The following is a 258561-nucleotide window of genomic DNA, read 5'->3' as shown; positions in this document are numbered from 1 at the left end:
TTCGCTAAGCTCTCGGTGAGTTGCCAGAGCTAAGAACAGCCCTTCTAGAGAAGAGAGGGAAAGGAAAAAAAGAGAAGCTCATTTGCTCGACCAGGTATGTAACTTTGACTTGAGGTTTCCTTTTCCACAGACTTCTGTGCAACTCTGGACAAGTCATTCGCTTTCTCTGCACCTCAGCTCTTTACTCCTACCACAGACACACACACCCCTGGCCTGTAACATAGGGCTGGCTAGCCTCGTCCCTGCCACCTGACCAGTCACTTCTCCCTGTTACCACCCATCTGCTTTGCACTGGCCCCAGCACAAAGTCCTTTCCAATAAGATCCTGAGTTTTAAGGTCAAATCAGCAATTTAAGCAGAAGACTCATACTCCAGACTACTTGCTGGTTTGGAATTTTTTAGGGGGAGAATACCAAACAAAAAACAACAACAAAAAACAAACAAAGCCACCAAAAAACCCTCAAACCAAACAAAAAACCTCCAAACACCAACAAACACAAAACCCAAACCAACCCAGAATGCTACAGGAAGCAGAGAAAGGGAGCTGGAAACAAAAGCACTCTAGAAGATCAGGTAGTGAGGTGGGTTGTGAATTGGTTGAAGGAAAGAAGTCAGAGAGTTGTGGTCAATGGGACAGAGTCTAGTTGGAGGCCTGTATCTAGTGGAGTCCCTCAGGGGTCAGTACTGGGACCAGTACTATTCAGTATATTCATCAATGACTTGGATGAGGGAACAGAGCGCCCCGTCAGCAAGTTTGCTGGTGACACAGAACTGGAAGGAGCGGCTGACGCCCCAGCAGGCTGTGCTGCCGTTCAGCGAGACCTGGACAGGCTGGAGAGCTGGGCGGGGAGACATTTAATGAACTACAACAAGGGCAAGTGCAGAGTCTGACATCTGGGAAAGAACCACCCCACGTACCAGTCCAGGTTGGGGACTGAGCTGTTAGGGAGTAGCGTAGGGGAAAGGGACCTGGAGGTCCTGGTGGGCAGCAGGATGACCGTGAGCCAGCAATGTGCCCTCATGGCCAAGAAGGCCAGTGGCATCTTGGGGTGTATTAGAAGGGGGTGGTCAGTAGGTCGAGAGAGGTTCTCCTCCCCCTCTGCTCTGCCCTGGTGAGACCCCATCTGGAATAGTGTGTCCAGTGCTGGGGCCCTCAGTTCCAGAAGGACGGGGAACTGCTGGAAAGAGTCCAGCACAGAGCCACAAAGATGATGAAGGGGGTGGAACATCTCCCTTATGATGAAGGGCTGAGGGAGCTGGGACTCTTGAGCTTGGAGAAGATGAGACTGAGGGGTGACCTCATGAACGTTTATAAACATGTAACGGGCGAGTGTCAGGAGGATGGAGCCGGGCTCTTCTCGGTGATGGCCAATGACAGGACAAGGGGCAACGGATGCAAACTGGAGCACAGGAGGTTCCACATTAACATAAGGGAAAACTTTTTCCCTGTGAGGGTGGCAGAGCCCTGGAACAGGCTGCCCAGAGAGGTTGTGGGGTCTCCTTCTCTGGAGACATTCAAAACCTGCCTGGACACGTTCCTGTGTGACCTGCTCTGGGTGGTCCTGCTCTGGCAGGGGGGTTGGACTAAGTGATATTTCAAGGTCCCTTCCAACCCCTAACGTTCTGTGATTCTGTGTGTTTCTGTGATTCTTCACCCCAGCTGGAACTGTGCACATTCCACAGTTCTGAATTGTGCAACGGATTTCTTCCCCTTTCTCCCACAAAAAAGGGTCTGAAAGGGGAAGAAAGGAACATGTTCCTGTTCTTTCAGGGTGTGTAGATACCTTTCTTCCCTGTCTTTCTTCTGGCCACTGAGATTTGACAAAGTATTCTTAGTTAATTCTTCCAGCACCAGTTTTCCTATTATATTAATTATTTTTTAGACACACAAGTAGTCACATGTCTTTTCAGCCATTTTGTCAATTACCAATTTCAGAAGGCAATTTATTTTTTGCACCCTGTTAAGAAAGTTTAAAGTGAAAATTAACAGTAAACTATAAGAGTTCAAGAGTGAGGCAGCTAATCGGAATCAATAATGATTACAGTTTATGACTCATTTATGGAAACAAGAGCCTATGGTCGGGTCTTTTAAGCACTATGTGTTTCACAGTTTAGACCAAACTGAAAAACAAAATAGCACCTAGTATTCTTGGCCATTTGGTAAAATCCAGACTCCTTTACTCTTGCATGCTCAACACTGTACTATTTCATTTCACGAAAAGCTAGTTCTGCATGAACCAGAAGGCATGTTTAATTTAATCATGGGTAAGTCTATACTAATTTTATTTCAAAAAGGGTCTTTTTTTTGGGTAACATCTTAGCTCTTGACTCTTTAAAGGAGGATTTAAGTATAGATTACAGGCATCTCTCCCCACTCCTGCTCAAGGGAGCTTCACATAGGTCAGCTTGTGTCTGAAAACATTTCAGTGTCAGCTCACTCCCAGGAAGCAATTTTTGCGCTGTATTCAGTATCATCACTACTGCCTTTTTCTCTGCTATAGGCTATAGAACCTTCACCGAGTAAATGCCACCTTCTCTATGCCTCCCGCTGCTTTGTTAAACCGAGGAAGTCAGGAGTCGCCTGTGCTCGGGAGCAACAACAGCACGATTGTGTAGAGATCAGGAACTGTACCCACACCCACAGCCGCGGATAAAAAATCTGCCAAAACCACTAAAGTCGCTTTGCAGAACCACCGCCGGCTTTCAAGGCGGGCAAGGGGAACGCGCCCCCCGCCGCCGCCCGTGCCCCCCGCGGCTGGGCTGGGGCGCGGCGGGTCCCGGCAGCGCCGCGCCGCGCCGCTGGGTGGCGCTCAAACACCGGGCGGTGCGGGAGCGCTGCGGGCGGCCGTGCCGCGGGAGCGGGGCGCGGGGGGCGGAGGGGGTGCGGGCACGGCCGAAAGGGGGAAACCCGGCGGCGAGAGGCACCGGGGAGCCTGGGCAGGGCGTCGGGGACTGCGGCTGAGGGACCGTAGCTGCTGGCGGCACTGAGGTTCAGCAGCAGCAGGAAGGGAAACAGTCCCACGTTGTGCAATGGTTTTGTCACCTCTGCTCTCTGCCGAGGCCAGGCAGCAGTGGAGCGGGGCTCCACACTCTTCAGGCAGAATATTTTCCATATTTGATGCCCAGGCACATCTCAGACCTTGTAAGGAAGGCCCCACAGGGCAGCCCGTCAGGATTTAACTCACTCTGGGTAGCTTACACGTCTCTTGATCCGAATGTCCTCAGTTCCTGGGGCACATCCTATATTCCTCTCGACTCCTGATGTCTACTGCCAGACTTGACAGTTATAGACACTTAAAAGCAGATTTTAAACTAATGCTGTTATGGCAAGAACTCAGCTCTGCTTTCCTAAAATGGAATTTCCAAATTCCACATTTTCCAAAGGTAGAGTCGGTTTAAACAGGAACTGTTGCTCATGAACACCAAACCACGAGCTCTAAACTCTTCTTAAACTCTTGACTCTCCTTTTGCCCTTTGTTAAAGCTTCCAGGCATCACTTCCATGTTATGCTTTTTGATGCTATACTAGCTGGCCGTTTCTCAGTTTGCAGCACCAAACTTGTGAGGCAGGTTGTCACGTGGAACTTCAATGCCGAATATACCGCAACTCTGCCACCGGTACTGGTACCAGACATCACCCATCCTTTGCAGCATCCCCCTTCTCCCTCACCTCACAAGCCATATCCTTCCACCCACTCCGTTTTTCACTGCTGGGTACAAGGCTGCAGCCGCTTCTGAAAGGCCCTCTGTGACTTAGCCTTCCTCTGTCAGCTTCTGTAGACATCACTCCTTGACAGCTATCCCGCCTTTAACTGCCTGCTTGTCCTTCTCTCTGACACAGTTTTCATGCTCATGCACAACACCACGCCAAAAAAAATTCCTGCAAAGCTTTGTGATGATCCACTTCTACTGTGTGGGCTACAGAATACCACTAAACAATACAAGTCAACTTTTGTTAGGCAAGATTACAGCCCACAGAATCACATGGGGGTTGGAAGGGACCTCTGGAGATCATCTAGTCCAACCCCCCGGCTAAAGCAGGTTCACCTACAGCAGGTGGCACAGGATTGTGTCCAGGCGGGTTTTGAATGTCTCCAGGGAAGGAGACCCCACAACCTCTCCGGGCAGCCTGTTCCGGTGCTCTGCCACCCTCAGAGTAAAGAAGTTTTTCCTCATGTTCAGATGGAACTTCCTGAGCTCCAGTTTGTGCCCGTTGCCCCTTGTCCTGTCGCTGGGCACCACTGAAGAGTTTGGCCTCATCCTCTTGACACCCACCCTTGAGATATTTATAAGTGTTGATAAGGTCCCCTCTCAGTTTCCTCTTCTCCAGGCTGAACAGCCCCAGGTCTCTCAGCCTTTCCTTGTGAGATGCTCCCATCCCCTCATCATCTTTGTAGCCCTCTGCTGGACTCTCTTCAGTAGTTCCTTGTCTGGAACTGGGGAGCCCAGAAATGGACACACTATTCCAGGTGCGGCCTCACCAGTAGAGGGGGAGGAGAACCTCCCTCAACCTACTGACCACACTCTTCTTCATGGACCCCGAATGCTGAACATACCGCTCATTTCTTTAGCTCATTTCTTTAGCTCATTTCTTTACAGTCAAAAATATTTTTTTCCTTATTTGTTCATTTCTGTCACTCAAGATATAGACTGATCACCTTGGAACAAAGTGCAGTGTTGCCTACATAGCTTACACTAGGGGTACCAGGTGCCACTGCAACATAAGAAAGTACTTTTTCATCCCCACCATACTCCCCTCACCAGCTCTGTTCTCTTGGTTGTTCATTTAAGCATGAGATCTCATAGCTGTGTCATACAGTTAAATCCTTCTATGGTAGCAGCAAGTCAGAACCTGTTTATTCCAGGCACCTGGCACTAGTCCACATGCACAGCAACATATTTTCTTACACCATTCTAAATCTGGCTGTGGTACCAAAAGTTGTTTTGATGGTTGAACCTGACAAACACAACTGAGACTCCCCAGATGAAGACGTACGTTTGGTGATAGCTTGAACCGGTTGGCTGATACTCAGCAGGCCAAGCCATGGGAGTTTTGCGCGCTTAGGAAGCTGACTTGTTTCAACTAGAGCATTCAAATAAGTTCTCCTTGGGTATTACTCATCTAGAGTGTCCTGTCTGCCTGGGCACCGACTCAGCCCTGTTGGGCTATGTGTTCCCCCGAGAGACTGAGGAACTGCCCTTTCTCGGCCACAACCCTGCCCTGTGCTGCCATTCTTATTAGCAAGAAACAAGCCAGCAGTGTGAGTAGGAGGCAGCTAATGAAGAGATGCCTTGTGCACTCAAAGGCAGGGCTGCACTAACCGACCAAGGCTGTGGAAGCAGCAGGCACAACAGCCGCTGGTGTATTCCTGTCAGCTTAACTAAACCTAGGTGAGATGTCACCAGCAAATGGGCTATGCCTGCCATCCAGGCAGGACTGTCTAGAGACAACTGACATGAGAGCTTCCAGTTTTCCCTGAAAGGATTTCCAAGTATTTACTACAAAATGTCTTTGAATGTATTTATTTATCCAAATATCCTTCAATGGTGGATGCTGCCGCATCCATGAACAGCTTTGGAGGTTTTGCCAGAGCTTTCCCAGGAAGCTACATCATAAGGGGCATTCATAGTGAACCAAGATGTCATAAAGAGATAAACTGAAAAATATTTTATTGTCCTGATTAACTCCAAACCATTTCTATAACTGTAATGAGAAGCAGCTTATTAACCCACTGAATAGCAAACAGCAACAAAGTCTACAAAAGAATCGAATACAGAAATAATATTAATTGTTGACTAGATCTGCCAATACTGATTTTAGGAAGAAAGAAACTATCTCCTTTTGGTATCTTGCCTCTCTCATGCATCACCCAGTCAGAGAACATAAAGTGGCCAAAAGAAAATACATGCTTGTGTGTATTTGCAAGCATATATGGGAATGATCTGCATTTTGAGGTGTATGTATTTTAAACCTATTGTGATGGAAGCAAATTCATAAATCATGAGATTCTACAAACAATTGAAACATGGATTGCTGCAAAACTTGGTAATTTTAGTGTCTGACAAGATCAGAAAAATGAAATTTAACATAATTCTGGTAGACAGGCAGCTTAATAAATGCATGCCTGGACGTACCTGAAATATTCCCCTCCAAGGAGATTCAAAGACGATGATAATGACTACAAAAGAGCTGCAGAGTGACAGACATTTAGGTAAGAGGCTGTGGGTTTTTTAAGGTTTGTCACTGCAATCTCTATTGGAACCAAGGCTGCACAATAAATTACTTTTGGTTTTGAACCCAGTCTGCAACTATGGAACATAAACACAAACTTGGACTCAGACATTACTACCTGGGTTGCGTGTCTGGAGAGGGATGGCAGTTTGACCTACAGTTTAAACCAAACAGTGACCAATCTGACACAAGAGCGGGCTACTCAAGTAATGTAATCACGTGTAAAATTCAGCACGATTTTCAGTTTCAGATGTATTATAGAATCAATAGTCTATCCTGTTCTCGTAAAAGACCGTATTGCAAAACTCCAGGGATGACTCACCTACTAACGTGTATATTTTGCTCGCATTTCAGTCCTCCGGACTGATGCACATCTGCCACATTGTTACTACCTTGGAATATACAGCCTGTACGAGCCAAACGGGGGGAACCTGAGCGCTCTGCTTCTGACAGAAGTTTGAGAAATCCTGTATCTGCTCTATCTCCGTGTATTGCTTGTGGCCACATTTAGTTGTGATTAACATTCAGGTAGCAACTGCTAATGACTTAAAATACTATTATGAAATATTTAGTATTTTAGAATAAAATTCAGTAGCTGAGTAATCAAGACTAGATTGTCAACAGGTTTTCTTCAAACCTTTGCAGGCAGAACCAGCAGTATGAGCCATTACTCAATTTGCGTGTCTCTTGCCTTTGCATGCGTCTTGTGGAACAAATGTGTAGCAAGGGACTGAACCATCCAGACTAACAATCTTTATGAGTCCAGTACACTTCATGAGCAGTCTTCTGTTACCAAAAACTTCAAGAAAACCAGCTGCACCACCTGTTCCACTATACACTTAATTGGAAAATATCTGCTTGGAAGATTCTCATTCTGAGAGTTTCAATAAATGCTACATTTTTAGTCACTGCATCTTTTTTACCTCCTCAGCCTGAATTTCCTTTTAAAATGCTTTCTTTCATGTTGCCTGGGTAATAGCACAAAACACAGGGTAAGCATACTTTAACCTTGTCATAGCAGCAAGTAAAATTTACACACTCTAAACTATAAAATCCACTTTTTTCATTATTACTGACAAATAAGCTATATATAACTTCAAACTTCCTGGAATGCAGTTTATGATTTTGGCTGGGCAGGGAGGCTAGTTCAGACTCTTCTTCTACAGCTTTCTAATTAATTAGAAAACAAACTACAGCTTTATGAAAAATTTCTTGGGGTGCTTACCCAAATAACTCATTTCACAAGTAACGTTCTCCTCAGTTGAACCCACACAATTCTGCCTCAAAAGGTAGAGCAGAAGAAATTACAGTTCCAGCACATAATTGCAGAGCAGTAAAAGATGAACACACTCCAATTCTATTAACTGCTCCCTTCTTCTTCTCTGGAAAAAAAAAGAAAAGAAAAGAAAAGAAAAACCTTATTTGCAAGTGAGAACATTTTGCATTAACATCAGACAAAGAGGGAAGCTGCACATCACTGGAACAGAGCTTCCTCTTCTAGCTGAGATTTATTCAAGCACAAGAACGGCTCGTGGAGGTCAGGAGAAGTGAGGCATTATAGTTACTATGCACTGAAGACACTATTTTGCTAACCAATTTAACTGCTTTTGCCTTTATCATATTTTAGCTCAAGCTTACTTTTAGTGCTGTATCTGATGACTGAATTTCTTGCATTTTAGGATTCTGGATGCTTCTGGCACAATTACAGCCAAAAAGGGCTGTGAAATCTGCATGGATTTGGGAAGAAAACTGTGGAATTAAATGACTATTTAACCTATGTTTTGACTTTTCTACCACAGTGAAACATTCATCCTCAGAAGAGCCATTAGTTGACCGCTGCAGTCTTCACTTTTATACACCAGAGCCCTCTTAATTAAGAAGACAGCAAAACAGATAAGGAGCCATTTATTATGAGTAATGACAAACAGACAAGCATTGACAGAACAAAAATGGAGGCAGAAGCCTTTTCCTACGAGGCCTTTTTCTTCCTAGGCTCACTACCTCCAGACTGAGAGGTGAGTGAACACAGTATTTTAATCACTACAGAGGGTGCTAAGGTTAGGGTTGACTAAAAACTTCAATAAGCATAGATTTTAATTAAGAATAGTCTAATTTAGTATTGAGAATGTCTTTAATTCCCAGAAGGGAGTCCTGCACAAACAAATTTACTGTCACTCTCAATGGTTGCAGTAAGGCAAAGTGCAAGCTCTATTCACCCTTTTGCTAAGGCTGAGTATGTGAATCCCTATAGCCATGCATAGCTGTTAGCACTGGGAAACAAATTCTGCCAGCAACGAGAGAAAACTTTTGCCGTTTCAAAGCTCTTTGTTATACTAACCCCAGGATACTGATGTTTATGGCAGTTATCGTGCAAATATTTGGAAGTTCTTAAAGGTATGAAGCAATTTAGATAGGAGACTGGGATTAAAATATTCTATCACTGATAGGCACCCACCTTAGGCAGAGGGGAGCTTCCACGCCAACAACAAGAGAACAGATGCAGAAAGTGGTCATAGTCACTCTTTTCCTGGACATCTTCTGTTTGATTTTAATCATCTAGTGATAAAGTCTGTAAAAACCTTGGCCAGTCAAACATCTGATTTTAATGAAACAAAACAAAAAAAATCCATGAACATGGAGCAAAAAAATGTACAGTGTGGGAAGAATAGCGTATCAGTCATATCAGTAGTCTGGGAGTTGGGAAGAATTCCTTGCTCTGCTATCAATTTCCTTTGCTAAAGCAAAGGGACCTCTAGAGCAAGTTGTACCATTGATCCTTAAAAGGGAGAAATAAACCAATAAACATTAAAACTTTGAAACACTTATACAGTTCTACTTAACATCTGATTTTTGTTAATTAATGCACAAGATGTGTTCAGGCTTCAGAACTTGGTTCTTCAGGCTCTGTTTTGCATTTAATATTATTTATAAAATTTGCAACCACAGTAACAAAACCGTTATATGAATCATTTATATTTATTAATTACTTGGCAATACTAAACTAAAAAGTAGACATACTCATATCTTACACTTCTATCTATTCATTCCATTCATAATCTCCCTCCATCGACCATTTATACTAACAGTAATTTTACGTGGTCTGAAAAAGGTCTCAAAAGGTCTTCCATATAAAATTAAGAGGTATATGAACAAAATCTGGCCTGCCTTTCTTGCCTGGAATCATGCTGGCATTTGCACGCTTTACACACTTTCAATACAGCATAATAATACAGACCCTCAGGCTGCTAATAAACAAATTTTCTTCTCATAGCTTTAGTAGCTACTTGTGCTTATGATAAATTCAGCACCAGTGAAAGAACTATTATCTCTTTGTTCTTATGAGCCAGCAACCAGCAGCCTCTACTCCATAGTTCAAAGTAGCTTTGCAGATGCTTTTCATTAATAGTTGATACTTGGTTTTTATCGTGTTCTGTAACACTGTTGTCTTAAGCTAAAAATAACACACAGCAAAAAGTAATACTCACATAATGCTATGACTTATCAATAAAAGCATTAATATCAACTTCAGCTGGCATATTTACTTGAAAAAAAAGTATTACAAGAATTTATTCTTGTAAATCCCTAAGTTAAATGAAACTAAGAAGAGCATTTGTTTCAAAGTCTAGAACAGTTGCAGGAGTTTAACTAGCTTCACCAAGGTCATGGAAGAAGAACTGCAGTCACTCAGACATCCAAACTGTAAAAAAAAAGATTTTCTTTACCTCACAACAAGGCTTATGTCAACAGAAAGTTTTCCCACATAGTTCATTAAAGATGCTTCCTTAAGAAAGAACTAAAAAGCATAGAGTAAGGACGGTGTAAATCAGCAAAGTGTTTTCATTGCCTCCACTCCCTGTCTCCCTTTTTCTCCTCCCCTGCGAAGTTCATAGTGTCGTCTGGACAGAAAAACAGACCAGTCACACACAGCAAGGCATTAAGAGCAGAAAAATCCAGCACTGCAGCAAGATCACAGCAAGAAGGCACCAGATCCCGCAGGTCAGAGGCGTTCATCCCTTGCATCCACTCACCCGTTTCCAGCAGCAGCCGTGCTTGGCATTTCCTGATCTGCTTCGAAGCCCAGTTTTTCCTTGGGCTTCTGTTGAAATTAAATTCAATGCCAGAGTACCTGAGTATATTACCAGAATTATGGCAGTATATTTTTCCAATAGAGCAAATATTGTGTTATATGATAACACTACAGCCCATTAATGTGTGTAGTTACACCACCTTAACCTGTTTTGCTTCCCATATGGGACTGATCCTTACCTATTGTACAACTGCATTCACATCAAGAGATTTGCCACCGAACTATACCAGCACAGGTCATGGTGCTTATGCTCACGTACAGTCCTTGTGCAGGTCACAATTATCCCCATTGCTCTGTTAATCTCTATGGCAATTTGCTATGAAACACCTCCCCGTCATGCAGACATATTTCTTCCCTTTTCTGCACTGTACTAATTTTGTACTAGCAAAGGCGCTAGAACGTGTCACGTACAAGTATATCTCAAACTGCAGGTTTGCTGCCAAGTACTTTATATACCTCCTAATCAACAATTATCAGCCACAATTTGAGGTAAGTGGTATCAACTATGACACATTTTGCAAAATGTGAGCAAAAGCAAAGAATTTACCAGTTTAGAAGGCAAAATGATTTTTAAAGTGTAAGTCTTTATTTTAAACCAAGTGTGCCTGTCCTTTAAAAAATGGCTCTATTTAAAATAAAATGTGAAATAAGGGCAGCCTACACTACAGTGAAATCTAGCATCACTAAGTACAAAACACACAAGCAGTCCAGGCTTGCTGCAGAAATTTCAGAGAAAGTCAAAACACTGAACTGGTGGGTGTTACTGAGTAAGTGGCTTGAAATAGCACGCTGGGTGCTGAACCAGCTTTTTACAACACTAGCTTCATCTGCAGGTGCAGAAAGAAAGTGAATTCTTCATTTCAGTTTATTCAACAAGTTCATTTTGATGACTGGTTCATTCAGAGATGAGAACTAAACTGGGCTTTGAAAAAGGAAGCCAGCTTGGTTTTCCCTTTTCCAAACTATGCGCAAAATCACGATGCAGGATTTTTAGCTCTAACTTGTGGGATGATAAGATCTGGTAGTATTAATATCTTGGAAGCTGGGGGAGCTAAAAACAAATTTCCTTCTCTCATTAATGATTCCTTTGTGCATTTTAACTGAATCCCATCTAAATGTAGCTTAACAGAAATGATCAGTTAAAAGCTCACAGCATCTAGTAACAGAAGATCTCAAATAGTACTTAATGACTTAAGAAAACAAAATCAAAAGTTCAAATAGATGTATGCAGACATATCTTAAATCAATGACTACACCTGTCCTTCTGACAGACAAAAAGTAACATCTTGCCAAGCACAAGGAATCTGCTTTTATTTAAGAAAAGAATTAAGAATTATAAATACAAGATTAAAATAAATCACATAAACTAAGATTTCCTGCCTGCCATTTTAAATCATGAATCAATTATTTAAATCTCCCGTTTAAGCCAACAACAGAAAAAGGAAGTAGTGAAAATAGTATTTCAACTTCTGGCATCAAATTTATGTACAAAAAACCTTTCTCAAATACAGGTCCTTGTTTTCTTCAAGTAAGAATACTGATGTTTATTTTCTTTCAGTAACACGCCAGCATTTCAGAAAAGGCAAATCAATTACTACCTGCCTCATATTTCACATCCTTGTATTTATTCCAAGGAGTGAAAACTGACACAGTGGTGGATCTCATGACTGCCTTCCATCAGGTATATTAAACCGATTGTCAATTAGGTCAGGCTTTGCAGGTAGCAAAGCAAGAATATCTCACACTCAGTTCTTTGGAAATACGAGCTAGAAAATTGCAATTTTCATTTCAGTATAACCCTTCCCATAACTATTTTGGCATTCAAGCCAGTCTTCCGTCATTACTTTAATTTCTGCTGCTTTCATTTGCTGTCTTATTTTGAAGCCAACTCCTTCTCACTAACAATAAGGAAAGAAATCAAATGTATTCTGAAGAAATTATGTCCATGTTGTGTAAAATTAACACTTCTCAGGTGGGCATTTTTCCCTGATCCTAACATTAATGACTAGGCAAAGTCTGTTTCCCAGCTCAGAATGCTATGTGCTTAAGTAATAGTTTAAGCTTATACAAATAAAGTCTAGAACAAGGTCATTCTGGTTTACCCAGGTCTTAAACAGCACCTTCCTGCCAAAAGTCCGAGTCAACACCACCGTAAGAATCCATAAGGATTTTCTGCAGTTCCAGAGAGAGTTTTACCATGACCGTTTCTGTCAAGGTTGATTCATACCAGAAATCTTATCCAGAAGTCACGTCAAAACACTTTGTTTAGGCGTCACCCTTCACTGAACAACTTAGTCGACATCTGCATACTTCTCCCTGGCTCAAGCAATTATTTTCCACACTTTATGCCACAACCAAACCCTTTATCTATGGTCAGTGACCTAGGTGGAATACTGCTGGATTTATTAAGGTATGACAGACAGACACATGGTGAGGTTTGAACACTCAAGCCATTGTAGTTTCATGTATCAGGGAACGGAAGTCAGGACCAGTTCCTATTTCTGGCTCCAGTACAGGCTTGCTCTGGCATCTTGGGGAAGCTATTTTATCACCATGGACTGCCACACAAGTCCATCCTAACTATTTGGACTCCTAGGGAAGAATGGAGATCCTCACCTCTACAGGAGATCGTCAAGGATTAGTGTTCACCCAGCAGGACTCTCGTCTTAGTTGGAGAAGCCAAACATCGCTACAATGCCAGTAAATATAAACATTTTCATCCTACTCTGCACAGAGGTATGTTCTGAAGAGATGTGCTGTAGCAGCTGCAGCAGCTCCTGTACCAGGTTTCTCTGTTTGCCATGTTACTGATTCACTGGTCCATTTATTCCAGGAAAGCCCCCTTCTCCAGACTCACCCACTTCCCAGTGAAACATGAGCCCAACAACATCTGAGTAACAGTTAAACTTTTGAACTTGTCCTGTAGGAGTAGCCTTGAACTTATGCGAAATACTTCTGGCCAGACTGCTGTGTTCAGCCCAGGTTTAGTCCCCTACTTTATTTATAGGTCATACTAATTGGCCACAAAACAGCTTTTAGTTCTTGTTACACTCTTATTCAAGCCAGCAGGGAGCTACAAATCAAAGAAAAAATACAGTGAATAGCTGCCTCCTTTTCCCCAAATTCTCTCTTAACAAGGAATTTTCAGAGCATTTGCCATTATGATACACATCCATGGTACTGGACAACTGTCACTTTGCATACAATATATGAAGAAGTAATTTGGATTTTAGTACTCACAAGCAAACTCAGTCAAGGCTTATTCAAAGCAAGACTCCTTAGAGCAAACTACTTCCATATCAGTGAATGCACAGCAAGAACAAGTGTTAGGGGGTAGACTGGTACACGACAGCTCAGCAAACTGATGCTTTTTTCCTGGTCAAAATTTGGATCCAGAATATAAGCCCTTAACACTTAGTCCTTAGTGTTAAGAAAACCACTTGTTTGCTAGATATAAACCACAAGAAACTCAAGCCTGCAAGTGTTATAATGGACATAGAAATGGTCCCTGATCACTCAACAGGAACTTTTTTTAAGCCTAAAAACTGATACCTCACATTGCTACCATTTAAAATGTCTCTTCACTGGCTCCAGCATGTAAAATTAGATGAACATTGCAGAACAAGTTACAGGGAGCTATGTCTATCTTACCATCAGCTTTTTGTTTTTGCCAAGAAGCTGAAGTAGGGGAGCAGATGTTGCTAACAGTGTGAATCCAGCTGGAAGACTCTCTACTGAACAGAAACTATCTACTAGTGTAATCTGTGATTTGTGTCATGAATGAGGAACTGGAGGAGAAAGTCAAACGAAAGACATCATATTCAAGCGAAGAAAGATGCTGAATGTTAAACCTCTATCCTTTTTAAGGTGACAGAAAAACTTCCAGGATTTCCTATTCTAACCACAAGATGAAGGATGATGATAATATACCCTTGCCAAGGGAAAAGATTAATGCAGTAAGGACCAAATGACTGTAAGACCCGAAGAGTCATTATACATGAAATGGTCCCAGGAAAGAGAAAGTAATCTAAATTCTTATTGCCCTTCCATTTAATGCAGAGATGGGAGAGATGGTTGCAGAGAGGCTGCATGCCAGAGACAGTAACACAAATTTAAGAAAGCAGTCTCTCCTATCTTGAGATCTTTTCCTAAAAGGCAACTGCATGTTGCCTCAGCAAACAGTAGGATAAGGTGTTTGTGGAGAGGGAGCACAGAAAGTAGGTGTTAATCCAACAGGAGATCACTTCATCTTACCAGGGAAAGGCTTTCCTCTCTTTTCAGATGGCCTGTTGTGTTTAAGGACAGGCAACGTGAACTGTGAGCTGACAGACATCCCTCTCTGCTTTGGCATGATGGCTTCATTTTCATGATGAGGTTTCTTGGAGTCTTTATTGCTGTAAGGAAACACTAAACTAGTTTATGTCTCGGTCACACACCTGCCCTCACCAGCAGCAGCCATGTTCTACATTTTGCAGCTGCACACAAGGTGATTTAACAGAGCAAGGTTAGAGTACTTTAAGTTGCCAATGCTTCCTATAACAAAACATGTATTACTTTTATAAACTAGGGTTGAATCTGCTGCCAGAATAAAGGAATCCAGGTCATCTGTGCCAGCTTAAATCACATCCTTTCTTTCCCAACCCATAGCCCTCCTATGTTCCTTGCAGCAAAATCATGCACAAGCCACAGGAGATCGTAGAAAACTTCCCTTCTTAAGTAAGATGACTGCCAGCAAGTGACCTAATGGCAAACAATTTAGGATGGTTTTGATTAACAGAGTGTAAGAGAAATGGAGTTGTTACATATAACCTTTCAGTCTGCAATGCTGTAGTTCGGTCCTCTATTAATAGAACTGTCAGAAATGTGTACTCACGCCTGCATTGACATCAGGTACAGAAAGTTGAGTGAGTGAATTTAGTGCTGGCTTAACTGACATTGTGAACAAAGCCTACCTTTTATTCCTGAAAGAGAAATACCATCCACAATAGTGTCACTTCCCATCAACACACCTGAATTCCAATCTGGGTGACTGTCTCTTAGCATAACAAGTTTACAAAATGCACTTGCACACAATAGCCTTCTATGTTTAAACAGATAGACTGTTTTTTAAGATTGAATGAACCTGACTGAAACAATACAAAATACAAATACAAAATACATTTAGGAATTAAAGTCAACTGCAAAGGAGAAGGACTTTCACAAAGACTTTCTTTGGCTAAGAACACCATTTGTGAGATGAATTTCAGTAATAGCATCATACACTGTGGGATGTCTTGTATCATCCTAGTCTAATCATTGAAGAGGACACAGATTTAATCAGAACTGCAAGAATATCTGGGAACAGTATTCTGATTAATTGTACTAGCACGGTAATGAAACTCCCAGACTATACTAGGCCTTCCAAATTGCAGCATGGGAAATGACTCTAGCATTGCCAACTGAAAACATCTCTCTTATAGGCTTGTTCTCTTTTCTTCATTGCAAGCCAAGTTTGGTGTTCACGAACAAAATAAACCCGTTGTAGCAGAAAAAACAAAGAAGGTTGGTTTTGTAAAGGGTTTGAACATTTTGGCAAACCAATACAGGACAAATCCCTTTGCATAATTTCTTTCCGCAGTAGAGCAAGGAGTTGCCTATGTTCTGTCACTGGTAATAATGGTTCATCCAATTAGCCACAAACTGCATTTCCTCGAGAATTAAAATATAAAATCAGAGAATCCAACAGGACACTCAAAGCCTGTGGCAGAGGAGCAGTGCAGCCCATACCTTTTGTTTTAGAGTCTCACACACCTATTTATCACAGTATATTTTTCACTGTCAATACATGAATACACAATTTGTACTTTTGTCAGTCCTTTCCCTGGCCATTTAATTAGTTCTTTGGGATAAACTATCTCAATTTTTAGCTCTTCCTCTCAGCAGTGCCTGCCTTCAGACTTGCAGCCACCTTCCAGAAGCTCCTTTTCTGAAGGCTTTTGCTGGAGATCCAAAATGAAGCCTATGTCCTTCAGGGATAACCTAACGCAGCAGAGCCCCTTGGCCCCACAAGGACAACAAGGGGTTTGACTTAGGCCTTTTATACCTCTTTCTCTTTCCTGGGCACATCCTCAGCGCAGCAGCGCACTCCCCCTCACACAAGCATCCCCATCACACCCACAGACAAAAATTTCCTAGATTTTGCAGCAACCCCGCAGCAGCAACTTTCATCCCGCAGCTGCTAACTTTAGCCCGTTCTTTTTAGCTGCTCTTTTTAGCTCCTTCTCAAAACCTTATATATTTTACCAACTTGGGGAGATGGCAGCACTCTGAGGGCAAGCAGGGCTTTGAGGAGAGAAAAAATGCTCGCATAGCTTTTGTTACTTACTGCCCTGTATCTAATAGTTTTGTGCAGCATGGTAACTGAGGGAAGAAGCGACCCTCACAGGGAGCAGCCAGCTGTCCCTCAGAAGCCCCTCTACCCTCAGAGGTGACAAGCAGAGGCCGCCAGCCGTCAGCACAACCGCCGCGCTGTGGAGGGACGGCGGGTATGCCCCTCCCGAGGAAAGTCCTCCTCGGCAACAGCTCTCTCCCTCCTTCCCTCCCTGCAGGCGAGGGCTTTAAAAGAGCGGGGGAGTGGGGGACGGGACCTTCTCAACATGGCGGCCGAAGGACGGCTCGCCCCGCCTCCCTGCCCTGTATCCCCTCTCAAGATGGCGGCGCGGAAGGGCCGGCGGCCGGGCCGGAGTGCGCCTGCGCGCCGCAGCCCGGAGTGCAGTGAAATTCCTGGCGGGCGGGGGGAGGAGGAGGTGGTGGCGGTGAGGAGGAGGAGGAGGAGGAGGGCGGCACGGAGCCACGGCCGCGCACCGCTGCCAGGGACCCTGCGTGCTGTGGCGGCGGCCGGCGCGGAGCGAGACCCCCGGGGGGCGCGGTGCGGGCGGGCTGAGGGCCACTCGCCGCCGCCTCGGGCTCTCGCAGCACCAGGAGCCGCGCCGTCCCCGCCGCCGCTGGGACTCCCTCCACGGGCAGAGAGGGGGAGAATGACGGAGCTCCAGTCCGCCTTGCTACTGCGGAGACAACTAGCAGGTACCCGGGCTGTCGGCCGGCGGGGGGCGCGGGGGGGGGAGGCGATCCGTTGCGGGGACGTAGGGGAGCGGTGGGGAGGGGAGTGGAGGCCGGCCTTTGAGGGGCTGGGGCCTGCGGTGGGGGGAAGGGGCGCCGGCTCGGAGGAGGGGGTGGGCGGCCGGCGGGGGCTGTGTGTGTGTGAGGGGGAAGGGGAGATTATGGCCCCCCCTCGCCGCTCTCCTGCCCAGCCGGGAGCTGAGGGAACTAGGCCGAGGGGGGGAGGGGGAGCCTGCCTGGCGATCGCTGCCAGGGGAGCCGGGGGGAGGGGTGCGGAGGGCCGTCATGGCGGGGGGGGAGCGTTTCCTTCGTTGCCCCCGTCCCGTCAGGGAAGTGGGGGTTGGCAACGGCTCTGCTCGCCTGTGTCGTCCCCCCCGCCCCCACCGTATGCCTGGCAGCCTCCCCGATCTCTCTTACGGCCCTGTCCTCCCGGGGCTGGGGGGCGTGGGGAGGGGGAAAGGAGCCGGAGCTTTCCTCCCCGCAGAGTGGGGAATGCGTGCGGGGAAGTCTCCGTGGTGTGAGGGGATGTTTGTCAGGGCCCGAAAAGAAGCGTAGGAGGGAGGGTTCCCCCCCTGGAAACGGTACTTCAGGCCCGAGGTGAACCGCCTCGCTACGCACACCTTCCTGTGGGGACCTGAGGTGCCCCCGTCCCGCCTCCCCTCCCCGGCTCCCACCCTCACCTCCCGTGCCCTGCGCCGGGGAGGGCGGATCGGGAGGGGGAGGCCGCTTCCCCCTTTGTTGTCAGAGGAGCTGGGGGCTCTGCAGGCACTGACGAGAGGGAGAGGACCGGGCAGCACCGGGAGCCGGGCGGGCCGGCCCTGGGGAGGGCGAGCGGGGCTGCCCGCCGCGTGCTGCGGGGGGGGGGGGGGGGGGGGGGGGGGGGGCAGGGAGCCCGCAGGGAGGGGCGAGGGGGTCCGCCGGGGGCGAGAGGGCGGGACGGGTGCGGGGAAGGAGGAGTTGGAGACTGGGCTCGGGGACAGGAAGGGCCGGAGCGCAGGGCCGGGCCCGCGGCGGAGGGGAGCGGGGCGGCAGCTCGGCTCCGCCATCGCCTGTCGCTGCCGCGCCCCCGCCCCCTCCCTTTGTCCCCGGGCGGGCGGGCGGCCGCGCGCGCTGGCCCTGGTGGGCCGCCGCCACCGCCGAGGGGACCTGGCGCGGCCCGGCCCGGTGGCGGCGCGCATGCGCGGGGCCGCCCGGGCGGCGGGGCGCACAATGCAGCTCCATGTGTCGCTCGCTGCCAGATTTAAAGAGAAACGAGCCGGCAGCCGGGTGCGGCGGGCAGCCCGCCGCCGCTCCCTCCCCCACTCGCACATGTGCCCCGCATCCTCTGCCTTCTGGGCTGCCGCGGCCCGGGTAGAGTAATCCCCTCGGGAAAACGCACCGGTCTGGCCGGCACCTTGGGCGAATCCGATTGCCTTTTTCGTCCCTTACGTAAAAATTGCTTCCTACCCAGATAAGGAGATGTGTGGTAGGTGTACCTAAACTCAGGCAAATGCAGCGCTGGCTGGAGTCTGCTGAGTAGCCGTACAAAGGGACAGGGTCGCTGAGTGGCACAGGAATTACTGGAGGAGGATTTTGGCTTGAGACTTCAGTAATGTCTTTGAAAGCGTGAGAGTGGAAGACGACATCGTTAGCAGTAAGGAGGTGAAGTTGCATAACCAGGTATAGCAGGCTGGCTGTGTGTGTTGTATCTCCAGCACTATCTTCTGGTTTTAGTTGATGATAACTTTGAGAAACTTCAATGTAGTTAACTATCAGCACAGGATCTTTTTACCCCTTTAAGGTGACATTCTTTTTAAAAAAAAAAAAAAATCTCGTACAGAATGTGGCTGCACTCCCGGACAGAAGCATGCACCTCTTAATGCCTTAGTGACTGCCGAAGTTGTTAGTGACAGTCAGTGAGGTGCCTGCATGTTCGGATGTGCTAATAACACAAGATATAAGCTTACTGCAGGAGCTTCAGACAGGATTTGATCTGAAGCTTCTCTTTGCTGTAAGTGATCCTTCTAGGGAAGCAGTAGTGTCGAATAGTTGCTCTCTAAATTTGATAAAAATGGGCTTTTGATAACCTAGTGTAGTTCTTCAGCTGTCTGGAATTTCTTTTTTAACTGACTAATTGTGCTCCGTGAAGAAAGTTTGGCATTTAATTGAAGCCTCTTGGTAATAAGTATTACCTGTCATCTTATGTTGTGTAAGGTGTTTTTTTTTCTTGTCTTGTGAGGTTTTAGGAACTTCAGTAAGCACAGGCTGGTTTGGTATGTAAGTGGGCTTGTAGACTGTTAATTTGGGTGTTAACCTCAGTATACCTTTCTGCTCATTCTTTTCCAAAGGCTTCATGTGTAATGGGAAAAACTGGTAAGCTTTTCCAGTTGCCTATTACTGATACAGATTCAGCTGTACTGATTCAAGTACTGCAACCATTTGCCTTTAACATGCAAGTCTTTTGCGGGTCTTCTGTGTTTTAAGTAGTATTAGTGCCTTTGGTATACTTTTGCGTGTATTTAAAAAAAAAATTGAAACCGTATTAAAAGTGATAGTGAGTGTACATACTGAAGTGTGTGGTCAGTACTAAAGAAGAGTCTTGAACTCTTCAAAAGTGCTATCTGGAGTGACTGACCTGAGAAAGAAAATAGTTTATTCTGTGTGTGATAACCTAAGCAACACCTGAACTGAGCTGAAACTAGAGTCTGACACTGTTTTTTCTGATGGCAGGCTGCTTGAGGTCGCAATGCAGAGACTGAGCTTCATGATGTCTGATCTTCCTTCCCTACTGCTGACTGTCTTCTTCCAAGTCTCACCTGCTTCAGTGTGTCCCTTTGTTTACACCCACACTACTTGTTCTACCTCAAAACAAAAAAATCAAGATTGTGGTATTCTTTCACCTGGTGGGGCTGATACTTCAGTCCTTCTGCTACATGCAGCTTTTGCTTATAGCAAGTGTGGTGAGTCACTGGGTTGTACCTACAGGTTGGGTTTTGGAGGACAGCAAACAGGCAGTGGATATGAGTTACGTGATCTACACGAGTTTAAATTGCTCTAGATACTCACCTGTCAAATTAGCGTTATTCAAGCACAAGAGATCTCGAGTCAGAGCTGTTGGACTTGGAGCAGGACATCCAGAAGTGGAGGGAGGTTGAAGGGGGAATCTGAAACCCATGGAATGGTGGACCAGTTGACGAATATAAAAATGCTTTAATGGGTGAGACCCTGGATAGCTCTTTTCAATGCCAAGAGGGAAAAAAAACAATGACAGGAGGAGAAAGGAATGTGAAACAGTAGTTCTCGGAACAGTTACCTGTTTCGTCTTCCCTGTGCTTTGGTTCTTAATAAAGGCATGGGGAAGATGGGTGTTTATGGCATGGAGCACTTGAACAAAGTCTTCAAGAATTAAAACAGCTCATTAAAGTGAACGTCAACTGGTATGTCTTCTCTGTTGTCAGTGAGACTTAAAACCATGGCTCTTATCAAAACAGAGAACAAAACTTGACAACATAATCCAAGACTGCTCTAATAAGTGTATGAAGACAGACTTGTATTTTTTTTTTTTTGGAGCAAGCTGGCTTGTATTGTAACTGGAGCAGGTAACTAGTACCACAGCACCATATATACAGCATGCTTGTCAACTTAAGTGGCATGTTCTGGATGCTGATAATGCCGTAAGAGAAGGGATATTCAACGACAGGCACAAAATATGAGTTCAAGAAGTTAGTTGTGGGTTGTTCTTTTGGTTTTGGTATTCCCACGCCAGTACTAAGTAGCTTCACAATGTCCTTGCTAATGAAATACTGAGCTGTATCACCAGGGAGTTAACATAGTAGCTGTTTTTATATTGATGTGTGCTTGCCTCCATTTAAGCACAAGAACAGTTCAAGATAGTCAGAACTTTGGGTACTTTTTATTTTTTTTTTAAGTGTTTAAGTGAAGTGGTGAGCAGGGATCTCTGACTACCAAAGCCAGTTAGAGTGCTAGTAGCTGAAGGGAGGTGGTTCTCTGTAGGTGTCTGAAGCTAAATGGCTACTCCTTCTTAAATCAACTTAATTGTAAGCTCTAGCAGCTTCTGGAAATATCTTAAAATTTAATAAACATATTTGTTCTTGCAGATGCCCTTTTTTTTTTGAAGGAGAAAAGCAATTTGTTGTGGATTGGTAATAATGTGAAATAGAAGCCATGACCTGTCCACTTCTTCTTGTGGGTAAGGTGCAAGAAAAACTAAAAGCATGAAGTGCCTCTGAATTTGCAAAAAAAAGTCGACAGCAAGTATGTAGCACTAGATTAGCAGAGTTCAGCCCCCTGAGGAGGTGGGAGGAAGATAAACTGTGTTCTGCACAGCCCCAAAACTTCATACTCCTTAAAAAGAGGCACGAGGCAACTGAGAATGTAAAGCTTCTCTTCTGGTCTCCAGAGCTGTCAAGTCCAAGGGTTTTGCAGACTGAGGTGTTTCTCTGAATGCTTTTTTTTTTTCATCTTTCTGCCAAATCCTTGCTGACACAGAGACTTGTTAGAGTAGGCAAATGTGTCTAGTTCAACCAGGAAAATCGTGTAGGGAGGGTGCAGTTAAATTGGTAGCGCACAGTGGAACCAGAAGTGCGAGTCCTTTTTAACATAAACAGGGGAATAACCGTGCCCTTGTTGGCTGAAGTTGTACTGTGTTGTAGATATTCTCCAACTTAGGATACAGAAAAATCCACGCTAATATTGTTCTCAAACATGAGAAACATGGCATTATTTCAATTTAAAGTGTATACAGCTCCTGTTTCAAAGCAAAAATGTCAAATTAAAAATTAACAAGTTGGTAAAGGTCTTAAATACTTAATGTGACAGTTCAACAATTTTGCTTCCTTGTGTGGAAAAATCTTGCAGTGTAATGTTGAGCTAGTTGAATTTCTGGCAATTACATAGGGTTTACTTTTAAAATATTTGAGTAGTGAATTCTGAGGGAATTGGGGAATTAAGATCACTTAATTGAAGCTGAGATCTTCACCCATCTCTTGGGTGGCGGGTGGTATAAGAAGCCTTTGTTTATAGTTGAGTACTGGCTATTTACTGGCTTACAGTAGGTTTTGTCTGCAAGATAATCATTTGAGTGGCCCTGATCTGAAGTATTAAGTTGATGCTAGTCTGCCTGTTGGCTGCTATGGAGAGGTCAGTAATATTCTGTATTATCCTGAACAGTTAAGACTCCAAGGTCCTGCACATATCAAACTTAATTTCAGTATCCCTTAAAATGCTATAAACACCACCCATCTCCCTGCATATTTTTTTGAAAGGACTCTTTCATATTTTTAGCTAACCATCAATCTTTGCTCTGATGCTTTTTGGGATGCTCAGATACAGCATGGGTGTACCACTCGCTTTAACGCTGTTGCAGTCTAGGGCTCCATTGTAGCAGATAAGATAATCCTGCTTCTTGTGAGGATGTGTGACAGAATCATCAAAGCTACCTTGCTCATGATGACTTCATAGATAATATCATTGCTGAAATGCATGCCTTGTTATACTGCCTAGAGTGTGAGCAGTTACAAGCAGCCTGAATTTCTGTTGCACTGCAAATGATGTAAGGGATGTGACTTGCAGCAAACTTTACTAGCTGCTTGTTAGTTTTTCAAATGTACCTCTTGCAGAAAAAAGCTGAACTCTGCCTCTTCCAAGAAAAGAGTATTTGACAGCAGTCACAAGAGCAAAAATTCAGGGATGCTGGTAGTTTTGGAAAGTGAGGTTTAGCTAAACCTCAGAATGGAGGGGCCTGATGACTCAACTAGTTGCTTGAACAGGATGAAACAATGCTTCATAAGCTTCCTCCTTGATGGGTCAGCTGTAGTCACAGCCAGTTGGCTCGGGCTAGGTCAGCTTACTAATCTTTCAGGGAAAGAACCAAGCTCACCATAAATTATGAGCTCTTTCCTTCTCTACTCCTCCCGAACAAGGCATTGTAAGTTAGACTAGAGTTTGGACATAATCTGGATTTGACAGTGGAGTGATTTCTTCTAGTTCTGTTGGAGAATAGTGGAATGGGAGAATGCTGCTGGAGATCCTGGTAAATAAGGAGCAACATTAATACCTATTGAAAAAATACTTTTGTTAGAAGAATTCCTGCTTTGTTGAGAAGATCTTTATTTGGAGATGTTAAATAAGCCAAATCCCACTAAAACGTTTTGCTTTGCGTGACGGACCTGCTGCAGAACTGTAAACTGTAAGGCTTTGTTGATTTGCTATAATTTTTTTTAAGAGAAACTGATCTGGGATAAATCGAGTAGAGTGAATAATCTTCAAATAAAACCACGTGTTGTCATTATAACTGATTCTGCCTTGACTCTTCTGTATTTCTTCATTTTTTTTTTTTAAATGCAAGAAAGACTTTCAATACTACATGCGTAGTCAACTAAGACAGGATTACTTGGTCCCTTTTGTGGTTGGTACGAGTTGTTTTTAAATCACCCAAAGACCTATTCTAAACAGTTTGGAAAGAAGTGAACTTTCGAAGTAAGACTTATTTGCCTCAAGTAGTCATTCTGCTAAATTTGTTTCCTGTAATGTGTTCAGTGCAGCCTCTGTTTTGATCTAAAATACAGCTTTTTGTTTCCAACATAGGGATTGGGTTCTATTGAAGTGAACTGAACTGAATGGTGGCCGCTGTTCTGACAGCGTGAACTAACCAAATACTAAAATGAGCCTGCCAAGTTAGGTGCCTGGAGAAAGAAGAGCAGGTGGCTTGGGTGAGGAAGAGGCACTGTAACTCTTGAAACTCACGGTGTCTGCTTTTTTGTTCCAACATATGCGAACAGGATCTGGGTAACACTTCATGTGCAGGCCTGTTGTTGTGACCATGTTGCACCTGCTCTGTGCTTCAGTTTTCAGTGGTGTGTGGATATCTGTCAGTAGGCTGGTCTTGGCAAGACCTTTCGCTTACAGAATCTAGTAGGTCTGAGTTTTAGGCCATCCTGCAAGTGTAAATGTTCATATTTGCTTCTCAGGTCCAAGGCATATCAGCTGGAACAGAGATCAGATATCCAGACCTTGTAAGAATTCTAAGTATAGCAATCTAATTGAAATAGGATTCCATAAAAATAACTGCTCTCCTGGGCATGAATGTTAGCAGTGCTTATACAGGTTTATAATAATAGTAAAGACTTTTTGATAGAAATGCTTTGTAAAGGCTTTGACATACGGTCTGTCTGTGGATTGTTAGTTAAGGGAAACCTATTTCTGTGTAGTTGTCACAACACCTAGTAGGTCAAGCTGGCTGGTTTTTTAGCTGGCTTGTACTTGGTGCTGATCTAAAAGGTGATGCTGTCAGGAGTCATTTAGACAAGTATCTTAATTCTGAATATCAATGTAGCTCAAATTAGGATATGCAAACATGTTATTCATATTATAAGCAAGAGAGAAAACAAGCTGGAAAAGTGACCTTGACTTGCACAGAAACTTATGCATATGATGAGGAAAGCTTATGATGAACTCTTCAGATGTTAACATCTCCCTATGGCATAGTCTTGTGATACAGACTTCTAGTGGATTTCCTAGAATCTATTCCTGTATGTAAGCCACACATCCGAGAGCTCTTAGCTCTGTTCCACAGTACTGTTTCGTGACTGATGTGTATGTGACTGCTCAGAAGATACTTGGGTGGAATCTTTTTTGTAGCTTCAGTCTATTGGTAATTTGCAAACAGCTGTTAAGGAATTAACTTTTCCTGCTGTCCATGCTAAACTCAACTACATTGATGCGACTGGCACCTAGGATGACACTTGTCTTGCCAAATTCTAGCAGTCGTATGCAGTAGACATCTAAAGCTCTGTAGGTTCCTTTGTAGACGAGAGAAATAGATACATGTAGAGTGTGATTCATCTGACCTGTTCCTGACACCTGCTTTGCGATGAGATAATCATGGAGTCTCAGGAACTACTTACCCTGATAAGATCTCTAGTGAATGCTGCTGAGGGTGACTGACTCAAATACAGGTGGATGCAGGCACTCGCCTAATACTTGTCTGACTCTTAATAGTGGGAACGTGCATCAGACACTGAGGACAAAATGAAGGTGGCATTTCTGTTATACTGAGTGTAATAGATTAATGTGCTGCAGTTGACTATAGGCAAACCACTGAATGTTTCCTGGTGAGATACTTGCTTCCTTTCAGATGTCAACTTCCAAATTGGGGTTTTTTCCAATCCTTTTAGCTATACATGTTCCCTTCCTCACACCACTTCCCCCTAAATTTCAGACCTCACTGGGAATGGTGCTGTGGGTGTTTTTCTTTAACAGACCTGTTCAACCTCCATTTTGGCCTGGGTGATGCAACTGTGCTAGATTCTGGTGTGATGGGATTACACAGCATGCTTCAAGCAGTCTAGTCAAAGAGGGCTTTTCAGGAAATGGTTTATCTCAATTTCTACCAAGATTACATGACTGATACTAATTTGAATTAAATTACTAAATTAAATGTACTGCTGAGAATCTTAATTCTGGAAGCATAACTATTTCAAAACTTTAAACGATACCATGGAATTCAAAAGCTTTCATCAGTATGTTTTGTATTTCCAGTGTTTTGTGGAAGCGGACTTGGACAGGAATAACTGGAACACCATCTTCATATTGAGAGAAAAGACTTGTGGGCTTAGTAGGCACACTGCACTGCACAGTTACTTAAGTTACTGAGTTCAGACATTTGCTTAATGGCAAACACATCAGGGGGAGGGAGAAAGAGGCCTTCCTTCTGTGTGTGGTAAGCGTGGGATGTTGGGAAAGGACTGGTTTGAGTGTGTGTACATAGGAGGTTTCTATCTATGAAAAGTGCTGCAGAAAGAAAATGTCTCAAAATAGGTCATCTGTATTCTTGCCTGTTTTTACGAGTCAAGTAAAATGGTGCATGGGAACAGATTGTGGGCTAGGTGAACTGGGTTGCCAGGTCAGCTGGGTAGCTGGGTATCTGTCCTCTAGTTGAGACTCTTGAGAGAGCTGGGTTTGAGACCTTTGCGTTGAGATCAATGTCTGAAGGAGCATTGACAACGTCTATCAGTGGCCACCTCCATGGATATAAGGGGCTGGGGAACTCCTTAAGAAACAAGGCTGGACCAAAGACCTGCAGGCTTCCGGTTAATGTGTTAAGAGTCAGTTTTCTACTAAATAGACAATTGAAAGTTCAGGTTAGCTGTCTTCAGGTATGCCACAACTCAGGTGAATGTGGAGCTACAGAACATACACCATGAAGAAACTTGAGTTGTAGCTTATGCCTAGAATAACATGACACCTTACTAGGAAAGGAATTCCAGTCTCTTATCTAGTCAGGTTTCTCTGGTACTATAACCTTAATCCACCGACCTATAGTGGCAGTTACAGGAGCTTCTGCCTCTTTACTTTGGGCTAGTGCTGCCGTCCTCTTGCTCACAGAGCTGAGCTGTGGCCCTGGCTAAGAAGTTGATTGAGGGTAAAACCAAAAGTCAAATGAGAAACCCACAACCTTGTCCTCCATCCTTCCAAAACCTGCTTCACTATGTGAATCCTTGGAAGGCCCTACAGGTATAGCTGGGGAGATGGCAAGCAAAGCATGATGATGCAGCAGTGCAAGAAGCTGTGTAGCACTGCACTGAGATGATTTCCATGAGCAACTTGCCTGTTAATGCTAACTCTACAACCCTCCCTACAAATTCTCTGAACTAAGAAAATTAGATTTGTAGAAGTCTGTAACGCTGCCCTTACCAACAGGGGCTGTCAGATGGAGCGCTGGAAATTAGTCAGCTGCCAGGCTAAAGTTGTCAAATCTAAAGCTGCTACTGAACTGGTTGGTAGAATCTCTTATTCTTAAGACAGGTTTGTCTTTACTGCTTCAGTCTCACTCCAAAATAATTACAGTGTCCTTCCTACAGCTAAAACTGTTCTCTCTTAATTGTTATCTTATTTGTCACTGCCAAAGCGGCTACCAGGAGTGTGCGTACCTCATGCTGTGTTTTGTCTAAACTTTTTGGATGAGCTTGTGGAGCAAGATAGAACACGGATGAGCTTGTGGAGCAAGACAGAACACGATGAAAGCAGATAATATGGAGAGCTCTGGGAATGCATCTGTGCAAGGAGATCATGTTACTTTATCTCAGCCCTAATCTGGAATCAGAGACTTACAGCTGGGTATGCAGGCAGAAAGGAAAGTCTTGGAAATCATAACTGACTGCTGTTAAGTAATATAGTTATATGGAAGCCACAGCTTGGGCTGTCGAGAAGAAGAGTCTAGGACAAGGGGTTTCAGTCTGTACAGTTGTTAGAAGCTCCCAGACTAGTGCTGAGACTCACAAACAGCAACGAAGAAAAAACAAGCCTAATGTATAGCAAATGTGAAGCTCTGATATGTCCTGCTTGTTCTGGGAACTGTGGGTAAGTCAGCTAGATGATTTCTCCAGAAGCCTTAGACAGGACTTGGGCTGTCTGGTGTCTGTTTTTGTGCTGGACTCAATCCACTGGCTGCACAAAACTCAACCACTGTGTAATTTACTAAAGAAGCTGTTATTAAAAATTATGTAGAAGCTTATATTTTTGAAAGCTTTTTACTGTAATGTAGCTTGATATACTCTGAAGTGTTCATATGCAGTGGTTGGCTGGGTAAAACACCAAGCTGAAAAGTTTAGATGCCGTACATAGCTGTGACATGTAGCCATGGGGCTCTTTCTGCTTAGTCATTTTTGTTGATGCTGGTTTGCTTTTGGATTGGTCAAAGTCTCTTGGCTTATATAAAGGCAGTTTTAGAGAGTGTGGGAACATCAGTAGCTTGGTGTAACCTAAACACTGAAACTGGAAGCACAGCTTATAGTGCTGTGCTGGCTCAAGTTTAAGGCAATAGTAACGTAGTTCTGCTTTAGTAAAAGCTAAGCTGCTGAAGGAGCACTGTGTTGTGTTGGCAGATCATGTGGGAGGGTAGGCATTGGCCATTAAAGTCTGTTCTGAACTTAAACAGCTCTGTAGGATTATGGGCCTTTAGTCTTCCTCACCTCCCAAATCAGGTATTGGTTCAGGACTGGAATGAAAGGAACTGAGTGTCTAATTTAAAGCAGCCACAGGACTCTTCCCAGTATGTTGCTGCGTGGCAGCTATCCAGGTTTGTGCTGCTTTGGCTGTCAGCTGCTGCTTGAGCTGCGAAGGACTCTACCTGAAGCTGCGTCTAGGCTGAATGTAAGAATTTTTTTTCCTCTGAGAAGAAAAATTTCTATTATATTGAACTATTAGAAATGCCAAAAATACTAAACCAGAGTGTAATATACAGTAGTAACAAGTAAATTGCACTTGTTTAGGCACAGACATGATGGAAATGTGTTAATGTACTTGTTTACATTTAGAAAGTATCTATACAGTGTATCTTTAGCTAGACAAGAAATTTCAAAGGAAAATTGAGTGTTGAAAAAACAATGTGGAGGAATCCAGTTCTTTATAGGTTTCTAACTTCTCTGCTTTTCTAGCTCTTCAGCAGGGCTGTGTAGAGGACCTGCACCAAGAGCTTGTTCCCCCTCTCCCTGCCTGGAGGAGGGAATGAATCCTTTGCTTTCTGAAGCATATTCATCATCCATGTGTTCGCCTAGGAAAAATCCTGTTCAGGCTGCAAGTAGTTAATGACTAGCGGGTAGGAAATGACAGATGTAGAGAACAGGTGTCTCCTGCTCTGGAGTGCATGTCAGTGTTACCAGAGGCTCTGGTTGGTGGGCAGCAGTCCCTCTGCCTAGCAGCAGGCTTCTGTGGCTGAGTGTAGTGTGTGTGTGCGTGCTCTTTTCTTGCCATGGTGGCATCACTATTCGTTTGGGAGTTTGGCGCATGGATTTCACTACTGCGTGAGTCTCAGCTTCTGAAGAGATAGGTGGTACTACTAGTTAACTTCTCTGATAAGCAGCACTGGCTATATCCAGGGGAAAAATCCCAAACCAAACCAACCCTAGCCTTCAGTGTTTGCAAGTTTTAATGAGTAGCAGCTCTTAGCATGGTAAAGCAGCCAAGGATGATGTCTTTTGTGTCCCAGTGCAAAACCTTCCTGAGCCTTCCTTTTCTTGCCTGCCAACCAGCCATTAGTTGATGTTCAGTTTAGCATAAATAATCTGGATGGAAAAGCTCATTTAAGCTTGCCTGTGGTAATTCTGCATACCTCTGGTGGAGAAGGTGCCTGAGCTTATATCCGTTGTTTTACCTCAGCTTGAAGTATTTGTGCAAGCAGTAGCGATTTGAACTATGCTTCAATATTCCTACTGTGGAAGGAAAAAGAGAACCTTTTACAAGCAGACACCAGTGCCACCTCCTATCAAAGAAGTAACGTCATAATTTGCTTTATAGGCAACATCCACTAAGCAAATTTCCATAACTGCTGTAACTGAAGATTTTTGTCAATGGCTGTCCCTTTCATACAGTTTATAGATTTTTCTGCATTACAAGAGTTGGCACCCAGCAATCTTACTGTTCTCACAAGATCTCTTGCGATACAGTGCTGCAAGGTATTGGGTATGAGTCAGAGTGTAAGAGCTGGCTTTCATTGGGAACAAGTACATGAAAATGTTTGAAAGGACTTGAGGATAAAAAAATGTTATTTGCAGGCTGAGACAGATGTAAAAAGAAATTGAAATAGCACAAATCAAGAAATGGAGAAGAAAATGTGTATGTTGGACTCTAAAATAGTGTGGTATATTTAGACAGAAGCATGCTGAATTTGCTGGAGTCTGAACTTCTGGCAGGCTTGTTTACAGTCTTATCACTGAGAAGTGATAACTAGCAAACAATAAGGAAGCTAAATGTGAGCAGCTTGAGTTATAGCAGTTTACACAGGCCCAAACTATTTTCTCCCTGAGGAAATGAAGGAACTTGTGTTTTGGAGGCTTAAATTCAAGTCTGAAAGTCTTAAGGTGAGGTACTCAAATCTAATACTTGAACTTTTTCTGTTGACTTCTGTAGCTGTTATGCTGGATATTCTGTATTACAATACTAATCTGATATCCAAAAGGATGACTTGAAGTGTTCTGAACAGAGGTGGCTTTTTTGCACAAGCTATAGACAAAATTTTTTTAATAAAATCCTGCATGAAAAAGCAGGTTATATTCAACTACTAATGTGGTGGAACTTCTAATATCTGATGCTGGAGGAATGTTTGTAGTAGGGAGGTAGTAAGGGACTGATGAAGTCCATGTGAAACTAGTCCATGTGAGACCTAGTCTCTCTGCCCCTTTAACCTAAAATTAAATAGAACTGTTACTCAAGCTCATGCAGCTGTTTCCACAAAGCTTCATAGATGCCAGAGGGTGAAAACTGGTCTGTTTAGTGGAGGTGTGGCCATGCTATAGGTTTTGGTTTTGAAGCTTGTATCTTGGTTAAATAGCCTGCGATACTACCTTTTGTTTCAGGCGTTGTCTTGAGAAACATGATTTGGTTCAATACCGAAGTCTTTTGTCCTGCAACTTGGAGTGAATGGTTGACCTCATCCATTGACTAAACCCCTGCTGAGTAGCTTCTAAGAAAAGCCCTTCCAATACATTTTTTGGGATTTTAGCATTGAGTCATCTATGTGGATAATTTTGACTCTGAATTACAAAGTTGGTATTTCTGCTATCTACCTCTTCAGGACCTTGGTCCTTCACGTGAGCGGAGCACTTTCTTTTCCTTGCGTGGACTTAGTCTCTTGTAGGGCTTGAATTGATTCTTCTTGCATTTTTTTAACTGTGCTTTAAATAGTGAAGAACAGTGCCAAACAGTGACTGCAAGCTTATGAGCAAATCAGTTTGGACCTAACAGTAGCCGTTTCTCCATAAAGGTATGAATGAGGTTCTCGCTTGAAGTTCTTCTGTATGTACCTGAGGGCATTATAAGGACCTCTGAACTTAAGTCTGTGATTCTTAGAAATCAAGGCAAAATACAGTTGTTGGGTTTACAAAGAGGGAATATGTAGGCTGACTGTGCTGTGGAGTGTAATAATGAGGGCTGTATCATGTCTGTCAGGATTTAAAGTAAGTGCAGTAGTAACTGTAAAATAAAACAAACAAAAAAAATCCCTAATTTAATCTGGAAACTACTGACCAGTTGAAGGAATAACTTTTTCTCCCCTTACCCTGTCCTAAATAGGATAATCTCTATTTAGATAGATACGTCAGGACTTTGTATGTACTGTCGGAAGTGTTGGATCAAGAATTTCAATTTGGCATCAATATAGCATTTAAATTAGCTCTTGACCCAAAGCTATCAGTTAAGAGATGTTCTCTCCCCTCCCACCCCAAGTTGAATTTTAGACAGAACTCATCCGAGGTGTTAATTTCTGAATCTTACGTTTTTTTTCCTGGAGCAGGCTGAAAACAGAAGCTCAGTGGAGTCTGCCTCTAGGTTTGACTTCTGCATGGCTATTTCCAGAGAAGCCTTCTATCTGGCACTAACTGTGTGAATTGGCCCATGAACTTAGAATCTTGTATTGCTTATCATGAGTGGAGAGAACTGTGAAACAAAAGGAAAAAAAAAACACAACACCAAAAAAACCCCAAAACAAAAACAAAAACAAACCCCCAAAAAACCCCAAAAAACCCAAACAAACAAAAAACAAAAACAAACAACCAACAACCTCCAAAACATAAACAGGATAACAGCTTATCTTCTATGCTTTCTTCTAGTAGTTCAGAATGTAGTAAATCATTAGCTCCAGAATGCACTGGGCACAGATCTCAAATGCTTTCAGATTCTGGAAGGAATCATTTGAGGGAAGTAGGATGTTAGTTTTAAATAAAACCATAGTGTGACTTTGTTCTTCTGTTAACATTTTCTAGAGTTAAAGATAGACTTCAGTTTAATCTGGCTCATCGGGGTTCTTATAAAGCTGTACGGCTTTTTTTGTTAGTAGAAAATCCGTTTTCTGACTTGCACACGTGCCTGTTGGTATCTAGTTTAGGAGACCATGTCCCACAGTTCTGAGTTATTTTGGCTTTTTTGCTCATGATGTGCTTAGTTTTAGAGTCAGATGATGGGTCTCGGCTCTGGCAGCGTGCTGTTGTGTGTGGTAGGGAGTGGAGGATACTCACTCAGGCCATAAGTCCATCAGTAGGCGCCAAATCACTGAAAGTCACGGGGTTTTTTGGTCATGTATAGAGGCATGAGCAAAACCAGCGAATGCGTATCATAGACACCTAAAGTCACTTTTAAATTCTTTTTCCTACACAGAGCTCAACAAAAATCCAGTGGAAGGCTTTTCAGCGGGCTTAATAGATGACAATGATCTTTATCGATGGGAAGTCCTTATTATTGGTCCTCCAGATACACTATAGTAAGTACTGATACTTATACAGAAACTTAAGTGAACTTGGATTTACTAGTTCTAGTTTGGTCTAAGTGAGTAGAACATAACCTAAATCCTCATATTGACTAAGTTAGGTAATGCCATTCTGTTGCTAGTAAAATACCTGTAAATAGCTGAATTTGCTATATAGAAGTTCTAAACTGCTTTGCTCCCCAGGGAAAATGCAACACTGATCCCTTTGTGCTTGTGTAGAAATGAGAATGAATAGGCTGTACTTAGAGGCAGCTTCTGTTTTCTTGCGTGTTTAAGGCAGGTATAATCCACTACTTGCTGTTACTGCTGCAAAGCTCTCATTTAGCTGATAGTACAATTTAAAACTCTTACAGCTTCATGCTGGGGACTGTAGGAAAATATTCGAGAGGGATGTAGTTGGGGAAACTGCAGCAGACCATAGAATTAGCCTTGAGTGCTATCAGTTTGAGATGGGAGAACTTCCTAGTGTGACCTAGAGTACTTCAGTATTGAACAAATTTGAATTGTTGGCAGACATTGCACAATGGGCTTCAAAAAGCTTGTATCTTCATCCTAAGGTCTAGGTTCTCTAATTGACATTTGAACACAAAAACTATGTAGTTCATACAGTAACTTCTTTTCCAGGACTTCAAGTTCACTGTGTTTTTGCACTGCTATATACCTGAAGCACTCTGGCACATGCAGTGTGGGTTTGTTGTTTTTAAAAAAAAGAGCTCTGGCTAATTGAGAGAATGATTTCTCTTTCTCATTTATATACGGTCATCTACTCTAGCTCCTGGGAGAAGGTTCTGTGCCCAGAAGAGGTCAGTGTAAAGTGTAGCTCTTGAAGATGAGCTATGTTCTTCATTAAGCTGCTCTAGTGGTAAATTACTGATACAAAAAGCCTAGTGACATTTACTTGAGGTCAATTTTAGTTCCAACGTGAAGTTGTTGTATATCTCTGTCTGCAGACTTCTGAATAAGTACTTAAGCACAGTAATTGAATTGCTTTGCTTCTCCTCAAGCTCCCTACACTGTGATTCTCAAGTCTTGCATGAGATGAATTCTCCAACTTCTGTTGACCTCTTTTGAATAGTCTTGTAGTGGCTCCATTATATTCTCATGGCCATTTTAGAAATACTGTCAGTAAAGAAATACTGCTTCTAATTGAACCTTTTCTTATATGTTAAAATTTGCAATAGCATTTTTCCCCCCACTCGATAAGGTACTGAGCTTGTTTGAGGCTTTTCATGTAAGAAGCTCTTCTGTTCCAGTCCCTAGTTGCTGCTTTTCAAGGTGGTGTTATACTGAATCCTTCCTCCCTGATCTGTTTTATGATGACAATGTAACAGTTTAACTTAACCAGGCGGTTCAAAATTTTCAAACTTTAATCTCATTCCTGGTCCTACTTTATTTATTCTGAGTTTAAAACGAGTCAGTGCATGACTACTGACAGACTCCTTTATCAGGAATATTGCTAAAAATGGCACTGATCTCCCCGATTGACAGTTGTGCTTCGTTAACTAGTTTCTAATGTGTGTCTAATTCAAGAGCTGTATTTATATGTAGTTGATGAGGGGCAACCAGGGATGCCATACAGCCTACTAGCTCTGGGATCTGCTTCTTTAAAAGGGGAAAGAAGAACTTTTTTTGCTTTGAAAGAAAGGACTTAACTGGTTTGGGACTGTCAACACATGTAACCTAACTTTCCTTTGTCTTGACTAGTACGGATGTTAAAATAGCCAATGTTTCTGGAATTCTTACCCTCCCCAGGATCAAGGATTCTTTGGAAACTAGCTGCCTTTTCTAAAACTTCTGGAAAACTAATACTGTGGGTTCAGATCCCCTCAGCTCCTTTATTTTTAAGAGCCAAGTTGCTTAGATTTAGTGCTTTTTGGGTATAGGGGTTTTATTTTGAGACACTTGCTAGAACTGCACATCTATGGTTAGTGGTGGTAAACTTGTTATTTTCTCAGTAGCCTGTGGGCTTTGGATACTGGCTCCTACTCATTTACAAATCAGGAAAAAAACTGCACTGAACAGCTTTGTCTTTTCTACACCAATTCTTTTGTCTGTGTGGCTACTGAGTAGCTTGTCATACTGCACATCCCATGCCACCTTCTTTGGAGGTTATGTTCCAGTTTTTGTAATGTTTCCCTCTGCAATTTCAAATTTTGTTAGACTTCAATTACAAGAAATGACAGTGACAGGGCAAATGTTACAGTACTTATGAGTGAAGTATTCCAGCTATAAGGCTCTCCATTTAATATAGGCCTTCCCACTTTTCGAAGGGACTATTCCTGGGTATTGAAACCTAGTTATTTAAAAAAACCAACAAACTGTTACCTTGGTTAAGTATGGGCCTGTAACTCCACATGAAAAATCAATGTCTCTTGTTTATTGTTGTGGTTTTTTTGGTTTAGTGGGTATGTCGCTGTCATGTCCGAGTCCCTTTTAGCTTGGTGTTGAAAAGGAAGTGTTGGGATTCTTTTTACAAAGTAATGCTGTAGACACAACTATAAAGCTTTCTGTAACTTTTCACTGAGGCTCATTGCTGCAGGTTGATACCAAGAAATTAGGACTGACATGTCTAAAGGAGAAAATAAACAGGTATCTGCTGGGTTGTACTTGAGAAGGGGGGTTATTGGCAATATTTTTTTTTGCTGTTAATAAATGTACTGGGAGGAAAGGTTTAAATTGTAATTCCAGATGGTGAATTCCTGGGCAGTTTTTTGGTATTTTTTGGTGTGTGTGTGTGTGTGTGGTTTTTCCCCTCTGGAACATCATCCCCAACGCTGTACCTTTTTTAGAATTAGGAACTGGCAGTATCTTGTGAAAGGATCTTCTCAATCTAGAAACTCTTTGCATATGGAAGTGTTGGTACTGTTAATTACCAACATGATGTTAAGCTGTGTGAGGGGTAAACTTGGAGGTTTTGATACATCAGTAAGTTCCAATCTTCAGTTTAAGCTTACAAGAAACTCTACTAAGATATTTTTGATTCCCCAGTGAAGGTGGTGTTTTCAAGGCTCATCTTACTTTTCCAAAAGACTATCCACTGAGGCCGCCAAAAATGAAATTCATCACAGAAATCTGGCATCCAAATGGTAAGAAATGTCAAAGTTTCAATTTCTTTTTGCAATTAAGAACTAAAATGCGGTGAAGACAAATGGATACATTTCTGTTCATGTTAGAAATATGAAACTCTGTTTTCTTTGCCATCTTCAATTCATAAAGGAGTAATAACCATGGCAGAGTTTTTAATAGTGCCGCTCCTAGCGGCTGCTCCTAAAGTATTTTCAGAAGCTGCTGAAAGTAGCTTCTTGAATGCTTGGTAACTGTTCAGGGATTTTTTATTATTATTTTTTTCCGAAGTGTGAAATTCTGGTCTGAGAAGAAACTTGACTTCTGTAGCTGCCTTTTGTTATACCTTCAAATATTTCATCTTAGTATTACTAACTTGGCAGTTCAGTATAGAAGGCCCAAGGTTGTCCTCTGGTGAAGCATGAAAGGAAATACCGGCGTCTTTAGTCCCTCCAAAGGAGGAGACTCCTAGTGTTTCATTTACTTACGGACTGCTGGATGTAGATGGGAAGGTAAAATAAAGGGAAGAAGGTTTTTATTGGGAGGGAAAGTACTCGTTCTGTTTCTGAAGTCATTATTGAAGTTGTAGATGTTGAAAGCTAGGAGGAGACCAGCACAGTGCTCCCGTCATAAGGGACAGGGAATATTTTGCTGCTGTGTCAGTTTTAGCTCTGGAAATATCAGAGTACTTGTCAGGCAGTTTCTAATTCCAGCAGCTTAAATCATATTCCAATATATTGCAGTAACATCCAGCTGATGCTGTTGCTGTGGAAAAAAAGTCACTCTCCAGATTGCTGAACTTAACAGAAAAAGCTTTACTGGAAGGCTGTCTAAATAGTTGTGAAAGTTGCAGCGTGATGTTAGAATTAAGTTCTTCCTCCCCATGTGCCCTTTCTGCCAGAAGTCCAGGCATAATAACAGGCTTCCAGCAAGCCCTATTTGTTACAGATTGAGTTCTGCAATAGTTAATTACTTTCCTGTCTTCACTAACATGCTTTCAGACTAGCTGGAGTGAAGATTAACAGTTCCATAACTATCCTGAAGAAATGCCAGCATGTTGTTCATTACTGAAATATGCCTTGTTCTATTTTGTAGTTGACAAGAATGGCGATGTCTGCATTTCAATTCTTCATGAGCCTGGAGAAGACAAATACGGCTATGAAAAACCTGAGGAACGTTGGCTTCCCATTCACACAGTGGAAACTATAATGATTAGTGTTATTTCTATGCTGGCAGATCCCAATGGTGATTCTCCTGCTAACGTTGATGCAGCGGTAAGATTTGTTTTCTTGGTCTGGCAATTGTCTTCAGTGTAGAGACTGGAACTTGTAATGGGGTGTTGCTTCTGGTCTGACAAACAGTACAGTAACTTTTGGAATAACCTTTTATATCGCAGGCTAAGGCTACCTCTTTGGGAGAAGAGTCATGTTGTCAAAGAGAATAACTAGTTAGCCCTGGGAAACTTCGAAGAGATTGCAAAGGAGAGATGCTGTCAAGTTTCATAGGCAGCGGATTAATTTATTTTCTGCAGTAATGCATTTCTCTCTACTAAATGCATTGTGCACAGAGATACTGAATCAATAAACTTCAGCTCCTTTAGTCTTTAAAAAATCAAGGAAGCTGGCTGTAAAATCTGTGTGGCTATACACACATGGTGATTACAGCTGCCATTAAGTTTAGCTGCAGAAGTTAATGTATTCTGGAACCTTTTTTTTTGTTCCTAGTATGTATAATGCACCAACTTTTATAACCTGTTAACAGATCTATTGATTTGAATGGAAGGAGAGAATGTGGTGGGGTCCCTCAGTATAATTACGCTGTGATTTTTTTTTTTTGCATCCACTTCTACAGCAGCCTTCCTGGATCATGGATTAAAGCCGTAGGTTTGACTGTGTAGGTCTGTACTATGAGAATGTACTTGAAAGCTTCACGAGGCGCCTGGCCTTCAGCTCTGGAGGAAGTGTTGCCCCAGACTGGAATGACTGGCTAAGGAGTGAGGAAGAAAGGCTGGTTTACAGTCCAGACCAGGGTGAATCTGCAGTCAGGGTTCAGTCCTAAGTGAGAAGCGTTTCATGCAGCATGGTGCTTCTGGAGCATGGCCTGTTCTGCATGGATGTATAAACACAAATAGCAGCTCTCTAGAAGAGCTGTGTTTATAGCAGAATAGCAATTAAACTAATAACTGTTTGTGGTAGAGAGAAAAAATTCTTGGGTTTTGGGGGGGTGGAGACAGGGAGTAGGGGAACAGGCTTCAGGCCCCATTCATCTGAGACACACCAACACGCTTTTTCCTTTGAACTACTGCTGAATTGCAGCTCAGCAGTGTCTAATACATGCTGTCCTCTCACAAAGGAGGAGTTCTAGGTCTTTTAACTGGGGGAGTGAGGAAAAGGGAGACGGTAATCAGAAGGTGCAAAGTTTTCTAGAGGGATGTTAGCTGGCTTGACAGAGCAGGTTATACCTTCCCAAAGTGGGTGGGAGTTTAATTTCCTGAAGCCTTTGATCTGCTGTGCTGTATTTCCAAAGATGGTTGAGCTCTGCTGAAAAGTCATCATGGGAATAGTCTCATATGGAACAAACTTGATGGGAAGAAACCCAAAAAGAGAGATAGAAAGTCTTAGTGAAGAATTGCCTTGTTTAAGTCTCTTGAGTGTTGGACCTCCCCTTTTGGTGTTACTGGTGGAAACAAATACCCAGGACACGTGGGCCTTTTCTGCTGGCAAACCTTGAGAACACTCGAAGGAGCAAGTTATTAGTGAAACGCTAAAAGTACTTGAATTTGTAAACTGAGGAATTCTAATGTAGCTGACCTAACACTGGAGAAAGCTTATACTTTTAGCTCTGCTTGTTCCCTTCCTAGCATCACAAGTATTTTAATATTTCCATATTGTGCCCCACTCTGTGAGCTACTTCAGGAGTGATGGTTTTTGTCTTGGAGAGAGATGTTAGCTAGAAAACTATAGATTTGTTTACCTGAACCTTATGGTAAAGGTTGAAAATATCTTAAAGAAACACAGCCTTTTCTAGGCAAGCTTGAAAGAACAAAATCCAACTGTGAAGACAGTGCTATGACATCACTCTGGATGTTGGGAACTATTTTTCTGACTGTGGTATTGGATGTTCCAAGTAACTTTTAAACTTAATGTCCTGCTTGAGCAGCTTAGCGTCTCCTGCTGGATTGTAGATTGTATCCTCTTCATATTAACCAAAACATACTTCATCGGGGTAATGAAGAATCAGCAGCTCATGTGCTTTATTCAGAGCTGCTATCAAGATGTTTTGTAGTTGGTTTACTAGGTACAGGTTTACTGCAGCAACAGTACTTGGCAGTTACAAAAGATAGTTGTTACTAGAGATTAAAGCAGACAAAGTGAGTCTAGAGAATAAGGTGTTAGAGGCAGGTCACAGCATTATAGGAGCAGGGGATATACCTGCTTTCTGGAAAAATTAAGTATGCATGTTGGAGTGCTGTCTCTTAGAGTGGGAGAAAAATGAGGGACAGGAGCCTGAACAGATATTGTGAGGGGCAAATAGAACAGTTCATGATGTAAAATAAGAGTTTTGGAGAGATTGCTGTCAAATTGGAAACTTTGCTTGCTATTCAATTCTGAACACTGGTTTCATAGAAATACAAATATGAAAGGTAGAAACAAAACCTAAGAATCTGAAGCTAGGAGGGCACAAATTCAATGCTTTTCTTGGCCTTAAGCCATGTTGTGTAAGTGTCCTGTGTCCCAATCTGAGGAACCAAATGCTTGCTGTATTAATTGCTGAAAAAGAACAAATTAATTAGTAATCTTATTTGTGCTTTCACTGGAAAAATATGTCATACTGGGCTTTCCAACGTGCTGACTGGCTGGGTGAGCTTGGAGGTGGTAAATGTTAGGATATGCCAGTGACCCTAACTTTCTGTCACTCAAACGTGCTACAACCTTCACTGCAAGTAGGGGGTGAAAAGGTGTTGTGTGCTAGGTTGCTTCAGGTAAAACTGTGGTGGTGTGTTTTTTAACTCCCTCCCTTGCCCCAGCAGTGAGAATATATTGCTTATATCAACCCAACAACTGTAGGATTTATTTGATGAAGTAAGGTGTTCTTTATCATTTCCCACCACTTCTTGCCTGTGAGGCAGCACAGACCACGTCAACTTTAATCATATCATATGATGCTCCTACGCTTTCATCTGAGCTCATCATGAGACTGGTACAAAAAAATTGTAACTGGCTGCACTTTTTCCGGTGGGTTTTCATAGTACCATGGTGTGCACATCTCCAGGTTCAGACTTACCTCTTGCCTATCTTCCTGTTTGTCTTGGTTCTTCATCCATGCGGTTCTGGAGTCAGATGCCTGTTGCAGAGACCATCCCATAGGTGCGCTGTGGATTCTGTTAAGGGCTTTCTCATGGAGTCAGTATCTTGCAGCCATATGTAACTAGGGGGTGTTTTCATTCTAAGGACGCTGCTGTGCCTCTTCTGAGTACTGCAATTTCTATGCTTCTATCCTGGAGTGTCCTGGCTGGATTGAAAGGGCTTGAAAATGTCCTAAAAATCTCAGAATAACTACTGGCTCTGCAGTAGCTGTGTACCTTTTTTCATCACTGCAGTTGAAGACAATTTCTCTAACCCATAACAATAGCTTGTGGTCTAGAGTGAGTTTGCCGCAACTTTGCAGGCTGAAGTAAATAGATTCCATCCTAGATGTTGTGAATTATTGGTAGCCACCAGGTTAGTCTTGGAGAATGCCTAAAATTCAAGGGGGGAAGGCTGCATCCTCACTGTCTTGTGAGCAGCTTGCATAGAAATGTGGAGCAAGCTTTCAAAAGTCCTGAATGCTACAGGTTTTCAGCTCAATGATTGTAAGTAAGTCTAGGTGTTGACTAGATGGCTAATGTCTGAAAACATAAACAGCAAGAGCCTTCCTACGACTTGTACGTTGTTATAGGACTGACATCTGAAAGCTGTCTATTCAATTACAGAAAGAATGGAGAGAAGACAGAAATGGAGAATTTAAAAGAAAAGTTGCCCGCTGTGTAAGAAAAAGCCAAGAAACTGCTTTTGAGTGACACTTATTCAGCAGCTAGTAGCTTCACTTTTTTCAGGGTAAGTATCCTTCTAAAGACAAGTCAGTTACCTGAGTTGAGGATTTCCTGCTTAAGTATTGCTGAACTGATTTTTTTTCCCTCAAAAAAAAAACCAAAAAAAAACAAAAAAAAAAAACCAAAAAAACCCAACAAAACCCAAAACCTTTCTTCTCAGCTGCATAGTCTCAGTGGAGTTCTCTGGCTGTATGCAATACAAAAGACTAAAAGAATTTTCGTGTGCAATTACAGCCCCTTCTGCCAAGACTGGGGACCTTCTCTAGTGATCTTGTGTTTGTGCTGTTCCAAAGTTGAAATTCTCTTTCTCAGCATTCATCCTGCTTTATTAGTGCTTAGGGGTTACTAGAGCTGTAACAGAAGGGAGTAACCATTCTTTCATGTTCATTATTGTAAAGAACACTTGTTTGAATCTTAGAAGTATCTTGTCTTGCTATCTCAAGGTTTTATATCTATCTATATATATGGGGTTTATCTTGCAGATGTTGGTTGCATGTAGGTTTTAAATAAGACTTAGGTTGTTGGGAACCATTTGGAAAGGATTGCTTCAGGTGTCTGTGGGAAGCTTAATAGAAAGTCTGCTAGCATATCAGAAAGGATCAAGTTGAGATTACCCATACGTAATATCAAGACAGGTAGTGTTCTCTTCAGCAGCCCAAAACCTTTTTTACTGAGGAGGGCTCAGGAGTAGCTTCTGAAAAACGGCTGTATTCTGGAAACTGAGCTGTAGCACGTCTGAGTGCCTGGACAAGCTTTAACCTGAGAGTAGCTGATGTGATATTTGCACTTTATGCCACCCTGTTAAAAACAAGCTTCTGACTCAAGGTACTTACTCTAATTTGAACAATCCTATCCTAGTTTTAATAGGATCTTTATTTTTTACAATAAGCTCTTGTAGAAAGCTCTGTACTAAAATGGTCCTTAAATACCTGGCCTTCGGTCACTTAAATGTTGGTATGCCAAGGAAAAACTTCCTCAATGAGTAAATAATTTCCCACTCTTATTTTTCAAAGCAAAACAGAGCTGTTTGTTGAAGCTGCCTTTTCTTAACAGTTGGTTTGGCAAATAAACTGCTCTGACCCATTTGGCTGGAGAAGCCCAAACCCGTATGTACTAATTAGCTTCACTGTATGAAACTTGGGGACACTGGAAATATGGCATGGCATGTAGTTTAAAGGGGTTGTACTGTCTGAACGACTAGAACAGGTTACTAAATGCTCCTTCTAGTTAGTTTTTCTCCAAGGTTGTACAGGAGATACTTCCTTTCTTACACTTTTGTAAGAATTGTGGGGGTTGGGGGTGGGGGAAGGCTCCATCTGTGACAAACTAGTGCTGCAGTATCTCTTCTCTGCAGAGATGCTTTGATTGAACAGAACTTTCTCCAGCACAGAGGCAGCATGAAAAATGCTTAATACTGATCAAAAGACTAAGCAAAGGAACTGAATGTCTTGTACAACCGTCTATAACTAGAGTGTAAAAATTGTTAATGCAGCTGACAGTTTGTTCTCCCTTAGAGAAAGGGAGTAACTGTAACGCTCCAGAATATCCTTAACTAACCTCAGCTCTGTTGCCATGTTAAACTTGGCCATGGTGAAACAATGCTCATGACAAATACTGAAGTAATTGGCTGTGTTGCTTTTTTGGAAGGCAAAAGCTTTTCTAAGTCCTGGTGACTCCTCCTAAGTAAGTGATGGGCAATGAATTGGATGAGAAGGGGCCACATAGCTGGTTTCAAACAAGCACAGTCTGACTTGGTAGCTGTGGTGTTATTGCTTACTGAAGCACTGCACTGTCATTTTGTACTGCACTTCGCTGTTGAAGCAGCATCCATCATTCACAGTAAGTGATGCACGGAAGTTTCAATGATAAATCTACAAGTGTTGAGCCCTTTTTGTGTGAATAATCAAACGTTTACGCGCTGTGCACTTGAGAAGGAACACGAGTAACAGGAGCCTGAAAGTCTGATAGTTGAGTGTGGATACACAGTATGCTGAACTAACTCGAGTCTTTCTCAGGTGATGATTTTGGATTTATGCATCTTCTGTTTAGAGGTATGTGAAGCTCTTGAACAAGTAATGAGTATCTTCCTTGAGCCTGAAACGCTATTTAACACCTTTAAAATAATTGGGGATGATGAGGGGTTTTATTTTAATACCTGTGATTTCTTTGTAGGTCTCCAGTTGAGAATCATGGCACTGTTTTTTTTCCTGCACTCTACCCACCTATTGCTGGACTTCTGTTGTTACAAGTTGGCAAACACTGGCTGGAACTGGGCTGCAATAAAACATGCCAGTTATCAATGCTGACAAGAGCCTAACAAGTGCCAACACGAGATGATTACGCGTTTTGAAATCTAATAAACTGCTTTAACCTTCAGGAAGAATTGTAAAGATTTGTACATAGCACAACATGATCCGGATAATATATATACTGTTCATGTACATCCACAAATACACATTGTACCAAATAATGCTGTCTGTAGTTAGGAATAGAATTGTGTAAATTCTAAAGATTTTAGCAGGTTTTTCTCTCCCTGGTCATTGTTTCCTAGCAGTTTAAAAAAACAAAACAAAAAACAAACAAAACACGACAACAACTTGTGAAGCATGTCAAACTAAAACCAATTAGGATAAAGTTGGGTTTTTTGGCTTGTGTTTTTCTCCCCCCCCCCCACTCTAATTTTCCTTTGACCCACTGAGGCTTAATTAAAATCTCTTGCTTATTAAAATTTAGTATCTTTATTTTGGAAATGTACTCCCTTTTATTTCCCCCATCAGAACTAAATATTTTCCTAATTAAACCCTGAAAGGATTTGCTATCAATTACTTATGTCTGCTTTTATAATGACCTCTGTAGTCTCAAAGGTGCTTTCCCCCCTGCCCCCTGTCCACTCCTTTTTTTAAGCCCAATTGCACATACTTCTTGAATTGGGTATAGCAATAAAACTGGCCATGGTGCACCCTTGAGCAGCCTGCTGGGTTTTTAACTTCTGAGGGACTGGAGCGTGTTCATTGGGAAGTTCAGTTGACTAAGTTAGTCCAAGATAGGAATGAGCTGCTTCTCATGGGTGAATTTTTCTTTTTGCCTTTTTTCATTGCCTGTTTGTGGGGTGGGCGGTGTGTGGGGAGGCTTGTTTTTTTTCTCAAGGTTGAGTTCAAGCATGCACATCTATAGGCTTTCAAGTTACTAACTTCTGGGTTTGGTATGAAAAATAGTTTTCCTCCTTTTCCCTTTCTCTCTTCTGTGGCCCTTCATATTCTTTGCCTTCTACTTCAGAGTTTTCCTCACCTAATGTACAAAGAAAATGGCGATGTATATTTTCATGTAATTTGATTTTTGGAATTCTGTCACCTTCTGTAGTGAGTTCTTCCAAAATATAATTTTTTCCAATAATAACGTGTCAAACTGGCTGTCTTGAGTATCAAAATAGGAAGGGTAACTGCAGTTGGAGCACAACTTACCTGAACATCTTAAACAACATAATATCGGGAAACACTTGCTGAATTTGGAATACTGTATTTTATCTTGAAATCATTAAAAAGCAAACAACACACCTTTCTTCCTATTGTAACCATCTTTGGCCCTCTAGTGAGCAAATACTAATCTTGGAGTACCTGTACCAAGAGTTTTCCAAAAGCCTGCCAAAGGCACTTTATAGAGGAACTTGCAGCTACTTGACTGTTCTCTGCTCTGCTGCAGGTTTACCACAGCTTGTAACAGCACAGAGTAACCCACTAATAAGCCAAGAGTTCTGGTGTTGAAGAGTCATCTTGTAAGAAGCCTTCAGTACTAATTTTCTAGCTGGCTGGACTTCATTTCAGGTTGCTGTGCAATGTGTGTATACTAAAAGTGTATATTACAGGTGTCTTGAGGGGTGGGCTGGGGTGGAAGGAGATGACAGTGGCGAGACAGCCATGTGGGACAGAAAAGCCATTTAGTAAGTATAAGGTGACTTACAAGTAAAGGTTTTCCTCCTGCAAGTGATCTAGGTAAACATAGATGTGGTTAATGTCCACATTTACATTTTTGGTAACTAATTACTTTGAGAAATCATTAGCTAAATTTGCTTTTAATTGGATAGCCTGCTCACAGAGGCAGGCACCTGTGTGCAGTACTTCAGAGCTATCAGAGCCCAGACACACGAGCTGATTTGAGTTCCTGTTTTGAGTACTGGCCTAGAGGTTTCTTGCCCACCAGCTGGCTGATATCGCACATCGAAGAGCGGGGACCGTGCAGGATCTCAGCGGCGCGGTGCCGTTCTTTCCATAAACTCAGCATTGGGAGGCAGCTACTCTTCCTAAACCTAGCAGTGGACTTCCCCTGTGGGCTGCCCTTCGTTTTCCCTCTCCACAGCGCATCCAAAGAGCTGGCAGCAATTCAAGATAATGGGTACTTGCTGCTTTCAGCGAGTTCAACAGCGTTCTCTGTTTTGTCTGAGTAACACATACGGTTCACAACTGACTCATCTGTAAACTTCACAACATAGTTCAAAGCTTTATTTTTCTCATTTGTTCTCCACAAGAGCTGCTTGTTTGTTCTTTAAGGGGCAGGCCTGGAAACGTTAGTCTGGCGTCAGCAGTATGGAAGAACTGTTAATTCCACAGCAGTGTTGGTTCCCCTCTTTGTAAGTTATACAAATATAAACCCGCTTCTGTTTGGGGGTTTACCCAGATGGTTTGTGATGCCATGTGACCCAGATATTCCAGAGGAAGGAGTGTTACTGTGGGATACTGTTCAGAAGCTGCAGGTATGGCTAATGCCCAGTGACTCGATGAAAGAGGCAGCTAAGGGTCTGGTGCCAAACGTCCAGGTTGTAGAAAGCCTCTGGCAGGCATGGAAATCGCCAATTTAACTTTTCTGTGACCGCAGTTGGCTTTTTGTTTATTCTTGATCCACACGTGAAAGGGATCTGGCTATGATGGTTACTGTTGTGACCAGAAATGTCTACTTGGCCTCAAGCTAGGAGCACCATTGGTGAGATGCAGTACATACAAGTAGTACTGGAATAGCTGCTGAACAACCAAGTAAACCAGCATTCCTACTCGGTTTCAGTCCTACCAAGATCTTGTATCCAGGTTGGATTCTGTAGGCTGTCAGCATACTGGATCATCAATTACTTTTACTAATTCTCTGGATGCTTGTAATTATGGCTTAGTTTTTGTGCTGTCTTTTCCCCCAACAGGTGGTGGCCTCCTTTCCAGATAACACTGCATCACTGAGGGAAGAGGAAAAGCACGGAATTTTAATAAATATCAAAGTAGTATGGCCATCCTAATTACTTCTTTGTATTTCTCCTTGCTGCCCCTTATGCATCAGAGGAGATCTCTGTAAAAATCAGAAGGGCAGTTCAGCTGTCATGCTAAAATTCTTCCTTGCTGTGAAGCCTAGGAGACGCTTATTGAAGCTAGATGATCAATAAATGGAGAATGTTCATTCTGGAGGGATTATAAGGGTATTTTGGTTTTTTGGTAGGCCGATGGGGGGTGGACTTTTTATTGTGTCTATGCCATCTGGTGCACTGCTCTTGGTACGGTGCCATCACAGTGCAAACAGAGGAGCACCACAAGTCTTATAATTTCTGCGTGTCTTCAGAAGTGTGTACGAGTGATTTCAAACCAAACCAGAAGGTGCCTGGGTTTTGCAGAGAGGCTGTAGTAAGACTGCTTCCTGCCCAGGCAAATCCTCAACAGAAGATGAGATCGCCGGTTCCGCAGATGCAAAACACAGCAGTAGTTTGAAATGTGATCTCTGTTGTTGCTCAGAAATTCAACTAAATCTGATCAGGCAGTAATAAGTTTCCTCGCAGTTACTCAAGATGATCAATAGCACCATAAAGCAGCGGTGTAAGTTAGCTTTGTAGCAAAGCCATACACATTTGTCATTGAGCTGTGAAAAATGAGGCGGGTGGTGTTCCATGGTATGTCTGTGAACCATAGCCTCTGGCTCTCCTAGGTCTAGGCCTAGTTCTGGTTTCGCTGTTTTATCCAACAGGCACAGAGAACTAAGGTACGGGGCAGAGCAACTTTTGAAAGATCACTTAATGGTGAAGTCAGGACGAAATTATGTCTGTGAAACAGTACTGTGCATTGTATGTGCAAAGATTTATTTGAAATTTGCTCTTTAAAGCAAACCAAAAAATTGCTCTTGGATCCGAGTGGAATTTTTTTTGGTATTTCTGTGGCATCCAGGCAGGGTAGATCACAAGCAACGAAAACAGCGGCAGGTCGGCTGCGTTGTACACGCGGCTTGAGAAACGATCTTGTTACTGGTCCTCGGGCATTGCCTGTCTCGACTCTCGACCACACGTTTTACCCACCGGGCACAGACGCAGTTGCCAGGACTCGGTTCTGAAGCAAAAGCAGCCCGTGCAGGAACGGAGGGAACGATGGCACCAGCAAGAGCTGTGCGCTGGAGAGCCCCCATGAGACGGCAGAGCCGTGCCGGCACCGCCGGGAGCGGTACTGCCGCTGGGGAGCGGGAGGAGGCGCAGCGCTGCCTGGGCTTGGAGCGCACGGCGGCGCCTTCCCGCGCGGGCCGAATCGCAGGTGAGGCGGCGGCCGCCGCCGCGCCCTGACCGCGGGAGCGTTTCCGCGGCCGCCGTTCCCCGGCGTTTCCTAGCCCCCCGGCCCGGGCTGCCGCCGTTTTGCTGCCGCCGCAGCCCGCACCGGGGCACAGCAGGGATCATCCGGGCACGGCGCCTTATCTAAAGGGCGGGGGGGGGGGGGGGCAGAGAAACCCTAGAGCGGTTAAAACCAGCCGCCGGGCGAAACGCCTCAGGCGCAGGGCCGCGGGCCGGTGGGCCCCGCCGCCTCCTGCGGGCACGGGGGGCGGGGCGGGGCCGGCTTCCAGGGGGCCGCTCCCTGGCTGAGGCGGGGAGGAGCCGCCGGTATAAAGCGGCGCGGTGCGAGCCCCGTCCCGGCGTGCCCGGGGTTCCCGCTGAGAGCGGGCGGCGGCCGGAGCCGGGGGGGGTGCCGCGCTGGTCTCGCGAGAGCGCCGGGCTCGGGCGGTGGGTCGGGCGGCGGCTCTCGCGAGAGCTGCGGCCTCGGACCCAACATGGCGGAAGGTGAGGGGGGGAGCCCGGGCGGGGCCGCGGCCGCCGGGCGCACGGGGAGCGCCGCTGGCTGGGGTGGCTTCTCCGCTCGCAGGGCGCTGGGGGCAGCCCCGGTGTGGGGCTGCTGCTGCTGCTCCCTTATGTGGGACTGGCTCGGCCCTGCCCGCGGCGGGTGGGGCTGGCCGCCTCCGAGGTGAACGTGAAATGGCGAGGGGGGGGCTCTGCTTTGCCGGGGGCCGCGGGCTGATACCCCCGGGGGTGGGGCGGGACCGGCCCGGGCGTCTTTGCCCCTCAGGAGGTGAATTTCTGGGGTAGCTGTGGCACTGGGCTGCCGTGGGTGGTGGGGAGCCCGCCGGGACGTCCCGCCGACCCCCTCCCGGCCCCTGGTCGGTGAGGCGGGAGCTGCGGTGGGTGATGCCGCCCGTCCCGGGGCTGCCGGGGTGGGGAGAGCCCGGCGTGGTCTGTTGGAGTCGCTGCGGGCGGCGGCCTCTCCTCGCAGTGAGGCGGAGAGGCTGTGCTGCAGCCTCCTGGTCCCTTGCTGCTGGGAGCCCTTTTGTGGGGTTTGGGCTCTGATAAGCTCTGTAGAACTCCCTGGCTGCTTTCGTTTTACTTGGAGGCTATCAGTTACACCATTTAAAAAATAATTTAGCTGAGGGAATGGGGTTTGGAAAAACACTTGCTTTTTTTTTTTTACAATCCTGCTCCTTTCTACAAGACAGAAGCTTCCTCTTTTCCTCCCTGGAGGAAACTGAGTCGGCAAACTGAGCTGAAATGCCCCAAGTTACAAGGAAATGAAGCCTTAAAAGCGCAGCCTTCAACTCTTGAAGTGCAACTCTGACAGTGGTAGAATTTTAAAACCCCTTGTGGAAGATTAACTAGGATGTGGCAGATGCTGATCTTCTGGCATGCATGAGCTGAGAGGATGCTGCAGTCAAGCTGGCTTAAATCCTTAGAGCAACTCCTGACTTCTGGTGTGCTGAGATACCACTGTTTCATGTTTAGCTGACCAGCATCTTAGGCTTCCTTTTAAGCCTTGGTGACTCAGTTCTAGTGGGCATTGGATGTCAAAGATATCTTCAGGTGGTGAAACTTGTACCCACTGACACCCTCAAGGATCTTCAAGGTCCTGCTCTGCAGGCAGAGTGAACCTGTAGTCGATGCAAGTCCTGTTTCAGACATCTGTACTTGTCAAAGGTTCTTCCCTAAATCAAGTAATTCTTTGATCTTTGGCTAAAGAAAGCATGTTAGCTGAGAAGTGAAGGATTATTAAGGAATGGAGCTTGTCAAACTGGTCATCTGCTCAGAAGCAGAGCGCTTTTTCTTATGGAAGTGTTGCCTCTGTGTACAGAAGTGCTGAATTAGATTTATGGCAATGACTAGCTACAAATTGATTGATCAGTTTATAAAGACAAGAGCTGAGCTTGCTTTTGTAACTTCTGTGAGAGTTCTGTACCACCAGTACCAGAGGATACTCAGTTATGTGTAGCCATGAGTAAAAATTGTTGATTAATGCTTGAGTCTAGAGCAGCAGGAAGTATGCTGTAGTACTCTGGGATGGTTGTCAGGCTAAAGATCACAAGTGTGCAAAAATGAGGAGGAACAAGAAGGCAGTAACTTGTACAGCCTTGGAGAGATGGGGGTCAGACTGTGGAGGAGTGGAAGAAGGACCTGACTTGAGGGGGTAAGGAAATATTTTTTTCTGAACTATTTCACTCACGTCCACTTCATAAGTAAAGAAAAGCTTATCCATATTGCTTCTGTGGCTGCTTTTGATGGGTGGAATGGGCAGGGTAATGGGTTCCATGAGACGCTCCCTCTAGTTTTTGGTACATGCTGTCACCGCACTGCCTGTTGCCTCCCTGCTTATCTTGTTGGATTCAGCTGCCTAGTTGTTCTTGAGTACTTCTGTGCTCCTCCTATAAGAAAATGTCAGTAGACTTTTCTGAAGTCCCCTTTAAAGGCTTTGATATGGAACATAAACTTCTGCCAGTCCAGAAGGTTACGAGCATCATGAGATGCTAGCCTAGCTGTCAGATGGCTGTTAACAAACACTGCTTTTATTTTCTCATCAGGCCATCTGTTAACTCTGTACCTGGACTGTGGGGTCAGAAAAGAAGTCACTTTGTATATGCTTCTCTGCTGAACCTGGGTGTCCTCTTCACTGCTGCATGTGGATGGGTGTTTAGCCAGAGACTTACTGATACCTTCCAGGGAGGCTGTCCTTCCATACAGTCACAGAGTGGTTTGGGTTGGAAGGACCTTAAAGATCATCTAGTTCCAGCCCCCCTGCCGTGGGCAGGGATGCCATGTCTGTGTACATGCAGTAATTGTACATCACGCTTGGGAAACAGTCAGGTGAACAGTCGTACATCATGTGGGCTGGCAATAATGTGCACTCTGGCAAAATGATTGCCAGCTTGAAGATACAGTGGTCGTTTCACATTGGATTTTGAAAAGTGATGGCCCTTCTCCCCCCTTCCAAAACCGAGGACTGTAAATAGTAAACCTGGAGATGTGGTGCTGCTTGCTTAAATGGAGGTGGTGCTTCTACCCGAGGTTGAGCAGGTTCTGTTTTTGAAGCAATTCTTATTTTAGGCAACTCCGTCATTAACTTTTCAAATGAACAGTATACAGGGAAAATGGAAGGCTTTGCTCTTTGCAGTGAATGTTGATTAACTGGACACTGAGGACTGTCTTGAATGTGCACTTGAAATTTGCTGTGCGATCAAATCTTGTCTGCAAGCATGCAGTATTGGCTACTACGCACCCAGTGTGCGTGTTGTCTTGTAGGATAAGAGAAACTCTTATTTTACAACTTCTGTAATTCTTGCAGTAAGCAAATACCTATCAGTCCTTCTCAGCAAGGTTGCAGGAGGCATATGCTGTTAATGTGAAAACAAGATTTCTCAACGCTTCAGTTCTTTGAGGTACTTTCACTGCCAGTAGTGACTGTCTTGGACTGCCCTGGAAGCATCAGTAACAAGCTTGATTGTCGGTTATGCATAAAGCTTAAGCTACTGCTGTTAGAGGGTTTAAGGTAGTTCTCCATTGTGTTCTATTGACTTTGCAGTAATTTGGAGCCAGTGAGCTGACTTTGGTAAAATGACAGGATTTGGAATGTTACCTTCTGGTACTGATTCTTTATTCCCACCTTCACGCTCTCATTGCTTGACTGGAAGGTGCAGAATTTCTTTAAGGTGATACATACTATGATACAAGCAGGCAATGTCTTATTCCTAGCATATGAATTTGTATGGCACCTAACAATCTTGCTGTAGGAACAGTGAGGGTGTTAATAGGCTGATTTCTGGTGTGGTTCTCAAAGTGTCTTTCAGTGATCGCTCTTGGGTCCTATCAGACTCCCTGCTGTAACAGTAGGCCGTGCTTTGTGCAACCCTTGACACCTTCCTTCTGGATCGCTTGGGAAGGAGCCGTTGGTCAATGTCCTTCTAGTTCTGGGAACACTGAAACTGCATTTATCTTTAGAGAGAAAGAAAGACCAGAGTAGAATTTCAAACCCTCTTTGTGGGTGATGAGGTATTGGTAGCACAATTCTAAAACCATAGCATATTTCAATAGAATAAGGAAATAGGTACCATCTCCTTTGGGATACTTAACTTTTAAAGGATGAAGCTAAATAAAAGGCTATTGAAGGAAGTACTCTGCCAAACCTGCTTAAGTAGTAGTAACTGAATAGTAAGATAGTGTAAATTACCTTCTGTTTATCCATTACAGTGCTCTTTTTAAATTAAAGACTTATGAGGGAGTGTTTGCTGCAGCACTCCATAGAGGAAGGACTAAATGAGGCATTCTGTCTGCAGCTGAGCTAGTGAGGGATGCTCTGGAGACCTGTGTTGGAGCAAGGCCAAGGTCACCTCTGCAGAAGCAAGAAAAATACACTGGTCAATAGAGCTCAGTTCCTCATTGTTTGTGGTAGTGATTTACATTTAGTAAATATTTGAGAAAAATTGTTGAACAATGAATTCCTGGCTGGTAGGGAGTAATCTTGTAGGAACTTTCCCACTTAAAATCATTGGTTAGCTTCCAAATTTCTCCTCCCTGCCCCCTCTCATCTTAGGACTGGTTTTGGATTTGTATGTTATTTGGGAAATCAACTTGATGGGGCGAAATAATTAATTAAGTACAATGATTAATAGCTACATACAGTCTGTGCAACTAATCCATCAATAAGGGTTCCTAAGTTGGACTGTTGTTTTTAAGCATCTGTACAGATGTTTCCTTCCAGCAGTGGTGTAGGGGTTTTTCATACAGGTGGCCTGGGTTGAGTTCAGTCGCTCCCCATCATGTTGTGGTGCCAAAGCAGGTTCTGCAATGGGATACTTGAATCAAGAAATACTTGACCGAGGGTCAGATTCCCAGGTGCTGTGGCTGTGCCACTACCGAATTGAGAGCCACCATGGGCCCGACTGCGTAGCGGTGCCTTGCCAGTGCAGTGCCTCCAATGCAGGGATGTATGTGTGTGCCAGCAGTAAGTAGAGTTATAATTTTTTTTTTGGCTGGCCTTTAAAACATAGTTGCTGGGGAGAATCTGTTTTCTACTCAGGCCGTTTCTTAAGGAGCTTCTTAGCTGACAGCATGAGGAATTCGAAGCAGGTCAGTTAAGTAATCGGAGGTAGATACTGTATGTCAGCAACTGTTGTGATGCTTGCTTGTGGTTGATGCCTCAGCTGTAAAGTCAAACAGCATCTTATCCAAATGGAAAAAATGGGTAAGAACCAAAGAACTAGTCCTCTACCCCACCCTAATTCCGATAGTCACGGACTCCCATGGTTTTAGAAAGCTTATGGCATTCCTGACTGTAGAGGATTCAGGAACTTATTTTGTAAGTGGCTTCTATCACTGTTCTGATGACTTTTGATGGGTTTATGGCTAGCAATGTTATAAAATGAAAGGTTTAATATTGGGGGTGAAAATCTCAAGTCATGTGGAAGAGGAGAGGCTCAAGCTGGAGTGTTCCATGATTAAACAAGGTGTGTGTCTGCTTGTAGGGTTAGGTTACCCTGAGATGCAAAACAAAGGTGTGCATGTTTCAGCCTTGTAGTAACACTGTGTGTGCCTCTGCAGAGGAGGTGGCCAAGCTGGAAAAGCACCTGATGCTGCTCCGCCAGGAGTATGTAAAGCTGCAGAAGAAACTAGTTGATACAGAAAGGAGATGCAATCTTCTGGCTGCCGAGGCTAACCAGGACAATGCCAGTGACACCTTCATCAGTCGACTTCTTGCCATTGTAGCTGAACTCTATCAGCAGGAACAGTACAGGTAAGAGATCCTCCTTTGGGGAAAGGGACATTACAGGAACCTTTGACTTTGGCTGCAGAAGGTACTAGTCTTAGACAGGGAACATTTATTCTCTGCTGCCGGGTGTGAATAGGGTCCTCAGTTGAATTGCAGTTGGAGGAGCGTGCTAAGATCAGGTAGCATACTGAATCCAGCTCTTGAGTCAAGAGCTCTATGTAGAAGTTCATCTTGAGACTGACATTTAAGACAAGTTTAAAGAAAGCTGACCACTTTCACTGTCAACAGCAAAGCTCCCTTTGAACAGAAGTGATTTTAAACTGATCTATACCTACTTGATGGATTAGTTACATGATGTATCTTCTACTAACTGGAAAGCCCTCCTTTCCAGAAAGGATATGTCCTTGAAACCAATTCTGTAGTCCTGTTGTGTGTAAAGAAGCCTAATTAAATTGGCTTGTCTTGTCTTAGTTACACGTGACTTGGTGGTATAAATGATGCCGTATCTTTGAATCTTAACACAAAATTAGGTTTAATTGTTTCTTTTCTGTAGGCACATTAAGGATCACTTTAAATAATTTAGATCCCTTAACTGATTTAGTTCTGAGACTACAATGACACTTAAATTTCTTTGCTATTACTGAAAGCAATGCCAATATAGTAAAGGAATTCAGTCATGTAAGGGGGAAATACATAGTTTTGATTAAAATTTTCTTCCCCTAACAGCTCCTCACAAGCCTCCCTGAGAAAAGGCTCTGTACCTGATAAGAACTTCTTAGGTAGCATATGTCAGAAGAGTTGGATCACACTCTTTCTGTTCGGCTTTTGAGTTTTAAAGGCATAGAATAGTGGTATAAAAGGACCTACAAGCCATAAAATGGGAAAAGTAGCAAGTCCCAGTGCAGGTGTTGTTAAATAACACCTCTGTTTTGTGCTGTAGTGTATAGCAGTGCTTGCATTAGAAAATGGTCTGGAAAGTACACATGTGCAGTCAGAACATTTGCAGGCTGTGGGACTTTAAAATAAACAGGGCAGGTACTTTCTAACTGCAAAGGATAACCCGGTCAGGGTGAAGTCAGTGTTCTTGACAGCTGGTCCCCTGGGAACTGGGGATTCTTGGAGTCTGCCTTGTACTCAGATCACTGCCAAACATCGTTCTTTCTCTTGCTGGTCTTGCCTGAAAGCGTTGGTGCTTAGCTGACAGTATTGGTGGGGGCACTGCGACATAAATATTTAACCTCAAGATTGTTGGATTTTCCTGTCCTCTACAATAATCCCCTTGCAGTTTATTCCAAAATGGTTTTAAAAAAATCCAAACACTTTAAATATTAATAACTCACTGCGTTTCTCTGTAGAAAAATAAGAATTGTCAGTTGACAACATATTCTACTTAACCAACTAAATGTGTTTTGACGTCTCAAACAACTTAAACCTTCATGTGGGTACCAGGACATAGATGCTATGGAGATGCTGAATCTGTACATATCTAAGCACAGGGGAAGTCTGCGTTACACATGTATATGCTTTTTTCCTCTTACCAGTGATCTGAAGATAAAGGTTGGGAACAAGCACATCAGTGCTCACAAATTTGTCTTGGCAGCACGCAGTGATACTTGGAGTCTTGCCAACCTTGCCTCAACAGAGGAGCTGGATCTGTCAGGTCAGTCATTGCTCAGTGATCTGATGCTTTGATTGTCTTTAGGACGACTGATGAAAGGGCCTTTAGGGAAAAGTTACTTACATACCTTTTAGACTACTACTGTCCACAAAAAAATGGTAATTGATCTATTCCTTGTGGAGCTCTGTCTCTGAAACATGGTAGTACGCTTGTGAACTTAGTGCTAGTGCTAGTGAAATCAATAACCTACCTTCTTTCTCTTTAATGAACAGGGGTTGAGAATGGTGGCCTGTTTGTCTTTTCTAGAGTCAACTAAACGTAATGAAAACAAATCTATATGGAGGAGCTTGACTTCTTCTTTTCTAAGGACAGGGCTTTTTGAGGTAGTGTGCATAATTTCTCTGAAGTGTGTCATGGAAATACCTTGCTTCTTGTTAACATAGTGTGTGTGGGGAAATGAATACAAATGCTGATGTGTTATTAAAGTTATTTGCTTTGGCACTTTGATACCTTTGCAGAATAGGTGAGGAAGAGAAATTTTCTAAAATAGTCTTCTACAAGATGGTGTGTTGTTCTGCTGTAGCTGTTTCTTGCATGTACTTACACTGGGCAGTGTTTCTGCGAGTTGAACCTCTTGACAGACTGTTTCTTCTGTACTTAATAGTACAGAAGAGACTTATACAATTAATTTGAGATCAATAAAACCAGGCATGAAGTTAAGCTGGTTTGCTGGCTGGCATGTTGAATATTAAGCATTGGCTTCACTTTCTGCACTTAATCTTGTCATGAATCCTAAGTGCAGACAAACTGTAAAGAAACAAGTTACAGCAAGCTGGTTTTATGAGACAGCACAGGCTTTCTCGCAAAAGAATCTATGGATCTTTCTGCAGCCACAAGAAAACAGATGGCAAGGAGTTTTTAAATTGAGTGCTATGCTAACAGACAATTATTACCAAAAAGCTCTGAAGTTAACTGTAGTTTTGTTGCAAGTGGAGTCCATAGCACAGTCCATAGCTCCACGTTTAAGCTAGTCTGAGAATCTCAGATGTAACTGCAGTCCTTCCTAGTATAGAATGATGCTTTAAAAAGTGCCAGTAGATGATACTTTCCACTGTAAAATTGATTTTTTTATAAAATTTGGTAAATGGCACAAGGATTAGGATATGAAATAGTTATAGCCAGCAACAAGCTGTTCCCTAAAAACTGTCATGGTTTTCATAAGAGGTTCACTTAGGCGATCTTAGTTTGCAAGTTGTTGAATTCTACCTTCAAAATACAGGCAGCACTTAAAATTCAGTGCTTTTAGCGTTCATGTAATCTGCAGAATTTTCTACTCTTTAAGAAGAGTAGAAAGAGATGAACACAGGTTCTTTTCTTGGGAGAAAATGAACTTGTATCTCTGCCAAGGTGGAGCTGATAGTACGCCTCAAGTAGGTTTTCTGGTTACTTTAAGTTTGGCAAAAGATACTTGCCTTACTAAAACCTCTTGTTTCTTAGGAGGCAGCCTGCATACTGTGCCAGGTACTGTCTGCAAATAGTCTGAGGTAACACTTATAAAGGAGATCTTTTAGGATGAGTATTTCAGTGTATGTTTCAATTTAAAAGCGAAACAGAACAGCTTAAGGGACTAGTGTTACTTTTCTAAAAGAATTGTGTGTTTTGTTGTAGTAAATGGTCTGATCTTACATTTTGGAATAATTCTCACCTACACCCTTGTCAGTAGGATTGTCATTAAAATTCTGACCAGGTGACAAAGGCTTGTGTGTCTCCTGTTCTGTGGTGTAGGTTTCTATTTTTCTTGCTGCATAAAAACATTTGGCTTGTGGTCAGTTGTAAACACCTGAAATCTAACTGGCTTCCTAGTGACTCTCTTGCACCTTTCCTAGAAATGGTTCCCAGCAGTTTTAAGTACTTTGTAGTCGTTACCAAGGTGCAAGTACCTTTATGGGAATGCAGTAGTTCCTAACGTGGCTATAATGTAAAAGAAGGAGGATTCTTATAAGGGATTTGTGCTTGTCAGATGTAGGTGTGGGTTTAGCCATGTGCGAGGGACCACAGACTGTAAAGGGGCATCACTGGCCCCTAAATTTGCAATATTTATGCAGCAGGTAGGAGATGTTACAGGGCTCCCTGCACTTTGCACAGTGCTCTGATGGGGAAAAAGATATTCCTGCTCAGTGCCAGCATTGTTACTAGTTTCAACTTCTGACCACTGTTGCCTCTGTTTTGACATTGTGATTGAACTAAAGCAGTACAGTTTCAACGAGGTTATTTTTTTTTTCACGGTAGCTGTGACTTTGACAGTCAGAGGCATAGCAACTGTTTGAATAGGTGATTGTTCTTTGGGTGTTTTGTTAATCCCTGTTGCTCCCTGTACCAGATGCTGACCCAGAGGTAACCATGGCAATGCTGCGGTGGATCTACACAGATGAACTTGAGCTAAGAGAAGATGATATCTTCTTGACAGAGCTCATGAAACTAGCAAATAAATTTCAGCTCCAGCTGCTTAGGGAAAGGTGAGTCTTGGTAAATACAGTGAATTTTCTTGAACTCTTCATCCTTGTTTCCACAGAAATAAGATTATAGTTGCTGGCATTTGGATAAAACTTTGCTTTTTCAAAGTCTTGAGGTTTTAATAATTCAGCATGACATTCAGTTTATCACAGGAAATAAAGCCTTGCACTACAGTTAAACCGTAGCAGTTCTTCTCATAGCATTTATGTTTACTTTCCAGTTCCTCTCCCAGTCAAACTAAACCCTAATTTGGCATTAAGGAAGGGTAGGGATCAGCTCTGGAGAGCTGCAAGTAAGGAATTGTTAAAGAGAATGCCAGGAAGAGTCAATGTCATGTAGCTTGCAGTATTAAAATACCACAGGTGAAAAATTTTTTTATTTAAATAACTGCTGTTCTGTGTATCTTGGTGGCAACTTTTCTTCATAAAGAAGGTTGAGGTAACAGTACAATGTTTTGTCCTTTTGAGGAACTTACCATTACACCACTCTAGTAGGGGGCTGGGTTGTTATCTTGAGTGTGTAGAGTGCTCTAAATAACCATTTAGAGTTAGTGAGAAGCCTGAATGTACAAACTGAAACATCTTCAAGTTTTGTCCAACTTCAAAGCCTTGAATTTAGTCAAAGATAAATTACCCTTTGATGTAACAAATCTGTTGCCCAAGGGGTGTCTGGGGCTGTAGCAGTACATGGCACTCATAATCTGTGACTTCAGTGTGACTCAACACGAAGCAGACTAAATGGCTGTCAATTCTTCTGACCAAAGAAGTTGACATCTATAAGGCCAAGGCTAAAACTGCCTTCAAGCTTTGTACCAGCCTACAACTGTCTTCACGTTGTACTACCTCAGCATTCCTCAGCTGTTGTCTGGTCATGGTAGTCTAGTGACAAGTCCATGTACAGTCTGCTGTACATTGTGAATTTGCACAAGACAGGGAAGCTATGATGTGGATAAGCTGTTACACTAATAGTAATTATTAGATGTCTTAGTAGGTGTCTGCACCTGGAGACACATTTCCATTTTTTTGGTCTTAATATCTGCTTGGCGATCACTGGCATGTTTGACTTCATCTTCGTTTTGAGATACGTGGATTTTCCTACCACAAACTCTAATAGCTTCACACCTATGAAGATTAGGGGGATCTGCTGTTAAAGCTTATCCCTTCTCTTTATTAAACGAATAGGGGTATTTGGCATGCCTTTTTTTCCTAACTTTGGCACAAAAGCTGCTTGTGATCAGTGTAGTACTTGTAAAGATAGAAGTCTTCCCTGCCTCATGACGGGGAATGAACTGCAGTTTGTTCCCTTGGGAGAACTAGGGTGTCTTTCTCTGCTTGCAGGCTCCTGCAGTGTGTGGTATTTTCATGGACCTTAGCTTAGAGGGACTCTAATAGGAGTGTGCTCTTACAGAAACTGTCTTACAGGGCTTCTGGTTAAAGTATGTTTATGCTGCTTAGGCCAAGCCATTTTCTATTGACATCTAGGAAAAGGAGTGTGTAGGACCCTGTTACAGCATGGGAGAGTGATTCCGTGCAGTAAAGCTGTCTCCTGACTGCTGAACACTGGCTTTTCTGTTTTGACAGATGTGAAAAAGGAGTCATGTCACTAGTTAATGTCAGGAACTGCATTCGTTTCTATCAGACTGCTGAGGAGCTGAATGCCAGCACTCTCCTGAACTATTGTGCTGAGATAATTGCTAGCCACTGGGTAAGTACTATTGGAAGGAAGCAAGAGGAAAAATGTTTGCCGAGTATAGGAACTTAATCAGTAGAATTTTGCTTAAGTTGCTGTACTGTCTAACCTTGGGAGTATCTCTTGATATGCTAACATTCAGCCATTCCAGTTGGGATGGGGGTTACATGGATTGCTAATAGCTTCCAGTGACTAAGGTGACCCTTATGTTTGCAAGGAGCAACTTTGATAAAAAGTTGTCAAATCTGCCTGTCCTGCCCCTTGGTGTGAGTGAAGGGGCTGCTTCTGAGGCATGTGTTTTCCCTTCCCATCTCTGTTATCTCTGTGTGCTTTCTGACACTGTGTTTGGTGTTCTCTGCAATACTAATTCATAATTTTGTTTGAAACAAAGCACATTAAATGGCTCCTTCTCTAAGGTTTTTTTTGTTGTCTTTAGAGGTTATGTCCACTGTCTGTCTTGCTGTGAGTGTCTTGAGTTGGGGGGAAGTAGCTTGTAGCCTGAAGACTTGTTCTGTTCATTGGAAATACTTCTCTGTAAAAAGCATTGTAGTTTCCTAAACATGAGGCAAACCAAAGGGACTGTATTCTAATAAGCAAGAGTTGTTTGGCAAATCTGGACTGTGAACTGTTTAGAAGTTCATCTGTAGCTCGTCTCTGTCTATGCAGATAACAAATCCCAGGCCTGCTTTTACTTCTCAAAATAATCCACGGAAGACAGGGAAGAGTTTATCTTCTGTAATGAAGGGAGTGGCAAGGAATCTTGCAGCTGACTTGGAAGTTTCACTTGCTCTGATCTGTTATTTTGAGGAAAGATTGAATAACTGAGTAATGGATTAGCCTTTAAAATAAGACTTGTCAACATCAGACTAGTATGTGAGGATTTAGTTTATTCTAAATCTTAGATGCATCATCAAGATGTGGATATTTCTTTCTCTGGCTAATGCCAAAGCAGATGAGAGTGTTTTGATCTGTGAATATATATAAAAAAAATTTCATGTATCTGAACCTCCGAGTCAGCCATTTTAACTCTTTACTGCTTGTGGCTCCTAACTTGATGCTGTGTTCTACCTGGAAATGGGGTTGTTTCTGTTTAATCAAATGAGCACTAACTGAAACCCAAGGTCTTTATACTTCCAAGTTTCTGTTTACTTTTATTTGGAGTTTTTCAAAGTTCTCTGAAGTTGTCAGTCTTCAATAGTTGTAGGCCTTCTTTGTCAGAAAAACCTTATCTGTTTTTAAGTCCAGATAGAGAATTAGTTTAGAGAATAGATGTGAATCTACTGTAATATCTGGTAAAATGCTAGTTTTCAATGTCTCTAGACAGAAGGGAAGAAAAATTTCACTAACTGATTTTGAAACTAAAATATAAGATGTAAAACTTCCTGAGTGTTTCTTCCTAGTCTTAAAAGGCTGTCTTGGATTGTTCTTGCTTGTTTTGATGTTACCAAAATAGAGCTTTGAACTGAACTTGTTTTGTGACCTTCGTAATTACATTGTGTAATGCCTTGTTTATAAATAAAGCAGGAGTATTGCTTACCCTTTTCTCTTCTATTGTTTCTAGGATGACTTACGTAAAGAAGACTTCAGTAGCATGAGTGCTCAGTTGCTGTATAAAATGTTTAAGTCAAAGACCGAATATCCTTTGCATAAGGCAATTAAAGTTGAGAGGGAAGATGTAGTCTTTTTGTATCTTATTGAAATGGATTCACAGGTATAGTGAGACTGACTTGATCTGTCTTCTAGAATTTAGTGTTTCAGATAACTAGTTTCTAACTACCAGTCTGAACCTTGTTGATTTTTTTATCACTCATTCTTACTTGCATATTTATCGTTGCCATAGCTACTTCTGTGTATGTAATGGAGGTCTAGCAGTAAAGGCTTCATAAAGACATAATTCGGAAGGGATTCGTAACGCTTCTGAAACATCTTGCATGCAACTTTGCCTAATAAAATCCAGGACCTGATTTGCTGTGCACAGTTAAAGCTGAATGGTGTAATGGTCAACTTTGCTGCTTCATGGCAGTTCAGTAAGCATCGCTTCTTTGAACAAATGCTTTTCCTCTTCTACTGAATGTTTGAAGTAACAGGTATTTGTTGTGTTTGGATGAACGCTCTAAACAACTAGCAAATAAGTTGCCCCCCCCCCCCAAGGGGGAAGGAAGAATGACTCAAGTATTAATCATCAAGAATTAGTGAATTAGTCCTTTAAGATGCCTCAGATCCTAATTGGAAGCTGGGACTGTAGCAGTGCTTAGTACCTTTAGGTGCTAATCCACTTGGTGTTTCAGGTATCTTAGAGGAATAATTGAATAATTCTTCCTAGTACTATGTTGCATGTGCCTATATAGGCAGCATCTTTTAAGACCGTACTAGTCTTGCTTCCTGGGAGTTAAACAAGGCTTGCAAACAGAGCTCCTGTTTTCTCGTTGAACAGCCCTCTGGGTAGACTTGTGTGTAGTGATGCTAGTCTTCTGATTGTTTTCCTGTGTAAGCTGCACTTACCTAAACGCAATGCTAGCATTTTGTGTTAGAGCTGAAGGCCTAACATTACGGTAGTTGGAATGGGCTGTTAAAATACGTTGGGCTGGTGAGCGTACCTCTGACTAATGTGAATTGGCTGAATGTGTTATAGCTTCCAGGAAAGCTCAATGAATTGGATCACAATGGAGATCTTGCTTTGGATCTAGCCCTTGCCCAAAGACTGGAGAGCATTGCAGCTACACTGGTCAGCCACAAGGCTGATGTAGACAGGGCAGACAAGAGAGGCTGGAGTCTACTGCATAAAGCCATCCAAAGAGGTAAGTAGGTAGGCTATGAAGCCTACTTGCAGTTGTTCCCAGTGTGAAATATATATTCCACAGTCTGTTCCTGTATCACTTTAGTTCGCACTTCAGTTAGAAAAATGTAGTCAAGTATGAACTTTGTCCTATTTCTTTTTTTAAACTTAAAAACAAACTCTTATTTGGGATCTGAAAGGTAGCCTGCTGGCTGGTGAATGAAACATACTACATGACATCCAGAAGCAATCTAGTAGAGTATTGTCTGCTAAAGGAAGAAATGCAGGAAGATACTGAGAATATTCTGATTTGACAACACAGTGGCTTTCTGACAAATGGTTGAATCGAGCATGACAGCCTAGTCACAAATACAAAGTCTTTTCCTAGACCTAGGTTGAACGCATATGCTTCTTTGTGATTACAGTTAACAGCAAGGGTCCTTGCTACAGGACAGCAGTTTTAGGGAAGGAAGAGCTGACTGGAAGAAGAACAGCAGGTGGATGTGCTTCTATGCCAGTCCGAATATCTTCAAAGCTCCGATGAGTAGTAGCGTAGTTATCAGAGTGGAGCCCGAGTACAACTACATGGTTATCTTGAGCTGTTCTCCACCTTGGAGTGGAAAATGCATCTTATGTGAACTGGAGCCCAGTAGGACCTGGTTGCCATGGCCACAGTACTCTGAAGGGTTTGGAGCAGCAGCATCTGGTCCTGTGGCCAAAGTCTGGTAGAAACCTGTAGCGAATGCCTTGTGCTGCTAGTTGCCTGCGATGATATCTTTGGCAGCTCCGGCTGTTCCAGAAGGCCAAACACAACAGGACCTCATGGTGTGACTGGACCTCATGGGTGTTGTAGTGCTATAAATTAAAAGCAGAAGGTTATTTTTAACAGCAAGCTCTTCTGGAACTCTTAGAAGTAGTTTAAGTTTTGTGAGCTCAAAATACAGCTCCCAACTTCTTCCTTTCATCTTCTACATATCTAAACAGGGTAATGTTGGTGCATGATCCTGTGAATGAAACTTCAGCAGCAGGAATAGGAGACCTTCTAGGCATAGGTCAGTGTTGTGATGGCTGCAGCCCTGTAAAGCACTAGAGAGATTGCAGCAGGCTCCTCTTCATACTTAATACTAGCATTTGTCCTCTAGTTCTAATGTCTGCTTTCAGTCTAAGCTAGAGCTCTGAGAATGAATGCTTGCTTTTCAGTAACCAAAGCTTCAGTGAATTAATCACTGTTAACAATCACATGTTCTGGAAATGGAGCTAAAGCAAATGGTCTGAACTTGCCACATGATTTTTGTTTCTTGTGATCACTGGAGAGTGGGGGAATGTCAGATGTGGAAATTGGAAAATGGGATTTTGGCTTTTGCTGGCAGAGATAATACAGCAGTCTGTATTGCTTAAACAGGCCAACGGTTGTCTTTGTTCTCCAGTCTTGCATTCTGGACAAGCAACTTATGAATATGTCTATTCAAAGTAGTCTTTGGAGTGAGGGGAATTAGTATTATCCTGAAGTCATTCTCTGCATCTTGGTGTTCCAAGTCCAAGGCTTTGTGTACTGAAGTGGGCCAGAGCTCTAACTTCTGAGAAGCTCTCAAGAGGGAGTTCTTAGGAATGCTGTGCATGGTGGGTCCTAACTGTCAGAGCCCTTGCCCTATGTATATGGGGCCTAAAATTTTAAGAGCGAAGTCTGTGTTATTGCTTGTTTATGTAGCAAGACTGAACAGATGATGACTAACTTCAACTACACGCTTTTGACTGATGCCCTGGAATAGTACCTTTTGTTTAAAAACTACTTGTATGTTTAGTCTCACAATTTGTCCAGTTGTGCATTAAAACAGTGATGGATTTATCTTGATAGAGGAACTAGCACACTGTGTCACCCTAACAAGTAAACTGGTGTGTGAACTTGAGTCACATGTAACTTCTGGGCAAAACACTTTTTCCAAGGGTTGATATGAAATATTTTGATCCTGACTTTGCAGTGAAGTGTTTTTGAAGTTACCTGTTGCTAAGGCGCATTCGAAGAGCAGACGTGTATCAAAATCATTATATGGTATGGAGGGAAATCATGTGTGTCAATTTTCTGGACTTTTATAAAGTGTATAGGGTATATAAAGCATATATCCATAAACAACTTTGTTTTGTTTCACAAAAGGAGATAAATTTGCTGCAAACTTTCTCATTAAAAATGGTGCCCGTGTGAATGCTGCTACACTGGGAGACCAGGAGACTCCTCTGCACCTTGTGGCATCATACAGCCCCAAGAAGCATTTGCCAGATGTCATGGCAGAGATGGCACAGATAGCAGAGTTCCTCCTACAGGCAGGAGCCAATCCAAATATGCAGGACAACAAAGGAAGGTAAATACTGAGTGAAGTCAAGTCTGTGACCAGTTTAACAGATAATACTGTAGTGATTAGATGCAGCCTACTAAGAACCTGCTCGGGTCTGTCAGCAAAGCACAGGTGATGCTGGAAGCAGGAAAGGTAAACTCATTAATCCAGTTTGAGACCTGTGGGTAGCACTCAAAGCAGAAAGTGGTGCGTGCTGAATGGTACCATGTCATGACTAATTAAACATAGCCCAGCTACAGAAAGTTGGGGTGAGTTGGTTGTGTTAGAATACATGGCAAACAATTAATTTGCCTTTACTGAGTCACTGAACAGCAAAGCAAGGTACTAAGATGACAGATAGTATTCCTGAAAAGTACTTCTCTTTGAAGCTGTCAGTGAAACTGAAATTCTTTCAAAGAGCCAGTATCTACAGTATGTTTATATGGGTTAGGTTGGGCTGGCAAACAAGTACATAAAAGGATATAGAAGACTTAAAGTATATCAGCCACCCAATTCTGATAGGTCAAGTTCTTGTGCTTTTTCCAAGAAATTTAGCTTACATGAGCTTAAAGAATTGCTTATTTCTAAATTAATTGGAATCGTGTTCACTAAGAGTAGATTGTTCTTTCTTTCAAGATGTGCTTGTGCCCTTCTCCAGAAAGCAGAGGCAAAAGTTAACCCTATAAATCTGTAGGGGCATGTTGGTGACCATGGGCAAAATCTTGTTACTCATGTAGCTGTACTTTGCTCCAATTACAGGACCCCATTACATGTGTCAATTGTGGTCAGGAATGAACCTGTGTTCAGTCAGCTTCTCCAGTGCAAACAGTAAGTCTACTTGAATGTAAAGTACACTGAGGTTACCTTGTACAGTGAAGGTATGGAGACTGGTGTAACAACTCCTGTGCCTTTTCTGCTTTATAAGGCCAGCAATAGGTTTGGGATGCAAAAGTGTAAAGGTTTTGCATAACTTCAGATGCCAGAACAATGCCAGAAGCCAAGTAAGTTTTTGCCCTACTGTAAAGAGGAAGCAGAGTGCATCTCCTTGTTTTTCAAAGAGGGCTAAGTGAAATAGCAATAACTTAATTTGTAGTGGAGGTAAAAGGAGTCTTAATGTCTGAATACATTCCTGAGTTCAACTTGGGTTCTGCTTAAAGGTAACACAGGCGACTTCTTAGGGTGATGAAGCAGAATACTTCATTTGACTCTGTTTATTTTTCGTTGAATTTGCAGTTCTTGTACAGTTTACTCAAATCCAAGAAGATTTATGTCTTCGTTACACTTAGTGGGAGCACAAATCTACCAGGGCCATGCTTCTCCTAGGAGCAATAAGCTTAAATCTAGTAGTCACTAAAAGATGTCTTGCTTGTTTCAGAATATTCAGAAATTCCCTGAAGTAACTGGAGCTACAGTAGGCTTCTTGGCAAGTGAAAGTTGTCAGTGAGGTATTAGATAAACTAGTACAGCTGTTCAGACACTTGAAACTTAACCTGCATTGGTGAACCACTACTTAAGGTATAAATTGGAGACCGTTAACTCTTATTTTTAGACTTGACTTGGAGCTGAAGGATCATGAAGGAAGCACAGCACTCTGGCTTGCAGTTCAGTATATCACTGTATCGTCTGATCAGTCTGTGAACCCCTTTGAGGATGCTCCTGTTGTGAATGGAACCTCATTTGATGAGAACAGTTTTGCAGCAAGGTTGATCCAACGAGGCAGCAATACAGATGCTCCAGACACAGTAACAGGTAAACCAGAGGTTTGTATTTCTGTGTAGGTGGAGGGCTTGTAAGTTAATTGTTTAATGCTAACTGCACTCTGGGGGGCTGAACGAGGTTCCAGCAGCATTTGCTGCATAGTAAGTGGTAGGTGGTAGTAGCTTTACCTGGAGTTGGAACGCTGGCAGTCCCAAACTGAGTGTGACTTGCAGCAAGTGACAGAAAGTCTGGACTCCTTTCCAGGTCCTAATATCATCACAGTTTCAATATGTGTAATTGCTAAATGGTGGTGCACATGACAGCCTAGCATTGCAAGGGGCTAGTAGGTAGGATTTTCCATGTTGGCCTCAACTGTCAATGTTATAAGGTAGTGGGGAAGGCGCTAGCACAATTGTTAGTGTCAAAGTGTGGCTGGAATAGCACTTCAACAGTGTTTGTTTGTCTTTAGGAAACTGCTTGCTTCAGAGGGCAGCTGGTGTAGGAAATGAGGCGGCTTCTCTCTTCCTAGCAACTCACGGAGCAAAAGTCAACCACCAAAACAAATGGGTAAAAGCAGCAACTTACAGACTGTAGTCTGAAAATGTCCTTATTTCTCTTCAGGAAGAAGATAGCAGAGATCTCTCATTGCTAACCATAGCTTAAAGCAAGTTGGAACATCTGCTGAGCCTTTTGCATGTTTTCACATATTTACTAGTGATCAGACAACTGTTGCATTCTCGTGGTACTGTTTTTGCAGCATCACCAGTTGTTACCGTGCTTTTAACGCTTTCCTCGGTGCCTGTTGTAATAAAGTCCTTAATATAGGCTAACTCATGTAGTTTGAACATCCTAAGGAGCTTTCACTGCTAGGAGTTAAGCTCTTCACACTGCTTCTTGTGAGTGTAGTAATTTAAAAGCTACTTCTCTTCATGTCTCAAGCTGTTAACCTGGTACCCTGTTTATTAAAGGGCGAAACACCACTGCATACAGCCTGTAGGCATGGCCTGGCAAACCTGACAGCAGAGCTTCTGCAACAAGGAGCCAATCCAAACATCCAGACGGCAGAAGCAGTGCTTGGTCAGAAGGATACATCTTCTCCAACAGCAGAGAGTGTTTATCTGCAAACTCCTCTTCACATGGCTATTGCTTACAATCACCCAGATGTGGTGTCAGTCATCCTGGAACAAAAAGGTAGGGTTTTGTCTGGTTCAGACTGTATTTGTGCTGTAGTGGATTGGTATGTCAAAATGGCATCTAAACTATGTTTTGACAAACTACTAATAGAGGATATCTTCTTGTAAACATTGTTTAAGTAGAGCAATTAAGACTGGCTAAACAGTCTTAAACTCAAATCATCTGCTTGTTGAGACTAGAAAATTAATTTGCCCATAAATCTTTCAGAATTCTCTGCTGTGGATAACAGACTTGAACTCTTTGCCCCAGGCTGTATTCTAGCTGTACAACTGAGGTCCCTTTTCTCTCCCCATCAAAGCATTTGGTTCGGGTAAATGCTGAAATCAAATATGGGTAAAGTCATCTTTCTGTGGTGAGACTTCCACCTCCCTCAGCTGTTTTCAGTAAGAGGATTTTGAGTAATGCTGGTGTTATGGTACAGTTGAGACTTGAGTACTGAAATACTAGCAGATAACAGTTTGTTAAATGCTACAAGTTCAGCTTCTCCTTTCTAGCAGCGGGAAGGGAGTTTGACAGCTGAAGCAAGGCCTATTTTGTCCCCTACCACAAGTGGGATTTAGAAGGAGGCAGGTGAGTTGGGGAGAATACCCTCCATCCCAGGGAGCTGAACAGGAGGGATGCTGCCCCCATCTCGCAGTACAGCCTCCACTCTTTGTTCTCTGAGTTTCTATATGCTACTCTATTTGGAAGTGGAGGTAGAAAGGGGGCAGGTTAAGCCTCTTAGCTAGAAAGTTGAATGTGTTTTAGTGTAAGTATTAAGATTAAGCAGTAGTGGCAATACTACCTGAATCCTAAGCAGTATCACACCTGGGAAACTGGAGGTATCTTGCTCAGATCTTTAGTACTGACTGCTAAAGGAACAGCCTACTTCAAAATGTGACATTGCTACTCCAGCAGCTTTCAATGCGCAACTGCAGTGCGAGTACCAGAATGCTCCAATTCCTTATGCTTTTTTGTAGCTAATGCTCTTCATGCTACCAACAACTTGCAAATTATTCCTGACTTTAGTCTAAAGGACTCAAGAGACCAGACTGTGCTGGGATTGGCTCTTTGGACAGGTATGTGCCTTCAAAAAAGATGAGAATTTGCACAAGACAGGGAAGCTATGATGTGGATAAGATTATTTTTGTTGTTTTTAAGACAAACAGCAGGTGTGTGTTTGTCCTGGCTTGTGCTGCTAGTGAGAAGCTGTCAAGGAGAGCTTTAGAGGATTCTTCAGCTCCAAAATGGAATGTTCACATCTAACTTATTGATAGTTTTCTAGCCCTACAGCTTCCCTTGCTGACTAGCAGGTAGCCTGGAGCTTCTTACCCACAACTGTACTTTCAGGTCTGTGGAATTGTGCCAGTGAACTCCCTGGTAGTTTTCATATCTGATCCCTGTGTTGTCTGTTCATGGTTAGTCTGTTCTAGATGCTGGTTAATGAAGTAATGCTGTCCTTTACATAGCTTTAAGTAGCTGTTAAGGGGAATGGAACTTGAAATACTGATTCAGAAGATGCCTACTTGTCTGAAATGTGGAGGAGAGTGGTTTGGGGAAAACCAGGTGGTTTTGTTTGCAGCCAAGTGACACTTCAGCATTGTCAGAAGAAGGAGGTGATGTGGTCACTGCTGAATCAATTTAAGTATAGTCTTACTGAGCTGGAAACAGTATGGGGGATGACTACTCATACTCTGGACTTAACAGATGAGGCAGAACGCTTAGTGATGTTTCTCTATACAGGGGTGGTAGATGTCATCCATAGGTAACAAACATCTTTATTGTCTAGGCTTTTCACCTTCCAATGAAAACAGACTAAATTGTAGCTTTCTCTCTACCATTGCCCTTATCTGCTTCTGAAATAAAGGAAGAACCAAGCTAAACATCTAATACAGTAATACTCAATAACTTATGAATGCAGTACCAAAGTTAATGTGTTGGACAAAAGTCTGAAGCGATATGAAGGATTGGGCTAGGTCTGGTTAAGGAGGACTCTACTACATTTAGGTTGGCAGAGCTAATGGGAAAGCTCTGCTGTATACCAGACCATATCTTGCGTCTTCAAGCAAGACCAAAAGGACTCTGTAATCAATGTTCAGTAAGTCTGTAAATGAACATTCCAGCTGGGTAGTCATGAGTTGGTTTAGCACCTGTATGGAAATTTTAATAGGCTCTAGCATTGATTTGGTGCATCTCTTACTGTAATCACTGAAAATTGAAAGCTCGAAGCTTTATTAATCTTCAGTGTCTGTATTTTATGGAACTGAAGGTAAAATACTAATGAGCTGTAACTCTTTAGGCATGCACACAATAGCAGCTCAGCTGCTTGGATCCGGGGCATCCATCAATGACACCATGTCAGACGGACAGACTCTACTACATATGGCAATACAGAGGCAGGACAGTAAGAGTGCACTCTTTTTGCTGGAACATCAGGCAGATATAAATGTCAGGTAAGATCTTAATAGATACAATACTCAACTGGATATATATTTAGGAACAGGTAGTGATGACTGCCTGTACATAATGGCTTGAAATTGGGTTCAAATCAGGATTTGTGCGTAGTTACACATTTGGTGCTTTTTTATGGCACTAGTTAGGGCTGAGGAATTACGTATGTGAACTCGGAGCTATATATTGTTCTGTTGGTCAGTACCTCTTCGTGATGCTGCAGAGGGAGGTGCCACTTAATTCTAGGCAGAACAGAATCCTCTGTAACAGACTCCTGAGTCCTGGAGACATGGTACTGAGCTTCTATAGTCTCATCGATTTGTCAGCTTGTTGAAGCTGCGTGTTTTCTACCATCTAAACTAATTAGATGCAGCTCCAGCAATGAGATTCCAATAGAACTTGCTTCCCAAGTATCTCCTAGACAAGTTGATAACAGACCTAAAACACTTATCTGCTTATGTGACTGACGGGCTGTCTTTGAAGTTTGGCGAGCTATACCGTAATGAATGTCATGGGCACAGACTGCCTAATACTGCTGTTCTAACTTGAGTTTTTTAACAGTTGGTATTTCTGACTGTTGGTTGAAGTGCAGACAAAGCTGTTCGCTTCTGTGGCAGTAGGTTTGCTTGGAAGGAACACTGTTCAAGTAATGGCTGCACTTAAGGAAATGACAGTGTCTTTGAGCTAAGAACACGAACATACTCCTCAAACTTTAGAAATGGATCACTTGCTGCTAAAGGAAAGGGGGGAAAGAAAGGTAAACTATGTAGCTGTGATGGAAAAGTAATGTGGTGCATTTGGCTGTGGAGATGGAGTCTTACCACATTAAAAACACACGTGAGGAGATAATTCTTGGCTTTGCCAATAAGCTGCTGTAATGTGAGGCCTAACTTTATAATGCAGTAGTAACACACTTCAAACTGTACCTATTGCAGAACACAGGATGGAGAGACTGCCTTGCAGCTAGCTATAAAAAACCAGCTCCCTCTTGTGGTCGATGCTATTTGTACCAGGGGAGCAGACATGTCTGTGCCAGATGAGAAGGGAAATCCTCCTTTGTGGCTTGCCTTAGAAAATAACCTGGAAGATATTGCGTCAACTCTGGTAAGACTGTCAGTTGACTTAATTTGGTCTTGCTTTTGGGCATCTTGCTGGAAACAAAGCGCTCATCAGCAAAAACAAACTCAATGCATGAAAAGAACAGAATAGTCTTACACCATTATGTAATTTCTAGAGGTTTTTATTCACCAGAAGTTCCTTTTCCTTGGGAGATCTCTTATAAACACTGTAGTCTGCATAGCCAAATATCTTGCAGCCACTGTAATAGAGGTATAGAATATGCTGTCTGGATTCCTGAACCAGAAGCAATAAGGTTCTACTAAAAAAATCAGTCTGTAGCATACCACATTTGTGTAATGATCAGCTTTCTGAACAAAACTGAACACTCATATGTATGCTTTAGAGTATGTGCTGGTTTTTATTGCATCTTAAAGTTCCATGAAGAAGGCCTTTAAAGGCTTATATTTGCTTTACACCCAGGCATAGGTGATCCAGCAAGAGACTTCTTAGGAGACACACACAGGCCTGCTTACATCTCCTTCATAAGGAAGTTACGTGAAAGTTTTCTCTGATACTCAGTTACTGTCTGCTAGAGACAACTGTTTAAAAGCTCTACTGGTGACCTGAGAAATACACGTTATAACTGTACTTGACCATCTGTGCTGGTATTGGATAAGAATCTTTATGGAGTCAACATTGAAACTACTCATGCGTAAACCTTGTAAATAGGTTGTAAAGTGGAGTGGAACAAGTCTGACTTGAGTGCCACGTTGCTTGAGTAGTTCTGTAGTAGTAGAACACAAATACTAGAAAGACAGTTCCTGGAAAAAAAAAAACCAACTGTCTCTGTTTAGCTGAGTGTATAGGAAAGCAAGTAAATGGGCCAAACCTTCAAAGGCAATGTCTGCTGATGCTGCTTGGCTTGCTGTAGGTGCTTGTCACCGCTGAAAGCGAGGTGACAGCCAACTGGCTTAAGACCTACCTGTTCAGAGTATATAGGTGAATACAAGCAATACCTGATTAAGTATTACATAGTGGACCAATAAAATACTGGTCCAGAAGACAATAAAGTAGCTTCCTGAAATTCAGTGACTGTCACAAGAATAGATAAGGCATCTCGAATTCTACCTCTAAGGGACAGTGTTTCAGAAGCATTAGTCAAGGACTGTAAAAAGTAGCGGGAGCCTGATGAAGCCATAAAACTTCACTGCTTCATTGTGCTTCTCCTTCCAGGTTAGACATGGCTGTGATTCAACCTGTTGGGGGTCAGGACCAAGTGGCTGCCTACAAACTCTTCTTCACAGAGCTATTGATGAAAACAGTGAACAAATAGCCTGCTTTCTTATTCGCAGGTCAGACCCCCTTCTGAAATACAAACCTTCTAATGTGCATGTAGGTATTTTCCTCATGTAAATTAATTGAATGCTGTTTTGAGGCAGAAACAGGTATGGGTGTTAGAGTTTTGGTGGGTGGATGGCACTTACAGAAGTCTGGCTAATCAGAAAGACACATTCTGTTACCTATATTGGCATCATGTTCTTGATGACAAGTCAAACTAAAACCAGGAACTTGTGCTTTTGTAGAACGTGTCAGCAGCTGCTGGATCAGCTCTTGCAAAGTCTTTTCTGACGCTTGTTTGGAACAGTTTAAAACTAGATTAAAGGTAATTGATTGTATTGTGTTTGTAGTGGTTGTGATGTGAATAGTCCCAGAAAGCCCGGCCCGAATGGAGAAGGAGAAGAGGAAGCTCATGATGGACAGACACCCCTACACTTGGCAGCCTGCTGGGGACTAGAAGAGGTGATCCAGTGCCTTTTGGAGTTTGGTGCCAATGTCAATGCTCAGGTGTGTAGAGAAATGGTGCACAGTTTCTTTGAAGTTGATTCTTTGCCTCTAATCTAGTGAAAACAAACTTTCCCCTTCGCTGTGTATTTTGCTCGATAGGAAAAGGAACATCCTTCTATTAAGGCTGAGCCAGTGCGACAACTGGCTGCAATTCTACTTTCTTTCCTGTCCCTCGTTACCAGACCCAGTGCTGCTCTGCCCATGGAATGGGTTAATTCAGGAAGCTGTACTGAAGGAAAAGAACGATACAGAAAACTTTTTGCAGTGTTAGTTTTCTGATGTGTAGTGACTGGAATTCAATTCTTCTGTCCCAAGTGTAAATTAGAGGCAGGAGCAGGGCTTCTGTATTCTGCTGCAATTAATCATTGGATCAGCTATAGTGTAAAACTCCAGAATACTCAACTCAATGTGTTTGGGAAATGGCTTCTGTGAGTGAGTGAACTGAGGTGGACGTCAGTATGAGTTACACTTCATTTTTGATTACACAGTTATCCTTAAACAGAAGCTTGACAAATAGCAACAGAAGAAATGAACGCATAGCTCTTTGAGGTCCTGACGTGATTGACAATGACATGGAAATGAATGGCAGAACATAGTCACAGAGCAGCCATGGCTGCAAACTGCTGCTTGATGCAGACAAGGGATTAAACACCTTATTTGAATTTGCTAGTCTTAAGTTCAAATGCTTCTCTGCCCCCAAAATGTCCGACTACATGGGAAATGTTACTCGGGCTCCTTGAATGGCTGTGTAGCACAGGAGTGAGGTCAACTTATTTGGAGAAACAAATACCAATTTGCTTTACTTGCACTGTGGATTTGAGCTCCTGCTGCAACTGTTTGGTGTCCCAGCCAAAGGTAGCCAGGTATGCCACAGAACTAAAGTTTCCTCGACCCTTCAGGATTAGGGAAGGATTTGTGTATTACTGAAGCTTCATATAACAAACTTCCTCATTTCCATCTAGGATGCAGAAGGAAGAACTCCAATCCATGTTGCCATTAGCAACCAACATAATGTTATCATTCAGCTTATGATTTCGCATCCAGATATTAAGCTAAATGTACGGGACAGGCAAGGAATGACTCCCTTTGCATGTGCCATGACATATAAAAACAACAAAGCAGCTGAAGCAATTTTGAAGAGGGAACCAGGAGCTGCTGAACAGGTAAGCTGGGAGTATTCAGAACCCACTGGTCACCTTACCACACTGGTTTGTGGCAGTAGTTGTTCCACAAGCAAATTCTTTTTTATCCTTTTGCGGCTTTACATGCAGTGATGTTTGCCAGATGTCAGTTTTCCATAGCAGGATTTATGGGGAAACTGTAGGTGTGTATGTTTTGTGTGAGTAAGAACATCAAGGGTTAGTGTCTCATTGAACCTCATCTCATCTTCTCGGTATGAAATTGAGGAACAGGCAAGTGTGTATATAAGGAGAAAGTTGTAACTCGTGTCCTGTGCTGGACTAGTACAAAAATAATCTATTATCTAGCTCTCCTAAAGCTATACAAAACAGAAACCCTGACCTGAAATAACTGAATAATAGATCTTACACTGTACTGCTGAACTATAAAACCTCCAACTGTGTCTTCAGGCTTCTGATGTGCTGCTCAGGCAGCTGTTCAGGAGTTTCTTCCTACCCTATGCAAGTTTAATTACTAGTAAGGGATTTGAGTGCTTAGCAAGCTCTTGTAATATCTGACATGTGTTTACAAATACAGGCAGTTCTCAATATGCTTTAATATCAACTTCAAGGCAAAGATGAACAACAGTGCCAAGAAATGAATACACTTTGGATCAGTGTGGCAGGATTGCGTGTTACTTCCTTCGCTAGTGGTAACTGCCAGGTTGACTCAAGTTTGTTTCATTTAACGGAGTTTATCATTAACTGCTGCTCAGTACTTACTACAACAGCTGTTAACCTTTTGTCTATCATGATACTCTCCAGTGTGTGGTCAAGAAATGACAAGGTTATAAAGTAGAAATGAAGAGGTCTGAAGCAGACTAGAGTGAGCAGTTGCAGCTGATAATTTCTCAGTTCAGTTATTTGATAGTCACATCTGTCAAGTCTCTAATGTCAAGTGGTTAAAGGAACAAGACTCTACTGTTCACCTCAAGTAGAGGGGGCAAGTATCTCTTAGTGAAAATGTCCTGCTACATAACAACTTGCTGTTCTACAGAAACAGTGGATTTCACGTCATATGCCCTTTCTGCCACAGGTTGATAACAAAGGTCGGAATTTCCTACATGTTGCTGTTCAGAACTCGGACATTGAGAGTGTGCTGTTCTTGATAAGTGTCCAGGCTAATGTAAACTCTCGGGTCCAGGACGCCTCCAAACTAACACCTCTCCACCTGGCTGTACAAGCTGGCTCAGAGATCATTGTGCGGAATCTGGTATGTACTGGAGAGTCACTTTTCCTCTACTTAAAAGGGCACGTTCTGCCTTCATGCACACTGCCTGTAGGGTGGAGAAGTCAGCTGAAGGCAACACTACTTCTTCTGAAACGGAACTCTGACTTGGGTGGAGTTCCCTTAGCCTGTACTGTTAGCTGAGCTGCATCAGTAGCCTTCCTATGAGCATCTTTGATTTGCAGCAGTCACTGGGTAGTGTGGCTTCCTTTAAAGGAAGACCCTCACCTTGTGCTTCCTGCAGATTTGAGCATCGACATGAGTTGAAGCAGCTCAGTAACGATAGCATTTTGTGTAGGTTGGAGGCCTGGAAGTATCTCTGTACAGTGGAGTCTTGTGTGCTTCATTCACAGAAATAAGCTGTTGGCTAATAGCCCTGAAAACATCTTTGAACATATTGCTTCTTGCATCTTGACAGCTGCTTGCAGGTGCCCAGGTGAATGAACTGACTAAGCATCGTCAGACCGCTCTTCACTTAGCAGCCCAGCAAGATTTGCCCACAATTTGTTCAGTCCTTCTCGAGAATGGAGTAGACTTTGCAGCTATAGATGAAAATGGAAATAATGGTACGACTTCAGACGTTTACAAGTAGATGTGAATGCGTCAGTAAGTCTGTTAATGATATCTCCTGGTGGTGGAGATAGCCCGCTGAATGGGCTCGCTCCTGAAAGGTGAAAAGAATGAAAGGCCAAGAAATCAAAGTTGGTGGAAGGAGTTTTGGAGAGGGAACGTGGGGGAAGTGGAAGGGGAGCGCTTAACTTTATCAGGCTGTAATTATTGCTGACATGAACTACTTCAGATTCTTGAAGCATCTCTCTTACTTTTCAGCTCTTCATCTGGCAGTGATGCATGGGCGTTTAAACAATATCCGGGTCCTCCTCACAGAGTGCAATGTAGATGCAGAAGCCTTTAATATTAGGTAATTAGTATAGTCTTCACAGACTTAAAAGAACCACAATCTATTTTAAAATATGTGCTGGTATGACTGGATTAAAAAAACCCAAAGATTTGGCTTGGATTATAATATTTCTACGCTAATTTTACAGTGAAGTGTCCAAAGCATGCCGTGTCTAAGTCATGTGGAAATGATGTATACCAAGGAAGGAAGTGGAAGTAGGCAGTTGTGTGTGATGTACTGAGTTACTTGGGTGTGGGATTGTTTAAGTCTGAACCAAACTTAAGGATGAGTTGGATGAGTAACTGTAGTAGCAAGCAGACTTCAATCAAGATACAAATTCTCTTCCCCAGAGGCCAGTCACCAATGCATATTTTGGGACAATATGGGAAAGATAACGCAGCAGCCATCTGTGACCTCTTCTTGGAGTGTATGCCAGAATACCCGCTAGACAAACCTGACGCTGAAGGAAACACTGGTGGGTGAGATTCAACAGCTATTAAACCTGAAAGTCACTCAAGTCGTATTAATAGTATGTCTCTCTTAAAGCTGGAGTAATTGGCAGTAGTATGTTAAATACAGTAAGATGCAAACATTACATGGAAATTTCAAAGAACTAAAGATCCAACTCTGGACTGAGCATAACACAAGACCTACCACTGTTAGCAGAGAAGTGTGGCTTTTATTTTTCAGTGCTCCTGTTGGCTTACATGAAGGGAAATGCTAACTTGTGTCGTGCAATAGTGAGAGCTGGGGCTCGTCTTGGAGTTAACAATAATCAAGGAGTCAATATTTTCAACTACCAAGTTGCTACAAAACAGCTTCTCTTTAGACTGCTGGGTAAGTACTACTTGCTGCAGTGTTTTTAGCTTATGCTTCTGAGATACTTTGGAGGAAAGAACTCTGGACATCTGACTTAGATGACAGTAATTTCAGAGGGGCTGAACTTCTGCATATTCTACTGCTTTAAATGGGGGGTAAAAATACTAATTTTTCTCAATCAACTGCAAAGTTGCATGATGCAGACTTGTCAAGTATCACTTTTTCTGGAAGGATAGACATGGAGACTCCTGGCTGTTGTTGTAGTCGAATTAGCTTAAAATCTAGATACTGCTTTTGAACTTTGTTGGTGTGGATAATGAAACGGTGGTGAAAGCAACTATACGTTGTCTACAACCAAGACTGCAGCTACTGCAGGAGTAGTTACTTCAATGATACTGGATGCAACCTAAAACTGGAAAAAGCCTACTTCAAGTTACAGTGTACTCAAGAGGTGTCTGACCCCATTTTGCCTTTACATTTTTGCCTCTACAGATATGCTGACAAAAGAACCTCCCTGGTGTGATGGTTCCAACTGCTATGAGTGCACTGCCAAATTTGGAGTCACGACAAGAAAGCATCACTGGTAATATGACACATCTTGCTGTGCTTTCAAGGAAACTGATTCCTCTTCTAAATGTAGCTAGGCTTGTTCCTTCTGGTGGTTCAGAGACTTCTGGTTTACTATAGGTGTGTAACTGGTAATCCAGCTGAAACATTCCACCCTATCCCGGATCAGTAACTTGTGATCTGACTAAAGTCATACCGTAAGCAGTTTGTGCACTTAATATTCTGATCTGTTGGAAATGAGAAATCATGTTAAAGTTCCAGTAGAGAAACAGAGGGTTTAGATGCCTGCTTTCAGTGGTGGGGCTGACTTGCTTTGAAAGAGGTGACAGGTTTGGGCAGCCGCGGTCAGCTTCGGTTAGGGATGCTGTTTGTAACGTGGAAATGACTGAAGGTGCTGATGTGAGTTGCTCTTGTGTAGACATGAGTTTCTTAACAGGTCTGAACTTCTACAAAATATGCTGAGTTAGATGGATGTTAAGCTAAGGTCTTCCTCCTAGCCCAGTGTTCCAGAGAACTCATGCATTGGTTGCAGTAGTGCTTGGTGACTGACTAGTATAGAAGCAGCATGTGGTTTTGGCATATTACATGAGATACCAGGAGATACAAGAAAAATGTAGCATTTCAATTGCTACTGTACATTTTTAGTGATACTGTCATTGATAAAGAATATCACACAGTAAAACTCTGGGGTTCACTATGAGGGAATTCACTCTTCTCCCACCCCTCTTCTATTGACAGCCGCCACTGTGGACGCCTGCTCTGCCATAAGTGCTCAACAAAGGAGATTCCTATCATAAAATTTGATCTGAACAAGCCAGTTCGAGTTTGCAACATCTGCTTTGATGTCCTGACTCTGGGAGGAGTCTCCTAGTATGCTGTAGAAGTAAAGGGATTCCCAGTCAGTGCTCCTGACAGCAGCTCTGCTTACAAGCCCTCTGGATAGGGAAGAGGAGGCGTATACATGTCGTCTGCAATAGACTGAACTAATTAAGGACCCTGTTACAACATTCTGGTATAAATGACTTTGTATGACTGTAAATGTACTGGGCTGTGATAGACTTCACTAGGAATTCGAGTGGATCCTTGAAACCAAGCAACAAAAGAATTCAGACCCTGTTCTAGTTCCAGTGGGGTATGGAAGCTAAAATTGTTAGGCTGGCGTTGGTTTGAATCAACATAAAACAGGTCTGTCCTTAACATGGTGCTTTGCACTGAGCAACTCTGTTAAGTCCTGTGGCTCTCAGGCTGCTTGGGAGAGATGGCATTAAGTTTCAGGGTAACCAGGTATCTCTTTGCTTTGTCTTAAAGATAAATGTTCCCTTTCTGTAGAGAAGACTTGTGAAGCTAGACTGAGCTGTTGCAACCACTGTTCACTTCAAGAAACTCTTCAAAGATGAGGGTAGTTCTAAGCATAGCTCAAGAATTGTGGCCTTACAACAGAAAGCTTTACACCATCTGATGCAAAGCAGTCAGAATTGCAGATCCACATCTTGATACCTCCTCAGTAAATGTCTCGTTAGCTTTAGCATGTTCAAGAGAAGTGCAAGATCGTTTTAGCCAGTAAATACTCTTGCTCGTACCTGCTAGAGCTGTCAAAGTCGACTTTGTTGCTCTTCCATATTTACGTTGCTAGTCCTTCCAATCCACGAGACTTGTGTAGATGAACCTAAGTGCGCTGAAAGGCCTGAGCATATGCTGAGTGGAGAAACACTAAAACTGTTCAAGTAGTTTAACTCGCAATACAGCAATAAATGCTGAAGTGCATTATGAATCCCTTGAGGGAGAGTAGCACTTTCCTTTGGTTTAGAGACCCTGGTTTAACTGCTGCAGGAGAGCCAGTAACCCTACCAGTGTAGAACGTGCTGCACCTCTAGATGTTAGATTTGGATCCATTTTCAGCGGGGTTGCTGGTGAGTGGGAGTGTATTTGGAGGCTTCCCACTAATGACAAGCCTCTGGCCTTGAAGGAAGGGTTCTGAACTGGTGGGGCGGTGCCAAGCATTTGGATTAAGCTGCAGTATTTGATCTAGGCTGGTTGTGCTCTCTTAAATGTGCTGAATCTGTAAAAATCCAACATCGCATGGTCTAGGTAAACAGGCAAGTACTTTGCTGATAGACAAGGTTATGATTTGGGGGCAAAGGCTTCAGTCAGAAGAAATGCGTACTTGAGCAAAGCTACACACCACGTTAAGGCTGTTGGCATCCCAAGAGATGAACCTAGTTTAGACTCAACTCGGCGTTCCTCCTCTCTGCTCCATGAACCAGCGTGCATCTGCTCAATGACTGTGATCTCCAGTGTACAACACGGACAAGTTGGTGACATGTTGCCCTGGTTGGAACAGTGACTTCTCAGTCTTAGTAAGAGGAGATGGTGAACCAGACTGCTGCTTTGATGGGAGACTTGCTTGAGGTTTTTCTCAAACTTGTACAAGAAAAGGATGGGAGAGGGTGTAACTGCTGACATTTGCACGATGAATTTCACATGGAGTCTCACTTGATCTGCACTTTGCTCTTCCAATACGCATATAACTGGAATCTCACCCGTGTAACACTAGAGAAGAATAATGGATGATAATACAGATTTGCCTCACTGTTTCATGTCTGCTGCTGCTGTGTTCCAACAGAATGCCCTGGGTAACACAACTGGTCTCTAACACAGTTACTAATACAAATGGTGCATCTCTGGCACAATACTCTACGTGAGTGAGGTGGAAAAATAATGGTGTCTGAAGCATTTAACTGCAGGCTACAGTTTGGGGTTTTTGAGTGAAATAGATAATGGAAAATGCAGTACTTGCAGTCCTTTGCTCTCTGATGTTTCAGAATACCATGCTTGTTGGTTGCAAGTCTCTCTAGCAGTGAAAGAGAAGAACGATGGAGAGAAGGTGAATTTGGTGAAAGAAGTCTTGGCTATGATGTACCCCATGGTAACAGGTTGACTTCCTTCTTGGTTTGGAGCAGCAGTGCTGTGGAGTGGCAAGTGTGTGCTCAAGATACTGGAAGGTAGTGGTAGGGGAGTGTTCCAAGGCCACAGACTACGGACTTCAACTTAACTGGAAAACTGCACAACATGTAATTGCCGAAGCATTTAAATGCTTTTTCAGTGACTTCTCTGATGGAAGGGGCAAGGGAACAGGGAGCTCAGTTCTAGCAGAATAATCAACCTTTTAAATGATGAAAAATGTAGATCTTGTGAAGAATCAGCTTAACTGAATGGCAAGTTTAAGGCTGGCTAGTTGTTTTTAAAAGTAGATTATTAACTATTACTGCCTGAAACTCTGGGAAACCATATGTAATGCTCCCAGTTTGCTGTTCACAGCCAATGCTGTACCAGCGTTCTTACTGAAGTCTGAAAGGAAAGTTAAGTTATTGATAAACTAATACAGCCTGAAGTGTTCATTAAATTTAAAGAAACTAAATTCAGCAAATTTGATCATTTTAAAGTGCCTTTGAGATGATTTCCTTCCAGCCAACTCCTAAACAGCTTTCTGCCAGAGTTAAAGGGAAAAGCTCACAACTTGAACCAAAACCTAAGTTAGTTCTAGTTCAACTGAAGAGGTTGACCCCACAAAACAATGGGTGGGGTTCAATCCTTTATGCACTCTGCCTGGTAATGGGCTTAAGATTTTTTGGGGGAGCTTTGCTGGCAATGCTCCACTGTGGGGTACAAATGTGAATGGAGGCACTTGGTAACATAGTCATGGTCAACACATTTCTAACTCCGTAAACAACTGCTCTTCCGTTTTGTAGCATCCTACCGTTGTGACCAAAACCCCCACCCCTCTTACGCCTGCTGTCTTTAAGTGGTATCTGTTAACTTGAGACTCAAGTCTGCCAAGCACTGAACAAAAGGGTAAATGGAAAACAAACTTCAGTCCCTGGGAAGTGATGCTATCCAACCAGGCTTCAGGCACTTCAGCAGGGCTGCATGGGAAGTCTGTGGTGGTTCAGACTGTAGTGTTTTGCTCTGAGACTGGATTCCTTTTGATTGCAGTCATCCAGCACTCTTACACAAGCACAAAATGTGGTCTGGCTTAAGTTTTGTGTATCTGAAAAAGGTGTAGTCACTGTTTCACACCACTAAGTGGAGTGAGAATGTTGGTGTTGAAGGTACTAACAGAGCATAGCAAGTTGCTGGCTGAAAGCTGACAGATGCCTTAATGACTTCTGTGCTGGAGATCAATGGCTTGTACAACTTCTCACATAGTGCTTATAAAATAATATGTAACAATACAGGAGGCCAAGGCTGGATTCTTTTTTTTTGTAGATCAGCTGTTAATAGGTGAGTCCTCTTTTTCCTGTAACCAGCGGAGTTGGGTACTGCAGCAACCTCATCTCTAGAAAAATCAAAGTTTGTATGAGTGATGAAAATAACTCAACCTTCTACTACCCTCTGTGAAATAGAAAAGGAAGTCTTAGAACAATGGCATTTTATCTGCAATGTTTGTCTGGAGTCATTGTAAAAATGTATTTTTCAAATATGCATTACTTTGTTGTGTAATGATTCTACTTGTAATAAAATATGTAACTAGATACTGCATTGTGAGGTGGAAACCTTGTTAAAATGTCTTCTCCTGCAGAGACAACTCCCCCTCTGCAAGCTCTCCAGTGCAAGCCATCAGGAAAACTAGGGCTGTAACATCCAATTGGGCATGACAACATTTATGATTCCAGCTCTTCACTTTAACGTCATGGAACTGCTACAGCTGCTCTTTTGGCTGACAAGGCCTGCAGTTCTACTCTACACCGCAGGGTCGTCTTTACCAACACTCATTCTTCCTCCAGGCCAGAGCTGGTTCACAGCAAATCACGTCTCAGCTTGGATCCAAGCTGAGCTGTATGGACCTGAAGCACCCTCCTGTTGGTGCACCAGTGGTATGTTGGCCTCCGAGAAGAGCATGTAACTGCTGCAGCTTCAGGGTGATAGCAACCCCCCCCAGCCATCCTGGTGACACTGTGATGCATCAGTCTTTTATCAATAAAACTTGCCGAAGCACAGATGCATGGGGAGCTTGATGAGAGCACTGCTTATGTTGACTTGACTCCTGTGTAACTCGCTATTTTATTCACACCTTTTCCTACCATGGGAGGATCTAGCTGCAATTGGAAGCAGTGTAGGAACAAGACAATCTTGGAGCACCTCAGGTCAGCGAGGGAGTCTCCTTGTTTGCTTTAATAGATGACTTACTCTTAGTGCAAGACCCTCCCCAGTGTTTCCAAACACTGAACTAAGGAATAAGCTGTGAATTAGTTTCCAACCAACTTTAACTTAAAGCAACACTGTGCCATCTTGCCTTCCTGCAGCAGCTTATTTGATTGTTGGGCAGCTCTTAAGATCAAAACCTGCCCTGCAGTGTTTCAGCACTATTTGTACAGTGCTCAAGCGTTACAGCAAGATGAAACTTGCTTAGAAGTTACAGAGCTGACAGAACTTCTCTAGGGCTTGAGTTTGTGACACTGACTTGCCCTTACAAACTACTTTTGACTATTTAATAATCTGCAATTCACTAGAACTTTTAAATAGCTACTTCAAAGATACTTGCCAATCATTTTTGAGGATGGTTTGACCTCTAAATGCAAGTTCGTGTTGAAGATGTGTCCAAAAGCAAGTGACATGCTGACACTCACACTGGGGGGACAATGAAGCCCTGTTTTGCAGCTCTTTCCTACAGGTTTTACACGGCTTTATCTTTAGGATCGTTAGATGAAATGCGTAGCCCACTCTGGTCCCAAAGATGGCACAAGCCTGTGGCTGAATTTCAGTTCCAAAAGCTGACTGGGGACTCGAACACTGTGATGGCTCTGCTGCCACTTGGCCACACGTACAACTTCCACTGATGACCAGTAAAAGCTGGCACATCTGCCTGAAGGCACCTCGGAGGACTCTCTTTGAGATTATGTTGGAAAAGAAACACAACAGAACCAGGTTAAAAACCCACAAACACAAACCCTCTTTATTACAAGAAGCACATACACATTGCAATTGCTGTAGGGCTCCCCGCCATAGCCTCATCGAAATATCATACACGAGAAGTCCTGCTGTCGCTGCAATGACGTGATTACTCTTGCTTTGAAGCAATGCTGCCAGGCCTCCTGTAAGCTTGCTAGTTATTAACTAATTACTTTGATTTGTGGGACTTTCTTCGGAGGTGGTTGTAGCTCTGATGTGGTTATAAATGCCTTCCAGCTCTTCATAAATAGGTGGCAGCTGCCTTAAGGAAAAGAACTGAACACAGCTCAGCACAGACCTGTGCCACTGCTGGACTCTGGTGATCTGCGTGTCTCTCTAGGCTGCAGCTACACCAGAAACTGATTCTGACAGTAGATTCTACAAAAAACGAGCAACTGCTTCCCTGCAGCCTGGGGTTTATAGCAGTGAGGCCCCGTGCAAGTATTCCCTTGTCCTTTTCAGCCCCACACAGAAACGGCAGTAACTTGCCCTGCCCTCCTGGGAGTTGTTCATGTTACCGAATTTCGCCAGCTGTGATAAAATACATCCGGACATTAAGGGAGCCGGGCCTTGTGAGGATACACCCAGCCTCAGGTGACAGTCTGATGGGCACGTGCAGTGGGAGGAGGTCATGTACCAGAACGGAAATGGGAGGCAGGTGATGGCAGGACAGTCGTGTTGCCCCATGGCTTTTGTTACGGCCTATTTAAAACCACCCACTCCTGATCCAGCAGTCTGACAGTGGTGAATCAGAGGCTCAGGATGCTGACGTTAATATAAAACAGCGATCCTCGGAGGTGGCTCCCAATACCTTCTTTGCACGGTATCTAATACAAACACTGCATGAGGAAATACAGGCATGACCTTTGTCTTCTGTACTCCAAGAATTTGATAAAGCTTACGTGGAACTAAACCACACAAGTTCCTAGATACAACGTTCCTTAATTGTAGGAGAAATTCAGGCTTCTCCTTGCTACCTTTGAACTCTGGCGTAAATCAAGGACCCCTAGCAGTACAGCAGGCAGAGTTCAAGCAACTGGAGGACTGTGCATAAACTGAGGTCGGTGATGCTGCAGCAGTTCTCGTGCTCACTACCTCGCTGCCTTAAACCACAACACATTGCACCCACGATCTATTTCCTGACTGCCCAAGAAATCAGCTTTTAATTTCAGGCCGTGCATCTTACAGTTTGTTACCAGATGTAAAAGTGCCCAAGGAATAAAGCGCTAAGAAACTATCCCATTACTGATTTTTTAGCCGCTAACTTGGCTGAAGTGTTTCCTCCTTCTCTCCATCTCTCCATGTCAAAGAAAGTCACCAATAACACGAAACGGTCACTGCTCCCTCTGCACAGACGGAAAGGAACGACGCTGGAGCTGCCCACCCACAGCGCTGTAGACGTTTCGCTGTAGGGCCCTACGCCCCCCGGAGTCACGCCGCCCCCCGGAGTCACGCCGGCAGGACGCACTGCTCGGCCAGCGGGTGGCAGCCCTCGTACTCCTCCAGGTGAGGGTCATCCAGGTCGCCTCTGTCACCGTGCTCGGTGGAGGCCGGCTGGCCCCACGGGGGACCAGTAGTCCTCACGCACACACAGTGGCTGCCCCTCGAACCAGGTCGGTACAGCTTCCGAGGGACTCCAGTCCAGTCTCTGTTCACTCCCCCACTAAGGATGGAAAATTAAAATAGATTACAACTCAAACCCCTGAAAACGCGTCCAGCAAATTGAGATTCATCAGATAAAAACCAAGACAACCTGGGAGAGTTAGAACTAACAATACACTCGCTGAAGCAGACTTTGCTCCCAACAGCAAACATCCACAGCTCTCTGATACCTTTTTATTGGCCGTGCTTCAGAAACCTGAACCTGGTTTCATCAGTGCTGCTACATGCTCTCACCCTTCTGGGAGCAACCAGCTTCTGCTTCCCACGTTTCTACTGCTGGGAAAGGAATCCTAGCCTTATGTAGCACAGCGTGTCTAATGGCAAAATGCCTTTTTTGGGGTAGCTAATTGCTCACAGATAACCACACGTCATCTTCTGTGCCGTGACTGAACACAGTGATTTTGAGAACTAGGGCAAAACAACAACAACAAAAAGCTCAATTACTTCCACAACTACTTCACAGTATCTCTTTATGGGCCAAATCCTGCCTGTTCCCCTAACTACTACATTTTAAGCCTGTAAACTCTTACACAAGAGACTGCCACGCAGCACCCATCCCAACGCTGCACTCACGCTTGTTCACGCACAGAAGCGGATGCCCCCAGGTGCACAGTGCTACGGGTGTACCGAAATGGAGACTAAGCATTGTGCAACGTGCTCTGTGTAATTATTTCATCTTCAAACAAAATAGTCCGTAAACTGAGAGAGCAATACAACTACATAGGCCAAGCAGGAAACGACCACTCAAAGCTCAACCTAATTTTTATGTGGTTTTAAGTGAAAACTGTTGTGGCAGTAGCCCATTTCACAGGTTGTGAAACTGAAAACCACCAGCTAATCCTTGCAGTCCTGCTCAAATGCAGCAGACAGTCCTAGTGGGATTTCTGTCCTGTTTTTCTGAGAACAGAAGGATCACGTGCACACGTGGCAAATTCTGAAACTCGATTCCGATTCCAGCATGTGTGACAGAAGAGTTTTTGCCTCAGAAATCAAATTCCTAAAAGTACTAATGATTTGGATTAAACTTTATTTTCCTTTTACCCGCTCACCAGCCCAGTGAGCAGAGCTCCTCTCTCCTGCCTCCCATTGGAGAACATTTTTGCCAGCCCAGCCTACACCTCTGTGCAACTCCAGACTGTGTGGAGGCTCGCAGCGGCTGCTGGACTGGCAGAGAAAAGTCTAGTGACTCCAATTCACACAGCAGCAGTGGCTCAACCTGGCACAGGGAGAGCGGCACCGCTGCTCCTTGCAGGTTGGCAGCCTGAGGAGTGCAGACAGGGGAAGGGACCCTGCCCAGCGTATCCCAGCCATGCCAGCACTCACACATTAGGACCAACCTATGCCCTTCTGCGGTGGCTGCAGGAGCTGGGACATCTCCCTGTGCAACTCCTGCTAGGAGAGGCAATAACAAAGCTCAGGGCATCCAAAAGAAAGGGCAGAAATGCTCTGCTCCAAAGGGTCCAAGCATGATGGCAGGAAGGCAGAGTTTACCTCTGTCTGGAGCACCAGAATCGGCTGCCCTTAGCAGAGCTCCATTCAGAGTTGCAGGGTGGAAACTGCTGCTTCCTCTGCTCGCTTTCTGCTTGGAACTTCAGAGCTTCCTCAATCGCCGCCTCAGCCTGCCTTAAGGCTTCTGTTGGTGCCCCATTTTCATCATAGAATCTGCCCACCAGCTTCCCTGGGAGAGAAGATCAATTAAGACCATCGTGTTGCCAGGCAAGGAAAATGAATAGATCTGTTTTTAAAAAAAATGTGTTATTTAAAGATAAAGAAAGGAGGATCTTGCCATGGCCCAATTTTAAAACTGAAGTGAGCTTACATCCCTTCCATTCTTGCATCACACAGCAATTTATTAATAAATCCACGCAGAACAAGCTTAGTTAGACACAGGCTCATTAAAGATCAGAAAGTCAATGCCATCTTCAGCTGCAGAGCCCAGAAGGCTTTCCCCCACCCATGCACCTCATTCCCCAAAATAGTTCCCTGCACTGCTGCTCCTACAGTCTCCTGAGTCCTGCTAATTTCAGTGCTCGCAGCACTCGCTCCATGCCTTTTGCTCAGCAGAGACACCCAAAAGCAGGGCAGAGGGCTGTAGCTGACAGCCCAGGGCAGGAAAGCGGTTAAGCGTCGCCTTAGCAGAAAGTGGGCCTCAAACCAGGTCTGGTTTAGGCGCAGCTCCAGCTGCCCGCTCCCAGGTTTCAGTCTGCTGGTCTCCACAGCCCCCTGCACCACAGGGAGAAGACCCTCGCCAAGGTTGGACACGCCGATGAACCCTGGTGCTACGCAGCGCCCCGTCCCCCCGGGCCTGCCCTCGCCGCGCTGCGGCCTGCCCTCGCCCGCCTGCTCTCCTCCACGCCCGTTTCCCTCGCGCGTGCTCCCCCCGGCCAGAACCACCTACCTACGGGGTCATAGTTGTGGCCGTAGAAGGACAGCCAGCTCTGGATGGCGAGCAGCTCGCCCGGCGACAGCGCCGAGACGTCGTCCACCAGCCCCGCCTGCGTGAAGTCGCCGGTGGCAAACGCTCTGGTGGCATCGCGCCCTGCGAGGGAGGCGGGCGGGCGGTGAGCCCCGCGCCAGCCCCTGCCACCCCCCCCCCCCCCCCCGAGCCCCCTGGCAGGCCCCAGCCAGGCCCAAACCCAGCCCCCGCGCCAGCGGTACCTGCGAGGCCGCTGTAGGCGCCGCCGGGGCCGTAGTGCCTGCGGCCGCGTTCCACGTCGAAAACGCGGCCCAGCACGGCGAGGTAGAGGCCGGGCTCGCCCGCCGCCCCGCGGTACCGGGCCAGCTCGGCGGCGCTCAGCAGGCGGCCGCGGGACGGCAGCAGCCAGGCGCGGGGATCGAACCCGCGGCCCAGCAGGCAGGCGGCCCCCAGGCACAGCAGCGCCGCCGCCGCCGCCGCGCCCCGCCGCATGGGGCCGCGCCCCCCCCCCCCCCCTCCCGCCGGCCGGGTCACGTGTCCGCCACGGGCGCGCCCGACGCTTTCACGACACTTTCCTCGCCGCACGGCAGCGTGGCTGACGGCAGCGTGGCTCGCGCGGTGCCCACGTGGGGGGGGGGGGGGGGGACGACACACACGACAGGGGACGGGACGCAGCGGTGCTCCCCGCGGCTCCGCTTTACGGCGAGTGTCGCGCCGCGCGGCCGCACCGTGCCTTTCCGGGGCGGGGCGGGGCGGGGCGGGGCTTTGCGGCGCCGGGTGTCGCTTGGCGGCAGTGTGGCGCGGCCGCCGCCGGCCGGGAGCTGACAGGTGCGGCGGGCCGGGAAGTTGCTGACTAAGCCGGGCCGGGCGGAGCCGGGGCGGTCGGCGGCCAGAGGAGGGAGAAGGAGAAGCGGCTCTGCCGAGCGTCGGGTCGCGGCGTCGGCGACTCCGAGGGGGCTCATGGGGACGGCGGCGAGCCGCAGCAGCGAGGAGGAGGAGGAGGGGGGCGCCGAGGAAGGCATGGAGGGGGTGGCCGCCGCGTCTCAGCCCGGCGCTCCCTTCCCGCCCGGCGCCGCCGCCGCCAGCCCGGCGCCGCCGCTGCCGCCGGCCGAGGTGCTGCTGGACCAGGCCCGGCTGCGGGAAGCCACGGCGCGGCTGCGGGAGGCGGCGCTGCCCGAGTCGCTGGTGTCGCGACACCACAGCACGCTGGTGCGCTGGCTGGAGGAGCGCCTCAGCCGCGGCGACGAGGCCGTCAGCCTGGAGCAGTTCTGCGAGGTGCTGGAGAGCGTCTCCCGCCTGGCGGCCGGCTCCCGCGGCGAGAGTGAGGAGGTGAGGAGGCGGCGGCGGCGGGGGGGGCCAGGCCTCTGCCCGGGCCGGGGGCGCTGCGCGGGGCGGAGAGCGCTGCCCCCGAAAGGTCTGCCCGCTCGGGGCGGTGGGGCAGGGCCGGCGGGAAGGGTGGCGGCGGGAAGCCCCGGGGCGGTGCTGGAGGTGGCTCTCCCTGAGCCGGGGGGGTCTTCCCGGGCCCCCCGTGTGGGTGCGCTGGCGCCGGGGCCGGGCAGCGGGGTCGGTGACGCGGCCGTGGAGACCCCGGTCGCCCGTGCCTGGTAACCGGGGCAAGGCCAGACCGGAGGGCTCGGCAGCAAGGTTAAAGAAGTGGCTGCCGCTGCTGATAAGCAGGCTGTTAACTTATTTTTTTAATTAATATTTATCTGTGCCTGTTTTTAGCGATCGTACTCAGCAGCCACTTTTGAATAAAATGGTTATTTACAGCAGTGTTTCTGCTGTTGCCGCCGCTAGTGCCGCTGGTGGTAGCGCGGGTAGGAAAGTGTGTACAAGGAGTTTCTCTGAAAATGCTTCCTAGTGGTATCAGCAAGTCAAAGTTTACCAGGCTTGATTTTATTGTTGCTTTTCGAAATCGGCATTGAAATTGTCAGGAATCCCGCTACTTCTGTAAAATGAGAGTTTTGGAAAACTTGTAAGAACGAAATGTAACAGAGTCACCCCTCCACAGACAGAAGGTCGTAAAGTAAGGTTTTGGTGGTAGAGGAGAGTACAGTTTCCTTTCTGCTGTGGGAAGAGATATGGAGAACCTAACATCTAGAACATCTAAGCTTTCGCTTTGCTTTCTAGCTGGCATTGAAAAGGCAGTAGAATACCCTGTTGGGCATTTCACACTCAGTTGAGAAAGTGGTTGTGTCTGAATTTCTTCCTGCTTGCAGTTCCCGAGTGTCACCAGTGACTTTCTTCTGTCTTTGTATTGCTCCCGAATAGCAGAGTAATGTGGTAAACTGTTAAATCACACACACGCTCCTTGAAATCAGTGCTGATGTATTAACCAGACTCCTGGATACTGGAAAGAGGTTAATGGTTTGTACAGATAGGTAGTTTGTACCAAACTTTTAAGTACCTTGCTAAAATGCTGCCTCCATTTCCAGTTCCTTTACAAGAGCCGGTAACGAACACGTCTTCGTTTGTAGTGGTGATAAAAGTGAAATTAGTACATCAGGGTTCTTTCTGTTGGTACAAACAACTGAGCTTTGCGGGCTGCAGAAACATTCTGAGGATTGTCTGTATTGAACATCCTCCTCTGCATGATGATATAGTTGTTCTAGTTTTGGTTTTTTTTTTCCTGCTCATGGGAGCACGGAGAAAACTTGTCAAAGGATTTATCATGGTACAGGTCTGTGGTCACATCTCGTCTGTCCTGCAAAGCTGAGATGTTGGGAGTTGTGTGGAAACCCTTGATGTCGTTGTTTCTGTAGCTGGCGCTGGCCCATGGGCTGCAGTATTTTAGGTTTCCAGGATGTATTTTACACTGATGAGAAGCGAGTTTGTAGGTGGCAAGTCAGTAGGTTTCACTTTTTAATGTTTAGTTTGTGCCAGGGAGGATTCTGAAAGTTTTGATCTGCCCATTAAGCTTTTCGGTTCTCAGTGTGGGGCTTGTGAACACGTCCTTTGAATGCTTTACGGGCAAAGTGAACCTCTGTTAAATGCAAAGTCTCTTTTCTACATGAATCGAACCTCTGAATCCTTCTCTATTGGTTAGCGCTTCAGCAGCCGTCACGTGATGTGTCCAACTGTCGCGTGAAGCCTTAACGCTGCCGTTGTGCTGAGCGCGGAGGGTGAAGTACAGAGTTTTCCTAAGTCACACTTCGGATACTCTGTCCTGCTGTCCGACTCCTGAGCGGTCTGTGAGATGAGGGGGTGATCTTTCCACGTGCCGTGTTTCCTAGTGATCACCTTGGCCGTCATTTCCCAGGAAAGATGTTTCTTTTGTGTTCCTTCACGTTCAGGGTTGAACTGGGTAGGAGGCGTGCGGACTTAACGCCTTTATTTAGGAGCAGAATGCAGCTGGGTAAAGCTGCTACTGCGTCTGTATCGTGTCCCGGTCGTGAACACAACCCAAAAGTTCCGAGTACAGGTTTACATACTGGTTTTGTTTCTTTTTTTGCTTACACCCCTGTTGCACAGGGCAGCTTGTGTGAGCAGTGGCAATTGTGTACGGTTTGTGTCAAATATAGAGCCTGAGTTCTTCTGAACAGTCAGAAACCAATTTGAGAGTTCTAAGGTTGGTGCAATCTCCTGAGATCATAGGAAGAGTTTAAAAATAAAAAAAACCCAAAATACTGCATTAAGGTGCAAAGAAAAGCATATACGTGTCAATCTCTCCTTATGTGAAAGTATAAGAAATTGGTCTGAAGCAGCTGTCAGCTGGTCCAGCCTTGTTGTCTTGCGCGTGGTCTGTTTTCACTAGTAACGCCACAAAACTTGCTCGCTTGTTCACCTCGTGTCTTCATAATTGCTCAGTTTGACTTCAAATATGAGGAGAAAACGCCATAACGGCAGGAAGGGCATGGTACGAAACTGCGCGTCGAGTTGTTTTGGCAACTGAGTTATGTTTGTTAAAATTAATGTTAAAAAACCCAAATGTGTTCCTGTCCTCAAGCAAAGGTCTTGGTTTTTCGCTTTGCCATCTACCTGATGCCCAGCACGGGTCATCTGAGGTGGCTGTGGTACCTGCTGGGTGCCCAGCCCTGGTCCTCTTTGCTGCTGAGAAGAGCTTCCCTGGAGGTGATGGCTGCCAGCAGGGTTCAGCTCTGCGTTTAACAAGGCTTCATAAAACCGCCTGGCCAAAACTCAGCGCTGTGGCACAGGAGCACCGGTGGAGCTGGAGTCAGCTGAAGTACGGCATTTCGCTTCTGTTGTCTTCAGAGGACTTTGCTCTCATTTAAGTGGTGTAATTATGTCATGGTTAATTGGCAGGTTATTTTGATCTAATCCTTTTGGATTATGTCTCTCAAGGATAGTGCATTTAGTGGTACATCAAGTACCATTAAAGGCGCTATCAAGTTTGATAATCAGGTAGCAAACCGAGAGGTTCAGGCAGAAGCTTCCTCCCCAGCAGCAGTGGGTCCTTGACTGCCAGGCGCTTGGGAGATGGTCTGTTCTGAGAGGCCAAATTTCCTGGGCTCTGTAGCTGCCCTCGACATACCAAATTCAGGGCCAGGAGACTGAAGTCTGGCTTGTAAAGAAGTGTCTTTTGGAAGTGCATTCCCAATTTATATGAAAGAAGTAGGTGCTCCTGAAATACTGCATTTCTTTTTGGGGTACGTTCAGGGTTTTTTAGCAATTGAACAGAAGTTTTTTTTCAAAAGTAAATGTGATTGTGAAAATGTAGCTTTTTTTTTTTTTTATAGTAGTGTGTCACTGGATCATGACTCCTCTGAAGTGGCTCATTGAAAAAAATTTGATGTTTATGAGCTTGGTTCTCTTTTATAGGCTTAGCTGAATAGAAGTGTCTTGTACTTTTGTAAGTACAAAGATGTGAAATCCATAGCTGAGAGTTAGTTTCTATACATGCTCAACACAACTGTTTTTGTTAGAAATAGATATTAACGTCAAAGTAAAGCTGGCAATGGTTCCCTTCAATAAGAAGAAATAATCTTTTCTCTCTCCATTGTTTTCACAAATACTTTGACAAACTATGTTAAACTGATATTTCGTGTAGGAGGACAGTATATGGAAGGAAATACACAATTAAAAATATATTGGTTTAAGGACACTTTCTTGAATAAAGAAAATATTTAAAACCTGAAAGAATTTGAGTGGATGCAGCGTGAGATGGATGCAGCGGTGATGAGTAACGGAGGGTGTGGCTTTGGGAACTAACTCGCCCTTGAATGGAAGAGCTTTTTGGTGTTCTTCTGTGAGCCCCTTCTCCGCAGACCCCGATGTGGGTGGATGGGTGCTGCTGATTCCCTGGTGTAGATGACGTGCTGTCTCCACCTAAGCGTAACTGCAGTTGACTTCTACAGGAGGGCAGTGCAATGCCCTAAAGCTTGCTAAAGGCTGCAGATTGCCAGCCAGGCTCTCTCCTGCTGTCAGGAGTTCAGTACTATGGAAAACGGTTGTTTTGATTTGTATTTAACGGTGTTACAATGTTTACCAGTAGGGCTTCTAGGAAACGCCTTGAATTTCTGCTTGAGGTGAATATGCTGAAGTAAAAATTTCTCTCTCCATTCCTCTTCAGGCCTTTGCACAATTTGATGCTGAAGGAGATGGCACCGTAGATGTGGAGAATATGCTGGAGGCTCTCAAGAATTCTAGTGGAGCTAATCTTCAGGGGGAGCTTAGCCATGTAATCAGGCAACTGCAAGCTTGTTCGCTGGTTCCAGGTAGGAGAACAGTGACAAAACAAACGGTTTCCCAAGTCCTGCCCTATGTAAGGGGTGCTGCTTCAATAAACTGCTTTAGTAGTGTTGCTTGTCCTAATCTTGCCAAAACCATACTCCAGGTCATTCTTGCTCCTCTAGTATCAAACAAGTGAAGTTGCTGTAAATTTAAAATTTCCCATAATTACATCCAGCTAACTTACTTTCATAAATAACCAGTATTTTCTTCTCTGTGTGACTGAGGAGCTTCTTATCCGTGTTTGGTTTATCTCACCAATGGAAAACAGTGAGTGCCTAGCTAAGGCAGTCTTGTACTTGGTAACTGGAGGAATAAATCCTCCGTTGAGTCTGTTTCAGGTGATGAGTCATGTACTTTATTATTATTAGTATATTGTTACTCGGCGTTTGAAATCCTGTTAAACAATTCATATTTTATAGCATATAGTTTGGAAAGTGTTAGTTTCCAGAATTTGCTTTCTGGGATGAGTATCAGTTGCTGGCGTTCCTCCCAAGATTTGAGGATAAGTGGCTAAAGGGGATTTGCCTGAGAGGATCAGACAAGAAGTGTTAGAATTGGCTAATGGGCAAGTCAGAGGAGAGTACTTATGGGATAGTGTTCTATGCATCTGAATGCACTGTGGTTCAGAGTACTGCTGTTCAGGAGCTGGAATTTCTTACCAAGTCGGTGGAAAGCATTAGGCACCTCTTTGGGAATAATCCACAATGCCCAAGTGAGATGCCCAGCGTCGCGCAGGGTGACTGATGCGAGTACACCAGCTCGTTAGCTGAGCAGCAGCTGTTCCACTTAGATATTGAAGGTAAGGGTTTGGAACTTCGGAGACAGCAAAATACATGTAAGAACTAAGCTTTTTGGTAATTGTTTTGAACCCCTTCAGGCGTTTAAAAGTAACTGGCAAAAATATTTGCCTGCACCTTTTGCAGTCCTGCTGTAAAGGCTGCAAACTTGAGCTACTTCATGTGGTGGAAGGTAGTTCCAATGTTGCTTAATTTGGATTTACCTATAAAAAGTTGTAGCGGGGGAAAATAACGACTTGATCAAGTTGCAACAAAGATAGAAATAATGTCTCCTTTTAGGTTTTATTGATATATTTTCCGAATCGAAAGAGCGTCTTGGTCTTCATGCTTCAATGATACTGAGATTCTTGCACCGGAATCGGATTTCTAGTACTGCCATCCCTTACCCAGTGTTGGAGTACTTCAACAACATCTGTACTATGAGGTCTTCTGTATTGAAGGACTCTTTAGATCGACTTCTCCTAAAAGAGAGAGGTATGTAATGTCTTCTGGTTTTTGTTGGGTTTTTTTTTCAGGATGGTAGTGTCACCGTAGCTTGAAGACTAGATTACAGATAAAATAAAAAGCTTTCTTTACTGTTTAACAGGCATGACTTTCTACGTAGTTGATCTGCATGCTTCTGTGGTGGTGGTGTTGGTTTTTTGAGGAACATAAATTGATTTCCTAACTATCTAGCAACCTGAGTAACACACTGGGATGCCTTTCGTCTTTCTCCTGACCTGTTTCATAATGAGGATTACTGATTTGTGATATTATCTATTCAGTCAAATATCTCCAGTAGTTGCTGGAAACTTAGTTTCCGTGTGAAGCTGAATGTTTTCTGAATTTGATTGTTCAGTATTAAAAAATGATTTATTGTTTTGGGGTGGAGGTAGTGGATCTTTTACTGTATTTCAGGTGGGACTGTCCTGGTGGTCTCCCTAGAGGGATGGCTCCTTTTCTTCACAGCTTGACTTGATGTTTTCAGATCTCTGCACTTCTTTTGAAATAGATCAAATTACTTGGGGAAACAGTCTGCTTTGGCCCTTCCCTAGAACAGCTGAATTGAGGTTTTCTCCACTGTATTTTACTTTTTCCTCTCATCTGTTTGTATTTGGGCATAACAATAATAAAGCACTGATGAGGCCAGTAATGAAAGGAGGAGATAAAGGCTATTGAGCTCCAGGTGGAGTAGGTGTTTTCATACTGCAAGTGGTTGACTAAGATTACTGCATTTGATCTGAAATGAAACTTTGCTGTCTTCTAGTTTGTCAGAAACAGTTCTTCAGGAGCTATGTTCTGTGCTAACAAGTGAATTTATACGAGATGGTTATTACAAAGGTTTAACAATTTTCAAAACAAGCAAAAGAAGAGTGTTACGAGTGATTTCTTTTCTTTGAAGAGTACCCCAGCGACCTGAATGGTAATCAGGAGTTGGACAAACTGAAGTCTGTCACAAAGTGCTATACTCACATAGAAACCTCATCCAATTCTGCTGATATTGACAAGATGACAAATGGAGAAACTACATCCTTCTGGCAGTCGGATGGGAGTGCTCGCTCACATTGGATACGGTGAGTGACACAGCAACACACAGCTGAGTTTTGGGGTAGTTAGTCCTTAGGTCTACAGCCAGGGGGGTGGTGTGCTGGGTTGACCCTGGCTGGGCACCTGCTGCCCTCCAAAGCCGCTCTATCACTGCCCTCCTCAGCTGGACAGGGGAGGGAAAATGTGATGAAAGGCTCGTGGGTCGAGATAAGGACAGGGAGATCACTCAGTAATTGCTGTCATGGGCAAAACAGACCCATCCTGGGGAAATTAGTTTAATTTATTAACAATCAAATCAGAGTAGGATGATGAGAAATAAAACCAAATCTTAAAACACCTTCCCCCTACCCCTCCCTTCTTCTCAGGCTCAGTTCTGCTCCTGATTTCTCTGCCTCCTCCCCCCCAGCAGTGCAGCGGGATGGGGAGCAGGGGTTGGAGTCCGTCCATCACACGTTGTTTCTGCTGCTCCTTGCTCCTCACACTCTTCCCCTGCTCCAGCAGGGGGTCCCTCCCACGGGCTGCAGTTCCTCACGCGCTGCTCCAGCGTGGGTCCCTTCCACAGGGTGCCGTCCCTCAGGAACAGACGGCTCCAGCGTGGGTCCCCCGCGGGGTCACAGGTCCTGCCAGCCAACCTGCTCCAGCGCGGGCTCCACTATCCACGGAGCCACAGGTCCTGTCAGGAGCCTGCTCCAGCGTGGGCTCCACTATCCACAGAGCCACAGGTCCTGTCAGGAGCCTGCTCCAGCGCGGGCTCCACTATCCACGGAGCCACAGGTCCTGTCAGGAGCCTGCTCCAGCGCCGGCTTCCCACGGAGTCACAGCCTCCTCCGGGCACCCACCTGCTCCGGCGTGGGGTCCTGCTCGGGCTGCAGGCAGATCCCCGCTCCACCACTAACCTCCACGGGCTGCAGGGGCACAGCCTGCCTCACCGCGGTCTTCAGCACGGGCTGCAGGGGCATCTCTGCTCCGGTGCCTGGAGCTCCTCCTGCCCCTCCTGCGCTGACCTGGGTGGCTGCAGGGCTGTTGCTCTCACACGCCCTCACCCCTCTCTCCAGCTCCAGTTGTGCAGCTTTTTCCCCTCTGAAATACATCATCCCAGAGGCGCCACCAGCGTCGCCGATGGGCTCAGCCTTGGCCAGCAGCGGGTTGGTCTGGGAGCCAGCTGGCCTTGGCTCTGTCCTTCATCTCACAGAAGCCACCCCTGTAGTCCCCTCTGCTACCTTGCTGCAGAAGCCCAATACAGGTGTAATTGAAAAAGATTGCAGCATTGAGTGACAGACGAATATAGTTGAAAGTAGAAGGCATTAATATCTACGTAAAGTTTAAAGGTGTAACCCCCAAGTAAAAGTGTTCGCCTCTAAAACGCGTCCAGCTTCCACGCTGACACATGCCCTTGTTTTGTAGCCCAGCTTTCCAAACTGTATTACATCTGTAATGTAATATGTATTCCAAAATGTATTACATCTGCAGTGGTTAGTACTTGAATAGAAGCACTTTGCCACTGTGTATAAAGTTCCATGAAACATGAAACAGAAATGCTTCATGAAACAGAAATGCTCAGTGTTTTTTCAGTAGTAGATCTAAGAATGTATACTTTAAAAAAAAAATCATCTCATTGTGTTGATTATTGACACCACATTTTTATTCTTGAGGAACGAATTCTCAGTTGAAAAGCTGAACAATAGAGAATTCCACAGTCTCGCTATCAGAGCTGACTGTCTTTTAAGTCAATTACAAGTTTCTAACAGGTTGGTAACGCCTGGGAAGCATTGGGTAATTTGCAGCGGATATATTTGTGTTTGTAGAAGTGGAAACTGAGCGAAGCTTAGCTAAAAGTGAAGTGCTTGGCTTATCTTCTTTTGCAAGAACTGTTTTATCTTCTTTGCTTTGCAGTTTAAAAATGAAGCCAGATGTTGTTTTGAGACATCTGTCCATTGCGGTGGCAGCTAATGACCAGAGTTACATGCCACAGCAAGTCACAGTGGCGGTGGGAAGGAATGCCAGCAGTCTTCAGGAGGTCCGAGACGTTCACATTCCAAGCAATATCACTGGCTACGTAACACTGTTGGAAAACGCTAACATTAGTCAGATGTGTGAGTCAATACAGATACCGTTGGTATATTGTTTTGCTGCTTTTTTGAAGGTGAAATTTGGGGTAGATCGTACAGCGATGTGTTGAAATGTCAGTCTTTAGAGCAGAAACCTTTGGCCTTGTCCTTTTGATTGTAGTTTATTTGCTGGTCTATAAGAGTCTTCTGAGTCTTTCTCATGGCATCTGTCTAACTTGGGCTAAGGGTTGAAGAGCAAGAATGACTAATGATGCAGTTTTAGCCTCTCAGTTTGAAGGCACAGGGCAATTTTAAAATATCTTTGCTTGCAGAGTGAAAGCATATGTTGGATAATAGTATCTAGCAAAAAATCTGCTTCTGAGCAACTTTTTTTTTTTTTTTGGTGGCAAAACTGAAGTTGGTCAGATGATTTTTGTAAAGCGGGTTTTGTGCTAAGAATTTTTAAGTAGCGTTATTTTTAAGTCTGGGAGATCTGTGGGTGCTGTGTTGGAATCAATCAGAAGAAAGCTGCTCCTTCCTCAGATAGTTCCTGCAGCTTCAGAAATGTTGTCCCTCCGGTTCAAATAGGCAGTTTTCACTAAGCTGAGCTTTCACTGCCCCAGAAGTGGGCAGCAAGGATGGTGTTCCTCAGAAGTAACTAGGACAATGTTAGCTCTGCAAAACAGTCAAGAACTTAGGTGAAATTTTTTATGTAATTAAAAAATTTGATTTTAGGCTTCACTCTTTTCCCCTATGTTCTCCACTACCTCTCCCAAGATAATTCCTATGTATGTGGGTAAAAAGGTACTGGTGAAATAATCTATAATCTATTTTCCACTTTGAGGGTCTTTTTACTACTTTTTTTCCTAGTTTCTAGCTGTACAATATGTAATGGATCACAAAGGCTAAATTTTCCATATCAGAGGGTGCACGATGAAGAAACACAAGGATATAGCTGTCTACGTGGGAGTACTGTTACATATCTGCTGCTGGCTTTCTGAGAGGTTTTGCAGTCATCGTTGTTTTGAATATCTGGATTCTTCTAGCTCTAATCCAGTAGAAGAAAAGGGGAAAAAAATATCTATTTTGTGTTTTGACAGATGTACAGATAAACATCAAACGTTGCCTTAGTGATGGATGTGACACCAGAATCCATGGGCTCAGAGCTGTGGGTTATCAAAGGGTCAAGAAGGTGGGCGTCTCTGTGTGCGATGCCTCCGCGATCTGGTACTGGTCTCTGCTGACCTCTCTGGTAACAGCTTCCATGGAAACAAACCCAGCCTTCGTTCACACTATTTTACAAAATACTCAGTAAGTACCAAACTTCCACGAGGTGTGACTTTTATTTGTTTTTTTAATTTACTTATGTAATACTTTCAGCTTAGTAAACTAATCTACCTCCTGTAACTGGTTTCTACTCCCTCCATTAAGGTGTTTAAACATCTTTTTAGCTATCACACTGTTTGAATGTTGGTACTTCTCTTTTATCTATTTGTACGTACTGGAACAAGTGTAATTCTCCTAAGCCAGGGCTGAACAGCCACTGAAAAATATGGGGTTTACCTATCCTTTGTCTTGTAATATTTTTGAGAAGCCTAGAACTAATTATTTTTCTTTGTTTATTAATTATAAGTTTTGGAGACCCTTCCATTGTGAAAGGAGCTTAATTAGGCTTAATTTTCAGCAAATGTTTGCTTGTGTCATGTCTTGTCGTGCATTACATGGGATATAGTCGGGTGTATGCAATATCTCTGTGCAGAAGTTTGTTTGTGGTGATTAGCCATTTTCTGTGTAACATTTCCTTGTTTGACTGCCAAACACTTCTACTCGATGACTTGAGGGACTGGAATCCTGATAAAATTGCCACACACCCACATCAACTTTTATATAGCTTAGTTAGCATGATGCCACCACTAAAGAGCACTAAAGTCATAAGGTTAATGAATACTCTAGGCTAAAGTCCATTAAGCCTGTCCTTAATTTGTGTCGTCTATGAAACTTCTAAAGTTTAGATAACTTTTTACTTGCTTAGATCTGAGGAAGGTTCGTAGTTCCGAGCTTTACTAAAACTGAGAACCTTCAGTCTTGCTACGGTTTTGCAGTTTGTTAGAAGTACAACGTGGATCCTGAGCTAATAAAGCCTAAAAAAGTTACGAAAGGGAAATCTTGACTAACAAGAAATAAAGGAATTACAAATTCAGTGTTTGGAATTATAAAGTGAGAACCCAAGCTTTAGTGTTGGATAGGATGACTTTGAAGAAAGCACTTAATGATTCCTGTTTTCAGGGATTATTACATTATCTTAGGAAATCAAACAAAAATTCTCATCTGAGCTAACAGGTTTCTCTCTTAGTTTCTGTAGTTGTTCTGAAAGAATTTGAAAGCAATTTTCTCTTTATTAACAGGCTCTTACTCAATCCTAGAACTATTTAAAATGAAGCAGTATTTGGACACTAAGCTGTTAGTAATACTGTCACAGATTTAGTTCAAAACCCCTTGATTTATTTGTCTCATTAAATCTTGAAATCATGAGGCTAAGATTCAAGATTACCTAGCAGTCGTTGAACTCGCCCCACCCAGAATGCAGTACTGGGTTTGTCTTTTGAACAGATTGTCTGTGCCAATAGATTTTCTGCATTCAGAATCTATTTGTAGAGACCTACTCAAAAAAACCCATGAAGATTTAAATGTCTAATTTATTTTAGAAGGCTGTTTTCTCTGATTGTGCCTGGTTTTCTGATGTTCTATTCTGTCCCTTTTACTAGGAAAGCACTGCAACACATGCCACCTCTATCCCTAACACCAGGCTCTACAGATTTTTCAAGCTTCTTATCTCCAAATGTTTTGGAAGAAGTCGATAGCTTCCTTATAAGAATAACAAGGTGAGATTGTGTTGATGTATTTTGTTGTAGTGGAAAATGGTTCAGAAGGATTTGTACAGCAAGTATCTCTCACCTACTCCTTTTTTTCTGTATCTTGAAGAATTCAAAGACGTTTAGAAACAGGCACCTTAGACTTTTTTTTTTCCCATGTGAGCATTATTTGACTTTATTTAAAAACAGTGTCCTGAGTTTTCTTTTCATACTGTTGTTTTTTTTTCCCTCCCCAGTTGTTGTACTACTCCAGAGGTTGAACTTACACTCTTGGCCTTTGCCTTAGCCAGAGGGAGTGTCGCTAAAGTGCTAAGTTCCCTTTGTACAGTCACTGATCATCTGGACACTCCATACAAGGCTTCATCCCTTATTGCTTCCATGGCAACAGTTAGACAGAACCTGCTGCATAAATACGGTAAATGAAGAATTGTTGGATCCTTTACTGTACATACGTAAGACAACATGCAGCTTTGAGTTGTTTTACTTGTCCTGCTGGGGTTTGAAATGATACAAGCCTTCTGTTACCCAGAAGATAGCCTGTGAAGCTGGACTGCCTCGAAAGCTGATGATTAGATCAGCTTTCTGTGATCTAAGAGTTGAACCAGGTGGCATCATCTTGAGGGAGAAAATGTGAACTTCGTAGCTAGTGTCCCCTATCAACACGGTGATAGTGTTTGTATTGTATAAAAGGCAAATGGCAGCAAGGATTTTTATTCTTCCAATAACACGTTTTTTGTGTGTTTAGCCGCAGTCAGTTGTCTCTCTTGGAGGCATGTCCACAAATTTAAGATGTGTTTTAAATGTAATGTCATCAGCATCTATTTACAGTTCTTCTATTTTCACTTTTATACAATTAATCTGAGCATGTCCTAAGCGTAGAGCTGGGCATGGTCTGACATAAGGCAGTAAGATTTTGCTGTATCCACCGTACCTGTCTGATAAATCTGTGTTTTCTCAGGTGTCAACTTCTGAGATTATCATTAGTATCTCACGAAGAATTTTTCCCTTTGTTTGCCTTTTAATATGTTTTTTGTCAGGACATTTTGGCTTGTGCCAGAGAATACATTAATTATTTTGTATTATCAGTAATTAGTTTCAAAAGTTTTGAAAATTGCTTCATTTTTCCCCAGAGTAGCTGCTGCTTTTTGCAAGACAAGAGTGGTATTTCATGTATTGTGAATCCTAAAGTGTGCACACAGTTGAAGGAACATTAGTTGTCACGATTTTTATTGTCCTTCTGTCTGTATCTGAGACTCGAGCTATTTTAGATCAATGTATCTTTTATACCCCAGTTTCTTCCCCCTTTTTTTTTTTTGTCTGACAATGGTAGGAATCTTAGTGTTGTAATTTTTTTCATTTGTTTTCTGTGTGAAGAACTTAAAACTGGAAAATAAGCTTTCTATTTTATGAATTTGATAAACCTGTTGATTTTCTTACTTAGGAAAACCATTACGACTAACTTTGCAAGCATGTGATGTAAAGGGAAAAGAAGATAAATCAGGGCCTGAAAACCTCCTTGTAGAGCCATGGACTGGGGATGGTAAGAATCTGGACTTAAAATCCAGAGTATTCGACCAGACACAAAGGCTGTTAACAAGGCTGTGGTCCTGTAGCATATGTATTGGATAATACTCAACAGTTTCATGACATGGAAGATCTGTAATTAAAAACCAAACCTGTAAACATGTAAATTCTGTTTTACAATAAGGTGAATTTCTCAGGAGCCACTTTGTTGTCAAAACAAACCAAACAAACAAAAGATTGGATTTTGGGGAGAATTATTCATACTCTACATGGAAGTGAGCAATGAGCTGTCACAAAGAAATTACTCTAGAGCACATTTTGTGGGTTGGAGTCATGAATCATAAACTGCTCGTTTCCCAAATATTAGTGGAGAGATATGGTACAAATCATGGAAATTTTCACTGGTTTCGTGTAACTATTAATTCTCCTTTAAAGCCCGTGTTTGTTAATGCAATGTTTTTGTGCTGGATACAACATAAAGAGATTTGTGTTCCTTGACCTCCTTTTTAAGTGAAATGCCACCTAATCTTTTTTGAAAAAAAAAGATGTATTGTCTTATGCTGCCGGTAAATGAAAGCTATTATGATAGAAAATGAGGCACATTATAAATGCTTATTTTACCCCTTCTTTTGCTTATGTTTATTGTTTGAGTTTGCTTAGTTTGTGGATTCTCTGGGTTTTGTTTTATGGATCGCAGCCTGAGGAACAGGGAGTTATGTCAGTGAACAGAGCCATAAGCCAAAGGAATATTTGGGAGTCACTAGTAAACTTCAATAGGGAAACAGTCTTGAAATAGCTGTAGATGCGTTCTCTGTAGAAACACTGGCTGGAGACACCTGTGTGCACTCTGGGAGCATGTAACAACACAGAATCACAGAATCATTCAGGTTGGAAAAGACCTTTGAGACGATCCACTCCCACCATCAACTCTACTCTGCCAAGCCCACCCCTAAACCGTATCTCCAGGCACCAAATCCAAAGGACCTTTATCAGGGATGGTGACTCAACTCCCTCCCTGGGCAGCCTGTTCCAATGCCTGACAACTCTTTCAGTGGAAAAGTTTTTCCTAATGTCAAGCCTAAACCTACCCTGGTGCAGCTTGAGTCCGTTCCCTCTTGTTCTATCATAAATTACCTGTGAGAAGAGGCCAGCACCCACCTCTCTACAATGTCCTCTCAGGCAGTTGTAGAGAGCAATAAGGTCTCCCCTCAGCCTCCTTTTCTTAAGACTCAATAGCCCCAGTTCCCTCAGCTGCCCTTCATAAGACTTGCTCTCTAGGCCTTTCACCAGCTTTGTTGCCCTTCTCTGCGCTCTCTCCAGCACCTCGATGTCTGTCTTGTATCGAGATGCCCAAAACTGAACACAGCACTCGAGGTGCGGCGTCACCAATGCCGAGTACAGGGGGACGATCACCTCCCTGCTCCTGCTGGCCTCACTATTCCTAATACAAGCCAGGATGCCATTGGCAGTTTTGGCCACCTGGGCACACCGCTGACTCGTATTCAGCCACTTGTCAGCCAACCCCCCCAAGTCCCTCTCTGCCGGGCAGCTCTCCAGCCTCTCCTCCCCAGCCTGCAGTGCTGGGGGGGGGGTTGTTGTGACCCGAGGGCAGGACCCAGCACTTGACCTTGTTGAAGCTCACGCAGTCGGCCTCAGCCCATCGATCCGGCCTGCCTGGGTCCCTCTGCAGAGCCTCCCTGCCCTCCAGCAGGTCAACACTCCCACCTAACTTGGTGTCGTCTGCAGAGTTACTAAGGGTGCCTTCTAGCCCTTCCTCGAGATCACTGATGGACGTGTTAAACAGGAGTGGCCCCAGCACTGACCCCTGCAGAACACCCCTTGTGACCGGCCGCCAGCGGGATTTAACTCTATTGATCGCCCCTCTCTGGGCCTGGCCCTTTTACCCAGCACAGCGTATGCTCATCCAAGCCGTGAGCAGCCAGAATATGATACAATCTTTTTTTAGTTGTTGTTTACTCTTTTATTTGGAAATATTTCCTAATGAGCATTTCACTAGAAAAGCATAGTGGTTTTATTTCCCCCTTTTAGTCCACAGTCTTAGTGTTCTCCTTCAGCTTGCACTGGCAGTCCTTCCAACCTCATTCCTTCCCACTGTTGCTTTAGGTTTTCTTACTGAAACTGGGAAGACCAGAGCAAGTATCATTCTTTCTACTGGAACGGAATCCTCATTTCAAGTGACACAAATTAGAATAAAGGTATGTAGTTCATCTGTGCTTTTCAAGTAGAAGGCTTGCTTTTTTCCCTAATGGTAGAGTTGAATTAGATTTTCTTTTTTTTTTTTTTTTTTTGGTGTGAACTGAAATTTTAAAGTAGTCTTATTTGAGACTTATTTTGGGGTTTTACTTTTATGTAGGTCACTTAAGGAAATGGAGGTCTTAAATTGTTTCAGGGTACCAAAAGCATGTAGTAAAGACATTTATTTTCTGTTGTTTTTGTCTGTATCTTGTAGTATACTCAAGCCAATGAGCCTTAGGTGTATGGTTTCTCTCTAAAGAGTGTAGATTTATTTGTAGGATTATATACCTTATACTTAAAATGATTTTTCAACTCTGTGAATAGCAGATTTCAAGATACAGCATGTGAGTTCAGATTAAATGTAGGGTCTTTCAAATTCTTTTTGGAGACATCAGTGTAATTTGAACACTTGGCACAATTTTTCTGGGTTAAAAGTAAGATCTTGTGACTAAATCTCATGGCAGGACAAAACTTCAGTGAGATTTCTGCAGCTGAATTTGTTTATTTAAGGCCAAGCAGTAGTTTAATTCCTGGAGCAAGGATGCATATTTCAATGTGAAAGAGAATTAAATGCGGATGGACTTCTGTAAATCCTGATTGGACCTGGAGAGGCAGCTCGGCTGTTTAGCGGTGTAGTAGTACTGGGATACATAATTTTAGTTTCATTTATTTTTTTCAAATTAAAAAGTATACAAAATTAGAGTGAGAATTAGTATGTGGAGCATAGTTAACGTTAGGGTGCTAGCAGTGATAAATGTAGCAAATACTAATCATGTACGTGATCCTGATTCAGTGAGTTACAAAAGTTTTTATAACATTTCTCTCAAGTGTGTTTAGTTTTTCTTTAGGTAAAAAGTACAATTCCAGAGATCAGTTTTGTCAGTATTTAGTTGCTCTCCATAATTTTCTTTTTCCTGTGAAAACAACACCTTTTATTGTCAGCTTTTGAATATATTGCTCTGGGTTTGTTCTTTTAGGTCCGAAGAGGTGCCATTGGGGCCCAGTGTGGGCTGGTGTTTGCTTATAACAGCGCTTTGGGAAAGTTCCACGCAGAGGAACACTTCAAAAGATTTGAAAGCTATGACAAATGGAAGCTGCGGGAATTCAAACAGTTTTTGAAAAACAGGTATAGGTGGTCTTTTTGGAATGAGTAGATGGAAAATAAATGTTATATTAGATCTTTTTGCAATGCCACTTGAACTACTGAGAATTGTTCCAAATGATTTAAAAATTTTGCATCATTTAATTGTTACTTGTTTGATTTTAATGAGCCTCAATGTATATGTACATAGCTGTTGTTCAGCCTCCTGATTTGAAGGCCTATTTAAAAAGGGATATAACAAACTTTCTACTTGAGGTGCAGGTCACTGATAACAGAAGCAATTTATAGGAAGATCGTGTGTTAATGAGCCTTTATGAAATTACTTTCAAAACTGTTGCTTAGGAGTGAGGGGAGGTTAGGGACCATGACTAAAAAGATTTCCTTAATTTTCTTACTGTACGTGTGCTAGAGTTTGGGTATGTGACAGCTTCTGTTGTGTCTCTCTCATCTTCATAGCCATAACATGCAAAAAATATTTTGGTAGCATATCAACAGCTTTGCAGTTTCTTTAAACATTTTCTTCACAAAGTTCGTTCCGTTCTTTTATACATAGAAGCAGTTGTTCCTGTGATGATTTGGGAGATGATGATCCTATTGGCTGGTTTGAAGTGGAAGAAGAATGGGATGAAGTTGATGTCAAAATGCAGCAGTGCAGAATTTCCCAAGTAAGAAACCATGCAAGTCCATTGGCCTGGCCGCAGTTAGCAGAGGCTCGTCTCTGTGCTTTGTTGTAGTGCCAGGTGAAATAACCGTAACTCTTTTTTGTGCAAGGAGAACTCTTCTGGGCAGAGGTAAAAATCGATGGGCTTCTAGTTAAATGGATGATTTGACATTTGTCCTCTGAGTCTTACTCTTTTTCACTGTATGTACACATACATAGCTGTAGTTAAATGGTGCTTGGGGATCAAATCGAGTGCTAAATTAGGTGATAATGTGCACACTACTGGTTTTACCATGAGGAAATATTTCTAAAAAGCATGACATGATTGTTGCTTTATTCTGATATCTAGAAGAATTAACCACTGTGTAGTTACAGCATTTATTCTTTCAGAGTCAGGTTCTTCAACCCTTGTTTTAAGGGACAAACAATTACTAAGCAGTTCCATAAGCTAGCCTGATTTTATTGAGGAATGTGGGACTTTTCTGTTTCAAGAGTGGCAGAATACGGGTTTTGATTTGTAGTGCTCAAGTAGGAAGCTTTGCTTTTCAGACCCTGCTTTTATCTTGTTTCCAGAGTCAGCTGTTGCATAGTTCCCCAGTCCTTTTTTTTTTTTTTTTTTTGGACTGTGGAAATTAGCAGAAGTGGCAGCACAGTTATACGTCAGCTGGGAATTTTCCTAAAATCATGATTGCTTGCTAAGACATTCTGCTGTTGTCTGTGCAACCCTTAGTCCCTGAGACTTACGGGTGTGCAGAGTTACTGAGTACATTTGGATGGCAGAACTTGCTGTTCCCTTCAGCTTTGTGTTCTGTACCTCACTGTGGACAGATTGCATGAAACTATGTTTTAAATATTACATATTGAACCTCTGCTTGCTTTTAAATGGAGCTAATAATTTTTTAACCTGCAAAAAATGCTGTAATTATAGAGCCAAGGAACAGAGTATGTGGAATGACTGGAACTGATAATGAATTAACTAACTTTGCCAATGCCTGTAGAGGTCACAGAACCATCACTGTGACTTTTTTTGGATGTGGGGAGAGTTGAAGCTTCGCCTGAATCTCAGACTCAGAATTTTAAACTTCTGGAGGTGATTGACAGGGAATGAGACTTGTCCCACCAGCCCACCTGCAATCTCCTCGCATATGTGCACTTGGGTCTCTCAAAAGCCAAATTTGTACTAGCTTTTAAAACCAAATCTTGAGCTGTTTTTATGTCCTTCCAGTACTTGATGATAAAGTTCTTGTGCACAAGACAAGACACAGCAGAACGGCTCGGAGTTCAAGGCCTGAATGTTCTCGGGTACCTTCGGCCTATGCGAGATGAGCCCAACAGGAGCACGAGCTGCTCGCAGTGCAGGAAAACCGATGACGATACCGTTTGTGGCACAACTGTTCTCCTGAAGACGCTTCATTTCATCCAGCAGCTGGCACAGGACCTGGTATTTTTACTTCTTAGTTCTTTTTAAGCATGTATTTACCATACTAAAAGTAATAAGGCTATGCTAACAGTAATTGTGAATGGATAAAGAAAAGTCTTGGTACTAGGTACGAGCAACTGTTCAAACTATGCTGTGGAGAAAAAAAAACAGTTCCTGAAAAATAGCATTCTTTGTATGTTTACTGCAGTCGACTAGGAATATGCTCACTTTGGGTTCAGAAGAGAGTTAAGAACCATTTTTCTGTGTCAGGTTACAATGGTGGGTGAAGCAGATGCAACTAGAGGATGCTTTACTGTCTATTAGTGCAGCTATTTCTGAAGCAAACACCTGGAAAAATGCATAGAGAGGTAGCTAGGAAGGTTGCATAGATTAAAACATATCCTCTTTTTATGTGAAATAATTCTGTAAATGTCTAGGGTGAGACATGTACAGTTATGAGATGTGGCTGGTATGTGCTGATGTATGTCAGCATGATGTCCCTGCTTCTGAGGATGCGTGTCAAAATCGTGTTTTGTTCATCCAGTGCATGCATCTGTGCCTTTTCAGTGTCGGTTCTGAACCACGGGCAGTCTTGTTTTGGCTATGTGCTGGTTTTGGCTGGGGTACAGTTCGTTTTCTTCGTAGTGCGGGGCTGTGTTTTGGATCTGTGCTGAGAACAGTGCTGATAACTCGGGGATGTCTCAGTCACTGCTCAGCAGGGCTTGCCCAGAGCCAAGGGCTTTTCTGCTCCTCACCCCACCCCACCAGCGAGGGGGCTGGGGGTGCACCAGGAGCTGGGAGGGGACACAGCCGGGACAGCGGACCCCAGCTGACCCAAGGGGTGTCCCAGACCACACGATGTCATGCTCAGCATGTAAAGCTGGGGGAAGGTTGGCCAGAGGGCTACCACTTGGGGACTGGCTGGGCATTGGTTGGTTGGTAGTGAGCAATTGTTTTACTTTGCATCACTTGTCTGTCTTGGGTTTTATTTCCCTTTCTTTGTTATTTTCCTTTACATTATTATTATTATTATTATTATTATTATTATTATTATTATTATTATTATTATTATTAAACTGTTCTTATCTCAGCCGAGTTTTCTCCCTTTAACCCTTTCAGTTCTCTTCCCCCATCCAGCTGAGCGGCTGCGTGGTGCTTAGTTGCCGGCTGGGGTGAAGCCACAACAGGCTGTTACTTCCTTGCAATCAAATTAGTTGGAGAGGTGGAGGTTGTAAAGTCTTTTGGTGGTGGAGGACAGGGATGGGGGATTAGAAACCTAGAAAGAGGAGAGAGAGTCCTTATTAGTAGCTCTGTCAAGGGGAAGGTTTCAGCATGAGCTGTCACATTTAGACACTGGAATCTCCATGGAAGAACTTAGGCTGGAATTCACGTTAGCTGCACATTTGTAGCAAACTGGGCTGCTTTAAGCCCAGTGCTCAGGGATTTACTCTTTAGAAACGTGTTCTGTATAGAGTTAATTTTCTAATCCTGCATTTTCTTTGCCTTTTTAAGGTTCAACAGAAGGAGAGTGGATTAAAATACAAGTCATTTTTAGATTTCACAGGCCTTGATTTGCAGCTGTTCTGGAATTTTTACAATAAACTTCACCAAAAGTAAGTCACTTCTTTACTGTCTGGTGAGGCACTAATCTGTGTGTGTATGCATAAATAAAGTATGCTTACTTTAGTGGCAGCAGTTTCTTCTTCCTAAACTACATCATTTACATAAATAACATTTTCCTGCTGCTGCCATATGGGTTTTTAATTATAATGTCGTGTAGAAGCTTGAGATGTAGATTACTTTAGCTGGTAACTATGCTTTTTCTGGCTATGTGCTCTCTACTCAGGGGTTTTTATCCACCTGAGATAGTGATTTCCATAGCATTATCTATTTGGTGCGAAAGAGCTTCTTTTCTAATTTTTTGCTTCTATTTGTTTTATGCCTTCTTACAGCCCAAGGGAAGAATGTGTCTTTGCTCAAACACTGCTATTGCAGCTTCTCCAGAGCTGCTTCTCTGTACTTACTGGAGACAATAAAACTGCTAAACCTCAAGAAACTTCTCAGAGCCAAATATTTGGTCACACAGAAGCTGCAGAAGAGCTTTATAGGCATTTGTGTGAAGGTAGTTTATACTGAATATATTAACTGTTTTGTCTGTTCTGGCTTACAAGTGAATTAAAATAGTTGCAATTTGGGAAAATATATTTACTCCTAGAGGCCAAGTCAGCTACTGTTCCTTTGTTTCTTCTTCAGGTCAGTGTGTGCTAATTAGTCTATTGCAGTGAAACTTTCCTTGACCCTGTGAAATGGTTTTGCAGGCTTTCTGACAACATGTGGTCTGCTGCAACAGAAAACTTCTTTCGAATGCCACGTGCTTGAACCAGCAGGGAATGTGATCCTTTAGCTATAAAGTTACTGGGGTTCATTTATTTCTGGTATTTCATATAAATATGAAGGATCTTCAAGGAGCCTGTAAGATTTACAGAAACACAGGGAAGATGCTGGAGCCAGTGAAGAGAATGAGGATTACACATTAGATTTCACTGGAAGTAGGGTGGCACCCTCTTTATTCAGGTGTAATTTTTTTTTAATTACTAACAGTCTCCTAAAAAGCAAGCTGGAGATAAACCAGTTTATACAGAATCTGTCACATCTTGAAAACTTAATTAGCTCTGATAGTTGTCAAGTCTTGATGTTCCTAGAATTAATTTGCTCAATGAATAAATACGTCCTTAGAAAAGTCTTTCTTGCTAGAAGTCAAAAAGTTTCCTTTCATTTTCTGTGTGTATAATGGGATTGCAAGGGCTTGAAGTAGTGTAAAATAGCACATTTAATTCAGTTATGCCTCTAACATATTAGATGGAGTATTAATTTGAACTTGTAATTTTGTTTCCTTTTTGTATGAGCAGTAGTGGATATGGGGGACAGTAACTTCATGCCAATGAAAATGCTGAAAGAGGAAGTTAAGAACACCTTACTCAGTGGAGCAGCAATCTTTTTTCCAGATAGACAGACCAGGCGACACCAGCTCTTCACTATGATGGTAAACCACTGAATGAGAAATTGATTTTTAGTACCTGCTTTCTTTATGCAGAAAAGAGGACAAATCTGAGTTCTTGTTGTCAAATAATGTATCCGTTAAAGTAAAAACTTTCTTTTTTTTTTTTTTCCCTTGCCTCTTTTTACCTTCCCCTTCTCTCTCTGCAGCTTATCCAAAGACAGAGGAGCTAACCCTGCCTTTCTTTCCAAAAATGAGTAGTAGAACGCAGAAATTAGAATTCTTTCTCACAGAGGAGGGAAACAGAACACATCATAAAAATAAATCTTTTTCCTTTTCTAGAAAAACATCACAGAGCAAGAACATAAACAATCTGTACATCTTGCCTTCAGATCCTTGTGTACCCACTTCAGGTAAGGGGACCTGAAATTGAAAATAATTGTCTGATACCCCACATCTGTTAATGAGTTCGTATTTAATCCTTTTTAGAAAGGTTTTTCCTCTGGAAAAGAAGTCTCTAAAATAATCAACTGACTTTGCTTTAGAAAGGAGACTACTACTACCTGGCATGGTTGTTAACTGAATAGCTGTATAAGACATTGTCCAAGGTTGGTTCTGAAATCACAGCATATTGCTCTTAGGCTTCTCCTAGGCCATCTTCCGATTTTTTAAGTGATTGTTTGTCTGTGGTGATGGCTAGTATTGATTTAATCAGTCTGGAGTCATCAGAAGCTGAACTTGGGATTTTCATTGTAATTATAGAGTAGGATCTCTACAGATTTGTCACAAGGGTAACTAAATTTGTGGCTTGGAACTGTGCTACTTGTTGGTCAGTAAGAATAGCTTTCTTTTGCAGTGATCAAGATCCAGGTGGACTCCTATTATTACCAGAAAAAGGAGTTTCTGCAAATTTTGACATAAGTGAAGTGTTATCAGTCATGGATACCCTTCTGCTAGTGGCGGCAAGAGAGGTAACTGTCTTTGCGCTGTTCCTCTGCCTACTTCTTTGCTGTGACTTTTGTATGCGTTCAAACACAAGCTGCGTGCCTGAGGTGTTTGCTAAAGAACTAGCTTTCCTGTCCTTCTGGATGAAACTATTCATGGCTATTCAAGTCTGCAGATTAGGTTTTCCAACCAATTGAGGTATTTTCCTTTGAACATGAACATTGCATAGTAGTAGAGCAAGTAATGTATAAGATGAGGTATTTTTCCATAGCCTTCAAAAGGCTTTCCGGCACCCTATCAACAGCGGGAAACAGAAGTAATCATCCCATATTGAGAGGTTAGAATTGGTTGTGCCGCTAAGGGAGGTGTAAATGGAGGAGCATCATTTACATATGCAGAAAAAATGTGCTGAGAACATTGAGTGACTCATATGTAGCTGTTCCTACTTAAAATTGCCATTTATCAAAACAAAATACATCAGTTGCTTCACGGTGTTACACGCTGCTTGTCGGTTGCGTTTCATCTTTTTTGTGGGGTGAGTGGGATGGTAATGTCCATCACAGTTTGCTTCGTACGTGTTGTGTATCATTCTGCAGCAGAAGAGGATATCCTTTTGTTACATTCTTTATTTTTCAGTGTGAAATGATGATGCTGGATGTTGCACAGCAAGAGAGTGGCACAGTCTTGTCTTCCTTATTCTGGTCTGTCCAAGGTAGCCTTCTTTCATGGTGCTACCTGCAACTTAAGGGTAGCGATAATTCAGCCAAGGATCTTGCAGTAGAAATACTTAAAAACTGTAAGTGCTGGGATTGAATACAGAATTAAGTGTGGTGTAATACAGGACTTTAAAATGTGATTTTGCAAATTGCATTATAATGCGGGTTCACCAGTGGTTGCCTGAGGCATACTTGTAACTGTCATCGCGTTTCTAATCTCTCTACGAAGGAATTCATAGGCATATTGAGCAACTTAGAATTTTAGCCATACCAATAGTTTTATGTTTGGAGAATCTTCAGAAAACGTTTCAGTATGGTTTGGGGTCAAATACTGAACAAAAAACCCAAACAACAAACAGTTACAGGCCTTGATTTGAGTGGTTTGGTTTCTTTAAATGTCCCTTATTTTGATAAGCTCCTATGTGGTGATACGTATTTACCTAGATGTTTGAGACAGCAAGAAGAAAGGAACTTACTTAAGAAGCTGGGCACTTGTAAGGGGCGTTTGCTACAGTGGTTTTTGGGGGGGGTGGGGTTATTGGTTTTGTTTGGTTGGTTTTTTGATGCCCAGTTCTGTATTGAGTAGTTAGTTGGGCCAAGTACTTCATGGAGGTGTAACTTTATGTAAAATTACTTAATATTTATGTTATTTGTGTATCAGTAAGTTTTATAGTGTTCCTGCCTTACATTTTAAAATGGAGGAAGGCTATAGCTAAAAATTACTAGTCTCACTTGTTACTTTAAGCTGCATTTCTTAGTTGTGTAGGGAGGCTCCGGGATATACTGAGATTGTTGAAATGGTCTTGGAGTGTTTGGTTAAATTACTCATCACTTATCTTTCTTGTAGTATTGTTGATAAGCATGACTTGTTTCCACAATAGAAATATCACAGAAAACTTCTCTAAACTGTTTTTGCTCTTGAGTGTCACTGCCTTGGGGCAGCAGATGCCTTTCCTGCTGTCCTTCCTCTTGCGCACATCACCGTGCGCTTAAGTGTTTGATAAAGCAGGTTGTGGTGGCAAATCCTTAAGGTGGCTATTAAGGGTTTTTTTTCTCTTTAGATGTGGGCCAGTTCCTGTCAAATATCAGAACGATTTTGCAGTCACTTTTATCTCAATATAGTGGCAAAACAATAGTAGAAAAAATAAGTAACTCTGTCTTTGCTATGGCAACTCGTCAGCTGGTAAGTGAACATTGGGATTTTGTACTATTCCCGGGTAGCAGGCTGTGGTTACATGTGTTTTCAGGAGACCTGTGTTTTCTCCTAGGTCATCTTCTTGTTGGATTTTTGCACTTTAGATATTCCGTACTGTACTCTGCTACAGGGATTCAGCACTTTGATAGAACCACTGAAGAGCCTTTGTAGTGAGCCTCGTAAGGTAACTGAAGATACAGGTGGTATTTTAAGTACAGTGGAACAAAATTGCAAGAAAGGTAGAAAACTCGGGTGATTCTGTTGGTGAGAGTTTGACAGGAGCTGGAAAGCTTCTAAAAGCATGGGGTGTGTCATGAACTGTTGAGTGAAGAGCTAGAAATATCTCTAGTAGTATGGAAGATGAGCAAAGTGAACAGAAAAGTGCAACTGGAATGAGAGGCCTAGAAGGTGGATAGGAAGGAGGGATTCTGAGTGTGAAGAGGAAAATAAGTTAAAAATAGTATGTGCTTAACATTTTTATCTTCATTGCTTGTGGTGATGCAAGTAAAGTCTGTATGTCTGCAGTGGAGATATTTAAATCTGTGTTAGTCATCCAGACTCTTTTTGTTGTTATTGGAGACTTGTAGGCACTTCTGAGGTGAGCCTATCTCCTTCCCCAGTAGACTAGATGAATTTTGCTTTAGAAGTGCTTCCTTACGAGGATTATCAAGGGTGTCTTTATAACTAGTTTCGGTGTACGTTAATGCTGTAGCCTTTAAAATACCGCTTTGTATGTACATCTGGCAACCTGAAAGTATAGACACAAAAGTCTAGTGTGGTAGTATTTCTTTTTCTTCAAATGCTTTACATTTGTATCTCAAAAATACATTTTCGTTCTACAGATGGAAATGGAAAGCTGGCAGCAAGAGCAGCCTGTAGTATTGCGAACGTGGACAATGGAATCACCTCATAACTATGAAAATAATTGCCATGAGGTCTCAGTCTTCCTATGTCATGGGGCAACTTACTTTGAGGTGGAATTTGATGAAAAATGTGAAACTGAAAGGAGGTAATTGAATCTTGTGCTGTGTTAGGTTCCAATATCTATTTGCAGAGAGGCAATTCATGTTTCAATGGGCAAGGAGTAGCTCTTGCACTCCAAGCATGTCATTTCAATTTCTTCATTGTCCTGCCTAATATGCAATGTGTATCTTGAATGGCTTCTTGTGCTGAAAGCCACTTCTCCTGACAAATGTCCTGACATGCTGTTCATGTGAATTTTGCTTCTCTTGGCCTTGATCTGTTTTGTAATATTGCTGTGACCGTGACAGTTTGTGCTTGCGGTATTTATTTTGCCCTCTTTAGGCAAACTATTGACTTAATTTCTCTTGGTAACGTAGCTACCACTTAGTTAAGGCGTATGCCAGATGTTAAAATTAGCACCCATTCTGAAGGGTTGGAAAAGTTCTGCAGGAAAAGAAGTCTGTGTTTGCTGGGACTACTGCATGAAACATGAAATAAATTCCTTAGCAGTCACATGAAGCAATGCAGGTGGTTCAGGAAGATGTGAAGGGGTGCGCTGAGATGCGGCACTTGTGAAAATCCAAAAGCAAACATTATCCCCTAAAACTTAAAAAGTGAATTTGGAAGTAATGAACTGCAATTTTCACAGGTATGATTACCTGGAGTTTACTGATGCCAGAGGTGCAAAAACTCGTTACGATACAAAGGTTGGCACTGAGAAGTGGCCTAAGGTGAGCACCTTTAAAATTCTGAGCAAAGTGATATTATCCAATCTTAGGAAATGCTTATTATTCTTGCGGGGAAACCTGTTGTTTAAAAGAATGTGTGTTTGTGTGTGTGTGTTTATTCCCTCTCAAAGGTGGGGGGCAGGAGGTGAGGAAAAAAGACTGCAATGATGCAAATAAGGGAATGAATGGGTAGAGAATCCCCCTTTGTTGCTGTTATCAAAGGAGCAGTCAGTCAAAATGAAAAGCAATAACGATGTTTAACTGCCAGTAGCGACGTGGGTAAAACCTACTCACTCGTGGACACTCTGCTCGTGCAGTTTTTTACATCGTGAGGCAAGCGTAGTGCTTCCTGCGGTTACGCTCTTTCTGCAGTGACACCTGCTCTAATAGGGGAGCTTCTCTATTGTTTTATGGCCCTGACTTCTAAAGCTCAGTCATCTGTAAAAGGTCTTGTGAAGCTATTGAGTAGAAATTTTACCTGCTTAGTATTGTGGGTTTCTCATTCAGATGGTGGGGGCAATTAGATCTGTTATGGACAGAACATAGTACTGAAAAACCACAGTTGCTGAAGGAAATTCATTACCCTGAAACGTCTTCCTGTCATGTACACTTGGCAAAATGACTGTTTTGTTGCTCTGTAGAAAGTGACCTTTAAGGCTGGCCCACGGCTGCAGTTTCTCTTTCACTCTGACAGCAGTAATAATGAGTGGGGCTACAAGTTTTCCGTCACTGCTTACGGCCTACCAGATGTCGCCGTTTCTTGGGGCTTGGATTTACAGCTTCTTGTATCCCGGCTGATGGGGCGCTTGGCTTCCCGAAGTATGGCGCTGAAATCTCTACGAGGTGAGTCCATTTAAAGCTCCAGAAGTTGTGAAGCCATGTACAGAGGAGATACAAGGACCTTATGTTTCGAATCCCCTGTGAAAATGAAGTTCCTGTTGTATTTCTCTCGTGACTGAAGATGGAAGACTTGCTGTGTGGTTGTGAACAAAGTTTGGTCCTTGAGCTCCACCCGCTTTTTGTGGTGAGCTGGGCTGCTGCTCTGTGAGACTGTGCTGAGAACGTCACAGGGATCAGTGCGGTTTCTCCAATATTCAGAAGCCAATGTTAGGAAGACATGGGCACCTGGAAATAATCATACAAAGCTGAATTACATTTATGAAGTCATAGCGGAGTTTGCCCAATCTTCTGTTCTTCCAGTTTTTGTTTTTTTTTCTTTTAAAATTATTCCCTGGTGCTGTGATCCACCCCATATTGGTGGTGTGAATATGGAGCCAACAAACTGAAAAAAAAATACAACACAAATGATTTTGAAAGTTTCACATGAGCATTTGGTATTGACTGAAATTTGAATTCACAAATTAAATTTGGCTAATTGCAGAAGTTAAGTACACTTAGGATTTGGGCCACTGAAGATAAGTAAAACATGAGATTGGGTGCTGTAAGGGCGGAAGGAAAAAAAAAAAGTTGTTTATTCTTTCATTTCAAAACCAGAACACTTCTACCTAGCTTCCTAAATCTGAATTCATTCACCACTTTGGAGAAATTAAGCAGGGTTAAAAAGTTCTTGCTGCAATCAGGAGGTCAGTACTTACCTTGGAAAATTAGGCAGGTCCTTACCTGTGAATTTAGGGAACTAATTGAAGTGTTATGACTGCAGAATATTTTCTTCCTCTCTTAATATGAGCTTGCTTACATACAGCAAATTATTATGTCTTTAGTAGGAGAAAAAGCTTTTAAACTCTCTAGCAAATTGGGTAATTTCTGTGTTATAAGTACAGTGAAAATGTTTAATTTTAAGTCCTTCCATAAAGTGACATATTGTCGCTATAAGGTGAGATATTCATACTATCGTTAAAGAAAGGGTACATCAGATTTCTGCAGCACATTGGAGAAAAGTTAGAGGGCGTTGTTAAATTACTTGCTGGGTCTGTTTGCATTACCTTTTTCTTTTTTCCCTACTGGATGTTTAACATTTATTATTTTCATTAATCTGTAAAAATGAACAAAAATACTTAATAACCGAAGTGTCTGTTGTGACTTTCTTGCAGAACTAGGTAATGAAGCAGACTTGCCTCCTTTGAAAGTAACAGCAGTTCTTAATTCTCCTCTGTGGAAACCTGTCTTCAGGCATCAGATGTGTCCTGAGGTGCTCCCAGGAGCCAGTCAAAGCAGTAGGCTGCATCAGGATAAAAAAGAGGTACCTGCACCACTGCTTCTGTTTCGGTGGCACAGAGTCCCTGTGCATCCCACCGTTTCATTCACACTTCGTTAGCTGACACGGCCTTAAGCACGTGCTGTCCTGCTGCAGTTGTCACCGCTTGCGCTGTTTAGCTCAAATATCAAGGAGGAAAGAAGCTGTTGGTCTGTGCCCTTGACTAGTTTCCATTTAATTCACCCCCCCTGCCTTGGGCAGGGCCATCTTTCTTCAGACCAGGTTGCTCAGCTGCCGTAGGTATTCTGCAAGTTGACTTAATTGTGGAAATGAAATGCAACAATTTTTCAGATAACATGAAAATAAATGTTTTTCTAACATTCTTTCCAGGCTAGGAGCTCTCACCAAGATGACTGCCGTAACTTTCTTATCGACTTTGCAAAATCAGATCCTGCCCAGGACTTCAGTGGGCAAAAATCTGAACTTTTCAAAGGACTTACACAGGCATGTAAAAAACAGACCCCAAAGACAGATATAGTTGCTGGTTCTACTGTTGATCAAGCTGTGAACTCAACATTTGCTGCTTTGGTGTATCTCACTCCAGATTTATATGAGAAGCTTCAAAAATATGGTAACTCTTAATATTAGACTATCTTAATAATGAAGACTTAAAGTTTGTAAAAGGCTATCTTATAGTTCAGTTGATAAACTTTGACAAATCAGTTTAGTGGGACAATTTAAAAAATTCTGTATAAAAAGTCGTCATTTGGGTAGACTAGGTAAGCCTTATCTCCAGTGTTTATTTTTTATGAATATATGCTTTTGTCTTCAGAGCTCTGTCCAAATATTAATAACCATCCTAAGCTACTGACTACACCTTATAAGGACATGCCCCAAGAGAGCAGTTATGTCCTCTGGGGTTTTAATTCAGAACAATGTGGCTCCCAGTGGTTAGTTGTTCTTATATAGTTTTTCACTCTCATGGTATCTTTTCTAAAAAGCCAGCACCAACTTATATATGTTTTTAAATGTTGGGGGTGGAGGAGGTGTGAATTACCTCCCAAAATGTTATACTGTGGAAACTAACCTTGGCATCCTCAAAGTACATACATACATACATACATACGTATGTATGTATGTATATATATAACATTGTTGTTTTGTTTTTTTTTTTTAAATAAAACGTGAGGTTTTGCTTTTAACTTGTATAATCTCCGTTGTATTACAATGTATATATTTTCAGTAGGTAAAATGAGCAACTTTTTACCTTACACCACCCTTCCATTAAGCTTATTGATGTGTTTGAAGTTTTGGATAATAAAGTGTTACCTGATTTTGAAGGGTTTAATTTTAAGCTTTCACTTCTTGTCACAATTTTGAAGCTAAGCATCCTACACTGAGCTATAAAGTTATGGGTAAAAATGATTGACACACAGACTGACTTGATGACTCAAGTGATTATTGCCTTTAGCCATTTTGTCTGTGTCTGACGATCTAATTTTCAGAGTAAGGTTCAAAACTGTGGTAGCTCAGGACAGTGTTAGTGAGTGGATAAGATATCCATCCTGCTGTTACGGTAATAGCTTCATCTGTCAGTCTTGCTGGGGCAGACTCATTTCAGGACCCATGTTCACCTATGCCGTGTGAAGTACGTACAAGTCATGCTGAAAAGAAGGAAAAAAAAAATAATTTAAACCAGGGGGATGGGGGAGGGAAGACCCTGAATAGGAATGCCTTTTTCTCTGTTTCTCCATAGTCATTGTCAGGCCAGTTTTGATGGAAACTGTTTTGTCAGGTCTTTAATTTTTGTGCATTGATCTTGAGAGTCTATGCCGGAAATTCATACCATAAAAATTGGTAACTAAATACATCTATAGAGCTCTAAGTTAATACTAAGCATTTCTTGATTATTCTGGTACCAGTTTGGATTAGTGATATTTGCATGTATAGGGAGAGGCTTTTATTTTTCTTGACTACAGGCATCAATTTTGGGAAAAGAGGAGAAAGATATTAATAATTTAACTTTGCAAATAACTCTGTCAAGGTGCAGTTCGTGTATTGAAGGCGTATGAAAGTTGGCAGGTTTTATTCCCTGTTTTTTTACAGGCATGATTGCAGGTATTGACTAGGAGATAAAGGGAAGGCTCTAGCATAATTTTAGTTAAGTAGTCAAGTTGTGTGAAAATGGAGCTGTAAATAAACAGGATTCTTCTTTCTCTTTGTTTCCAGTCAACAGTGGAGGCAAGGTGCCTTTGAGTGATGAGTTTGCACAAGTATATTCCCTGGCTGATTCAATTAGAATATGGATGGTAAGATCACTCAGGAGGATATCTATTAATGTCATTTACCTTAATATTTTACAATGCAATGTCAAGGAGTAGGGTGGAACCGTGCTTTCCTTCAGTGATTCTAGGTCAACTGTTTTCACTTAGAGAGAACATATATTCACTTCTAAACTTTGAACTTAAACATTTAAATGTAATCTTACACTCCCCTACTTCCCTCAGCCCCAAATGTGGCATTTAGGGCATGTGAGTATTTAGGACTGAATTTGACAGAAAATCAGTTAAATTTGTGTTATTTTTCATCAAGAATGTGTGTGTGTTAATTTCGAAGATTCTTACATAGCAGTTGGAGTTCTTTTGAGGTATAGCATAGAAAGAAACCTGTCTTAAACATTCTTACAGTAATGCAGTGCTCACAGCAAAGGAAATAATTGCTTCTTTGACAAGCAAGTAACTGGCTTCAGTTCAGAGTATGGTTTTTTTGCACGTAAATTTCTTTGAAACACAAGCCTTATGTCAAGAGCTCACACCCTGGTGAGAAGTGTCTCTGTCATCACCTGCATAATTCATTTAGATTTCAGTAGTCCACAGGAGATCTAAATGTTAACAACTATGTGGCCTTCGAGAACAGCTAATTCCGTCTGTGGCCCACTTTTCTGCCACTCTTGTGAGCCCTTCAGGTGGGGGCCGGCCATATTAACTGTTGTAGTGTCTTGTGACTCCTCCCGCCTCTTTCCTGCCTGCAAGAATTCCTGGCAGCTCGATACACCAGAGATGCCCTGAGTGCAGATGCATGTTAAGATGAGTAATTGCATTGTACCTGTTGCGTGACAGGTGATGTTTGCATCTGACCGTACTCATTAGTTAGATGCCGTGATGCTTTTGGAGAATCTTATCTCGTGGGTACCTTTTCCTGAGTGGTGGGGGTAGAGGGGAAGGCTTCTTTTTCTTGGAGGGCTGATACACTTCCAGTCACAAGACAGGGAAGGGTCTCAGCCTACAAACCATGAGCATCTTGGTATGAGGCTGTGTTACTGGCTCTGGTAGTTCAGGTACTGCTCTGTTGGACTACTGGGGGTTTTGTTCTGCAGTAGGGAGTAGTAAATACTGTCATCTCTTCCTGAGGTAGAATTCCTTTAATGCGATGCAGTCTTCATACTATCTTGCTGTATAGATATACAGGGGGGGTCATATTTTAACTATTTTAACATCCTGTCTACAGTTGGAAATGAAGCAGAAGTCCCTGATGGGTAGGGGAAACGACACTGAGGAGAAGCAGAACACAGAAGCAAGTGAGGTGAACCCAGAAACTCTTGGTAAGTGTTGCCTTTCTGAATATATAAGTATTCCAGGTAGTTTAGTAAAGCTTTGCCATGTAAATCAGTTGTTATTGTTGCTGTAAAATTTAGCAACTGGGGTCACTTTTTAATACCTTAAGAGAGAAACTGGTATACACTACATGAATTATCTGGGACTGTGTTCTGCTACTCTTTGCAGAAAATAGTACATGAGAAAATTCTACAGGGAGTGACCTCTCGCTTGGGTCACCTGGTTCTGAACTTACATTTGTCTATTCTTGTAGGTACTTGTTAGCACAATTGACTGGTGTTAGAATAGCAGCTGAGTGTTATTAGAATAAAGTGTTTTCTCATTGAATACTGTGTGTGTCGTCTGGTTTGGTGTGACTATTCAAATTTAGCATTTGGAAGTCTAGAATTAAGTAACTGATAGGGTCATGATCAATATGGTAAGAAAGATGGTGTTTTTTAGCTGTCTTGGCTCAGAAGAAACAAGATAAATCCCTTTCTTCCTTAGCAGGAGATAGCAAGTTTGCTGTTCTATTGTCATGATTTTAACTCTTCCAATTTTTGTGCTGCAGCAAAACTTTGTATGCAGAAGAGCCTTTTGTTACTGAATTTTTTGCCCATAAGAGCAAAGACGAAAGATTCTGCTTCAGACAGTTTGGAAACTCAAGATATTGATGATATCCAACAGTATATCAGTGATAAATGCCAAAGAAAAGCTTCTGTTGTGGACACGGACTTCCAGGCAGCACACTCATTGTCTCCCAGTGGAGGAACTCATCCTGTTTCAAAAGAGGGAGGGCAAATGACACAATCTGATACAAAGATTAAAAAAGTTCTAGACCCCCTCCAAACAGAAGAAGCATCTACATTTCATAGTAAGCCTGCTGAGAATACAGTTTCACAGCAAGAAGATGTATCATCACCTCCTTCCACTCCTACACGGAAATCTCAGTTCAGCCGTGGAAGACTAAGGCTGCTGTCTTTCCGATCGATGGAAGAGCCAAAAGCTGTGCCTACTGTGAAGGAGAAATATCCTATATTGAAAAACATACTAGATTTTATTAAGGATCAATCGCTTTCACACGAAAGGTAAGCAAATTGAAAATGTCGCCAGTTATAAAATAAAGAAACTTGTCTTCAGACCTCTTCCAGTGGGGTAAAACATCTGTGCACGATAGCATTGACAACCGTTTTGTACATAAATAGTTGTCAAATTTATGTGTAGAACCTCAGTTATTCACAACCATGTAGGGGCTCGTAGAGAGGATGATTTCCTTTGATTCACTTCTATCATGCAGAGCTTCAGAATGTGAAAAACAGTTACTTGGCTGTTTCTTGTCTTGCTTCCTTTGAGCTGTTTGCAGTGGCCTTTTGCTTCTTACCTGCAAACAGCGAAGACGTGGTGTAGCAGTACTAGAAATCCTTGGTGCCAAATACAGAGTAGTTGCATCTCTTATTAAATTACCTGGTACTCTGAAAAAGTAAATCAAAAGAGAGATTGCCAGTTCTCAGCTTGTCTATTTTAGGCTTTAAAACTTGGACTGGTGGAGGAAGTGCTGGATTCTGGTTGAAGCTCTGTCACTCTCCTCAACTGCAATATGCCTCTGCTGAAATGCAATTGAAAATTTAGATACCAAACTCTTGTTTAACTAGTCAAGTAATTCTTAAACTGTGATTTATTTGGGTTATTTAAGCACAATGTTTTGAAGCCCTCATAGCTTGTTTTGTTTGTTTTTTGTTTTTTGTTTTTTTTTTTTTTTGCTTAGTGTTTTAAAGGTTCTTGCTTTGAGAAAATCCCAAGGTCAGAGTATTTTGGAAGTGCTCAAGACAATCCGCTGGTGCCTAGACTCACTTGGGCAGCCACACTGTTTTCATCCACCGTGTGTGCTTTTTCTTTTAGAACTTCTAGCCTGTCAGAAAGATTTTACAAAGTAAGTAATTATTTAGACAAGTCTCAGCCATGTGATTTAGTATGTCTTAGGCTTTGTGTTCTCCCAGTCATGTATATTGAAAACAGTAGAAAGTTATTGGGTTTTAATCTGTGTGGATAATGAAAATATGACCTGAGGATTAGCTTTTACTATGCGTATCTTTCGTGCTTCATTTAACATAATTAATAATTATTTTCAAGTGGGACTTAGTTGTACAGCTATTCATGCCAGTGGGTTGAATCAGAGCGTGGATACTTAGAAACATCTTCACAGTTCCAACCAGTTCACAGCAAACTCAAAAAAATTGTAGAGTTTCAGTTTAGTTTAAGTTCCTGTCTAATTCTAGCTTGATTTCTTTCTCATCCAGTAAAGCTGTAGTGATTGAACCCATTTAACTTGTAGCATTGCATCTCTATAATTTTTTGTGGCCTTTGTAAATCAAGATAATACCTATCTGGCAGAAGAACTAACTTGCATGTTACATCTTGATAGGCAAGCATTTGCTTGTTCATGAATTTTCATAACTTTGGATGTGATACCTGTACAAGGCAAACTTTATTGTGGGGTGATACGTTCCACTCGTGTGCCAGCGGCTGAAGTGGTGGAAACGTGCAAGCTGAGGTCTGCGGTGCTGTTAGCTCTGTGCCAGTCATAGGGCAGGCAGATACACCCACACAAAAAAGAGGCAAAAAGCTCAGACCAATTATATGCATGTGCAATTGTTGTTCTAAGTAAGGGAAGATATTTTGGAAGTTTTTTCAAATTCTATGTGCAACTAGAAAGCACTACAACTAGAAAGTACTGTCTCAAAGCAGGAGCTAGTATTGTGCTATTCTGGTTCATGAATTTAGGTCTGACTTGTATCGTGTGTCTGAACAGTGCTGTCTGAACTCTGTTGGCTGGTTTCTCCCTTGTCAAGAGCTCTTTATGGTCATCTTGCAGTGCACTGGCTTCTTTTAAGATCTTGCTTAGGGTTTTGTAAAGCGCTGTTGTAATTTAGAGGAATGTTCTTACCTTAGTGCCACGAGAATATTCGCTTTGCCTGTTTTGTTTCTTAACTTCTGGTTCTTGGTACAGGATTCTTTTATTTTTTTTTTGAAAGTGGCAGACTGCATTTTAAACAAAACAAACATCCTTCCCACTTGTGGGGAGTGTTTAAAAGATTGTCTGTGTGTAAAATTGGCACAAACCTTGCTACCTAAAATGTCGCAGGGAATTCTAGGCTGCTAAACTGAATCTTTAATTTCTAGCTACTTTGGAAACTTGGAAGGCTGTGGTGCTGAGCTACACAAAGAGATTCGAGAGTCCTACTATCAGCTTGTTTTGTTCCTGGTAAATTCTGTGAAGGGATTTAGTACTATTAATGACAGGTACAGTACATTGCTTTCGTTACTTATGTGAGATTATTTTTTTCTGTTCTTCCTCCCCTCTTCCCATATAATTTGTTATTTATTGTTTAATTCTTTAATTAAGTTTGACTATACTTTGCATTATTTACAGAACTAAATAAGAAGCCTTGATCTTGTGATCAAAAATGCCAGGTTACCTTTTTATTAATACTATGCAGGAAAGCACAATAAAGTTATCAATGTTAAAACCTTGACTTACTGCGTTTTGTAGTTCTAATTCCGCAGTGTGTTTCTGAAGCGTAGCAGTAAAATGCTAGAAATAGCAAATTCATTGTGGAACGCTTGGCAAGAGTAATGCCACTATAGATACCACAATTCTACAACCATGATTTAATGTTAAAGCTCGTGTTTTAGTAACATTCTTGTTAGAATTGTTGGGATTTATAGCCAGGTCTCCTAAAGAAATGAGGATTTTGTGACTGTAATGTCTGTTTCCCTGCTAATAACTTCCAAGGCCTTTGTCCCAGTTTCAACTGAACGTGGCAAAGGTTTCAAAGAGAACAAGTTCCTGCAAATATCAAGAAAATGTACTGCAGAGAAGAGACAGACCCTCTTGCTCATACTCAGGCTACAGCTGGATCCATAGAGGACAGCCTCTTTATTTCCAGTTGTATTGGCTATGCTTCTTGCTAAATTTTGTAAGTTTATGCATTAGTAAACCTGAGGTTTTCCCACATAGCTAATTGAATGCAGAGTAAAGCCTGGAAATCAGCATACAGTGATTGTCCACCCTTGCTCCCCAAATATGCTATTTCAACTTTAGGGTAGAGCTGTCATGTTTTCTTGTCTTGTTTTTATTTAGATCGTTGCTTCCTGCCTTATCATGTGTGCAGACAACTCTCCTTCACCTTTTGGATATGAGTTGGGAACCGAGCGATCTTTCCTTCTTCGTCGAGATTCAGTTACCACATCTTCTGATGACTACGTCACAAGAAAACATAAGTACTCACGACAGTGTCATTTGGTGAGTCAGGAAGAATGCACCTTTCACATGGTACTAACTATTGACAGCATTTTTACCAAGAAGGGCTCCTGAATGTTGTGCTGGAACAAGCAGTGAAAGTACTCTTAACAAGTATGGCATAATTTTGGCCAGTATCCAAGGGCTTCACTGAAGTATTCGAAATTTTTTGCAGCATTACTAGTGCAAAAACTATTAAAACTTCAACCCGTTTACTGCTGGAGCCCTGTTTACTGCTGGAACACTTTACTCGTTTAGCAGTGTAGCAGAAGGTAGATAATGCTGTTTCTTGTCTTGAAAAATAGCAAATGTTTTCAACATCTGCATGTTGCAGTTTTATTGTAGTTGTACTTCTTACACATGAGCAAACATGAAGGCAAAAAAGCTCTTAATATGTCTCACCTGATCTGCTAACATTACCAAAAGCAGTTTTGGACGTGTAGATTTTTCTGATTTTGCGTTATGGTCCCCATATGTATTTAAGAACTCGTCACAGAGGCAAGAAGCAGGTGTCTATGTGGTCATTTATTAACCAAGTGAACTGGAGTTCCCACAATTCTATTTTTATTAAAGTTATAGCACTTTCTTTCTTAAAAAAAAAAAAGTGTCCCAAATTATGTTAGAGGGAAGCCTGATGGCATTCAAACTTAATTTTGAGTTCACTTTTCTTTTAGTCAGTGGAGTGAAGAAGATGAAATTGCGGACTACAAGCAAAACTGCGAGTGGATGGATGAGTGTCAGGATGTAATGTTTGAGACCTGGTATGAAAAGATAGCTCAAGCTGACCCAGAGAAGCAGAGAAAGGTGACTTCATGATTTGCTTGTTTATCTGCAGGAGGGGTAAATAGGAGACTTTTAAAGGCCTAAAGGAGAGAAAGGAATCTGGCTTAAACTGATTTTTCATGAGCTGGATCTCTGACTCCCTGTAGGCCTTAAAAGTTTAAAATGATGAAAAGATCCCCCTCCCTGTTTTTGCAGGGGAAGCGTTCTGCTTTCTGTCTACAAAGAGCTTTCTCAAAGTCAGAAGGCAGCACTCAAGTAAATTGTGTCTGTTATTTCTCTAGATGCACATGTTTGTTGCTCGTTACTGTGACCTGTTAAATGTGGACATATCCTGCGATGGCTGTGATGAAATTGCACCGTGGCATCGCTACCGCTGTCTGCAATGCAATGACATGGATCTCTGTAAAACTTGTTTTCTTGGTAAGAATCATTTAAAAAACCCTCAAAACCCTATGCTTGAAGGCAAAATATTTTCTTCTAAATTATACATAAAATTAAGTGAGAATTTTCTGATGGATGTTTTAGAAATGAACTTGAAATTAAGAAAGACCTTTTATCAGAAAGCATTTACAGGGAAATCTTAAATCTTAAAATATTTCTTTACAGGTGGAGTTAAACCCGAAGGGCATGAGGATGACCATGAAATGGTTAACATGGAGTATGCCTGTGATCACTGTCAAGGGGTTATCATAGGTCGAAGAATGAACTGCAACGTTTGTGATGACTTTGACCTTTGCTACGGATGCTATTCTGCAAAGAAATACTCTGACAGGTATTAAATACGTGAATTTGTTCCCTCACTTCACAGAAAAGCAATAATTAGCAACTAAGTACAATCAGCCATTCTCGTGTTGCTTCCTACAAGGTTGTGTCTGACAACAGAACATCTAATTGGTGTCCTTTGGGGAAACATAGCAAATGCAGGACCGATCCAGCAAAACTGTCTGCAGTTTGGAAACCTGCCCCAAACTCTGAAGTAACTCAGCAGCAATTGTTTCCTAGCCATGGCTGCGAAACCTGCAGAAGGAGAGTTAGCAACCCTGAATGACAGGGCAGAAGAAATCGACAGTACTGTGGTTAGACAGCACAGATTTCGGTGCTTGTCACCAAAGATCTTAAAAAAAAATATTTCATTTCTAGAGCAGAAGCTCTCATGACAGTTCAGGTTCTTTTAAACGAGCGCTGCAGAAGGCCAGGAGGCTCTGACAGTTTAGAGCACTTGACGGTCTACAGTTTGAAACGCTGGAACGTGTTGGGTTTTGTATGGCTTCCTGTAAAGGCGTCGTGTGTTATTAACTACATTGCTTAGCAAGACAGTGGCTGCATTTCAAAATGATGTACTTTCTTCTTCCAGTCACTTGCCCACTCACAGCATCACTGTGTATCCGATGGTGACTATTCGAATCAGTGACCGACAGAGGCTCATCCAGCCATATGTCCACAATTATTCCTGGCTGTTGTTTGCGGCTTTGACTCTCTACAGTGCAGATCTGGCAAATGGGGAGGAAGTAGAAGGAGAGAAACTAGATTCACAGGTCCTCGGTCATGCCAGAGTTCTGCAGCATCAGTGCATACAGCTCATTGGAGACTGCTTGATGAAAGCACAGCACGGAAAAGGTGAGTCAGCTCCTCCTTCACTGAAACAATGGCTTCTAGCAAGTGTCAGAAAAGTCTGTGGTTACTCACTTTGAAGTTTCCAAAGGAAAGGGGAAGCTACTGTGTACTTCACTGAGAATAACTGTTTATGGAGAAAGCAAATGTAGAACAAGTGTCCTTCAGGGTCACTGGAACATGGAAAATAGGGTGCTTGAGAAAATTAATTTTATGCTTACGTAAATATTGAAGACAACTTGGCAACTCTTTGGGGGTTTTTTTCTGCCTTAGATGTTGTAAAGGGATCAGTCAATACAGCTTCACGTTCTGTTACTGACGTGTTGCTAACAACTGAAGGACGTGAAGGAAAGCAAATAACTCGGTGGAAAATGTGTTTTGTTCTGCAGTTCTTGGCAAGACTTTTTTAACCTTGTTTGTGGTGTGAGATAAGTTTCTGGGGATGATGTCTGTTTGGTCTGGGAACGAGGGTTTCTGTGAACCAAGACCTACTACAGAAAATAGGATGATACCACAGAGACCTATGTTGAATGTATCAAAAATTCTAAACTCGAGTTCAAATAAGTTTACTGGTAGTTTTTTGAGCAGCTCTAATACAGCTGAAATACCACCACCACCACCACCACCACCACCATATGCATATTCATTATTTAATCTGTTTTTAACATACAGTTTTATTGTATAAATACTTAAGTGATCAGAAGAGTAAAAGTTAAGACAAGTTTTGTTTACCTTTCATAATTCACACTTTTGGGAGGTATCTCTAACAAGTTGTTAAGCTAATTAAGACTTCTACACTGACAGTATCTTTGTGAGGTGGAAAATGTCACCACCTGTTCGTCACCATTATTTAATGGAACTACATAATTCAGTGAACATGTTGGGGAACATCTTTTTGATGGAGTTAATACTCAAAAGAAGTGCATGAGGGGAAGTTTGCAGTTCTCTTTCGAAATGTTTCAGTCCTGCTTTTTGCCAATCTCACCACTCAACAGCTAAAGAGCTCTTATCACTTCCTTGCTTTCAGGTCTGAAAAATTTAGCTCTCCTCTGCATGTTACCAGAAGGTGAATCCTTGTCAGAGAATGACACTGTTTCAGTCAATCCTCCCACAGATGGTGCTCCAAAAAGTCATACTGGTGATAAAGCAGCAAAGGGAAGAGATGAGAAACCAAGTACAGGCTCTTTTCTGCATTGTAATGTAAGTACCTGTTGTTTCCAGAACCCCTGATATCAGTTAGATGTGTGATCTTCAGAAGCTTAAGCATCCTGGGCTGGATATGTAACTGGAATAATGAATAGTAATGTTTCATTTGTAGGCAAAAGTTGGGGGGGCGAGGGGACAGTTGTTGGTTGGTTCTTTGTTTTTATTAGATCCAGCTGATGAAAGCTGAAGGCATCATCTTGCGTTCTTACAGGCAACTGATTCACAAAAGCGTTGGAGGGAAGGAAGGGGCAAAGCTTGTTCTTTCTGAAAGGGTTGTTGTTTCCCCTAGTTGTTAACACTGTTTAGGTAGAAGAGTGAGTTTCCTGCAGTTTTATATGGTGTATAAAACTATTACAGTGTAATAATTTTATGCACAGAGATAAGAGCAAAATAGAAAATGTATTTTGACTGTATGGAAGCTTAAGACATGTATACATCAAGAAATTCTTAACCAATAAAAGGTTTTGATATTTGAGGAAAAGCGTTTGTCAAATGCAGATGCCTGGCTGCTTCTTTCTGTGGTTGTTTCTGCAGGCGTTAAATTTTGTTTTAATCTTTAGTGCCTTTGTTTTATTTTTAGGGGAAAGGAGATACTCGCAATGAGATCCAGTCTCCTGCAGAAGATAAAGCAGGAAAACAAGGAAGTGAAAGCAAAGCTGTCTCTGCAAAGAAAGCTGTTTTGAGACAAGAGTCAGACTTGTCTGTGGATGATAAAGTTTCTCCAACAGGTAAAAGGTTATTTCTTCTTTTCCCTGTCACAGAAGTATCCATTCATACACAAAGCAAACAGCTGTGGTTTTTTATTCCTAACCCCTTTTTGCATATTTGCAAATGCCTTTACAGACCAGAGAGCTCTATTGCCTTAAAAACCTGCTGCGCATACTGCTTCGAGCAACGGCTGCCTTGCAGTCGGTTTAAAGGGTTTTAGAAACTGGAGTAGAATTTCACCGATATGTATCAATGTATAGATGTTGCACAGTACTGTGTATTCTTATATACTCGGAACCAGAAGTTAAGTGTCTTATTCTTAGAGTAAGACTGATATTGTAAGAATTAGGATAGTTAAATGGATCTGTCCATAGTACTGTCCTTTATGCTTTTTAGTAGGTAAAGAGATTTACACCATCTATTGTCTTTTATAGGCTTTTATAAAGACTTTGTTTTCAAATTTTAATAAATTTTTAAGGAGGTTTTTTTTTTATCCTTAGATATCCTCACTTATTTCTATTATTCTTAATGTCATTTGGGGATTTTTTTTTTTTTTTCCTTCTATATCTAAAAAGCAGATGACTGCCTCTCGGAGGATTCAGCCCAGAAGCAAGCAGAGAAGATTTTAATACCTAGCCAGGAACAAGTTTTTGCTGAATGCTCTCAGAAGAGGATTCTAGGATTGCTGGCAGCTATGTTACCACCTTTCAAATCGGTTAGTTCTTTTCACTTTCAATCTGTAGTTTTCTAGGTGTCACAAACAACATGAATAAAATTCATAGCGAATTAAATACGGGAGATGGGCTCTTGTTGCTTACATTGTATAAAATGCAAATGTCTTAAGACATTTCGCATTACTAAGGAATGTAAGGGCTTGGTCCTCAGGGTGGGGCGGGGGAGGGAAGGGAATTTTGATTTGTCTGTAAAGCAGATGGTCTATCTTAACTGTTCAGCACTTGCAAAGTTTAAATCATCAACATAGGTTTACCTGTTGGGTCAGCTTTACAGTTCAAAGCCCGAAGTAGGAACCAAATTTCTCATTTCCTTTTGTCCCATTTGAAAGAGCATTAGAACAGAAGCTTTTGTATGTGCTATGACTTTGACTAAAAGTCTTGTTTTCTTTCCTTGCCTTACTGAGATTTTTCTTTTTCTTGTAGGGTTCTACAATGTCTTTGATTAATCTGGAACAAATACTTCCACTGATGTTTCAAGTTGTAATCTCAAACGCTGGCCACCTAAATGAAACTTATCATTTAACATTGGGACTTCTGGGCCAATTAATCCTGAGACTTATGCCTGCAGAAGTGGATGCTGCAGTGGCTAAAGTTCTTTCAGCCAAACATAATTTGTTTGCTGCAGGAGATGGGTCTACAGTGCCAGAAGGCTGGAAGACGACTCATCTTCTGTTCAGCCTGGGAGCTGTGTGTTTAGACAGGTGCTTTTTACTTTAAACCTATTAATTGCTCTGTGATGACTAATGCTAATTTTCTTTCACATGTGCCTCATACATGGAGGCTTTTTAATAGAAAGTCGATTAAACCTGTACCCTCATCACGGAAAGGGCTTAGCATCTGCAGCCCTGGTTGCAGTGAGAATATCTGAATTTCCTTCCAAAAGAAGGCTGTCTTTTCAAGAGTGGCGTCATTTCCTGCGTTTACCTACGTAGCATGTGGTGGTGGAAGAAGTAAGGTTTGGAAACTTCAAGGAAAACCAAAATACAGTCCTGCAGGTTTTGTATGACATGAATTCTCTCCCATTGAGTTACATATCTCCTGTGTAACTTGGGAAAGGAGGAGAGTGTGTCATGTGGTAACTATCACCAGTGCTGAGTTCTGGATTCAGCCCTTTTTGTGTAAGAGTATTAGAGAGAGAGATTTTTGTATAGTAAAATTGCACTGGGAACAGCAAGGAGGGGCAGGGCAGGTGTTCCATTTTTAAGATGGTGAGACAGCTCTCGAGCATTCTGAGTTTATCGTCATGCCTGTTAAATATGACAGTGTTCTTTTTCATTGTAGCTGTGTTTCACAGGAAAGGTTCACAAACAAGTAGAAAGGCATATGAAATTTAAAGGCAGAATGTCCAGAGGATCAGCTGAGGGAAAGGATTTTCTCAAAGTCTAACTTCAGAGGAAGAGGCTAGTTTCTCTAGATTATTTGTGTAGTCCACAGCGGGAGGGCAGGTAGTCACGTACATGGGAAATAAACCACTTGTTGTTGTGCAAAGAAAAACTTCTGAGCTCTAAACTAAAATTAGGAATTAAAGTTGACAACGTTCAGGCACACTTTGATTTGGGACTGTAAACCCTTTGAGAAAACAGAGTAGTACTTACACTCTGGTGATGAAAAACCAAATAGAATTCATGTGTCAGCTGACATTGAAAACTTCAGATGTTTGGAAAACCAGTGATATGCTGTCTTGAGGAAAAATAGTTTCAGGTAAGTCCGTAGTCAGCCCTCCTAATACAGACTGCTCTTGCTTTCCAGTCGTGTAGGTCTGGACTGGGCAAGCTCCATGGCAGATATTCTTCGATCTTTGAACTCTTCTGCGCAGTGGCATAATGTGATCGCTGCTTTCACTGACCATTGCATTAAGCAACTGCCCTTCCAGCTAAAGCACACCAATATCTTCACTTTATTGGTGCTGGTTGGGTTTCCTGAGGTAAGTGGCCTGTCAATACTAAAGGAAACGAAATTGGTTAGAGCTTTTAGGTTTCTATTTCTAAATACCACAGATTTCATCAATTGGGGACATCCATTATAAACTGTCAAAGCACGGTGTATGTCAGAGTTCACATCTTTCCACTTGCGCACAATTAATGTAGAATAAGAATAATGAAGAATAATGTAGCTGGTTTTGCCTTACACTTGTTTGAGTGCTGCTACAACTATCGTAAGGAAACCAGCTTAGTATGTTTGAGTATCAGGAAGGGCTTTTATACCAGTGAAACAATCCAACCTTGCTCTTGATAGTTGGAACCGATACATTGTCTATGTAGCATTAAGTTGGTTGTTGTAGGCATTTTTTTTTATATAAGTGAACTGTTGTTTTCTAAAGTTCAGCAAATTCCTGGCAGCGAGCAGGTTGTTCAGCTAGAAAATTACAATGCCAAGTATAAGCAAATGTAACCAATACAAAAGATGGCTGTGTATTTACAAATAAGTGTTCCAAATAGTAACTGAAACTTTTGCTGCAATTTCAGGTGCTGTGTATGGGGACTCGTTCTGTGTACATGGATAATGCTAATGAGCCTCATAACGTGATCATCCTGAAGCATTTCACTGAGAAAAACAGGGCAGTTGTAGTAGACATCAAAACCCGAAAGAGAAAAACAGGTTCTGTGGCATTTTTATTTTATCAAAGAATCACAGAGTGTATTTCCTTACAGTTTATTGTGGATACCTGAAAGCATATTTTAACTAGACCACTTGTGCAGGTCTGCAGAGTTTGAATCCATAATTAGTAAGCAGTCTGATTTTCCTGCTCATAGGTTAAACCAAATTGTGAAGCTTCTGCAGTAAAGAATGTGGAGGCTCATTTTCTTTTTAAAACTCGGACATTTATTTTTATTCAGAAGAGGATTTAGGAAACTGTTGAGACTATCAATTGAGAAATCTCAGAAACAGGCTTTTGATTCACTGTTTCTGTTTTGAGATTTGGTAACTGCCTGTGTCTTATCCTTTGCGAAAATGTGCTTAATGTTTTAAAACAATTGCAAATTTAAAAAATGTCCATGCTACTTCTGTGTAGTTAGGTGCTGCTATGTAAGGGGAAGGTACTCGGAGCCTGAACATTTTTGGGATAGACTATTTTGTTGCTTCAAAAATACTCTGCGTTTTTATGAAGTGCCTGTTTCCGCTGTGGGCGAGATGTGCTACCTACTAGCAAATGAAGACCAAGAACAAACACAAACACACCCGTTATTGATTACTGCTGAAAGAATACTGTGTTGGCTGTTTTTTCCTGGTCCTGTAAAAAAGCATGCCATGAGGACAGGCCTGTCTTCTTTAATCATGTGCTTTATAAAATGCCAGGAGTCTGTCTTCTCTGCGTTCTTCCTGTCTGGAGGAACTTCTCAAAACAGTTTGGATATGCCTGAAGATTGAGACAAAAATTAGAGAGCGCTGCATGGCATGAAATAGTGTGTACTCCAGGAAATGTGTCTGGATGTTTTAGAATAATCCGTTCTAGGGCACATCCGTAGTGTGTTGGCTTAAAGTGTGGTGTCTTAAGGCTAGTAAAAATCCCAGCAACAAAAACCCAGAGCTAGATGCTGCCTCCTGGGTCCTTTTCATTGTACTAGAGGGAATTTTCTTCCTGTGTTTCACCTTGTTTAAAAGTTAGTCGAGTTAAACGTTTAACATGTAACAAATCAGTTGGGTTTCTAGGAGCAAGGGCTTTCAGCTTTGACATACCTGACCTAATATTGTGAAGTTAATGAGGCAAAGGTTGTCCTAAGATTTGATTATTGAAGTTGTTTAAAAGACACTTGGAAAAATCAACAGACTAAACTGCTTTTTGATACTGAAGAAAGATTTGAATATAAAGTTGTTTATTTTTCACTGTTGACATTTTAAACAGTAAGATCAGCAAGATTTACTTCATCATATCAATTGCAGGTCAGAATTTTCCCCATTTTAATTGTGGAATATAACACACACTGCTTTGTATGCTGTACTGTTTATGTGCAGAGATGTGCACACAGGTGCTGCCAGAAGTTACCTAGGGGGTTTTAAACTTGCATTAGAAAATTAAATATTTGGTTGACTATTCAGTGAATCTGAGATAATTTTAGTACAAGACCATTATTAGAACATACTTCACGTGTGGATCATGTTCATGTCTCAGCCTACTTACATCTACTGGTAAGAGATGATTTCACAACACTTTAAGGTGAACCTAGTGAATTATGTTTTTCTCTCTCCTGTAGTGAAAGACTATCAGTTAATTCAGAAAAGTGGACAAGAGGGCAGTGATTCCCACACCCAGCTGAGACAGTACCTCCAGCACTTTGTTCTTATATCCACGCACCTTCTGCAAACCAGCATGGACAGCAGCTATGCTGAGGCAGTGGAAGCAACTTGGGTCTTGTCGCTCGCCCTAAAGGGGCTTTACAGAACACTTAAGGTATCTTTTGTCTGACACCCAGAATATAATAGATGAATAAAAGTTCACATTCTACCTTGCACTCCAGGAACCTGGGTATTGACTAAGCCCCTTGGGGAGCTCACACAAGTTAATTTCTCTCACAGCTGGCTCCTTCTATCCCCTCTCTGTAGGGGGGTGGAAATGTTGCTGGGCTTTAAATAGCATTCGTGAGTCTGAGTTGAAAGTTGGATCACTTTTCCTCTGTGGGAGCTGACCATGAAGCTGAAGAAGAAATTTATTGGGAGAACACTTCATGGAGTGAAGCTTACTGGCCCCTTTTCTTACTCCTGAATTATTTGAAGAGGGAATCTGTGGTGGTTTGGACTGTCAGAGCAAAACAGATATCCAGTTACTACTCTGTGTGTGTCATAGATGATACTCTTAAGGTATTTGAAGTGGGGATTTGTATTTTGGGTCTTTTTAGGGAAATGAAAGAAAGAGATTCCCAACGTAGTTCATCTGGGCAGGAAGTTTAACTGAGGCCATGTGATAAGGCCTTGCAGGCATTGTGATGCATCGTTCCCTTTTTACTTATTTACCTCTGTGTGTCTGTCTGTGTCTAGATTCATGGCTTTAAGGAAATCCAAGCTGCCTTTCTTCAGTCTGGTTTACTTAAGCTTCTAGTGAAGAAATGTAGCAAAGGAACTGGCTTCAGTAAGACCTGGCTTCTTAGAGACTTGGAGGTAAGCACAGTTATGTTTTGTAAAAAGTCAGGCTTCACACAGTGACATGAAAGGTTGTGGCCCTGCACTTGTCTTTTGTGAACACAGTCTCAAGAGTATTTCTAATCTGTCTTATAAAAATGTTCACTTAACTGTATCCTGAATCTGCCTGCCTTCCATCCATCATAATTCTGTAGATAATAGTCTGACTTCTTTAAAGCAGGAGCTGATTTTAATTAATCTGATTGTATTTGAAAGAAATTTGCAAGATGAGGCATTAATCACCTACTCAGTTTCTTTTATTAATTTTATTTAGACTGTTCTTGAAAATTCCATCCTTCAATTTAAAAAATAATAATTAAACTTGAAGAAAAACATGACTTGCCTTACTCGCTGACATGTACAAGGTGTTACTGCAGTGCAATATGGGGAGATCAATATGCATGTGAGCATTCTGAGCCTTTGTTAATTACTGGCAGATAAGTGTGGTTCAACGTTAGTTATGTTTTATCATAGGCAAGACTTGTGTTAATTGGTACTTAGGACAGTAGCAACGAGAGAGAGAAAGAGAGAAGCCCTGGATTTCCTCTGAAAAGTTGCCCCAAGGGGTTGGTTAGAAATTCTGCAGAATCAGATCTGGACTGTGGGATATTCCTGCCTCCTGCCCTGCAGCCAGAGAACCAGCCCTGACTCCGAGAGGTGTCCCACCTTCCTCCCCTTTCGGCAGCATCGTACCAAATGAGTGTTCTGCCCGGAGCTCTAAAATATCTTGCTGTAGCTCTGCCCGCATTGCTCCTCAGAACTGAGGCTGACACAAACTGGAGGACCAAGGAAGAGTGTAACATTCTTTTCTTCCTGTCATGAGTACCAGTGGTGTTGGCGGCACTGAAGCCAAAGGTGTGTTTTCAAAGGAGAAAAATGTGTAGGAGCATCGCAGACTTTTTGGTGATAATCGCCTCTGCTCTGTTCTTGTCTAAGAATCCTCAAATCTTTGATGTGCTGAAAGGGTTAAATCACTATTTTCTCAAATTTTACACTTTCGGCTGATTGCTTAAGTTGTCTTTGTAGCAGCCTGGAAGGTGTAACTCATTTGTGAAGTGGGAAATGGTTTGGTTTTGGCTTTGGGTTTTTTTCCTTTTTTTAGGTGTTGCTTCTTTTAAGAATAGCATGGGTTAAGTACTGTCCAAGTCTTACAATGTTCTTATAAAATGCTGATTGCAGATACTCTAATAATATCTACAACTGTCACACCATATGCTACCTTTTTTCTGTGTAGATCTTGTCAATAATGCTGTACTCCTCAAAGAAAGAGATCAGTTCCCTGGCTGAACGTGAGGATACTGAACTGGAAGAAAGGGAACAAGATCAAGATGTGGAGCAACCTGTTGTTGGTCCTGTCGATTTAGAGCAGAACAAACTTGATCCTCTGGAGGGTTTGGATGAAGCCACCAAAATATGTTTCTTGGTACTTAAACTTAATTTTACCTCCTTTGAAGTCACTGTGAATTTGCTAGTTGCATAAAATATCTGGTAGTTTATATGGCTGTTTTTCTTGTAAATTTATAGAATAAGGGTCTATGATTTCAATGTGTCGTTATCTAAAGGAAATAAGCTAGAACTACAGTAATGAGCACTGGAAAATCATTATAAAGCTTTTGGCTAAATTACTTTTCATTTTTACTAATCTAGATATTAAGTTCGTTAATTCCCTATATATATGGTGTAATATGGTGCAAATAATACCTCGGTCATCCTTAAAGAAACTCATCTTCCTTTTCCCTGTAATGTCATCTTCGGGTTTTCTTTTTTTTTTTTTTTTCTTTCTTTCTGTCTCCTTGCCCAGATGACCCATGATGCACTTAATGCACCTCTCCATATTCTTCGAGCCATGTATGAGCTGCAAATGAAAAGAACAGATTCTTTTTTCCTGGAAGTTCAAAAGAGGTATGTGAGAGACTGGGTCCAGCAGAAAAAGAAAGTTACTAGATGTGGGTGGTAACCTACAATCTAATAGGTGCCAAACAGAAGTTGTTCCAAGGATACGCTTTGGTTTTCATGTGTGAAAAAGTAAGGAAATAAACTCCTACTGAGTTGTATTTATGGAAACAAGTCCCCATATTCTGAAATAACGTTGCGTGTTCTTTTCAATATGATAACTCCGATATGAAGATCTACTATGTTTCTAAATTATCCCGAGGAAGAATGGAGAGCTTACATGTGGCTTCTAGTAATCAAAGCATGTCGTGGAGCCACCCTGTTCTCACAGAGATGAGCAATGTTATAACGTTTGAAACCTTTGGCATGTTAGAACAGGGAAGCTAGTTAACCTAATATGATAAAAATAGGTAGAGTTTAATGAATCCTTCTAAAACAGGAGGTGGGAAGATTTAATTTGCATTTAATTGCACTAATTTAGTTCGCATTACTCTCGAAACACATTTGTGTATTTTCTTTTTTTTCTTTTGCCTCTTTTAAGGTTTGATGGAGATGTAATTACAACAGACGAGAGGATCCGAACACTGGCTCAGAAATGGCAACCCAGCAAACGTTTGAGGTTGGAGGAGCAGAGTTCAAAAGCGGTCGATACAGATATGATCATCTTACCGTGTTTGGTATGTACCTCTCCACCAAAAAGGAGCAGTTGTGAAATAATTAATTTGGACATTGAGTAACTTTAGTTTTGTTTAGTAACTTCAAATCTGAGATTTTGAAAAATTTTTTAGCCGCTGAAATAATCTGTTGTTAATGTTTTATGTCAAAATGAACAGGCAGGTACAAGAAGAGGCACAAGTATTTCTTCCTTGTAATTTCTTCCTTAAGGAATTAAAAGAACTTGATTCTCGGGTCAGGAGAACAAATTGTGATTGCACACTGGAATTTCCTCTCCTTATACAAGAGAGATTGTATCAGATTACTGTAAGCTTATGCCATAAGTGTTACTGTTTTAGAATATTATTATTCTCTTACAGTAATTTCAGCAGAACAAGGAAGCAATGAATTTGTCTTGTAAAGTGGACACTACACTTGCAAGCTTTAGGTTTTGCATTCGGTAGCATGGTCCCGCAGCGCTTTGCTTTATTTGGGTGGTGATTCCTGGCCCTGTGGCATCAGCAGCAGAGTAGCCTTATCACTTGCCTAGCAGGTGGATCGGGGTGTCCTGAAGTAGTTTCACATAATAATAAATAAAAAATAGGCCCTACAACAGCTTATGCAGAGGCTGTGAAATATCCACCCTTGGAAATTCTCCAAACTTAACTGGACAAAGCCTTGATTTTGAAGTTGGCTCAGCTTTAAGTCGGATTTGGACCAAATGATCTCCAAAGGTTCTTCCCAACTTGCCTCATTCTGTGTCACAAACAGCATGGCGCTTCGTTGCTTTACCTCTGTCGGTCAGCTCAAATCGACACTTCTGGTTCGAATTCTTTCTGCTCGTGTACAGTCATGAAGGCATTGGTGTATCGTGAAGTCTGTTGGCATAAAGAGTCTTTTTGAGGAATTCTGTCCCTGTAGGTACATGAGATCACACTTCTGTTCGTTGGTGCGTCTGATTTTCAGTGTGTAAAAGACAAATTCATTCGTAAATTCAGCTTGCGATCAGGTGGACGGGTGAGATATCCAAACATAAGGAGCTAAGTTTTTGAGAGCCTGTTTTCAAACTTGCATTTCTTTTTTGCAGTCAAAGCCTGTGCTCTGTGATAAAGCAACAGAAGAAACTAATCCAGTCGCCCAGAAACTGATAACCAACACAGAGAGTGACCTACAGCTTAGTTATGCCAAGCAACGTCGCACGAAGAGTTCGATACTCCTGCACAAGGAGCTGGACTCTAGAAGTAAAAAAGCTGTGAGGGACTACCTGTATCGTGTAAATGAGGCAACTGCTGTTCTTTATGCCAGGCATGTGCTGGCACTGTTGTTAGCTGAGTGGCCAGATGGTGTGGCCATAAATGAGGAAATCCTAGATCTTAGCGGCCCAGCCCACATGACATACATACTGGACATGCTTATGCAGCTGGAGGAAAAGCAGTTATGGGAAAAAGTAAGTGGATTTCACTTATGCATGTGAACAAGCCCTGTGCCGACATGCCACAAGAGTCTGACAAAAATACTTGCCGTTCCGTTTTTAAACTAAATTGAAACTCCAAAATTTAAATTCGTTCTGAAAAAGAAGTTGGAATCTGTCAGTGTCTTAATGTACTGATTTAGTTAACAGAAAATGGAAAAACTAGCTCCGTGGAGACAACTCTCTCAGTTATGAAAGAGCTATATGGCAAAATAAATCTTATAGAGAAATTGGTAAATTAGGCAGTCTGTTTTGAAAGCGGCTTTTTGTTAGATCTCAATGTGAATATTGTAATACCTGCCGCTGCATTGAGGAGCTGACTGTTACTGTGGTGGAAATGATCTTGGAATTATAATAAAATGTTATAATTAAAATGTCAGCTCCGTGCTTCACAGCAGTTGAAGCAAAACAAGTGCTGGGAATCTTCGAAGCAGGAATTAAAAATGAAACAGAAGCCTTGGTGTGCCACTGAACCAATAGTGTGCTGTCATCTGGACTGCAGCATGGGACCTGACCCCTCCTCTCATTTTAAACAACAACAAAAAAGAGGATGCAGTACAACTGGAAGAGGTCTGGAGAAGAGTGGCAGGGTTTATTACAGCCATTGAGTAACTTTGGTATGAGGAACCAACTAGTTTTCTTCATCCTGGATCTTTGCCCTGTTGGGGCATGGAGGGAGGAGGAGTAATAAAAAAGTCTGTTCCTCTTCCTCTGTAGTTTTAAAACAGTAAGGAGCATACAAAAGTTAACAGCAAGTAGTATTCACTGGCCCTCCCTGTAAGAAAACAAAGGAGTGTCAGATTAAGGTAATAAGTGGCAGGTCCAAAACAAACCAAAAGAACTGGTTCTTGACACAGTATGTCATTGAAATTGTTGCTACAGAGTGTTTATGTAGATTCAGAAAATGACAGGATGAACTGATAGAATAAAAAAAAAAAAATCTATTAAGGCGTATTAAATACAAAAGCTCAGCCTTTGTCTGAGGCTGTTCTGCGAGTGTGGAGGCAAAGAACTGTCAGGGAACTATGGTACATACTGCCTTGGCTTTTCAAACTCCCCTCCCAAGAAAGCACTTTTCGGCAGATCTGGAGATGAACCTTTTGGTCTGAGCTAGTGTTACGTTTTATAGGAGGAGTTAGAAAATTGCAGGTGAAGAGACGCAACAGGTTGCTGCAGTGACCTGGAGAGGGCCTCGTGTAGCAGGACTCCTGATTGAGAGCTGTTGTGAGCTTCTGAAAAATAACAGGAGACTCAGGTTGTTCTGAATTATCGTTTAGTATGTCCTGTTAGACTGAATGGCATTTATTTGTGTTTTTAAAGAGACTGCTTTTGCATCTAGTGCTTTCAAACACTGCAGCCACTTAACTGATACTTAATCATTCCTTCTTATATGTGGGGTTGTACATTTTGGAGACTAAAATACATGACATACTCTATTCAGGTCAAAACCTGTAGGTATAGATGGTAAAGGTGTCTGTTTAGTATGTTAACAAAGTTGTTTATCTTCCTTGTTTACTGCTTAGTTTACTGTTAATTACTTTATGGATTAGCCTTGATTCTGGCATTTGTGGAAAGAGATGTAGCTGATAGCTCTCATGTTTTTATCAGATAAAGGCTGAAAGATCTGGAACAGAGGACAGAGTAAAATCTTGTGCTCTCATGGAGATGACGCTCGTAGACATCATTTGTGAATTTGTCTTGTTTCTTGCTAGTAACTCGATGCGCTCTTCTGAAGTGATGTGGCTAGAAACGACTCTGTGTCTGTCGTCAGCGTGCAAGTTTGTACATGTTGTTTCGACAGCAGGTTGCGTTTACATGACGTGTTGCTTCTCCCCAGATTCTACAGAAAGTCCTACACGGGTGCAATGAGAACATGCTGGGAACGATGGCGCTGACAGCTTGCCAGTTCATGGAGGAGCCCGGAATGGCAGTCCAGATGCGTGAATCTAAACATCCTTATAACAACAATACTAATTTTGAGGTCAGTTATACAGTGTTACAGTGCAGTGGATTTGCATGACTTGAACTCTGGTGGAAAACCATGAAGGTGGTTGGAGCAGCAGTCTCGCAGTGTTGCACGTGTATACCCGTGGGGCTCCTGGGCTTGAGGCACCTGGGAATACCTGCTCAGTGTTGCTTTTGACAAGGCTGATGCCAGATGACTGAGGCCTTGCCCTGTAAAGAAACAGGTTCAATAAGGCGCTGTAAAGTCCTAATTCAATCATGTGAAACGTACGTAGCTTAAATGGGTTTACTGTGCATGTGTCTGAAGCAGCTCATATTCTTAAATGGTTTCAGGGCCTTAATGAGTGACTATTTCCACCCTTTCATCCAAAGGTCTGTTTCAGTTGGCCTGTTATTTGCTTGTGCTGTTAGACCAAAGCTAGGAGTGCAGTCTTTTTTTTGTGTGTTTCTTATTTTAAACTATCGTCTCCTGACTCAGTTTCTGAATTTCTTTTCTTGATATTGTTTGAAAGCCTTTTTCTAATATAGTTGGGTATGTAGTCATTGCACCTGGGCAGTCTTGGGATCTTTAATTTCCCTGCAGCTCTGACTCTTCTTTTTTTTTTATTTTTAAGTGTATGTAAACCTTTACATTTTGCATTGAGATCAATATCAGCAACAATTACCACTTTTAAAAAACCAAAGCATTGCTAGGAATTAATTTTGTATGCTTAACAGCTAATGCAAACAATAGGCCACGTTTGTTAAATTAGTTCTGGATAAAAATATTGAAGGATTTGTTTTCCCATGGAGATGCTGTAGTATTTGTTATATCTCCCTTGTTTTTATGGTTAAAGTTAAGTAGCTTCTTGGTAATGTAGTATTATAGTGTAACAAAGATCATGTGCTTATTTCTCAGGATAAAGTTCACATTCCCGGTGCTATCTACCTCTCAATCAAATTTGACTCTCAGTGTAACACAGAAGAAGGCTGTGATGAGTTGCTCATGTCCAGCAGCAGTGATTTCCAGCAGGATCGGCACAGCTTCAGTGGATCTCCACAGAAATGGAATGATTTTGAGCTTCCAGGTGAATATGTGGTGTTTCAAAGTGCAAATGTGTAGGATATTGCTGGTATCTGGGACTCTTGAGAGAAACTGCTGGAAGATGACAGTTAAATGCAGGTGTTCCTGAGATGTGTGGGAAAAGAAAATCCTTTTCTTGTCCCAATCTGTTTGCTCTGACGTGCTGCTCTTGCATTTGTTTCTTAGAAGTAGGCTTATCTGTTGTTCTCTACTTGACCTTTTTTTTCCACGCCTCAGTCAAAGCATACACTTAGCTACTGGAAACAAGTTTTGATCTTGATTCTGTTCCAACACAGTCCTTGTTCTGCACAATATTCACTTACATTGTTTCTGCCTTGTCTTACTTTCCACAGGAAGCGCTTTTTTTTAAAAAAGAGATAGGCTTATCTCTTGTCTCTGTGCTATACTGGTGCTGAGAGCGAATAAAGAGCGTGTGCCAATGGCTTGTCTCCACTTGTTGCCACAGAGGGTAGCCGAAAAACCCCAGTCATTTGACTGACAGCTCACTCTGTGCTCTCTACGCACGTTTTTCATAACACAGTAGCGAATGCCCGTGAGCTGAAGGACTGCATGGTCCCATGGTTCTTACCTGAAGTTGTTTTAACCCACCGAGCGCTGTGGTGGTGCAGGAAGCTTTTGACTTCGAGTACTGTCGGTAGCTGTAAATAGATTTAGGAACTTTCTCAGCAAAGCGGTTTGGGTTACAAGAGATAGTTAGAAACAAATGTGTGCTCTGTAGAAATATTTTGGCTTTTTATGAACTTCTTTCTGTCCTCCTTTTCCTCCCAAATAGGTCCAGAGGTTTGCCTAGAAACTGAACTTTGAGGCCTATTGTTTTGGAACAGGCTTGGCTGCGAAACTTGAGTTTCACCTTGTGAAACCTCATTTCCCGCTAAGGCTGTGTGGATTAAGGCTCTTGATTTCACTGAGCAGGCTTTAGCTGAAACCAGGCGTTTGAAGGCTTCAGGGCTTTTCATTTGGTAGCAGGGCTTTCTCAAGACTCCTAGCAGCAGGAGAGAGCAACAGCTCTGTTTCATGATGAAAAGGGGAACGGGTTTTTAGATTTATTTTTTTAAATCCTAAAAAGTGTTTTCAAAATTTTTCTTCTTCATGAATCTTTAAGAATTCTGCTTTCCAATGAAAACTAGCATGCTTGTCCCAGGTTGATAGGATTTTTTCATGGAACAGAAGGAAATTTAACCAGATCTGATGTTACAGAGCACGCTAGGTAAGGATATGTTTTGTTCAGCATTACAGCAAACTACCAGTGTTTATCTCTGAAGCTGTAGATGCTACAATGACAGGAACTTCTTGAATGTCCCACTGCCTGCTTGTAAAATGGTCAAACATTTTTATAGTTCTTCCACTTTTAAGTGGTTAACAATTTCGTTCCCTAGACTAAAAGGGTGCAATTTAATTTTCTGACATGTAAAAGCAGTGCAACTTTACTTTCACGGTTTTTTAACCTTTTCTTTAATGGACTGTGGACTTGGTTGCCTATGTAGGGGTGCTTTTTTCATGAATCACAACTGCTCCGTAACACAGTTGGAAAAGTGTGCAGTATAGAGTTTCTTTAACTCCCTCCTCTTCTGTGCAGTTGACAAAAATGTTAGAGACATTATCCTTGTAACCCTCCTTACACGGTGGAAACCGTTCTGCGTTTCGCTTCAGCCTCCTGTGCTGTTCTGTGTGTTTCATAGTTAGCAAAAGGTAAAAGATCACCTCTCTTGAATGACGATACCTAGGATTAATTTATGACAAACTTCTCGTTTGAATTGTATTTGTGATCGCAAAACTAACTCAGAAGGTAGTGATGTGGATTTTCTTCCTTCCCTTGTACACAGGAGACACACTCTATTACCGATTTACTTCTGACATGAGTAACACCGAGTGGGGTTACAAGTTTACAGTGACAGCAGGTCATCTTGGAAGGTTTCAGACAGGTAAGCACTGCTCAGAATGTATTGAAAAAGGGCTTTTTGTCATTTTTTTGTCAAGCTTTGACAGACTTGTCATTATCCCTTTTTTTGACTTAGAATTTGATTTCTCCAATGTTTTGGAAATAACATGATTAGTTCTGTTCAAGTTGAAACTTGACCCATGTCTCTTACTTCTGTGACTTTAAGCTAGAAATACTCAATCTTCACAAAGACCTGGAGATAACAATTATAATAATGTTATTTGCATTCAAAGCCTCATTATATGTCAGTAATGACACACAGGATTTGGTAAACACGCCAAGGTGCCGTAATTGGAAACAGAAATAATTGTAGTTACGTTTTTAAAAAGTAGTTATCCATTAAAATAGACTGGTTCTGGATCTAATTTCTAGATACAGCATGAAAAGCTATGTTAGTTTATTTTAGAGTTTAAATCTTTTTAATGAAATTGAGGCTGGTGGATGATTTACAATCAGCAAAACTGTACTGCGTATCACATAATAGTGAGGACTGGTGTTTTGTGTGCCGCATTTGGGCAAAACTTTAATTTCAGGTAGGATTCTTTCTAATTTTTATCTAAGTTTTGCCCCAGGAAGGACTTGCAATGTTGGACTGTAACCTAGAATTATCTCACATTTTTGGTTTGGTGTTTTCCATTGATATTTCTTGCTTGCCAGAGCAATACTTAGTATATGGAGAAAAGTGAATATATGAACAGAGTGGGTCCCTACCAAAGTAACAGCTCTTTGAATTTATTTTTTTTTTCCCTCCCCAGGGTTTGAAATTCTAAAGCAGATGCTGTCCGAGGAAAGGGTAGTTCCTCACCTCCCGCTGGCCAGAATCTGGGAATGGCAGGTCGGGGTGGCATGCCGTCAGACCGGTCACCAGCGTCTGAAGGCTATCCACTTGCTCTTGAAGATAGTGCAGTGCAGTGCCCAGAGGTGAGTGCGCTCTTCCGTGATGTTCACTAAACAGCAAAGGGCAGGAGGAGAAAAAGCCACTAAGCTGGTATTGTTTTGAAGCCAGAAAACCATGGTTTGAAGTAGGTATTCCTAATTTGCCTTTTGGATACAAATCACAGTGCCTTGATAGCAGAAGCTTATTATAAGAGTGTGGGTTTTTTTTTTTTTTGAAAACATGTTCTCTTCTTTCTTGGCTTTTAAAAGGTCAAATGAATTCAAATGTTGTGGTAAAGAAAAAACATCACCCTGAAACAGGACAAAAAAAATAGATTTCAGTTAATTTTCTAGAAATGTATTTCCTTTGTATTAGTCATACTTTAGAATTAAGGTGAGGATGGAATAATAAACTGATGAAATGATGATCTGATTCTCTGTAGAGTAAATAACTTTAAAATTATTATTTTTAGCTGTACCACTAAGCCTGTAATTGAGTTGTAGAAGGGGTAGGTGTGCTAATGCTTCGGTGTGTATGGTATGGGGATTTCTTGTGAAAATACACATCCAGAAAAATGTTGAGCTTTTATAAAGTTTTGCAACCGTGTCTAGTGACGTTAACTCGGTAGAAATGCAGGCAACAAAGACACCAGTGCTGGAACTCTGGCGCTTACCTCAGTTATGTCCTTTCAGTTCAGAACAAGAAAAATCATGAAAATAACAGCATCCTATTAGCTTGCTTTGATAAATAGAAGTCAGAAACTATATTCACATACAGTAATAAAAATGGGCCATTACATGAAACCATTGCTTGACTCTGTAAATACGCTGATCTGCATCCAAGTCTGAAAACCTGATTTTGGTATTACTTGTAATCATAGATTTTTTTTCTTTCAAGTTCCCTTACTTTTTTTTCCATCAGAAAATGCCTGCTTTGTCATGTGGACAACAAATGTAATTGTTAAAAGATCAAGTCTCTGTTGTGCTTATGATATTTAATATTTTTTTTGTGTTAATCTGATGATAGAGTCTGAAATTGAGTTTCCTCCCTTTTCCCCCCCCTAGTGAACAGTGTTTGTCATCCTGTCTGTATGATAAGTGGCGTTTGGGTGAGCTAGCTTTAGCTCAGGAGCAGGACGGAGGCAGGGTTGGAGTTGTTAGTAAAGCTACGTATCGATAATTGCCTGTCTGCCCTGGACAAGGACATCGCCTGCTCAGTGCTCCGGTTCGGCATTGTGTAATTCCCAGCAGCGGAGGCAGAGCATTTAGCAGTGATGTCGGTAGTTATTTTACAGTCCTCATCTCAGGAGGCCACTCAGTTTTAGAAAAGTCATTTAGACATATTCATAGATATGAAGTTCTCTCCACTTCACTGATTCAGAATGAAATTTGTTGTGCTGAAACACACGACTGAATTTAGATTTAAAAGTACTTCTTGTGTTACTTCCTTCATTTGTACGTCTGACTGTCAAAACTGTATGGTTTTGTTCTCTTAAATTTGTTTGGGGGTCCCCTCTGCCAGAAACAGGCATAAGGTCGTGGTTACTCACCATTTCATTTAAATTACTTTTTTTTCAGGGACTGTGACCTCACCTTGTTGAAGCCACTTTGGCAGCTTTTCACCCATATGGAAAACAACTTGTGTCATGACATAGCCAAGCCTGGTATTCTCCTTCCTCTTCATCGTGCACTTGCAGAACTCTTCTTTGTTACAGAAAACAGAGTTACTGTAAGCAGTTCCTGTGTTTGTATCTCTCCTCTCCCCAGTGCTGGGAACGACACGTAGTTCTGTGGTAAACTAAACACAGTTTTCCTCTGTCTTGGCAAAGTTCATCAGAGCTTTAGGAACATTAAATGCTTCAGAAACTTTAACAACTTCCTCTTCTGGAGTCTGGTAGCAAATTCTAGTAGAGGGGCATACTGTTGGCTTATCCATCGTGGGACGTTAAGGAATAGTCGTGGGTCTTCCTTGTGCGATTAAGGCGGTAGGCCCTAAAGCCAGTCTTTATTCTGAGGGGAATGCTGATCTAATTATTAACTTAAAGGTGTTTGAATGTGGTTTCCCTTGAGTTGCTTTTGAACATTACATATAAACAATTTGTAATGAACTGATTGCTGTGGTCACAAACTGTGTTCTAGTCCAGGAGTCTTGTGTGTAGTTCTGATACTTTTGGTTCTTGGGGACTGCTATAATGATCAGCATTTTAATGTTAATTAGTAGGATGATGTCTTTGGTAGAAACAGTGGTGTTCATTTGAATGCTTTCTGGCTACAGGAGCTTGGATCTCTACAGGAGTATTTGCTTGCCTTAAATACTGAAGATCATCTTCATCGCTGCACAGCACAGGTAATAAGATTGCACAACCCCGGAGACATGTGGTTTGTGACATTTTTCTGGCAGACAGAGATAATAAATGATTTCCGATTGCCCAGTGGAGTTCTGTAAAATAGATATGAATGTGCTTGGGCTGTACGATACCATGACAGGCCTCTGACATTTGTGCTGTACCACAGACTGGCTGTTGAGCATCATCAGGTGTATCTGTTTTACCCAACTGACCTCTCAACTGCCCAAACGTGGCAATGGGGAAGGGGGCTGGTCTTCCTGCAACTGGAAATGCCATTGCCTTGCTGAAGCTGCCTGGATGCATGAGAATTACTGCACTACCAGGAGACGACCAGTTAGACACGCAGTGGTTATTTATCTGTTTCTGTTTAATTTCATACGAGGATTTCTTTGCACTTTGTGGTTGGGGAGAATATTTGACGTGACCTTTGTTTTTTCTCCTCTCTTCCAGGCCCTGAAAAACATTGCTGCTATCAGCCTTGCCATTAACTACCCAAACAAATCAACAAGTTTCTGGAATGTTTAATACTGGCTCAGGCCGGAGTGCATGGGATAGAGTAGTTTGTCCATAGAACCTTGGAACAAACAGCTTAACTCCGTTCAGGAAAAGTTCCTTCAGCATCAGTGTATGAGCACTCTGCAGCCTTCCTTCCTTCCACCTTGATGTAGAATTTGTAAAAGTAAAAGCGCACTTCAATGAAAAAGCACATCTTGAAGTAACTCACGCGTCGCCTACAGTTATGTATGCACATATTGTAGCATGTTAGAGTAAATAGAACAATATTTTTTTTTATTCGGAGGAAGTAAACGAAAGAAGGTAGCTGAAGTAAGAGAATGGAAGGCCCCCATGTTGGTATCATCTGCTCCCGAGGAAACTTGATTGATGGAACGTGACAGCTTTGAAAATACTGCTGAACTTGGAGTGATGCCATCAGCAGCATCTATTACATATCATTGAAGTGACACAGGCAAACCAGAATCTGATGGGCTGGTGCAGAAATGGTCCACGCTTGAATCCTGTCATGTTTGCTTTTGCTTTGAAGGCTGCTACCCGAGGAAAAGAACTTTAATTCTTACTAAGCTACAGGTTGTAAAACAAATCCTGGGTGATTGGCATAGCAGTTCAAGGATTCCCGTTTCAGAGCATCCTCGTTCAAGTGGTTAATATTTCTCCTGTTCTTTGATTCGATCAGCTGGATCGTCTATTCTTACCTTAATTTATCTCCAATGTGTTACTCTAAATAGTACATTACTCTAGTGCAGAGAGCAAAGGCTGGCCTCCATGCACTAAGCAGCAGTAATAGGAAGAGCTGAGGAACATACATATTTCTTGACGATCACATCTTTACAAGAAATTATTCATGAGGCTTTTCTCCTTTTAATTATTTCGATACTTAGGCTTAGGAGGTCCTTCTCAGTCATGTTGGGAACCCTGACTCGCAGCACTCAGGGTGGGGGTTAATGATCAATCCAGTCTTATCTTACAGAGCAATAACTGAAGGCAATGGCTTCTTAGCATAGAATTACTCTTAGTGAATGGGGAATAAATAGCAGACCTTCTATGCTGAAATAAATTGGCTTTCTTCCTGCTCAAGTATGCTGGTTATTCCCTTTCCAAAGAGTTAAAAAAAAAATAGAAGGATTTGGGGGTGTATTTTGTGTACCGTTATGCAGTATGTAGAGCTGGTCTTGTCAAGTATGAATTGGGAGAACTTTTTGTGCTAATTATCTTCTTCTTCCCTTCCTCACCTCAACATTGGGATATTAAAAAAAAGGCAGCCAGAAGCTTCAGGAGTAACTGAATGCAGGTAGTGTAAGGGCAGTGGCTCTGCCAGAAGGGAATAAGCTTATTGACCTTGCTTGTCCAAAAGGTGTGTGGTGCCCAAATAGCGATGTGCAACGTGCGCAGGAGCGCCGCTTTGGGGGATGACCTCTGAGTTGGTGCTCTTCTCAGCTGGGTCTGAAATTTTAAGGACGGCCAAATCTCCCTCTGAGAGGGAAAGTTGTGGTAATATATTCCCTTTTTTTTTGGATGGCCTCTAGCGCTGTAGTTAAAGGTGTTTTGACTTCTGTTCAGCCAGGGGAGTGCAAAGTGCTTCTTCGGGGGATGAGGTTGAATCATGGTGTGATTATCCTGCCCAAAAGATTTAAAAGTGAAGACCAAGAAGCACTATGCTGAAGCCATTGCCTGCAGGAATGGAGTGGCCTCTTAGCAAGTGAGAATGCCAGAATTCAGGAAAAACATACTATTTATCAAAGACTGAAAGGAGGTGGAGTGGTACTGCTCTGAAACCCCTCCTGGAGTGTGCTGTTGTTGAAGGTTAAAGCCCACCTTCTGAATGAGATCCCGATGGGAAGGGAGTTATCAAAGTTGTGGCGTATCTTTAACACATGGATCATTTTGTTCCCACATCCGAGTAACGTGTTTGAGTTTGCAATCTCACTGCAGGGGTGTCTGAGCGATCCCTGGGGATCCAACTGTTTCACGCTTTCTGATGGCATGAACAGGTTCTGGGAACGGGGAGTTGCTCCACCAAAATGAGACATTTTGGAGTCCACTTTAGGGAGTCGTATCGATGGGACAGATGAGCATTTTGAAATTGCTCTTCTTGAGCAGTAGGACTTTCTATTCACTGCCTCAGTGTGAATCCGTGGCTAAGCAGCCAAGGAGATGCAATGGGCTGATTTGCTAAGGCATGTAGCATGCTGCTGAGATCTGCCTGGTTTAGTCAAAGAAGGCTTTTTTCTTTTTTCACATCAGGGATGAAGACTGTAAATAGCCACTCGTAGAACCTGTCATGGCTCTGTCATACTCTCACTTTTTCCGTTGGACTGTCTTTTTGCTTTCTGTATGAAGACATGAGGCTGCAAGGACGGCACAGGAGTGGCCAGTGTTCCGTACTAGGTGTACCACTTAACTTACTCTACCAGCAGTAACTGGCCTTGTGAGTCAGTCTTGCCCTGAAGGGACTGTCTAGGTCCACTAAATATAATTTCTGCCCACTAGATGGAACTGAAGGACTGTGACCTGAGTTGACACTGAATCTGTTGCTGCCTTACAACTCAATCATTCATCATGGATTTTTTAAGAGACAAGAAACACTGATTTTTGATTTTTTTTTTTTTTCTTCTGATAGTTTTAAAAAAAGAGGAAGAGAATACCAATAATGAATACTCATAGTCAATCACATTTTGAAAATCTTGCAGCAGTTCCAAGTGGATGCAGATGATACTGTTGAATAGTATAAAACTGTCTGGAAAACAGGTATGCTGAAAAAAATGTGCCTAATATAAACCAACAAAACAAAACAAGTTGTCCTGCCTGAATCACCTATGATGTGTTTAAAACAAACCATATTGTTCCTAATGATACATTTGACTTGCTTTCATTAAACACTTAAAAAAAGTTTTATAATTTCTTTTCTTACGGGTTTACTACTTCGCAATTTTTATCAGTTGTTTAAAATATATCAGACCTTTAGATTTATTCCAGTTCAGTTCAACATGTAAAAAGAAAGCTACAGATGTGGGTAAAATATGCAAATGAAGAGAAATATATTGTAAAAATTCTATAAAAACAAAAAAGTACAACCCAGTGTCTGGTTTTTGTTTGCTTTTCTGCTCTCCTCACTGAATGTTAAATGCTTGAATTTGCAGTGAGATCCTGGGGTTTATTTACGAGTCTTCGTTTTCAGTGCCTCTCAGCAAACCTGCTCTTCCTCGTGTGGTTAGGATAGATCTGAAATCGTATCGAACTACGCAGGATACATGCTGCCGGAGTTGTCTCTTAAATTCCAGCCCTGCTGTTTACATTCCGGTGGCCTTATCCTAAAAATGAAGTTTTCCCATGGATATCCATTGGTTTCAGTGCCTGTGTGTGTTTACTTTCAGACCTGAAACACATCTGGAGCCCCAGATGTCACGTGTAAAGCTGAGATTTGCCTCAGTATCTCTTGACTCTAACTAGTGGTGTTAATGGTGAAGGTGCTCGTACCTACCTAATCTGACGGGCTTAGTCTAAAAGCTTATTTACCTCGGGCTTGGCTCGAGGAGAGGATTGTTCAGGGAGGTGTGAGGAAGTCGGCATCTTTCTGTGTTTGCCTAAAGCTGTAAGTTGTTTCCACGTGCTCAGAACGGTCTTATCAGGTAATCATGTTAAATACAAATAAGTAGTGTGATTGTGAAGTTGTGGGAGAGTGCGGACCATTCCCTGAGACAACCCGGTTTGAGCTTTCAGCCGGTGCAAGCAAGGTGATGTCTGACACATTCAGTTTAATCTGCTGTAACATTTAGTGTGGTCCCTGGAATGTAACAGAGGTCACAACCATGATGGTTGGGAACCACTGGTTTTTCAGATCGAGATAATTAAGACTCTTTTTCTTCCAAGAGATCAAAATTAGCTGCAAGCTAACTTATAAGGGTGTGACTTTTTTAACCTACTTTTAGGAGAAGGCTACGCTGTGTTTAAAGCAGAACTGGCCCAAATGCCCTGAGTTTTCCCAGCTTAGCTTGGGTGTAGTGGTTCCAGTTGCTCTTGTATCTTTGCAAACATTAGGGCAAGACCTGCCCTTTTGTTCCATTTTAAATCTGGAGTGACTGTCTGCAAATCCACGAAGGTACCTGCTATAAAATCTGGAGCAGAGCAAGGCCAAGTAGCCTGATTCAATACTTTCCCTTTCTAATGATGAATGTGGCTTCTTGCAGCCAGAAGCAAGTGGTGTTGGGTATCTGCTGGGGAAGTCAGCAGCACAAGCACCGTACCTTGTTTTCAGGGGACAAAGAACCACCACAACCATGGGAGCATATAAAAAGCACGACCTGGTCTTTAGGTAAAGCTACCAGAATGTTGGAAAACAGATTAATATATGTAAAGAGGATGCTTTTCAGTGCTTTGCCAGTTAGTCTGGAGGAGCTCAGGCTGGATAATCCCTGGAACAAGGAACGTGCGTCGGTAAAAGAGCCTGGAAAAACAGGAACTGTGCTGGGCTTTGTAGGGGGAAGCAGAAATCTGGCCCACCTCTGGGTTGAAAGCAAAAAAGTCAATTCTGATTCAAGAGAATAAGAGAGAAATCCACTGTGAATAGGGAAGGAATTGAGTAAGAGGTGAAGGAAGTAAGATTAAAGCTCATTCTTTCCATGATGGTCAGGTCTAATTTAATCAGGACTATTCTGCAGTAATCTCTTGATTTTTACCAAAGAAAACACAAAAAATAAAAAGCTGGTACCTGGCTCAAACCCAGGCTGTGTCACTGCGGTGGGGCTCATAAATGGGGGTGCAGCCTAAGGAGGAATAAACACTTAACCCCCCCCCAACTTCATTTCCTCCAACTGGAAACATCCACTAGCACTCCTGATAAACAGATGGAAATCTCATGTGGTTTTGTAGTGGTCCTTTGCATTTAGAGACTGATTCTTTTTTATTCAAGAGCTGAGAATGTTTGGATTTAGGGAATGCAGGGAAAGAAGTGGAGAAAAGATAACTGGGCTGCCGTGGAGACAGGGTCTTTCCACCGAAGTGTTGGGCAGTTTGCTGGGGAGTTTTTCCTGCTAATGCTCTTCTGACAACTTTAATAACTTAAGTTGATTTCTTGCTTCCATTCCCCACTGTCTGACTTCCCATAAATCTCACTGCATTTTTTTTTTAACATTTGCAGTGCAAATAACAAATATTTAAGCTTGCATTGCATGGAAAAAGTCAATTCTATGAAAACTAAAGAAATGTAAAATTAAAGCACCTGCAAATACTTGGCAGTGGTACCTTCTCCCACAGCCTTGTTTCCAAAACACTTTGTTAGCGCCTCCCAGCACCCGTGTCATCCGACGTGCTCACTCCCAGCGTGAGCGAGTGCCAGACGAGATGCTCCATTTCATACCCACGGTGTGAACTGAGCCCGGGGGTGAGCGCCCTCTCCTCTCCCCTCAAGTGCTCTGGGGAGTGTTCCCCACCCCTGCCTGCCCCAGGCTGGGGTTTGGCTAATCGTGGTGAGCTCGGCTGCATCCTCTCCTCCGATGCCTCGGGGCAGTGGCTCGAGCAATGCGTTTTCAGTTGTCTCTCACTTTTGTGACTTGCTGTAGTGCAGCTCTGTCCTGTCCCTCGCTGCAAGTTCCCCACAAAGCCGCATTTTGCGGCTTCTTCCCTGGGCACAGACGAGACGTGCAGCGTTTCCTTCGGGGTGCGGAGAGACCTGGCCCTCGGGCTTTCTGGCGGTTTCTGACGGTGGCCCTTTGCCGCTCTCAGATGGCGTTTGCTCTCTTCCAGGAGGTGTTGGCAAGGTCGGTGCTAAACATCACACCTTCGTAATACTTCATGCCGAATATCTGACATGCAGAATTCTTTTTAGCTCTTTGTAATGAGTCATTCCCCTTCAACGTAACTCTGTGGAGGTGGGCTGGGAGCTCAGCTCTCACCTCGCTGCCTTTCAGGCACCCAAAGGTGTTAACCTCCACAGCCGTATAAGATTTCCAGTAACCAACAAAACACCTTATTGGACTCCAAAGGAGCTGCTGCTCTGCTCACCTAGAGGCATTGCTGGGGACAAACGTGAAACCGTGTGGAAAGTGGCGAAGTGACCCGCAGTGCGTTTTGGTAATTATTTAAACCAATTCCCCCCCCCATGTGTTTTTAGCCAGACTCACTAAGTTTCCTCAAACTACATGATGAAGTTATTTCTGTGCTGTTGGAGAGCTGCTGAGTGTTGCTCTGGGAGGCTTTGTGGGTTGTGCAGGTATGGCTTGTAGCACAGTTACTGACATCAGCCGTGGGTTGTTGAAGCTTGGTCTGAATTTCTGGGTGACAGTTCCCATGCTAATGCTTGAGGAATCACAGGAAATCCTTTCCCTTATGATTTCATACTTTCTAATCAGTAAAATCATCCTATATGGATTTTTCTCTCTCCAGTAAGTAGTCTCCTGTGGTATGACACCTGTAGTAGGAGGACTTCAATATGCGTTCCTCACTGTGCTTATCTTAAATACGGAATTAAGGTGTAATCTTAAGCACATCTAGTTAAGTGTTTAAAGGTAGGCTTTACATCGGTTTCGTTGCCTTGGAGCCTAAACAGACCGCGCTGTTGACAGGAAGCTCACAACTTGTACGGCTTTCCCTTGCATCCAGCAAAATCTGCAAAGGCAGAAAACAAAAAGATGAATTCTTGAGTCAGGAGAAGTGTTGAGTCAGGAGACCTTTAGTCTCATCGGCTTGCTCGAGAATAAGTCATGTCTGTGTTTCTTACCCTTCTCCTTTACATGAACCACCCACAGAAAACTCATTAATCAAAAATGTCAATGGTTTCCCAGAAATCCCCCCGACCCCCCTCACACCTTGGGTTTTATGTTCCTCGGAGTAGCAGGTTGGGCTTTCTTCTCCCCACCACTTATATTTTTCTGGTTTTTTAATATGTTGTTGTTCCTTCATACTGTGAGCGTTAATATTTCAAGACAGAAAAAGGTTTCATCCTCCGTGGAGTCAATATTGGATACGCTGCTGGATTTAAACTACATCGCTTTGCCTTCCGTAATTTCCCTCCTCACGTTGCTCTGAAAAATTGCATTTTCCTCCACTCATTTGCTGGTCTCAAAATACACTGTGATGCATTTGATCTTTTGGCATCGTATTTTGCTCCAGAAGATGTCTCAGCTTCTTCAAGGCTGACGGCATCTCGGAGGGTGCGCTCTTTGCTCGCTGCCCTCCCCAGCGCGCCGGCTTGCTGCTGTGGCTGCTGCGTTTTCATTCAGTCAAGGGAGGCAAACCTCCCGCAGCGGCAGCACCTGGGGAGCTGAAAATAGTTGCTTTATTTACCAGAAGCTCAAAGACTCTCTGAGAGTAAAGCAAATCCTTTCTGAATTTTGCACTAATAATGCTCAAAACCAGCAGAGCCTGCTGCTGAGAGGTTATAGCTTTTCTTTAGTTCAGTCTGCACAGAGGTGAGGAGGGGATCCATGGATGAGGAGCACGGACCAGTGTCCAAGAGGTCCCGCTGCCTGTCCCCTGTGCTTGAGCTTGCCATGCCCAGTAGGAATTAGAGACACTGCTCTGCCTCATGAGTTGTTCTCCCAGCCAGAATCAGCAGTAGAAGACCCAAAGAAGGATCCCTCCAGTTCCCTGGGGGTTTTTGCCTGCTTTCTTTCCAGTGCTCAATGCACCTTCATGCCCCCTGGGCCAGCAGAGGCTGCAGGGCAGCTGTGCTCAGCAGAAGAGCTGTCGGTGCTGTCGCCTGCCGCCGGGTGAGCAGCTGCTGCTGGTAGAGGGATTCTTCTGCAAAAAAATCTTTTTGACTTCCCAGCTCGTTGCCTCAAGCACACCCCGAGCCCTCACCAGGCAGCCAAGCGCTGAGACTTGCCAGCTGGGAACAGCGTGTCCCATCGTGGGGACCGGGAAGCGCCTGTTCTTGGTACGGCGACAACCCTGGCATACAGCCTCGGCGGGGCTGCCCGCCCCCGGAGCGGCTGCCGGTGCCCCGCGGGGCTGGGGGCACGCTGCCAGCTCTGCCCGGCTCCACCAGCCGTGGCCCATGGACCACCGTGGGGAAAGCCGGGTGCCTGCCTGGGCTCCTGGGGGTACAAGTGTGGGTCAGCTGGAGATGCACCAGCTTCCGTGGCTAAAAGCAGCTCTGCAGCTTCCCCAAGCCACAAAACCTGCGTGTGTCTTTGCTGGGACAGCTCTGCCCTTCGCACTACGCGTTCCTGGGCTCCTGAGCAGGAGGACCTTCCTTTCCCTGGGGGAAAGTCCTGCTCTCCATTTCCCCCAGAAAGCAGCTACTCCTCGCCTCGCCCCGGGGCGCTGCACCTTGCGTGGCAGCGCTGGCCTGGCCTGGGCTTGTGTTCAGCTCCTTGCCCTGCTCAGGACGTGGCTCCCGGCACACGTACGACCATTTTATTGCCAGATGGACCCAGCCACGATGGCACCGCAGGCTGCCGCTGCCTGCAATCTGCTGTCTGCCCAAGGCAGCCCTTGGCTTCTTTTCCTTTAAGGCTTTTCCTCCTTTGAGGATTTCAGAGAACAGCAGAGCCTCACCCAGTTTAGCAAGACGACAGCCCAGCTTCAGCTAACGGAGACCAGAGAGCAGTGATCACTTTGCTTGCACAGGCAGAAGCTGTGGGTGACCATCTTAACTTCTGGCTTCTGATTTTTACACCCCGCTTTGCACGAGGCCATAGGGAGGTTCCTGGGGCAAGAACGTAGATGCCTGCTGCACCCATAAAGCTGCCTGGAGTCTCCTCTTCTGTTCCAGGGCCCGGTTCCTGCAATATTCCTGTGGTCGCCCATGTAGCATCTTCTGGTGTCGAGAGCTGCCATGCTCTGGGCAGCCAGCAGGCTGCCAGATGCCGAAGGGAGAGCCACCACCGCTTGCTTGTTCTCTCAAATATCCCTCGGGCTCCCACACTAGCCCTGAAATAGAAAATTTACTTGCCAGTGAGGTCTGGGCTCCTCTTACCCTGGGCTGCCATGAGCTGTAGGCGTGCTTATGTGGAGTCGAGTGGCTGTATGCGGAGTCACACAGTTTTCAGCGCTGATCCGTGGGTTTAATGGAAACTAGTCTTTTGGTAAGACTCAGGTAAGTCAAAACAGACCATTGCAGCTCAGCCCCAGCTCGTGAGCACTTCAGTATCCAGGAGCCCTCATCTGTGGCAAGACTTGATCTGAGTGTGAATCAATCTGGGCAAAGGCTGGGTTTTGTGTCCTACCACCCATGCCCTGGCAGCGAGCAGCCAGCTCCCCAAGCCTTGCCCTACCCTTGATGGTGCGCCTTCGCCCTCTGCTCCTCTTTCTGGTGGCCCAGCCAAACTCCTGGCTCAGACGTGCCTCCTTTGGCTGTCTTGGAGGTCCCAGGAGGTTTTTTGCTGAGCCATAGCCCCCCCCTTCTGTGGGGGATGCAGGAGGAGGAAGGCAAGACAGGGGCCTGTGGCTATTTGGGGACGCAGTGTAATGGCTTGGGTATTGAGGTGACCCACTGTTGTTCATGGTTTGGCTTTGGGCGCTGCCCTCGGGGCTTTCTGAGTAGCTGCGCAACCCCACAGCCGTGTTTCGCCTCTCCCAGTGCAGGCGCTGCAATGGGAGCAAGGGAGGCTTGAGGGTGGCATCCAGTAAGTCCCCAGGCATTGGAGACCTCTACGAGCCAGTGACCATTAGCCCCAGGCTGCCTCTGCAAATGGTGACACTGGAAGAGCAGCATCTTGGCAAGCAGAGCTGGGGGGATCGCCAGAATAAACCATTCCCTTTGAGGTGCCTGCTGCAGAGCTGGGGCCCTGCTGTGCTGCTGGGAGAAACAGAGCAGCCCCGCTCACGACATCCCCCTTTCCCCAGGCCACCAGGAAACCCCACCCCAGCTCACGTCCCCGGGGATGCTGGAGGCAGCAGGTTTGTACCCACTGCACGTTCCCCGCCCTGCTTTTTCAGCTACTGCCTCCCACAGCCACAGTAGCAGCCCCAGCGCCTTCCCAGGGAGCCCTGCCAGCTAGTAAACCACTTTTAATCTCTAAAGAAGGTCCTTTGTGCAGCCTTTTGTCAACAGGGCCTGTCCCATTGCTATAGCTACGGCCCCTTTGCTGCCGGACACACCTGTTTGTTTTTCCAGCTCCTTTCTGTTGCTCTCAGATTTTCTGAGAAAAGCCCTGCCCTGGTCCTGCGCCCTTGTCGCCCTTCCCGGCTGAGGAAACTTCTTGCTCCCCCGGGACCACATTTCTGCGGGCAACAGCCTCAAACCAGCCTGCTCAGCTAGGGCCCCTCGGCACAGCTTTGTTCACTGGCTTTTACCCTTAAAATCACTGTGCTCGTGGTGGAGAGGGGCTGGGGACAGCGTGGTTTGCAGCAACACCTTGGGAAGGGTGGGGGATGATGATGTCTCCATAACACATCAGTGGGAATTTTGCAGATAAATCATGGGGTTTTCTCACTGAATGCTTTCCCCCCCTCCATGCATAAACCACCCCACCCCAAATTAGTGCTTCTGGGAGATGGGCCTCGTGAACCTACCTGAGCAGCAGGAACAGCCCTGGCTCCTGGGCTGCAGGGCGGAGCGGGGCAAGTTTTCTTTCCCCAGGGCACCCTGTCCTCATGCTGTCCTTGGCACCAGGAGCCTTCCTGGGGGTTTGTGTCACCCTCTAGGGAAGTTAAGAAAATAACATTTATACCAGCTTCTTCCATTGTTCCCAGAGAAAAAACACCCACAGGTGGAAATTGTCTCGGGGGAATTCCCCTTCATCTGCAAACCTTGCCCCTGCGCAGGGTGTTTCTCCTGCACCAGGTTCAGGATGGTGGTTTGCGAGGGATATCAAAAGCATTTCCATGAGCGAAGAGGGCTTATCTTGATCTTTACTGGGGCAACCTGACCATAAGGATCCTGCTTTTCTCTTCCTCCATTTCATTTCTTCCCCTGCCAGATGCAACTGAGGTTTGTCCCTGGCACCGGAGCCATGGGATCCACCGTTTCGGCACAGCCAACCCGCCGGTATTTGCTTTCCCTGCTCCATGCACCAAATCTCCGCGCGGCTGAGTCACGCTCTCTGCTGCCGGCTGACTCACCACCGTGCCGAGATCGCTGGGAAACCTCCGGAGCCAGGCAGAGAAATCCACCCCCAGGCTGGGAGGTTTAATCCCACAGTGCCAGAGCTCCAGCTCTTTCCTCTGGGATCCAAAGCGATGCTGAAAAGGAGAGGGGAGAAGCCTCAGGGGACACAGAGCCCCGGCCGGCTGTGAAGGCGCGGTGGTCCTGGTGACAAGGATGGGCTGCAGGCAGGGAGCAGGTTTCTAGGATTTGGCCCTACTTTTGTGCAAGGTGGCAACAAAATAATTCAACGAAACCTCCTCTTTATTTCGCTGTTATTGCTCTTTATTTTCCTGCCGCTTCAGCGTCGCTTCTAAATATTTAATGAAATTCTATTTTTGATTGATGGGATGCGTTTGGTATGGCGTGTGCGTGCCACCATTTGCAAAAACCCCCTGACTTTTTATGCTCTTCGTGAAACAAGGCTGGGTTTAGCAGCGCTGCTAAGGCCTTGCACCTCGTCCAGCCCCGTGCTGGGCATCCCCCCGTGCACGTGCTGACACCAAGCGCTGTGTTACAGCTGGAAATCTTGCCTGAAATTCCAGCTGTTTAGGATCTGCTGTAACACGAGCCACGTCCCCGATGCCAGCTCTGTGGGGACACGCACGAGGGCTGCTGGGGGGTTGCAGGGGCGCTGGAGCACTGGCACATCTGGGCAGCTGCTCCGGGAGGGAAGGAGCAGTGTTGCGGTGTGCAAGCAGGGAGGGCAGGGGGAACAGCCGGAGTGTTTTAGCCGGCTCTCCCGCTGCTCATCACCCTGCGGTCAGACAAACCCAAGCTGCGGTCGGGTGGAAAACAGGAGAAATCGGTCACGCTCGGTTGGATGTTTCTGTAAGTGAAGAGGGCTGCAGGGAGCGTGGCGTGGCGGCGGCTGCTGACCTGCCCCGCAGTCGGATTTGTCTTTTAGAAAAACATCCAGTTTTGATATTTAAGATTTCCAGCAACGGAAAATTCGCAGCAGCGGCGGGGCTGGGGAGCCAGGCGCTAATTGGCGGAACTTGTAGCAAAAGCATCCCTCCAGCTCTTTTCCATTGGAAAATCCAAGAGCTTTCTCCAACTGTTGATTTCTCACAAAAACTAAAGCAAAACAGGCTGGGTGGGGAGGCAGGGGTGAGGGAAGATCTTGACAATGTTGGAGCAGCCCTTTTCACTCCGTCAGGGCAAATATTTACATTTTTTCATTTTCAAGTTACTCTTGTTTGGAAATCATTTGTTTTATATTGCATTCTGTTACCACGCTTTAAAAAAAATCACAAAGAAAACAAAGTGGTTTTGCAGAAATACAATGTTTTGGCCGAAGCATTTTTCCTAATTTTTCCCTGGGAACATTGACATTTTGGGGCCTTTTCCAACTTGGAAATTTCAGAACACTCTCTCATCCCCATTTGTCCAGCTACAGCATAGAATAATAATTCTTGAAGGGTTAATAATTAATTAATTAACTTTAATTTTAATAATTTTTTAATCAATCCTCAGTGTCCATCAAGCACTTGCACTGCCTGGTTCTTGGGACTGGAGCCATCTGCAACGCTTCCTACGGCCGTGCTCAAACCCACCCGGAGCATCTGCTGCTGCTCCTGTCGGTGCCGTTGCTGCAATTTAGTAGATTAATTAGGAATTGTCAACAAACGAGCACTGCAGGTAGCACCTATAGATCTTGCAAATAGCACTTGGAAAGAAAATCCCAATCACAAAACCATCTCTCGCTGGGCGAGCGCGGGTGCATTTTCCCCCTGGGTATGTGCTGTAACGTCCTTCCAGGCGTGTGGATCACTGCCGTTGTTTTCCCTGCGCTGGGGAGGGTGGGAGGGATTTGGGTAATTAGTGCTGGTAATAGGACCGTAACTAACAGGACCAGGTGAGGGCTGCGTGGCCGTGTCCCTGCCCATGGAGGGAATACATGGAGGGGAGCCATAGATGAGAAGTGAAGGATGGGAAAGGTCCTGGGAAGGCTCAGAAATGGCTCTCAATAACCTGCATGATACCACATCGTGGCAAAATCCAGTCTCAGCTTGGGGTTTTCCCTCAGGAGGTAGATTTGAGACCCGTTGACGTGACTGTCCCCACAACCCTGGTGTGGGTCACAGCGAGGTGGACACTAGTGCTTTGCATCCCAAAATTCATGATGCCACACCTGCTCCCAGGGCAGCGGCTCCAGGCTTGCAATGCTTGTTGGGCCTTTTCTTCCCAAAATCTCCCTTGGCTCCTACACCCTCGAACTCTGGTCCTAACGTCTTTCCTGCTGCGACTGAAGCGTGTTGTGGCACCCATGGATGAGGAGGAACTCCATCCCTTTCATCCTGCAGAGCCGTTCCCATCGGGAGCTTTGCTGCAGGAGGTCTAGGGGGTGTCTGGGGAGGGGGAGAGCCGATGCCAAGGCTCCAGCCCCTTCTCAGCAGTGTGAATCTTGCTGTGCCTGGGGACAAGCTTGAGAAAAGCCACAGTTGAGGTCCTGGGACCGTCCCACAGTGAGCAATGTGCATGGTTGGATGTCATGGCTGGAGGGGTCCCATGCTGCCCAGTTCCTGTGGAAGATCCTTGGCCACCTGCCCTGGCCAGTGAGGCCACCCCCTGCTCTGACCATGGGGAAACCGGCCGCGATGGGCATCAGCAGCTCCTGGCTGACACCTAGCCCAGGGCTGTGGGTTTTGTGTGGGGACCAGGGTGTGGGTTTGAGGACAGGCAGCTCACTGGCTGTGAGTTTTCTGCCGGAAGTCTTCCCTTTTGGTGAAAATGTGGTCTTTGGGCATCGGGTGGGGGGAAGCTTGCAGGTGTAGGCAGCTGGTTCAAGTGTCTGGAGTAGGGCTAAGCTCTGCCTGATCAGCAGGGATGGAAAAGGGCCATTCCCTCCTTTAAAAGTCCTTTGCAGGGAGCCAGTGTCCCTGGTGATGTCCTACCTAGTGTGTGACGTGCGGTGCTGCCTTGTGTGAGCTCTCCCTCTCCTTCCAGTGGGTCCAGCATCGCCTCCCACCCTGCATCTCCCATTCCCGCCTCCAGCTCTTCCCGTGAGCAGGTTTTCTAGACCTCTGGTTCTTTGTGCAGTTTTTTGGGATGCTGCCCCAGTCCGAGGCTTTCAGATGGGGACCCACCTTGGGGTTGTGGGTGCAGCTGCACCCAGCACTGATCCCCCCGGGAGCCTTATGGTGCCGATCTCCTGGGGGTACAGTGTGTGAGCAGGGGCTCCTGCTGTGCCCCCTCCCACTGCTGTGCGCCCGCCGCCCCCGTCCTGGCCCTGTGGCATGAGCTGGGCACCAGTGCTTGGGCCAGTGGCATGGGCACCCATGCCAGCACCATTTATTGGGATGCTCCAGGGAAGAGGCTCAGCAAAGCCCAAGGGAGGCTGGTGGGAGGGCACTGGGGTGCCCCGGCAGTGCTGAGGGGTCTTGGCCACTGCCTGTTCCCTCCTCCCCTCCGGCATCTCCCCTCGCTCAAGCACTTCCTTCCTCGCATCCCGTTTTTCCAGCAATGCTTCTCCTCTGCCGCTCTCTTCTGTCCCAGCAGCTGTTTCGTAGCACCAGCTATTTTGACTACTCGGTTAACTATTTATCCAGACGGAGCGGGCCTGTTGTCGTGCGCCTGGCATGTTTTTTCCATATACAAATTCTGCGCCGAAGCGGAGAGGACAAAGCCCAAAAAGCTCTGCAGGACATCCCGAGCGCTGGGCGTGCTCGCTTTGGCCGGTGCTCAGCCTCCCCAGGTCACAGCCCCTGCTCCAGCCCCTGCCCTTGCCCCCTTTTACATCCAACCGGGGGGTTTTGTCCTCCCTGTCCCAGGTCTTTCCCCTGCACCGGTCTCACCGCCAGACCTCACCCTCCTTGCCCTGGCCCAGCTGCAGTAAGGAACTGGTGTGCCTTTATTTTCCTAGCACTTAATTTTAATCAAATGCAAAGCCCAAACACTTTGCAAACCCAGCGACCCGTGTGGGTGTTAATTGCTGGGGCTGGGGGTGCTGTTTGCTGCCCTGGGAAGGGGCAGGATGGGACCCCTGTCCCCACTGCGGGTGATGGGGCAGTGTAGCCCCGTGGCCATTCCTGGCTCTGCCCAAAATCGAGGTCACGTCAGGTCCCCAGCCTCCAGCAAGGGAGCTCAGGGAGGATTTTGGGACCTGTGCATCCTCCCAGGGGCCCAAACGCTTCACTGGGGCTTTGGAGCTGAGCCTCTGCAGCCCCTACTAGGGCACAAACCCACTCAGCTCCCAAATATGCTTCTTTTTCACCCATTTCTGCTGCTAGATAAAGACTTGGCTTAAAGCTGCCTTTCCCCCAGCAGGGTGGTGTGACCACCTTGCCAACCCTCGAAGTCCCCATCTCCATTAAGGACAAGAAATGGCTTCACCCAGGCACTTACCTGGGCAGATTCCTCAGAGGATTTTCACCTCCATCCCACGCCCTACCAGCACTGAGGATTTCCCCACGAGCAAAAAAAGCCCCATGGCTGGCGGCCAGCAGAGCCGAGGGTGCCCTAACACCCACAGTCCCCTGGCCCACGGCAGGGCCCAGGTTTGGCTGCTCAGCAGCATTTGCATTGAAAATCCCAACTTTGAAATGCAAAAAGTGCCCGACTGTGATGGGAGACATTGCAGCAGGGAGTTTATAGCCAAGCCTAAATATTTATCGAGAAACACTATGTTTTCCCTCTGCTCTTGAATTTCGTGATATTTATTTCCTTTACTCCTTCCTGGGCTGGGGATGAGCAAGGGCAGCCCCCAGCTCAGTCATGCCAGAGGGGACATTTCTCACCGTCTCACAGCAAAACTAGGTGAAATTCAGAAAACCATGCCAAAACGCCCTCCTTCAGCAAAATTTCTTTTCTTTTTCAGCTCTTTTCTTTGCAGAGAGCCTGAAGTTTCCGACCACACTTGTCGCTCGGTGCCTGAAAGGAAAGTTGGCAGCGCTCCGGGCTATTGTCAAACCCCCTTACGAAACTCAAGGATTCCGGCTCCATTTCCTACCCGCCGACCTTATCGAGGTTTTGCGTGCTCTTGGCATTTCTTCATACCACCGGGGGGGCTGCACGGTGCAAAATGCCGGCGGCACTCGGGCAGCACTTGCTCCAATGCCTCCGGCCCCTTGTAGGGGTGCATCCCCTGTGTGTGGGTATTTTAACGGAGATCAGTGCCTCCCGGCACAAATTGTTTAGCAAATTCCCCACTATTTCTATTCAGGAGTTGCCAGCCAAGATTTGCAGAGGGGCTCGTGCGCGTTTGTTGCTTATGATTGGTTGCTGAAGGCTTTGTGACCGCAGCTTGGTGTCCATCCCTGTATCACTCACATGCCCCAGGGTCACCTGGGGACCTCGAAGGTCAGATCTCACCTGCAGAGCACAGGGTTTGCCTTCAGCACGTCTCCTCTTGACGTTCCCACCCTGCCTCTTAGCATGCCTGCAAAAATATGTGCGTGAGTCGAGGCAACGATGCCTCACAGCGGGTGTACAGGCAGGACCAAACCCCCGGGGATTTGCCCCAGCCATTGCAGGCATGGTCTGTCTTTGTTTCAGAGTGAATTTAATGTCACAGCCGAGCGCTGCTGTGTGCTCAAGCAACGCTAAACTGATTTCCCAGGAAGGTTTTTGGGCTCAGACTGGACATTTACAGCAGGTAACTGGCTCCCGTGCCAGGAGAGCAAGCCTTGCTTTTCAGGAGCAGGGACTTGGTACGCAGTCAACGCAGAATCCATTTGTGTGCTACAGCAAGCGCTGAGGGCGCGCGTCCCACGAGCTGCCCGAGGTTTGGGTCACTCTGCTGGACCCTCGGGAAGTGGGTTGTGGAGCTCATTAGTGGGGGATAAGGGACGCAACGTGGGCTGGGTCATCTTCTCTTCCTTGAGAGCTCTCACACAGGAGCAAAGCCATGTGCAGCGGGTGCCATGCTGGGTGCATCAGCAAGGGGTTTAATACCAGGGGGTGTTTGGGGCTTTGCATGTGCCCTGGGTGAGGGTACCTCCAGGGACCCCACTGCCCCCCTGGGACAGAGTGGTGGCAGTTTGTGCTGGATCTGTGCCCTGTGGCCATTGCTGGCATCCTCTGGAGGGCTCGTGGGGAGGTCACTGGAGAGGGACCAGGCACGGGAAAGCAACACGTGGTTGCGCCGCCGCCTCTGCTGACCCACAAGACCTGCACCGCCCCGAAGTGTGTCCCCCAAAGGCTTTACCCGGGGGAGAACCAGGATCCACAGTGCCCGGCGAGGATGTGTCCGTGTGGGTTTGCATGGTGTAAGGGTGCAGTCAGGTCAAAACTATTTATCTTGGGTCCGTGCTGCTCGTGGGGAGCACGCTGACGTCCCAGGACACCGCCAGCCGAGCCCCATGTGCCGTGCCCACAGCGGGAGTGACTGGCTGTGCCGTGTTTGTGCAAAACACAAGTGCACCCTTGGCCGGCGGCCACCGAGCAAGGGCGCGAGGGTGTTGGGCTTCCTCGAGGCCGCCTGGCCCTGGAGATAAGCACCGGAGCAGGAAGCTGCTCGGGCCGTGCTGGGCTAGAGTGAGTTTTGGCTCCTCAGCACGGGGAGGGGAGGCTGGGGCTGCGGGCTGGAGGGCAGCACATGACCTCCTCACCCACGGGACGGCGGTGGGGGGGATGTCCCTGGGGTTTGCCTCGTGCTTTCCTGAGGGGTCTCCTCCTGGGGTCGGTGCCAGCGTGGGTATGGTGGGACTGGAGGAGGCAGCAGGAGGAGGAGGCAGGGCAGCATTGTGGCCAGGAGTACCTGCCAACATCCCCGTCCTACGGCCATGTCACCATCCCCGCTGTGACCCCGCAGGTAACACGTGAGCATCATGGCACAAGCACCCCATGGTCTGTGCCGCTCTCATCCTCGCAGCACCCCGGGGCAACAAGCCCCCCATTTCACAGGGGAACGCCAGCATCGCTCTGGCCAGCTACAGAAACAAGGACATCCCCGTGTGCTCAGCATCCACGGCATCGCAGCCAACATCGCTGCTGGGGAAATGTGTGGTTTGTGCTCTTTGCACAGGGCTTGAGGGACTTCCTAATGCCAGGTGCTTGCTGGGGCACAGAAGACCCTTCTGCCCCATCCAGCTCCAGTGCTGATGTGGGAGCAAGGAGTTGCACACTCTCTTGCAGCCAGCACGGAGGCTGCACGCATCCAGCGCGGCTGCCGCTGACGTTTGTGGTGAGCTGTGTTTTGCCAACAGCATTTAGCAAACAGCCCTGCGCGCGGTGCACAAGAAAGATCCTAATCTGGCTCAAAACAAACAAACCAGGCCAACGTTACCTCCGCCAGCCGATGCAGGGAAAATTCCTGCGCCCTCTGCAAAACAGCGTCTGCCCTCCTCCTTGCCGGAGATAATTGCTCCGTCTACCAGCAAGATTCCCCTGGCAGCCTGTGGCCAGGACATGGTGTTCCAGGGACTGGCTACTTCCTCTGGGGCCATTAGCACTGTCCCAGCCACCGGGGCATTTGCTCGTGGCCATCTCGGAGGTGGGATTCGGTTGTGGAGGGGAGCGGGCAGGGAGCGGGATGAAAGGGTCACTGTGGCTGAAGGCTGCTGGAGGATTGGCGAAACAACAGCTCTTATTAAAAGAGCTTCATATTTGATGATTTTTCCTAAAGGGCTTTTGCACACAAAGTTTCCTAGAGGGCAAAAAAATAATTAATTGGAAAATTGAATTAATTGGAGTAACAAACCAGGAGGTGCACACAGGGCTGAACATCAGCGAACCCAGCACATGGCATGGCCTGGACAAGAGCTACGTACCTTCTTTGGTTTTTTAACACAGTGAAGGTAGGAGAGAGCAATGGTTTGGCTCAGTGGGGCCAGAATTAGCCCTGCCGTGCCTGATTTGTGGTGAGCTGGAGGAGAGGGACCTGACTCATGCAGTCACTACCAGATCATTTAGGGGTTTTATTTCTTTATTGGTGATTAATGGCAGTGTTTCGTTTCTAATGGAAGGAAATAAGGAGGAAATGGTTTCTTGCCTTCATTTGTCAGGGATTTGTTTAAATGGGCTCTCGCATTCCCTCGAAATAGGTCACGATTGTGTATATTCATGGACAAGACGCTGGTTGGGCTGGATGTCAGATGTTTGGATGGCGGAGCACTCACAGGCTTTCCTGTGCGAGGCCGTTCCCCTCGCCTTTCCCATCCCCATCCTCTCGGCCTCACGCCAGGGACACCCTGTGTCCTGCTGCCGGTGGAGAAAAACGAGATGGTTTGCAGTTCCCAGCTGAAGGAGTCTCTGACTCCTATTCCCAGGCCACATAGGGGATCAGTGGTTAATTAGGTGGATAATTTTCCTGGCATCTCCCTGGGGAGAGGCTCTGCCACGGGCAGCATGGGGTGTGCGAGGAGGGTGCATCACTAACAGGAGTTGTGTGCCACCCCCCCCCCCCCCCCCCCCAAGCAGTTTTAAAGCCAATAGTCATCAGGCACAGAGTTTTTAAAAGAAAAATCCCATTTTTGAGTGGAGTGATGGTGTTACCCACAACTCCCCCTGCAAAATGGGGACTTGAAAGAGTCTGGTTCAGGCTCCAAAAAGTTCCAGACCTCCCGTAGATCCTGTGCAGGTGCTTTAGATGCTTCAAGATGGAGCACTGTGAGCATGGTGAGCCTTGCGACCGCTTAAATAGCCCCAAAACGCGTTGGTCCTCGGTGTGCCTGGCACAGCTTGGCGCGGTGGGGGTGTATTCATGGCTGGTTTGAGGGGTGTGGGAAACACAAGGCTGGGGCGGCCACGTGGGCAGGGGACAGCGAAGCCACTGTCCCGTGTCCTTTCCGCCGCCAGGGTAGCAGCAGCAGGCTTGAGACAGGGTCACCGCTGGAGGAGCGTTGGCCTTGTGCCGCGTCTCGTGGGTTGGCCATGCGGTGGGACGCCGTGGGGATACACGGAGGGGGAGGCTTCACCCCTCGTTTCTGCCCTGACACTGTGGTCAGTCTGGCACTGGGGGAGAGTTACAGGGGTAAATAGGGATGTCTGGTGTTTTATAAATACCAATTTCTGGTCATTTTGTGCATTGATGTTGAGACGTTTCCGTGAGTTCAGAGCTTGGGACTGGGGCTGAGGGAACACAGAGCATTGGTCACTCAGGGTGCCTCTCGCCACCATCCCAAAACCTGCAGCAGACACATGCTTTGATGTCCCTGAGGCCCACGGGAGCCAAAAGCATTGCTGATAACTGAGAGTGGAGCCATTTGAAAAATGCATTTGTGCACTGAAAGGACTCAGCCTTTGGAAAAGTTACTCACCTTCCTCTTCATCTGAAATAACACCATCCTTGTGGCCGTCCTTCCCCAGCATCACCACACGCTCTCAGCCTGGCCAGGCGGCCAGAGCCCGAAAATCCTAGCAACAATGACATTGTTTTCTATATTTGCTTCACTTAAGGCTGAGCAGAACCGATGACACACCGTGGAGCTGGCAGTGAAGCTGGTATTGATGCCATCTGCAGAGAGCCGCCTCCTCACTATGTTAAAATTAAATTTCCTTAACTGTTTGGTTTGTGCTTCTCTGGGGCCGGCATGTAGGGTGCTCGTGGTGGGCACCGCAGTGGCCAGCCGGGAGCCAGGGTGACCCCCAAGCTGGAGGATGTCCTTGCACCTTGCACCGAGCACAGATGCGGAGATATCATGGCTCGTTCCCTTCCTTGGCGCACGTTGTGTGCACAGGCTCCTTCCAGACGTCGTGCCCTTCCCATGAGCAGTTTCCAGCAGCAAATGTTCTTGTGATTTCCTTTTTTTTTTTTTTTTTACTCTTTTCTTTTTATCACAGGCTGCTTCTGATGTGGGAGACAAGGACTCAGCTCCTCTCTGTCTTCAGAGAGATGCAGGCTGGGTGGCTTGCGGGCCCTCTTGGGCTGTATGCACCTTTGGATGCTTATGTTTTAAAAGTCAGTTTGGCTCTTTGTGTCTTACTTAAAGTGTACGTGGGGATTCATGATCTTGTGTGATCAGGTTGACTGCAGGGAGAGAGCTTCTGGACTCATAAGGAACCTTGAAAATAGGCAAATGTCATTTTACAGGCTGGGAAAACAGAAAAGAGACACCACAGCCTTTGCTTTTGAGTTTTGGGGGGTGATTTGTTGTGCAAAGCCGCAGGCCTTTGGATGCTTACACAGAGCAGCGTGGTCTGGCCAGGGCTGAGCAAACGTCTCCCTCCTGCATTAAACCTCCCCTGGGAAAATCCATCCGTGGTGGAAAAACCTTCGCCATGCCCGCAGGGTCTCTCCCAGCCCAGCTTTGTGCTGCTACTGTGTAAAGCTCAGAGTGGTCAAGGTCGAGTTCCCGGTGATCCCTCAGAGATGTGGGAACTGCCAGCACAGCCAAGCTCCCGCCAGGCACTGCGGTTCAGGGGGATGAATGAAGCCCAGTCCTACAGCCGCATCCCACTGGTAACAGGAGATGCCCTGTGTGGTTCTCCCTCCAGAGCCGTGAGTTTGGGCCTTAGAGCAGTGAATTTGGGTTGTTTTTTTTTTTTTTTAAATAAATGCTGGATTCTAAATGTATGAATTCTGGGGTTTGCATTTGGAGAGCGCTCACTGCCTGTCTACAGCTAGAAACTTGGAGTGTAAAAATAACGTAAAAGCCAAGATCGGTGTGAGAGACTCCCAGGAGAAGAGACAGGCAGGCACGCAGCACACCGACTCGCATGACACCACTTGTCCCCCACTCAGGGGGCACAGCACAGCCCCAAAACGCTGTTGGGGCCGCAGCATGCCGGTGGGGATCCTGCACCGCGAGGCACGCACAGAGCGGCAGAGGTGGGGAAACGCGGTGGTGGCTGCGGCTGTGGGCACCCCTCTGCCCTCCTCCTGCCCGGCCCCGGGGTGAGCACGGGAGCAGAAAGAGAACAGAAAAGTTACAGCTGGGAGGTGGAAATGACCCAGCGGAGGGGTGAGGCTGGGGTCGGCTCTGCTTAAGCGCTGGGGTTGTGCTCGGTAGCAGCGACGCCATCGGCAAAAGGTGAACTTTAAAATCGCTGACGGCTCCTCGCTGCCGGGAGGAGGAGCTGGGCCAGTTGAGAGTTTGTTTCCCCGCCTAGACTGGGCTACTTTTACTTAGTAGATGATGAAGACTTACAGATACTGAAAATAATCGAAGTAAATCAAAAATGCCCTGGCCCTGATGGCCCCACGAGCAGGCAGCCCTGCATCAAGCCAGTCCCGAAAGAGACTGTTTTCCTTTGACAGTATTTTTCTAGTTCTTCAGTGCAGGATCGATGCTTTTGACATTGTTGTCTTGCTTTTCCTCTTTGCACCTTTGTACAGAAATAAAAGAAGCAGTGTTGGGAGACGCGTTATCCCAAGGGGCTCATCTTTTTCCCTCAAGCTGGGATGTTATTTTCCTCCACGCGCCTGGTCCTGCCGAGCAGCGAGCCCAGCGCAGACCTGAGCTGATGGGGAGCATTTCCCATGGCCATCACTGGAAGCAGAGGCCAACCCCCGGTAGCAGCGCTCTGGCCCGGCGGTATTTTAGGCATCATTGGTTTTGGCTTTCCCACCCACCAGGACCCGCAGGCAGCCGCGTTCGCCTCACGTGCCCGTGCCCAGCAGCGGAACTGCTCGGCATCCTCTGCCCTCTTGGACCGGGTGGTTTGGGGTTCGGCAGGGCCATCCCAGGGCAACGGAGAGCATTTTCTCGGCAGCGGGTGCTTTTGCCGCCCGGGCTGAGCGTGGGAGAGTGCTGCCGGCTCTGTTTTAATTGGCAGTACTCGATCGGCCCCACGAGCGCTGGGCTCGATTACGGCTGCCGGCGTTTACGAGAGGGTACGTTTTCCACTCCGGCGGCGAGGGCAGGAGCCAGGAGAAGCCTCCGCGGCTGTGCCAGGGCTGAGTCACCCGGGTTAGGAGGAAAGGAGTGTGTGTGTGTGTGTGTGTGTGAATTAAACAGTCAATCATGTTTTCAGCAAGCCTGAAATCATGTGTGATATTTTTATTTTCAGATTCCCGGCTTCGATTTTTGTGGCAAGGTTGTTCCTGACATCCCGACCGCAGCGACGCCACGCCGAGGGCAGTCTGCGCCGCGCCGGTGCCGGTGACTGAAGCCTGGCTCCATCCCACCACCGTCCCAGAGCCCTCGCTCACCCCTGCCCAACAAACTGGGGGCTGGGGGGACATTTCGGCAGCTAATTTGCTTTGCAGCCCCTTGATCGCCCAGGGGAAGGCAGGCGCCTTTCCTCTCGGCCACCAGCTCTCCCCTTTCATCCGTGCACGGCCCCAATGGCTGCGGCACTGCAGAGATCCCCAGGAGCCACCTGCCATGGCAGGGAATTGTGTGCAAATGAGAACTGTAGTTTGGGAAAACCCAGGAATGGAGGGAGCCTGCTGGGATGGAGTGGCCACACGAGCCTTTGCACTCAGGTGAGCGAGAGGAGAGTGAAGCAAGCTGTGCCTTTATAAAAAAACACGTAAAAAAAAATAAAAGCAAGCAGAGTTGGCCCGTGGTTTGAGATGTGGTGTTTCTCCTTGGTGAAGCCACACCTTTGCATGAGGTTTGGGGTCTGCATGGAGGCTGTGGGGTGGCAAGCATCAGCCTGAGCCGCTGCTGGCACAAGTGTCCCCAGCGGTGGTGGCCCTGGCTGGCGACCCAGGCTGGACCTGCACAAACACAGCCGAGACATGGCTTGCATTGCAGGAAGCTGGCCAGTCCCCCCCCAGCCCTCCCAGGATCATCCCAGCCAGGCTCCAGCCGTTGAGGCGACACCAGGGTCATCGCTCATGATGTTACTGTACATTTCAGGAATGTGTTTGCTCCCAAAGCCCCAGTCCCTGGAGCCATGCAAAGAGGACAATTCAAAGGGTTTGGGGGTTTTGGGTTGTTTTCTTTACTTTTACCTCCTCAGCCCCTGGTTTCTGGGCACAGGCACAGCCTGAACCTGTTTGATCCAAGCCCAGCGAGAAGATAAGAACAACTAAAGCCACTTGATTTGGAGGGCGCCTCAGTCGTGATGTCTGAGCCAGGAAACCATCACCAGTTCCTCAAGCTGGAAAAAAAAAACAGGGAAAAAATGGTGGGAAAAAAGCTTTACACCTCTTGCAAAGGCCACCGCGTTCAGCGTGAGCAGCCATCAGCGTTTCTGGGCACAGCATCCCAACCGAAATGAGCTGAGCAATCGCACATGTTCTTCCTTTGCGGAGCCAAGAGCTGTTCCTGTCATGCTATATATCTGCTCACTGATTAATGCTGGATGTATTTTTTTTCAGGGAAGACAATTGGAGAAACCGACAGCAGCGTGTTAAGTATTTGGCAAACAATTTCTTCTGTGCTACATGTAGGTAACACTCGATATATTTGAGAGCTATATACAGCTAAATACACATATAGCTTGCTCAACGTAATGTTTCCACTTTTTTGCAGCTACCTGCAAAACGCAGACACTATCAGAAGCTGTAAATACAGTCATCACACCAGTGACTGACAGCCAATTCTCCAAGGCTTTTTGATGCAAAATATTTTTGTGTTTCCCAGGGAACTACAACGGCATTTTGGTCCTGTCCTGCCCGTCCTGCAGGCAGGGATGTGGCTCACACATTTCGGGATATTGATGCACCCAGAGGAATAAGGTGTCCTGGAGCTGTCAGTATTGGTAATTCACGGCAGTGTTGGTAATTCATGGTAAATTTTCAGATGTTTGAGCAGGGCAGGTACCAAATTGGGGTGGTGATGGCTTGGCTTCTCCTTTCAAGTCAAAGAATAAAGTAAAAATTTTGGGAACGGGAGTTACAACAACTGAAATTTTCCATTTTTATCATTTTGGATTCCTTCCCTTCTTAAGTAGACCTAAATTTGTGTCACTTTAAAGTGACAAATTCCCTTTTTTTTTTTTTTTTTTTTTGTTCAGGAAATGTTGGAACAAGATCCTGGAACTTTTTGAAAAAACAAAAATGCGGCTGCTTTTTATTTTTCCCTGTTCCTTCCAGCTTGACTCCCCAGTCAAACCGGTCCCTTTTACCCCTGGTTGCATTTTTTTTTTGCTAAAAAAGCATAGTAGGGTCACTGCCATATTTTCCTGACTGGCAGAGAAATTCGCAGCCTGGACTGCCCATCCCAACACCGTACAGAAACGTGCTGGCTTACCTTTTTTTTTTTTTCTTGTGGGCTTCCCTGCCTCAAAGCAGAGGCTTTGTGGAGGTTTGTCTGGTTTCCCTTTGTTCAGTGCTCACGAAAGAGAAAGAGGAAGGAAACCCGCCATCGCTCGGCCTGATGCTCAGTTAAAAATAGCAAGGCTGGCTGTGCTGGGGTTCCCATTCTCGCTAAAGGTCACTTCCCCAAGCCCTGCCGCTGAAAATATGCCATCGACTGTGCCGTTTTGGCACGTTTCTGATGGTTTGGAGGTAGCAAAGAGCCTGAAGGAAGGAGGGATGCTCATGGCCCTACAAAGCTCAGCACTGGACCGCACATGGGTTTTATTTTCCACCCTAGTGAACCACAACCAGGGTCCCCTCCTCGGGGTCGGGGTGTGACAGCCACGGTGGGATCTCCACAGCTGAAAAGCTGAAGAGGGCACATCCCGGCCCCCTTCCTCTGCTGCAAGGAGGGTGTCCCGCTGGCTGGTGCAGAGGGCCTGCCCCCCCAGTGCTTCAGTGCTTTTCATTCTTATTTTTTCTTTTCAAAATTTAAAAAAAAAAATTTTTTGAGGGGGTGTGTTTTAATTTTTAATTTTTATTTTCTCCATGCAGCTTGGCTGCTGTCTGAGGTCAGGGCAGTCCCAGGGCTCAGCAGCATGGCCTTGCTGGCTCACAGGGGCACAAGAGGCAAGGGGAGATGGTGCAGGGCAGGAGCCAGCTCCAGTCCTGCCTTCAGCATCGCTCAAAGCGGGCAGCCGATCTCCAATCTCCTAGGAAACTGTGGGAAGGACTCGGTGCAGTCACGAGACCCCCGGTCTCCCCATTTCCCACCCTCCAGACCTGGGAATCAGCCTTAAAAAGAAATTGCACAATTAAAAAACAGCCCCAGCAAATCATCCCTTACAGCATGTCGGGTGCCGGCGGCCCCTTCTCTTCCAAAAAAGGCTGCTTGGTGCTGGGATGGGCACCCTCCTCCCTGGCCCCATGGCACCCACCTCTCCGTGGGGCTGGGGTGCAGGAGGTACGAGGGCATCCCTTCGAGCAGCACCACGGCTGGTTTGCACTGCAGGCTGCATCCCTCCAGCTGGAGGGGCTACCTCCTGCAGGCCTTTTTGGCTTCAAAGCCACCGTCATGTGTCTGTCCGCTGTCGAGGGAGAGCTGTGGTCGGAGGGGCCAGTTTCTGGTGCTGTGATACTGTGCGATCGCTGCTTGGTGGGAGAGGCAAAAGGCGCCCTAGATGTGAAAGAAAGAGAGGCAAACCCCCTCGTTCAAGCACGGAGCATGCTGGCCAACGCTTACCCTCCCTTTGGTGAATGTTGCATCTCCATGGAGAGCCGGAATCGTTTGTTCTGCCTAGTTAAAACCAGACGTTTTTCCATTTTTGGCTTGTGCTCTTGCTGGAGGGGAACATGGAGTGAAATTTTACCCGTAGTGAGAGGAATGAATTAACCACCTCAAACACCAGCCCAGCCCCAGGTACGTGTAGGGCTCTCGTCTTGCTTGGCGCTGCCTTGGAGCCTCCTGTTGTGTTATTTGTTTTCGCTGTTTCCTAAACTCCAGCAAAAACCCTGGGAATGACATGCCACAAAGGCAGGGTTTTTTCCAGGAGGCATTTTGCATCAGGGAAAAACCCATCTGAACATCTGAATGAGCATCACGGTGTTCCCCCTTTGATGGATATTAATGTATTTTCCTACCTTGGATTGAAATCCAGTGGGTTTTTAAAAAAAAAACAATAACCCAGTATAAGTCTGTATTTACAAACAGAGTCGCCTAAGTAGGCTGCTGCTGGCTGCGGGGAAGATGCCAGGGAGTTTGAAAACGCCGCAGGATCCTCCCTCAAATCCAGCCATCCAAGCTTGGGCGATCACTCCAGAAATGCCCCAGTGGGGGCATTGCACTTAGGAAAGCCCCGTTTCCAGCTTAGTTAGGGAGCCACGAAAGGAAAGGCAACCTCAACGTGTGTGCTTTATAGCTGTAATGTTGCCTGATGCCGGGCGTCCTGCTCCTCGTAGCCATCTGCAGTGGGAGCAGAGCTGGAAAATAGGGCGCCTGCCCCGTGCATCGCCTTCCAGCAGAAAGGCCTTGTCCAGATGGACCGTTCCTCCTCATTTTCCCTCGACATAACCCCCTGCCTGCCTCAAAATCCTGTGCTGGCCAGGTCTTTCCAAGATCTCCATCTCTCTGCATCCGTGGCCCCAGGTGGGCTCTGCAGAGCCAGCATTGCTGCAGCCCCGTGCTGCAAATCCTCATCATCCCCTGCATCCCGGCAGGATGCACGGCAGGGCTGGCATTTCCCTGCCACCGTCAGCAGCTGGGTTCATGCTCCGAGAAGCCACATCCTGATGGTAACCACACTCCTACACCATCTTGAGTTGCACAAGGCAGCACAGGCTGCACAGCCGAGGGTATATATGTTTCCAGCAAGGGTGGAAATGCAGGAGCTCCAGCCCTGAGCATTGATGTTTCAGTGCTCTTTGGATCCAGCCCTCGGGGAGCAGGATTGGCCCGCAGCTGTTGGGAGTCCTGGCCGGGGGATTAAAAATAAACCCCTAAGCCTGGCTCCAAAAGGTCGGCCAGTGTGTAACATTTAGAAGAGCCTCAAACTGTTATTTCAAGGAGTATTATTTCTTTTTCTCTGTAGGAAAAGCAAATATCTAAGCTGCGGTGGAAAAAAAGCCATTCCTGACCCTCTGCTGCGGATGGGGTTTCACTGCACTTGAACTGGGGGGATGCAGTGGGAGAAAGCCTGGGAGCGGGATGGTAAATGGCGGTGGCACTGTCACTTTTAATTAATTAATGCCACTGCGTGTGATGGCCCCAAAGCCCGGGAAGGGTGCTGGAGCAGTACACAGGGCAGCTGCATATAACCCCGGGTTGCTTTATTGAAGGTGAGAGCTGTTGACAGAAGAGATTTGCACCTCCTTGGGTGGCATTAGCCTCTCTGTTTGGGGTGGTAAACCCTGAATTTGTTCTTTTTTAGCCTCACAGCCCCTCTCTTGAGAGCAACCCATGGGGGTGTACAAGTGTGCAGCTGCAGGTGTGTGCAGGAGGGGGTAAATATGATTCCCAAAACGACGTTAAATGCACACACCGAGGGCTGGCTGTCATCTAGCACCCGCTCGTGACTCCCTCCTGAATTAAAATGAACTTGACCTGAGCGAGGAGCGCAGACGGGGACCCTAAACCATGCTGCCACAGAAATTAAGAGGATGACCTACAGTCAGCCGAAAGCCCTGTACATTTTCTCCCAGCCTTCAAGACATAATTGCCACTGACAGTCCTTAAACCTGTGGTTAGCCTCGGCTCAGGCTCGCTCAGTGTGCATTATCCCTCGCCGTTTCACATGCTGGAGCCGGAGCTGGAGCCTGAGGGCTGGTTACCAGCACACAGGCTGCTTCTCAGCCTTTCCAGCAAACATAATTTTTTCCTCATCTCCGAGGAACAAAGTGGAAACAAAAGATTAATCTTCCATGGATTATAAAATCCTTGGGGCGAGGAGCGTGGCGTCGGTTCAGCCTTGCTGGCAGCCTTTCTGCTGGCTCTGGCGAGCTCTGGAGCGACTCTGGCCGTCCCGCTCCTCTCGCCCCCAGCTCAGGAGCACGGCAGTGCAAATCCACGGCTTGCGGGAGAATTATTCCCAATTTCCTTTTGCAGAAACAAGATCAAAATCAAAACCTGCTGCAGACTTCCATGCCTCGCGTGGCGCTTGGTCAGCACTAGCTGGACCCTGCGCTCCTTCCTGCACTGCAGCCACGGCTAAAAAACCTCCTCAGGAGCTTGGGAGGTGTTAAACTTGCTCCTTTCTTCTTTTTACGACCCTCTTAAGCTTGTCTGCCTCCAAAAATTATTACCGTGGGGGAAGCCAAGATAAATAAAGAGCTTTGCCTTTCGTTTCAGGGCTGACATGCTGCAGAAGGGAATCTCCAAAGCGGGGTGGGGGGGGGCTACCAGGGATGGAGCCTCACTCCTCCCCAGCCTGGCTCGCTCCAGTGGCTCCAGGCTCTTCGCTTACGATATTGAGGGTGTTTTCACTCCAGACCCTTTTCCCTCACTGGTGATTGTTAGACCGACTAATTTACAGCTCCATGATGGTAATAGTTTTCAGGGATTGCTTAATTAGAGGTGGGTGAATGGGGCTGTCTATTACTCAGGCTGACAGATGTTGCCTTCATGACTCTGTCCTCAATCACTCCCAATTTCATCAAAATTTAACTTTTGGAGCTGCAACATCGTCTCAGCACTCTCTTCCAGTACAAGGACTGGCATCATCCGATGAAACTGGGAGGAGCATGAACAACAGGAGTGGGCCTTCCTGTGGTGCCGAACAGAGCCACGGGATGCCCTGCCTGAGGGCACAGTGTGGGCAGGAGGTGGCATGTCCCTGAGGGCAGCCAAGGTGAGGGCTTGGAGGGGAGCTCATTGGAGGTTACTGGAAGAAAAGTTCAGCACTGCGGGGGTTCTAGTGGAAAATGCCGTAGGTGCCTGCCCGTGCCTTGCCCTGTGGCAGGGGCTCACAGTTGGGGTGGGTCACTGCTGGGGAGCCACTGCTGGGCTGGAGGGACCCGTGGTCTGAACTACTGTAGCTGCAAAATGTGATAAAGGGGTCAGGAGATGCTGGGGAAAGAAATGAGGGGCTCCTGGTTGTACACATACAGTCACACAGCTTGATCTCGGTGCGTCTTGCCTCTGTTCTTCACCTGCACAATGAGCGTTAAATCAGAGCCTCACCTTCTTGGGTGCAGGTGAAGGCAGGTGTTGGGGCTTCCCTAAATCACACCCAGGAGGACACAAAGAACCCTCTTTCAAAAAACCCAGCACATTTGCCCTGGAGCAGGGTAACAAGGACCGGGCAGCTGCCTGTGAGCGGAGTCTCACCCAAGCTGCCAGAGTCCGGTCCAACCCCCAGCTAAAGCAGCTGCCTTGAGGGCCCTTCCTGAGGTTTCGGGACGGTCTAGCGCATGAATTGCTCTGTGCACCTTGTCAAGACCATGTCAGATTTTAATAATATCAGATTGCATTCATTCTCCCCAGGCACCTGGTGGAACCGTTCAGCCCTGCGAGCCAGAGGGCCCCAGGGCAGACCCGGGCTGAGGGTGGCACTGTTGCCCAAGGGGCTCAGCAGCAGAAACACCGTTTTTTCCCCCCAAAATAGTCGCGAGAGGCAGATGAATACAACGACAGAGCTTGAAGCGAGGCCAGACCGCAGGGCTGGGAGCTGTGCTTCCTGCAGGAGGGCCTGCGGCACTGCTCGGGGCAGCCCGCTGGGCTGCAGCTCACAAGAGCACCCCTCTGCCTCCCACACGTCGGCTGTGATGAACCAAAAAAAAAAAAAAAAAAAAAAGAGTTTAACAAACCAAGAAAAAAAAAAGAACCTAGGCTTCCTTCAGGACCTCTGCTTCAGTGGGAGCTGCAAAATATTTTCTAGACATGAATCTGCATAGAAATAAATAAGCTAGAGCTCCTCCCCGAGACTTCTGCTGCCACTTCCTCGCACTTGCTGCCACCTCCGGGCTCTGCTTTGGGTAGGTTTCTGCAGCAGTTGGGTTCATCACCCCCCCAGCTGTCTCGCCTCTCCACCCTCAGCTGGAGAGAGGTGCCAGTTGCCATCAGCCGCACGCTTTTTCCAGTGGTGGATGCAGCGGGAGAACTGGAAGTACTTGAAAAGTCAGAAGTTGGTGTTCACATGGGGACCGTCACTGGGAGTGGGTTTTAGCTGCGTCACAGAAAAACTGCTCGAGTGGAGCCCAGTTAGGTGCACTACACGGAAAAGTCCTGCACACAGAGGGGTGGTTGCTACCTTAGCTGGGTTGTACCATGGATTTTGGGGGCAACCTTCCTTTTGCAGGTCAGGGTAACTCCTCACATTGCTGCTGCTGGTCTCTGCTGCATGGGGGATCTGTCAGAAACAGTCATTTTGCTGCCATAAACAGTCATTTAAGTAGTCCGTTGCGAGCAAGTGTTGCAGAAGAGTGATGTAAAGCGCTCGTCTTGTGTAACTGGGGTACTGGCCCCTCCTGAGCCAAGCAGAGAGGGGACGGGGGACCTCGTTAAATGGGGTGGCGAGAGGGGTCGAGGCCAGGCCTGCTGTGCTGGACCGTTGCAAAACCACAAGTGCCTCCAGAATGAGCCTGTTGGCTCAAATACGGCCGCTCTGCCTCCCGCTGCGGGGACGAGGAGCTCCGAGCAGCGTGAAGCGTGACGCCCTGGGACGTGCGGGGGGACACGCCGTGAGACTGACGCCCAGGTTTCACCACCCGTGAAGCGCCTCGGTTCCTCCCCGCATCTCCCTGCGGTGACATTTTCCATTTCACGTTTTGAGCGACAAAGGTGGCGCAGCACAGCTGCCTCCCTCCGGATACGGTGCATCGATGGGGACGGTGTTGGCAGTGGTTTTTAACAACCGTCAGGAGGTGATTCCTAAACTCGAGGGCTCCCGCTCCATCGGACACTGCCCCTGGTCCCACAGCGGTCCATGGCGATGGAGCCGGCCTGCTTCCAGCAGGGCGGGAGGAGCGGGCTTGGGGCTCCAGCTGGAAGCAGTGTGATGGAGGGGAGACCCTCCCCTCTCCCTGCACAGCTCAAGCTTTGCCCGGGCAGGGGCTGAGCGACCCCTTCCCACATCTCCCAGCACCTGAACCAGCAACCTGGGGATGTTTCCCCTTCGCCGGGAGGATTTCCCTGGCCGCCAGCATCACTTCCGAGAAGTTCGGAAACAATTTAAAAGCGGGGGGTGGGGGAAAGAGGCACGTTTGGAGGGGGCCAGCCCGGGCTGCAAAGGGGCCGGAGCCCCGGGGGGACACCCCCCGCCCTCAACCCCGCTGCCCGGGGCTGCCCCGCGGGGGGCGGCGCTGGGCGGGGGCGGGCGCGGCGGCCCCGGGGGAGGCGGAGGAAGCGGCGGGCAGGGCGGTGCCGCCGGGAGGAGGAGGAGGAGGCGGGCCCGGCGGCGGGCGGAGAGGTGCCGAGGCAGCGCCGTGCGAGCGGGCACCCCGTGTGCCCTCCGTGCGCCCCCCGCCGAGCATCCCCCCCCCACCCCATCCCCCCCCAACCCCCACCCCATCCCGGCCCGGGGCATGGAGGCGGCGCACAGCCTCCCGGTGCTCGACGTCCTCCGCCGCTTCGGTGTCACGGAGAGCTGCGGGCTCAGCCCGGAGCAGGTCCGCCGCAACCGGGAGAAGTACGGCCCCAATGGTTAGTACGGCGGGATGCTGCCGGGGGGGGGGACGGGGACGGGACGGGACACGGGGAGGGCTCGGGGAACCCGGCGGTGGTGGTGGGCGGTGTGGGGCAGCCCTGACGGGACACCGGTGCCCCCCCCCCCCCGAGGGGCGGCTGGAACCCCCCCTGCCGGGACCGGGATCGGGACCCTCCTCGCCGGGAGCGGGAAGGGCCCGGGTGCTGCCCTGGGGTCCCCCGGAGCATCCCCCCTCCCCGGCTCCGGGGGTCGCGGAGGAGCCGTGGGGATTCGCCGCGGGACACCTGTTGATGAGGGGAGTGTCCGCCGGCTTCCATTAAGGGCTAATTACCGGGAAGTACCGGCAGCCGGACGGTTAGTGGGGTCTTAATTCCCCTGATGGAGCGTCTGGAAGCGGGGAAGGACAGGGATATGGCGCCACGAAAGCGAGGGGGAAGTTCCCCCGTTGCCTGTGGGGCAAAGAGGGAAACCCCAAAATTGAGGCGACGGGTGTCGCCGTGGGGGAACCCCGCTGCCGGCTGGCCGCAGCCCTGGCTGGGCCGTGGGTGCTGCTGCGGAAGAGGATGGGGTGGCCGGGGGAGATAGGGCGGTGGGTCACATCGGCTTGGCTTCGCTGCGAGCCGCGCTGGCCGGGCAACCCTCTTCGAGCAGATGGGCATCTCCTTCAGTGTGATAAGGGGAATTTTTAAACTCGTGTTTTAGAAGCGCACAGCGCGCGCTGGAGGGGCTCGCTGGGGTGCCTGAACCTGCCTGGGTAAATAGTGATTTTGACTGTTCAGGCTCCGGCGGGAGGTGGGTTGTTACCTCTGCGTACGGAACCAGAAGGGGGTTAAGGTGAGTTTGCCCCAGTGCTTTGGAGTAGCGAGTCCTTTCTCAAAGTTGTGCAAGGATGTAAACTCTCTCCTGGGTTGGAGCTTGTTGCATCTGCTTTTCATGGGATCCTTGTGGGTGAGGCTGAGGAAAGCCTGAGCAGATGCTGTTGGGATTGCCGTATGCATCTTTGTTCGTTGGGAGGGCTGTGCAAGGTGGGACGAGAGGGCTGTTGCTGCCTCCAGACAAGCCCTGTGAGCAGCAGTCCTGCGTGCTAGGCTGTGCCCGGGGTCACTCATCCCACCAGCACTCCCTGTACCAGGCAGCTTCTGCTCCATCCCCTGAGGCAGCGTGGTCAGGGCTGGACCTGGGAGCCCTTACCATGGCACGCTCTGCAAAGGCATAAGAGTGGAGCATCACACCTGCCCTCGCCTGACCTCATTTTGGAGGAGGGCAGCTGGGACCTGTCTGGTTAGCTAAAAGGGGAGCAACTCCTCTGCTTTGGGGGCTGAATGCAAAATACATCCTTAACAAGCAGGCAACCGGTCCGATTTCAAGGTATAATTGCTCCCAAAATTTCCGTGTCACCCCTTGGCCCCACGGGAACATGGGAATGACAGGTGGTCTGTGCCGCACAGCAGCGTGTCACCTCCAGGCATTGCCATCGTGGGGCTCACGGTGGCTTCACCCTCCTGTTTGCCCAAGTGAATCATCGTCACTGAGTCAGGCACGTTGGCTGCTTGGTGGCATCAGGCTCTCTGCCTTGGAAAAGGGAGCCTGGACGTTTGACGTAGGTGCAAAGCAAAGGGTTAGTGGCAGCAATTAATTTCTCTATTTTTTTTCTTCTTCCTTCCCCTTCTTGCGAGCAGCAGCTCTGTGCTTGCCTCTCTCTACACGTTTGCTTCCCTTACAGCTCAGCGTTGGGTTTCTTGCAGGCTGTTGATTCGCAAGAGCGTCTGACTTTGGGGTGTCCCATGGCTTTCACCTTCAAAGCAGAGCTCTGCACCTCCTGCACCACACAGCTCGCAGTGACGTGCACGGACGTTGAGAGCAGTAACGCGGGCGGTGCGAACATCAGCGAAAATGCGGTCAAAGATTTTTAAAAATTCTGAATTTTTGTAGTTTTGGTGCAGCATTTATATTTTTCTCGTGGCGTGGATGAGATGTGGATAAGTTAGCACAGCTTTAAATCATGCAGAATGGGACCCTGTGTGGTTTGTTTGGGTTTTTTTTGTTGTTTGGTTTGGTTGGTTTAAAACCTCGATGTTAAGCAAAAGGCATTTTTCCCAGCATGGTGAGAACTTGCAGGTTGCGCCGCGGCAGCAGGAGCCAACCACCCCACCAGGGTGCCCTTGGGTGCCCAGTTTGGGAGAGCTGCTGCAGGGAGCAGTGTGGGACGGTGAGCTGCGCTTGCGCTGGAGCACAGGTCTTGAAGATGTCCTGTATCAACTCGTGTTTTAATTTGGGCTTAAATTAAACTCCGGCAGTGGAAGCGCAGGGCAGTTTGGTGACTCGCTCGAGCTCGCTCAGAAGGGGGAAGAAAATTCAAATCTTGCGTGGCTTGAAGCGCAGAGCAGACCTTCAGCTCCAGCTAGTTTTATTTTCGCACCCTCCTGTCTCACATTCATTCATTTCCTTCTAAACCTGAAATCAAACTGCCAGTGTCGTTGTGAATCACAATCTAAAATACATCATCTTTCTTCAAAACTGCCTCCTGACATACTTGAGAGCGCTGCTGTCTCGTTCTTTTTTATTGTGTTGATGCATTTAAAAAAATATGAGCTGCGACGAGCTCCAACATTAAGTGAGAAGCAGTGCCCAACGGTGTGTTTTATACTAAAGAAAAAAAATAAATATTTTTTGCGGGGCGATATTCTTTTGGAGCCTAAAAATGCTTTTTCAGTTCCAGTGCTCACATTTACGTTTGTAGGAGGAAACGGAGAGCAATACTGATTATTTAATATCTCCAGTTCGTAGCTTGGCAGCCAAGCAGCGAGATACAGATTACTGGACTGGAAGAAGATATTTCTCTGTTAGGAAGAGCTCTACTTCTAGTTTCAGATCTGTCATCAGCACTGTCAGCATGGCCATTTCATTTGTCAGGGAAACTGGAGAAGCCGCAGAATGTTTAGGTCTCACCATGGCAATTCTTAAAAGGCTCCTGAATCTCCAAAGTCAATGTTAACTAATAAATGCTTTGGGTGCTCGATGTGTGCTGGGTGGGAGCTTCCCTAGACCTTGTCTCACCCACCAGCACTGGGCTCTACAGGTTGCTTTTAGATCACAGCACTTGGAAAAAAAATATATATACAAGAGCAAAAAATGCACATCTCTTACTTTATAATAGACTGAGCAGGAGGATACAGGGATGCAAACATTTTTCTTTCCAAATTTAAAACCAGGGGCACAATTTCCCCTGAAATGATTTCAGTTTTGCCAAGGAATGACAGATGTAAACAGGAGTTGCCCCACAGACAGTCAAATGATTTTCTGTTTTAAATATAGCTGTGATTTCTCTCTTCTAAATGGATTTCCATGTGTAAATGAGCATACATTTCAGGCAGGATATTGCCAGCGTTGATGCATATGCATAATTTTATTTGCTTCATCGGTAACTGAAATGGACTGTGAATGTCAGTGGAGTCAAGTGCTCGGCTGTTTGCAGCATAGGGGCGTTTATCTCTTCTTGCCTTTCATCTCTTCTGACTCCCAAGCAGAAGACCTGCTGCCGTCTGCAGTTGGGAACACCACCGGGCAGGATCGGACCCTGCCCGTCAGCCCTCCTCAGGGTCTTGCCCTTCCTCTTCTTTGCCCTCGCTGCTCCCAGGGCTGACCCCCAATGTGGCACCCGATGCTCTTTGAAACCTCCCACGCCTCACTGCAAGGTGCCACAACAGTGTTTGCAGGATGGCGGGTTTAAGCGTTACTCAAGCCACCTTCAGCACGGGGCGAACTCGAAGCTCATGAATAAATTGGCTTTTCTTTTATAACACATCTCTCTACATCTCTGTAATTTCAGGATCTCAAAGCCCTTGTGTGTGGGTTTTTTGCATGTATGTGCCTGAGCCTACCTGGGCGGGAGAAGGAGACGTCCCGGAGCCCAAATCCAGCCCGTGATGTGTTGCTGCTTTCCCAAAACCCGTCGAGGCTCATTCAGGAGGAGCTTTCTGCTCTTCAGCATGAGCACAAGTCCGAGCCCCTGCTTGGCTAGAAGCAGCAGAAAACCTCACTGATTATATTATATGATTTATTTCCAACCTTTTCCCAGCCTATACCCAGGGCTGTGTGTGCATGTGTGTGTAAGTCCACCGGCACACGCGTGTGCGTGCACGTGCCCCCGCGCGTACTCTAATTGTGGTGCGTTACTTAACGTCGGATTAACTGCCGGCGGTTGCTAACCAGCCAAGGTTACGCTCCAACTCTCTCCTGACAATCAAAAAAATAAAAAATTTTCTTATTTCGTGCTGAAATATTTGAGATGCTGGTAAGGAGAGGAAAAGCAGCATTTTCTGACTCATCTAACTCTGCTCTCTGTTCCTCTGCGCATCGCCCACCTTTTCCACCCCCGAAACACACGCTTAACAGTCTGATTCATAAACATGCTACGGGATTTTTTTTTTTTTTTTCTCCTCCTCCAAATCCTTTCCCTTAGGAGAAATGCTGAGGCATTAAAACCTTGTGAGTGCCTTTAAATTTAGGGAGAGACTACACAAAATTTTCCTAATTGGACAAGAGGAAGCTCGGGATTCTCATCCCTGCGCCGTCCTCTGAGGTTACCTGCTTTCGTACCTACCTTTAAAAAAAGATTGTGAATAAAGAGCAGTGTTCAGGAAAACTGATGTCTGCTCTTAAAATGCTGTGGGAACCAGGGAGGGAAAACCTCCAGGGTGAGGAGAGGCAGGGGCTGCACTGGTGGGGAGGGCATTTTGTGTGCTGTTCTTGTGTTTACCCCTGGGCTTGGCCTCCCCTATCGCACAAGTGTTATTTCATTAATATTTTTATTTCATTGCTGGTTTTAAGGCTGGCGGTCGTGGAACTGGTGTGCTACGAAACGCTGATTTAGGAGGAGTTGGATGCATTGTGGATGCCTGGGTGTCAGCTTGGGTCCCCCAAAACCACCATTAGCAGCAAAATACCCCCTTCCCGCAGGCTAATCCTCTTCCCTGGTATTTCAGGTGCCTATTTTGACCTCCCTCCTGGAGCTGAGCGGTTTTGGCCCACCTGGTACAGTCCTCACCATCCCCGTGCAGCCGCACGGCTGCTCACTCTTTGCCATTTCAGCAACTTTGGTCTTTCTGCATGTTTTAAGCCTTCTCCAACCGCCAGATCCAATTTTAAGCTATTGAGATGCACTTCTGCAGTCTTCTCCCTCCAGAGTAAATATCAGAAAAATACTTTTGGTATTTACGTTGCGAGTACCTTTTTTTTTTCTTTCTTTCTTTTTAAGTCTTCCCCTCAAAACCATTGTTCTTGAGTGAAAAGCATCACCTGATGCCCAGTGTTGCTTTGCTTTCTTCCTGCCAAGGAGAATTTTAATTTTTGAGAAGTGTCCAGGTCACTGCCTTTTCGCTCTGTGTTTGATCTCCTCCTGCAAAAGGGACGGTGTGAAAGCAGGAGCCTCCTGGCTGCTGCTAAAGCACCCCTGTCCAGTGGATTTGGTCTGTCCTGGCATACCCACAGCCCAGGCAATGCTTCTGGCACGGACCCCTGCGGGACATTCCTGCTGGGTGCCCAAAATTGCAGATGCTGGCATGAAGCAGGGCTGAGCACATGCAACTTTGGGCAACTTCAAGCAGATGGTTGCTGTTTTATGGCGGTGATAGCTGCCCTGTGCCGCACTCGAGGGCTGGGATGAGCACAGCTGACCCGCGCCCTCCCCGATGCACAAAACCTCCCCCGAGGGCGCCGTTCCTGTTGCCCTCCTGCAAGCTGCAGCGGGGATCTGAACGGATTATGAAAAGGCATCAGAAAGCTCCTGGGGCTGGCATGGCTGCATGCAACCCTGAGATGCTTTCATTTCCATGGTCCTGAAAAATGAGGTTGGTTGATGCTTTTTCATATGTTCAAACCTCTGGAGGAGCCAGCTTTGATTTTTCTCCTCCATGCGGCATTTGCAGAGTGGGTTGGGATGCTGATGCCCCTCCAGAATGTTTTTTTAGGATTATTCTTTGTAAGCCATGAGCCAGATGTTGTGTGTTTGCAGCCTGTGCCTCTCGCCCAGCTGGTCCAGCCCCACTCCTGGGGAAGGGGCTCCTTCCTGCGAGGCATTGCAGTGTCCGGACCGTCCCCAAAACCCTTCTCTTGGTACATTGAGCTCACCTGGTGCGCCCGTGGATGCCCCATCCCCATGAATGTTTTCAGGGCTGTTAAAAGGAGTATTAAGAAGTTATGAGCAACAGCTAAGCTGTACTCCATGGGGAATTAGGGCAGTAAAAGCGGAATGGCAAACCTCTTTTGGGAGGTAAGGCCAGGTGACGGTGCTGCCATTGCACAAGGATGCTCTAAAACTCCTGTTTAATTTTTTTTTCCCTGGGAAAAGCCCATTAGGGCACTTGGGCAGCTCTGGCACACGGGGCAGCGCTCCCTGCCCAGCCCCAGCCGGCGGTGGTGCGAAGAGGAGGACGTTCTCTCCTGGGCTGGCTGGTTTGATGTGGGTTAGTTCTGTGGCTGGCAGAGCGGTCTGGAGGGGGAAGCGCTTGGGAACGGGATGAGGACCGGGAGCTGAGCTGCTGGGCTGATGTTTTCTGGGAGCGTTGCTGGCACTCGAGGTCTCAATTAGAGGGTGGAAATATTAAGGCAGGTTGTGATTATCAGGAGAGGGATGGGGGGTTCTGCTTGCTTTCTTTATCTTTTCTTTCTTTTTCCCTTCCCCGCCCTTTTTTTTCCCTCCCCTTCCCCTGGTTCTCACATAGCACTCATGGATGACCTCCCATTGTGTCTCAGATGGGTGAAGGCAAGCAAGGCAGCCCTTCCTGGTCAGTCCGTACACCTTGAGCGGGACAAACAGCTGGTGCAGACGGACTGGGAGGACTGGGGAAGGTGGGAGCGATGGAGGAGGGGCTCATGGCTGCTGTGGGTGGGCAGGCAGCAGCAGGACAGGGCTCTCTGGGGCTCAGTCCAACCCAGTGCAACAACAATACTGAGCAAAACCCAGAAAGCACCAAGCCCCCATCCCACCCCCATTTATTATTGTGCATCTGAATATTTTTTTTTTTTTTTCCGCCAGTATTGTGACTCATGATCTTTTTTTATATCTCAGTGTTGGTAGTATTGGAGGTAGCAAGTATAACAGTAACCTATATTAAAAAAAAAATTACCGACTGCTCGGTTGAGCTGCTCTCTGTACGATTACCTCGCTGGAAAACAGGTAGCAGAGATCTGGGCTGGAAGTGTAGAAATGTTGAAGAACCGGAGCCAAGAAGCAATAGAGAAAATTGTGGTTACTTGAGTATTTCCATGACGTGAGCGTGCACCAGAGGCTCCTCCGTGGGCGGTTAACCCCTCACAGGCAGGGTTGCAGGCAGCTGCCTGCTCCGCCAGCATCCGAGCAATGACTGTGCGGGTGGTGACGAGCAATGCTGGGACAGGAGTCTCCTTATTCCTGCTTGGGTTAACGCAGTTAAGGCTAACGGGTCTTTTCCAAGGTGGGTCACTTGCCCAAGTTGAGTCGTTCACCTTGTGAAAGGAGGGTTGGATTTGGGTCCCAAGTGTTGCTCTTTTGAAGAGAAGTTGAATTAATCCCTGCCAGCAATTAACCTTCTGTCTGTAACTAGTATTTGCTGTTCTTTTGTGGGAAACTCCCAGGTTTTGAGGTTTGGCTGCTCGTTATCACTCTATAAAAGCCTTTTCTCTTTCTCAGCCGCAGAGGTGGTAAGTCCAAGGTCAGGCTGTGGTTTGGTAGCAGTCCCGTCTGCCTCCTGGGATGGGGTCCGTGCCCTGGCACTGCCTGGTCCAACATGTCAGGCTTCTTCAGGGCATGCGATGGGATCTCTTTGCAGTGGCTGAAATCTGAAATTTTGTACCTCTTTTTGAAGTCTAGACCTATAGTACCCCTGAATGTAGGTGTCACCGCTCTGATCATCAAAATCCTCCTAAAATTTAAATGTGCAGCAACCTGGATGTGTCCACGCAGGTCCTGGCTTTGTCACCTGTACTCCCACATGAACCCATTTGAGATTATACATGTGTATATATGTACATGTCCCGTGAGATTTTTTTTTTAATAGATATATGTCCCATTTGAGATTTTTTTCTTTATATGTACATCCCATTTGAGATTTTTTTAAATATATATGTCCCATTTGAGATTTTTTTAATATATATACTTTTTTTCCTCCCACACTAACATTTGCAAGTCACTGTGGGCCACCTTTGAATAAAAGTCCCCTTTATGGAGGGGAAAACAAAACACAGACAATAAAAAGATGGTTTTTTCCCCTATCAAGAGCTGACAGATCCACGCTGAAGGGTGAAGGCACTCGAGGACAAGCGACACCACACTGGTGGCCCGGCCCAGCCGCGCCGCAGGGTCACTGTCAGCATCGGAGGTGCGATGTTTTGGGGAGGAAATCCGCTTCTTGCTCTTGCGTGTCCCCTGTGCCCCTGGGTTCCTGTCCGCGGTATTTTTGCTTTGGGTGTTTCCTGCTATTTAGCCACGATATGTATTTTAAACCAGTGTGCAGGGGGAGGCGGGGAAGGGATGTGAGTTAATTCAGACTGAAGGGCAGGGTTGTATCAGGTGTCCTTGTCCGGGCGGCTGCAGGAGCCGTGAGTGCCGCCGGCAGCCCCGATGCGGACAAGTTTCGACCATCCCGGTGAAACCACCTCCAGTGCATCCGTGTGGTCCCCAAAGCCACCAGCCGTGACCATACTGCTCCCAGCAGCTGGGTGGGGAAGCTGTCCCTTGTGCTGGGACCAGTCCCCGCAGCCAGTCCATGTCCTTCTGGGCGGTTGCATTGGCCAAAATGCCTTCCCCCCCCCCCCCCCATCTTATTGGAGAATATCCCTGGAGTCTGTGCAGAGCCACCCTCTGAGCAAACACAAGGGTTGTGTTTTGTGTGTTATATATTTGCTTTATTGGTTGGGTTTTTTAGTTTTGTTTCGTTTTTAGTTCTTCAGGTTTGGAAACAGGTTTTCTTGCGTTTGTTGCTGATAAAAATCGGTTATTTTTTGGGAGGGGTATGTGGGTGGGGGAGATTCTCTCTTCTGCTTCCTTCGCTGCGGGGAGCAAAAGCACAGAGATCCTCGAGGAGGAACTCAATTAGCTGAGCAGTGACTCTGGCCCCTCCGCCAGCCGGCAATGGCCAAATCCCCAGGGATCTGCCCAGTAAAACGTTGGCTCAGCTGGATTTTGCAGAGCAGGGAGTGCCTGTTCCCAGGAGACGGGCAGCCAGGGTCGGGATAACCCTCCCTTTACCCGCCTGTTTGCACTTTTCTTTTTCCATTTTGCAACCTCCAAGTCAACAGAAGGTCGAAAATAAGGAAAATGTGGGGAGTGAGTGGAAAAATAAAAATAAAAAAGGCTGACTCAGCCATGTGGGGTGAGAGAGGGGATGCGATGGAGCTGTGTCCCTGGCCGTCCTGCTCCGGCTGCCACAGAGGATTCCCTTTGGGGCGCTGCGTCTTTTGGAGTTTTGCAGGTTTTCTGGGCTTTTGCACGCTTTGGAGGTCAGGGACCTTCTGTAGCCTGCAGACAAATGGAAACCTTATCAGAGGAGCAGCAGTGGCTCCCCTCCAGAGGGGAATCCTGCAGTGACCCGGGAGGAGATGGGGCAGTGCTGGCTCAGGCCTGTTCTGGGGCTCCTCTTTGATCTGTAACAGCCTAATTCAAATTATTCTTCCCTTTTTCACCCCTTTTTGACATAAATGTATATAGGTAACTATGTATATGTACCTATATATAAAAGATTTTACCCTTATACACAAATGTATGCAGGTATCTGTGTACATATACATATATAATATTACATGCTTATCGAGATGCACACAAATATTATACATAGTTGGAAGGAGATAGTGGAAAAAGTCGAGATGGGGCTCAGGTTTCCAGGGGTCTCTGTGTATCTCCCTCCAGGAAAGGAACTGCTTCAGCTACACAGAGATGTGTGATCCCCAGAGAGTTCATCCATGAAAAGTATTAATTGTCCAACTCGCCCCTTTTTCCCATCCAGAAGAACAGATCTTTTCTATTCTACAGAAATTTTTTTCTTCTGATATAATCTAAGCTAAGGGCAGTGTAGACTTCACTTTCCATGAAAACCCATCCAAGAGGATTGCTGAAAATAGACCATGCTCTGAGAACAGATACCAGAAAAAGCAAGTCAGGGGGGTGGGGGGTAGCCAGGTCAGCTGGGGAAAGGAGTTCTGCAATAAAAATTAATAACAATAATCTCAGTTTGAGATAATTGAGTTGGAAAGCAGCTCATTAGCGCCCGTGGGGGTCAGGGTTGGAGGATGAGCCGCCCTGCAGATACACTGGCTGCATTTATCAGCCTGAGTTTATTTACCAGCATATGGGAGATGCCATATTCAAACTTTCAAATTTCACAAAGATTTGCCGTGGCAAAGGCATTTCCTCTAGAAAACAGAAAAATGGAAAAAAAACAACCCCAAAGCCACCCCCTCCAGACCTCTGTGCTTTTAGATGGAGTCAGCTCCCTTCGGCCCTGAGCTTGGGGCAGGGTGTCCTTCCAACCCAGCGTGCAAAGCTGGCATTTCCCTGACCCGTAAGCATGCAGCCCAGCTCCTGTGCTGTGCCTCGGCTAGGGGTGGTAGCAGGATCAATTAAAACATAACTATTAAAACATCAGCTTTTGGAGGGGTGAGAGCAAGCAGATTCCTCATCTTGGCAGGGAAGGGGAGAAAATGCTGTTTGGATTTAAAAGCAACATGGTGTAGGTGTGTGGGGTTTTTTCTTTTTTAATTGATGTTACTCGTGTGAGGCTTTGCTTTTGAGGGGTTTCATTGTGCAAACCCCCGTTGGTTGGCTCTTTTACACATGTCCCAGGAGTTGGGTCTACTCCGGTGGCAATTCAGTCCAAAACCTGCCAGGTGCAAGATGTTGAGCAGAAGAAGTGGCAAAGCAAATAGTTTGCTGGGCTGTGCCATGAGTGAGCCCCTCTTTGGGGGAAAGGGAGGAAGTTTTATGGTTTTTTGTGCCGGCAGGTTCACACGGGAGGTGAGGTGGGATGTCAAAGTGCTTTTTCTCCTGCTGAGGGCAGGTTTAGGGTGTGAGGGTTCGGCGTCGCACGCCGAGGCAGGCACCATGCAGCAGGAGAATGCTGGGGTTACAGCGGGGCTTCCCTGCCTGCCTTCTCCTGGGGTGGTGGGTACCCGGCGTGTTCATGCCGAGAGCCCCTGGCCCGGCTGGTCCCCAAGCCCTGTGGGGCGGTGGAAGAAACGTCCTCTGAGCAGGGATGCTGCCAGCGGGACGTGCCCGAGCTGCTTGACCGCTGCTGGATGCGGCAACCAGGAGCCACCTGCGCTCTTCACAGCACTCGGCTAAGTGGAATACTTTTGTTACATTTATTATTATAGTTTATTATTTATTTTTATTATTTATTTTTTATTTTGCATGCTGTGCAAGTGTGATATCCTCAGCGGTTGCTTACAGCTTCATCAAAGATGCTTGGCTCGGTGTAAACACTCACCAAACCCTTGGGGAGGCAATTTTGGGGGATACTATTCCCCCCACTGAGCCGCAGCAGCCCCTTGCTGCATGCTGAGCAGCATCTCTCCTCCAGGAGCAAATGCATCCTATTTGAAAATTCATCCTAGTCTCATTTTCTTACCTGCCTTTTCAGCCCCAGTATCCCTTTTTTTTCCCCTATTTTTTAGGAAAAAACCCCAAACACAGTCCCACCTTGCTCTTCCCCAAGCCTTGCAGAATTCAGCAGCCTGGTTTTCGGTGCTGAAATTCCTCCCCTGGGGTCTTTGAAGCCCCCTGGGGCTGTGCACGTTTTCCCAGTGCCTTGGCAGGGATGGGTGGCCGAGCTGACCCGGCAGCACAGGGCATCGCTGGGGCTCCTGGCACCACCGCCTCTGCAGCTCCCTGTGTTTGGTTTCCTAAACCGTTCCCTGGCGCTGCCAGGAAAAAGTTATTAAATTTTCTGTCGCCGGGTGTCGGACTCGCTGTGAGTGGCCTATTTGTGGTGGTGTGTGGCGGTCCGTCGTGTCTGGAGGGGTTACAAATTCGCTGCAGCATTTTTCCCTGCTCTGGCTGGTGCTTTTCTGCCACTGTGCTGGGTTGGAGGGTTTTTGGCTCAGGGTGGCACCTGGGCATCTCAGTCCTGATGCGGGGAGCAACCAAGAGCTGAGCGGCTGAGGGCAAGAGGCTGCAGTGGAGCCCAAAAGGGTGAGAAAACATCGCTGGGCAAAACCCCCCGATTTGCTTAACACTTACCACTGGGGTATCAATGGGAAATGAGCTGAAAAAATAGTTTTAGGGCAAAAAAGGAGGCAATAAAATGGTACCTGTAGGATTCAAGAAGAGGATATACTGAAATCGCAGCGTGCCCCTTGGTTGGGGTTGTGGCAATTCTGGCAGAAGGTTCCCAAACATGGCAGAGTTGCTCCCTTGCCTTTCCCTGAGGTTACGGAAGGGTTCTGCTCGAAGCAGAGATAAGGATAAAAAAAAGCCCAACACAACCCCAAACCTAAAAAGCAACAGCCCAGCTTAAGCTTTATTTTATTCAAGTTCCTGTAGTGGGTTTATGTATTATTTTTTCTTTTTCCGAAACCTGTTACTATTTAAATGCAGATTTTTAGCTTTTCCACCCGGGAGCCAGAGCTGGAAATTCTTTCCACTGCGTTGGTGCAGGAGGGAACAAACCGCTGCTTTTAGTTTGCTCAAATAATCCATCCCAGGCTGGAGCTGTGGGTTTCCTCCACCCTGCTCCCTCCCACTCCCAAAACGATCCTGGGGATCTGCTGTGGGTGCCGACAGGGACAGGGATGGGAGGGATGAAGCCACTGCTTGTGGCTCCATTTCCTCAGGGTTTTTCCACTAAATTTCCCTGAGACTTTATTCTTGCAAACACCACGTGGGCACCGGAGCCGCAAGCCTGAGCGGTGGCTTCATTTTTGGGGGGCAAAATGGGCAAAATCTTCTCCCCTTGTTTTCATAGCATTAAGAAAAAGAGGTGGGTTATTGGCAGGGAAATTATTTGCTTTTCGCTGTGGCATGGGAGGGGGTTGCTGAGGGCCAGCCAGGCTTCATGGCCCTGCGCTGGTACGCCCTGCGCTGTGGCAGAGGGAAGTTCCTGCTAACCAACGTTTTGGGGATGAGCCGTTTCCAAGAATAAAGGAAAGGAAGTTTGGGGTAGGATGAGCAAGGTTTTCCTTATTTATTTCGCACAGCTCCTTGGACCATCGGTGCAATGCTGCACTCCCACCTCCATCTCTGTTTCCCTCTACCTGGACAATGGGACGTGGTGGTTGTGGCTTGTCCTTCAGCACGGGGACATGCTAATTTTCTGGGGAAAAAGAGATACCGTGAGGCCAGATTTGCGTGGTGCTTTGCTGCTGCTGAGGAGCACATCCAGGATAACTGCGTTTCCTATTCCCTGACCTGCTGAGATAAGCTTAGCTGGCCAGAAAGGGAGCAAATGAGCCTTTTGGCTTCTCCCCTCCAACCACAGCAGCGGGGGCTGTGGGTGCCCAAATGCACCTATTCACCCCTGGGACCCTGTCACCATCCTGGAGGGACGGATGGTGTTGGGCTGGGTTCAATAGTGGTGGGTTTGGAAGAGCAGCGTGAGGGTAGGACAAGCAGTCGGTTGGAAGCCCTGTCTGCTGTGGGAAGCCTTGCAACCCAAACGGGAAATTTTGGGGGCTGATTTTATTGCCAGCCATTTACAACGTCCGGGTGCCAGCCAGAAAACTGGTTGGATCATTTCATCCTAAAGCATCGCCTGGAAAACAGCAAGGATGTTTTTCTGTCCCTTAAACCTCTGCTAACCATCCTCCCACCAGCCCTCACCTACTCTGGGCTGCCACCATCCCTAGCGCTTCTTTGGCCTCAAATTTGCTTATTTTGGGGGCTGTGGATCCCCTAGCCAGGAGGAGCACTGGGCTTTTGCAGGGCTTGAGCAGGGACAAGTGCTGGGGAGTTAAAGCAGCAGCAAACTGCTGGTGTTGGCTGTGGAAGAGGAGTTGTAACTCATTTCTTTTATCTTCCTGCCGCCTTTCGAAGCAGCCCCGAGCGAGCGGCTGTCGCGGGCAGCCAGTGTAACCGAACCTCGCCCGGCGTGCAGGAAAATGCAGCTGCGAGGCAGTAAGCAAATAAGGTGCCGGGGGCTGGAGGTGCTTCTTCAACCTGTGGCACACCCAGGGCCACCACCACCTTCGCTCAGGAGGAAAAGACAGAGGAGGAAAAGCACCCATGGATTTGGGACTGGCTCCTTGGGGGTGATGGAGGACATGGAGAAGAGCCGGATCCTCCACAAGCGGGTTGTGGTGCAAAGCAGAGCTTGGCCGTGGCCGCCCGGCCCGAGGATGGGGATGTTCCCAGTGCACCCGCGAGGTGCTTTTTAATGCACGGTTCATTGCTGTTTTCCTTGGGTGCAGCTGGAGATGCCGGTTGCTGCAGCCCGGCGGGCTCACGTGCCGCACACACGCAGCTGCGCCCGCCCGGGGAGGCGATTTCCGCGCGTGGGTGGTTGGGGTGTGCGAGCTGCTGCTGTGCCCCCTCCCCGCCGGCCAACCCCGCCGTTGCTCTGCCAGCCCTGCCCCTGCCTTTGCCTCAGCCCCTCTCGCTGTGGTTGGGGCTGATGAGCCTCTGCTGCTATGGGGGTGCCCCGGGGCAGCCCCCCACCCTGCTGTGTGATTCGGCTGGGTGGCTGCTGGAGGTTTTAACATATGGGGTTTTTTTTGGTGAATGGCTAATTCAGCTCTGTGGTGTGCTTAGCTCCCCATCTTGGTGCAAGAGCACATGGTGTCCGTAGGCCCAGCTTCCCCTCCAGCCAGGCAGGGCTCCAGCAGGCAAAGGTGTGCCAGGATGGGTAGAGGGTGACACCTCAGCTGAAGCCTGGCATCTTCTGAAGAAGCTGGAGGAACCTCAGAATGTCCCTTTAGCTGCACCCCAAAAGTCTCGCTCTCCCCAAGTGGAGCTGCGTCCTGCCCCAATGCGTGGTTGGAGCCCAAGTGAGACACGAGGTGCAGGACGGTCTCCAGGGATGCAGCGATGTTCAGGAAGGTCAGGCGTGAAGCTGCACGTAAAAGCAAAGCCGTGCGGGTTAATTTAAGTCATACGCAGCCAAGGCACGTAGATAACGACGCTTTGCCCTCTGTGAACATTGGGTAGCATTTAGCACCATTAGGCTTTGAGCGTTTGTCATCCCAGATAATGCTAAAACACCCGGGATTAGTTTGCAAACGCTGTTTTTTCACACTTCTGCAGCTCAAGTGCAACCATGCAAGATGATGAGCAACTTCACGCCTTCATCCCCAGGAGGGATTTGCACCAAGCAGGTGATGGGCTGAGCTTGCATTAAAGCAGCCCGGCAAAGCCTTTCCCGGTGGTGCAAACCGGCAGTTTTGTGGAGCACCGGTGATGTGCGGCAGTGTTACGCTGTCACTGGGGATGAAGCAGAGCAGACGTCCCTCCGGATGGGATCCTTCCAGCACAGCCAGCCCTGGGAAAGGCAGCCAGTTAAAATAACAGTTTATTCTGCCTGAAGTCTTGCGGGATGGTGGAAGGATCCCAGAGCAGTCCTGCCTGGGTTCCTGCTTTATGTCACGGGAGGGGGGCTGCTGTCCCAGCTGGGGATGTTTTAGGGTTTTTCTTACTCTTTTCACTACTTTCTTGGGGCCTTTTTCCTGCCTGTCAGTGAAGTCCAGGAATCGGATGTGTCCCTTGTTTTGCCCATCCATTTCCCCTTCCCTGCACATGGAAAAAGAAATTAAAGGCAGGAAGAAAAGAATAAAATGGGTTTAGAACATAGAAACGTGGCTTGAAGGAAGTTATTCGGAGCAGAAAGCTGGGCCCAGGCATGATGCTTATCACGATGCCCCACTGTGGGCACAGTGCTCTTACCTTGGCAGAAGTGCTTCCTGCAAGGGAAATCTGATTTTATCGCAGGGAAGCTCTTGAAATGGTGGGGAAACTGGTATTTCAGTGTTCTCCTTGCAAGGTGTTTGCTGCTGTGGGTCGCACGTCAGGTCTGAGCACGCCCCAGGGTTTGCTGTGCCGTGCACTGGCCTCGGAGAGTGTCACTTCATGCCTCCACCAAAAGCAGAGTGGGATGTGTTACCTCAATGCACAATGGGGAAACACTGGCTGCTGTAAGGCTGTGCTGCTCCGGGGATTTTTGATCCTGTTACAGCAGGAGAAACTGAAACATTTCCTCAAAGCGACCCCAACCCTGTCGCATTTTATTATTTGTTTGCTTTGGCCCGGAAAGCAGGGCAGGGTCTCCCGGGGTGACATGAAAGCTGTCGCAGAGCCCCAGGGCAGCAGCCTGCACCCGTGCCACCTCGCTTGTGGGTGGCACCCGTGTTTATTTACCTTTTCGTCACCTGATTACCATGCCCTGCCATGTTGCAGGCGCCAGCCCGTGGGCTGCCAGCCCTGTTTGAGTTGGCAGGAGCTGGAGATTAACCTCCAGCTAAAATAGCCCGACGCCAGCCCCACGTCTGCCCGGGGTAGCCAGGCTTGTTGCATGCCCTTAGAGCATCTTGTATTGGAATTTGGCAGCCCAGCTTGGGCCACGGTTGCTGTGAGACAGGATGGCACAGTGAGGAAAGAAGTCGTGATGTGACAAGCTCAGAGCAAGTTGCAAATCCGCAGCAGCCCCAGGAGCTGGCTGTGTTTTGTGCCCCTGCAAGGCAAATCCACGTGGGTCAGGGGAGCCAGGGCTACCTGCACCTCTCCGCTTGATAACCCAGAGGAGAGCATGCTCCGTTGCTGGTGGGAATGGTCCTGTGACATCCAGGCACCCATTGCCCCATTGTGGTGTCTCTGCTTCCTTGGCTTTGCTCCCCAAAGCCACGATGCAGAAGAGCAGGAGCAGAGAAACTACACATACATGTTTGCCAAGCTGCAGGTCCCGCAGCTTCGGAAGCTGAAGATTGGTGGTGCGAGTGGGTGGCCCTGGTTTGGGATACTCTGAGCAAGTGTTATCACTTTCTACCCTTGATGGTGTTATTGCATTTGTCTTCTGGCCATATTGGGGAGCTTGGGCACAGAGCAGGATCTCCATGCTGAGCTCTGAGCCACCGACCGAAGAAAGGGGCTATTCAGGTGCCGGGTGGGAGTTTCCATTTCAGCCTTCTGCACTCACCACGTTCTCCCAAGGGAATTGCAGATTTGGGGTTTTGCTGGTTCCTTGCCTGCGGTGGGTTTCCTGGCTTGCTGGGGCATGGCAGTGCCACAGCTCAGCACCACCTCAGCTGCCCCCAGTGCCACAGGGCTGGCTCACATAAAACTTGGGTTTTGGTGAGTAGCAAACCCTCTTATTTCTAGTGAGACTTTGGAAGTGAGAGGGAGAGGCTTCAGCCCCAAACATTCCTGTTTTCTGGTGGGTCTTGATCAATTCAGCCCCAAAAATAGGAGTTTATTTTGACTTTCTGCCCTTTTCCTCTGGGTATTTGGTGTAAAATGGGCACTGAGCTGCCACATGAAGGGTGGTGGAAGGAGTCCCTGATGGCAGGGGAGGTGCCTGGTTCTCAGTATACTCAGAATCAGGGTTTTTTTGGGGAGATGCCCACAGCAACATGGCTAATGTTTGAGGTTTGCTGACAGCAGTGCCAAAGTGTCACTCTGCCACCGGCAGTATTTCGGCTAGCTGCCCCGCTGCACGTGTTTCCTCCAGAGTTCACAGAAACCTGTTTTCGTGCTTTAATCGAGAGCTTATGCAAAGTCTCTGCTCTGCAAACGGTGTCCCTGCGGCTCTTCATGCAAACACCGTGCAGGAGAAGCACTAAGAGGACCACGATGTTTCGGGTGGCTGCTTGGGGTGGAAAGTCACCCCTGGGCACTCCAGCAGAACCAAGACCTGCAGGACCCCCAGCCACCTCCTCAGGGCACCCACCTGCCCCCAGCCCTCTCACCTCGCATGTTTGCACCCTTAAAATGGAGCCTGGATGGAAATAGCAGCAGCAGATCTCTTCTACTTTTAATTTTGGTGGCTCTCTGGGCTGGGGAGAGGAAGCTGGGGGTGGAGAGGAGCCAGCTGCAAAAGGGAGAAGAGCCACCTTCCTTCTGACACGCTCTGCAGAGTGATTCGAAATGTTGAAGCTGCTCCAAGACTACTTTTTTTTTTTTTTTCTATAAGAATAATTATAGGCATTACGTACTGGTCTGTTTCTCATGGTAGCAGGGAATCAGAGTAGCCTTATCTAGGAGGGACATGGGTTTAAAACAACTCGTAGTAAGTGTGTCTGCGAGCACTGGGGAGCTGGTGCAGTTCAAAGCGTAAACACATTCAGGCTTCTTGTTTTCACTGTTTCGTTCAGTGAAGGTGGGTTTGGTTTTGGGTTTGGTTTTATTTTTTCATTTCTCTGAATGAAAATAGATGATGGAAAACAGCCGAGCAGGTTTCACTTCCTGCTCTCGCTCAGGGCTTTCGCGCTGGGGGTTCTCAGAGACAGCCCCACGTTTGGTCCCGCGGCGAGACATCAAGCGTGTCTGCCTTGGGCTGATTCCTATTGAACTTCAGCCGGTCCCTTACTCCCTCCCAGAAACGCAAGGAGTTGGAGGAACGTCTTGTTTTATTATCACCCTGTGGGGCGCAGAAGTAGGTGGCAGACAGCGGAGGCTTTGGGACAGCTTTTCGAGAGGTTTCTGCCTGAATTTTCCCCCGTTGGCAGGTTTGGATTTGGGGTTTTCTGGGGTCTGGTCCCCTCCCACCTCAGTGCACCAAAGGATGGAGGCCACATGTACCCTGCCCTGGTGCCCTGTCCCCTTGGTGCTGGTAGCCCACTGTCCCTTGCAGCACTATGTGATGCCTTTGAGCCACCAGCACAGCCCTCCCGAGGGTTTGCTGATGCTATGCCTTGGGTTCCTCCATCTCCAGCGAGCTCTGCTGTGTTCAGCGAATCCTGGATTTCCTTTTCCGTGAGACAGCTGCAATGTCTGTATTTCCCCACCTCAGGCAGATGGCAAAGGTTTTGTTCCAGCTGCCAGCTCCCTTGGGCGCTGCTCTGCGGGCAACCAAAGGGTTCACCCCCAATGCGGGAACAGTGGGTGCAAATGGAGATGTGCACACATCAGCAGCCACAACCAGGGCAGTCACTCCTGAGCCTTCCCTGGGTGCAGGACCTTGCAGTTCTTGGCCAAACCTTGCCCATGGCAGGGCCAGCACATCCATTACTGCAAGGGTGAGGAGACAGGAGCGATGGCCTTGGTGGGTACCAAAGTGTGTGCATTGCCCAGCAGCTGTGGGACCCTTCAGTGCACGTGGTGGCGAAGGTAATGGTCATCCCACAGGGATGTGGGAGTCTCGGGGAGACTGTGGCAGCTGTTTGGGAGCCCCTGGGGTTTTTTCAGGTGACTGGGTGTGGGTTTGGCTGGGAGCAGTGGGGGTGGAGACACTGCGCCTACCGAGGCGGATTCAGGAGGACAGCTTGGACCAGCTGAGCATCGGCTTTGGATTTCTTTCTTAGAGCATTGCAGGCTGTAAAGTACAACTGATTAGTAGGAAACTTGGTCTGAAAGTTACAGTCCCCAGCGGGTCAGTATTGGGTTTCTGGCAGGGTGTTTTACGGGATGGTTGGACCTTTGTGTCCTGGATTTGGAGAGGGCAGCTCCTGAGCACTCTTTTTTAGGCAGGCTGAGTGCAGGAATAAATGCTGCTGGAGCCACTTGCAGCAGGGAAATATTTGCCTGGTGCAGGGAGCATCCAGTGCTGCTTGGAGTCAGATTGAAGGGTTCGAGGACAAGCCATACTGATGCAGGTATACGTGCAGAACAAGTTGGATTTCGGGGTACTGAATGGCCTGCTGGGGTGTAAGTGAAGGGATTGCTATCTGGGCCCAAATCACTAATGAATCCTTTTATTTTTATCGTTTTTTACTTGATTACGCTCGCTGGGCTGTTGATGAAAACCCACAGAGCTCCCTGCAGAAGAAGGTAAGTCGTGGACTGGAGGTTAGTGTGGGTGCGTGCCTCGAGTCTGGATGGAGGGGGCTGGGGACAAGGAGCAGGGAGTCTTTGGGGTATTTTAATCTTGGTTTTGATCCCAGAGAAAGTTGGGCTGACAGCAGTGCTTTCCTGTGGTGGCAAGGCTACCAGCTGTGAATAGAAACACAGAGGATTTGGCTTCTGTAGTTAAAAACAGACATAGTAAAACCAGGCCAATGACAGAAATTAAGGTGTTTAATGTTAGAAAAATCCCCCGTTGCAGCACTGGATGTCCTTACTTGTGCCCACGGCTGGCGGGCACTGGAGCAGCTCTGCTGCAGGTGGGGGACAGGGTCCTGTTGGTCTTAGTGGCCTCAGTGGTCTAAATTACCTGTCTTCTGGGGTTTTTTTTTGAGTACTGACTGTGCTTGTCTTCGTGTTTTCCCACCAGGAAAGTCCCTCTGGGAGTTGGTGCTGGAGCAGTTTGAAGATCTCCTTGTCCGCATCCTTTTGATGGCAGCTTTTTTGTCATTCGTAAGTACCCCAGGCTCATGGGTGGGCAACTTCCAGGGCACTTATGGACCCGGGTGGCAGCCAAATAGCAAAGGAGCCAGAGGAAGGTGCGTGTTGGATGAAGGAGCTGTAGCAGTGCAGTGGTTTTCTAGGATATAGTGATAATTTCATCTACTATATACTATTAACTACTTAAAAGATGAGGCTGTAGGATTTTTCAGCAATGCTGATCTATCCAAAAGTGATATCAAACAACTACCTGGGCTGCTTTCTATTTCCCTAAGACTGTACCAGACAAAGGCAGAAAAGGGCCGTGGAAATGTTCGGTCCTTGGCATGTTGTGGTGGGATGGGAGGTAGCACTGAGCACCGTGTAGGGATAGAGTTAGGGTTTGGAGAGAGCAAGCGCAGAGCCCCAGCGAGAGTGGGGCTGCGAAGGGGCTGCCAAAGGCAGGTAAGGGCTGCCCAAAGCTTTCAGTCCTGGGATGCTTCTTCCTGTGATCCATAGTTTTTTGTCATTGCAGACCTTACCTGAGAGAGTGCAGGTCCATTGGACGTGTCTCTATCTTGTTGCAAGGTTTTTATCAGCAAAACTTCCTGGGTTTTTAGCTTAGAAGGTACCTTTGTTACTATCTCTTTTATCTTTCCTCTTAAATCCTTTATGTGTTTTCCCTTCATCATTTTTGATGCTGTCAGCTTTCCTGCCCCCTGTACATGCAGCCACGGGCAGTGTCTGGACTGAGGTCTGTGCTCCTGCTCTTCACTGAGTTAGGATGCAAACTGCCTGTTTGCAAGTCCCTTATCTGATTTTAATTATTACTGGCTGCTTTTCAGTCCCATCTTCCATCCAGTATAATACGTCTTTTGCCTCTACTTGTGTAGAAGGTAAAAAAGAAAGGGAAAATTACCCCATTCTTTATTTTTTCCTTGGGTATTTTTGGAAGTATTAAGTTGCAGCGTGGCCATATCCATGTTGGGATCTGCTGGAATGGAGGACACTGTCTCTGACATGTGGAGATGTGCATGTCCACAGTGCAGATACACTCCTGGTGTAATGGCCAAGCCGTGTGTCCTCGGGGTTGTGCGAGGTGCTGGGAGGGGGGTGTCCCGGCACCACCTCTCTGTGTGCCCGGAGAGGCTGCCAAGGCATCACGGGCTTGCTTTTTCCTGGCCAGAGTGCTGGGTGATGGTGATGAGAGGTGAGGGCAGCACTTCGGATGCCTGAAGCTGACTCAGAAACTCTGTGTACCACCTTCACCTCCGTTGGGGGGCAGGCAGCAGGGCAGGCACCTGCCCAATGTGTGCACATCCGCCTGGGGAGGCAAAGACGGGGCTGGGAGCATTTCCAAATGCTGTGCAGCTGCCCTCCTTGGAGTGAAGTCTCCCTCCCAGAGCCCTTCTGTTCATTTTCCAATTAAAAACGAAAAATCCAATCTGTTTAATTTTTTTTTTTTTTTTAGATTTTTTTTCCCCCCCTCCCTCTGGCTGAGCCGGCCTGGCAGCGTTTCGGCTGCCCGCGTGGGAGGTGCCTCCTGCCTGCTGTTCGCTGCCTTCCCATCCTGCCCACGTGGCTGGGAGGGTTCAGAGATCCCAGGCTGGTGACACCTGAGTGGTGATGCTCAGGGCAGGTATTGGGTATGGCTGGGCGCAGTGTGGGGGATACAGCTTTCCTCTAAACCTCTGCTGATGTGTGGGGCAGGGTTAATGCTTGCTGACAAAATACACCTCCCAGTGCGTCATGCAGCAGGAAAACATGATGCTGTGTTCGGGTAATGTCAGACAGCTGATTAGGATTGGGTTCTCCTTGTGTTTAGCAGGGTGTGAAGCCCAGCCCAGGCTTCTCCTACCACCAGTGCTGCTGGTGTGGTGCCTTCAGGGTGGTACCATCCAGATGGTGTTATTGCTCATCTTCAAACATTTCCTTCCTTAGTGGTGTATCTCCAGTGGGGCTCTTCTCCTGCCTTCGATGGTGGGGAGGCTGCTTCCCTACGTGCCTTTCCCAGGAGGAGGTGTGATTCACCCCCAGCACCTCCTGCGAGCACAGAGCAGCTTCTCCTCCCCGGAGCACGCAGGCAAAGTCAGCCAGCAGCAGGCGCATCACCAGGCTCCGTGAGCCAGTGCCCACGAGCGCTGCTGACCTCCTCCCTGCTTAATAATGCCGAGAGGTGATGTGGGATCAGCTAAACTCAACAGCTACGTGATGAGCAAAGGTGCCTTTATGGGTGGCACTGAGTAGGTGCGATATGAACCCCTTTGTACTTGCACTCCGTGGTGCCTTGGAAGCGCTCAGCAGCAGCAGCACCTCGCTCCCTGACTGCCGATTTGAGCCTTATTTGTGGTGCCTCAGTACTGAGCCGTCAGCTCAGTTTTGTCCACAATCTACCTTGGGAACAACTCTGCATGAGGAGACATTTCCCACCTAGCTGCTGGAGAATTACTTATTTTTTGGGTATACTCAGGGTGTTTGGCAGTGGGATGGCAAAGCTGAGTCTTCTGTCCCGTCTTTTCAGGTACGACACATGGGCAGATAAGGAGGGCGGTGGTCCCTCACGAGGTTCAGTACATTCCCAAAACAACACGCAGCGATCCGTTTGTTGGTGAATTTGCAGAGCTCTGGCAATCTGCTTGATGGCCGAGTCTGGCGCGGTGGCTCTGCTCATCGGTAAAGCAGGCGTGAACCCTTGTGTCAGGGGTCCTTTGTGCCGGTGCCTCTGCCGCAGAGCAGTGAGGTGTTGTGATGTTGACACAGCGCAGGTCAACAAGCAGTTAAATGGAGTGCAAGTATTTGTGTGTGTGTGCTTTGTTTGTATTATGGTATGAGGTCTTTGTGGGATGGAGAGGGGCTCAGGGTGGTAAGAAGCCAGGAGGTCGGTCCCTGCTCTGCAGACCTGCTCTTGCTGCATCAATGGCTTGTATTGCATCACTTAACGTCTGCCCAGGAGGGGCTTCTCGGAGGCTGACCCTGCTGTAGACAGCGACCGCAGGGGCTGCCCAGCTGTTGCTGGCAGTGTCTGTTTGAGAAGCAGACAGTGCTGCCCTGTCTCCCCACTCATCTGCTCATGGCCATGATCCGCCTGCGAGTGCACTAGACAAAAATAGATGCTTTCCCAGTGCAAATACTCACCCAGACTTTGTGTGGCTCTTTGCTCTGGCCGTACTTATTGGATACATTAAGTTGTCCCCAGCAGAAGAGTGGAGGCACCCGAGTTAAGCACCGGCAGTGGGATACGGCAAGTCCATGCTTTAACCAAGCTGCGTGGGGCCGGCCATCAGTCTGGGTTGTCTTCTCTCCAGCAAACATCACGTGTTGGTTGGCTCTTGTTTCCATCCTTCTTAAAATGTTGGCACTTGTTTCAACTACATTGCAGTCCTTCTCTTCTCTTGCGTACCAGATCCTGGCCTGGTTTGAAGAAGGAGAGGAGACCACAACGGCATTCGTGGAGCCCATTGTCATCATTATGATCCTGATTGCCAACGCCGTGGTGGGCGTGTGGCAGGTAAGTTGCAGCCCCCTCCCACCTGCACCACAGGTCTCTGCTCCACATGGCTGAGATGCCTCATCTGAAGGTCTGGTTGCTTCTTGCCATTGGAAACTCGTTTCTCAAAGGTTCAATTTTCATGTTGGCTATGCTGTCCTGTGCCCAAGCACAGATGCTCAGTCGTTGCCTCCTCTTGGCTCATTCCTTCAACATTACTTTGGCAGCTTTTGCAGTTTGGAGTTTAGGATCTTGCACTTTGCCATCCAGGCAAATACTGCTTGTCTCTGGGCCGTGACCAAATGCATTTTCCAAGGCAAACATTTTGCCCTGTCCACCAGAAAGCTGTGGTGGCTGCTGCCCCTCACCTTGCTGTATCTCCTAGGGAATGAGCAATGAGCCAGCAATGTTCCTATCGTATGTATCCACTTTAAGGCCATTTATTTAATCTACAGCCTGATCTGAGGTGGGGTTGCTGGATGGGGAACAATGCATCTGGGTGACATATGCCGCTTCCCAAACCAGGAGTGAGAAGATCAAGCCCAAAGGTCTATGCAGTGTCCAGGACCTGGTGGGATTTAAGTCAGTGGGGACCATTTCAGAGCAGCTGAGGAAGACGTGGCACTTGCCCATCCATGGTGCAAATGGATGCCGAAGCCAGGGCTGGCGTTTGTGCCCTCCTGTCTTCACAGCGAGTGGGGAAGGAGCCTGCTGGCACAAGCAACCCCACCACTGGCAGCTCTGCTCCTCCTCTGCTTGCAGGAGAGAAACGCCGAGAGTGCCATCGAAGCCTTGAAGGAGTACGAGCCCGAGATGGGGAAGGTGATCCGCGCTGACCGCAGCGGGGTGCAGCGGATCCGCGCCCGGGACATTGTCCCTGGGGACATCGTGGAGGTGGCAGGTAGGGTGCCATCACCCCAGGGCACGGGGTGGAATGGGGAGGTGGTGCTGGCCAGGTGGGCTTCGGTGATGGGCACCCCATGGTCCTCATGGCGGGAGGGCTCTGCTGCGGTATCCGGGTGCATCTCCTCCGTTGAGTTGCCTCGTTGTTGTACACTTGAGATCTTAGTTTGTCCTCTCAGATCCAGAGAGATGAAATTATTTGGGCCAAAGTTGGGGCTTATCAGCTGCCAAGGCTTCACCTCAAGTGTAGGATGGTAGAGAAGAGCAGAAAAGGAAAAAAAAAAGTGTATATTTCTGGCACAGGTTTTGTGTCTTGGGAGGGATTCCCCGTTTTCTGGAAGAACTGGAAGAACTTTTAATTTTCCGCCAAGATTCCCTCTCTCTGGAAGCGGCTCTCCCGCGCGCATCCCCCAGACAAGGCGCGGATGAGAGCTGGTGCTGGGTGCCGCACCAGCGGGGTTGGGCGAGTGCTGCCGCCAGCGCGGGGGGGTTCAGCACTGCAGGCAGCAGCGCTGGTCCTGCCTGCGTGGGCAGGCTGCCCTGGTAGCTGGGGTTTGTCATTCGGGGAGGGCGAGAGGCAGAGGGGACCCGCCGCAGGGTGCTTTTGCCTCCCTGGTTGTGTTGGTTCCCCCAGCCCTTCTGTTGGGGTTTTGCATTCAACAAAGGATGCCTGGGGGTCTCCTGCCTGCCCCAGCAGAGCTAAAGAGGATGCATTTCAACTACCCCGTTTTGTTTGTTCGTTAAACGATGCCGTAAACTCCCAGAGCTGCAAAACTAATCCACTCCTTTCCTCCTTGTGGCCCTGCTAGTGGAAACATGCTGCAATCCCTCCCGCGCCCAGCCAGCTCGCTGTTATTTATGTCTTCCAGTTGGGCTTCAGCTGGAAGATGAACGTGAAAATAATGCAGGGAGGATCAAGTGGAGGAGTGCTGGCCAAATCCTCAGCTGGGCAAGCGGGCGGCCACCTCCCAAGCCAGCTCTGGCAATGCACTCCAGCTGCTGAGCTGGCCTTTAATTAAATTAATTAATTAATTATTAATTCATTTCTGCTGTCTTTCCCTAGATCCAGTGCTTGCTGCCTGCCCATCAGGAGCAAAATATTACCTTTTAATGGCACAGTCAGCATCATGACTGGGACAAAAAGAGCTGAGCTCTCCTCTGGAGGGGTTTGCAAATTAATTGTGGGTTTAGAAGGTTATAGCAAGCGGCAAGGATGCTGTCAGGCTGCCTGATAGGAAAGTGCACCAGGAGCAATAGCTTTGAAGGGGCACTGGACATCTGGGGGACATCCTGGCCAGCAGGGACAGCGCAGGCAGGAGGGACTGGCTTCTGTTTGCAGGTGCAAATGCAATAAATTTGGCAACAGGGAGCAGAAAACCTGCTACACTAAGAGGAGAGAGGAATGATGGTTGCAAGTTGGCAAGCAGTTTAAACCCAGCTGATTTTTGCCCTTTCGCAACAAGGCAGTGGAGGTGAGTCCTTGTGCAGGCAGCTGCACAGGGATTGAACTCAGCTGCAGCACCAGCTTTTTTGCCTTGCCCAAAAAGCACAGGCAGGGCATTGCCCAGGGACCTCCACCCAGTGCTGCACCACCTGCCCGCTCCTGCTTCGCTCGGGCAGTGCCGGTGGCTGTGGCCGTGCAGAGTTGTCGCCCGTTTTCCTCTCTATCCTTTGGCTTTTGGCACTGGGTAGACTGGCAGTGCTTGGGTGATGGGCGCGTGTTTGGTAGCTGGCTAATGGCAGCTGCCGGGTCCGTACAGGTCTGCCCTGCGCCGTGCAAGTCTCCTGGGATGCTGTCACTCTGCCCTTGAGCAGATGTCACCCCCATGGCACTGGAGCTTGGCGCTGTCTCTAGGGGCTGGCAACAGAGTTTTCATCTGCAGGTCTCCCGCAAACCCTCCCCACCTTTCCCAGGGCGGGAGAGGAGCTCTTTGCTCCCTTTAAGGTGCTCCAGCTCCCTTGAGCAGATGTGAAGTGTGAATCTGTGCGTGAAGTGAATGTTTTCAGGGAGTCAGTGGGTCCCTGTCCTTAGCACCCCCCCCAAAAACAAGGAGCAGGGCAGGTCTGGCCGGGCGCCAGATGTTGCACGCCGCGTCCCGGAGCGCTCAGATCTACAGCTGGAATAAATGGCTGGGTGGTGGAGCAGCGCCAGCCCCCCTCCCGCTGCGCTGGGGGGGGTTTACGAGCCCCGGGAGGAAGCGCTCGTTAAAGTCTGGGATTTGAGAGGATCGTTGGCGGCCAAGCCGACGGCGTTGTGTAACGTGATGTAAGGCACTGTCAGCCCGGGCGCTCTCTGCCTCAGTATTTCCGAAGTGCGGTTGCGTCCAGCCGATAAGGGAGCGCGAGGAAGAGCCAGGAGGAAGAAACCCAGCAGGAAAAGCAGCTTTTAAAGGGTTTTTTTTTAAGGGAGCACATGCGCCTCAATGGGCGGCAATCAGTGGCTGGCTGTTGATGGGGCTGCTTTCACCCGTAACCACAGTGCCGTGCCAGGAGACCCATGGCCATGAAAGGTCTTCCAGTGTCAACAGCTTCCAGTTGGCTGGTGGAGCCCTGAAATGGGGTTAAGAGTGGCCTTAGGAGGCTCGGGCTGCTCCAAAATGGGGATGTTTTGGGGTTTTCGCAGGGAAGTGGCAAGATGGGGGTGCTGTGAGGGTTTTGCAGGGAAGAGGAGAGATGGGGACGTGGCAGGACAGGCGATGCAGGGCAGCGGGCAGGGCCACGCTGGGCTTTGGCTGGGAGGGCTAACTGCAGCAACTCCACTCCAAAAGGAAGAGTAAAGGTACCTGCCCTCGCTGGCAGGAGGAGGGATGCAGGTGCTTGCTGCCTGTGATGGTTAGGGGAGTCCCGGCCGCAGCACAGGAGCACTTCTCACTGTGGAGGTGCAGCTGGGGCAGGGGGGGGACACGACCTGGGGGCTTGCTGGGAGCCCCCTTGGGTCCTCTGCTCACCTGAAGCTCCCACCTTTGCTTTTGGTCCTGGCAAACCTGGCTCAAACCACAGTTAGTTTTGTTCGGGTGGCAGCTGGGGAAGGTGACGAGCAGGGCTGGCAGGCAGGTCACCCGCCCTGGCAGCACCCCTGTGCGGCAGGCACAGGGCAGCGCTCGCTTCCGCTGAATTTTGCAGAGGGAGGTGATGCTTGAAACCTGTGGTCGGTCCATGGGAGAGAGTGGAGGGTGCTGGGCACAGCACGAGTAACCCCCTCGGCCTCGGTGCTGCTGCCTCCACCCTGGATGGCTGCTTTTGTGCAACGTAATCCCCTAAAATTAGAAATTCCTCAAGTTCCCGTCACTGCACTGCCCAGTGTCTGATTGCAACTGATGGCGCCTCTTTCCAGCTTTTCTTTTTTTTGACTTGTAAATTTTAGACAGAGAAAATTAAGCTTTAAATGCAGAAAGGAGGCATTCTGGGGCAGGAACCTCCTGGTTTACCACAGGCTGGACCTCTCATTGCTGCAGGCTGGGTGCTGCTGCGTAGGGACATGGTGAGCCTCAGCAAAAGCCAGTGCCTGCCCTGGAGACCAGCCAGTTGAAATAGAAAACAGGAGGAGACAGCAGGAACTGAGGCGCAAACTGGTGGCCCTGAGCCTTGGGGCACAGCCCGGCTGTGCTGGCGTGTTTGGGATTTGCCGTCCCCCTTCCCCGGGGTGCCGGGTGCTGCCGGTCCTGCCTGACGGAGCTGCTCTGCTCTTCCCTTTGTAGTTGGCGACAAGGTGCCGGCGGACATTCGGATCATCGAAATCCGGTCCACCACCCTGCGGGTCGACCAGTCCATCCTCACAGGTGCGTGCAGGCCTGATGGGGCGGAGGCAGCTGCTGAAGGCAGAACTTTCCCTCTACCGTCTGCCCCGAGCCAAATTTTGGGGCTGACACCAAGCTAGGCACTTTGCTGGGGTGGGAAACGGGTGGGAGAATGAGACTGAGGACCTGGGGAGATCTCCTCATCATCTAAAAGTCATGGCGTAGGCAAGATGTGCCGGGTGTTCGGGCATCCCTTCTGCAAAACACAAAGCTGTCTGGTGCAAGAAGTGGGGTTTCATGGGGGGCTGCTCAGACCCTGCCCGTGCTCCCCCTGCACAGCCATTGCATGATGACCACTAGTGTACAAGGCTTCACAACTTCAGGGAGAGGTGGCTTTTTTTTTTTTAAGCGTTGGAAAAGCCCTTAAAGCTGATAGTCTATGATATTTCAAAAGTCCTCTCCTTCTGCTGTCAGGGAAGGCCAGTGGACGATCAGACAGCAGAAAGGGCTTCCAATATTCCAGCTCTCTTGTGTGATTTTGTAAAGGTATCGAGTTGGGAGATGGCAGCAGGGAAGGAAAAGCAATCAAAAAAAAAAAATTTAAAATGTGGGGAAAGGAGCCCAATCTCCTTGAAACACGACTTCGCATTAACTTAGTTCTCCAAGGCAAGAGGAGGCACAGCAAAAGGGCAAACCTGCAAAGAACAACATATAAATCTTCAGCAGAAGGGCTTTGGGCACCTTTCCTGTTGTGCTGCCCTGCAAACCCCATGTGAGTGTGCAAACCTGCACTGCCAGCCAGCAGCTCCCTGGCACAGGGATTTGGCCCCATCCTGTTGGGCTGTGTGAGAGCTCGTGGCCGCTCTAGCAAACCACACAGGTCGTTTTTCTGCAGCCCTCGTCTTCAGAGCGCCTTGGCCCAGCTCTCACCGCCTCGTGATGGATGTTTTGATGGTTTGGTGGCAAAGTGCTGCTTTAGAAAGCCACGGGGGTTGGGCTGCAGGCTCATAACGCGTTGAGCAGAGGCTGGAGAGGAAATGCGGGTGGTTCATCTCCCCCCTCTTGTCTTGGCAGGGGAGTCTGTGTCGGTGATCAAACATGCTGACCCCATCCCTGACCCCCGGGCTGTCAACCAGGACAAGAAGAACATGCTTTTCTCCGTAAGTCCCTTACGCCTGTCCCCACCTCTCCTGTGGTTTTCCAAAGAGCCACCAAGTGAAGAGGCTCCACACAGGAGATCTCTGAGCAGTGAAAGGGAATTCATGCATGAGAGACCCGGATCCATAAAGAGAGCCCCAAATTCATAAAAATAAGGACTTGCTTCATTTGAATTTCATTTGTGCTGTGGCACATGATGCCCTTCAATGCCTTAGGCAACCTCAGCAGGTTTTCCATCAAATAGGATGCACTGTGGATGGGGAAAAGTTTTGTGGTTGCTCCCGGAGCTATTGCAAATTTGGGTTTCCTCCTCACTCATGCTCCTCTTGGGAAGAAGTCCTTGAGGGGAGAGAGAGCTCTCAGGAGGGTCTCCTGCTGCTTTAGGGTGGGTTTATATAAAGTCCCAGGTGTCTCGTTTTCCCCTTAACCAAGATCTCGTGCTCTCCTTTCACAAGCGACCCACTCACTCAGGCCGAGAGGTTTTATGCCCACGTATCCACTCTGGCCCCTTTCTTTTCTCCCAGGGCACCAACATCGCAGCTGGGAAGGCCGTAGGGATCGTAATTGCAACAGGGGTGTACACTGAGATCGGCAAGATCCGAAACCAGATGGTGGAGACGGAACCTGAGAAGACGCCCTTGCAGCAGAAGCTGGATGAGTTCAGCCAGCAGCTCTCCAAAGTGATCTTCCTGGTGTGCATCGCTGTCTGGGTCATCAACGTCAGCCACTTCAGCGACCCTGTCCACGGCGGCTCCTGGTTTCGGGGAGCTATCTACTATTTCAAGATTTCGGTGGCGCTGGCGGTGGCTGCCATTCCTGAGGGCCTGCCGGCCGTCATCACCACCTGCCTGGCGCTGGGCACGCGCCGCATGGCCAAGAAGAACGCCATCGTCCGGAGCCTGCCCTCGGTGGAGACCCTGGGCTGCACTTCCGTCATCTGCTCCGACAAGACCGGCACCCTCACCACCAACCAGATGTCTGTCTGCCGGGTGAGTGCTGGGGGCATTTTGGGGTGCAGGGGGGATGCTGGGTGCTGGGTAAGCCCCCAAGCACTCTGCATCACTCCATCCCCATCCTGGGGTACCGGGCTTTGCTGTCCTCGCCAGACTGGTTTCATGTTAGGCATTTGAAGGTGAGCATGGAAGATGGTTTGTAGGAAGCCCTTGGCTTCCCTTCTGCCTCACTGGTCGCAAGGAGGTTTATGGTTTCTCTTGGCATGGTTGTAATTAGAAAACTCACTTCTATAAGCACACCAGTTTGGAGGCGCCGTGTTGCAGATTTATTTCAGGGCTCCCTCTCCACAGAGCATTTCTTCCTGCTGGGATGTGATGTTGAGACGGAGCTCCTGGAGATGCCAATGAAATCAGCCTCCTCTGCTCTCTTGGCCGTTTTTTCCTTGTTTTTAACCAAACCAGTGAGAAATCCTGGACTATGCAAAAGTCTGGACTGGTGAGGCCAAAACTCACTCAAAACTGGAGGGTCAGTGCAATGCATGGGTCTGTGACAAGCTCAGACAGAAATCTAGGGGTTAAGAGAAGATGCCCATGACCTGGTGAAAAGGTGCTTTGGTTCCCCATCCTCACCTGGCAGAGGGTCTGCCGTCAGTGGTTGTGGGCAGCTGAGCTCGGACTGGAAAGCACTTCTGACAGAGGGAGCTCTGGGGTGGTTTGGCGAAGAGATTGAAGGCTCCTGGTCTACCAGAGAGCTTTGCTTCTGCATGCCTGGCTGGGTGGAGAGGTGACTTGTTAGGAAAGCCTGGACCATCTAACTACTTCTCAGTTTCCCCATTAATCCTCAAGTCTCAGGAAAGGTTTTTTTCATGGCCTTGGCGCGTTGGTTTTATAGGAGAACCTTGGAAAATGTGTTGCTGTGGGGAAAAATGGACCTGGCCACTGTCTCTCTTCTCTGACACTTGGGTAGTGTAGTGGGAAGCCATGACTATGCTGCAGGCTGGCCATGGGCTTTGGCCGCTGGTTTGCTCAGCTCAAACTAAGATTACTGGAAACGTCTGATGTTTCTGCCCTATAAGTGATTTAAAAGGAGACACCGCTGGGACGAGGCTGTGACCAAGCTGCCCACGTCTTGCATGAGGATGACGTTCCCACAAGCCCATTTTCTGACCCCGTGTTGCAGGGAAGCAAGTAAAGAGTGACCCAAACATTTGTGGTCTCTTTAGCTCTGCAGACTGCAGAAGGAGAGGTAGGAGTCACCCTGTGCTCCCCAAAGCGCTTCTTACCGTAGGATCTGCTCCTTGGACTTGGGCAGAAGTGCCACCATCTCCTGTGGAGTGGCATGGTCAGGAGAGGCAGGACTAGTCATGCTGAGACAGGGAGAGGGCAGGAGAGGAATGGAGCGGGGCAGTGGCACACAAGAGGGTTTTAGCATTCATCATCATTTGCAGAATAAACTGGACAACTTTGTGGGGAAAAAAAAAAAATTAATTCTAAATTCAGTGTATCCTCCACCCCATCTCCCCACAACCCTGGTCCAACACCCATGTTATTCACTTGGCTGAATCCCAACTCCCAGAGCATGATACCAAGAGTCAGACTGGCCCCAGGACACACAGACAGGCTGTTAATGTTTAACGGAGAGGGATTCCCGTGTTGACGCAGGCAGCGCGGAGGCTGCCGGCGGCTCTGCTGAGCGGCGGGTGGGTAAATATTTGCACTGGGTGGCCGTTGGCGTGTCCTGGATGTGTTCCTGTACCGAGTGGCCGTCTCAGCTGTGGGGGGTGAAAAAGCCACGAAAGCCTATCTATAACCTGGAAAAAATGTATTAATTGCGTGTGGTTTGATTAACTCACACATCCAATGGGGATGAGCGCAGCTGCTCAGCCACAGGGTATGCTGCTGAGCCGTGCTTGCCCTTTACATCTCACTGCCAGCGTTGGGTCTGTAGAGCTGTAAAGTAATTCTTGAAAGTCTTCGAGTCTGTTTTAGAACCCTTGGCTGTTTTTTTTCTTTTTAGAGCTGCTTCACCAGCTCCAGGTCCCACTTGGCGCCTGGGTCTTGTGGCCAGGGGTGCTGGCTCAGCGGCTCAGCAGGACACATCTGGATCCCAGGTGGTCAGCAGGGGTGAAGCTGCACCCCCCAAATGCCCTTGGGTGTTAAGTGTCTGCTGAAGTGCTTTGTGCTGGGGGCCTCGTCCATCTCGGGTGGCCGAGACTTTGGTGCTTTTTCTCTAACCTCGAGTCCACCCGAGGTTACAGCTCTGCAGTAAAGCCACAAACCCACTTAGTAAATCAAATTAAACCCATGGTTCATGTTGCTCACCTTACGATCAACTGGGGGTTTCCGAGACCACCGTCTCACCCAGCCTGTGCTGCGGAGCAGGCAGGGACCGTCTTCTGCCAACCATTAAATAACCCTGCGACTGGGATTGATGGGAGTCTGGCAGGGGGAGAAGGGGCAGAGAGGTGTTGCAGCTCTGCTCTTGCACATGTAAACCACTCTCCTAAAACTTGCAGCTCCCTTTTATGCACCGTAACTTGATTTTCCAGGATCACGAGGGTGGCGTTGGAAAGTCAGGCCTCGAAGCAGAGATGCGAGTGTGGCCGTGCAGGCTTCGGGCTGCTGCTGTGTGGGGCAGAGCAGGATGGGGCTGGAGCGGGGAGATGCTGATGCCCCATGTCTGAGACAGGGAGGTGGCTGGTGATGTTTGGCTATCTCCAAGATGTGTTCTGTTTTGGGGAAGAAGAGCAGGAAGGGGTTTATTTTCAATAAACCCTGTAGCAGAGCCTGGATGTGCAAACTCCCGTCCTCGGTGCAGCTGCCCAGGAGCTGTGCAGGCGCTATTTGCTTTTTAATCTGCAGAACACTGTGCCTTGATTCAGCAGTTCCGTTTATCTAAACTAGTCACTAATTAATGGGAGACCTTGCTGGGGGTTTCCCAGGCGCTGTGGCCGAGCCGCCGGCTGTGGCAGTTGCCAGCGGGTGCCTGTCGGCCGGGGCTGCTTCCAGAGCAGGATGAAAATGATGCCAATCTGTGGGCTGATTGATGGGTAAATGACTGATGATTACAGCCTCTAACTATTCCAGACAGCAATCCTATCTTGTCTGCCTTTTGATGAGTAGTTCTTTTAAAGATATTACAGAAAATACAGAAATGTGAAGACATATCCTTCGCATCTCTCTTCCCCGCAAGCCTGCAGCCAGATGCCATGCGCTGCTCCAGGGATGGCGCATCCACGAGTGCCCTTTGCTTTCTAAAAATACAGGCCAGCAGTGTCTGGCTGTGTGATACAGTGCCGGGGCCAGGCGAGACCCACGGGGCAGGAGGAGCGATAGCTGAAACCCTTTTGGGGTCTTCATAAGCACATAGTAACATTTTCCTTCCGATCTCTCTGTGGCATTAAGATCCCGAGTCACCAGCATGGTTTTAAAAGGGTTAAGGGCGGGGGGAGGGGGGAGCAGAGGGAAGTCCTGGGGTGGTGCTGGCTGGGTTCCCCTTGCGGGCTGCTGGAGCTGGTGTTCACCATGGCAGTGCAAGAAGTTGGGCAGCCCCTCTGCGAGCATCTCTCTTCAGCAGCCTTCCCAAACCGCCCAGTCGAGCTGCAGCGCGCAGCTTTGCCACCTCCTTCTGTTGCTCCTGTTATTATTGATATTATTTTAGTGATGGAAACCTTACCTATCCTCTTTATGGACTAAGACACAGCTATTTCCTCTGGACTGTTTCCACCGCCTGCAAACCTCTGCCCCCTTTTCAGCCTGGAAATCTGCCGAAACATCGTGCCAAAAGCCTGCAAACACCTTTGCGGTGCCCCGGCCGCCCCCTCGCTCTGCCAGTCACGCAAGCTGGGAGCAGGCAGGAAATTTGATATAACCTCTGGTTGCTGTGGGTTACGCAGCACCTTTTTTAAATAGGCATGGAAAAATAAAGGGCCTGGATGATTTTTTTTTTTCCTTTTCCTTTTTTAATAAGAAAGTTGCTATTGTGAAAGCAGTAATTGTTTTGCAGCTGTGAGCATTTGAAAACAAACAGACCCGTATCAGGCAAAACCACCCGTGGCTGGGGTGGATGCTTTCAGAATTTTTAATAAATGAGTCCGGTCAGCATTTCTGAGCACAGGAGTCCATTTTCTGAAGAGGCCAGGAGATTCTGGCTCTCTGGAAGGCCGATGGCGTTGGACATCTCAAAAGGAGATAAAGGACACTCAGCCTTCGAAGGTCCCTTTTGGTGTTGTCTCAAACTGGGCACCACACTTCGCCTTGGTTCCTGAAGTCCGTCATCTCGGGCAGGTTCTGTCGCCAAAGGAGACAGGGTGTGTTTTGGCTCTCTCGATTAAGGTCTTTCATGCATTAGTGTTTGCACCTCCTGCCAGAGGAGCTCAGTGCCTTGACAGAGGACCTGGGACGTCTGTTCTGCAACCCTCTGGCTCACGATTTTCTTCAAAACCCATCAGGGATGCTGAGGGGCCTCCAGGATGGGCTCTGGGAAAGGAGCTGAGGGCAATAGGCCAGCAAATGGGGTATCTGCAAATAGCTGTGAAGCTGTGGAGCCGTGGGGAGGTTGCTTTGGGCTCAGAAATGTGCACAGGAGGAGCACATCAGGAGATGTGCTCTTTGAACCTCTTGCTTTGATTTGCCCAAACCTGTAAAATAGAGAGGTGAGAAAACCTGCTGAGGTGTCCTGGTGCTAAACCTGCCATAAACGGGCTTCCCCGAGCTTGACCTTTTTAGCTTGGCTTGGGCCTCAGCTTGTACCTGCGGATACCGGGCTGTATGGGGAGGTCTCACATTCACCAGCCAACATGGCTGCACTGGTGGGGTGTCGCTGTGTTATTAGCAATAATTAATAGTAACAGTAAATTAACCTCTGTTAGTTGCTGGAGGAGGCGTGGAGGGGAGAGAAGTGGGTGGTACCTGGAGCCGTCGCATCTCTGGTGCTGAGCGATGCCTCCTGATTTCTCCAGCATCTGTTGCTTCCCTCTCCTGGAGAACATCTCAAATCAACAGAGGGAAATAAATAGGGGGGAAAAAAAGAATGGTTTGAGACAGGATGGAGGGGGACAGTTGCCCCCACACCCACTTTCTGGAGCTGCTGAGAAGATTCATGGAGCTGAGGAGAGCATCGCTTCCCCTAGCCATTCTCTCTCCTGGCTGCTCCCCGCAGGCAGTCACAGCTGGGGACATGCATTCATCAAAACAATTTTATTTATTTATTTAATTATTTTGTTACTTTTTGGCTCCAGCATGGGTCATAAATAACGATTAAGCAGAAATGAGCGTCGCCAAACTGTCGCCTTGGCTGGGGTCGGGCACTGCTCTTGCTGCTGCTGGAGGCTGCCCCGAAGGGCGGGCTGTGCTGGGAGGGGGCAAGGGGGGACTGGGGGAGCTTGGGGAGAGGGGGATTTTTGTTGTATTGTAGGTTTTTGGGGATTTGTTGCTCTCACTGTAGCAGTAAGAGAGAAAGTGGAAGGAGTTTGAAAGGCAAAAACCACTAAAAATAGAGCACGTGGGACTTCTACATCTCCTCGGGGCTTTATTACTGAGCTGCCATGCTGCCATCCCAGTAATACACAAGACAAACTGGTGGCCAAGAGCTGGCTGGGAAAGGGTGGCAGGGGCAGCTGATCAGATCCTGCCCTGCGGAGTCTTCCAGGGTGGTGGGGGCAGGAGTGGAAACCCAGACCCAAGTCCTTCTCTGCTCCAAAAAAAACACAGGCACCTTCTTAGGAACTGGTTTGGCATCGCTCCTCTCCGATGGAAGAAAAGAGGTGGAGGAGGCGAATGTGAAAAAGGCAGGGGAGAGCTGGAAGGATTCGGGGGTGGCCAGGAGCAGTGGGCGGCCAGGGAGAGGCCTGAGCCCATGCCAGTGGGGCCATCGCTGGGATGGTACTGGCTGCTGGGTCTCCAGGCTGGGCATGGGGTTTATACCAAAAAATCGCTGCCTAATGCTCTGTGTCCCTCTTTCCCCCTGGCAGATGTTCATTATGGAGAAGGTGGAGGGTGCCCAGTGCAGCCTGCACGAGTTCAGCATCACCGGCTCCACCTACGCCCCCGAGGGACAAATGTGAGTGTGGGTCCCCTCTGCTTTGCGGGTGACACGGGGTGGCTCTGGGCTGGCAGCACAGCTGGGGGGAGGTTGGGAGGGTCGAGCTTGTGGCCGCGGCTGGAGGACACCAGACTGACCCCACAAGCTGGGGAGAAAGGGAGGTTTTCTGCGGCGGTTTGCAGCCACGCTGAACCCTGCCTGTGGAGATACCTGCTGGGTGCTGGTTTCTGGCCACACTGGGCTTGCAAGTGGTGGGTGACCGCCCTTCGCTTTGGTGGGAGCCAGGGCAATTGTTTCACTGTCCCTTGTCGCCAACTCCTGCCCGATATGATGTGAGGGGCAGGCGCCCCGGCTCAGCCTGCTGCCCTCCCACTGCTCAGCACAGGGGCGCCCGGCTCTCCCTTCGTTTGCAATCCCGATCAAATGCTTTGAACCGGAGAAGACATCAAATGTGGGAATAGTGATGAACGAGGCTTTTCGCAGTACATGCTCGTTCTCCATGTTTCTGAAGCCTGTGCACTCTCGGTGTCAACCACCATGTGTTGCCCCAGCCCCAAGCAGGACCCAGGGCCAGCAGCTTGTCCTGGAGCCGTGTCGCTGGTGATGTGCAGAAGGACTTGCAAACGGCTGCAACCCCGGGTGGAAAAGCACTCCCTGAGCCCTGCGTCCTTGGCAGGGACAGCCGAGGTGGCTGCTGTGCCTGGGGCACGATCCTACTGATGTCAGGACGTGTTTTGGGGGAGATGTGGGCTTTGTTGAGCTGCAGCTGAGGGTGAAGAGTGGAAGCCAGGGGCTTTTCCCTGCTGCATTATTACACACATGGAGTTTTCTGCCATTGTGTCTGTTTATTTCCCCTCCTTTGAAAGAAGGTGATGCTCCCCAGTGTGGGTAAAGTCTGGAAAGGAGGAAGATGAGGAGCTCAGCTGGTGGTTGGAGCGCTGTCTGCTCCCCTTCACTTTGCTGTGTGATTCCAGGCACGTTCTTCACCGCGATTCCTTCTGCTCATCTGTGGAGCGACTGTAATTCATCCCAGCCTCAGACTTAATTTCATTAATATTTATAGAGCCAATTTGATCCTTGGCTAGGAATCTCCATTAAAATTGAGCCAGGTCATAAGCTGGTATCAATCAGTGTGTTTCAATTAAATGAGGAGGACTGAGGGGCTGAACTCGTGTCTGTTAACCTCTGAAGCTCAATGTCCCCCCTCCTCTGGGGACTGCTTGCAGGGCAGCTCTGTGCTGGTCTGCAACAATTCTTGTTGCTTTTGCATTTTGCTTCAGCCCTGTGCTTGTAGTGCACATCAAGGGGGATGTGAGGGCTCACTTAGGGGTCACGGAGAGAAACTTCCCCATTCCCCCAGGGCTGGTGCTACCAAAATGCTTCTTTTGCTTTAGCCTGGCCTCGGCGTGGGGGATGTTGCAGCTTGTCCTTGGGTTTGCTCACATCCCTGCGCAGCACCCAGCCAGCAGCACCTTTGCCGATGCTTTTCCCAGCACATGGGTCTCGCCCAGCTCTGTGCAGGGACAGTTGGTGATGGGGACATATCCCCCCATCCCTCCACAGCAATATCCAGAGAATCACATGCTGCAAAAGCCATCCCTGGTATTTCCACCTTCCCAAACATCCAAACCCAGCCCAGTGTGCCTGCAGGTTCCCTCCTCCAGCCACTGCCTTCCCCCTGCCCACGAGCTGGGGCTGGGCAGCATCCTCCGGGCAGGAGTCAGCGGCTCTCCCCTGCCCGCTCTCAGCCCAGCACAACTACTTCTCCCTCAGCAAACAGATTTTTCAGATTTTCTTGGCTGCTCCCTGTTTTCCGCTCCAGAGCTGTAACAAGGGCTCCAGCATGTTCTTTCCATTGGGAACCAGCAGTGGAATAAACTGATCCTAATAAATGCCTGACAAATTATTTTTCCAGCAAGCAGATGACCGGCTGGGTTTATACAGCTCTAACCTGCAGTTACCTCTCCTGGAACCAGGATAATTTTTTCTTTCCCCTGAAAACCACCGCCTGCTGTTTCTGCCACGGGGCAGTGGGTGAGAAGCAGCGTCCGGCTTGCCTGGTGTGTTCAAGGCTGCTCCTTTCCAGTGATGTTTGTGCTCCTTGACATAGCAGAGAGATGCTATTTAGGAAGCAAAGGCCACAGTTCGCCGCTTGCTTGGAAACAGCCACAGCAATGCAGTTGTTAAATTTGTCTGCTGCTTTTACATGCTCCCTTGGGTGCCCTCCAGCTCGCCAGAGCACAAAGCAGCATCATGGGAAGGAGAAGGGTCTCTCTGCTGGTCCTACAGCTCCTCTGGATCCCCAGCCACTGGAAACCCCTGGCGGAGTCAACATTAACTCGAATTTCTTTGCCCCTTTTCTTGTTCGTCATCTTCATCAACCAGCATTTTGACAAGCCCTGCTTTCAGATCTAATGCTCTTTTGAGCTCCTTTGCAACCCCCTTTATTCTGGGCCACTTCCAGTGCTTATTCGACTCCTGTGATATTTTATTTGCAACAAGTCCTGCCCCATTTGGTGAAGCACAAATTGTGAACCCAAGCACTTACTGCCATGCCCGGGGCTTTAACTGGGCTCTTTCTCCCTCTTTTCAGAAAATTTCACGAGGGATATATAGGAGAAGTTAAATATTTTTTGAACGTGTAAGCTGGTATAAGGCTTTGGGGCGTTGTTTTCTCCCCACAGCCTGAAGGACGAGCAGCCGGTGCAGTGCGGGCAGTACGACGGGCTGGTGGAGCTGGCCACCATCTGCGCCCTCTGCAACGACTCCTCGCTGGACTACAACGAGGTGTGGGGGGGGCAGAGGGGCCGGGGCGGTGCAGGGGACCGGCGATGCTCTTCCCTGTGCTTTGGGGCAACGCTAGTGGATGTTTGTCCCTTGGGATCCCCTTCCCTTGCTTCAGCTCATCCTAGGGTGATGCTCTGGGAGCCCTGGGGTGGTGCAGTGGGTGACAGCATCCTTGCTTGGAGCAGCAGGTAGAGGACGTGCTCTAAAGCTTAAGCTCCTCTCTTTTTCTGCCCTTTAGTCCAAAAAAGTCTACGAGAAGGTGGGGGAAGCCACTGAAACAGCCCTGACGTGCCTGGTGGAGAAGATGAACGTCTTCAACACCGACACCAGCAAACTGTCCAAGGTGGAGCGAGCCAACGCCTGCAATTCGGTGAGCGGGGGGAGAGGCCCCTGTGAGCTCTGGTGCCAGGGGATGGGAGGGAGAGGAGGGCTTTGGGATGACTGTTATTTGAGCAATAACCACTTGCAATGATCTAAGGGACTGATCTGCAACAAGGATGCAATTTCCTGGCTTGCAGCGGGCTGAGCTGGTTTTGGAGCAGATAGTGAAGTGGCCAGGGGGAGGCTGACCCTGGCACCGTGGGGACTGACCTGGGTCCATATGGAGCTTCGGAGCAGGCCATCCCCAAGGCTCAAACTCAGCCCAGGCCCTGCTCAGCTGGGAGAGAGCCCCTCAGGGATGGCCAGAACTCTGGCTGCAGACGAGGAGGTTTGGAGTTTTGTGGCTCTGCTGCAAATCTTCAGGTGCCTGGTTTGCGGTGAGCAGCTGTCCTCCATAGAGTGAGCCGAACTGCATTCACCAGAGCCAAGCCTGCCTGAACGAGGCTTGCTCGTTGGAAACATCTATTTTTGATGTGAAAATATCCTGTGATGGCTGTTTCCCTACTCCATCTTTCCAGTGTCTTTCTGTCCTTCTGGTGAAAATACACTTAATTTCATGTCTGGATTTATTCAGCTTTGGTATCATGCTGTTAGATAGATCATAGAATGGTTTGGGTTGGAAGGGACCTTAAAGATCATCCAGTTCCAACCCCCCCCTGCCGTGGCAGGGACACCTTCCACTAGACCAGGTTGCTCTAAGCCCCATCCAACCTGGCCTTGAATGCTTCCAAGGAGGGGCATCCACAGCTTCTCTGGGCAACCTGTTCCAGTCTTTGCTTGCTCAGAGGAAGGGCTCTCTGTTCTGGCATTTCTTCCCCAGATAGGTCCGAGCAGGTCATAAAAAAATCCCCTGACTCCTTTCTGATAAGGGAGATGGAATTTCCCAGCCGTACATCAGTCCGGCAGCTGCTTCATTACATGTGCCCATCACTGCCCTTCCACTCAGACGCCAGGCTGGGTTTGGTCACTTCTCTCCTTACTCTTGTGCTTGGGCAGGGACAAAAAAAACCTTTCTTGGAGATTCAGGGCTTCTTGATTTTGCTCCCAGTGGCTCTGTGCTTTGAAATCTCTGATGGGATTTCAGGGTTTCCACAGCAGCTGGCTGCTCCCAGGTGTCCTTGTCCTTGCTGCTGCACTGAGCGTGCAGTGCTCAGCGGGGACAGCACTGCTTTTGTGGGCACAAAGCTTCCCACCTACGTGTAGTCGCTGCATTCGTACCCTGTGCTGGGTTTGGCCTTTGAAAGCCGCTTGGCGTTTGCCTGGCATATCCACAGAAGTGCCTGCATTTTGCACGGACAAATCCCCTTTGCACATCTCTCCAGCTCCCATTTGCAGCTTTGTTGCAGGAGGAGCATCGTTTTAACTGTGAACTTGCAAGGTTTTACCCCAAAAGGAGTTTTCTTTTCCTTTGCCCCCTTCACTGATTTATTTAGATTTAAATTGCTGTAAAAGTCCGGTGCAAAAAGCTGCTTGTGTCCCCATCACAAGCAACGCCCCCCTGGCAACAAAAAATAACAGTCCTATGAGCAGTTGAGCCATGCAGAGCAAGGCTGGCATCAACGTCCCCACTGCCCTTTACAGAAAATACTTTGGATTTGCCCCAGATGCCCTGCTCATTAAATGGCTTTTTGGGGACAAGACGTGTCCTCCCAGGAGCCTGGCTCAGCTGCCGTGATGTCTGTGTGGGTGCGTGGGCAGGGGATTGCTCTGAGGAGGACTGGCTGCTGTCTTGCTGGGTGTCTGGCTCCTGAAGTAATTAACTAGTGGCAGTGGTAGAGCCTGGTTTGTGGTGGGGTTTTGGGGGGTGTTGGGGTGCAGGACCCTGTCTGCAGGCACTGCCTGTGCCCACGGGTCCATGGGCTGGGGCTGCCCTTGCTCTGTCCTCACCCTGCAAACCTGCAGGTAACATCTGAGTGAGTGATTGCTCCTGCTTAGCTGGCAGTCCTCAGGGTAATTAGCATGTTCTGAAATAAGCCTAATTAGAGTCTCAGCTGCAGAGCTGGTTAAATGATGGGAACCAATCCAGTCTCCGGTGATGTTGGTGCTCCCACTCCTGCTGACCCCTGTGGGTGCAGAGTCAGGGCAAACCCCTCAGCTGTAACGAGTGGGATGCTGTTCCCCTTCCTGCAGCGCAGCCGGAGCCCAATGCAGGGGAAAGTCTCTCCCTTCTCTCTGGCAAACAGGGCTTTATCTTTGGCTACAGGAGCTATTTGGCATCCCACGTGGGGGTCAATAAACTGAGGGTCAGGTACACGCTGGCATGTGGTGTGGGCTGGGCGGCAACGGTGTAGTCGGCCGGGTTAATATTGTCCCAAAAAATTGCGTAAGGAAAGCTCCTTCTGCTTTTTGCACTGTCCCATCCCTGCTGGCTCCTGTGGTGGCCTTTCTCCTGCCGTCACTGGTGCGGTGCCGGCTTGGCAGGGGGGTGAGTCAAGGCAGAGGGTACCAGCTGCCGTGTCCCTGTCATGTCCCGGCTCAGCCCCACGCTGTCGCCACAGGTGATCAAGCAGCTGATGAGGAAGGAGTGCACCCTGGAGTTCTCCCGCGACCGCAAGTCCATGTCGGTGTACTGCACACCCACCAGCCCCAGCCACAATTCCATCGGCAGCAAGATGTTCGTCAAGGTAGGGGAGAAGGTCCCCAGCACCCTGCAGGATCCTCCCTCCTCATACACACCCCGGCAGGATTTGGCCCTTACTGCAGCAGGCAGTGACACTTTGCAGTTTGTCTCCTCCCTTAGCTGTCTGGGGGTCCAGGAGCCAGCAGGTATGCTGGTGTGGTCAGGGAGGAGGTGAGTCTTTGCAGTACTGATAGGAGATTAAAAAAAGGAGGTAAAATTATTTAGAGGGAAGAAAAGGCACTGAGTGTGCTGGTGCTGGGTCCAGGGGAGAGCTGCCCCTGTGCAAAACTTGGGCACTTGCCTTTATTGAGAGCTTGGACCCTCTGGACACCAGTAATGTCCAAAGGGTGATGTCCAGCTTTCCACTGTAACCAGAAATAAAATAATGTTTTAAAGGGCATTTTTTTCCCAAGAGAAGAGATGCGGCAGGAATTTCGCCCTGCTGACTCTGAGAAAATTTGTATATTGTTGTTCCCACTGAGAGATCTTCTGGTGGGTGAACTCTGTCCTCCAAGTCAGGTTAGGACCCTTCAGAGCTACTGCATTTGTGGCCCTGGCAGCCCTGGACAAGATTTTTTAAAAGGAGCAACAGAAAGATTGCAATTTTTATATTAAAAAGCAGTGTCAGGGGTCCTTTGTAAGGTCAGAAGGGACGGGGCGAGATGCTGTGATGCTAAAGGACATGTTTTCCTGAATCACAAAGGCATCACAAGCATCCGCTGTGCATCCCGCAGGCAGCATGTGTTTTCGGCAGTGATTTACAGCCCTAATCCCCTCCAGGTCTGAGGGGGGATCTGCGGTGCGGGAGTATCTTGGGCAGAGGTGTAGGTTTTGCAGGAGTCAGACAGATCCCCTGCAGAACAGATCCTGCTGCCTGGTGACCTGACATGGGTTCATCCTTCCTGGCCGCGGTCCTCGTGCGCTCGGTTGGAGGCTGCCATCTAGCGCGCTCAGCTGCCGAGCCGGGATGTGCCTGCTGGAGTTTTGGGGAGATTTCCTTCTCCTTTGCCCAAACTTGGTGCCTTCCCTCCCTCCAGTACTTCCTTCGGTGCTAGCAAGAGATGCTCATCCTCCACGTTCATTCCAGCTCCTGAGCCCTCTGCTCCTCCCCAGGGCGCCCCGGAAAGCGTGATCGAGCGCTGCACCCACGTCCGTGTGGGCACTGCCAGGGTCCCGCTGACGGCCCCGGTGCGGGAGAAGATCCTGGGCAGGATCCGAGACTGGGGCATGGGCATTGACACGCTGCGCTGCCTGGCCCTGGCCACCCACGACACGCCCGTCCGCAGGGAGACCATGCAGCTGCACGACTCCGCCGCCTTCGCCCACTACGAGGTACAGCACTGGGAGCTTTCTCCAGGAACTTTTTTCCTTATTCTTAAGTTTTCCCACCCACTTCCAGCAGCCCCAGAAGTATTTTCTCTCTGGTTTCGCTGTGGGCAGCGGGCAGCGCAATGGCTCAGCTCCTCCTCTGCAAACCACAGAGTGGAGCTGCATGCAGCAGGGCCGGTCCCAAGGCCAACAGCCCCGTCCCACTGGGCATGCACCCCCGTGGGGTGACTGCTGAGAGGGACCTGAGGACCACCCAAGGGATGGGGAGGAGAGCAGCGAAGCCAAAAGGTGTGAGGAGCAGCGGAAGGGGATGGGGGCATCCCATTGCAGTGGGGCGATAGGATGCATCCCTGGGGCTGTTGGTAGGAAACTTCCTGAGAGTTTTCTCCCAGGGGAAATCCCTGTGCCCAGGGTGGTTTCACAGCAGGGAGGGAAGCAGCTGCGTCCCCAGGGGTTAATGTGGGTCCGGGGCTGTCCCCACCCCCAGAACAACCTGACCTTCGTGGGCTGCGTGGGGATGCTGGACCCTCCCCGCAAGGAGGTCACCTCCTCCATCGAGATGTGCCGCAAGGCCGGCATCCGCGTCATCATGATCACCGGTGACAACAAGGGCACGGCGGTGGCCATCTGCCGCAGGATCGGCATCTTCTCGGAGAGCGAGGACGTGGCCGGCAAAGCCTACACGGGCCGGGAGTTCGACGAGCTGCCCCCCGAGGCGCAGCGGCAGGCGTGCCGCGATGCCCGGTGCTTCGCCCGCGTGGAGCCAGCGCACAAGTCCCGCATTGTCGAGTACCTCCAGTCCTTCCATGAGATCACCGCCATGGTGAGTCCTCCGGGAAAGCCTCACCACCCCCCGGTCCCCTCCTCTCCACCTGGCCCGGTCCCTTGCACCCTGTTAATCACGGCTTCACGCAGACGGGCGATGGTGTCAACGATGCCCCGGCCCTGAAGAAAGCGGAGATCGGCATCGCCATGGGGTCGGGCACAGCCGTCGCCAAGTCTGCTGCTGAGATGGTGCTCTCCGACGACAACTTCTCCACCATCGTGTCGGCCGTCGAGGAGGGCAGGGCCATTTACAACAACATGAAGCAGTTCATTCGCTATCTCATCTCCTCCAACGTCGGGGAGGTTGTTTGGTGAGAGCCCCCCCCGCACCAGGCACCACATTGTGGGGAGCAGCAGTGGGGATATGTCCCATGGGGCAGGTGACGCATGGTTCTGTCCATGTCCCCTGCCCTGGCAGCATGCAATGCCCAAAATTGTAACCCTGGGTACCAAACAGAGCAGCTATGCCTTGTCTTAATCCCCAGGGACTGTTGGGTTTTTTTTCTCTTGTAGCTTTATAAACACACCAGCTCCCAGGAGCTGTGTTGTTAAGGCGTTGCCTATTTAAGCCCATGCCAGTGTCTAAGATGGGTGCAGATATTTGTGCCCAGGCTGTGGTCACCAGGTCACACCAATGCATTTGCATCAGGTCCTGGGCAGCTCTCCCTGTCACTGCCCATCCCTCCCAGTAGATCAGCGCATTCCTCAGCAACGTGGGCACAGCCTTGGGATCACTTGGGCATCCTTTGCCCTTGCGTTTCAGCAGGGGTGTTGTGCATGGAACCCCTGTGGCCACGGGGACACCACTGGTTGGGTTTGGACTGCAAAGCAAATTTTAAAAGCGACGGGAACAAATTTTAACGGCACAATTCAGTCCTGGACTTCAGGCTGCTGCCTCAGGGGCTGGTGGGTTCATCTGCAGGACTTAGGGTGAATATTCCAGTTTGGGGTATTTGGATTCAGGGTGCCTGCTTGCTCTCCCCTTGCATGTCGCTTTCTCTGGCTACCCCAGAGCTCATCTAATTCGGCATCTCTGTTTTTTTCCCTGCAGCATCTTCCTGACAGCCATCCTGGGCTTGCCTGAAGCCCTCATCCCTGTGCAGCTGCTGTGGGTGAACCTGGTGACAGACGGGCTGCCGGCCACCGCGCTGGGCTTCAACCCCCCCGACCTGGACATCATGGACAAGCTACCCCGCAACCCCAAGGAGCCCCTCATCAGTGGCTGGCTCTTCTTCCGCTACCTGGCCATCGGAGGTGAGCCCCTGCGGGCACCACTGGGCAGAGGATGAGGACGGGAATGGGGTGCCATGGGGTACAGGACCCATTGCTGGGTGCTGGGGGTAAGGTGTCTCTCTCGGCCGCAGTGTACGTGGGCCTGGCCACAGTGGGCGCAGCGACCTGGTGGTTCTTGTACGACGCCGAGGGACCACAGGTCTCCTTCCATCAGCTGGTGAGTCAGGAGGGGAATGGGCCAACCTGTTGAGCAGATAGATGAGGGCATGGATTCAGGCATTGGGGTCTTTCCTCTACCTTTCTTCTGTGATTATTGTAGCATTCACAAATTCCTGGTGGAGAAGACATTAGTTGAAAAAGAAAAGCAAATTCTCTCACTCAGGCTCATGTTTCCAGCCTTGCTTCTGCCAGCAACCAGCCTGATCCAAAGAACCTTAAAGTAGCTCCTGTACCTGATCCCACATTGAAAGGGATCGATTTTTATGTTGCTGTAGGTCTGAACAAAGCGGTGGGAAAGCGGGTGCCATCGCGCCCCAGTGTCAGGTGCAATGGAAGATGTATTTTTGATGGAGACATGCGTGTGCTCAAACACCTTATTAACTGCATGTGAAAATCTCTAAGCCACTATCCAGCCATAACCTTAAAGCCCCAACCACAGCAGAAGCTGGGTCACTTTAGGCAGTTTTACCAGCTGCTCTGAACTGTGGGATATTTAACAGCAACCCTAATAATCAAGGTTCACCATGTGCCCCCCAACTAGTCGGCCTCTTCCTCCTCTTTCCTGCCTTTCCTACACTGCTGCTCTGCCGTGTATTTACCAGCGGTTTCCTGTGCTGACAGAGGAACTTCATGAGGTGCACCGAGGACAACCCCATCTTTGAAGGCATTGACTGTGAGATCTTTGAGTCCCGATACCCCACCACAATGGCTCTGTCCGTGCTGGTGACAATCGAAATGTGCAATGCTCTGAACAGGTAGGGTGGCCGCAGGATTGCTCTGTGCACTCTATGCATGACTGATTTTCGTGTAGGGTCTCTTTGAGCATCTGTTTGTGGGCTGAGGGCTTTGCTTTTACTCAGCAGAGCCATTCGGAGCGTCCTTTCAGGGGACCACTGGGTTTGCTGTAAATAAACCCCTCCGAGCCAGTCTGTCTACAACAGCAACAGTCTGTTGCTGTCTATGCAGTGGAGGAAGGACTGGATCTGCGTCCGTTAGCTGTTTGGCCCCATTAATGACCAGTTCTAACCCATGCATGGCTGGTTGCATTGAGATGGGTGTCCAGATCCAAATCATGATCAACTGAACAGCCTGGAAGAAAGAGGCTATAGCATACAGCCTTGGAGAGAACTGGGAACCCCCAGCTTGGGCAGGCGCAGGGACCAGGAGGTTATTGGGGCTAACGGCATCCCCTTGCTTTCGCAGTGTCTCCGAGAACCAGTCGCTGTTGCGGATGCCACCGTGGCTCAACATCTGGCTGCTGGGGGCCATCGTCATGTCCATGGCTCTGCACTTCCTCATCCTCTACGTGAAGCCCATGCCTGTGAGTGCCCTCTGCCACCTCCACGCACAGCCCAGGGGGCTCCTTCTGTAGGCAAGGACCTCCCTGGAGCAGTCTGGAAACTGCTGTGATAGCTGTCCCCAGCACGTGCCCTCAGCAGCAACTCGTATGACTTGAACGAACATGGGGACCGGGAGACACCCTGTCCCAATGAGCCTTAAGGCAGAAACTCTGCTTATAGGCAATGCAAAGGGGTATGGATATCTCAGCTTCTTTGGAGGCATCACCTCCCTTGGCAGTCCAAGGCTGGTGATGCCTCGAGGGATGACTAAGAGTTCTTAAGATGAAGTGGGTCGCTGTGCCCAGGAGGTTACATTGTCCTTTGTCCCCTGCTAAGCGCCTGTGAGCACATACAGTCGTCTGCAGGAGAGATGAAGGACATAATTTTTGACTCATCTTGGCCAAGAGCCACCTTGAGATTATGACAGACCTGGAAGAAATTCTGCTCTTTGGGCTGTCTGGATCCTCCCTCCTTGTACCTGGGATGAGATTCCCTCAACCTGTGCCATACAACAATCTGACTCTTAAACAAAAAAATCCCACCTCCTTCTCTATCGACATGTCCAATCCTTTCTACCTTGCAGCTCATCTTCCAGGTAACCCCCCTGAGCTGGCCGCAGTGGGTGGTTGTGATGAAAATCTCCCTGCCCGTTATCCTCCTGGACGAAGGACTCAAGTACCTTTCCCGCAACCACCTGGATGGTGAGCATGGGCTGCACCGCCCTCGGTTCTGTTTGCTCCATGGCGTTTTGCTTGGGGGTTCATGGTGGCTTCGTGGACACCTCGCTCACCTCTGCTCGTGTGGTGTCTGCACCTGCATGTTCATCCACCTTTGCTGTGAAAAAAGGGACCTTTTCTCCTACCCCCTTCCTTCCTGGATGCCACGCCTGGCAGAGCAGTTGGTACTTATGTCTGCTTGAAATACTCCTTTAGGAGCTGGAGCACTAGATAAATAAATCCGCCACCTGTGTTTATCCAGCTCTTCTCAAACCTCTGGGAACTAGATCCTTTCTCTTATAAAGCAAAACAAATCAAACACTGGTTTCTAACAGGAATCCTTCATTTTTTCCCTAATTCTTCTACCCCTCTATGCCCATCCTTATTGTCTTGGTTTGAAAGACAGGTGTCTGTGGAGGAAGGCAGGAGCCTCCCTTGAAATGGAAAGTGCAACCCCCTTCCCCCCAAATTATTATAATTTTGAAATTAACGGGCCTTCAGGCAAAGATATGGGGAATAGGAATAACAGTTCTTTACTAATATATATATATATATATAACACAAGGCAGGGAAAAAACAAAACAACCCACTGGTTTACACTGACAGAGTCAGGAATACAACCTGACCCCCTGTTAGGGTGGCAGTAGCAGTCCGATAAGATGCTGGCTGCAGTCCTCCTGAAGTGATGGGTGTAGTTCTGTGGAAGCAGCGATCAGGTAAAAGGGTCTGGTCTTCCTCCGAAGGTCCAGTGGTAGGTAGGTAGCTCTTGTCCTCTGGAACTCCAGTGGGGGGAAAAGCTCCTCTGGGAATCCAGTGGAAGAAGGCTGCTAGGGTGTTGGAGATCTCAGTTTTTATTTGGCATGGACTGCTTGGCTCCTTCCCCCCGGGCGGAGCGTCTCACCATGGGATGGGGAGTCGTGAGGCAGTTCCTTGCTGGGCCATGAACAGGAGATAGCCCAGGAGCGAGTTACCGATGGGTCAGGCGATAAGGCGTTGTTGTGCCCAGTAACAGGAGATAGTCCAGAGGGGGGAGGCAGGGAGCACCGCCCCACCTGGTCTCAACAGCTCCTGAAGATGGTAATAGAATATTTTTTTTTTTTTCTTTTGGCACATTTTACACTGTAACCCAGGACACTTATCTTGTGTTTGCTGCTTCTGTGTTAAGGACAAAGGAGTGCTGAGCACCTTACAAACTGGTTTTAACGGGGTTGCCTTTGGCCAGCACTTCTCAAGATCTGGCCGGTGACAAGCACGGAGGAGAAGCAGCTCCTGTGACACTGGGGCAGCGGTTCCTGTGTGCTCCTGGGCTCCGCGCTGTAAATCACAGCATGTGTCTAGGCCTCCTTCCAAAGAGATGATATCTTCTTTTCTTTCATTTCTTGCAAAAGATGTTGCTGTGGGTGATATCTTGGCTCCAAGTTAAACCTGCAGGTTTTCCCAGCAGTGGCTGCAGGGCCATGGCTGCTGAGCAGTGCTGTGCCTGCCACAGGGCTGGCCCCTCTCCAGGGAAACAGATTTTATTCATTTTTCAGGGTGTGCTTCCCCAACAGTGATAGCAGGGAGGAGAAGGGCAGGAGAGGCACTGTCCTTGCCCAGGGAAGATGTAGTGGCTCTGCAGAGCAGATGAACAACCTGAGTGAAGGGACTGCATCCTTCAACATCATCACCTTGCTCAAACATTTTTTTCTCTCCTTAGGCAGCTGGCATCCTAGAAAACCCCTCCTTTTACCTTCAGACTTTAATAATGACCCAGGAAAACTGTGCAAAGCCACTCTTGCCTTTCAGAGCCAAGGGCCAGTCTGTCCAGCCCTGGCAGGGAGGGATCTGGGGCCTCTAACAGCTCTGTTTGATTTCTCCTGGAGCAGAACCATGCAAAAAACTAGATATACGGGGCGGGAAATGATCGCAAGCAGGAAACGTTCACAAACTGGCTGCCCTCCCCATCAACAGGTCCCAGTGCACTGGGGGTGCTCACGTCAGCTTTCACTTCTGCGGCGAGCTGACGCACAACCACAGCGGTTGCTCAGAGAAGCCTCTGCTGAGAAACAGAGATACAGGGGCTCCTATTTGTACAGACCAGATGGAAAATGTTTCTAGATTATTTTTATTTAATTGTTGCATTTCTCAACAGACTGGTAGGTGCTTTGCATCGCCCAGGTCTGTTTTATTGTACGATTTCAAGCCTGTAGCAATAATTTTATGGCACAGCACTGGGCTGGGGCGTAGGAGAGCTGGTTGATTCCTGGCTGTTGCATCCCATGCATGCCCTTGGTCTTCATTTCACCATCTGTGATCTGGGGATGAGTCTGTCTTTCTTCCACACTTTGCATTTCTCTGTAAAAACTCATTGCTGTTGGAGGAAGGGTTTTCCTTCAGTCCTGCCAGCGCAGCTCTGAGCACAGCGGGGTTTCTGGCAGGCACACAATCCTTTCGCGTCCCATTGTACCAGCTCAGAGTGTTTCCTCCTCCCATGCCATGCTCCTGACGTGCCAGGTCATCTCAGTTGCCCTCATCCGCAAAGTCACGATGCTGCTGATGCTCACGGGTCGTTCTGTGTCTCATCCAGCAAGGGTTTCCCATGCAGCTATTCAATCACGGCTACGGGGCAAAATCACGCTTAAATCATCACATTTGAAAGAAGTCATTAAAATCCTGCATCTTCCTCTAGGCTTCAAAAAACAAACACAAAAAAACAAGCCCTCAAAAAGCCACTATTAAGTGTGGTATTGTGATTTTTTTACCAGGCATTCTCAGGACAGTAAGACACACGTGGAGTGGGGAGCACCAGTTGAAAACCTGCAGGACTCCAGAGCAAGGGTTGGCTTTCTCACGTGTCTCATCCCCGAATGCTGTTTCCCCGTGCTTCCTCCAAAGTCTTGCTCGTGTGTGGTGGGGACCTGCTTGGAACATGTCTGGGTGAACGTGGCTTGGAAAACCAACCAATAATGGAGCCCAAGGAGCCTGTACCCAGACAGGATCTCCCTTCCCAGACTGGCTTCTGTGCTCTGCTTCAAAATAAGGTCTAAAAGCCTGTGAAGCAGCCATTTGCAAGGCATTTTTGGCCAGCGGCCTGGCTGCTGCTTGGTTTCTGCAAGGCAACACTTGAGGATGGTCTCCAGCGTGGGACCTTCTGAGGGATGGCCAAGGGTGTTCAGTTGAGGGATGCAAATGTATAGCTGTGAGTTCTGATGATTCAGGTTTTGCATGGAAAAGTTTCTCCTTTGATCAGATTTAGATAAGTTGTGTTTCCATTACGCTGGATTTTCCTTGTCCTTGAAGTGGCAGAAAGCTGAAACTCTTCATTTTTCACCATGGTCTCAGTGCTTTACATTCCTCTCCCCATCACCCCGGTCACTTCCAGCCTCTCATCTTGCATGCTTTGCATGGATTGTTGCCTTCAGCCATCTCCGGCCCCTCTGAGGTTTCTGCTGTCTCACATTTGGGAGGCAATGTGAGTATGAGACAGCAAGCAAAAGTGCACATCTGAGCTAGGTCGGCTCAGGGTGACCTGCAGATGTTCTGGTCAGGAACGTGGAGATGTTCTCCAGGGCCCTCTCAGGGGTCCATCACACAGACGATACACGCTGGCAGGCTCACAAGGGCTGATGCCCGTCAAGGACTTCTTGCCCTAGTATTTGTGATGTTTACCCTGCTCTATGCATTTAAGTGTATCGCTCTTTCTGAGCCCCATGGCATGCAGGGGGAAGGTTTCCAAGCATCTGTGCCAAGACCTCGCAGCAGTCTCTTTTCTGAGTAGTTCTCAGGAGGTACCGAATCCACGGAGGACACCGATCAGCCTGCTGCTGTGGCCATCCCGTTCCCTTCCTGCCCTGTCCCTGGGTCCCCTCATCTCAAAGCGAACCCATCACAGGTGTCGGTGTTGCCACCATGGTGTTTTCCACTTGTTTCCAGCACATTAAGCCACAGGCCCTGCCCGGGTGCTCGGGCTTCGCCATTTCTCGCTTGTGCCATGGTAAACGCAGGGGCAAGTCAAGAAGCGGGTGCTTTCTGCAGCGCAGCTGCGCAACTGGCCCGACAGCAGCAGCGTCACTGAAAACCAGAAGTTTTGATGTGTAAGAATTGTCTTGACGTGTTTTGTGGCAGATTAGCGTTTGTGCAGCTGTTTGTCCTTATGCCTGGTGAGGATGGCAGCCCCTGGGCAGTTTTACCGGAGCTGCGAAGTGGTGGCCGCCCCACTGGGTCCCTGTCCCCACCGGGTACCAGGCCCCTCCCCGGTGGGCAACACAGTGTCCTGCAGCCTCCTGCTGCCGCAGCTGATGTGCAGGCGAGATTGCGACCTTGGGTGAGCATCTCCACTGCCGAGGGAGATTTGGCTGTTTATCTGCAAAGTCGGCCTCAGCTTCATGCTTTAACATCCTCCCAGAGGAGAGCAGCTGGCAGAGGTGGCGGTGCGATGACAAGTGTGTCGTGCTCCCTGCCAGGGCCAGCCAGGGCTCCGCATCCCTCCGAGACAGCCAAAAACCTGCAGGGACCAAAATCTGTGTGTCCCATCATCACAAAAAAAAAAACCCTCCAGCATGTTGTGAAAAGGAGCTGCTCGCCCTCATCTTCCCCCCCTGCACCTGGGGACGAGGACAGCCACCCAAACCCCCCCACCCAGGAGCACAGGGGCTGCTGCAGCCGCCCGCTTTCCCTGTGGAGGAGGCAGGCGTCCCTCTCCTCGGCACGGCAGAGAGCCGGGAGCGAGCGCCCGCGGCTGTGGCCTGCCCTTGTAGGGTAATCTCTGCATGGAGCTACCTTGGCTGGGTGCTGGCGTTGGAGGAGGAATGTGTCCCCACGGGCCAAGTCCTTCACTTGAGCTGTGGGATGCTCTGAAGAAGAGTGGCACCACACCTTCCAGTGCCGGAATCTCTCCAGGAGGAATTTTACAGCTCTGCTGCCTTGCTTTTTATTTTTCTTTTTATTTCTCCCTCTCTCCTGTTTTTTGTTTTTGTTTTGTGTGTGTGTGTGTGTGTGTGTGTACCATGTTTTAGAAATGGAAGAGCAGAGAGAAGCTCTTGGTGCTGCTGGCCTGGTATTGCACAGGGATGGGAGGAGGATTTCCCTTTCAGTTTTCTCCAGGAGTCCAGGGTCTTGGCTGAAGTTCGGGGTGCCCTGGTGCAGTGGAGGAGACGTGCAATTTTCAGAGCTACAAGGGCTGCAGCATTTCCCTCGGTGGAGGGACAGATCTGGGCTGGTGGCTGGAGCCTGCATCCCTGCAGCATCACCTTTCACAGGAACCCATTAAGAAGAAAGTCAAAAGCAATAAGGAAAAACCTCCCCAAAAGCCTCGGCTGCCCTGGTGGGGGGCAGATTTTGTAGGAGATGAGCTCACGTTGGGCAGTTGCAGGTTTGCAAGAGTCGAAGGGCTGTGACGCCCCTGAGAAATTCGGTGTGAGGCAGGATCCAGGTGTCTCACGACCGCCCCATCATTCCTGCAACAGGTCCCTGCATCCCACCTGCTGCTGTCACCAGTGTGTGGAGAGGAGAGCTGGACACCGGGGGCCTGTAGGGACCTCATCCTTTTAGAGCTAGGTGGGGGCTGGACCCTCGGCTGACTGCAGTTCTTACAGAAACACCTCTCTCTGTGCCAGGAGGGTTGCTCAGAAGCCTGAGAGTAACATTTTGAAGAGCAACCACCACGGTTAAACGTTCACTGTCGTGTCCCCTTCCTCTCCCTGCCACCCCCCTGTTTGCACAACCACAGGGTGAAGCGTTTAGGGGAAGTGCCTTGGCTGACAAATAACTGCCAGCGTGTCACCCAGCGGGGACTGTTCAGCTGCCGGAGCTGCTGAAGAGACAGCCCTGCAATGCAGAGGGGCTGAATTTTGGTTATTGCAACGAGATTTAATACGGTGTGGTCGCCAGCATCCCTGCTTTGCTCTGAAGCCAGCGGTGCAGAGGTTGTCCGGAGGGATGCTGCCATTTCAGCAATCGTTTTTATCTCAGGACACAAGGGTTGCGTTCTCCAGCCAGCGCTGGAAAAAATTTTGGCAGAAGTTGAGAAAAAAATTTTTTTTCCCTCTCTCTCCCTTATTATTTATTAATTCCCCTGGAAGCTTGTCGGCACCAGCGTTGGCAGCGGATGCAGAGCCTCGCTGGTAACCCCAGGCAGGACCCCTATTTATCAAGAACACAGTAACAGCAGTCCTCTGTGAGATGTGTTCGGTGATGTGTGCAGTGATGAAAGATAGAGAAATACAGTCGAAAGATTCACGATAAGTGATTTTTCTAACTCTTCTCAGAAAGTGCTGCCTTGTGGGTGTTTTTTTTTTAAGGAAAAAAACCTATTCTGGGCAGACTGAGCTGCCAGCAGGGTCTCTCCCAGCCCTGGGCTGAAGAGTAGCTGCTGCCTCGGGGGGCCAGGGATGCTGCTATTGACTGCTTGAAAATTGGGGATCTAGTTGATGTGAATCAAGCTCTGGCAAGGATTTCAGGGCTGCTCACACTGAGTTCAAGCCGAACACCGTAGCTTTGCATCGGGCCATCCTCCTGGGGCTGGAATGGGTAATTGGTCCTTGCTAGTTGTTTTGGAGGTGTATATGCATGGATGTAAATATATATGTTGCGTGTGTCAGTGGTGTCAGCCCACGGAGCAGTATCCATCTGTCGGGCTGCGGCAGGGGTGGGTGGTGGGATGCAGTGAGCTTCCTCCTCTCTGCGCCACTGCCCTTCCCTGCGTGCTGCCTGATGCTCTCGTTAGGAGCAATAACGAGGGATCCCTGCCTGCTCACCCTCCCGCTGTTCTTGCCTGCATGGCTCCAGCTCATCCCTTTTCCTGCCTCCTCCAGGCTAGGCGTGCTGAGCCCTTCCTCGCCCAGGGACCAGCATCCTCCTCCTTGTGCAGCCTGAGCTGCTGCAGCTGCAGTTGGGCCAGCTCTGTGCGGATGGGATCCCAGGAGCAACCTCTCTTGAGAACAAAAACAGGGAGCTGGTTTGCTTTTGAACTTTCACTAATACTTTTTCTTCTCTTTTTTTTCTTTTCATTTCAGGAGAAGAGGACAAGAAATTAATGACATGAAGGAAACGCTCCTAACTAAAGGATCCCTCGCTTGTAACTCGGACTGAAGTCTTGCATGCGTGACCATCGCTAGAAGCCAGCAGGACATGCATGTGTCCGACTATCAGACAAATGCGGGTGAATCGTCGAAAAGAAAAATACTGATTTTGTTTTGTTTCGTAGCTTTCTTTTTCCTGTACATAAGAGTGCAATTACTGGACAGTTGGTGTAGGGTTTGGGGACGGAGCTGTGTGGACCTGGGTCATCGTCACGTGGTTCCTTGGGGATTTGCTCCTGCAAAATTTGAGACCCTCTTTCCAATTTTCACCCTGAGCTCAGGCAAGGCAGCCTTCACGGCAGATCAAGTAGGGGAGCTGGGATTTTGGGGAATACACTGAGCGCAGGCAGGAGGCTTCATCCCCCGGCGGGACGGGACGTGCAAGGGCGGCTTGTGGGGCCGGGAAGAGCCAGAGCAGAAGTGGTGGGTGAGGGCAGGGGAGGGAGGTGAGGGGTCCGTCCGTGGGTGGGGGTTGCCGACCCTCGATGATGTCTGCAGTGTTGGTGGGCACATCGCTGCGGCTGCTGCGCTCTGCTCTGGTGGGTGCGGGGCCTTGGGCTGCAGCAGCCGAACGCAGCTTCACACTGTGACCGCTGGTGGTGTGGGTCTCGCGGACGTGGGTTCATACACTGAGGTCGGGTGCATGGGGTGGAAGGTGAAGTTCTCCCTGTTTATCACTCTGTCCTGTCTGAGCCCTGTGTTGTGGAAAGCCCCACACCTCCTCAGGCTCATCCAACACCAAAGCATGACGTAGTCTTGTCTGTTCTCCTCCGTCCAGCATCTTGTTAGATCCCATCTGCACTATTTAAGCCATAGCCTTCTTCCTTCTTGGGGCAGCCATTAAAAGCAGAGCATGGGGATGACTGACTTTGCCTTCCTCAGGTCTACTGCTCCCTCCTGGTCACGCTCTCTTTCCTCAGTTGATTTTTAGCTATTTCCCTAGCAGGAGTAAAGCTTGAGTCCTTAGGAGCATGTCCATGAGTTCGTGTCCTCTGCTTTAGAGGACACTTCTGTCTTGCACAGGGCATCCTTGACACCGGTGATCGGCCTTCGAGACAGGAGTGAATGTATGCTTGTACATAACATAGTCCTTCTCCATGAGCGGTGTTTGTCATGGCATCCCTTTTTATAAGGCACCAACTTTATTTTATCCTCTTGGAATTTTTCTGCAGCAGGAGTGACACAGGCTGCAGTGAGAGTTTGTGGATCAGGAGTGGGTTTTGGGATCCAGTAAACTGATCTTTCTCCATTGAGCTGTGTCAGCTGAGAAGCTGATAGCAGGTTATTTCTTCTCCGGCTCTCCAAATCCTCCCTCCTGTTTTCCTTACGTTCCCCTATGATCCGTCCTGATGATATTTAGTTAGCCAGACCCTGTATCTTTTCTGTCTCTTAAATTCCAGCAACAGCACTAGAGCCAGGATTTTGGATAGCATTTTGCTCCTTTGCTGTTGGGTTTTTTCTTCTACTTTTTGCCTCTTAAAAGCTTCCAGCGTTTTTCTGTTTCTCTTTCACCTGGGCAAGAGCTACTCTTCCTGTGTACAGTAGGTGCCAAATATCATCCCTCCTTTCTTTTCTCCATCACCAGCATTGAAGATGAGCAGAGCCCCCAGACCAATGGGAATGTACAGAGTTGTTATACTACTGAGCTGATTTAATTGTACAGAAAACCTTGCATGAAATGTTGTTACTGTATTTAATATATAATGTATTCAAGGAATTTTAATATGGAGCTCTTTAAAAAGACCTTTATAGATACTCTGTGGTTAGAAGATTGTTCATGATTTTTTTTTTAAATATTATTATACTTTGTCTTGAAGAAGTTTTATTTTTCAAACGTGTTATGTCTAATTGATTTAACTGGTGATCCCATGGGGCAACCAATTCCTCTTTAAAGATTTTTCACCATGGATGAGACTAACCCTGGTGCAGAGGACCAGGGCATGACCCAGGTACCGCTTAAGCCTTCAAAGTAAGGCTTCAGTAAGACTAATGCTGTAGACATGCGACTTGCCCTTCCCCCGAAAGGGTGGATTTCACCTTATTTTAGTACAGATCATCTCCACTCTTTGTGTAGGGAAAGAACCAGCGGGAATTTAATCCGGTACCAGCTTGGTGACTTCAGAGGAAATTGCTTCTGTGTTTCCCTGAGGCTGAAAACCAGTTTGGGAGAGGCTGAACTGGATTCAGAGCATGCCAGCCCCGTTCGTAGGGTCCAGCGGGGCTTTCAGCTGCCTGATGGCATCTCCCTGGGACATGGTGGCCTTGGCCCATCGTGCCTGTGGGGACCTGCTTGGTCCATCCACTCCGTATTGCACCACCTGAGTTACACTGCTTTCCCTCGGCTTAAGGTCTGGTGTAGGATTATTAATTTTACCCAAGTATGTATGTGTGTGGAGGAGTTTCTTGTGTAAAGGTCCCACTAGTAAGTAGTGAATAATGGATGGGAGTCTCTAATGTAAGGAGACCTAAAAGGAAAAAAAAAAGAGCTCTGTTTCAGAGCAGAGGTGAAATCATGACATTTTAACTTGATATTAAATTCCTGCTGGTAATTTTTGCTTGGTCTTACGTGACAGCAGAGAGGTGGGGGTGGTTGTACCAGGCATCCTTCTGAACCCACTAGCAGAATGGCTATTTGAAGAGATGCTGAGTTTGTTATCTTCTCGTTGATAGAGATGCCAAGTTGCTGTTATCTTATCGTTGATGGAGATGCCACGCTGCTGCAAGCCTGGGCAATGTCAGTCTGTTTGTGCAGTTGTTGGGTTGCAGTTGTGAGTTACCAAAACCAAAGCTATCATGGGCAAGAAACCAGATGTGCGTCCCAGCCAAAGGCTTGTGTTTTGCAGCAGCAAATTGCATTTGCCTTTGTAGCGTAGGCCTCTAGATCTACCTAGAAAATAGTGCAGGAAACCTGCACTAAGGCTACCTGGAGCAGGCATCCCCCTTGCTAGGAGGGGCCGTTTTGACACATCCCCGCTTCCCCTTCTGAACGGTTGACCACGTCTCTTTCTTTTCCCCCCAACCTTTCGTTACTTGGAATACAGGTTTCACTCCCTGTTTTTTGGTTGCAGAGGCTTATAGTTCAAATATTTTAATGAAGTAGAAAAATATCCGTAGATCTAATTATTTTTCCTTTATGCTTCAGCGAAGGGTCAGGATAAATCATGGAGTAGTTATTTATTGCATGTATGCCGCCAGCAGCATGCTGGGCACTTTTACGGGCTGGAGCATGTTCTTGTGCAAACTTGGAGATCCCGGAGCCAAGACCATGGCTTTGGGATCAGGTCTTGTGTCTTACCAAGGCGTCTGACTGTGTGCAATACAAGGGAGATGGACACTGGGTGGTTGTTTTGCCCAAGAGCTTGTTAAAAAAAGCAGCTCAGGGACAAAGCCTCTGGGATCCTTGCTTTTTTGACAACAGAGTTTAGGAATTATTTCCTTTTTAGTTTTATTATGATGGTGCTGCCTGGCATATTCAAAGATTTTAAATAAAACTTAGGTCTTTCCAGCAAGATCTTTAGCATCTGTGAGCTGCTGTGACAGATCCTCTGTGTGCAGGGCAGCAGCGATGGGAGATGCACGGCGAAGGACTTGCCAGGATGGCAGTGCAGCGTTGTCCTCAAGCACTTTACACTCCTTTCTCAGGGGCCAGGCACCATGCTGGGTTACAGCCAAGGCGGGAGGCGAGGGTCCCACATCCCTGGAACGAGCACCCTGGGGCGGGGGGGGTCAGCTTTGGGCAGCAGCTGTGGAAAGTCTTTTGTGCTGTTTTGGGGATGTCATATCATTGTGGCCAGTTGCTGGATGAGCTCTTCCCCCTGTGGCATGTGATCCTGTCGGGAGGTAGTTTGCAAAAGGAAAAAGAGATGCTCTTCAGAGCAGAGAAGTACTGCATCCTGTGTTTTATTTCTGTCACCTGGCCACCATTACAGCTCAGGGTCTGGATGAGGTTTTTGATTTGTGTGTTTGAGACTTTGGCACTGTGAGGATGTTGTAAGTGTGTTCCTGATGCTCTGCTCAGCCAAGGCTGGATGGTATCACCATGCACTGGAGAAGTCAGTAGGAGGGACAGGCTTTACTGGAGGGGCTGGGGGACTTCATTCCTGTAAGAGCATCAAATCTGGGATTGAACCGGAGTCTCTGCTTACAGTGGATGGCAGAAGTAGCTGGAGGAGCAATAGGAAAACTCAGCAGCAATTTTTGGTCCCTCTTTAGTACATCAAGTTGATAGCGCTGCTTCTCAGTCAGGGTTCTGCTCAGCCAAAACTCATGAAATAATTGCTGTGCAGGCGCTCGGGCTAACACTGTCCCCGTTGGTGCGGGATGTTGATGAGGATCAGTGACCTCATCGTCGTATCACTCCTGACACTCAAACACGCAGTAGTCCCCGGTACCAGCTCCTAAGACTTATGGTGGTTTTTGGTCCACACCTGGCGTGGCCATCACCTCGTGTAAATGATGCAGAGGTTCAGCCATCCGTGTTCAGTCCCACCTGGGGCTTTTTTTTCACCAGCTTCTACAGTGGCAATTTCTGGCAGGGCTTGTCCCCGATGGGGAGACAGCCCCAGGGGTCAGGTTTTTGGAATAAAGGAGGAGGACTTGCAGAGTTTGCATGGCACAGTTTGGGTTAGGGTTTGCAGGGCTGCAGTGAGGAAGGGGACACACAGGGTAAATTGTGCTCCCTGGACTTGTCCTCTGGTGCCATTCAGCTTTTGGTATGAGTCAGGCATTAAGTGAGCCTAAATCTGTGTGCACCTGGAGCCGTGGGGACATGGGTACTGCCGGCTGCTGTCCCAGCTGGGTCAATCCAGGCGCTTGGGACCAAGAGGAGGGCGACTGCTGAACCACCAGCAGGTGCCCTATGTGGCTTCAATCTGGGAATATACTGATTTTTTAATACAAGATGCCTGAAGAGCCAAATCTAGAAATCTATGAGTTTGTGCTTCGTAGCAAAAGGTAAATCATTATCTCTTGGGGGTGGGTGGGAGGGTGTTACTGGAGGGGCAGAATTGAAAGAAACAAGGATTTCCTATTTTATTATATAAGATATTTTTCCACTAAATTACCGCTTCCTAAATCATGGCTTTTGTCCGACTGTAGATAGCCAGGTGTGGCATGAAGACCTGGGAAGCTCCTCGTGGTCACATCCATACGATCCACTCTGTTCACACAATATTGGGCTGATTTGTTTTATACTTAAGAAATTACAGAAATAAAAGCAATTTTACTGGATGACTCTGGGGGTTTTTTTGTTTGGGGTTTTTTTTGTTTTATTAATTTTTTTTTTTTTTTTCTTTTCTTACCCTGTTTATGGCTGATTTGGGGGACATTTGGGAGCCCATGGAGCTGTATAGAGTGCCTGGGGGCATTCTTCAGCCGTAAAAGGAGCTGTGCTCACCAGATCAGGATTTCTTGTGGGTTTTCAGAGCAGCCAAACTAGAAATGGAGCTGAGCTTGTCTCTGGCATGGGACAACAAAGGCGAAATGAAAGGAGTGGCATGATATGACTGTTGGGAATTTTTTTAAGTACCAGCTAATTCGTTCTCGGGGCACAAGAATACAAATAACAGTGCTAATTTTGACTGTATCCAGAATAGTCCTCACCTTATCTCCCCCAGCTGAGAAAGGAGGTTTAAATAAGCCCTGCAATAACCTCTGAAAGAAATAATTATTAAATAATAATTAAATAACTTGGCCTCCTCTGGGGGGTGGCACGGCACCTCAGAGCCATGCGTTTCCATCTCCGCATCACCTGGAAGTCTGCCCAAGGTCATGTTTGGAGCAGAAAATTCTGCCGTGGCAGAGGGTTGTGTTATGGAGCAAGTCTGTGTTCGTGGCAACATCTGTCCATGGTAAATTTTTGCTGGGATGTGGCCCCCTGTGCCCCTTCCCAATGCTACAGGTGCTGCACAGTGTAACCCAAAACTTTTGTAACCCAAAAGGGGTTACGAAGAGGGATGTGGGACAATGAGGCAAACACTAATTTTTAGAAAGGGCCATTGCTTGGCCTCCTCTTTCCAGACAGAGACCTGATCTCCAGCATTGGCACATGAGGGCCACCACTGCCATGACCCTCAAGCTGGTCCCCCCGTACCAGTCGCTTGTGAGGATGCAGCACTGTCTCAGCACACGGGTGAAGGCAAAATCCCCCAAATTCCCCACCTGATGTTGCATCAGTCCCCGGATCGCTGGGGACCATCACCGCTGGTGCTGCGCATCTCTTTCAAAGGTATGATTCAGAAAACAGGTATTACCTCCCAAAAAACCCCCAAGGGCTTCTGTACCCCATGGCAACTGCTGCCCCACGGGGTGTGTATGCCGTGCTCCTAGCGGCTGTGACGCACGTAGGGCTGCTGATGCCCTTTGGTACCCCCAGCATCTCGGGTTCGCGTGTTTGCTTTGGCGTTGGCTAAACCACTGCCGAGGTATTTCCAGGGAGATGTGTTGCTGCAGCAAGCGGGGATGGAAATGCCACTTCGGTGGGGTGAGTACCACCAAAAACATCTGTCTGCACCAGGGCGTCGCAGCGTGGGACGGGCACGGAGCAGAGCCAGCCCTGCTGGGAAGGAGCGAAGAGAGGTCAAGGACAAGTTAAAATTGGAAAGAAAACTGAACATGCCGTTTTGTAGAACCTTGCTTGCTCTCATCTGCCAATTTTTTTCCACCACACACCCCCTCCCTTCCTATGGCCAGCAGGGCAGTGTGAGCATCTCCTCTGGCTGGTGGGGCCAAGGGGGTCCATGGTGGCCAAAATTTCTGGGAAGAGCCACCAACTTGCAGGGGCTCTTCTTGGCAACCTCAGTCACCGCCGGTTCCCTTTTCACCCACCATCATATTATAAATCTACTTGCCACTGTGTTATTCCTCCCCATCCCCAGATTTGCAGCGTGCTGCACATTTTTGTGCTGAAATTCAGAGCTCCATTCTGGAAGCTGCCAAGCATGAGCCTGGATTGTGTAATGAGCTTCATCTATTATTATTTTTTTTCTCCCCCAAGAAGTTTTTGGAATAACAATGTCTGAGAGCTGGGAAAGACTTGGTAGCTTTTATACCTACCACAGCTTTGCTTTCCTGGGTGCGGATGGGCTCGAGCCCCTTGCAGAGGCTGTCACATTCCCCCTCTTTGTGCCCCAGAAGCTCCTCCAGCCTCTGGGTCCACTTCCCAGATTGAAGCAAGGATGAACTCACAGTTCCAAATATCTCCCTTAAAAATATCGTTTTTGCATTTTTATCTTGACAGCCCCAAGCAGAGGCTGAGTTTGTTTAATGGGCAGGGGGAAGGAGTTGCTTTCGCAGCCATGAACAGAGTCCTGTGCTAACCCCGCGCAGCACTGCCAGGGACGCACTCAGTGGGTCACCAGCCCTCGACTCCCTTGGCGTCTGACCCAGCTGGAGCTGAAGGAGATGCTGGATGAGGCCAAGCCCAGTGACGAGGACCAGGCAATGCCAGCTGACCCAGGAGAGCATTTGGGCAATCTGATCCTGGGGCTTTGCAACCCCAGACACTAACACAGAGGCTTTAGAGCCTCACTTGCTGCTTCCATTTTCCCCTCCCATGGGGCTCGTTTTCCTTATCTCTACCTGGTTTTGCCCTCTGTGTCCCACTCCCACCACACTTGGTCCCATGTTTGCATGCTGCTCAGGTCAAGCCCAATTCAGCCCTTTCTGTGCCCAGGACCTACTGCAGCCAAGCTCAAGCTGCTGCCACTCCTCCAGCAACATCCACAGTCTTTGCACCTCATCACCCCAGGCAGAGCAGCCCCAGGGCCTCCCGTCTGCTCTGCTTGAAAGTGGCAAACAAATGCAAAAGTTGTTCAGAGGAACTGACTGTGATCGTACAAGTTTGTGTCCGCAGGAATGTGAGATAAAAACATCCCCAAGGTCACAGCCACTGTGCAAGCCTCTGTGCAGTGGGTGGTGGGCACCCCTCTGGGCTGCCCCTTACACAGGACACAGAAAACTCTCTTTCCACTAATGTTTTTTTTTAATTTTATTTTTCATGTAGGCATTACAGTAATATATTTATTATCACAGCAGATTCTTGCAAACAGAAAGCAAACCCTAACCTCACGTCAGGACAGCCCAGCGCTGGAGCCGCAGCAGAAAGCATCACAGCACCATGGACTCAGCAGCTCCCAGCAGGCGACTGCCCTGTCTGCGCAGGTAATTTAACAACTCAACAGCCCAAGCAGAGCATTTCCCTGCGATAACCACCTGGCAGAGGCGAGGAGGTGTGTCAGCAGCTCACGTGGGTTATCGCTGGGAGAAGCATCACTGCAAACAGGGGTGTGAGGGAACGCAGCCCCAGCAGGCAGCCGGGCACGCCGGCCAGCTGGCATCGCTCGCGCACCCACATCGCTGTTGTGGGGCCAGGTAGCTTAGCAATGCCAACCCAAACCTATTAAATACCCTGTTATAAAGTAATTTAAGGAGTGGTAAAGCCAGGGATGACGTGGGTGCAGGAGAGGTGTAAGCGCCAGCGGCACCTAAGCCCACGAGGGTTTAGGCTATGATTTCTTTCAAACATTTGGGTGCCACAGCCAAGAGGGTGTCCATACTGGGTGCTGATAGCAGCCCGGAAGACTCATGCCCTGTGGGTGCTCCCATGCTGGGGTCCCCTACTCCCCGCATCGCTCCAGACGCATCCATGGGGTCAGGCCCCACTGTCTGACTGCAACGTGGCTCCAGGAGATACTAAAATGGGAGATGCATATTAGCTCCGGACGGAAAATATTTCAGCTAAATCCATGCTATAACCATTTTATTGACTCCAATACCAGAGAGAAGGTTAGAAGTGACTCTTTTACAAGTCATTTTTGCTGTTAAATTTAGCTGTCCTATTTTCATTATCCCCATGGCTTTGGCAAGGGTGAGCAGCCTTCCCTAAAAGGCCTTGTTTCATACAGTAAGTTATTTGCTTCTCTCCTGACAGATATCTAAGCTTATAAGGTTTGTCTGCGCCGCTCAATAGCAGTATCAGCCTTCAATCTTATATGATTAGCATCAGCATTTCATATTTGCTTTTGGCTCCCCATCTGACAGCTTTCCATGTTGCTGAGGACTGGGACGTTGGGATGGTGTCATGTCACTTGTGATGTGAGATCATCTGATTTTGATTCCCAAGCTTCATGGTATGCCCAAAAGATTTGGATAAATCATTCGTTTGCTTTTCCCCCTGTTTTCCCTAGTGCCCAGAAAAGATAATTGATTCGTTCCATTTGTTTCGTGGTTGTCAGGTCTGCAAAATATTGAGTCGCTAGGTCAACATGGTACCAAGTGATGGGCCATTGAACATGAGAGGTGATGATGTTAAAAGAAATGCTCTGGAAAGGAAAGATTTCTTCCAGCAGGTTAAACTTTTCCATATTTCCAAAACCATCTCCCCCTGCAGAGCGAGACCTTGTCCCAGCCTTGGCGGCCGCAGGCAAACAGCACCTCCTTTGAGGTCACAGGAGGCAGAAGATGAACCAGGGCTCATGGATTGGAGCCTGTCCTTGCAGAGAGTGCTGAAGCTGCAAGACTCTGGGCTTTTTTGGGGAAACATCCTCTGCTTCCTTCAAAAAACAACCCTCCTCAGCCCCAGGGCTCCCCAGCAATGAGCTCACCCCCATAGGGCTGTGCCCTCGAGGCTGCCCAGTGGGATGCAGTATGGGTACAGGGTCCCCCATCCACAGCCTCTGTGCTTTCCCCAGCAATGAGGCAGAACCCCTGCCGAAGCTTCCCACTGCGGCGAGGTGGGCCCCCAAATCTCAGTCTGACATGTACAAATCCATCCCCTTTCTCAGTGATATTTTTACTTCAAGCAGCGCCTGCACCACCCCGCCGAGCATCCCTCGCTGTGACCCAGGCTCGCCGGCCCAGCCCCGCTCACAGCCGTGCCTTTCAGGAAATGCTGCAAATGCTAAAAATGCTACGAAATGCTCCCAGCCAGCCCGGTGCAAGAGCTGGGAACCAGCCAAGCCCCAGCTGGGCAGCCTCACCACAGGAGAGGGCCAAACCAGGCACCCAGCTGCCCCGTGGGTTGGCTCTGAATTGCTGGGCTGAGGTTTCTGTGCCCCTCCAGCCCTTTCCTGAGCCTTTTCCCAGGGCAGGCTTTGAGGGACAGAGCAGGACATGGGTTAGGGACACAAACAGGACACCCACAGCCTGAGGTTGCTGCTGGGGCAGGAAGGGTGATACCCCTACCCAAGTTCTTAAAATCCTTTCCTGGGACCCCTACCATCTCCTCCATCCCGATGTTGCCCCCAGGGATGCCTCTTGGTCCCTGCTCACCCCTAGCCCTGCCCGCAGCCCCTCTATCCCCAGGGAGGGCCCCTTCCCCGGGCGAGGATGCATCCCCCGTGGACGGGTGGCTCCATCGCAGTGGCACGTGGGCTCAGCAGCGGGGTGGCCCTGCACCCTCCCACACCCCGTCCCACCCCCGGACCATGTAGGGCACCAGCTGCTCCCAGCCCAGAGCTTATAGGAAGAGGAAACCCCGTCCCCGCGCAGAGGAGGAAACCCAACAGCCCAGATGCGTGCAGAGCAACACCGATAGCACTTTTATTTTCTTTTTTTTTCATCCTCTCTGCAAATAAAGGAGTTGCACGAGCAGCGGCGGACACGGCCTGACCCGCAGCGTCGTGAACAGCAGGGCTGGCGGAAGGCTGTGGCACAACCCTGGCACAGCCATGGGGCAGAAATGCATGGAGAAAGTGTCCTCCTTCCTCTTCGAGTATGACACCCCCAGGATGGTGCTGGTGAGGAACAAAAAGGTGGGACTGACCTTCCGGCTGATCCAGCTCATCGTCCTGGCGTACATCATCGGGTAAGGGTCCCTGGTGCCTGCTTTCCCCTGAATTAATGCTTTGCCACCGGCTTAAAAAACAGTGGAGATGAAGGGGCTCGTATATCCCCTGTATCCTGATGCGGGGGGTGTTTAATTGCTGATGGCTTCACCTTCCCCTGGCTGTGGCCACTCCTGTGCTGCCCAGTGTCCCACCATGGGTCTTCCAGATGGCCACCCAGTCCCCGTGTACTCACCAGAAGCTGCTGTGTGCGCGGGCTGGAGGCTCATCTCTGCCCAGCCCAGCTCTGCACACCGGGGCCCCGGCGCCTCACTGAGCTGCATCCAAATCCCACTCAAACTGCTGGATGGTGGCCTGAGAATCTGTTGTTATTTTTATTTTCACTTATATTAACTAAGAGGCAGCTGGGGCCAGCGCAGTGATTTGTGAGACTCAAGCGGCTCAAGACAGGACCATAAATCTCCCCGTCCGCCGCCCTGCCAGGGAGGCAGGGCCAGCCCAGCGGCTGGGGCTGGGACGGAGCCTCGCTCCAAATCCCTGGTTTGCTTCGCTTGTGGGAGGCAGCCCCGAGAGCAGCCACGGTGCAAGAGCAGCTGCTTTAAAAAGGCAGTGAGTAGAGCAGGCGAGCTTAGAGCTGCGTGAGAACATGTGTCCTTGGGTGGCCCGAGGCTGCTGCTCCTGCCACGCAATTCGGTCCCCGTCCCCTCGCTGTCCAACAATGCGCCATGCTGTGGGATGTGATGATCGATAAAAATCTTTGCTGTGGGCTGAGCCCTTGAGAGAGACCAGCACCCTTCCATCGGGAAGGGCCCCAGGCAGGATGTTTGCAAGGAGAGGAGGTGTCTGGCAATGAACTCGAAAAAATTGATATTTCGGGGAAACAGGGCACCTAGTGCAGCCCAAAGGAGAGGCAGCAGCTCCCAGGGCTCAGTGCAAGCGAGTAGCTGCAGGGAGCAGCAGTGCCCATCCCTGCTTTTAGCACAGATCCCCTGGAAAGGGGGAAAAGCTTCCCTGGGGCTCATTGTGGGACCCCTGCGTTGCTCCCACCCTGCTCACCAGCACAAGGGTAATCCTCATCCCAAACTGCTGCTGAGCCAAGGTCTCAAGGACACTCTGTTGTGAAGGGTTTTGGCCCAGCCTGATGTTACTGGGAGCAGTGTTGGCTCTCCTAAAGGCTGAGCCTGTGAAGCCCCAGGGCTCCAGCAAAGCCGGCCAGGGGCAGCCACACGGGGAGCCAGCAGAGAGGGTTGCTCAGAGTGGGACCTCCTAAGGAAATGTGGCTAAAACACCCAGCTAAAACAGGGCAGCCAGCCAGGAGGGAGAAAAAAGAAAACCAGCTTGGGGGTGACAGCCAGGGGCAGAGGGGAGGAGGTTGCTATAAAGTTGCTGTAATTCCTAAATTGTTGCTCTGATTCCTAAGTTTTTGCTGTTTTGGTGGGGTCGGGCTCTGCTAGCAAAGGGCTGCCTGTGAGGGTGCTGCCTGTAGCCCCACCAGCCATTGGCATCCCCTCGCTGCCTGCAGCACTGCCTCTGGTTCCCTGCCTGCACTGAGCCACGCCGCTTGAGATTTTTTCTTCTTTGTAAGCCAGTTTGGCAGGCAGAGATCTGTTTATTTACAATTACCCCAGCTTTGGTCCCCCTTGGCAGCAGGCGTGGGATGCTTGTGGGGATGCGTGCCAACGTGTGGCTGTCCTGGAGGGATGTGTGGCAGTGCCATCAGTGCAGAGGAGGGACGTGGGACTGACCCCACTGAGACACCCGGAGTTGCCCTCAGGGAGCACTCTTCTTTCTGCTGATGAGCTGAGATAAGGCAGTATTGCTGCTGGCCAGGGAACACTGGGCACTCCCTGGCTGGACATCGCTTTCTGGCTTTTGTTTCCTGAATACCTGGCATGTGAGCAGGTTGCGGGGGGAGCCGCAGGACGGGGCCAGCAAGGGAAGGGGGCTTGGTGACTCTGCCGCATCGGAGAGTGACACCAGGGGACTTTTACCACGTAGGCAGGGCTAGAGGCAGCATTTACAGCACGATGGGGAAATGATGCCTTGTTTGCTGTGACCACATCTCAGTGGCAGGGTGAGGGCCACATCCTGCCTTGCCATGGGGAGGCTGTGTCACAGCGGGGTGCCCAGCTCTGTGTGCCTGCAGTCACCTCTGCCAAGGAGGGATGAGGTGGCAGTGGCAGAGGCTGCGCTGGAGGCAGATTTGGGGAAACACTCCACCACGGTGCTGCCCAGCTCACAGCCTTCTGTAGCTCTGAAAGCATCGGGGAAGATACCCAGTGTAACCAGTGTAACCCAGTATGGCCCTCTGCCTTGGAGGAGGAGGTTGGAGCTGGGGATCCCAGCTGGGGTGGCTGCAGTGCTGAATTTCTGCTCCCATCCCCAGGTACCGGGGCAGATGCCACGCTTGAGGTCCCCTCACCCCATGTCCCAGCATGCCAACAGGACTGCAAGCCAAAATCACTGTCCCCAGGAGGTCCCCATAAGGTCCAGCACCCATAGGGCAGACCTCCAGGCAGCACCTGGGGTTCCCCCATTTTCCCCCATGCCCATCAGTCAGGTGCCCAAGGATGGGCCAACACACCAGGCTGGCGTCACTGGCCATCCGTCGGGCAGCGGGCTGCCTGTCATGGCTGGTGGGACCAGTGCCCGCGGCAGCGGGGACAAAAACCAGATCTCTCCTTTTTTAGCACCAGGAACGCTCCGCGCTGCCGGAGCACTACCCGAAATGGTTGCTCGCCCATGTTTATAGTCTCCCTGAGTCAGAGTTAATCCAGCGGCAGCTTGTTTATGCCATAGGTTAAATAGTGTCAGGAGCCAGCCCTAATGGCAGCGCAATGGGCTGGGAAATGCAGGGAGAGCCCCATAACGGCCACAGCGGTGTCCCCAACCCTGCTCCTGCAGCCCTCTTGCACCCAGGACTATGGCTCTGCAGTTCCCTTTGCTGGATGGGGAATGGTGGCCCTGGATGGGAGCCACGGCCAGACTTACCCCTGTCTTGGCCCTGGGGGCACTGATTTTTGGAGAGTGCCTGTGAAGCAGATCAGGAGGGTCTGGGTGGGTCGCTGAGCCCAGCAAGCTGCAAACCCGCCACAGGCTTTAATCCCAAATGGCTGATGGCCACCCTGCTCCACCTGCCTTCACACACCCTCAACACAAAATGTGTCCCAGTCCCCAAAATAAATCATCCCACCATGGAAGTCAGGTCCTGCAGCTACCACCTGCCTCAGGCAAAGGGGGGGGAGAGCTCAGCAACACGTCCCTCATCCATTTGGAGGAAATTTGGCAAATAAACCCCCAGGTGAGACTTGGTAGAAGAAACTCTAGTCCACAGTGATGTGCTGGGACTTGGGGCTCCTGCAGATGAGCGCTGGTGGCCATGCTCACCCCACCACCTTTCCCTATCCAGGTGGGTTTTCCTCTATGAAAAGGGCTACCAGTCTCAGGACAGCATCGTCAGCTCAGTCTCGGTGAAGCTGAAAGGCCTGACGCTGACCAACGAGAGTGTCATGGGCCCTCACATCTGGGACGTGGTGGATTATGTTTTCCCCCCCCAGGTAAGGAGGCAGGGTGGGTGGGTTAGGGGGGCTGCTTTTGTCCCAATGGCCGCTTTTCCCCACGTGCCAGGGTGCAGACGGACTCCTCAGCATAGGTTTCCCATGCAGCTGATTATAACATGGTGTCCCTGTGGTGGAAAGCAGGTTGGTCCTGCCACAAACCTCTGCCCACATATCACCCCTGGGGAGCATTCGGTGCTGGGGACCCGCCATGGTTGATGGGGCACATTTGAGGCTGCCTCCAAAAAGATGAAGGCTCCTCTGGTGCCTCCAGACAGGCATCTCACACAGCAAGGGGGGTCCTCCACTGTCCCCCGGGCCTGGTGGCACTGCAGCTCCCCAGGGCCACCACCAGCTTCCTGAGCTGTGGCAGAGGAGGGTGGAGGATCCAAAGTTAGGGAGAAAGGTGCCGTCTGCCTGCACATGCTCTGGTGATGTTGGTGCCCTACCCCTTGCCCAAGGGAAAGGCCCCTTGCAGAAAATGCCATGCCAGCTGTGAGCTTGTTGGCTCTATCTCCACAGGGGGACAACTCATTCGTGGTGATGACCAACTTCATTGTCACCCCTGGACAGAAACAAGGAACCTGCCCGGAGGTAAACGCACTGTCTTCACTCAGTGGCCTCAGCTTCTGTAATTTAAGGGGGTTGTGGTGGTGGCACTGGGGAAGGAGTTTCCTGACATTGAAAGGTTTAATGAACGCCTGAAGCTGGCCCCATATTATTGTTCCTGACTTGTGAGTGCTATGTGAAGGCTTTTATTCTGCTGACAAACAGCTAGCGTCCGTTTAAGTTTCTTCTCTTTGAGATGATCATGCAGAACAGACTCAAGGCTTTAATAAAAGCATCTGCCTGGAGTTTAAAAAAGAAATTCCTCCTTTTTCCTGCTTAAACTGGGCTTCCTTGGTTGGGAAGTGGTGTACGGATGAGGCTCTGGCTGCAGCTGGGCAGCATTTCCCCCGACCAGAACACTGCCTGGTGGGGCAGGAGGGCCAGTGGGAACAACCCTGGAGGGTGTGATGCTGAGAGGTGGCCGCCTGCTTTCTCCAAACAGCTGCCAGATGCCGGGCTCTGCACACAGGACAGCGACTGCAGCAAAGGGAAATACAGCCGCCAGGGACAAGGTACGGCACGCAGCCCCGAAGCTCCAGCGCAGGCATTTCTGGTGAGACACGCTGAGCACAACGTGCTCCGGCGAAGCCTCGTGGCTGGGGTGTCTGGCAGGGAGACCTGCTTTGGACCACCAGCTGACAGTGTTTGAGAAAAACCTCTGACATGCTGGGTGAGAGTCCCACCTGGGCTGGTCCTGTTTGCCTCTTCTGAAAGATATCTGAGCTGCAAAAAGCTCTGCCAACAAAACGTTAATCAAGACTAAACCATTTACCCCACACCGCTATCCTTCTAACAGCTTGGCATTTTCTGAGGTGTATTTTAGCAAGAAAATTGCCCAGTTGCTTCCCTGTGCAGTAGCACAAGAGAAACCACTGCCCCGAGCTGAGAGGCCACAATTAATTACCCCTTTTATAAAGGGGTACCAAAGCCCTGAGTGTCTTATGCCTTGGATGTCTGTGGCAGGGCTGAAGTTTCAAGCAGATGCCATCCATCCCAGTGTGAGGCTGGGATTTCCCGGTATCCAGGGGTGTGGAGTAGCTTGCTCTCTTCCCCACAGGGCTCATGACAGGCAAGTGTGTGCATTTCAACAGCTCTGTGAAGACCTGTGAGATCTTTGGCTGGTGCCCCGTTGAAGTTGATGACCACGTTCCCAGGTAAGGAATGATGTTGCTGCCCCCTTTTCCACCCCAGTTCCCAGCAGCACTCAGTGTAGGGCTGGGCAAGCTGGGGCTCTGCAGGTTGCCCCCAGGACAGCAGATGCAGACCCCATGGCTGTACATGCTGCTCAGTGTCCCCAGGGGGTTTGTGCCTCTCCTGGAGTGGCCGTTCACCGCATCTCTGCTGGGTGCTCTGTGCATGGACCAGCAGCCCCTGTCTATCCCATTTGCCTTCAGAGTAAAGTTGTGCTCTGCCCATGAGATGTTCTCCACCTCCAGCCTCCACAGGCCACTGTGAAGCATCTCCTGGTAGATGCAAAGCCCTTTTTTTCCTTGCCCCCCCCCCCCCCCCCATCTCACTGGAGGGCCACAGGGACAGCCACAGGTCCAACAAGGAGCCCAGGGAAACATGCAGGCCCTTGAGCATCTTCCGACCACCTCACTGTGCTTTTGGGGTTTCTTAACTGAAATCCCAGCACCTAACTCCCTCTCTGTCCCCTAACAGGCACTTCCATCCTTCCTCGGGGCTTTTCTGAATGTCCTTGGGATCTTTCACTTAGAAAGGGAAGGGATGAGATCACCAGTTTTTCTGGGTCCTATCCATCCCAGTTTGGATGAATCTCCTCCAAATGTAAAGGACGGAAAGCTGAGTGATGGACACATGTCAACAACATTTTTTTTTCAGCCCTGCCCTGTTGTCAGAAGCAGAGAAGTTCACCTTGTTCATCAAGAACAGCATCACCTTCCCCAGGTTCAAGGTGTCCAGGTAAGGGGGGGGTTTGGGGGGATGGCTTCTGGTCGGTTCCCCCAGCCATGTCGCTCAGGGGAAACCATGGCTATAGCTGGAATCTTGATACAGAGAAGGCCGTCCCTCATCAGTGAGCCCAGGTCTACTCTGACTGCTGCACTGGTCACCAGATTAGCTGATAGGAACTGTGGTGCTTCCCTCCCAAATCTGTCCCACCTCAGCTGGTACCTGCGGTTACAGGAAAGAAGGTTTCTGGAACATCCCCTGAGTTACCCTCACATGATGCACGTGAAAATGCACCTTCTCTAATTCTTCATTTTTCTTCTCCCTGTTCCTCCCTGAAGCTAACAGTAAAATACTACATGGCACAGTGGGGTGTGAGCAGCTAAGACAAGCCTGGTGCCCAGAAATGAGCAGGGGCCCCTCTGAACATCACGGTTCCCACCTGTTTCTGCAATGGGTTACAGGGTTGGCCCCTTCCAGGCAGCGCTGGAAACAGTGCTGCCGGCTGAAGGCGCGCACGTAAGAGGATTTGTGATGACACTGATTATATATCTGATTTGGAACAAATGAACAGAAGCTATTTGTGCTGAAGATGATGGATTCTTCTCTCTAAGCCGACCGCGTCCCTGCGCTGTAGGCAGGGTTAAATGGCCTGGCAGCCAGCACGCTTGGCAAAATCTCGCTGCACCCAGAGAGGTGGCTGGGAGAGGGGGTCCCTCACCAGCAGCAAGGAGAGGTGACAACCTGAGCGAGGGCAGGCAGGAGAGGGGATATGGTGGGGGAGAGCAGGTCCTGGGAGGTGAGGGCAGCCGGGCTGGCTGCTGTTGCAGGGGCTGAGCCAGAGCTGGCTGGGCTCATGGGGAAACTTCCTGCCTTTGATCATCACTGTTAATTAACTGCCGAGCATGAACAATGGGATGGGGTTGAGCAAGGCCCACGTCTTACAAAACCATCTGGGTCAGGGAGGCTTCACAGAAAAAGAATTTTTAGGCAAAAGAGCAGAGTGGAGTGGAAGGCAAGACATCGCCCTTTCCTTTTCACTCTTTCTGGAGGAGATAGCAAAATCCAGCTAAACATAAAAGCTGTGGGATACCCTGTCCATGAGCTGTCCCGGAAGAAAACTGTTGGTGCACGGAGCAGAGCACATGGATGAGCTGTGCAGCTGGGAGGGATGGTGAAGGCCACAGGAGGGTTTGCAAAGCTGAGGAATAAGAGCAGGGCTTGCTAGAAGAGGTAAGGACAGGCAGACGTGTGCTGGGTTTGAGCAGCAGGCAAAGCGGCAAACCCAAAGCAGAGGTGGAGAATGTTTGCAGCAAAGAAAAGAGGACACGGTCTTCCTCCAAAGGACAAGGTTCGAGAGAAATGAGTTGCTGATGGGGTGGGAGAAACAAGACAGGAAAGGGCCCGCTCTCCATGTGTGGAGTCTGATGAGCATGTAGAGGAGGAGGAGGCCCTGAGCTTCGACGTTATGCAGCTTTGAGGAATAGGTTGGACTAGGGACCTCCAGAGGTCCTTTCCCACTCAAATTAATTGGTTATTCAGACTCTTTCTCACTCTTTTTTCATTCACAGGCGCAACTTGGTTGAGAGCGTTACCAAACAGTACTTGAAGAAATGCACCTATCACAAAGTCACCGATTCCTTATGCCCCGTGTTTGACCTGGGATACATAGTGAAGGAATCGGGTCAGAATTTTACCTTCCTGGCTGTTAAGGTACTTCAATTTCAAATGATGTTTCCTGCTGACATGCGGAGGGGGACATCGACAGAGCAATCGTCCCCAAGCCGTTGAGACAGGAGGGCTCTGTTTTCTCAAGGACTTGTGAGGCAATGTCAGAATTAGCTCTTAAAGATTATGAATATCCTTAGACATGGCCTAATATGTAAGCATTTCTCAGAAACTCCCCTGTAAGATTGACAAGATTTGACCTGCTGGCGGTAAATCCAGGGTTCAGTTTGTTTTAACTTGTGCAATGAGTAATTAGAGCTGTGTGGCCAAATCCCATCCGGTTGAGCTTGGAAACCTTGGCTGGACGGTCAAATATTGTTCGTGGCACCATGCAAAGCTCAGCCTCCCCCCAGGCTCAAAAATGGAAGTTTGCATGGTGTGGTATGCAAAAGTATCTACAATTTCTGCACTGCAGAGCCTTAAGCTAACTTTGCCAGGCATTTAATAAAATCAGAGGCTTGCATATATTAAAGGTGCGAAAAGATGAGCCTCTGGGGCACAGCTAGTTACAGCCTGGAGTGAGTTTCATTTCCTAGCAGATGACCACTTCTCTTAGAGGGGGTTTTCTTCTGATTTTCATGGGTTCATTTCACTCTCGTCTATGCCCATGTTAGATCGCCTTCGATTCTGCCTGTGTTGTTAACGGTTTGATGGAGGGTTAAGCCATGGGAAAGGCGAATCTCATGGGCAAAATCAGGCAAGGGAAGGCTGTCCCACAAGGACCATGGGGGATCTGCAGTGAGCACTATTTCTCAGGACCATGCCTCGGGCCCAGGGTGCTGATCAGGAATAAGAGGGCATGAATTTAATTGTGTATCCAGCATTTGGGGCAGAAGCAAGTGCCTCCACATGCGGTGACGTATAGGGCACAAAGCTGAGGCTGCCCAGGAGGGCCGAGGCAGTGGTGGGACCCGTGTAACCCGGACAGCCAGGACACCTCATAGCAGCGAGAAAGGCCATGTGCAAGGAGGGAAAGCATTTCTCCGTGTGGGCCAGGTCCAAGGAGGGAAAACCTCATGACCCCCATCTCGGCTGCAGGGCGGAGTGGTGGGCATCACCATAGACTGGAACTGCGACCTCGACTGGCCCATCCGGTACTGCAAACCCATTTACCAGTTCCACGGCCTTTACAATGATGACAGTAACGTTTCACCGGGCTTCAACTTCAGGTAAAGAGACCCCTGTTAACTCTCCAGGCAGAATTCAGAGGTGGCATCTTTCAGGATCCCACAGTACTCAAGAGGTGGTGGAAGATCAGGGACTGTTCTCCAAAATACTCACTGCCTTTTCCAGTGCCAGAACAGCAGTGCTCTCTGTAGAATGGCGTCAGAAAAGTGATAACCCATCCCTTGGCCTCAAAATTACCCCCTTGCCTTTCCCTGTATGTCTCCTCCCCCTTGCAGACTCTCCTGCTCAGCTGGTCTCTTGGGAAGACCCTGGACAGACTGGAGAAGGTGCAGGGTCATCTCACATGTTCCCACACTTCAAAGCATTCAGCCACAGCATGACATTTAGGCATGAGCTGCTGCTCCAGCTGCTGCTCTCGGCGAAGCTGCCGCTAGTGCTGCACTAATATCCGCTGTCACATAGCGCTTGGGGCCACCAGGTATCAGCACAAGCAGGAGCTTTAGCTCCAACTTGCAGGCAAGGAAACTGAGGCACAGAGGGGAGAGGTGCCGACAGCTGAGCTCCTTCAAGGGAGTTAAGGAGAGGGTCAGGAGCAGGTCTGTGCCAGTGCATCCCCAGATCTTTGTCCCCCTCTGCAACCCATCAAGATCCCAGCACCACTGGGTTGCAGGGGGCTGTTAGACACCCTGGCAGGCCATTAACACTCACCATCCCATCGGACAGGTACGCCAAATACTACAAAGAAGACGGGACAGACAAGAGGACACTCTACAAGGTGTTTGGGATCCGGTTCGACATTTTGGTGAATGGCAAGGTAAGGGTGACTGGGCGCTGGGTTCACACCCAGATGCCCGCGACGGCACTGCCACATCCTCAGAAGGTGCCAGCTCTGTAATGCAGCACCCGGGGCGGGGGATGTCTCATGGGGCCAGGAAAACCAGTGCAAGCGGTTTCCTCGGGTGCTGGCCCACTCACAGCAGCCCTTGGCAAGTGCAGGGAAAGGAACGTTGAGGGGAAGCCCATTTTACAGGTCACGGCTGTCAGCTGCAGTTTGGCCAGTAGTTTTGTCCCAAAAAACGCCAGGATGGGTTGGGGGAGAAGTGTGGAAAGTCAAAATCTTTTACTGATATTTCCAAAAGCTGAACTTTTGCATTTTTCTATTTTGTCTTTTTTTTTTTTTTCCCCACTGGGAGAGAAGGCTTTCCTCGTTGTGTTCCCACTGGGAATATTTAAAAGGTATACTTTTTTTTTAATTAAAAATACAGGAAGCAAAGGAATTTCAATTAGTGTCAGCCTAAAATTAACCTACCATATTTTTCTGTTTGACCAATGAGCTTAAAACCAGCTCTTACCCAATTCCTGTTTCTCTCTGTGCTGTGGTTGTGGTTTGGGTTGCTGCAAGGCACTTTAGCTGAACCCCACCTATAGCTATGGCACCCTTTTATTTTTTTTCCTCGGCTGATTGTAACGTATCACCTGTTTTCTCTGATTTTATTCAGGCAGGCAAATTTGACATCATCCCAACCATGACCACAATTGGCTCTGGAATTGGTATTTTCGGGGTGGTAAGTTCCGATATTTCCAGCCTCTATATGGAGACTCTCAAATTATTCTCCTTGCCTGTGACACCTGTGGGGAAGTGTCCCTGAGCTGCAGCGAAACGCTGATTCCAGCCCAGACAACGGGATGGGCAAAAGGGGAAAAGGAGGTGCTCTCCTGCCTCACTAGCTCAGGAAAATAGATTCCTGCTGACCAGTGGCTGATGTGAATACTGCTAGCGGGAGCTGCTGCCCTGCCAAGTGAGGGGAAGGCAGGCTTTTGTGGCAGGGCCATGTCTTGGTATCATGATAGTTTCAAGTTAGAGCTGGTATTGAGGGGGTTTTGGAAGTGATGTGCAGTATTTCATGCACAACAGAAAATCAGCATCCTATTTAGTTGCGGTCATTAAAGACTTTGGCATGACCCGAAGGGTGTTGTGCTCTGCATATACCTAAAGCAGGAACACTTGATTTCTGTGGCATTAAATTGCCCAGTATTGAACGCAGCACACTTCACTGCTGTCCTAAATGGACATTCGGGGGCCGTGCGCTCTTGGGCAGCTGCCACATTGTGAGTTGAAGCAGAAGTGACCCTAATTTGCGTGGCAAACTGGAACAAGCTGGAAGTACAAGGTGGCACAGGTGATCCGGGAGGGCAGCCCCAACCCTAACTGCACTTTGATTTAAGGCCTCTGTCCTCTGTGACCTGCTCCTGCTGCATTTTCTCCAAGGACGGGACTATTACAAGCAGAAGAAATTCAAATATGCAGAACAGGAGCCTGTAAGTAACCACGAGTCCCTTCCCTGTGGAGGCTTTTGCGGGTGTGTGAGTGTGGATGTGTGCATGAGTAATGACGCTCTAACACAAACAACATTTATGTTGAGGAGCAACCAGATGCCTTCCTGAGCTAGTGGGAATCCTGAGCCCTTGGGACTGTCAGAGACTGGGATCCATGGATCTCCTCTGCAAAATTACGGAGATCTTCTGTATGACTTGCTGTTAATAGCTTTATTCCCTCCCTTTATCCCCAGATATTCCAATATCTGGTTACACTTGCATTGCGTTAAGGGAAGCAGGGGCAGACCAGTGCCTTAGCAAACTGGAGAAAGTCCCCTTTTCTGCTTTCTGAGAACGCCTCCATGGCCATGGGATGTTTCGTGGCCTTTCATAGGACAAGAAAACGAGTGCCCTCAAATTCGTCTTTATATATGCTTATACAGTAGGGGTCAGAAGTTGCTGTTCAACCACATTTTTCCCTGCCATTAGAAAGGGGCAGGTCTGTAAGAGTCATTGTTTTCTCTCATTTAACCCCCAGTCGAAGTCACATAAGAAGCAAAAGGAGATGGACAACACACAGTGAGAGGTGAGCGGTGTTTCCCCAGCCCTGCTAGCTTACAGCTGAAAGGGGTGAGGGCTATGGGTCTCGGGGCAGTCCCAAGGCCTCTGGGAAGGCAGCAGGGCTCCAGGGGAGGTGTGGAGGAGATCTGAGCTGTGGTCAGGTCTAACCTGGGGTCAGGTCTAATGTCTAACCTTGGACTAGACTATCTCCAGAGGTCCCTTCCAACCCCTACCATTCTGTGATGCTCTCAGTGTTTCCCAGGGCGGGCAAGTCCACAATGCAGCACTGGGTGTGGGATTGACATCGTACCTCCGATGGCAACATTGCTTGCAGAGGGGCAGTGGGGGGCAAGAGACCAGAAATCACTGTGCACCCATCTCTCTTGGCAGAATCCACACTGACTGACAAACCTGCACCCTCTTCCTCCTCCTCTCCTAAACCACGGTCATCATCCCCCTTCAGCACCCTGTGCCAGCCCCACGACCAGCAGGAGCAGCATCAGACACCGGCTCACGGGAACAACCTGCAGCCAGGGCAGGGTCCGGCTGGCCGGCAGCTCTGCCCCTGGTGGGACACGCTGTGATGCTGTGGGTGGGTTAAACTAAGGCACCCTCGGGCTCTGCCACAGGGCACCGGGGTTTGCCACCTTTGCAGGCACTTCTGAAGGGCTCCCACTGTGCCCAGACCGAGCCAGGGCATCCCACACCCTGAGGCCCCTGAGGAGAACATCGCTGTCTCTCCTTCCCCAGCAGCACCCTTGAACAGCTCCAAATTGAGGAGAGGGGGAGGGAAGGAGAGCTGGCAAGAACCATGCCCAGCCCCTCAGCGTGGGAGAAAAACGGTTATTTTGTAAGGATGTATTTTATTAAAAAAAGAATAAACCTTTAGTTTTTCTACTACATCCCTTTGTGGTGCCCATGCTTGCCCTGGGGTGTGGGGCACGCAGTGCTTTTTGGCACTGGGGGGGGTTTGTGCACGTAGAGCAACCCTGTAAACCAGGCTGGAGAATGGGGCCTCTGCAACGGGCTCAGTGCAGGCTCCCGGGGCTCTGCCTTCCTGTGCAGGGCCCCTGGGCCCCTGGCCACGAGCAGGGGTTGTTATCAGGGTTGTCACTTGGGTTTCCTCCTCAGACAGGCTGGCTGGCGGAGAGCGCTGGCGCGCTGCCGGCCACCA

General features: G+C 47.0%; 6 protein-coding genes across 6 annotated transcripts; 5 read left to right on the top strand and 1 right to left on the bottom strand.

The window, feature by feature from the left end:
- The first annotated feature begins 17262 nt into the window (after window positions 1-17262).
- Window positions 17263-43793, top strand: UBE2G1 (ubiquitin conjugating enzyme E2 G1). The gene is made up of 6 exons (XM_086475210.1): window positions 17263-17380; window positions 32564-32666; window positions 35661-35758; window positions 36831-37009; window positions 40708-40831; window positions 43000-43793. The coding sequence occupies exons 1-5, from the start codon at window positions 17335-17337 to the stop codon at window positions 40792-40794; spliced, it is 513 nt and encodes a 170-aa protein (XP_086331336.1). The 5' UTR covers window positions 17263-17334; the 3' UTR covers window positions 40795-40831; window positions 43000-43793.
- Window positions 43794-47867: 4074 nt separating this feature from the next.
- On the top strand, window positions 47868-81507 carry ANKFY1 (ankyrin repeat and FYVE domain containing 1). The gene is made up of 26 exons (XM_086475489.1): window positions 47868-47890; window positions 52964-53156; window positions 54674-54792; window positions 57131-57266; window positions 58845-58968; window positions 60515-60664; window positions 61586-61751; window positions 63882-64086; window positions 64819-64887; window positions 65609-65808; window positions 66227-66324; window positions 66726-66948; window positions 67911-68009; window positions 69230-69383; window positions 69999-70001; window positions 70317-70485; window positions 71674-71792; window positions 72129-72285; window positions 73248-73448; window positions 74500-74676; window positions 75110-75257; window positions 75520-75610; window positions 75940-76064; window positions 76280-76426; window positions 76901-76991; window positions 77714-81507. Exons 1-26 carry the CDS (start codon window positions 47881-47883, stop codon window positions 77844-77846), a joined length of 3507 nt encoding a protein of 1168 aa, XP_086331615.1. The 5' UTR covers window positions 47868-47880; the 3' UTR covers window positions 77847-81507.
- Window positions 81508-84220: 2713 nt separating this feature from the next.
- On the bottom strand, window positions 84221-87494 carry CYB5D2 (cytochrome b5 domain containing 2). Its single transcript, XM_086475184.1, has 4 exons — window positions 87245-87494; window positions 86985-87125; window positions 86078-86264; window positions 84221-84587 (listed from the first exon to the last, which is right to left on the bottom strand). Exons 1-4 carry the CDS (start codon window positions 87492-87494, stop codon window positions 84374-84376), a joined length of 792 nt encoding a protein of 263 aa, XP_086331310.1. The 3' UTR covers window positions 84221-84373.
- Window positions 87495-87962: 468 nt separating this feature from the next.
- Window positions 87963-148474, top strand: ZZEF1 (zinc finger ZZ-type and EF-hand domain containing 1). The gene is made up of 55 exons (XM_086475451.1): window positions 87963-88331; window positions 92533-92677; window positions 93770-93964; window positions 94872-95043; window positions 96911-97110; window positions 98166-98376; window positions 99831-99947; window positions 100175-100353; window positions 101380-101478; window positions 103587-103678; window positions 104696-104844; window positions 105374-105485; window positions 106707-106922; window positions 108414-108514; window positions 108854-109023; window positions 109811-109944; window positions 110242-110312; window positions 110756-110870; window positions 111481-111640; window positions 112622-112743; window positions 112829-112939; window positions 113598-113764; window positions 114368-114449; window positions 115088-115289; window positions 116498-116646; window positions 116992-117232; window positions 118831-118910; window positions 120109-120202; window positions 120766-121282; window positions 121960-122124; window positions 123375-123494; window positions 124336-124497; window positions 125169-125298; window positions 125559-125697; window positions 125884-126049; window positions 126632-126894; window positions 127916-128088; window positions 128675-128822; window positions 129378-129517; window positions 129960-130237; window positions 131286-131460; window positions 132002-132134; window positions 133730-133926; window positions 134511-134630; window positions 135886-136074; window positions 136453-136553; window positions 137086-137221; window positions 138286-138645; window positions 140507-140650; window positions 141533-141701; window positions 143542-143640; window positions 144413-144578; window positions 146112-146262; window positions 146809-146880; window positions 147332-148474. Exons 1-55 carry the CDS (start codon window positions 87963-87965, stop codon window positions 147404-147406), a joined length of 8943 nt encoding a protein of 2980 aa, XP_086331577.1. The 3' UTR covers window positions 147407-148474.
- A 31040-nt stretch (window positions 148475-179514) lies between these two features.
- On the top strand, window positions 179515-234908 carry ATP2A3 (ATPase sarcoplasmic/endoplasmic reticulum Ca2+ transporting 3). Its single transcript, XM_086475449.1, has 22 exons — window positions 179515-179632; window positions 199498-199515; window positions 199958-200040; window positions 203411-203515; window positions 204257-204395; window positions 208096-208176; window positions 209209-209294; window positions 209817-210281; window positions 216218-216306; window positions 218973-219075; window positions 219314-219445; window positions 221955-222080; window positions 223190-223408; window positions 223893-224228; window positions 224321-224541; window positions 225282-225484; window positions 225595-225680; window positions 226304-226437; window positions 226886-227003; window positions 227606-227723; window positions 230483-230555; window positions 234731-234908. The coding sequence occupies exons 1-22, from the start codon at window positions 179515-179517 to the stop codon at window positions 234804-234806; spliced, it is 3129 nt and encodes a 1042-aa protein (XP_086331575.1). The 3' UTR covers window positions 234807-234908.
- A 10555-nt stretch (window positions 234909-245463) lies between these two features.
- Window positions 245464-257854, top strand: P2RX1 (purinergic receptor P2X 1). Its single transcript, XM_009953495.2, has 13 exons — window positions 245464-245600; window positions 248990-249137; window positions 249660-249731; window positions 250189-250258; window positions 250804-250900; window positions 251589-251669; window positions 253226-253367; window positions 254421-254551; window positions 255234-255324; window positions 256010-256075; window positions 256737-256829; window positions 257365-257412; window positions 257778-257854. The coding sequence occupies exons 1-12, from the start codon at window positions 245464-245466 to the stop codon at window positions 257407-257409; spliced, it is 1173 nt and encodes a 390-aa protein (XP_009951797.1). The 3' UTR covers window positions 257410-257412; window positions 257778-257854.
- The last annotated feature ends 707 nt before the right edge of the window (window positions 257855-258561 follow it).

This window comes from Leptosomus discolor, chromosome 18 (assembly GCF_034619465.1).
Source record: "Leptosomus discolor isolate bLepDis1 chromosome 18, bLepDis1.hap2, whole genome shotgun sequence".
Lineage (NCBI taxonomy): Eukaryota > Metazoa > Chordata > Aves > Leptosomiformes > Leptosomidae > Leptosomus > Leptosomus discolor.
Note: the sequence above shows the minus strand (reverse complement) of the source record. Positions and strands in the feature narration are given on the sequence as shown.

Bases quoted from the DNA above. Each gene is read 5' to 3' on its own strand.
- UBE2G1 (XM_086475210.1), top strand. From the start codon at position 17,335: ATGACGGAGCTCCAGTCCGCCTTGCTACTGCGGAGACAACTAGCAG. The intron at 32,667-35,660 runs GTAAGTACTGAT...TTGATTCCCCAG, and splicing joins GGTCCTCCAGATACACTATA to TGAAGGTGGTGTTTTCAAGG. The intron at 35,759-36,830 runs GTAAGAAATGTC...TCTATTTTGTAG, and splicing joins AGAAATCTGGCATCCAAATG to TTGACAAGAATGGCGATGTC.
- ATP2A3 (XM_086475449.1), top strand. From the start codon at position 179,515: ATGGAGGCGGCGCACAGCCTCCCGGTGCTCGACGTCCTCCGCCGCTTC. The intron at 222,081-223,189 runs GTAGGGGAGAAG...GCTCCTCCCCAG, and splicing joins GCAGCAAGATGTTCGTCAAG to GGCGCCCCGGAAAGCGTGAT. The intron at 223,409-223,892 runs GTACAGCACTGG...CCCCACCCCCAG, and splicing joins CCGCCTTCGCCCACTACGAG to AACAACCTGACCTTCGTGGG.
- CYB5D2 (XM_086475184.1), bottom strand. From the start codon at position 87,494: ATGCGGCGGGGCGCGGCGGCGGCGGCGGCGCTGCTGTGCCTGGGGGCC. The intron at 87,126-87,244 runs GTACCGCTGGCG...CCTCCCTCGCAG, and splicing joins CGCCTACAGCGGCCTCGCAG to GGCGCGATGCCACCAGAGCG. The intron at 84,588-86,077 runs GTAAACTCTGCC...TTCCATCCTTAG, and splicing joins TTCTGGTGCTCCAGACAGAG to TGGGGGAGTGAACAGAGACT.
- ANKFY1 (XM_086475489.1), top strand. The intron at 64,888-65,608 runs GTAAGTCTACTT...TCTTATTTTTAG, and splicing joins CAGCTTCTCCAGTGCAAACA to ACTTGACTTGGAGCTGAAGG. The intron at 70,486-71,673 runs GTAAGACTGTCA...TTCTCCTTCCAG, and splicing joins AAGATATTGCGTCAACTCTG to GTTAGACATGGCTGTGATTC.
- ZZEF1 (XM_086475451.1), top strand. From the start codon at position 87,963: ATGGGGACGGCGGCGAGCCGCAGCAGCGAGGAGGAGGAGGAGGGGGGC. The intron at 93,965-94,871 runs GTATGTAATGTC...TTTTCTTTGAAG, and splicing joins ACTTCTCCTAAAAGAGAGAG to AGTACCCCAGCGACCTGAAT. The intron at 140,651-141,532 runs GTCAGTTATACA...CTTATTTCTCAG, and splicing joins ACAACAATACTAATTTTGAG to GATAAAGTTCACATTCCCGG.
- P2RX1 (XM_009953495.2), top strand. From the start codon at position 245,464: ATGGGGCAGAAATGCATGGAGAAAGTGTCCTCCTTCCTCTTCGAGTAT. The intron at 249,138-249,659 runs GTAAGGAGGCAG...CTATCTCCACAG, and splicing joins ATTATGTTTTCCCCCCCCAG to GGGGACAACTCATTCGTGGT. The intron at 250,259-250,803 runs GTACGGCACGCA...TCTTCCCCACAG, and splicing joins ATACAGCCGCCAGGGACAAG to GGCTCATGACAGGCAAGTGT.